Genomic DNA, 288,358 nt, shown 5'->3' with positions numbered 1-288,358 from the left:
TCTGTGAGTATCTCTGCAGAGACAAGTACTAAAATCCTTCTTATTCTCACCTCATTCAGGCCAAAATGTGTGTTCTTTTTCAGACAAGACCTCTGAGCACATTTACATCAAAGAGCAAAAGCAATTAACAGTACCATTATGTGAAAAAAATTGTAAAGTTGCTGTATAACTAGTATAGGAAATCCTACATATATTTTAAACCAAAATGACTGAAAGTATTTACAATCTATCACTTGATAAGCAGACATACTCATAAAGATTTCATACTCATAAAGTTTCTAACAAGTAAAAATTTTGAAAAAAAATACTTTTGTCAATGTTCACTGGTTTTTTTTGAAAGAACATAGATGGCAAATTCTATTACTAGATTATACAGAAGTCGGTACAGAAATCGATACTAGATATAGAGAAGTCGAAAGTTTATCAGCTTTTAAACTGTTCTTATTATAAAAAGCTCAGGAAATTTGCCCTGAATTCAAAGCCATCATTAGACTGTGGATCAGGCATATTTTTATCACACAGATCTTTGTTAATTCATTGTAATGTGGGAAACCAGGACTTATATACATCTCATTTAATTAAGGAGACCCAATAAGTCACTGCTGATCTTTAACATTAAAATACTTAAAAAATAAAACTAGAAATATCTATTGTACTTATCACATCACATCAAACCAATTAAGAACAGCCTCACTTAACCTGTTGACATGTTCTTGCAAAAATACTTACCATTTCTCCATCAAGTGGATCATAAAATCTCTCAAGCAGCTGAACAACTGTGCTCTTTCCACAGCCACTGCTACCAACAAGAGCCAGGGTTTGTCCCTTTTCTACTTTCAGATTCAAACCTTGAAGGATTTTGACCTCTGGTCGGTTTGGGTAGTTAAATGCCACATCTTTGATTGTTATATTTCCCTCAAATGTTTCCTATAATTAAAATAGTTACATCTGTTACATCTTTAAGACGATTTCACAGATCATTAAAACAGAATTGCAGAAGTATCCCCACACCCCCAGAAATCAAGAGAGAATTTCAAAACAAATACCCTTTTGGCTCTATGTGCAAAAGCTGGACTCACAGTAGAGAACTTGGTCCATGTTGTGTTCAGTTAGTGAAGAACGTGTTGTGATAAGGATGTAGTCAGAAGGAGAGGAGGAATCAGTCTGAAGAAAGTGAGGAGGGTGCTGTCCATATTACCAATAAATAATCACCCATCACACATGGCTTACTTACAGGCTTGTCTCCTTCCTCACTGTAACTATCTATTGAGGGCACTCTTTCAAACAGCCGAAACAAGTGGGCTGCTGATATCTTGGCTTTGGCATAGTCTGGAGCAAAAGAACTGGTTTGTCCTAATGCCATTGCACCAAATACAACAGCTGAAAACACTCTATAAGAGAAATCAGGAAAAAAATCAGCAGACAATGAAGAAAAGTACAGTGGAAATGTGGCTGCAGTCAACTTTTTCTTTTACTCAGAGAAAAAGAGGGCTAAATTTAGTAAGAATGAAGTAGTGATCAACTATTATTGCTTTAATTATTAATTTAGCTCCAGAAATTTCTTTTTACCCTCTTTTAATGACATAAGATAAACATGCCTGCAACCCAAGTTCAGTGTTTTCATACCTTATTAGCAGTAATTTCTTTAATTGTTAATTCTGGTTAGTATGTTAACTCTCAGCTGGGGTATGAGGAAAGGGGTCAATGGATGGCAAAATTGTTACTCTAATCCTGTTCTATCATCACTGTGGTTTCCTCTCTACGGTTCAATGATCTTTGGGAATCAGTGATCAATTTTTAAGGCACCAATGAAAATAAGAATTCAAGCCTGTAACAAGGTGACAGTAAAGTTTTAGTTTTCTACTACATCTCTGCTGGAAATAAATTGCAGGGTTTACAATACCAATAAAGGTTGAAAACTATGCTGTTATTGGTTTGTGGTGATTTTTATATCATTTTATGGAATTTTATGTAATTTTACAGGCTACATTAGAATAGTTTAAGAACCTGTTGTCTTCAGCTATTCCTTATTGCCACACACTATAGAAACAAAATCATCACCAAGAAATGGTATTTGACATATGACACCTCTTAGCCTGTTTTAAGGCAAAGTAAAATAGATTCATTTCTATTAATTTTGTCCTTTCTCTTCAGAGCTACATAAAGTGATCTGTTTTATTCTGCATTTGAACAGCCTAAAAGGGCTCACAGTTTTTGCTCAAACCTCCCCTTTCAAATTTAACTGGAAAATCACTCAGCTGGCTAGAGATGTTCAGCTAGCACATGGAATGCAGAAACTTTCCAATATCTTCTGGTCAAAATCAGCTGTGTTAACTATCTCTAATGAGGTTGACAACAAAAAATCGGTATGTTTGACCTTCTTGGGTATTCAGGTCACTGATAATCCACACTGGTAGGATCTCAGTCTTTCATACTTGTTTCCATAGCCCTGTCTTGAGCTATTACCTCTTAAATTATAAATTATTTTTCTGGACAGACAGAAAAAAGATTGCAAAAGAGATACTTACAAAAATACACTTGTAGACTCCATGTGGTCATTTACCACTAGATAGGCACCAAACCGGAAACAGCCAGCATAGGTAAAGAACATCATTGCTTGTGAAAGGGCAAAACAAAAACCAAATATATGTGCCTTCTTCACAGAATTTCTGTATAGAAAGAATGCATATTTTCATCAAAGTGTGCAATCATACTGAAGTCCTAGTATGCAAGCAGCAACTGACTTCAATTGATACTTTTAGGAATGGAAAGTTTACGTACACTGAAACATTAAATAAAAACACGTCTTCTCTCTCATAGGGCAATAAGTTCCTATTTATACTAGAACAACAGAAAGATTAAAGTCTTGGAGCAACCCCATCAATGTCAACCCTCTGAATGGTTAGGAACTGTTCAGCAAATTGTGAGATATGAATGCAAAACCCAGCAGCCTGAGAAAAAAGCTAAGTAATATCTTTTATGTCCTGCACTGTGCTCTAACCACTCAATTATTATGGTAGATGTGTCAGTGGCACCCCTGCTTCTTTCCCATTATGTCTGTGTACATATACTTTCATTTCCTTTACTTGTCTCATGGATGTTTGAAAAGGAAACATTCCATTCTGGAATAAACAATACTTTAATTGGCAGAATCTTTTTAGTTGTTTTCTTTAAGACTTTTAAATTTTGATTTAGTCCAGACAGATTTATATTACTTTATTTTCTGCCCCAAACCAGTGAGTAATTATTCAAATGCTTTCAATCTTACTAACACTTTAAAAAATGGCTTAATGGAATATTCAATTTACATGAAAAAGGTTTTAATTAAATATCCAAAACAATTCAGGTGGAAATTTAGATTAGACGACTTCGAAGGCTCACTTAAAACTAAGATTTTTCCAAACCAAGTGACACTGTAATAGAAGATACCAATATTATAACAGAAAATTAATTAAATAAAATTATAAAAAATATTGACTGGTGATGGTTGCATTTGTCAATAAAAATATGCAAAATATTGACATTATTTCTGAGATAATTAAATTATACATTAAATCATACACTCTACAAAAAAATCTATTTCTGTTGAAGTAAATGTTTGCAATTTATTACAGGTATTTTTTTAGCTTAGTTATTTTTATTATACCTGTATGGTACAATCAAATGTTCTCCATACATCGACTCGAATTTTCTTTCTCGGGTCAAGCTAACAACAGTTCTAATATTTTCTATTGCTTCTGTGGCAATCTGCAATAGTAAAACAAATGTTTTAATCAAAAGCTAAGATTATGTTGCAATTCCTTATTTTAAATTAATAAAAATATTCTGTTGGAATACAATTCTATATTTTTATACTGGTTATTTAAATGATAGACTGTTGATATAAAAATAAGCATTTTATATTTTTCTTTTTATGACAATGAGATTTTCTTACAATGCTCAGAATTTTCTGATAAGACCTCTTTAATGTTCAACAAATAACTAGTGAAAAACCATTTGACAGCAATGACAGTTATGGAGAAAATACTCAACAAGAAAAATGGCATATTAGCATTCAACTTCCAGTCCACTGAGTTTGGGCTAAAATCAAAATGTGCAGGTTACTTAGGTGCCTTAGTGCTAACTAAGTGCTAACTTAGATCTCAGCAGTAAATATTTGCTCTGATACATTCTTTAAGCTTGCAGATTCTTTAGACATGAGTCATTTGTATACACAAAAAGGCCAGGGAAGATTCCGATTAGATATTAAAAAAAATTCACTGGTAGGGTGGTCAGGCATTCAAATAGATTGCCCAGGGAGATGGTGGAGTCTGCAAATGTTCAAGAGATGGATGTGGCACTTGGGGATGTGGTTTAGGGGTGATTATGGTGGTGCTGGCTTGATGGTTGATGATATTGAAGGTCTCTTCCAACCTTGATGCTTCTGTGAAAAGACCCTCAAGGCTTTAATGCATTTTGTTAAAATATACATTTCATGCAATATTAGTTTAATAAAGACCATAATGTAAGTTTTTTCAGTAACCTAAGTTCAGCAACTCTCTGCAGAAAACAAATTTTCCAGGTGGAACACTATTTTTACTGAAAAAAAAAAAATATTTGAAAAAATATTTTTTAAAAATGAAAATTGAATAAAATGCCTGTAGACCAGTGCTTTCTTAGGTGGCCTTGAGAAGGGAAACTCACATTACCATGAAAAGAAAATATTCTTTAGGTTTTGAAAAAAAATATCATAGATATTTGGAACACCTGTGTTAATTCTTCACAATATGCTGCACTAATAAAGTCTTTAGTGTCTATTCCAAGAATTGTCAATTATTTTCTGTCACATTTTAAAAAAAAACCAACATGAAATATATGTTCATCCCTTAGAGAGCAGCAGAAGAAATGTACCCAGTTGAAAGGAATGGAACAGAATTGCATGTCCTTAGATAAATGATTTTCTTTTCAGCAGCTTTTAAAAACAGTACGACATAGGAAGAGATTTTAGAAAAGTTTTACCTTGAAGAAAGCAATATCTGGAAAGTGATGAGATAATTGTTCCCAAAAGGATTTTTGGAATGAAGTGACATTAAATGTCTTCATTTAATTTGTTAAACAAAAGTCTAGCCTTCTTGCTTTTCAGTTTTCATCTCTCTCTTCCACTCCAGAAACAAAGGAATGGCAAACAGAAACCAGTGGAGATATATATATTATCACCACAAACATTAATAAGATGAAGGAGGGAAGAGAAAAAAAGAGCAGTGTAATAAGAGAGACGACATGCCAAAGAGGGTTGACCAAAAAAAAAAAAAAGTCAAAATGGAGATGGTTCCAAAATAAGGAAAACAAAGATGAATAGAAAAGGAATGAGAAGAGAATATGCCTGAATAGTGTTTAGCACATTCTGAGATTTATCAACTACAAAAATATTAATAGCTTAATAACATAAGTCTTTGATTTTTATTGAAGAGGTGTGATGCTCTGTAGGTCTACTAGTGTAACTGGCTGTCTTTGGAACTTACATATTGTGAAATGTTCTGTGTTTGGAGTAATACATCCATTAACAGTGCTTTGGTAAATATGACCGTATACATTATACAGAAGTAGATTAATTTCTCTAGACCCACCTTTCCTGCAGCTTCCAGCTCTTGTTTATCTTTCTTAGCATGCCCAGCCAACATTTTCATTTCAATCATTCCTGCCACTGCAATGATGGGCACAACAGCTAAAAGTAGCAGGGTCAGCTGCCAGCCATAAACTAATGATATAATAATTCCAGTCCCCAGGTTGGCTATGTTTTGGGCAATTAATGCTAGTCTGACACCAGTTGCCTGGAGAAAGAAAAAAGGCATCTATTACTAACATAACTGCATTTTAAATAAGGAAAGCATTTTAACCCACAAAATTCCTGATTCTCAAAACACTGCTTAGAAAATCTTAACTCAGTTTTGCTATTTTTCAAAATGAGAGTTTCTTAAATGCTTTTGTAAAAAATTATCTAGATAATATTTATTTCTTCTTTCCCCATATTCTGATTAGTTAAGTTTACTCTGCAATTTCTAAATTCTGCTCTTGAAACTGAACAAACATACTCATATTTACATCTAAACATTAAAAATCTGTCATATTTTGTAGATCATAGAGCTAGCTTTACAAGTCATCACATAGAGCCCAATGAAGAAGAAAATTAAACATTTAACTTTTCCTATGGAAATAAAGCCAAAGATACTTCAGAACTCTACAGTTCAAAAAAAACCAGCACATAACTTCATATAGCAGTAAGAATTCACTTAAGCATACACAAATAATTACATTCAGTGTACTTTAGCATGATATTACAGACCCCTGAAAGTACACAATTTACTTTTAAAGAATCTCCAAAAAGTAACAGAGAAAAGGAAGTCTATTGCTCACAGTTCTTTTTTTTTTAATAAGAAATCAAAACAATCAAAAAAATAGCAGGAGATCCTACACTGAATAGATTTCATTGCATGTCTTTAGGTGAATAAGACCTCTTTAAAAAGACTTCTTAAATAAGAGATTCCCAATAAATTTGTTCAGTAAGGAAGACCACAATACAGCACAATAGTAAACTTGTCATAAAGTGCATCAGTGCATTCTCTACCAGCTATTGTTTTATGGGAAATTTTAGTTGTCAAAATCGACTGTTACCCAACCAGTCAAACCCAAGCTGCAACTTCGCTATATGCTAAACCAAATATGAAAAATTCCAAACCAAAATTTTCCTTACTCCTTTCACTTGAGAGGCATCATTAGCAAGTCTTGTGGTTAATGCTCCAGTGCTATTTTTAGGATTATCAAACCAGCCCATATCCTATAAAAAGAAACATTATTTTTAAGACCAGTGTTTGGATATTTCAAATAAACATTTCAAATAAAGTAAATCTGGTATGTGGCAGTGCCTCAGTTCTGCATATTTAAGTAAGTTTAATTCCGTCATTGCACATTGAATATTTTTAGAAAAAAGTGTAATCTTGTGAATCCTCCAATGTACTCATTATCACTGCTGAGAAGGAAGGAGAGCAGCTGAGAGATTCCCCAAAGCAAAATTTACTCTCTCTCACTGCTGCTCCCTCACTGAATCTCCTTGGAGGAGAGGGCTCTTCAGTCACACTCCCTCATGGTTGCAAAGCTGTTTGGGGAGGGGTTAAGTGTAAAGCATTTTCAGGTTAAAAACAAAACATTCATTGCTTTGTTTCTTCCCATATTGAAGAGGCTTATTTGGAAGAGAGACACCAACAAACAAAATAACAAAACCCCTCAGCCAAACGAAAAACCAAACTGGTCAATCTGATCAAAGTTAATTGTTGGGATCAGGTACACAGTTTATGATTTATTCACCATGTGACCAAATATCTGATTTAAACTTTCATGTGTAATATACATCGAATGAAGTCCTGGTGATGTATTACAGGCATTTGTGACCTCAAGACTCAATTTTAAGATTGCCTTTTCATTAGATTTTCAGTATGGCTGATGTATAAATTGTAATTTTTCAGACTACAACAGTTTCCTGTCACATTGAAAACAGTCATGTTCACATGAATCAAATTCTGTGTCTACATGTAGCCTTATGTGCAAGACTTAAAACCCATAACTATTGTACTGTGTATTTCAAAATCTAAAATACTGATCCTGAAATCATACAAAATTAAGGCAATTTTAGAATTACTTTACAACATTATGTTCTATTTATATTTTAATTTTCTGAAAGTGGTTTTACTTTTCAAATATACCACCTTATTATTGCATTAACAAACAGCAATTATAGATTTGGGGGCTCTTGGACAGAGATTTCCAATAAATTAAAAAAACACATCTGTACACATCACAATTTACATCAGACATTTGAAGTAAGAGTTACAGTGTAAGTTGTGTTGCATTTCTTTAGGGGAAAAAGGGCACCAAGAAAGCAAAGCAGGCAAATGAATAGATAATGGGATACTGCTGGTGCACATCAACTTGTCAGGCCCTTGTAACTTGGCTGTAAAACTAAGTCTTTGCAAGGAGTACATGAAAAGCACTTGTATTGATTTAAGACTCTCCCTTTAAGGATACTCTGCATAACCACATGTAACTAATCAAATTGGTTTCTAGTCTGATTTAAACAATCTTCTCTGTATGATAGACTGATGTAGAATACAGTTATTTTATACCAATACAGTAAATTATTTTTAAAACCCTGGAAATCAAATTATTTATTATCTTTACCTGCCTAAGCATTGCTTTAAATGCCATGAATCGAAGCCTCATTGTAAGAATTTCTCCAGCTTTGCCAAATGTGAAACCCTGTTTGAGAAAAAGTACAATGCCTAGTATTACACTGTTTGTGTTTATTCAATAAATATTTTACATAAATTGCCTCTACATTGTCAAAGCACAAAATATTGCAGTCCTGTTTCACAAAGCAAATGTAACAACAGGCTTAATATACATAAATTCTAGGTTCACATAGGTTCACAGTACAGACATTAAAATATTATTTTTGAAAAAATTTAGGGAGCATAGCAATATTTCCCAGCACTGCTTCACCAGCATGCTTTAAGAAGAAGGTCTCTAATCAACCCTTTGACTTCATTTGCATGAGTCAATCGAAGTCAGATTTAAACAAGTAGCATTTAGGCCATTTAATTTTAGATTAAAGACTTTGTGAGGCAACCTGGGTTCACTGAAGTCAAATGCATCCCTCAAATTTAAAACATTATCTGAACATTTATAAACTGAGCAAACCTATCACAGCCCTGTACTACTCAGCCTTCTGTACTCAAGGCCTTTTTCGCTTGTGCAACGAGACAAATCCATAAACAAACCAGCAGGTTTCTGCAAGAGACTGTTTATGCTGCTGTCCCAAGCGCACATTATTATTTCACTCTTAGGCTCATTTAACAGATAAAATTATACCAACATGTTCAGAAATTATAAAGCAGACAAAATATGACAATTTTAATATGATTACCATATTTTTTTCTTTTAAGTGGCACTATCATTGCAGGTACAACCATTTGTGTTTCAGCAGGAGGAACTGAATATCAGCATGATGAGTGTTACCTGACAAACTGGGCCTGGGAGCCTTTGGGGACTCCCATAGGAACAATATGGGACATTCCTTTGGATGAGGAAAGGGCTAGGGAAGTAAAAAAATGGAGAACTAAGGCAGGAGATTGATAGATTTTCAATTACTAACAGATTCAAATAGGAAGGCTTGAGGGTGAGAAGGGGTGGTAGAATGTAAAGGCTGGAGGGGTGGCCTGTTACTTGGCAATAGGAAAAGAGCAAGAAAATTCAGAGTTTCATTGCTGAGAACTGTTTGACTGATGAACAAGAGAGGAAGTTCTGAAATTAAGAGGTCTGAATAGGTTCGAAAGCCTCTTACACACAAGAAGCTCTAAGTCAAAAAAGTTTCAGCACAAGACACATCTAGAACCGTAACTACAGTTTCTGGTTTGAGTTGGAGGCATGTATTATAAAGATGCAAATTTTTAGTATATTTCAGGTCTGGTTTCTAAAACATGAATAACAATTGTAATATGTTAAGTTAATAAAACGTACCTGAAAAAAAAAAGTAAAAAAGGAAATGATTCCAATTACTAAAAATAGCAGTGAATATAAGTTGCTCTTTTCTCTTAAGATGTCCTTGTCAGTTTCTGAAAAAATCTATAAAATAAAATTGGACACAACATTTTAAAAAAATTAACTAACAATCGGAAATACTCTCAGGTTTCTCAATAACTATTTTTGGTAGTCAATTGCATTCATATAAAATTTGAGCGTATGTTACATAATATTTAAAGTATAACAGGCATATTTCAGGTTGTAGCAAGATTTTTAGGATTTTGTAAATTTCATACAACTTTTCGGATTTTTGCAAGAGTGCTTCATCCACTCTTCAGCTTCATTATGCAGTGATTGTTTTAAACCTAATTTTATTAGAAATAAATTTTGTGGGCTTACAGTTTTTTGCATACTTTATTCCAACTTACCCCTATAATTTCGGAAAATATGACTGCAAATGCAGGTTGTAAACCTCCATTGATAATTGCACACAAGGTTCCAGCTACAAAGTATGGCCATTCAGTTTTGTTCAGCTTCATAATTTTCAGAAATGAAGCTGGGCGTAGTTCTTCAGCCTTAAAAACATGAATTATGTTAGGACAAACAGGAATGTATTTGGAGAAATATTAAGAAAATGAGAGATTAATAATCAATTTCCTATTCCCAGAATCTATTCAGGGGAAGCAAAAATTATAGTTTTTAATAACATGAATAAATGATTGTACATTTTAAAAATTATTCTAACACAAGGAAGGAAGAGTTGTGCACTATATTTATACTCTTGTCATTTTATATTAGTCTATCAATATAATTTTTGTTGGTGAATACTTTGATATTGGTCATTGATGACTGAACTACTCATTCTGCGCATATTGCTGTGTGTAATCCATGGCTTGATTAATTCAAATAAATGTTCATTAAGAAATTTATAACATCAAACTAATTCCTGTAAATATGAATGCAATCGTATTTTTGGGGGGTTTTTTTGCAAGTTTTGTTGTAAGAGTTGTTATGTTGGGCCAAATACTCTGTTTCTTATCCAAAAATGAATGTTTAAACTGTATAGACTAAACTGGTATGGTATGTAAATATGTAAGTATGTTTCTTTTAAAGGAAATTTATTTTCAACAATAAACTCATCATCTTTGTTATAGATTTTTAAATTAGCATTTTATTTGTATTATCATTTATGTTGAGAATAAAAAAGCAAGTTCTGAATATTATCAGTCAAAGGCTATTCAGAATTTAAAAATTCTCATGTTTTCTTCATCCCTATGAAATGTCTCCTTCTCCTCATACCTTTCTTGAGCAGGAGAATGAATTTAACGCGCTTTGTTTAAAGGAATCAAGTTCACTAACAGCTCTGCAGAGATACTTACAGGTGAAGTTTTTTCCTCATCAGGACCATTATTTTGCTCTCCTGGCTTTTTCATGCTTCTCCGAGTTGATCGTCTTCTCAATCCTGTTGTTAAGGATTCTTCAAATTCTGGTTCAGATCCACTGTTTTTGGCACTATGTGCATTCTCATCATCTTCTGATGGTGGAACTTCAGCTTCTATTGCCTAAAAGTGGGAAGAACGTGATGCTATTACATACGCATATATTACTTCAAAATGATGAGGTAATCAAAGTAAAAGTAACTTTGTTTCAGTTGAAAGAGATACAGAGGAAACAACATATAATGCTTTAAGGAGATATGAAAATCTGTATAATATTTAATAGAGCTCTATATTCAGATCTTTATTCATATATGAGTTTTGCACCTCTCGTGAAAATTCTTATAGTAAGTGGAGGATGTGGGACTGACAGTAGCTGCTCTTTTTTAATGAATTAAACTAAAAAAGTTTTAAATTGAGGGTAAACCCTTTGCACTCTTCTTGGGTTCTTTTAGAATGAGTTCTTGAGGGATATACAGTTTATTCATGAAGTGATAAAACATTACTGCCTTTACAGCAGAACACACTTAACAATTCTTGACTTTAAATGGAATAAGGAAGTTCAGCACAAAACTGAGTCAAAAAGAGATTTTGACTGAAAAATTAGAGCAGCCTGGAAAAGAGCCTTACCCATGGTGGTACTTTTGCTAGTCTCTTTGACAGAATAAATAAATGTCTACCCACTCCTGAGGTATTTGATAGAAACTGGATTCAAAGTTGCCTTCAATTTGTGTTTCTTTTTTTCCAGGAATTTTTTTTTACTGCTTTTTGCACTACTAATAAAAATATCTTCTTTACTTGCCTTCCATTTTTTATTTTCATTTTTCATTGTTTTTAAATTTTCTTTTCTAAATTTTGTATTTCCTCATTTTTCCCATTATCACATTTGTTCAGATACAAAGTAACTTTGAATCGAAGGTAACCAAATGTATTCTCATATTCTATGAAGAAATATTTTAATTGGTCTGGTTAACCTCTTCAGTCTGACTTACTGAGATGGCAGTTTCCGTTTCTTTAATGGACATAGTGGTTATGCAGTCAAACAAAGTTAGAATGAAAATCTGCTATAACCTAATGGTCACCTGGGACATTGGGATGCACTTATCAAAGTATTTTGGTTTTCATTTAATAACTAATACATTTCTGAAATTTATTATAATTTGCAATCTCTTTTTCTCTGTCTGTGTAAGTTAAAAACATATTTTTGCTGTCGGAATAGCTGGATTATTTTTCTTTTTCTTCTATTCCTACACATTTTTTTCTTTAGAAAGAAATTCAGTACGAAGGATTATACCTAAACACCTTAAAATATGCATGCTCTATTCCTCCAGTGTCAGCTACTGTATTTTACCTTTTATCAGACTAAGAAAAAGCAATGGAATAGCAAACTACTGTAGTCATCTGTTCTACATTAACTGCACAAAAGGAAAACATAAAATAATCTTTTAAGTTGAAATATTTAGAGGATTAAAAATGTACTATCCTGGGTTTAAACAAGTCTTGTACCAAAACTAGTGGTCTCTCTCACATTGCTACTCTCCTTTCAAAGCACATGGGTTTTTGCTGCGAAGACAATATACTGCAGAATTTCTCATACTTCTGATATGACTATGGATGCACAAAAAAAAAAAGAAAATGAGGCAACATCTAGAGAAAAAGTACCTGCATGTTAACAAGTTTGTGGTAGATTCCCTTTCTCTCAAGCAATTTAGCATGATTCCCTTGCTCTGTGATAACTCCACCATTGAACACAGCTATCAGATCTGCATTGCGGACTGTTGACAGTCGATGAGCTACCACAACCGTAGTGCGTCCTTCCCTTGCCTGAAAACAGCAATATTTCATGTGAGTATTTCTAAGTAAATGTAAATAGTGTTCATCTTCACAGCAGAGTTGAGTAGGACCTAAAAGAAACATTTAAAAGGTTCGCAGAAAAATATAACCTTCAAAAAAAAATTTAAAAATGTATTTCAATTAGTACCTTAAAACAGAAATATAATCTAAAGCTCAAAGTTTAGTATTAGAGACCATCTTTCACTGTGGCACATAAATACACCAAACTTTGGTTGTAGGAACCCAGAGTGCCAAGAATATTTCTCTGCCTGTTTTTAAGGGTTCTTACCCCCCTGGACAACACTGGTTTAGCTTCAAACCTTGGAAAAAATTACCAACAGTCAGACAACAACTAGAAAATACAGTGGTGTGAATTAGGTGATAGACTACTATGTAAGATTGTCACAGGGTGAAAAATTTAGAGGTTTTAGGCTTCTCTTTGTAGTAAATAGGTAAGAGTAAAAAATATCAAAATGAAGGATTGTTGTTGTTCTCTAGACCTTCTTCTCCTTCTTCTACCACTCCATATTTTGCAGTAAAAGTAGTTTGGATTGATTGGATAGAAAATTCTGCAGTTCCTAGTCGTGTTACTGAATAATTGGTAAGAAAGTAAAAATAATGTACGTTTTTAGTAACTATTAGTCAAAATGTCTTTAAAAGGCTGTGTAAATCTTGATAATTGGTCTTTCTCGCTCTCACTCCAACTTTTCCTCCTTCCATGCTGTACCTGGGTCACACTAGTGGCTCAGTTTCTCTGATAAGACTTAATAAACAACTATCTAGAAGCATTGAAACTACAGAAGACGTCTCGATTCATCTTTTAAGCACCTTGCAAGGACTTTCAGCAAATTCTCTCCCATCAGGAGACACTCGATTTATGGCATGCTAAAGTGTCATTTGGTCACAACTATCTAAGCAAAAATCTCAACACATTAAATTTTAGAATGTTACAAACCCTAAAGTTTTTTAAATGCTAGAATTTTTCATATTTAGGCCCATAGTTGCCCACTTGAACCTTAAAATCCATGGCGAATTTATACTCAGCAACATTAGAAAATATTTTACACTCACTTTTAGAAAAAAAAAGTGTTTTAAGTTCTAAGTCATTGCTAACTCAAACGACTACAATAAAAATAAAATCCTCTGCAATTTCATGTGAATTGTATTTCAACTAAGTACCTTTCTTTGGATATTTATAAGCATATTACACTGAATTTTTCAACCACCACAGCTTGTCATTTTAATTATGAGGCTGTTTTAAAGTGATCAAGCAGATTTTAGTTTAAATAATCAAAGTAATGATCCCAAGCAGTGGAATTCTGTTGGAACCTGGATGGAGTTCATCTTCAGTGATGACCCTCAACAGTCCATACTGGGACTCATATTATTTAAAATCTTCATCAGTGATACAGATAAATGGGATTGAGTGCATACTCAGCAAGTTTACAGGTGACATCAAGCTGAGCAGTGCAGTTCATTCACTTGAGGGAAGGGACGACATTCAGAAGGTCTCTGACAGGCCTGAGGAGTGGACCCAGGGGAACCTCATGAAGCCCAACAAGGACTGACAACAATATGAGTGGCAGTAAGACAGATGATGGAAGAGCATGGTATTTACACCATGAAAATATTGATTTAAGCTTAATAATGCAGAAAATATGACTCCATCTTCTAATTGGAAATAAGGTTTCTCTTTGTAATACCTGTAGGAACTCAAAAATTCTCTGTACAAAGAATATTTGCCAAATCAAAGTTTATGTTTTGTATTTTTATAGGTCTCTCTTTTCAACAAAAGTTCAGGAAATAAGTAAATATTAGGCTCCTGCTTACATGCTTCATTTTAAAATACTACTAACCTTGTCCAGTGCTGCCTGCACAACTGATTCACTCTCAGTATCCAAAGCTGATGTTGCCTCATCAAGCAGAAGAATTTTGGGATTGCGAACCAGAGCTCGGGCAATTGCTATTCTTTGCTTCTGGCCTCCACTCAGCTGTGCCCCTCTTTCTCCAACCACAGTTTCAAACTTCTACAAGACAAACACATGTATTGAAAACACTCGGTGGCACAGTCTTTCCACTAAAGAAAGATGTCAGTAATGCCAGTAGTGCCAGTAACATCTTCTCCTTCCCCTACAGGAATAAACACCTACTTGGATAAACCTGACTAATCATTTGTGTTCCTGGAAATCTAGTAGTTCTTCAAATGACTGAAAAATCATTTCCTGAAGATAAAAAATTAATATTATTCTCAAAAGTTATGAGGAAGCTCTGCATAGCTCTGCATATTCACAGGTCCAGGGATAGCTTCCTCTCTTAACAAGCATTCCTTCTGAGGAACTATTTGACACAAGAAGGTTTAGATGAAATTATTTCAGCAGGAGAGCTGATCTGCTTACATTGGGTAGCTTCATGATGAAGTCATAAGCATTCGCTTCCTTGGTGGCTTTTTCAATCTCTTCCATGGTGACATCCTCACGGCCATAACGAATATTTTCTGCAATAGTAGTGGCAAAGAGCACGGGCTCCTGATTCACCACACCAATAACCTCCCGCAGATACCTTACGTTTAAGGTCTTAATATCGTGCCCATCAATTGTAACCTAAACAAAAGAGAGCAGACAAAAACTGTTTACTAAGTGTTTTGATGAAGGAACATCTCTCTCCATTCTGGCATGTGCCATTTTAGAGGAGACTTTACCATGTCATTGGAACATTGACAAGGGCAGTGAGGTCAGAACTAGGCTTTCAACAAGTGTGACACGCAGAGAAGTCATCTCACTTGAGGTATCTTACCGTGCCTTCCTTGGGATCATAAAATCTCTGGATGAGCTGAACAGTTGTGCTTTTCCCGCAGCCACTGCCACCAACCAGGGCCACTGTCTGGCCAGAATTAATCTTGAGATTCAAGCCCTTCAGAATCTGTCCATATAAGAAGGTTGGTCAAAAACATAACAGTGTTTAGAAATGTCAAGGAAAATTTGAAAGACTGCAATAAAATAACCTTCATATTTCTAGCACAATCTGGTAAAAATAAAATTTATAAACATGTCGGTTTAAATTTTGGATAACTGATGACTTCAGCTTAATTTTCCTTATAATTACATCACAGTTGGTTCAGTATCAAAGTATTATACAACACACTTCACAGTTACCTGTCTCATGAACCAGTTCATATGACAAAATAATACTACTACTACCCATAACTAAAACATAATATACAAACAGTATGATGCAATATTTCTGTATTATGTTGCCTCACCTTTTTCTTTAATGCACCATGGAAACTACAGGGAAGCTATGTAAAAGTCATAGTTAAAAGCTGAGTGTATTTCCTTTCTGCCTATCAAAAGTAAGAAAGATCACTTTATCAAGGTCAGTGATTTTCCTTCAAGGTAAGGAATGAAATAGTTACATAGTGCAAAGACACTGTCCACAGAAATATTTTCAGGAATCATTCATACGTTATCTATTGTCACTGCATTAAGACTCTGAATATATGACAGTGCTTTAAAAAGGAAACTTATTCTCTGTCAGGACAAATACAGATTCTGATCTCTATTCCATATACAGCAAGTCGTTGCTGGATCTGCTTTCTTTAACTGGTTCTGACACAGTCATAACAGAGCTGCATTGCAATTATTTTAAAACTCACTATCTCATTATTATTACTATACACAAACACTTGAGTTAGGATTGCAAATTTAGATTGTGATAGAAATACCTATTTATGGTTTTTTGCATAGCCACACTTATTAAAGTTTTAGACAAAAAAATTATTCAGGAAACTTAATATGTTTAGCGAAGGTGGAAATATATCCAGCTAAAATCACTGTGATGACAAGGCAGTTTTATACACATTAGAGAATCAACCTGAAATTGTTCCATTTTCAACAAAACTTATGTGATTTTTTAAATGATTTTTTTTCCAACACATGATCCACATATTCAGCTGTAATATATATATATATAAAGTTTCATTTACAGTACCTCAACATCTGGTCTGGATGGATAATTGAAGTAAACATTTTTGAATTCTAAGTTCCCTTTTATGTGGTCTGGTTTGTAACCTGTCTCTGAATAGCTGTCAATTTGAGGTTCCTGTACAAAATAAAATACAAAAAAACAACAAAAAACCCCCAACATTTTTTTCATAAAGAAGTTATTGAGAGCACTATTATTCTACAGAAATATTAAATGTGTTTTTTAAGTAATTTAGGTGAGATTCTGAAAGATCTAAATTGCGTAATGTTTTGCTCCCTCACTTGCTACATTGATGATATGCTCATTTAAGAATACTTTTTATAATTTCTCCATTTAGCTTTCGTGTGTATTTAGTTCCTGTCTTTAAAAAGAAGGATCTCTTACCTTCGGAAGAAGTTTTGTAATGATAGTGAGGGCAAAGATACTCACATTGTCTATTATATTAAAGACTGTATAGGCAGCTCCTCTTGCACTAGCAAATGCCTCTATGCTTGGAGCAGTCTGTCCAATGCTGAAAGCTCCAATCAATACAGAGAAAAAGACCTGAAAGAAACGTTTACAGAGGTATATATTCACTCTTATTTAAGCAGAATCTTATATTTATTTATTTACATTAGGTATTTTTGGGTAACGAGGTTCCATGTCTGTTAATGGAAGTTTAAAGACTCTAAGATTAAAGCAAAACTGAAAAGGTCTCTCCTAAACAGAGAAAAACATTAAGAAAAGGGCTTTTTAAGGTTCAGCTGAGAACTGAGCTACTGTACAACATTAATTTTGCAAACTTATTGAAAAAAAGTGAAAAAGTGACTCAGACTTGTAAAATCTATGACAAAAAATTTAGAATTGCACTTGGTGTCTCAGGATTTATTGTACTAATCATTCTTTGGCCAAAGACCAGAAAGTTTATTACACATCTTTCAACAGAACGACAGATATGCAAAACACTATCATTCTGCTTTCAAAGTGACAGTGAAACAGAAGCATAGAAACCCAAGTTCTCCATCACAAAGTAAAAAAGGATCGTTCTGCTTCAATGAGAGTACAAGCAAACAAGAAAAGCAGAAAAAGATAAAAGAAAAAAATTAACAATTTTCTCAGATTAGCACAGTTTATTGCTTTCAGTTAGTATCAAAACAAAAGCAATTAAACCACACTGCTCAGAGATGATAACAGCCATAGTAGTCAGAGCAAAGTCTGTCACACCCATCATCCTGAACAGGGGTTATTCACAGATTTTACACATGATGATGCATCATCCATGTTACAAAAACATCGTTCGGTGAACTACAACATAGACAATTTGCAACAGAGTTTGCAAATACTTTGAACAGAATAAATTACACACAAGGTCATGAACTTCACTGAGAGGTTCCATATGCCAACCTGTACAAAAGGTTCAAAAGAGCCAAAACCACTTATCAGAGACAATTTTCACAAACTTCAGTGGTTCATAAACAAAACTGGTAGTTTAAAATATATTTAAATATATGCATATGGTCACCTGGCTGTGTTTCATCATGGTTAACAAAGTTATTCTTCTTACCCTGTTTATTTCATATTTCATACAAAATTAGAATGGTTTCCACATCAAGAGAAGAACTTAAGTTATGACTTAAGTGTTATGGTTTTCTTCCTTCAGTTAGATGGTGACATATTTCCTAGTCACAAGTATATTTTTATCCCCCTCAATTTCTAAAAATACTGAGAAGTGATTCCAAGCTCTCATGGTGCAAAACATAAGAAAAACTTTAAGAAAATTATCTACTGAGACCACACAACAGCTAAAAAAAAGGTATTTGTTTCTGCATCCTGAAAATATATCCAGCCCTCTGAAAGCAAATAGCAACTAGAAAGGGTATTGTACTTCAGTTTTTGATTGAACTGTTTCTGTATCAGTCCAATCTTATGAAAATCAGAAAAGATATAGGGATAGTTGAAAATAATGTATGTTTTATTTGGGTTCATTTAGATTTTGAGATCCTATAGAAGCAACATGTAGGCTTTTGTGGTGAGAATCTTTTTGTTAAGAAGGGATGCTACTTTGCCAGTTTTTAGACATAATTCTCATTAAAGTCAAATAAGTTCCCATTAGACACTTTATTGTTTGTTCTTTATTATTTCTCACTGTTACTGAGAATTTACTCATTAATACTTACTGTAAGAACTTTGCCAATAGTGTAATCCTCAGTTAAGATCAAAGTAGTTCCATACCAGAATGCCAGTGCATATGATGCATATATCAGTAAGAAAGCAGCACCCATAGAAATATTAGCTGTAATAGCCTTTCTTATTCCAATCCGTTTAGCATCTTCTAAATTTTTATGGTATCTGGAAGAAAGATAGAAGTTCAAAATAGACTCACACTTATACCACAGCATACAGCACCAAAACCTCTGTGGATGAATTAGAAACAGAAGGTTCACAAAGTACAGCAGTTAGATACATAAAATATCTAACCCTAAGACTGTACAAAGGTAAGCCTGGCAGTCAGACACGGAGTTTCTAAGGTAACCCCTAAAAAGACCAACATTAGTCAACCCGGTATAAAGAAATAAAAGGGCATTGCATGTCAGGGACTGGCATTTAAGTTCCTTAAATAACCTGCAGGTCAGTGAACTTTCATTGTGAACCGCTCAAGATAAAAGGTTAAAATATATCACAAGATCTATATTTTACAGTCTAGTGGAAATAGAGATATTGTTCTTTAGCACCTTCACAACTCCTGAGTAATCAGATTACCAAGGATATCATCATCTCTTCCAGGAGTAGGGCCTTCTTTTGTCTAAAGCTCTCATTGTGTGATGCTTGAAGTGATATGAATACCTTTTAATGCAGAGACAATACATGGAGTCTAGAAAAAAACTCTTTCTACGTGTAGCAAACCTCGTAACAGCCCCTAACAGACAATCTCTCGTTATCTAAAAATGCAGAAAGCGCATGACTTCCAACAGAAAACACACAAGAAAATTTGAAACAATTTGAACTATTTTAAAATCCGCTGATGAAAGCAAATATTGCTCTTACCTTTTAATTTCTTTTTCCTGTCCTCCAAAAGCTATTACAGTACGGATTGCTGCCAGAACTTCTTCTGCAACAGCACCTGCTTTTGCATATGCAGCTTGTTCTTTGTCAGTGAAAGCAGAGAGAACCTAATACAGAATCAAATATTTTGAAGTAGGAAAACCAGAAATAAGTTCAAGCACTTCACAAGGGCTTTTATCACAGTTAGTTTCTTTTTATTATTAGGCATGGGTGCCCAATGTCCAATATCCAATTCCTGAGTGTACTGTGAAGTCAATATAATAATTCCACATTACGCATTGTAAACAACTAGATGCTGGATTATTTGCTCTGCTTTCACCCAGTGCAAGAGATAAAATGACTACTCATAGTGAGCTGGTATGGTTCTCCCCAGGCAGATCTCCTTAGCTCATTCTACCCTCTGGCTACCTTAGCCAGAGGGCCCTATATCTGAGTCTGTGAAGACATGGCCACAGTCTATGAAGACTCAGCCAGTAGACATACATGGCACACACGTCTCTAATCCTGCCTTTTCTGCAATATACTCACTCAAGACAGAGAAAGCTTTCATGATCTTTGAAACATAAGGGAAATGAAACACCATAAAAATCTGGACTTTCAAACTACAAAGATAAGTCACTCTAATCCCTTGGTAATTTGGTCCTTCTCTCATCTAGATCTGTATAGAATTTCTTAGCAAAGCTGTTAACAGCTAAGAAAAAATCTCTGTGTCTGAGACAAAGGTTTTTTCTAATTTATTCTCTTATTTTCCAGGAGGTGCAATTATTCCTTTCAAGAAAAAAAGTACTTATATGAATGTAGTTAAACAATTACAGGTGTAGATTCTACACATACGTCTTGCTTCCTTCTCTGTATGTGCTATACTAGCAGAAACAGCTTTAAATCAAACAAGTCTGTCCAATCTATGGGAATTACGATGTTCAAACTATATAGAATCATTGAATTATAAAATGACCTTGGATGGGACCTTAAAGATACCTCGTTCCAACTGCTCTGCCATGGGCAGGGACACCTTCCACTAGACCAGGTTGCTCAGAGCTCCATCTGACCTGGCCTTGAATGTGAGCATACTGATAGTTCATCAAAGAGTTTATGTACATAAGTGTTATCTAAAGCTATAACTGCTCTAAGCAACACATTCTAACATTAAGAATTACATTATGTGTAATTTCATTATCTTCACTAAGAATTTCATTATCTGTCATTAATATAAAACCTGACACTGTACATATGTTAACCTACCTTTGCCCAGAGGGCTGCTGAAAGTCCCAGGACAGGACTAACTGCGAGTATTACAAGGGTTAACTTCCATCCTCTTATGAGACCAACAATAAATCCTACCACAAATGTTGTTAGTGATTGAACAAGCAATCCCATCTTGTCACCTATTCCTTCATTAATCTTGGAGACATCACTGAAAAACAAATTACATACAGAGAGGAAGAAAAATGTAGAAAGCACAAGAAAGGTTTCCAGTTTTGTTACATGGGCATCTGTGTGGAAGACAATCTTTATTATTTAATTATTTCTCCCAATAACAGTTTTCTTCAAGGTAAAGCACTACATAGTGTGGCCAAGAAAACTTTCATATTTTTGTGAAACTATAATGCTATAAACCTGCTTTTGTCTGAAAAAGTTGAAATTCTTTCTGTAGTGCAAAACTACTATCACTTTCTTAATTCCAAATTTTTGATCTTTTTGGTACTTGTGGGCTATTTGGAAATTAAAGATAAAGGCTTTAATGTAGGCAAATTATGCAGTTAAAGCTGTTCACACTGCTGGGCTGAGTCAGCACGTTTATCAGTCCTCAGTGTGCCCAGAAATTAACTAATTTCTCTTCATGGGGGTAATACAATAGGCTGGGCTTTAATCATCCTCAGAGTTCTGGGGAACCTAACAAAATACTTTCCTATTAATTGTATATTACCTGGAAATTTCCACAGGTTGCTATTTTTCCCACTGATGCCCATATGAAAAGTTTAAAAGATATGTATTGAACTGGGCTTTGTTGAACATTATGGGGTTTTGTTTGTTTGTTTGTGTGTTTGTTTTTTCAGAACTAAACCAATTAAAATAAAAATTCTTTATTTAAACAGCATTTACTGAACTTTCCTTTTTCCATCTTGTAGGGTAAGATTTAAGTTTTGATGGGGAGTGTTGATAGCAAAACCCATAAGAAGGAAAATAGGATGTAACTTGATGAGTGAAAGGAAAACATTTAAACCACAGTCCTGTATCAGAAATATTAGAAATTCAGTCCCTGAGAGTCTCCATGAGAAAATTTGAAAACTTCATTTCACAGTGAAATAATTTAATTTAAAAATAAAAATTTGTAAGTCCTGCATGTTTAACAAGATAAAATAACATTGAGAAAGGTATAGGGTACTTACTCTAAAAGACGAGTGTTAAGTTCTCCCACATCATTTACATCAAACCATCCAATTTCCTGTCTCATAATTGCATGAAAAAATTTTTCTCTGATTTTTTTTATTTGCCGACCTGCTGCTAAGGTCCAAAATGAAGTTTGCACATAAGCAGCAAGAAGAACACCAGCTGCTATTCCAGAATAGTAGTATGCATATCTGTAAGAAAAAGGAAAAAGCAAGATATTCTGAAATCGATTTCATTACCTTGCTAGTCTGAATTTAGCATGATGCTCACTTTTTCTGTTTGACCTGAATTAGGGATTATATGCTTATACTAAAACCTACACCTCACTGTAAAACTTGCTGAGTTTTCCATGAATAGCACTTAATGTCAGAATAACCTTTTTTTTCAATTTAGTATGTATTTTCTCCTAAGATTCTTTTAGAACTGTATTTCAGATACAATGCCCTTGTCACCTAAATGTGTCATGTCCAAAAACTCCCTAGCATTTTTAACACACATAGACAGACCAAATCACATATATCAATATTATACACACAAATAATAAACATGCCTGTCTGTATAAAAACATAAACAAAAACAAATAAACGGATGCAGTGAATATTTCTTGATTTGAGAATCCAGCATCATTATATGTACATCTACTGCAAGCAAATGCCATTAGATCAAAAATTCTTTGGCTCTTTTATTCATAACTGATATTTTACTTCTACATTAATTCAGCCCTGTGCTGTGATGTCAAATCCAAACCAGGAGTGTGTCAACCATTATATTTCTCAAACTGGAAGTAAATTTCACTCACACCTTTAAACTGTTTAAAAAGAATCAAATCAATTTTGATTTGATGAAGAATTGACATCAGAATCAGTTCTAATTGAACTTGCAACAGAACTGAACCAAAACGATGTAACTTAATGGATTCTTTTTGTAAAACACAACTGAAATCAATGATTACTTTATGATGCATATTACCTGTAATTATAAGAATAATGCATCTACCTAAAAGTGAACAATTAGTGAAAAGTGTGACTCTTATGACCTTTTCTGAACTCTTGTGACCTTTACTCTTTTACTAAGTTATGCATACTGATTTTATAGAACCTTAACATGAAATTCAGCAGGAGCAAATTGCAGGAATCTGTGTGCAAATGCTCTGCTCTAAGAAAGAGAGAATGGCTTTGCAAATTAAACTTCTCAAATTTCATTCCAGTCTTTCTTGTGGCTATAGTACCATACAGTTTAGTTAGGGACTTTGAAACTGTACTCATTATGAAATTCACTTAATCAAAACTGTTTATAAAATCAGGTTAATGCCTAACAGAACGCTGGTTAGTTGAATATTGACCTCAATCATATTATGCTCCATTAAAACTCCTCAAACAAAAAAAAAAGCCTCTCAAAATAAACCCAAGAACACTGATTCTAAATTCAGCAGTAATTACTTTAGACAATTACTTTATGATGCTACATCACTTCAAAGAATTGATTTATACTTCGACTTTGTTTCCTGACAAATTGTATCAAAAGGGATTCATATCTTTGCCAGATTCCATGCTGATGAAATATATTCTGTAAATTCACTGCTGCAACTTACCAGAGAGTAAGTGCTCATCGCATTGTAAAAGAATAGTTCTTTTTCTTTTGAGAAATAGTTGGAGTTTAGGCAAACTGTTTGATTAACAAACTCAACTAAATCCACATGTATAGTTCAGTACTTGAACATACCTGTGTGAGAACTCTGTCCATGCAAACAGTTTCTATTATTATTTGACCTGCTGGCAGGTGTTCCTAGAGAAACAAGGAGCTGGTGCAAAGAGCTTCTTATCTACACCAGTGAAAATGCTAACTATGGCTCTGTCTAGAAACTTTGGCAAAGAACACCTATTCCTGTGCTGCTAGTAATAAATTTCTCAGTAAAAAATTTTTTTCTAAAGAGAAACTAGGGCTGCTTTTTATTCATGCTTGTACTTTCAGAGTTAATTCATGTTGGTTTGATCCTGGTTGGATTCCAGGTGTCCACTGAAGATACTCACTTCCCTTCCTCAGCTAGATTCGGAGGAGAAAAATATAATTAAAAGCTCGTAGGTCAAGATAAGGACAGGGAGAGATCATTCACCAATTAAGTAATGGGCAAAGCAAATTCTACAATTTCATATGTAGCAATTTTGTAGTAACTCTTTTTGCAGTTCTTTTAGAATAAACATGAGACACACTTTGAAAATGTTGTGCAACTAGGTATATCAGGTATTTACTAAACAAAGAACAGCGTAACTTCACCCATGCACACATTATTTAGTTTGCAATTCTGCCTTCAAATTTGTTTTCAAATCACTGGGAACAAGTATATTCCACTGAAGGTTTGTATGCATTAATTGCATTCATGTCAGAGACTGACAGAAATGTTGCAGCAAGAAACTCTCCTATAAAACATAATTGCCAATTCCCTGTCAATTCATTCTCATTACATTCACGTTCTTAATTTCTAAGAAACAGCCTTCTCCTAACTTGCTCCTGTATTTTATGGTAAAGAGCTGTTTGAGTATGTTTTGGTTTGGGGGTTTTTTTAGCATAAATAGTTGTGGTATATTTAATTACAAAAATTAACTACTGAATCTAAGTAAGCTTACAGTCCACTGCTACTAGAAATTTTAATGCACTTTGATATAAGCAAGAGTTACTACAGCAAATGCCTTATCTCCTCCTTCTCTTCAGAAAAGGCAACTGCCTTGAAGAGCACATCAGACATTTTTCAATATCTAATGAGCAACAGAGTTCAACCTGAAGAAAAGAACCTCAAGTGGTACAAGAAACCCATAAACTTTAGACATCCTGCATAAACCAAGTGTATGGACAATGGTTAATAAGGCCCCTTAACAAAACACACTTCTTAACAGCTTATGTTTCTTCTTCTTTGATCTTTTCTTTATGGAGCTTTGTAGCAGAAGCACCTACTGGCTATTGTCTTCTGCTGTTTTCAGATCTAGAATGCTAGATTTAAGGTAGCCTGTAGTCTAAATCTGCACTTCTGCAGTCCAGATAATTTCACAGAATTGTTTAGCTTGTTAGAGACCTCTAAGATATTTGAATCCAACCATTAACTCTGCACTGCCAAGTTCATCACTAATACATGTCCCTCAGTCCCACATCCACAAATCTTTTAAATACCTCCAGGGATGGTCACTCAACCACTTCCCTGAGGCATCCTGTTCCAATGTTTGACAACACTTTCCAAGAAGATATTTTTTCTAACATCCAGCCTCCCCTGGCACAACTTGGGCCATTTCCTTTTGTCCTATTGCTTATTAATTGGGAGAAGAGACTGACCCCCATCTTGCTACAACCTCCTTTCAGGTAATTGTAGAGAGTGATTTAGCTGAACTTGATGCTTTGGCAGCAAAGTAGGTACTATCTGACAATTCAACTTTTTTTTGCAAGTGAATTACCATAGCTCAGGGAATTAACAGATGATAATCAATAATCTTTTATCATAACAATTACTCTTCATAAATTCAGAGGAAGAGAAGGAAGAAGGAAGGCAATGCAAATTTCACTGGGATACAGAGCACCCCTGAAATGGGGGTGGTGTGGGTGAGAGCATGGGAAATTGTTGGGAATGGCTGGGAATGTTCAAAAATCTTCCCAGGGCCTCAAATAATTTCACATGCCAATCTTTAGTTACATATATTATTCAGTCATTGCTTTTATGTTGTTTAAAGTGTGCAAAACATCCTCAGGAGAAGAATGGCTTGACTAGAAATGTGTACCTACATTAAAAAAAGAAGAGGAAATACCAATTTTTAATTACCTTGTCATATCTTCTTCCAGATTTTCAAGCATATTATGAGTGAAATTCATTGAAAAGTCTCCTTAGAAATGAAGAGGAGAGTAAATACTTTTAATAGAGCAAGATTTAACAAATTAGTTTTCCTGCATGCTGTTCAGTATTTCTGGAGTTGCTACATCTCCTTCTAAATCAAGTTGATTTGAAAGAAAGGAGGAAATTTTAATACACATCAGTAAACATTACTAATACAATGTTAGTCATAACTCCACTGACTACAAAACTACATCATTGTAATTTGAGATTAAAAAGTCTTCCTGAGCATAGACACATAGAAGAACAGAATGGTTTGGGTTGGAAGGGACTAGGTTGCTCAGGGCCCCATCCAAGCTGGCCTTGAACATTTCCAGGGATCAGACATCCACTTCTCTGGGCAATCTGTTCCAGTTTCTCATCACCCTCATAAGGAGGAATTTCTACCTTTTATCTCATCTAAATAGTTCCTCTTTCAGTTTAAAGCCATTACTCCTTATCCAATTACTACAGGCCATTGTTAAAAGTCACTCTCCAGCTCTCTTGTGGCCCCATTTCAGGTACTGGAAGGCTGCTATAAGGTCTCCCAGGAATCTTCTCCAGGCTTAACAGCCCCAACATGCTCAGCCTATCCTCATAAGGGAAGTGCTTCAGCCCTCTGATCATGTTCATGGCCCTCCTCTGGACTTACTCCAACGGGTATCCTTGTTATACTGGGCATCCCAGAGCCAGATGCAACACTCCAGAGAGACATAGAGAGGGTAGAATCACCTCCCTCCACGTGCTGGTCACAATTCTTTTGATGCAGTTCATGATACAACTTCCTGGGCTGCAAGCCTACAATGCTGGCTCATGTTGGGCTTCTTGTCAACAAACACCTTCAAATCATTCTCCTCAGGGCTAACCTGATCCCTGACTGCTTGGACAGGTACTCTGTATTCCTCCCAGGCTACCTTTCCTTGCTTCCACCCTCTCCAGGCTTGCTTTTTGTGTTTGAGTTTGTCCAGGAGCTCCTTGTTCATGTTCATCCATGCAGGCCTTCTGGTGTTTCTGCCTGACTTCTTTGTTGGAAGGCATCGCTCCTGAGCTTGGAGGAGGTCATCCTTGAATATCAACCAGCTTTCTTGGGCCCCTCTTTCCTCCGAGGCTTTATCCCATGGTACTCTACCAAGCAGGTCCTTGAAGAAGCCTAAGTCTGCTCTACTGAAGTTCTAGATAGTGAGCTTGCTGTCCTCCCTCCTCGATGCCCTGAAACTCCACCATTTCATGGTCACTGCAGCCCAGGCTGCCCTTAAGATTCACATTCCCCAGCAGTCCCTCCTTTTTAGCAAGAACAAGGTCCAGCACAGCACCTCTCTTTGATGGCTCCTCTATTACTTGGAGAAGTTATCATCAACACAGCCCAGGAACCTCCAGAATTGTGTATGTCTGGTGATGTTGTTCCTTCAGCAGTTATTGGGGTGGTTGCAGACTCCCAAGAGGACCAGGGCTTGTGAATGCAAGGCTGCTCCAATCTGTCTATAGAGGACCTCATCTGCTTGGTCTTCCTGGTCACGCAGCCTATAGGAGACTCCCACTACAATGTTACCCCAACTATAGTGTATCTTGAGCACAATGAACATGAGCTACTAATTTGCATCATATTTTGGCATTGTGGTTTCTGACATCAGTATCTCCTGTCAAGATGCGTGAATCTTCCTGTCTCTTTTTTAAATATGAGCCATTGTTCTTGTCATAGCTGATATATTCTTACCTGTAAAATTTGTGTCTCCAGAAATAACAAAGCTATCAGTCATATCACCAAAAATTATCATCGCAAAAGGGAGACTGCTTCCATGGGCTACCGCCAGCAGAGTGCCTAGTATCATTAATAATTTATCTGACCAGCTGGAGTATCGAAACTGTAAATGAGAAGAGAAATTTATTCTAACTGTTGTATTAGAATGCTAACTGAATGCTGTGTCTACAAAGTCAAGAAAGTAAAGAAAAAGCTGTCAGTTGTACACCTACTGTCACAAAGCTACAACTTCATCTCTTTAGAAATACAGTTTACAAAACAATTTAAATGTACAGGTATAAATCCTTTCTATGTAAGCACTTTTATACTATAAACTCTCAAAACCAGAGAGATGTGCCATTTTAATGCATTAATATCTGCCCCTGGATAAGAAAGATCATAGGAAAACAAGGCATAAGAAATTTACTCATTTTATATTTGCCATTTAAAGTTCAAATTATAAGAAGTTTTAATGGAATTATGATAATTAAGGCAATAATTGCTTTTACTGTAAATTCATTATTATGCAGCCAGAAAAACTGTCCCTAATGTACCAATTATAAAAATGTATTGAAATCCTAAACCCTCTTGCCAATGAACTTAATAAAGTTTGAGCTCATCTATTATTCTGTACTATAAAATACTAAGTTTACTGATGTAAACTATAGTTGTATGAAGTAATTGTACAAGTGCAAACTGATATAGCAAAGCAAAGAAATTGGGCATTGGCCAGCATCACAGACTATAGTTTTATGTCTGTTATTTGCAGTATCATTGCTGTATGTTACACACAATAAACCTACAAAATATAAAATATTTCAGTATTAATAAAAGAGGACCTAGGATTTACTTGATTAAATATTAAAAGATTGTCTTTTAAAAAACATACAGAAAATTTTAAAGAATCTGATACCTTTTAGTATACAATTTTTAATTTTAATTTTCATCAGTGCCATGGAATTGCCCTTTTCTGCTGACTCAGGTGACTGAATAATGAATGATGGGGATAATTACTGTGATTAGTACCTGACTCCGGTAATTTAGAGGACAAGACCACACATAATCATAGGTACATGGTCACCCTTTTCATTGTGTCAGAAGAAATGACTGAACATGGCAATTCCTATCTTTCACAAACAAATATCTGGTATAGGTATGTTTAACATGATAAATTTCTAAGGGAAGACTCCCAAGAATCCTTACCAGTAATAAGACAGCTTCTTTAGTACAACTACATCCACAAAAAGAACTGCTTGATTTCTATACTATAGCCAATATTCTGTAGTATCAAAGTATTTGGTAGAGACAGCATTATATATGCAGGACACTAACATAATTGTAGCTATTTTTGATTACATTTTGAAATGTGCCTGTGTGTACATATACATACACACATATAGAGAGAATAAACCTTACCAGTGCTAATGGGCTGACCGTCTTAGGTTTTTCCCCTTTCTTCTGCTTCTTCTTTCCCTGGCTAAAAAATGGTGTGGCAGTTTCAGTGAATTTAAAAATGGACCCCACTTCACAGAAATACTAATTCAACATATTAATGCCTTTCAATTATATTATAGTTATGAAATAACTCTACTGCAAACAATTGTGCAAAATTAACATGATTTATTGAGCATTCTTGAGATGTTTGTATTTAAATCTTCAGCAATATAAGTAGCATCACCTCCTAACTTCTGTAAATTTAAGTCATGTTCTTCCCAGTTCACCCCTTCAAGGATGAAACAACACCAACGGGGTTGGTGGTTCCACTATCTGGTCAGGGAAGTTGTGAACCGAAGCACTGTATAGCTTTCAAAACAGAAGAGAGGAAAACTTTGGTACATAGCAGATCGGGAATACATAAAATGTTCAAGATATGTAAAATGTTGATTCACTTGCATACTAAAAATATTAAGATAATTTTTAGCAGACGACATAAATGCATCCAAGATTTCCATTCCAACATAATTTTTGTCATATTTTAGAATTGTTTTTCAGTAAGTCTCTAGTCAATGCTGTGGACACTTAGTCCTTTAAAGGAAAAAAATAAATAGTCCTTTTGCATGAAATAAATGTACCAATCAATGCTACCCTTACTCTTACAAAGTTTTCTCTTACTAGGTTTTCCTAACAAAATAAGGTAAAATAAGATTTAAAATATGAAATTCAATAAAATATAAACCAAAGTAATGGAGTCTAATAAGCTTCAATGCATTATGTTTACAATATTAAAGAATACTTACTGTTTGTCTTCAAATTCATGACCCTGGCTGGATGCAGCGATCTCATGACTATTTCCATCTGCAGTATACTTCTTTTCATCTTCAGAAGGCATTTTAAATTTATTGAAGATAGTTCCCTGTAAAATAATATTTGACTGAGGAATACACAATCTTAAGACAAGGACAGTAATCTCAACAACCATTTGTTTGAAAGAAAAATATGGACTTATTATGATCAGTAAAGTTATTAATATCATATATTGCAAGTGAATATTCATAATGCACAAGTATAAGCATATTGAAAAAATTCCAGAAGTTTGGAGTTTCCTTACAAACATCTATATTCTGTATTTGTATCCATTTGATAACTCTAAGTCATTCATTTAATCTCATTTGAATGACATGAGAATGATATTTTCTGCAATTCAGCACAGACATACAAAATAAATGAGAAATTAAATGTTTATTTAAAAGAATATGCAGTTAATTGGATTTGTCCCAATTTTAGTTACTAGTGAATTTATAAAATACCTCTGATTTAAAAAAAAACCCAAACTACTGACATACCGTGAAAGGTTGCTCCTGGTTTGTGTCTAGTCCTCTGAAAAAGTATTCTAATGTGAGCAGAATTAATATGGTTAAGGACATGCAGCATGATTGGACTTTGCTTCTGTTATGTAAGACAGAGATAACAAATAGCTTTCTCTTGGATTTTTTCCCACTCCCATTGCCTCGCCTATTTTGGATAATACAGCGTATGCACTTTGGACTGCACATCCCTTTTCCTAAAGGCAATAATACTAGCCCTCGAAAGCATGCATATTTCATTGTCACCTGGGAAAACAAGCCTGAATACTTTATTCTTCCACCAGAAAACATTCCCTGTTATAGGTACTGTTGTTTTAATTATGCCCCTTAAAACTCAAAGGAATTCCTCCTTACCTTGTTAGAGATGTTGCTGAATGCTCGAAGTAACTGTTGCACTTAAGGATGAATCCATTCTTGAATACACGGTGAGAATGAAACCAGGTAACACCAAAGCATTGTTTTAATCTTTTGCTTCCTTTCCCATCTTCCAAGTCTAATCCAGGAAATCATTACCCACCTAGCAGGAAAGAAAACAGGGTTTTACTATAGTGCATATAGTTTCTCATTTGAGTAACTGCAGAACAGCAAGACGAGTTTCAGACTCAGTTTAGAAAAGTTTTGGAAATAGCTCTGGTCAGCAGAAATTTGCCCAGTTAGTATTCTTCTGATTTTTGAATGTGTGCTCATATTCTAAACTGTTTCAAAAGGGCCATTTGTTTTATTGTGGAATGTATTGTTTTTATCAGTATCTGTAGGCACGACTTTAATGAAAATAACAATTATTTAAAACATTTAAAATAAATTTATTGCACTTCTTAACAGTAATTTCAATGTATGTATTAAAGTAGACATGTTCAACACTTTTACAGACGTAAAATTTACGAGAAATTAAATAAAAATACTTGTCCTAGAAGGCAAGTAGGTTTATACAAATTTCACTGCAGGTCTCCTATCACTTTACTCCCACAAAACTTACTTAATCTGATAAATACCCAGAAGAAATTATTTTTGTTCCTTATTGTCATGCATGCCTGTAATCTCAAAATGGTGGTGAAACAGTATTTTTATAAGGTTTTGGAATAGAGATAGTCTTATCAGATTGAGGATTACTTTAGAAAGGGTAGTTTTGCATTTCCAGTCAAGCAGAATATAAAGGATTAATAAGTATAGGTATTACCCGTTTATGAAAAGTCATTGTGATATATTTGTATAGAAGTCTATCCACAGCAGTTAATGGGAACAGTGGATTTTAACTTGTGTGCCTAAATTCTTTCCTGGACTTGATCTTAATGGACTGGTCCCATTATTTCAGTGGGAACCAAAAAAACTAAAATGAGAAACTTTAAAGAAAAGTCAATCGATCAAAAAAAAAAAGGAATAGTATATGCAGTTCTTTCACAACTGTTTCACCTTAAAGGGCAAATAGAGAGAACAGTATGAGATCTGTCAGAATGTTCTGTTATCTCATTGCAATGTCTCGATGCTATTGAATTGCAATCATGATAAGAAACGGAAATAGAAATAAAACAGATGAGCGATTTTTACCAGAGTCTCTCTTGCCTGCATACAGTAATGCAAAGAAAATGAAAGATACCTGGTTTTATAACACTAGGAGCTGAAGCAACTAAACTGATATTAAAAAGTGGGAAAATAGGGAAAGTACAGTATTTTACATCTATTTAGTAAGATACAATATCCTGTAATTTCTTTATAGCTTTTGTACTTTGTTCAGTCACATAGTTCCACAATTTCAGAGAATTTGAAATCAGAGAAGATCACTAACTCTTTCTTCTAATCTCTTATATCTTGTTTAAAACTGATAATTTGGGTGAGAATATATAATTTCAGGCTGAAGAGATTAAATCCGTAAAATAAACCAACAACAGAAGAATCTGTGGCATCACCATGGCTCATTACCTGAGTATAAAAAAAACATGTAGGTGAACATAGTAGCTGGTTCACAACCAAAGAGGTACAAAAACATCTAGAAACAACATAGGTGCCAGTCAATCTAATCCGAGGAGAAATACTTTCTCATCCAAAGTCTGGCGACTGGTTTTGCCCTAAATACATTAGCAGGATTCATAAACCCAGTGTTTGAAAAATACTGTCTTCCCTCAGATCAGTTATTTGGTTAAATCAAGAGTTTACTCTCGGTTTCAGCCAATCTTTGATGTTATCAAGGGGGATTTTCTAGTTCTATAGGCAGAAGACTTGAAGCATGAAATCTTGTATAGACATTGTCTGTATCGAGTAGACATTGACCAGATGCTAAGCGAAGATGTCTTGAAAGCAGAGTATCCTGATCATTCAAAAGTTCATGAAGAAAGAAAACATTCCTTTTTTTCTGCTTCTATGTACTAGTCATAAAATATCTCACAGAAGAGGGATTTAAACAGAGATGACCAATCTATGACCTTTGAGCTACTTAAGGCTCATAAACAATTCAAAATTCCTTCCCAAACCAGTTTGTTATGCTATGATTAGAAGAAGCAGAGATCTGGTGATGTGGGAACTGTTGGACAATTCAAATCCCTTGCTGCAGAAGCAAGTAAAAAAAGGCTGATAAACAACATCCACCTGGACTGTCTGAAGCTCTGCCACATGTCCGTCTCAGCCCTATCCAACAGTGGATCAGTGGGATTGTATGAAGAGAATGACAACTGCAGCTCACAGAGCTCCCTCTATTGAGTTATGGGGTAAATGTTTTAAGAGATTTTAGCCAGTTGAAAGTTCTCTAAAGTGACTCATCGGACCAGGTAAGTCTGCCTCGTCTAAAGCAAAGCCTGTACAAGAGGAAAACTTCTAATTCTACATTAAAAATTGCAAGTGGTCTTAAGTTTGTTAGACCTATTGGCTAACTGCTTCTATGCTCCATTTCCCTTCACAGACATTGTTTAGTTGAAGATAGAATAACACCTCTTGGATATTATTATTTCTGTGAAGCTCTGCATCATCAGATATATTTTCTATGTGAAAATACTTATACATATTCATATGGTTTACTCAGTCCCCTCTTTATTAAGATAGTAGACAATTTCCCTTTGTTCCGGCATTATATTCACACATCTTTTTTAGAATTTTAAGCATAAATACTTCTTACATGTTTGAAACACGACCATAGGTCCCTTGAAATATTCTGTCAACATTAATTCTGTTGACTGAAGCACAGTTAATTCCCTTCTCTTATGTGTTATAAATGCATGGTTTGAATAATCTCTCTTGGGCACTCAAGGACAATGAGAGATTGTATTGGTACAATAAACTAAACCTTAAAACCTTCTTTGAGTCATTGCTCTTACAGATCATTCACCAGGCTTTTCAGTATAACTCTGCTATTTAAGTCATATTTTGCATGATCATAACATAATTTTTGAACCACAGTTAGGTATATATGGATCATCCTATACTGTACTCACTATTAATTATTTCAGATTGTTTCCATCTATTTAGTTATCTAAATTTACTTATCCAACACCCTTCTTGTGTCAAAATGTCTTAATATTTTATTAACAAACTGATCATGAGACAGTTTCTAAAACTGCAGGAAAAGGCATTTGAAAAAAATGGCTCTCATGTTTTGTGGTGAAGTTTCAACTACTTATGCTTCTAAAAAATAATTTGTGTTGAGAGAATCTCATCCCACAAAACATACATTGTATCTGTGCATTTTTTTTATCTGATGCAGGCCAGCACATCACAAACTGACACATGATATTGGAACTACTGACACAGAAACTTTAATCTAACTTTGATATCAGAGATAAAACGTTCTGAAATGATGGCATGATGCCTTCAAAATTTTCTAAACAATATAAAGAAAAACTAACCTTTTAAAAATATACTTATCAATAAAAATAGCAAACAAGACAAGAAACTGAAGCAAATACTTCAACAACTGCATATATTGTGGCCAAAGAAAATCCCACAAACTACTTTTTTCTTCTATTCACTTTAAAGATGGTGAGTTGGATTTTCCAATAAGCACCAGGTAAGCAAAATGCTGGAAAGGATTGTGGGAATTCTGTAATGATTCCTCAATGACATTCAACCCTAGCACAGATCAGAACACCTGTGAAGAACCTCTGATTTACAGTACTAGGAGAACTCCTGTTCTACTTTAGCAGCCTCTTTCCTGTTAATCAGGGCTGGAAAAGAATAATACTCTGTAAAGGAATTTTGCCAACTTGGCTACCATTCTATCAATGAGAATCGTTCTATGTGAAGGGAATTATTATACTGTCAGAAACTGGTAATTTTGTGTTCCTTTAACTATGCTGTATGCTCAGCTACAAGATAATGCCTATTGTAGTTGCTGGACATTTTATTTTCCTTGGACAAAGCATGAGAACAAATCAAGTTAATGTAAGCATCCAGCTTCTGTTTGCATTTAAAAAGGAAGTCTATTCCGAAAAGCATGTTTTAAAATTACAAGACTCCACTCTTATTATCTGTGATTTGATTCGGAGTTAATTGTTTATTCTCATAAGGAGGACTACCACAAACTAAAGTAATATCACTTGATTCCTATTACTAATGTGCCAGTTTTCAGCTTTACAAACTCAGTCTTGTTTCTGAAAACATAATCTTTACTTGCTGAATAGTTGCATTTAAAGTTATATTATGACTACAGTTATAACAGAAAAATGCATTTAAAGACATATAGTACAGAACATTAGACTTTAAAAATGTTCAGGACTTTATTTCACAAATGAAAACTGATGGGAAAAAATAAACAAAATTACTTTTTGTGCAGGTGGAAAACATTTTACCCACTTAAATCTAAATAAAACATATATTACTACAACATGTCCAGTTTTTGTCCATATAACTTTTCTAGGCAAGGATATGCCTGGTAACATTGTAACAGGACAAGTAATCCTTCCCTCCCTGAGTGCCTTTGATTGGACAGCCACCTTTTGCCATGCACAAAGAGCCCTTTGTACACTGAATACACACAGCTTAAAAGTATTCAGCAGTTACTGATTAGTTACCATACATTACCATGTTTTGATAACTTGAATTAATGAAATACTAAAGTGGGTGTTGGTATGTTCAGTGCCCTGAATCAAGAAACAGGAAAAATCTTTGATGGCCAAGAAGTCCTCAGTGAGGTGGGGTAGAGCTGGTTTCTACTGCCCCTGGAATGGATCTTCATTGGGATTGAATTGCTGTCTTCCAAATCCTTGCTTTTCACTTAGGATTTTATTTATTTTCATGATGATGTTTCTTTCTCTTGAATCCTTAAACTGCTGCTTAACTCAATTTTAAGAGTCTTACCTGTCTGCAACCTTTCTTACCTTGCAGAAGCCCATTTTACCAACTTCTTTGCAGTTCTTGCTCCAAATTAAGAAGTTTCCTCAAAAGTCTGAAAGATGGTTACACTGCTGTGTCTTGATCACAGACAGCTGAGTGCCTGAGAAAGGAGTTTACAAACTCAAGTCACTACATACGAAATATATAACAGCATCAATATTATATTCTATACAGAAATCAAAGCTATTGACTTATTCCCTTGTACAATATTATTCAAAGCCATATTTTATAAATACTTGCATTCTATTCCATACTATTTGTGAAATGTCTAGATTACACAGGAAATTATGAGAATTAAAAACCTCTCATTCAGCTTCTTCCTAGTAATATTGATTCCAAATTTTTATTTATTTCTACACCTACAGTTCATTATATGTGGAAGACATATAATGTCAAAATGCCATCCTGTCCACCCTCCTTCCTTCAGATCACATCAATCATTACACATTACGTTCTCTACAGGTGTTTCTATTCTGTACCTCCATAGTTAGTTTCCAAAAGCAAAGATGGAGAACTTCAGACTATCTGAACTACTTGGAGGTTTTTTGGATATTTAATATGAATTGTCCTCGAGATAATTTAGAGCTGTTATCCCTTCCTTATCCACAACAGATAGGAAGAACTTCCACTTCATTTTGCAGTACTTTCAAAATTTTAATGCTGCTTTCACAAGTGTTGTCTGTCCTCTCTAGGCAAAAAAAAACCCAACAAAAACAAAACCCCAAATAAACAAACAAACAAACCCACACAAAAAAAACCCCATCAAAAAACGTTTCTATAACCCTTCTAGGCAGAATTGGCACAGTTGACATTACTATCCTCAGGACCCAAAATGTTTCACAGCTTTTGTTTTTTTATGTAAAGTAGCCCAAACTGGGGTTATTTCAATAATAGCCAAATATTTTTAAATTCTGTAAGTAATTTGACTTCCATTTTCTGTAGCAGTGCAGAAGTACACTTACTTTATTTAATCTTATACATTGGACTTTGTTACTGTGGTGAAATGACCAAAAATAGTCACTTCTTTCAGTTCATGTCATAAGACATTGACTATGGCACTGTGACCATGTTCTGCTTGTTAGTCTTTAACCACAGCCAAATTGCTCTGTTCCTTTTTGATGTTTACTGTAAAACAAACGATTGTGCACTCCAAGGTAAATGTGTTTCTACAGGCAATTGGATACAGTGCAGACACATGTTCACAAGCTCCAAACCTTTCAAGTAGCCATAATCATAGACAATAGGGCTAATGCTCCCTCACATCATTTCTGCTTCCAGAAACATCTGCTACGTGCCACAGCTCTGCCTTACATGTCAACACTAATGATCCCTGCAACAATCCAGGGAGACTTAGCAGGAAGATTCCAGTTATGATATCAAGATATGTCTGCATGTGATCATTTTGCACAAAACACTTCAAAAGAGACTGGAGAAAATAACCCCCTCACCATGCAGGACTTCAGCAATTCAAAAATCAGATTTCACTATTTTGTGGCTGGCTATATTGCGGCTACAGTTACTGAAAACGCAATTACCTGCAGCCCTTCTAGTGATTCAGACTAGATGCTCTAATGTCTCATTAATCCATCTGCATCTTCTCTTAACTTCCCATTTCGCTAATTCCATAAGGATCTTTAACCTAATTTCCATAAATTCATCATAAGATCATTCAAATGTATTTTGATTGCAACCAAGTTTATTGCTCTACCCCCACATATTATGCTTGTTAAGGGAAAACCAACATTTCTCCATATACTTCCCACTGAAACTTGAATTTATTAGACCTTTGCCTTGCAAATCCAGATTTCAGGGTATCTTTCTTGTTTATTTCTTACTGATTTCTAAGTATAAACTTCGTGTAAAAGTGACATAACATATTAAACAGTAATGCAATCAATGACATTTAAGAAGTGCTAATCATGGTCAAACTCATATGAGTAATATTAGTAAATTGAGACCTTCCTGCCAAAAAACTGCAGAAAGCACCCATACAAGATGTTCAACTAAACAGCAAGCCTCAGAGGTCTTCCTCAATGTTCCTCCCCTTCTCTGTGTGGACAGCAAAATCACAATATGATTTCCTATTTCCCAGACAGAATGGGAGATAAAGGCTGTAGGTCAGAGCCAGAAGGACTGTCAGGTAGCTCCCCAAGAAGTTGATATTCATGGGGACCCTTGAACCACAAGGCTTTGGACAGTGTTCCAGCACCACACAATGATAATTGAAGGAACAAAATGGTCTCTGCTCATATTCTAACTTGCTCACCCTTTGCACTCTAGACATCCTCCTCTCTGACTCAGCCGTGTCACGACCTCTGTACAGTTTAAGCATTCTGTTTGCATACAATGACACGTGGCCCTGTGTGAGTACCATGATACTAAATGTAATTCCTTGATTTCTTTTTATAGTCAACAATAAATTATGAATGATTAACAGCTCACCCTGACTGAATAAGGTGTTCAGAGCAGTCCCGTTTCCATATCATCATTCACTGAGAGCAAATGAGTTTTTTAGTATGGAAAATGTTAAAGGAAGCAACTCTCAGCATCTCACTTGAACACCTAGTCAAACTGAGATACCTCCTACTGTAAGAAGTCTGCTCTTCTTGTATTCCTTGTCTGCACCTGGCACACAAGGAATTCTGTTCCAGTAGAAATTAGAGAACGTAATGCCAATATCCTAAGGATCCAAAGATTCCCTGTGGGCAAGGTATGCTTGTTAAACGTTACAGAGATTCCTCAATGGGAGCATCCTCTGTGGTTCTTTGAATAGTCAGCACTATGAAGCAGAACTAAATTTGGAAAATTGATCTTCTTTAAACTACCTCTGGTGAGTATCTATGGGACTTGGCATGAAAACAAAGCCTTTTATCATACCAATAGAGGACAAGACCTGGCAGTGACTCCATGTCATGAGCCATTTGCTCATGAAGACATAGGATTTTTTGTGGTGTCTGAGGACAGATATATTGCTAAATTATCCCACATCCTAAAGAAGACAGATGATTTCTGCAGTGATCACACATGGCTGACAATCAGTTCATGAAGACATCCACTGAGCTGGAAGTTACAAGCAGGCGTGACCAGAACCAGGCCAAGTCCTTTAAGGAAACTGATTCCATGGCATGGTGCACATGAGAGAGGAGAACTTATCTGCCTAGGTTATTTATGGAACACCTTGGCAACACATTAGCAAAGAAAGATGCTTATTACTGTATGTGACAGGACCAGAAGAATTTCTCACACACCAATTGGATAATCTAATGTGTATATGAAATTGTATGTTTACAAGAACAAAATTATTGAAATACAGTACTTCATTTTGTCCAGATATATACGTGACAAAATCTCTTTCTGAATATTGCTGTGGTGCATTGTTTCACAGGACAGACTTACCACATACTTTCCTAATAGATTTCCACCTATATTCATATTTTGAGTAAACTGAACTATTCAAGAGTGGTAGGTCTGTCAGGGAAAGCATGTGTACATGTTTTCTTAAGGGCGAAAAATTGAAGCTAAGTCTAACTCATCATGAGTGCATGGTCTTTTCATGTACTGTGGGTTGGATTGTGTTATCACACTTCATTTGTTACAGAGTTCATCTTGTTCCATTAAATCCGTCATCAGATTGACAATATCCTCTCTTTCCCAAGAGGGTGAAGTTGGGCAGGCAGAATAATGCTTACCTCAAGGTTTCATAGTAAGATGTTCCCCATAAACATTTTAACCCCAAGAACAGTAAAAGTTATCTTGTTTCTTTTTATGTGCTACCACTATGGTAGTCATCAAAACATCGTTTGTGCTACCACAATACTCATAATGGTGGCTATTCTTATAATGGTAAACTAAGTAAACTGATCTCCTCCCATCAGATCACATGGATACAGATAAGGAGTTGATCATCATGCCATATCAGATCACTCATACATACATTAGTGTTAAACCATGATAGGAAATAGAGGAAAAGAATAATTACATTTTTCACCTCTGAAAATCCCCTTCTACATAAATATTTAGATGAATACATGGAAAAAGAGGGGTGAATAACAGAAAAGGAGAAATATGTACGTGTATCTTCTATATCAGCAAAATATGAGTGGAAATAATGGTGAATGTTACCAAAACATTACCTTTGCTGTGCATCAGTTTTGACCTAGCTAATAATAAAAACATTCAGGCTTTGTCTCTCTTTGGATCTGGGTGTATAGTACTAGTCTAATGATGTTTAAAAGTGGATTTTCAGTTTCTGATTGTTAGGCTTACCTTATAGCTTCTGAAGTGAACCATTTACTAACTTGAGGACACACCCTGAAAGCTATACCATACAGATGGATTTCTGCACACTCAAAAAGTCTTTTCACTTCAATACCAGTCGCCCAGAACACATACTATACATACAAGGATATAAGGGAAACTCAGACCGCAACTATACTGAAAATTCAGGTAAAGTGACAACTAAATAGGCTTTTATGATCGAGTTATGAAGTTAAAACCAAAACAGTGGTAAGAAAGGAGTGTACCCTGCTGTTTACTCCTGCTTGGGTTGTGCTGCTCCTAAGACATGGAAAATTATTATAACAATAGCAACTGAACTGACTGAAGAGTGAACAAAAGTATTTGCTTAATACTTGAGGCTACTGAATTCAGAAACTTTTTAAATGGGGCTTTTGGAACTCAAGGATTAGCTTTCCTTAACTAGTAAATATTGCACAGCCTCAGAACGGAGTATGATTATCAGCTACACTGCAGGAACAATTTCCTGTAAGAAATTTAGTAGGCATATGTCTCAGAACAGTTATCTGAGCAGTCACTGGAGATTTGGCTAGCAGGTTATTCTACCTAGAATGCTATGAGATTGTAATATAATGTGAATCCTGGAAAAATTGTTGGTATTGGCATCTGGGAATGTATCTGATCAAACAGAACCGGCTTTCAGGTAGCAGTGGTACAAGAGTTAAGTCAGCAAGAGTAATTATGGGACCTGTGAATCAAGCACGACTACAATGGGAAGAGCTGCAAATTCAGCTTCAGCAGGTATAGACAAGGAAAACGGACAAGGTAATGAAAGTAAGAAAGACTACAAGGAAATCCCAGTCCTGTGGATCTGATAAAAGGTCCACATACTGTAGACATTACAGACTGTAATTTTCAGAAATACAGTCCTAAATGACTCACAGCCTCCATTTAAAATAAAGATAAAAAGAAATAGAAAAGGGAAAACAGTCCTCAGAGTGGGTTTAGCTCTTCATGTAAAAAGAGGTAGTAATGGTTAACTGCAGAATATCCTTGGACAACATGATAAAAACTTCATTTAGTGGACACCAATGAAACTGCAGGAAGGAAACATGTTAAAATTTGAGAAAAAGAGGCAAGGATTTGAGAAAATGGGATAGAATACATAAATTCCTTGCTGGCTCATTTTGTCAAGCTAATCAAAAATCATGAGGAGGAATGAAAACTAGAGAAAATAACAGGTCTCTCTCAGCAAAGCCCTTAAACATCATCTCTTCCTCTCAATAACAAAGACTAGGGACTCTCTGCTGTCTACTTGCCCCTGGTCTAGTGGTAAAATTACAATATAACCAATGGAAATGGCCAATAACAATATTAGTACTGGGTGGTCAAGGGAAGAACATTAACACTAGTGCCATGATGTTAATTGATACTGTACTGTCAATAACCACTCTTCAACAAATATTTGTTCCAGCTCTAACCCACAAAAGAGGGAAAATGGTAAAACTTACTGCATTATATGCATGAAAGGATGTTCAAGTACCTGTGTTAAGATATCTGCCTGAAGTTAATAGCTGCCAAGTTCAGGAGTCTCCTTCTCCTGTTCCTTCAGGAGTGGGAGGATCCCTTTTAGGAACACCAGGGAATTATTGGCACAGCCTTGTTGAAACAAAATGGATTGGCTGTAGATTTTGTTACGGATGTTTGTGAAATTGGGCCTGACCAGTGGGAGGTGAGGGTGGAGTGATTCCTGCAAGTCATTGATGCTTTGTTATTAAGAATCCGGAGGAAGTTAAAACAGTGGATATTTGGGTAACAGAATTTCCTCAAGTTTTGTATGTCTGTAACTTAAAATGTGAAAAAATAGAAATTGTGTTTTAATGGCAGAGGAAGGACTCCACCATCAACAAGTTTACTGGAAAGCAAGATCTTAGTACAGAGACCTATTATTTTAATATCCCATTTGTCCAGGGTTAAAAGCAATGGAAAAAAGCTAAAAGTGAGTTTTTAACACTTAAATAAGGTAGCCATCTCTCAGGTTGGTTGTATGCCTGAAATTTGTGTAACACTGAGCAGAATATTTGACTGCTATTTTGTTACTTGCAATTCCACTAACAGAGAAGAGCTGGTAACAACAAACATTTACTTGTGAGAGAAAGCAATGTTGTTTTATCCATGTATCTCAAGACTTTCAGATCAAACATATCACATATGCATGAAATTACCATCAGAATGTGTTATGTTATACCATACATGAGTAATCTGTCAGTACATGGAAAAACTGAAAGTTTGGGAATATACTCAAGAAGTAGTCAGCATTACTCAAAACACAGGCTTCAGAGCTAGTCATGACAAAATTCAGATACAATCTAAAGTGAAATATTCAGTAATAGTTTTAGGTAGAAGGAATGGCATCAGCAAAGGGTAGAACTGAGTATGAGAGTCCATGCATGTAAAAATTGTATTAGTTTCACTTTTGGAGCTGCTTACATTTTCATGACAATCATATTTGCAGAAATGAGAAAACTACTAATCAAATTAGTGAAGAAATCTCACAAACAAGAATGGAAAGAAAAAAAAGAAGTGAAACTGCACTAGTTCAAACGCTGGGATTTAGATGCCCATTATTGCACTCTGTTTCATGTTCAGCTGGCCACTACTGATCTACACAGTGCTGTTTAAAGAACACAGAAATAAAATGCTTTTGCTTCAAGATTCTTAAGACTTGTGGGGGAAAACTCTATTCTGTATTAAAAAACAGGTTTAGCTTTAATATAAGCAATTAGCTTTGGGTATACATCGCTAGACGCTATTTTGCAGTAGTACATATCACACATGCTCCACTAAAGTACATAATGGTGGAAAAGTACAAACTGGATATGTATCAAACCTAGGCTAGCTGGATACACGCTGTATTTTATAAATAAGAGCTTTCTGTAGAATAAGGCAAGACTTTATCACTAGCTCTATAGGGCTTTTAACCCTATAGAGTTAAATATAACTGGAACAGAACAGAAGTGCACTTTACCTGTTTATGTGTCTCTCACCAGATAAAAGCTCCGTTATTGACTTCGTGCCACAGGTTATTCAGTGTGATTCACAAATGGCTCCAGTTTTTATCAAAAGGATGGAAAATCCTCTATTAGATATGCTCGGGAAAATAAAAAGAGCTGTTTGCCTTCACTCTGCACAAGCAACAAAGACACAAGCTCTGCTAATGCTGTTAAAAGAGAAACCTAAAGGAAATGACCGAGCTTCATACTTAGTTTCATGCCGGATACATCAAGCTTTAACTATTTGGCTACCAAAGTAGATTAAAAATTACCTACAAACACAGAATGGAAATCTGGTAGCCTCTCAGTCATGGAAAGGAAATCCTGAACATGTGTTAAAAAAAGCAGAGAGAAAAAAATATGCAGGTCATGTAAAAGCCTACCAAAAGGAAACATACAGAGGCAGCAATATTTGAATAGTCAAGTACACACCCTTGCCAAGGTTGTGGTGGTCCCAGTAGACTTGACATTTGAAGAAACTCCCAGCTCGCAAACAAACCAAATAAAATCATACAAAGCTCGGTATAAAAAGATAGTGCAACTTTACAACATGAAAATGAGGAAATTGAGGGGAGATTACTATAGAAGCTGGTAGATAGGTGAAGCATAGAGAGTATGGTGTGGTCAGGTAAAAAACACTTGCACATAACGAGCACTATGTACACTTTCAGTAGATTTGTTTCAATAGGTGCATGAGCAAGATCATGTAGGGGATGCTTGAATGCAAAAGGGACTATTAGAAGGTAGCTAGTTGGCCAAACATGAAGACAGATGGGTACATAATGCTCAGTTTATGCTGTGGCGAATACCCCCACTTGGAGAAAAATAAAATTAAAACATAAGAGAATTCATGAACCATTGGTGCTGTGGTTTAATTCCAGATGGCAACTAAATACCACACAGCTGCTTGCTCACTCACTCTCTGCCCAGTGCGATGGGGAGCAGAACTGGAAAAAAGTGAAAACTGGTGTGTCAATGTAGGAAGAATTTAATAACTGAAGCAAAGTAAAATATAACAACAACAGCAATAATAATAGTAGCAATAATAATGAAAGAGAGAGAGAGAGGGAGATAAAACCCAGGAGAAATAAGTGATGCACAATACAGTTGCTCACCATTCACTGAAAATACTCAGCCCGTCCCTGAGCTGTGATCAGCTCCTCCCAGCCAATTCCCCCACTTTATATGATGTTCTGTGGTATGAAATACTCCTTTGGGCATCTCGGGTCAGCTGTCCTGACTGTGCTTCCCCTGCCCCCAGCTTCTTGTGCAGCTCTTCACCGGCGGAACACAAGACACTAAGTCCTTGACTTCTTAGTAGTAGTAAGCACTGCTTAGCAACAGCCAAAACATCAGTGAGAAACATCAGAAGAAAATGATCTCTCTCCCAGGCAAACTCAGGGCAATGGGCTAGGATACAAACAGACTACAATAGAATTGGTGTAGTCCCATCTTAATCCAACATACCATGCAAAGTGGGAGTAAACATGGTTTCCTAATTCTAGACCCACTGAGAAAGTGGGTTGAGGTAGTTCAGTAAAGAAAGCTATAGCCAAATGAGCCACCATGCAGGCATTTATCATTGTATTTTCCAGATACAATTTAAACCAATAAATTTATTTGAGACAAGGAACATGTATTCCAGGGCAAATCATCAAGGAATTACATGGAAGCCTGTGAAGAAAAGAAAGGCTCCACATTGCTGTGAACTTGCAGTTCAAGGTAAATTGAACGGCCCAATGGGACTATAAAAATAGCACTAAGCCAAAAGGTGAAAAATTACAGAAAGATTTGGGATATTGTATCATCTTGTCGTTATAATGACCCGTGAGCCACAGCTTCTCCCAAGTTCATGTGATTTAGAGTTATGCCTGGGAGAAAAAAAAGTCTGACTAATGTTTTAACTGAAGAATGGCTACTGATCCTATCTAAACACATGGAAAGAGATTAATGTTGCTACAGAAACTCAGATGGGAAGGAATGCTCAATGCATGAATAAACAAACAACAACAAACCACTACTTTGTAGAATGGCAAGGAGGATGAAAAGCAATGTTGCATATTTTCCACACAAGTTTACAGTCTAAACTGCAAATGGGATGGACTAGCTCCAACTATAAACAAAGCAGGATCTTATGTATATCAAGAAAAACCCATCAATGGAAAATAGCCTAAATAGTTCCAGTTTCGATTTTAATTATCACAAGGTAAATAAGCTAACAAAAGCAAGAATGTTATGTTATAAATGTTGCTATTAAAATTTAAGAGTACATAAGGGAAGTCTCACCAGAGTTGTTGCTAGCAGAAAGGCTTTTAAAAGAAGCAGCATAAATTAATTATTAGATTTTGTCTGAGTGAAGTTTGTCTGTTTTTATTTTTATTATTAATTATGTTAGGTTCAAAATCGTGAATATTTGCTTGCATAACAAGGGAAATAGTAAGCACCCTTCTCTTTGCTGATAATACACCTTACCTGTAGTGACAATAGAAAACTCTTTTGTATCAAAGATAATGAAAACATTAGATACGTGTCTCCATTACTTTAAAATTGTGGGAAACAAATGTGAGGGCTAAACAACAGCATCTATGTTCCATGATGCCAAAACAAATCTTGGGATTTTAACGATTGTCTTTGATTTTCAGGGAATGTATTATGGGGAACGATTGTCTCTGATTTTAAGGGAATGTATTATGGGGGCTCGAAGCAGCATACAAATTTAACTTGCATATATTATTTCTATTTGCTTGGTTAAAAATCAAAGTAATGCACAACAATTGTGATGAAACCTAGACAACCTCAGCCACTGAAATATGAGTGGGAAACACCAGAGATGCTTAAACAAAGTGGAAAAACCAGAAGTGAAGTAGAAACCAAAATTAAAAAAAAAAAAAGATGTCAAATGTTTACTTCACAGTTTTGTTCTTGTTGTGGTTAACTCTTTTAACCAGAGATTCCAGTTGAGAGACAATTCAAAATTTTGGGTACACAAATACTACACAGTAGCAACAAAGTAGTAGAGTGCATGTTACTGTGAATAAAGCATTTTACTCTGGCTTTTTTAAGGCAGAACAGATACACTGCTCTTATTAAAGGGTCATTGCAACATTGACTCAGAAATAGATTTCATGTGACTGAGTAAAACAAACCAAGAGTGTTAATGGATACCATTTCAGAGGGAGTAGAAATTGTGACTGGAATTTTGAATACCATTTATGTGAAACTTTGACTTGTGACTTACCAAAACTGGAGTGTATTATATGCAACATTCAAACCCCACAAAATAAAAATACATATTAAAAATATTTTAATATTATTTTCCTGAGATGTAACAATGTCACATGGGAATAAAAATATGGATAGAAATAGAAAAATAATAGTTTTAGAGAAAGAAAAGCACTGGAAGTAGAAAATGCTATTAACATTGTTAAGGTACCAATAACAATAGATTCTTTAAGCAGTAATCACCAACACACAAGTTACAGGACAATCACAGTGTAGGACAGCCAAAGTGTCAACTATTGAAATGGAGTTGTAATCTTAGGAGAAATGAAGGCCAAGATGCCACACTGAAGAAGGCATAGACATGAAGGCACATGCACAACCTGCACTGCTATTGCCTGAAGAGACGTATCAGTCACTGCACAGAATGTAAGGGGCATTACTGATGGGGTATTAACAGACTCAGAAAGGCTTGGTAAAAAATGGGGTTATAGTCACTGAGTCCTGTCCCACAGGAATGCAATCTGAAAAAGGCCCCACAATGAAAATGGAATATTGCTCCTACAGTAGCAGTAGCTGTGGTGGCCGATTGACCTGTGGTACCGGGGACAGAGAGAGCTCTTGGTGAGACAGTCTCTGGTGCCAAAGACTTAGGTTACAGTGAGGGAAAGAAGCCTCTCCCAGGATGCCGTGTTCGGTTTCGGTAATGTACCCCAGTTCAGCTTCCCCGCTTGGCTCCTGTGTTAGCCACAGCCCTGTACTTACCCTGAGCTGTCACGTGCTCGGGGTCATTTGCCTCTGGAAACCTTCACAAGTTGTAGCAATGAACTGCTTTCTGTGGAACTCTAAGCAAGGACCCTTCTCAACTCCTTGCTGTCGGCTCAGTATTACTGAAGCCATCCCTGCGTCTGTGCGTTCATGCGTGTGAGCCACAGAGCCGGCAAGGAACCCAGTAATAGTAGCTACTTGAGTGTGTGGACCCAAATAGTTAACGATTGCAGGATCTATACCACCAGATACAGATACATGTAATTGTTTCTCTGTATGTCAGTAGAAATTATCAGAAGACTGTGCTCTGTGTAGAGAAATAAATACACAATGTTTCTCATCTATACAATTTTGGGTAAACATTTGCAATATTCACCTATACCAGCAGGATTATAATATCCAGAATGTCAACAACCTGGGGCTAACTGGAATCTTTATAATAAAAACATTAAGGAATCACAGAAAACTGAGCAAGTAGCTAAAAGAAAAATTATGAGTAGGGACCAAGCAGTGAAAGGACACATTACTTCAGAGAATCAACAACCACTAAGATCAGGAAAGAATGAAGAAACCTTGAATCTACTATGGTAATTTTAGAGGACAGTCAAGCAACACAAGAATCATGTGTTATGTTAGCCATAAACCATTGCCTGTGTATTAACTAGAGGTCTTTTGGTTACAGCTTGCAGTATGTCTTGTAGTGTGTGACAGAAGACCTGGGGCTATCTGGAGCTATACAATTGCAGAAGACCTACATGGATTTTGCAAGTAAACCATGAGACAAGACTGGAGCAGGGCAACAGCCTGCCTTCTTGCTCTGAGGCAGTACCTAGCCCTGAGCCAGCAGAGTGTGAGACTGTGGGTTCAGAATCACAGAATGGTTCAGGCTGGAAGGTCGTTTGGTCCAACCTCTCTGCTCAAACAGGGTCCCCTAGAGCCCACTACTCAGTATTGCATCCAGATGGCTTCTGAAAAGGTGGTTTCCCTTCCAGGGAAGGAAAATCCACAACTATTCTGGGAAACCAGTTCCAATGCTCAGTCACCCTCACAGTAAGAAGTTCTTCCTCATGTTCAGGTGGAACTTCCTGGGCATTAGTTTTGGCCTGTTGCCTCTTGTTCTGTTGCTTGGAACCACCAAGAAGAGCCTGGTCCATCCTCGTGGCACCCTCCCTTCAGATACTTATAGACACTGGTGAGGTCCCCTCTCAGCTGTCTCTTTTCAAGGCTGAACAGGCTCAGCTCCCTCAGCTTTTCCTTGTAAGAAAGATGCTCCTGTCCCCCAGTCATCTTCCTAGCCCTCTGCTGGACTCACCCCAGGAGCTCCATTTTTCTGTTGTACTGATGAGCCCAGAACTGGACACAGCACTCCAGATGTGGCCTCACCAGGGCTGACTAGAGGGGCAGGATCACATCCCTCAATCTGCTGGTGATGCTCTTCCTAATGCACCCCAGGATACCCCTGGCCTGCAAGGCCACAAGGACGCTGCTGGCTCATGGACAGCTTGTTGTCCAGCAGGACTCTCAGGTCCTTCTCCTCAGAGCTGTTTTCCAGCAGGTCAGTCCCCTGCTTGTTCTGGTGCATGGGGTTATTCCTCCTCAGGTGCAGGACCCTGCATTTGCCTTTGCTGAATTTCACAGTTCCTCACTGCCAATCCCTCCAGCCTGTCAAGGTTCCTCCGAAGATCTGCACAGCACTCTGGGGAATTGGCCACTCCTCTCAGCTTTGTGTCATCAGTGAACTTGCTGAGGAGCCATCTGCCCCTTTATCCAAGTAACTGATGAACAAATTAAACAATTCCAGTATTGCACCTTGGGAGACACCACTAGTGACAGTCCAACTAGACCCTGTGCCACTGCTCAAAACCCTCCAAGACCCGGCACTCAGCCAGTTCTCAATCCACCTCACCATCCACTCACCCAGCCCGCTCTTACTGAGCTTGCAAGGCACCGGGAATTGACAAGAAGCTTACCAAGGCATAAGATTTCTATGAGTAAAAGTGTCCTAAGCACAATATAATCAATATTTGCTTGCCTTGAACCCAGACATAAGTACACTAAACCAGCAAACCTAGCAAAACCAAACTAGCACTTTGTAACACAGCTAATCATGTAAATAATATGGAACCACAGAGGGACAGAGATTTGGGGTATGGTTTCACAAAAGTGATACAGAAAAACATTTTCAAGTCACAAAATCTGAAAAATAAGAACTAAGGATGCAGAACAAGCAGGAAAGAAGCCTGGCAAATTCAGAACAAACTCTAGTCCTAAGAAAAAGGGAAGTTAAATTATTGGTAGCAAACAAGATCTCCTGCTTGTTTTGATTGGGAAGGGGTGTGGAACATTAAAACTTCAAGGACGGGAAAGGAAGAATGGGGAGAAAAATCATCCACTTCTGTTCTACCCTTACTGAAGAGCTCTTAAAATTGACCACCCCAACATCAGTGATTCAGGCCCTTGAGAACTACCATAGCAATCACCACAGCATCCACATATTCATTACAAAATGGGATATATTGTTCCTGGATGTGTAGGAAAATCATGTCAAGGTTTGAATTGCACACCTGTGAAGAAAAAGGATCTTAACTTACATTTTTATCTTCTATTGCTGATCAAATGAGGCCACCAAGTGGCAATGTAAATATTTTAACTCACAAATGAAAAGTGTAATAACTTTTAATAACATAACTTTAGAATATATAAAGAGAATAATCAAGAGAAATTAACACAGATCAAGTTTTATGTGCCATGGCATAAAGCAGTAATCTCATTTATCTCTCTAGTAATCTCACAAGCATAACTTTCAAAAGCTGCAGTGTTTAAGTCATGATGCCCTCAAATATTACTTTCCTACTTATTTCAGCTGAGCAATCTTAAACCGACTTGCAACAAGCTTTAAAACACGAAGATTGAAATCTACATCCTTCCAACCCTAAATCACAAACATGCTTCATATTTCAGTGTTTCATATTACTTTTCCTTGGCCAACTCTACTAGGATGATATAATTTTGCAAAATTCAGGTTTTGTTCTTAATCTCCTTCTGTTCATGACTGTCACCCACCCAAGTATGCTCTAAAAAGGCATATGGTACTTTGCTTTCATCAATTCCTTTCACTCCTTCCATAGAATTAAGTATCAGCAGTATGCCAAAAAAAGAAGGTGGGTGGAACCCTTCTTCTAACATGCCCTCAAACCTTCCTTTTAAAGGCTCCTGTACAGATTTTCTAAGACATAAGGATACACAAGAATGCCAAAGTGCAAGATCTACAAATAATTTGAAAAATTTACCCATTCTCAGAATTCTCGTAGGAAAGAATAATTTGCAAAAATGTAACTAGAACTTCAAATTATACCTATCATGTTTCAGTACAAAGATATTTGTTGGGGAGGATGAAAGTTTGGTAAGAAAGTTTCACAGGTATTTAGGCTTGGCAGAAAGATCTCTGAATGTAGAAACTGGGGATGAGATAGAAAAGAAAGCAAGTTTTGATATAGAGTAAAAGATGTTTTGCTGAAACACTGAGTGCTGAGTAACTGAGAAGGCAAAGGTTGGAGATTAGTTGGAAGGAGATTTTTATGAATAGGACAAAGGTATGTGACTACAAACAAAGACATGTTTTTCACCAAGTAAATAAGTCTCAAGAAGAGCATAAGTAAATAGAAAACACGTCTGTACCAAAAGAGAGATATGGCAGGCAAACAAGAAATGTCAAAGTAGGAAGAAAAAGAGAAGTCAGAGAATTTTCCACTGTAAGCTTAAATTGTAACTTACTTACTCTTGTGATTGGATAATAATGACTATAATATGGTGATGGTAGTAGCTATGATAGGCTATAGGCAAATGTAAAGGTATTGTGTATGGTGCGTATTGGTTGTTATGCATTAAGATACTCTGCAAAGAAAAGTATCTAATGCTTTGTAACTTGAACAGAAGGTGGCTTCAGGTATGCCTACAGCTGGAGCTGGCAGCTGTAGGGCTGGCTCTGGATACCCACTCCCTGAAATGCTGTAACTTCGCCTATGCAATAAACAGCTTGCAAGAGAGCCGCCTGAAGTCCAGACATCCTTCGTGAAACTTTCTCCTATAGATACTGGTAAATAAGATATTCATAGATACCCAGATATGCTGTCAATTAAAAAAAAAAAAAAAAGCTCAACAAAGCAAAAAATAAGCCAAAGCAATTTCAAACCACAAAATTGAAAAGAGCAAGCATGTATGCCTCCTACATATACAGAATCACTGAGTTGTTAGGGTTGGAAGGGACCTCTGGAGATCATCTTGTCCAAACCCCTGCCAAGACAGGGTCACCTGGAGCAAGAGACACAGGAACATGTCCAGGTGAGTTCTGAATGTCTCCAGAGAGGGACACACCGTGACCTCCCTGGGCAGCCTGTGCCAGGGCTCTGCTGCCCTCAACATAAAGAAGGCTCCTCCTTATGTTGAGGTGAAACTTTTTGTGGTTTAGTTATGGCTTATATACAAAGCTAGGCAGCTGACTGGAATCCACGAGATGCATTCTGTACTATCAGTATCCTCAAAATTATCTGAAAGTGCAATAGTAAAACATATCACATTTCACACCAATTTGTGCTTTGCTCCTAAATGAGGGAGTCTTATGTGATAGCTTGATAACAACTTCATTTTCTTCTACTATGAATGACAATACAGTGCCAACTTCTGGATTAATCCTGGCCAGCAGCTACGGCCCACACAGCCTTCACTTCTGCCCAGTGGGATGGGAGAGAGAATTGTAATGGCAAAAGCAGTAAAAACTGTGGGCTGAGTTAAAGATGGTTTAATAAGTGAAGCAAAGCAGTATATGCAAGCAAAGCAAATAAGGAATACATTCACTACTTCCCATCAACAGGCAGATCTTTAGCCATTTCCAGGAAAGCAGGGAACAGTTGCTTGGGAAGACAAATTCTGTAACTCAAATGTCCATGCTTCTTCCTTCTCTCCCTGAGTTTTTAGCGCTGGACACAATGCCATATGGTATGGAATAACCCCTTTATCAGTTGGGATCGGTTGTCGTGGATGGGCTGCCTCACACCTTCTTGTGCATCCCCAGTGCTTAAACATCTTTACATCAAGAATTTTTCCAATTTATCTCTTGTTGCAGCTTATGACAATTGCCCCTTAACCATTCTCTCTGTACTCCTCAGAAAAGCCTCTTTCTCTACTCTCCCATTGGCTAGTTGAAAGCAGTAAGGTTTCCCCTTAGTCTATTTTTTTACAGAGAGGCATTAAAAATTTAAGACTTACCACAGTAAATTTCCTGATAAATTTATTGAGCCTTCTAAGGCAGCTGATGATATTCAAATTATTATTAATTTTTATTCTTTTAAAGTCTTCTCAAACCTTTTTACATTTTCTGCTTTGATAAGACAGTAGTGGAAGATAAACTATATTTGAAAGAAAGCAACAATTTTTAAGGAAATCCATTTGCTTAATATTATTAATCCATTAATACTTAATATTATTAATATTGAAAACCTAAGGCTTGGTCCAATGGATAAACTTGATTTAATCTTAAATCTCTTTCAAGTATAAAAACAAAAAGTTGCAGTTTCTGGGTAAAACGTAGATGAGAAGAATGAAAAGATACTTTTGGTTTTGGTATATGTAGAAAAGTTCTCCTGGTTTTTGTTAGTTTCTTTTCTTTGGGCTTTTTGGTTAAGTGTTAGTAATTATCCAGTGTGTTTATCATTACTTCAAGAACAACAGGCCTTGCAGCTGAAATTGCTCATCTGCAGAGATTAAATCTACTTCAGCTTTAGCTTGAATTTAACTGAAAGTTTACTCAATCTGCACAAATCTCTTAACAGAAGCTACAGACACAATGGGTCTTTAAAAAGCCTCTGAGAAACAGAAAGAAACTTGAAGACAGTCTCTTAATTTTTGAGAGGCAACAAGTACCATATGCAACATTTGCCCTCAATAGTCTGAAAGAAGAAGTAAAGAATAATAGCTTATTTCAATCTTGTACTAGTAGAGCCATTTAAAATTAATTTTAAAAGTATTATTCTTGATTCCAATGTAGAAAGGATATCCTCCTTCAGGTTTACCTGTGCTTCCACTTCTTTATGATGTTTCTGGAGCAGGGAAGAAGAGAGGCAGAAACAAAATTATTAACTACCTTGTAGTAGCAAAGAAGAAGCTTTACTTTAGAGAAGGCAGAACAGTTTACGTACCATTTCATATCAAGTTCAATTAAGACAAAGCTTAGTTCAAGTTTATTCAGTTACCTGTTGAGGTGAGAATACAGCATACCAAGTAATATATGATGATCTTGAAAGTTTTGGTAAGTGGTAATACTTGAATCAATTTATTAGATAACTTCTGAGGAAAAAAAATTTACATGCTACTACATTCGAAAAAATCGTCATCTATACGGTAATCTACTTTTCAAAATTCCTATGTCAACATAATTCCTCTTCATGTAACACAATTGTGCTGGACACAGTACTTGTTTGACAGGAACTGGCAGAAATAACTTCATATCTACAGGGGGTATTCTCCAAAAAAACCATAGGCCAGTGGGGATTTGCATGTCAGTAAACAGAAGTTTTTATATTTCATTGATAGGAATGGATAGGTTGGAATTTAACAGATACATTTAGGAATATTATGTGCATAACTCGGTAGAATGAAGAGTTGTGCCAAAATTTACTTCACCATTCATCCTCATTGCAAAGAAAGAAAGTGATTTTCTTAGGCTGAAAGGGAACTTCCTCCCATAAAGGAAGCAAATCAAATTAATCCATACAGTTTCATACCTCCCCAACTATCCAGCCAAATCTACTTCTTCACAGCCACAAACCACAATTAGTTTACTGCTAGGTTTTCTTCTCAAGTGTTGTACCTTCCTGTCTTCTAGTGACATGAACTCCATGCAATTCCGCATCTTGACACCAAGGCAAAGCCCTTTACCCAGAGCTCTTCCAAGCATGCCTTAGTTCAGAGCTGGGCCATCTGTAGTTTGGTGGTAAAGTGTATTCCCACTTCATTCCCATATTCCTACAAGTATGGCCTGTAAAGCTTACATATCCCATAAGGCGCTGTCCATCTTCGCAACAGACTGCCCAGGGAGGCGATGGAGCCATCTCCTGGAAGAGTTCAAGCAGTGACAGGATATGGCACTTAGTGGCATCTAGTTGACATGATGGTGTTCAAAGGTTGGACTCGATGATCGCGGAAGTCTTTTGCAATGATTCTGCGATTCTATGACTCTAATTAACGACTTTCAAACTCTACAAGCTACAACCAGGGAAGTTCGCACATTCGAGACACCAACTCGCTAAGAAGGGAAAGAACCGATAACAATTAAAGGAAGATCACAATTTTACAGGCGCTCGGAGAGCCACAGGGCTCACTCGGGGCTCTGACCGAACGCGGCTCCCGCCGCCGCCTCAGGCGCACCTCCCCACGCCCGCTCCCGCCGGCGGCGCGCGCCCCTCGGGAGCGCCGCCAGGCAGCGCCGGCGCCGCGCGCCCCGCGCGCTGATTGGCTGGCGGTGTCGGCGCTCTGCGGCGCTGTGGCCGCCCGGCTGTCGGGAGCGGGGGGGCCGAGCCGCCCCCGCCGCGGGGACCCCGCGCATCCCCGCCCGACCCGCCGCTGCCTCGGGCGCTCCGGGGCCGGGCAGCGGGAGGAGGAGCAGGGAAAACACTGGTGCTCATCCCCTTCCTCCTCCGCGTGTGGCGGCGGCAGGCGCAGCATCCTGGAGTGCAGGAGGCCGGGAACAAAGGCTCCGCGCCAGCCCCGGCGGCTCCACCTGCCCTGCCCAGCGGAGATGGCGTCCCTCGGCTTAGGGGGGCTCAACGTCTCCGCCCGGAGGAAGAGCGTCCCGTCCCGCAACGCCGCGGTGGAGAGGCGGAACTTGATCACGGTGTGCAGGTGAGCCCCGGGCCGGGGCCCTGCCCCGCCCGAGGGGACCGTCCCCCCTCGCTGCCGCCGCAGCCCGCGGGGCCCGGCCCGCACGGGTGGGTCGGGGGCAGGAGCGCGGGCGGCGGCCCCGCCGCAGCCCTGTCCGGCGGAGGGAGGCCGGAGGTGTCGGCCTCTGCGGGGTAGGGCAGCCTCCTGCATCCATCCTGACTCAGCTCCTGCGGGAGCATTCGTGGGAGGGTGTCCTGGCGGCGAGTGAGGGCAGGGGCTCACCAGGCAGTGCCGCTGCTTCGGGGTGTCGAATGGCCTTTTTTGAAGCGGGGGACTGAGAGGTTTGTTCTCGGGACCATGCTTGCGTTCTCGGGCGAAAGGCGGTGCGGGAGCAAGGCAGGGCAGGATGAGCCCTCGGTAGCGCTGGACTCGTGCGGGCACAGCTGGTGTAGCTGCCCTTCAGTTGACGCGGTCCGGCCGCGGGTCAGGTCCAGAGTTAATGTGATGAGGTTTGGAGTTAATGGGATGTATCCGGCGGGAAGGGGTTCGAGCCGCCGCGGAAGCCGCTGACCGTGTGCTCCTGCGAGCGTGCCGGTGCCGCAGGAGCAGCCCGAGGAGGCTGCGCTCCGGGATATTTTTATCTACGAAATCTAGATCAGGAGATCTGCAGTACTAGAACTACTGTATTCAAATTTCTTTTTTTTTTTAGCATCTTAGTGCTGAGCTTACGCAAGCTTAATAGCAGTTCCTATGACGTTCTGTTTAAGGGCTTCCACTGCTGTCACTGTGGAATTCATGCAGCGTTTCCAGGTGTGCAGCACTGTCCTGTAACGTCATGGCAAACTTTTAAATACGTGGATATGCTGGAAGCAATGGCTCCATTTGGTCGTTTGTTTCAATTGCTTAATTTTGAAGTTATTAAAGGAATTTGAATATTGTCTGTGAAAGGTCTTCAACAGATTCATGAGGGTTATGATATAATTTTATTTCTTGCAGATCTTGCTAAAGTGCCAGGACAACTATTAGATAATTTTGTGCTATCATCACTTAATGCTGCAGCAGTGTTTTCGAAAACCCATAAAACCTCATATTTTCCCTCTCTTCTTTTTTTCTTCTTTTATTGTATATTGTTAGCAGGTTTTACAAAGTGTATCATGCATCTCATGAAAAGAATAAAAGAATTTACTTCAATATTCCTTCAAGTCATAGTATCTGTGTTTGTGTAGCATCAGTACTGTTCTGTCTTTTCCCAGGCTTGTATGCTTATCTCTGCTCCTACCTGTGAAAAAGCTATGCAAAAAAAAAAAAAAAAAAAAAAAAAATTATCAAACTTGCTGAAGCAGGTCAAATAAAAGAAATAGAAGTTTTCAGTTTCACTGTTGTTACAGAGATGCAGATATTGCCAATCTACGTGCTCAGGAAAACACAGGTTTTATCAAGTAGTTATACAATTGTACAGGATATAAACAGTTCTTTTTAAAGGAATATATTGTATTCTACAGAACTTGTTATTTTTCTCTGCCTCCCACTTGAGAAGAACTCTTCTGTACTCTGTGCCATTATATTGTTTTTTGGTTTATTTGATGTCCTTGTCCTGAAGTTGAAATGATCATGTAACGTATTTAAAAATGCTTAAAAATCTGAGGGAATTCAGTTAAACACATATAGAACAAAGAGCTACTGCAGAAACTGCTTGAGATTGGTGTATTTTTATTATTTTCAGTAAAGCAACTTAATTTTGCTTTATCTTCATGAAACCTGAAGTTCTCAGTTTGTGAATACACATTAAAATTTGGAAAGGATGTTGAGGATAAAGGATTTGTATTATTATGATGTGTGTACATTTATTTATATTTCTATTTTGCCAGTCCAAGAGTAAATGTTTAAAATACTTCTGTGCTTTATTGTAGTTATTACACATTTTCTATTCTAGAAAAGCTTTACTTGTTAGGAATAGCCAAATTAGTATTGAAAAGCATGAAATAATAGCCCTTTCCAATCAAAGTCCTGTGAAAATGTGAAATATTTCTGGTAAAAAATAGCCCCAGTCAATTGATTAAATTGAATTTGGATGGTATGACCTGCTCCCCAGTGAAGGGAAAAGATCACAAGGAAGATACTCTCCTGAGTTACTATCTGTTAACAGTCTGATAATTTAATATATTATTTTTGTCAAAGTTTTGATTTAGCATATTTTTGCTTACTAGTTATACCAGACTTAAGGGTTTTCATCTTTTCTTACAGTGACAATACCTAACCCCTCCTGCAGATGTGGATAGTTTCTTATATTTACAGTTTTGGAAGGAACAGTTTTTTTCCACTGAAATGTTGAGTGACACTGTAGGCATGGAAAGTGGCATAGAGATTTTAGTTCCATAAACCAGTTGCATATGAAAATGCATGGTTGTGTTTTTGTAACTGCACAGCTGTGATTTCAATTGGAATAATTCTTAGGATTTTTTTGTTTGTTTGAGTATGTAATGCATGTTCTAAGCTTTGTCTCTCTCCCTACCTGTTTTCTCTTAAGTTTGATCCCTTCCATTTTCCAGTAAATGGCACTGAGATTTTGTACTGGTTGTAGATTGCTCAACTTGTTTTAATCTAGTTTTCAATAGGATTCATAGATCAAAGGTCTGTATAGATACAGAACAACTGAGACAGTCCTCGGAAGTGACATTTGTAACTTAAATGCAGACTGTTAACACAGAATTGAACAACTGTTAGGAAATACATTTTTAAAACAGTGATTTTGCTAATTCACATAAGACCTGTTGCAGTGACATTGACCCTTAGCTGAACTGTCTGGTTTCATGACCAAGCCATGTTTAGCATAAGACATGTTATATTATAATCTTAGGGATTATTCTTTAGTAATAGTTTGAATTCTTTAAAATAGCTTTTTAATGACACTTTCCAAATTGCACGCTAAATAAACTTGACAAAATCCTTTCATTCATTTGAAAATTTAAAAGGAGGTGCAGAATCTGACAAAGAAATGGGACAGATTCATACAGCAGTCTTAATTTCCTGCTTTTTTGCTTTTTGATTAGAGGCTTGTTTCTGTTTTGGAAATAAGCCTATAGATGTGGGATGTATCCACAAAAGGTTTGGCTTTGGTTTGGAGTTATTCAAGAAACTTGGGAGACCTTCTTGCGCATCTTGCAAAACAGTGGAAGAAGCTGTGCCAAAAAGATTGGTTTAAGTCTTTCTTAGTCAGGAGTGTCTCCATCTTACATAATTCAGAAGGCCTTTTTAAGGTTGGAGAATGCTACTGTTTCTACATCTTCTTTTTGGCTCAAGCGAGAGTAGATTCATGACCGAGAAAAATGTGTAATAATCCAAAAACATCAGAGTTCATGAAGGTCATTTAGAAGACATTTTTCTAAAAATCTTGAAGCAACAGATACTATAGCAACAGAAGCTACCTTACTCATCTGCTCTTACAGTCCACTCAGAAGTTAACCTCTGATGTGTAGGTGGATTGTTGCTCTGGAGTGCAGTGCTGCTGCGGCCGCCCAGTGGAGAAAAGATGGAATGAGGTGGTGCTCAGGCTCTTTTCCCAGGCAGCAAGTGACAGGACGAGAGGAAAAAGCGTCAAGTTGCACCAGGGAGGTTTAGATTGGATGTTCAGAGAAACCTCTTTGTGGAAAGGGTGGTCAGGCATTGGAACAGAATGCCCAGGGAAGTGGTGGAATCACCATCCCTGGAAGCATCCCAAAAAAGTGTGGATGCGGCACTTGGGGACAAGGTTTAGCAGTGGACTTGGCACCGTTGAGTTAATGGTTGGTTAACAGTTGGACTCCACAATCTTAAAGGTCTTTTCCAGCCTTTGAGATTCTGTGAAGACGGGACCAATAAAGGGAACCAAAGAAACAGCTCCAGCTCTAGCTACTTGGACTTTTTTTCTTCATAGCTCATGTGTACTTTAGACCTGACCTTTTGTTTCTTGACTTTCAGTCCCCACGTGGCTCCACATAACTGTGCAAGAGCATGGGCTTTCCAGTCTGGGGGGCCATACACTGGAAACAACTACAATGACTGAGGAGAATTGCTTAACTAATGCTTACAGTGTAACCTTTTTTCAAAGACATAACTTCTATATGCTCTAAATCCTTTTTCCAATATACATGGTAAACATGGTGAAGTGTGAATATCTAATATGCAAAATGTGCTTATGACTTTTAACCTGCACTTAAATATATGTTTGCCTCTTCGTAGTATTTGGAGAAAAAAGGATAACACACAAGTATTTGCCTAAGAGATAAGGCTATGGCCTATGAAAATAAGTACATTCTTGCACTCGGTGTAAGTTCTCCTAAAAGCAAATTTAACCAAACTTGACTATAAAGGTTTAGGTTTTTGGTGAAAGATGAACATTAACATTTCTATGGTGTATGTTATGGCAGTAATATGAGCACTTAAAAAGAACACCATTATTGATGATGAGCTCTTAGACTGTGTTTTATCATCAGATGCTAGGTATATTAAAAATTATTATTTCCTTAAAAACTACTTCTTTTTTTCTTCAGTTGAATTGCAGAATGCTTTACAATTAAAAAAATAAAATAAATTGCTTATCTCTGATTTTTAGAAGTGTATGTGAAATTGCTCTTAAGTGTTTCTTCTTGAATATGTCTCCATTTCTGAATAGGTATTCCATACAATATTAATTAGTGAACTTTCAAGTATGACATTGAATACAGGAAAAATAGGCATAGCTATATATTGTACTCTACTTTGTTTCACAGTTTATGGAGGATCATATCTCTGAGTTTTAACATGATATTCCTGTATACAGGGCAGTACATCACACTGCTAACTCACTGTCTATCTTGTGTATGTATCTGTGAGTGAGTGATGTGCTGCACCTTCTTTTTTTCAGACCTGCATGGTGTGGGAGGAATCATCATGTTGCAGTTAATATTAGCTTAGTCATGGCATTGCTATAGGCATTTATTTTTCAAAATGAAGAAATTTTTTAATCAAAAATTTCTCAGCTCTGATACAGCTTTGAGGAAGCAGTAAGTTCTGCCATTAGAGGAGTCAATAGCAGTTAACTGGTGGGCATGCATGTCTCTCACTTACTAAAAAATTGGTTAAAAATGTGGAGGAGTTCAAAACTGAGTCATAATTTGGCACTGCAGGAGAAGCTTCCTCCCCCACCCTAATTCCTGTCCTGCAAAAAAACACTTCAACAATAGAAGCCTGCAGGAAAGGTAAAACAGGGAGTCTTTATTCAGTTTACTGAGAAAGACATAATTGAGTGGAAGCTCTTGAGCTATGTGTCAGTTCAGTTTGAGCATATTAGTTTTGTTCATCAGAAGGCTGTGCTGACTCCACTAAGGAGGCAGTTACTTCTATAGTACAGAGCATTTGAAAATAGTACCAGTGTAAGGAGCTTCATTCCTGCCTGTGCCTATGATGCTGTGCTGCTTCTGCAGCTATGCCATAGAGCTGCTTGTGTTGAGATGCTGTGAAGGATATTTAAGAGTCACTTCTCCCCTCCTTTCCAGTGCTGAAAATCTAGAACAGTTCATAGTAAGCACCATAAAAAGTAGAATTGGCAAAACTGAGGAAGCCAGTGCTCACTCAGGTATAGGATCTGGGATGACGAGGCAGAGTGAGATCATCGTAAGTTGGTACTGTTGGCATTTGGGTGTTGTGAAAACTATCTCCTCAGACTGTAGTATGTAGTATTTGTTAATACAAATAAGATAGTTGCAAAAAAAGTAGTAAATGCTTCAAATTTAATACTTTTAAGTTTGAGAACATGTGAAATTTGTCTTGAAACTGAAAACTGAAGAACAAGAAAGGAAAATAAAAATGGATTATGATTAAAATTATGAAGGCAAAAGAAAAAGAATTTTTGTCACACTTGTTGAGGTTTAAATTATCCTCTGAATAAGAATAAGTTTGTATAAATGTTGGTGTAACTAAACACAGCATACTGGCTAGTTGACTAGTTTCGTCTTGTCTGCTTTTTACAGTGACTTGATTCAGCCTTTCCAATTTTAAATGTTAGATCATTTAAAACTGAAAGCTTTGCTAGCATAATAATAAAGTAATATAGTGCTGAATAAGGATTACCCCCATTCAGAGGGAAATCAGACTAAGTGAATGCAGAGTTAATAATGCATAAAAATTCATTGTTTTATAATATGTCTAGATTATTTTTGCATTAGGATGAAATTAGAGTGTTCTCATAATAGGATGAAGTTTATACTTGAGTCTTGGACATGGATTTTGGGAATAAAAGGAGCCCTGATATAATATCAAGCTAAAAATGGTTGTGTTTAGGATTACAAAGAGAAACTGATGTTGGATGTTTTGAGTGCTTGTTTTTCTACAACTTCATTAAAATAGTTTAGAGAAGAGAAAAATAATTAGCTCATTTCTATGTGGAAAGGGTGGGGATTTTTGTTTTCTTTCCATTTTTAAGACTTTATGCCTAAGATCAGCAATCATGATTGTACTTCCACACTATATCTGAACGTTTTGTGTGTTCCTGTTGCTTTTACTGAACTTGAAATCCTCAAGGTGGATTCTGGTTCCTTGCTCTGTTGGTTTATACAAACCACTGTCCTGCTGTAGAGGACCACTAATTATCCATATAATTTATGTTTGTCCCATACTTTTGCTTTAGGTTTTCAGTCAAGACTCTGATTGACCGTTCCTGTTTTGAAACTATCGATGATACTTCCCCTGAATTTAATAATTTTGCAGCCATTCTGGAACAGATTCTAAGTCATCGACTGAAAGGTATGTTAATTAACTTCCTTACTGGTGATGATTTTGCCATGAGAATTTGTTTATACAAAACCAATGTACATCTGTACAAACTCCTTGATGCTGAATGAAAACATTGGCCTTCTTCGTGTGTCTGTCCTGTTGCTGTTATCTTCCTGATTTTTTGCATTACTGTGGAAAAGGGAAAGCAACTACTTCTGTGAAACATGTTTCCAGTGATCTTGTTGGAAGCCTTCTGGGCTGGTAATTAAGCAAGTGGGTGTTGCCAAGGTGCTGAGCTCTGTCTGCTTTTCTGCTTTATGATAAGACTGTGTCCTAAGAGTCTGAAAGACAATTATGTTATCTGCTTCAATAGAAGCTACAGAGTGTATCTGGTGCTGCTCCCATTTCTTTCTCCCTTCCTTGCTTTTGTTGCCTTGTTTTCCAGATACTGTGTTTAGGTCCTTTCATTCTATTGCCCCACCCCGTAGTGAAGTTGTTTTTTGCTACTGGAATGTCCTGGATTAAATTGCTTTTGAGAAAGGTCAGTTGTTGATTTTCTTCTTGTATCAAGTCAGATGTTCTAATTCAAAATAAAGTCTGTTTGCATTTTCCAGTTGTTCTAGGGGAAGCTGCCTTGCTTAGAGAACAGAGTGTGCCTTAGCAGTAGCAGTCACTAGAGGAAGACTTTGGAAGCATGTTCTCATTTCTCAGTTCTGTGTACAGTTTCTGAAATGATTTGAGGATTATGAAGAACATACTAATCATCTAAATATAGATGTGTAATATGACAATCTACTCATTTTCATACTTTTTAGCATTCATAACCAAACTTCGTGAACAATATTGTGTGTAGGCTGACATTTGAGTAGCACAATTACTACCTGCTGTGGTTCTGTCAGAGGAGGAAAAAAACGTGCAGTAGGGTAGAAACATAGGGTTTGTCACATTGTGACATTTTCGGTGTGATTACAGGTACTTAGCAGCTTGACTCTGCAGGGAAATTTTTCTCTTTTCTTCTTCTCCTCTAGCTTCAGCAATATTTATGCAAAAATCATTGTAAATTTTATTTTTTCGTCAACATTCTTTTGCTTCACTGTCTTTTTATTTAGGACAGGCAGTACAGAGAAGAAGCCTTGACAGGTTGGCAAATGGAATTTGCAAGTAAAAAATCATTTCAAGTAAGAAATAGAGAAATTCAAATAGCTAAATTTTTGTTCCAGTCTTCCCTTTGTAATTGCTAGTATGGTTTTCTAAGTTTGCAGAGTTAAATAAAATTATGGAAAAAGGCAGGGAGTTGTGGATTGTGTTGTGAAGGGGGAATATTTTGGTAATAAGCTAGTTGATGGCATGTAATTTTAAAAAAAAATTAAATAATAGAAATTGAGATAAGAAATGTACCATGACACTTCAAATCTGAAGAAGGTATATATTCTACAACTCAGGGCTTGAAAGAAATTGATCTTATTGATGGAACTGACTAATGTATTATGAACGCATACTTTGTGTCAGTAGGAGCCCAAAGCAGACTGGTAATTGCAGTGGGTTGTATAAAGTGTTTTGAAACTGGCAGAACATACTTGATCTGCTTGTCTATGGTAAGATAAATAGCTTCATTGTGTGAAAGTTGTCAGGATAATTCCATGGCAGTGTAGTTAAATGGATGATCCAGATTTGAGAGTTTAAGTGTATAGAATTTTACTTTCTTAAGGCCATGGCAAACAACAGTTCTTAATCTTTAGCTTCCTTTGGAAGTACTGGGTGAGGAAGGAAGAATAAAAAAAAAAAAAGTACTTACTTTGTGTTACAAAGTATGAAGTTTACTTTTATTAGAAAACTTTTACTGATAACTCTTTTCTGACATAAAATTTAATGTATTTTGAAAGAGCAAAGCATAGTCTTGATGGAATATAGTGACTGTTTCTGCTTATTGATTTCATGCTTAGTTAGGATTCAGACAAAAAAACCAAAACCAAAATGGCAGGAAGAAGAATAGGTATTTTAAAGGGAAAAGAGTTCAACTACAGGGATTAGAGTTGTATGCTTTTTCTAAAACCATTGCAATTAAGAATTCTGTAATAGTAGTTCTCTAAGCCTCATTTTCCTAGATGTTGTGGAAAAAATGGTCATTGTAGCAACAGAAGCACCATGTAAAATGGATTTTTGATAGGTACTTGATCTGATGCTCCCAATAGCAAAAGGGTAATGAAATAGCATCCTTAATTTAACCACCATGAGTGGTTTTGTTGATTCAATTTTTTACATTCACTCTCATTGAAGAATTAAGTTTGGAAAATTTCTTAGAATGTCATCCAGTCCAACCTCTTGCTCAAAGTAGGTCTGTTACAGATTATTCATGACATTGTCCAGTTGTAATGGAAATCTCCATGATATTTCTTAAACTCAGTGCAGTTTGCTACAGATTTTTATTCTCCCCCTGCTGCCCAACTTTGACTTTGTTCTTAGCTTTCCTGGCTGTGGTCTTCATGGGGTCATGTAGTGAGCCAGGCCAAGAAGTCAAACAGGCAGAAAACCGTTGACTTTCCCCATGAATGCACTTTTTTAGCCCAGTTGCTCATATTCCTAAGAATATTTTAGATGTGGCTATTTGCTTAGTAGTAAAACAAGTTTGGCAGAAACAAACCAGCTCACACAACAGAGGTCTTCGAATGCTGCTTGAATATAGGTATCTGTTCATGTGATACAGAAGAGTTGGCATATATGGCACCAAAGTAGTTCTGAAAAAGGTAATACGCTATGGCACTAACTTACAGCTACATGTACGCTGATGCCAATAAGTAGCAGTTAGGAATAGGTCACTGTTGATAATAAAAGCAATCTGTATTGCCCTAAGGAAGAGAGAGTTTGAGCAAGCTGTATTAGCTGTTTTTAAGGGATTGCAAGCCACTGACTGCCTTATGCTCTAGAAAGTGGAGAGCTATTTCCCTGTACTGTGTAACGCTACATGTGCAGTATACCTGATACTTCCTACAGGTGCTGGATGTATTGAGCATGTGGAGTAGGCCAAAAAGTGTAATGAGGAGGATATAAAGCATGTGTTCTTCTTGTCATTAAAGTAAACTGTACAGCATCCCTGCTGGCAAGATATGATACTACTAGACAGAGCAGTTGAAAATCTTGAGAAGGGAGGAGAGAAGAAGTAACAGAAGAAAGGATGAGTGACTAATTACTCTTATTCCTTCTTAGAAATAAGCTTTTGCATGGTTTTACAGTACGGCACAGATTAAGTGTTACTCTGGGGGGATACAGAGACAATGTACTTGAAGGTCCAAATAAGACCCATAGTCCTAAAAGGGATTTTACGAATTTATGTACAAATGTGTATGTGTTTGATAATCTTTAAAGCAAGGTGAATCATTTCAGGTGCCATTTTTTTCTCATATAGTTGTTTGGAATTTTTTCCCTTCTTGACCATTCTGTACTGTGGAGATGAAGCAGTATCTTGCAGTCATCTGTGTGGTTTCTTGTTTTTGTTTCTGGCCACAGATTTTTCAGGTATATTTCCTGTAAGTGTCCTTTTTATCAGATCAGCTGAGTATATACGGTTAGTGCAGAAATGGTAGGACATCGAAAGTGTTCAGCAACAGTACTTGGGATTTGATCTCACGTATATCCAAGCTGATTTAAAACCTGAAGTAATTTCAAAGTGATGTGTATTTTATCTTTACTATATCACTAAGTTGCATTATATTCTGCCTTTTCCTGTCACTTTAAATTAGTGTTAAATGAGTTAGTACTGAAAAACATGAATAACTATTGTAGATTTCTATGGCTATCATCTCAAACGTATCTCTGAAAACTAGACTCCTGGATGCATTTGCTGACTTACTATGTTTTCAGTGTAATATCCTTTATGCAGTGAAAATGTTTTATGTCCAAACAGCTAGCCAGTATGCATGTTTAGAAATAGTGTCAATGTGTAAATGTATTTAGTGCATCTTGCTTGTGACTTGTGTAGTTTTTGTATATCATGGTTACTGTGAGCATACCTGTCATCTGTACACTTACTTGCACTTATCACCATGAGGACACAAAACAGTATGCTGTACTGTGCTATTTTGACACTTCCACAATTTTGTGTGCCTATTTTACTGTATGTTTAGGAGGCGTTATAAACATGTCAAAAGCTTCTGCTAGGGTTGTCCATGGAAGCTGCTTTTCTCTATCCAATCTATGTTACTCCTACATTTTAGGAGCTCTTTGAGTAAGTGAAATGCAGCTTGTAATGCTCTTTTTTCTGAGAGAAACAAGTCTGCTGGATTAAATAATTAAGGTAATGGTAGTATAATGGAAGTGAAAAAGGTAGGTTAAGGATATAAGAACTAAAGGCACTACTATCATAAAAAAGATAAAATAAACATAAAGCTGTGGTAGCCCTTTATTTGGTGCAATAATGCTATTAGCAGAATAACTTCTATTACTAGATTTAGTATCTTTACACACATAGTGATCCATATCGGGTTTTTGCTAAGAAGAAACAGGAGAGCTCTTGTGTAATTTGTGGTTTAGTTCATTTTTCTTGTATGGAGAAAAATTGTAAATGAATTCATAATTGTCTTGGAGGACTGAGTTTATGAACTACTGTAAATATTTAATGACTCATTCTGTAGGCTTGAAATAAGAGTAGGTATCTCCAGAATTCCTCAAAGGACTATACTGTCAGTTTATTACCAGCAAGTAGTACTAAAACTTACTTTTTGTCAGATAGAAAAATTTGCTGCAAACTAAATAATGTAGGGAAATCTGGAGAAAACCTGCCTGTACCTTAGAGCATCCTAGTCATTACTTCTTGCAACTGTGGAACTTTGTAAATTAAATTGGACTGTGATTGAGTAGGGATCAAACTGTTTAATCTTATTTGTGAAGAATTTCTTGGGCATGAAAAGGATCTGCAATAACTGTGGATGTTTGTATCTAGTTGTCAGAACAGAAATGGGTTGATAGAAGTAGGTGTGCAGCAGTATGCAAAAATGTGGTGAAAGTAAAAAAAAAAAAAATCACAGCATTGTTTCTATTTGCTTTGCGGCTCTGTAGACAAGGATGGAATTAATTTGAACAATGTTTACTATTTCACATGCAGCTTCCGTGCTTACCTAACAGTTTTGTTTGGCTGACAAAACTAACATCATTTCTGTTGGAATAGCTGTCAGCTTCTGCATCTTCAGATGACATATGAACTTCATGGCAAAGACCACATGCTCTTTGTCCTTTGCACCTCCTGAGAAACTTCCTCTTTCCTTAAGAAGTACTTTGACACAATGTAAGTTCTGTACTAAAATTAGCTTTCAAATTTATTAAGACCTTTAAAATGTAGATATGTATTTGAAATTGTAAAACAGCCCAGGTTGGAAGGGTCCTTGAAAGATCATCTGGCCCAATCATTTGTGGGAAGGGGAGTCTAGATGACAATATCTGGCACCCTGTCCAATCACATCTTGAAACCCTCCAGCAATGGAAACTCTACCACATCACTGGTGATGTCATTCCAGTGAATTTTGGTTCTTATTGTAAAAAATTTCTTTCTTGGGATGAAACCTTTCCCAGTGGAACTTGTACGTGTTGCCTTTTGTCTTCTGTGTGGCTCCTTGTAAAGGAGCCTTCACCCTCACTGGAATACTGTGATGAGCTCCCCCATTGAGTCTTCTCTTCCCTAGAGAGAAAAAAAACCTGAGTCTTTACTCATGGGACAGGTTCAACAGCTCTTTGAACATCTTTTTGACCTTCCTTTGGACCTTCTCCAATCCAACCCTGTCCTTGAATTGTAGAGACCAGAACTGGACACAGTACTGCAGCGCAGCCTGACAAGTGCTGAGTAGTGGGAGCTATTTCATTCCTCATTCTTGAGGGTTCTCATGGGTGTGTGCATTGAGTGCTTTGAGGACCAAACAGAATTTCACATGCTGAAAGCTTTTAAAATTTTAGTGAATATACAGTTTAATATCCTATTTAGTGTTTCTTAAAATACATCTCACTATTCTCAGTCTTTTACAGTATTTTTCTGTGTATAGATAGGTTTAGAAAGTTTTTCTTGAGAAATTATGAGAGTGTGGGCAAGGTTTAAAGTTGTATAGACAGACTAGTGAAATATAGGAGACCTTGGTTCACAAAAGATGCTGAGCTGGCTGTGAGTTTCAAGTGAAGAAAATTCCTACTGAAGTCTGAAATCAGTTGTACCTTCTCACAGAGCTGAAACGAGATGGGAGCCCACTGTAATGTCAGAGTATGTTGAAGTACGGCCAGCTGGCTTTGTTGATCAGTGTAAGCCAAGTAAGTGCTGTGTGCTGTGTTGTAAAGGTATTTCCTGTCTTAAATGACCATGTCTTTTTCAGGTGTTCATTTGTAAAAGGAATTTCCTTGCATTAGCAGCTTCAGAAAACTGGTGTGAAACTTATTTTTTGCTGAATATATTCTGCCCTTAAGATAGTTTGAGAAAAGCCGCAAAAGTTAATATATCATATGCTTGCCTTTATTAGTTGGAACTGGAATTGATGATTCAAAGTCATCTTCACACTCTAGCTGCATTTAATTTTGTAGGTACAGTTCCTAGGGCAGAATTTTTTTTGATTTGGTGAAGAATATGAAAAATATCTCTAGCTTTTTGTGTTGATAAAATGCTGTTGAATTTTTGTTGCTGTCCACTAAACTTGGCTTTTCAACAAAGATAGTAAGTTTGTAAAAGCACTTACCTTGTGGAAATTCTTTTATTTTAGTCCTTAGGGCTGAGCAGGTCTAAAAATATGGTAACTGTGGCACCTTGGAATTTTATTTTTTCTTTAGCATATTGGGTATTATATATTAATTCTTCCTGCTTGGGGTTGTTTTTTTTGTGTTGTTTTTGTTTTGGGGTTTTTTTTTGTTTTTGTTTTTTTAAGTCTTCTATCATGCTTTGAATTTAATAAATATATCTGTGGTGAAGTAAGCAGATGGACCACAATGTCAAGTTACATGCACCCTCTAGGGGAAGAAGAACCTGCCACTTGAATTTCTTCAGATCCCAGGGGACAGATCTTTGACACTACTTTGGCTGTGCTTGAAGCTAAGTCTGGTCATGTCAGATAAAAATGCATTTTTTGGATTTTATTTTCAGTATGTATGATTTGTAGTATCACTGTAGTATATTCTTTCTTGAAATCTAAGCTTTCTACAGAAAAAGAGTTAGAAGTCTTTCTGATACGTTAGTAAAGCTTCGTAAGTGCAACTCAAGACTTGAAGTGAGATAAAATTAGCTTAAAAATAAGATCTCATTTTATATGGAGACAAGGTTTTGCCAGCAATGCTGGCAGTCACCAGGGGGCAATGTTAACCATTCTTGTTCCATACCTGTTTGCAGGTATGTCCAAAGTGAGAAGAGTGTGCTGTTCACTCTGAAAAATGGGGTTGAACTGTTGTTCCTCTGATAAAATTTATTTTCTGTGAAGATGTTGCAAGTGCTATGTAGGTTTGCCTTTCATTTTCTAAGTGCAATACATTCCAAACTGGAAAAAATGTGAAGGATTTTGGTTGTAGTTCCAGAAGGGGTAATGATCTGCTCAATTAATTTCGCTCAGCTTCTGAAGGAATACTCTGTATACTCAAAAGAAATTGGGACTGCGAAACTTTTTTGTTTATGCATCAGCTTCTCTTCAAATGAAAGCACATTCTGAAAAATTCCAGTCTGCTCCTAAAATAAAGATAACACTACCACAGCAAAGTGGTATTTTATATTTTTACTTATATAATTTTTTTAAAGAACAAAACTCTCTCGACTGTATTAGTGAAATGTATCTACTACCTATAGAAATAGTGTAAATACTTCTTGCCTCATATATTTAAGTCACAAGTTTATGCTCTGTTGTGATTGAAGAGTTCTGTGAAGGACTCTTGAGTATTATTTTATCATAATAACAAGAAAGAACCCAAGAAAACACACATAAATATACAAAGCCCCGAACTTCTCTTTGTGCATCACTTTCAAACCAGGGTGACCTGCATAATGCAAGTTTTTTTACATCTGTCAGTTTTCAGTAGGAATTCATGGACTTGTTTGTATAAAATCCTTTCAGTAAAGGCAGCATATCGGGGAGTATTTAATTACGTTTATTTCCGATAAGCAGAGAAGGAGGTTCATAAGTCTTTGTGTATCTTGTATTTTGATTTAAGGTCAGATCACCTGGTTCGGCTATGAAAGTCCTCGTAGTTTCTGGGACTACATTCGCGTAGCTTGCCGAAAAGTCTCTCACAATTGCATCTGCAGTATTGAGAACATGGAGAATGTCGGTTCTTCTAGAGCTAAGGTAGGGAAGAGAAAGGCTAAAGTGACTTTTTTATTACATTGCTGTGACATTTCTGTACCTGAAAAAAACCCATAGTACTTAGCTTACTCTACATATTTTTTCATTGTTTGAAATATTTTTTTTGTATGTTCCTAGGAAATACTTGCTTTTAAAACACTCCACTTTTAAATCGGAATGTGTTTCCTTTAAAATTTGTTACTCAGTAGAAAAAAATCTCTATTCAGGGATTGTGTTATATTATAAAATGATTGTCCTCACATTTTTTACCTTACATAATTTTTTGAAAACACAGTATGTTAAGGGAAATTAAGTTCTTGTGGACATGTGTAAGAAATACTAAAATTGTAGAAATGGGGTGATTTTTTTCCTTCCCTTTCTAATAATTTTACTTCATATAGAATTTATGCACTAATAGAATAGTTGTGATCAGCTCTTAAGATTTATTTTAAAGGTCTTTCTGAATTCTGAGATTTTAATAGATATGAATATTTAAATTCAGTAGATAATAAGATGCAAGGTTGTTTTCTGAAATATTCTTCTAAATAAATTAAAACTTTCTTTTACTCTGTCGAATACTTCATGCCAAATAGTAGACAGAGAACCTAATTTGTGCAGTGAGTGTGGAGAATGGCGTTCACTTTTTTAGGGGAGTATTTTGTATGTCTGGATCTGAAAAGATGGAGAGCATGTTGACACAAATACCCATCAGTTTAACTGATGGTCCAAATAAGTGTCCTCCTCAGCCTGGAAGCTGTCAGCAAGGGTTTGCCTGTGCTAGTTGGCTCTGCTTTCACTGGAGGTGTGTAGGCTTTAGTCCAAAGCTAAGCAGCATCATCAGTTTGATGGTTTCAGTCATGTTCTAAATAAATGCAACATAAGGGCAGCTATCCAGGTAAATGTCCTTTTAATTTTAGTGCACTCTATGTTAACTTTTTTGCTGTGCTACTGATATTTATGAAAGCAATTTTATTTAGTATTTCATAGAATCTTGGAATGGTTTGGGTTGGAAGGGATCTTGAAGACCATCTAGTTCCAACTCCCTTGCCATGTGCAGAGACATCTTCCTACTCTCTTCTAGCTTGAAGCTACTCCCCCTTGTCCTGTCACTACATGCTCTTGTAAAAAGTCTCTCTCCATCTTTCTTGTTGGCTCCCTAGAGGTGCTGGAAGGCCACAGTTAGGTCACCCTGAAGTAGGATTATAGTCTACTACTGGTTCTGGTAGAATGTCTGTAGTGATATGCCAATAAGCACTAAATATATTAAGCATAAAGACATTTTACTACTTATATAACTGTTTGTAAGTTTATATGGGTTACAAGACTTGGTGTTCTCAAACAGACAATCATAACTGTGGCAGCCATGTCTCCCCCTTGTAAACTACAATCCTGTGCACTAGACCTGCAAACACAGCACAGCATGCTTTCCTAAGGGTTTTTAAAGTTATTGCTGTTTTCTATGGAACTGTTCGAGTGAAGTTTTGCTTTTGGACTCTGCAAGATTTAGGCCTCTTGGATTTGATTTTGTGTCTGTATTTTATGTGCACCTTCTATAATGATGTTGTTAGTAAGGGGAAAAAACATTGCACAACTCATTTTTTATATAAATCCCACAAATATTTGAATGAACACAGAGAATCACTTTGAGGGAAGTTACTATTGCTTTACAGTGGAACCAACTGGATACTTCCAATCCCACTGACTTTAAAGTGAAAAGCTCTCTGCCCCTGATCTTCTGCCTCTCACATACATGAGCATTTCAAAAGGCTGGAGCATACTGATGCCTTTTCCTGGTCTTAAAATCAAGAATCAAACATGGTTAGAAGGGAAAAAGGGGTTTTACCTCAGTATTTATTTTAGGGATCCTTAGGTGCACTACATCCAGATGGAATGCACCCCAGTGCACACTACAATGCACACCCACAAAAGATCTGGTATATCATTATAGGTCTTACTAATTAGCATTATCTATCAAAAATTCCCCAGTGGGAGGCTCGAGTGAGCCCTCCCTCCCCAAGGAACCTTCCCCTGAATGGTTCTGTCTTAGTTTACAAAATGTGTTCTGGAGAGGACCTTGGTGTCTGGGGCTTTCTGATCTCTTAACTACGAGGCTTCTAAGATATTTAGTCTCCTAGCTTGACAAATAAATATAAGAATGTAGGCCAAAAAGCACTAAGACTACAAAAAGTTATAAAAAGGTATATAAAAGGGGTATAAAAGAAAAGGCAAAAAATCATCATGGCATCATATAAGTAAAAATCCGTCTACCCCCTCCTTAAAATTTTGGAGAACTTTACTTCACAGTAGACTTCGTGTCCTTGTAAGGATGGATTTTCTATTTTCGTTATTGCTATAATGAAGTACATCCTAGCAACCATTTCTGTTTAGTGGTAGTTTTGTTAATCTGTCATTTACTCAGGTAAACCAATGGTATTAGTTTTCAGATTATAAAACTGTTTCTTTCTATAATGCTTAAATATTTGATACCTGTTTTGTCTTGCAGGGTCGAGCATGGATCAGAGTAGCACTTATGGAAAAACATTTGTCTGAATACATTTCCACAGCTCTGAGAGACTTCAAAACAACCAGGTCTATAAGAATTTTATTTTTGCAATATTTTAGTAAATTTTAAGTGAGGGGCTTATGTTTGGAAGTGAATACTTGATTTGTATAGTAAAGGATGGCATTAATAAAACAAAGACCTGTAACCTAGTAAAGGATATCTAGAGTTGGTATCAATTGGTTTTTGCATGGGTAAGACTGCAAAATTGAAGATCTTTTTGTGATTTTAAAAATGTAGAAACTAGCCTGGAATTCTTGAAAAGTCAGAAGTGAAGAAAACCTCTCTAAAGCAGGAATTAAATATGAAATTGTGGTGTAGTAAGGATAGACTCCTTTCAAAATTAGATATGCTTGATAGAAAGCATAAGGACTCAGTAAAAAAAAAAAATTTATAGTAACTTTTTCTGAAGAAAAAAGAAAGAGACTTCCAGGAACCTCATGAGAAATCTAGAATAGCAGAATTAAGGATCAGGCATAGCTAGTATTCTTGATAGAATAAGAAAAATGGGTATCAGATTTTTGTTGTAACTTCTAATGATAAAAACAGGGACAAGAATATGCTTTTTGATAGAAAAGACTGGCAGTTTTGGGCTGGTTTTAGATAATGTGATTATTAGATGATATTTTATCTTGTAACAAGTACATCTTAAAAAGACTTTTGATGAAGTTGTGTGAATACAAGTGAATCTGTAACGTGGTACTTCAGCGCTCTGAAAGTTTAGATATACTGAATGGGCTTTTAAAACAGTAAGAATTTTCTCTGTAAGGACTTCTGTTTATTTAGAGTATTGTTTTAATACTGTTTGTCCAGAGATTTCCATATATTTTGCCAGTATTAAGCTGACTTTGAAACACAACTAGGTAAACATCCCATTTCATTGCAGTTTCAAAACCTGTTCTCTTATTTCACCCAGTTTTGCTTGCATTCATAGTAGACAAGAAGCACATAATCCAAAGAAAATCTGCAAAAGATTTACTCACGCTGCCTCAAACTGAAAAGTCACATGGGTTTTTGAGGGGGACATGAAGAAAAGTAGGGTCACAAACTATGTAGTTAAGTAGTACATTCTTTGTCCCTGTTCTGGTAGTGTAGTTTTTTTAGTGGATAACAATGGTCTTATTTGATTAGCAGTTTCAAATTCATTTATTTGAACATGTTAATGTTTAATATATTTGAATGTTCTTTCAGTGGTATAGCTTTTGGAAACAACCTCTCTTGCATTCCAAACATAGTAAGTGCAAAGTTTCTTTTGAAGTAATATTTTAAATACATCTAATGGAAATAAAAATTACACTTTCAGGTTTTGGTTGTGTTGATTTCAAAGCCACTAGCAACAATGGACATATTTTCTTTTCCCATGTAGGATTTCAGATACCTAATAACTGACCTAATTTTTTGGGTGATGCTTTGCATCATTTATTTAGCATTTTAAATTATATATTTTGCTGTATCCATATTTAATAATTATTTGTATAAAATAGAAATTTCTTGTGTTACAGATGTGTATGTAGAATATGAGATTATCTGTGATGCTGATAGCTCTTTTTAAACCTTACTGTTGTGTTTAGTTAGTAAAATTAGTACTTTAATGAGGTAGCACATTCTTAGCGCTGGATGTGCATATTACACTTGGAGAAGGGGTTGGATTAAGCATGGACACAATTATTTTTCTAAAGAATTGGTCAGACACTTAAGTTAGAGCAGACTTTTGTGTTGTGAGATGTCAAGTGTATAGCACTGAATGAAGATTTGTGGGTTTTCTGAGGGGACTGTTGTTTTGGCTGGATTACTGCAGCTGTCTAAAGTAACACTGGCACTGCCAGGCTAACTTCTGCATCTCACCATTGAAGGTGTGCCGTGTCCTTTCTGTGTGATTTCTTCCTATGCACTATTTTACAAGAACAGAGTGCAGATTGGTACCTGGCAGTGATTTTACAAATGCCAGTGAAATGGATGGTAATCTGCATGTACTGGGGGCACTGCTGTTTGTTCGCAAACAAGAGTCACTGTGCTGAATCAGACAGAGGGGTTCCATCTAGCTCAGCATTCTGACTCAGCCAGTGGCTGGTTTAGCCTCCGAGTGCCCTTCCTGAAGTCAGAGAGTAGAGAGCTGAGTTTGTACTTTCTAGCCTCAGTATCAGGACTGTAATCTCTTAGATTCTATCTCTAATTCTCTTAGATTAGTCTCCTGAGAGGAGGTCTTACAGATTTCTTCTTTCTACTGAGAACATCCAAGATCTTGGACAACTCATCTCCTTATAGCAAATGGCTGTCTGTTACAAAACTGCAAAAGTGGGACTTCTCACAGCATGTGTTAGAACACAGTTCAATTTCTGAAGCTGTGCCACAAAACATGTCTTTTCTGTATGTTCACCATGCACCAACTGGAGCTCTCTCTGAATAATCCAGAAGCTTTCATGCAGTTCTTAAAGCAGATGGAGCTTTTGGTAGGGCAGTATTGCTGTATTTGTCTGAAATATAGGTTGTATCCAGTAATCCGGTGCCTTCTTGCACTCATCCGTTGCTAGAATGCAAAGGTGAGCTGTACATCTCAGTTCTTAGTAAGTGACATTTCAACCTTGCCTTTGGTACTGAACACCTCTTGGTTTCCCTCTTGTCACATGTAATTCTCAGGTAAATTCTGGTGACCTTTCAGCATGCATCTTCCCAGCATGCAATATTTTAAGAAAAGGTAAACTACCTGAAAAATAGCTGGTTTGTGAAAATATTTTTTTTAATGATCAACTACTAAGAATGAAAATTGAATGTTGAACTTTAAAAGTATAATTGTGAGAGAGAACTTCTTTTCATGTGACGGAATCGTTATTTCCTTATGTACGTGACACAAATTCTTCCTTTTAGAGGTAAAGTATAACATACCTCCATAATTTTCTTTGCATTTTATCCATCCTGTTCTCCTATTTCATAGGACTAATGAAAATTCTTTTTGCTTGTGTCTAAACTCTTCTGTGCTTTAAGATTGTGGTGTTTTGTGCTATTCAGTCTATTAGTTTGCTATATTTGAAATGAAATATGAATGCCTCTGGGGTTCATGAATTGTTTTTGTTTAAACTGGATTTCTTCAGTTTTCTGTTAAATATGAAAAACATTATTATTTGAGAGAAAGTGGTATTAGCTGAACTAATTTTCTTTTTTTATTGAAGGAGGTTTTATGAAGATGGAGCAATTGTTCTTGGTGAAGAAGCAAATATGCTTGCTGGTATGCTGTTGGGACTCAATGCAATTGATTTCAGGTACTGTATTTGCATGATTCATAACAAAATACTTAGGAAAATTACAGATTATAAATCAATGTATTATGGAAAATATTCTTAAATTCCCATGGTAGTTTGAAAGACAAAACTTAAGTTGAGGCGAAGAAAGAAGGAGAGAGATCTTGAATGGCTTTTCTAGGTAAGAACAAAGTTATGCTTTTATATAACTGCATGATTATGTGGTAGTTTTTTCAGGTATCAAAATCCTAAAAGCAATCAGAAGTATAATTGCAGAAGATATTTCAAACCTACTAAATGAAGCTTATAGACAGGAAATCTTTTAAAGTTCGTTTTAAATTGTAAGGAAAACTGTGCAATTAAGTACTTGGTTATGCCCTGGTACTCAAGGACAGCCTTGTAACTGCATATGTAGAAGGTAATCTTTAAATTAATCACTTCTAAATTTTAAAAACTTAACCTACAAATGACCATTTAATATCAATTTGTGTTATAATTACCTGCAGCTGAACTGCTTATGTTAATTGACCTTTGCAATTTTTAGCCAGGTTTTTGTGGGCTTTCCCATATGATTAATTCTGTGTTTTGAGGTAACAAAGGTGCAAGCACACCCTAGGTAAGAAAGAAACCCAACGTGGTGTGTCTATATATGTGTATATATCTTAAAAAAGCCCCATCAACAAAGTGTAAAGATTACAGACAGTGCCTGTAAAATGATCGAACCTGGCTGATGCAAGACCTTGTTAATACGTGGGGTTGGGCCAATTTAGCCTCAGGCAGAGCCACTGGCGGAGAGTTTCATAATCCAGCAGAAGGAAAAGGAGACTGATACTGCTGTTCTCCATTCTTCTGTCAATTCACTGTTAGTATTTGCCTTGCAGTAGCATTAGTGCTTGTCACAAACCAAGATAGGAGGTAAACTGGCAGAAAACAGAACAGTAGCCTTGCTGCATGCACTGAGTCATTGACCATTGCCAAAAGGCCCTTCGGAGATTTACTCCTGTTTATGTACCTCTATGCCAGGCTTGTTGGACCCTTCTATGAATGACAAAACATACCCATTGAAAAGATGGATAGTTCTTTTGTAGTTAGCTAGTTGACAGAAGCATCCCTATTAGTGGCAGAGATGATGGGAGCATAAGGATTAGAGAAGAAAAGGAGCAAATAGGAATGAGCAATGCTTGCCCTTTCTGGTGGTAAAGAGCATTTAGTTCAGCTGCCTGGGGAACTGCAACTGGGTGGGGAAAGAAAAAAAAAAGAGAAAACAACCTAAAAATGCAGGTCTTGATGGCTCCTGAACCATCATGGAGTCAGATAAATGCCTATACCACTGTAAGGAGGGGAGTGTCCTGTTTCATTTTTAAAAAAGGGAAACAATGGGAAGGGAGAGATTGAAAACACAGGATAGCTTTTTTTCCCTGCATTTTGTCATTAGATTGGCTTAACTACATCCTTAACATATGTTCTGGAAGAATAGAAGTGTGCTGCAGGATGATAAGAGTGCTAGCCTTGTGTACAGCAAAATTCAAATCTTACCAGATTTTATTAGTTTAAGCATTACATAATCTGAAATTAAACTGCTTCTGTATTAGCCTTGTACTTGGAAGGACTACAGCTATACATGAATAAGCATTGCAAGATTAGGTCTGCAGTATGTAAATCCTCTCATAAATAATCATCGACTGTTTGTCTCACAAAAGCCTCAGTGGCACAAACTAGGGTATGAGAGCTTAGTTGTATGACTGTACTTGTTCTTTCTTTGTTCTCTGATTTCTAATATAAAGGAATCTCTTAATGGTATTCAGAGTAATGATTGGCTCTTGAAGACATGTAAATTTTGTCAATGAGCTTTTAAGAGTCTAGGAATTTTCTGTGCAAAATGGGAACAGGAGCGTTTTTATTGTGCCACATGTCACAGAATGTTCAGGTTGGTAGGGACCACAGTGGGTTATCTGATCCAGACACCCTATTCATGTAGGGTTATCCTAGAGCACATGGCTCTAGGATTGTGTCCAGATGATTCTTGACTATCTCCAGTGAGGGGGAATTCACAACCTCTCTGGACAATCTGTTCCTGTGTGTGGTCACCTGCACAGTAAAGAAGTTCTTCCTCATATTCAGGTGGAACTTCCTGTGCATCAGTTTCTGCCCTTTGCCCCTTGTACTATTGCTTGGCCCCACTGGGCAGAGCCATCATAGTATTGTGATTTGAATGGCTGAGAAGCCGTAGCATGTTACATATGAGATTTTTTTTTCAGTTCAGTGTCTCTTCTAAATATTGACTACCTTATCTATGTGGAGCTGTAAGAAAGACTTTGGGCTGGAGATGAGAGAGCTTGTGTGAGAACATAATTTGATTTTTTTTTTCTCCCCTCACAGCAATATGGAATTAGATAATTGTGGTCTTGCAGGGGTGCTTTTTTGTTTTCTTTGGTATTCATTTCTTTGGGAATAAAATCCAAAAACCCTTTAAATGTACTTCCCAAATAGCACTTAATTTACTGCATTGTCAAAAATGGCACTTTGCAATTCAGTTAGCAAAAGCTGGGACTTACTAGAATCTATTTTTCAGTAATAGAGATAGGAGGAGTGAGGAATATGAGCCTTGTGGAAGCATGATAATTTTGTTACTTCTGTGATAATTAAACATGGTCAAAATGCAAGAATTTATATCCAGTACAAAAAAGAATACAGTGTAAATGAAAGCTTTATAAAGCTACAGCCTTTTAAGAACATTTTCCAAAAGTTAGGTTCATTTATATTCCTCAGTTTCCTGCAGCCCAGCACCTGTAAGTGTCTGAAAGGAGAAAGACCCTGAAATATTTTTGAGTAAATTATTTTTTACTTAGTAGAATGGTTACATATGCACTCTGCAAACCCTTTAAATGATGTTAAATGTGGAAAATTCCAAGCTTGTCCATAATTCTTCTGTTTTTGTTGCTTCAGTTAACTTTCCTGTTACTCTCTTGACATCTTTCTGTATTTTTCAGAATAAAAGCAAATATTTAAAAATTAGGGTTTATAACATGAAAAAATTATGAAAAATGAAGTTTCAGGTTGGTAATATTCAACTGTCACTGCCATATAATTTTCTTGTAATGAACTTATCACTGTTCCTCTGTTTTATCAGTTTTTGTCTCAAGGGTGAGGGATTGGATGGAAGCTATCCAGCTGTCATAGATTATACACCGTACTTGAAGTTCACCCAAAGGTATTTTTAGCTTTACTCTGCATTTTAAAATTTTATTTCATTGGCAAAATTTTACTTTTTATTGGGCTTCTTACTTTTCATTTCATATGCAGAATGATATTTATCTCTGAGTACAAACCTGTACACTCAGCTACCTTGCTCTTCCAGACTGTTGGAATTGTTACATGACTCATCAAATGTGAGTCATGCTAACTTTGTTTCCTTGGTTCAGAATTACAGTTCAGCAGGAAACAGATGCTGTATCTCCTTTCATGATCACCAGACCAAGCTGTCCTTTCTCTTAGACCTCTTCTGTGTAGCCATAAAATTAAAAGTAGTTCTTTTGTAAATAAAAATTATATATACCCAGGTAAATGTAAGATATGACATAGGTAATATAAGCTATTAGCACATAACAGAAAGTCATGACCAGTGGCTATGTAAACGGACTTTCTAGCTGGATTTTGCTCCTCTGCTCAGCCTTATGATTAGTAATAAAAAGAATTCTCACTATCTAATAAATCAAGTAGCAATTTGGCATCACCAAAAAGCATGGAAATTTATGGTATGTTTTCTATTGTTAGGTTTACCAAAATGAGAGAAGCAGTTAGGAATACTCTTGAAGGTGTACAACTGAACATGAAACATCCTAGTTATTCTCTTGAAGTTCTTACTAGGTTACATGTTAGTGACAAACTGCGATTCAGTTTGTATCATGGCTGGATTGTGGGGTTGTGGACATGGCTAGTTAAAAACACCTAGCAAATTCCGTTAGTGTAGTGGGAAATACAGTTGTAAGGGAAGATTTTCAAACAGGTACTGGGATAAGTCAGAATCACAGAATTGTTAGGATTGGAAGGCCCCTCTGAAGATCATCCAGTCCAAGCCCCTGCCAAGACAGAGTCACCTGGAGCAGGTGACACCTGGAGCAGGAATGTGTCCAGGTAGGTTTTGAATGTCCCCAGAGAGGGACACTCCACAACCTCCCTGAGTGGCCTGCAACAGTGCTCTGCCACCTTCAGTGTAAAGAAGTTCTACTTCATGTTGAGGTGGAACTTCGTGTGTTTTGGTTTATGGCCATTGCTCCTTATCCTGTCTCTGGGCACCACTGAAAAGAGCCTGGCACCACCCTCTTGGCACCCACCTTTGAGATATTTATATGCATTGATGAGATCCCTCTGTCTTCTCTAGACTAAAATTAATTCTTGTCTTTGAGACAGATGTCTGCATTCTCTAGCATGCATTGATTCTGGATGATATGAAGTTATTTTAACAATGAGTCTACTTACTATGTAGGAAGATGCATTCTGTGAAGTAACAGGCACATGATCTTTGCTATGAACATAGGGATACATGCTTATTTAAGTTTATCTTGATTTAACATAATGACGACCACTTTTTTGGTTTTCTGCTTTTTATTTTTTTAAAATTTTTTTTAGAAACAAAATTTATTTTTAGATACTACTCTATGCCCTGAATTTGTGAAGAAGAGGTTTAAGTCATCACTTCCTTAGATAGCATATTGTAATGCAGTTACTCTTTGAACTTCAGGAGAGTAGCCCACATACAGTTGTCTAACTTAACTAAGATGACAAGCAAATTTTCACCCATTTTTTAGGCAGCTATGGAAACAAAAGCTTGAAATACAAGTTGTGTTTAGTGATCTATCATATCCCAACATTTCAATTTTTTTTGGTTTGCAGAGCTTTTTAAGAAATGTGATGCTTCAGTTTCAACCAGAACTTGCATTCTTATAAATAGAGATTTGACTTGGCTAATAAATATGATTCTTCAGTTCTGACAGCATCAGCAGTGATGAGGAAGAGCTAAGAACGCTGGGCAGTAGCGGCAGTGAAGGCAGTACTCCAGAGAACATTGGTCCTCCTTTCATCACAGATGAAAACAGTTGGTACAACAAATGCAAAAGGGTAGAACAGAAGTACCGGCTTGCATTGGAACAGAAGGTAAAGAATTAGTTTTGTGTGGGGGCTATGGAACCAAAGCTCATCACCAGCCAACTGGTGACACATTCATCTAAGTAAAGGCAGAAAAATGTATTAGATATTGTTTAGCTTCGTGTAAGTGGTCCTAAATTTTATGATCCTCAGAGTATCCAAGCATCTTTGCTCACTGATTTCAGGGAAAAGATGTTTGATGAGTTGGGAAAGAGAGCAGCAATAATTCAGAGATCAGATTTCACAGTCTTATGTAGAAGCTTTGGCTTCTTTTCCAGTCTTGGAGTTACAGGCACTTCATCTCTAATGCTGTTAGGTTGTGAGCTTGAAGTTCACATGATACTTCTCTTCCTTAGAAGCCACAGAATTTTATTGTTGTAGGTAGACTGCCAATTGAAGGCTTTTATGATGATAGTGATGTTAAACACTTAGTCTTAAAACTAAACAAAAAGGATCAGCAAAGTAACCCATTTAGATGAAAGGCAAAACTATCTTCTCAGTGATACTGAGATGGGTTTTTAGAAAGTAGGTAGTTTTACAACTTGATTGAAGCAGAATGAGAAAGTGAAAAATGAAAGGGTGTGTTTGTGTTGGATTTTAATTTAGGTGACATATTGAATGTAACTATAGAAACCAAAGGTAGGTTTTCCATCTACCACCTAACATACCTTAGGTTAAAAGTGAAGTGAAATATATGTCCAAGCCTTCTAGTAATTTAGCATTTTCAAATAAAAGTGCTTGTCAGCTTTTCATAACAGCATTATTACATCTACAGTAATTACAATGCATATTAGGTACTGAGAGAGAGAAGGAAGACTGTTTGTAGACACCAAAGAAGTAGTACACAGAGAAAGAAAGGCGGGGTCCGGAAAAACTGCAGAAAAAAAAGAAATACAACTGGTTAACTTTTTAAAAATAATTTCTATTAGTATTTTTAGTATTCTGGTTTCCTAGTGTAAGAATTTGATTTTGTGAAACTCTGAATAGAGTAAACCATATGAAAGGCTGGAACCACACAAGGGTGCTTGGAGGTGTAATTATTTCCCTGAATACAAAATAGGTAGAATCAAAATTGATTTATTTTAATGCACTTGAAAGAACATAGCTAAAGTTTTTCTAAGTAACAGTGAAAGAGTCAGATTTACTGTGGGATAATAGATATTTAATATATATTTCTATTATTTTTTTAAAAATAATATGCATGTAATCATTGCTTTTCTAATTTGGGTCCCTTAGACTTCTTGTTTTTGAAATATGACCTGAACTGTTGCATCCAGGTTGCTGGTACAATCTTCTCAACTAGTATGGTATCACTTTCCATATGGAAAGAACTTGCATTCCTGGGGCCCTCTCTGGTACAGAGGGCATTTTCCATGCTTTTATAAACCAAAATATGCTGTTGAAAAAGAAAATCTTCAAATACATAAATTAAAACCTGTCTCTTGAACCACCAGAAGGAATTCCCATCCTTGCCTGACAAAAACATAGGATCAATTTGAACTCATACCTTTCCCCACCATGAGGAAAGTGTTCTCAGTTCTGGAGAAGCATTAAAGAGAACAAAATAGGTGGATTTTATTTTTCTTGGTACATCCAAGTGGTTCATTTCCAAGGTTGCTCCATCAAAGTTGTGACATAACATGTGTAGAAAAAATACTGCAACATGTAGCCCAAATCCGCTGTCAGAATCACTGGGAACCTTTATGTCTGTATAAGCACAAAGGTCATCAATGGTTGTAACAGTGAATGGTGATTTTGGTTTATTCTTGAGTCTAAGATCCAGAACCATTCCCATTCCTTGGAAGTTATTTCTGGTAACATTCTCTTAATGAATTGCTAACTCCTATAGGTAACTAATGTAGGGTGAATTTAAACCAGTTTTAGGATAAATCTTTGGAAATTTTGGTGCATTTAAGCAATTTTCAAAATGGTAGCTATTCTGACAGCTGTTGAGACTTTTCTAGTTGTCCTTCTTTGGAATGCCTACTTGCAATTGCAGCAGCAAAATAACTTTTTTTTCCCTACAGTCAGAAAATTTTCTGTTGTCTCATTTTCATTTGGCATGTGCCTGCCAAGTTTTTATATAATTCACTTCAACTATACTACATCTGTTCTATTACAACTTGAACAAATGACCAATAAGATGGACTATGTAATAGAAAGTGTTCCCAAGTGTTTCTCTCCCTTCCCTGTTTTCACAGCAGTAAGTTGCACCAACAACCGAGTTGCACTCAGTGCAGTAGGTACCAGTTAATCAGGGACTTTTTGTTTGAACAAAGGAGCTTTCTGACATTCTGTGTGTTGGAAAACTTGATGTTTGTGACAAGAAGACCAAGTTGAAAATACTGTCTTTAGTAGCTCATACAGTGGGTCTGATGGATCCTTCTTTTGCGCTATTGTCATTCATTTTACCCAAACAGTGATAAATTGCTTTTGTGCTTCTCAAGTAAGTATGTGTGCTGCAGTCATTAATAGCACAGGTGAATGGTATTTACCAATGTGACAAGCAATTGGATTGCAGCTAAGATAAAGGTCTCTCTTTGGAGCCATTTGAATGGTAGGGTAGGGTCAGGTATTACTTCAGCAAGGTAAATCTTAGCATTGCTTTATTGGATCAGCTGCACTCTTCTGGTTTAGACCAAGACTCCTTGGTTATCCTACTATCCCATCTTGGGTACTTGACCAAAGTAGAAGTGGAGGGAAGAATAAACATGAAGCACATGATTATGCACCACCCTTCTTCTAATACACTCTTGGCCAATGTGTATCAGCTGGGGGACTGCCTGAAGCTGATAAGGTTTGTCTGTGTAGTAACCTGTGACAGATCTCTTCCAAATACTTGTCAAATATCCCCTTCATTCCATGTAAAATTTTACCATCCAAACAATTTTTTTTTTTGGCAAAGCGTTCTGTGAATCTACCATCTGTTGTGTGAAAAAAACACCTCCTATTCTGTCTTTTGAATCTGGCTCCTATAAGCTTGATCTCATGGTGCCTAGCTCTTGTATTTTAAAAAGTTAGGAACAGTCTCTTCCTTTCTGCACTCCCCAGGCCACTCTGGAAATATGATGAATTTGTCTTTTCCAACCTGTCCCTTGTCCAGACCAATGAGTCATACTTTACACATTTTTTATTTATGTGAAAGTTATCCCTTCCCTGTTCTGGAATGATTTAAACTGTTCACTTTTGTACAGTAAACTCCTGAATTATTTGTGTACTGTTTATACAGTAGACAAATAATATATATGGAATTTTACATGCTTTTACTGGTGGGATGTACATCTCTGTGTCACTATAGATAGAGGTATTTACTGTACATAGGGATTATGTTTCTGATACTGGTACTTCAGGTCTAAAATGTTTCTGTAAAATTTGATTTTTCTTGGTTTGGAGTTTTTTATGTTTTTGAGAGGCAGGAAATTTGTTATGTTGTAACACATCATTTCAAAGTGCTACTTAGAACCCCAAGGAATATCTTAGGAGTCAAGATAACAGTAATATTTGGTGAGGCAGAACTAGGCATACTGAAAAGCTCTCAAGATTCCTTGGAACTGGTACTGAGACTAAAAAGTCCTTGTCAAATATAAATATATCCAGTGGATAGAACTATATTGGACTATAGGATCACAGAATAGTTGTGGTCAGACAGCACCTCTGGAGATGGTCTTGTCCAACTGCCCTGCTCAGAAAAAGGTAGACTAGAGCAGGTTACTCAAGGCCTTTTTCAGTCAGGCTGTGAATATCTCGGGGATGCACATTCCCCAGCCTGTCTGGACAACCCATTCCAGTGTTCATTTAATGAGGAAAAAAGAAAAGAGGAAAGGAAAGTTTTCCTATAATAGTTTCCTGTATGCTCATATTTCAGGTTGTGCCCATTGCCTCTTTTCACTGGCTATCACTCAGAAGAGTCTCATTCCATCATGCATACACCCTCCCATTAAGTACTGATGCACATTGTTATGATTCTTTTTCCATACCCTCTTCCCTTCTCTTCAGCTCTGACCTGAGCAATCCCAGCTCCTTTTGTTTCCTCTCATATGAGAGATGCTTCAAACCCTTAACAATCTTTGTGGTGATGAATTACAGTAGTAGCACTTTGCTACCAGCTAATGTGAACCTGTTTTCTTAATTCAACAGGAGTTGAGAACAGACACACCCATTCTGTGTCTATTAAAACTACCTTGTTTTTAATACCTTTTTAAAAATGTCGGCACCTATGAAACAGTTGCACATTTTTCCACGGGTTTCAAGGAATGTGCACAATTTTATGTAGTGTAGACTTCCTGTATCTAGTTTTAACTGACAATTTCCAAGAAGTTACTAACATCTGACATGCTGAAACCTTCTTTGTCATTTTAATGTGTGATTCAAAAGTTCAAAGAAACTTTAAAATAACATTGGATATTTTATTCATAATTCTGGATCCCTTTCATTAATTATAAAGATCCATGTAGATATATTCTACTCTTATCCTTGTGTATTATCTAACATCCTGCACCTGTTCAGTTGTAGAATTCTGATCTTTTTCTTGTACTCGTGACAGTTGTTTTTGAAAGATGATTTAGTGTTTCATGCTGGTGGCTCTCCTGTCTCATTTTTTCATCCATTTTTCTATTCTTCTGCAAGAATATAAATAAATATATGATTTTCCTGTTACCTATTAGGAAATCTCTAAAGTCAATTTACTTGTATGTTAAAAAAATAAATAATTAAAAAAACCTACAACAACCCCAAAAAATTGCATACATCATAAACCAGAAAATATGAACATACATAATCGAAAATGGTTTTGATAAAGTGTTCTTTAAAGTTTTCTAACAACTTACATTTTCAGGGTTATCTTGAAGAATTGGTACGACTCAGAGAAAACCAGCTGTCTGAATCTGTCTCACAGAACAAATTGCTCTTACAAAGAATTGAAGATATGGATCTAGCCCATAAAATGGAGAAGGAGCAGCTGGAATATATCATTGTGGAACTGCAAGACCAGTTGTAAGTTAGCATAATGGAGAAGCATTGCTAGAGCAGTATTACTTAAATTTTTAACTTATTTAACTATACAACATGTAGAGTTTCTGATCCTATGGAAAGAAGTCAACTTCTTAAAGAAATTGATGTGTTTTAGCGCTTTTTTTTTTTTTTCTGACAAGTCTTAGATTTGGGAATGGCTCCCTGGAAACTGCAGTAGTGTAAAACAGAATAATTCTGAGATTAAATATTTAAATTTTTTTTAGATATGAAATAGCTTACAGTAAACTTGCTTAAATTTTTAATACGTTTTTATAAAATGTTCTTTATATTTTATTACTTCCAGTTTTAATGCTACCCGTAAAAGTATTGAAAACAGCTTCCTTTTGAAGACTATTTTTTAAAAGTTAGGCAAGAGGGGATAAAAAATACTTCTTTTCTTTGGCTAGATTCTAATTTATTAGTGATGACTCAGACACAGTAATTCATCTGGTAGTCCTAAAACTGTTCAAACTGGGAAAACATTTTGCTATCACCCTTTCTTCAGTGCAAGGCAAAATGCTAAAACAGTAGAAAGCTTTTTTTTTGTTAATAGCACATGTGATTTCTAATATGATAAATATTTTAGTATCTTAGGATCATTATACAGTTTATTCTCTCAGCCCTGACTGTTGGATATGGAGGTACTCTCCTGTTGCAGAGACATTGCCACCTTGGATGGGGCTCGAGCAACCTGGTCTAGTGGAAGGTGTTCCTGCCCATGGCAGGGGAGTTGGAACTGAATGACCTTTAAGGTCCCTCCCAACCCAAGCCATTCAATGACTCTGTGTTTGAAGACCCAGGCAGATGGAGGAGTCGCTGGTAATAGGTTGCCATGAAGCTGCCATAGGGTGCACCTGCAGCAGTTGAATGTTCTGTTCATAACAAATAAAAGACAAGTTATTTTGCCTTAAATCTGGATTAATTTGTAAATATCTGAGTCCTAGAGTAACATTGCAGCCGTCTGAGATCTTGGAAACAATCTGTGATAAAGAGAATATATAAAGACACCATCCAAAAGGGTCTTTCCTGCGAAGTAAAGTACTTCTAGCTTGTAAGCAAAGCAGCATTTTTTTTCTGCTTCTCTCTTTCTCACGTGATGGATCATTTTATTGCCAGTGCTTGAAATGGATTTTTGGAAAATGTCCATGAATACAGAATTGGCATTTTATTTAGGCCAAATTCAGAGTTGAGGAAGAAAAAAAGATGATTTTCCAAGTTTCTTTTTTTTCCTTCTGATTGACTGCAAGTTTTTGAGAGATACCTATTCTTGACTTCTCTGAATTTACTGATATGCCTAATGATTCATGTTATACTGCTTTGGCATCCCTGGTTATTTGGGGGAGGTGGGGGAAGGTGTGAACTCATTTAAACTTACTCTGATACTGGAAATTTTGAATGTTCATACCTGCTGTTTAATTTTACCTGAGATATATGCAGTCAGACTGCTCTGAAAATCTCAGTCTTTCAGGTTTGATTTTGTTTGATTTTTTGTTTATGTAAAGGCTCAAACTGTGGAATAACTTCTGTTGTATCTTGACAGTATGTTCTTGTATATCTGTTTGTAAGACACTGCAGTCAGGAGTCTGAACTACACTAGCTATTTGGAGAGGTATAATTTTAAATTTTTATTGCTGTGAGTGTAGTGTGCCTGTCAGGTGTGGGAGGGGAAGAAATATTCCTAGCAGGTTTCTAATGGTCAACACCAGGCATAATTAATTTAATCATATTTGGTATTTGTGTTGGGTTTTTTTATTCCATCCAAGGGTGACCCGGCAGCAGAATGTGTTGTATCAGTAATGTTGTGTCTGTAATGAGGCATGAGTTTTGGCCAATTGCTTTTTATAGTCCAGCCATTTTAGAACGATGTTGAAGTAATACCAAAACTCAGTGTTTTGCTCCCCTACTATTACTAGCATTTTGAAGCAGTGAAGTATGCTGTAATCTGTTGGAGTTCTTCATCAGCAGATAAGAGCAAATTTGGGACTGTAATTCTGTCCAAGGCTTACTGCATTGCTGTTTATAAAACTCTTCAAGGTCCGGTTTAGGATTGTTTGCTCTGTAATTGAAACTATTATAAATAAATATTCTATGCTTTCTTTTTAATGATGCTCTTCTATTCTACTGGCTGCTGTTTTAGGTAGCAAGGCCTATGGCTTCAAACTTTTGTTGAGTAAGGTTTTGTTGAGGTTTCCAAAAGGGTATTTCACAGGCATGCAAAGCAAAATGTTTTATGCATATTGTCAGTGGACTTGGCAGAATCTGAGTCTATATCTATTTCTGCCCTCCACCCAAAAAAAAGAAGCGTGAGGTAAGGAATAGGGATCTGACTTCCTTGATGGTATAGGCTGTTACTGTTGCTAACTTGGAAACCAGTTAACACAGGATCGACAGATCAACAAGACCTTCAGGTTAAAAATTAGATCTGCTACAGAGAATCTTTTCTGTGTGCAGGTTTACTAAGGGGGTTTGCTGTAAAGCATGAAATAAATATGGGGATAGGAGGTCAGAGAAATTTGGAAAGAATTTTTCTTTTACAGCTGCTATGCTTCATGTTCTGCAATGTTCAGTATTCTTAACTTTGTCTCACACACTTGAATATTCAAACTACAATGAACAACATAGTTTCCAATTTACTTAAAAGCCATTTTACAGATCTCATGAATACCAATATCTGGAAAATGTTGAAGCTGAAAATTTACCAATTACTCACAAAAGAGTAACATTTTTTTGTGTCGCTCAGCTTAATTGAATTTCTTAGCAATATGCCCACCCATCTGGGGATTGGACCTCTGATTTTGTTGGCAGGTGTCTGATGGCAAATCAAGTTATAAAAGGGAATCTGCAATAGACAACCTGATCATCAGCTCAACACATTTAAGCTAATGCACGGCTTATCAGGAAGAGGTTCAGACTGGACATTGGGAAACAGCGTTTTACCCAGGGGGAGATCAAACACTGGAACAGGCTTCCTGGAGAGGTGGTCGGTGCCCCCAGCCCATCAGTGTTCAGGAGGCATTTCAGTTGTGTGAATTGTAATAATGATGAGCTACTCAGGGCCTTCATTTGCCTTCTTCAGATGTCATCACTGTAATGTGTTTTTTCCTAGGTGGTGTTGTAGTTGAACACTACAGAACAGTGCTTTTGGCTCCACTCTTCTATAAGAATAGTGTATTTTTAGTGAGGGTGAGGCAGTTCTAAAGGTCTTAAAGTGCTTAAAATTAACAGCTCACAGGAGGACAGCCAAGAGAAGCCTGTGATCCGTGGCATGGAAAAAAAAATGAAGAAAACAGTTTGAATTCTGTAACATTCAAATTACAGAATTGTAATTTGATGGTAGAGGGATCCCAAATCATCAAGGAACTGCATCCTGGAGTATTCAAAATGTACAAAGGCAGACATTACTTCCTCCTCTATGTTTGTGCAAAGAAATGTTGAATGTTTCTTGAAGCAGAGAGACATTTTACTGTGCACCCCATGGATAAAAAATTTTTAGCATCCCCCCCAGTGTAGACATATTTATTTATAAGTTGTGCTAATGTATTATTTGTATTCTTAAACATACAAAAATAGAAATTGAAAAGTGTAAGATAAAAATGAAATAAACAAAATGTTATATTTAAAAAATTTTGTTAACAGTACAAAAAGGGCTTTTTCCAGTACCCCAAAGGATTATCTTGTGCATCTCACTTTGGAGACCACTGCCTTGAAGGACTAGTTAACTCAGTCAAAGATGTGACTGAGCAAAATCTGGAACCATTGGTCCACAATATCCTTGCATTAAAACTCTTTAGGTCAGCTTAAACAGGCTTTTTTCCCTGATTCTTAGTCTTTCTTTTGACTAACCCACTACCTGTGTTATGAAAAGCTCTGCTGATATTTGTTACTTTAAAGTTCAGATTCTGCATCTGAAATTGATATTTATATAGGTATATATGTATTGATGTATGATTACAAGAGAGATTCCATCAATTTCCTGAATGACTCATCTCCTGCATATTGACTCACTGATGTTATAAAAGCTGATCACTTTAACCCAGAACATCTTTTTAAACAAAGTGAAAAGGAAAGCATTGTATGCAAAGCAGAAAAACTCACAAAATGCTTTAAAATTTTTTTCTTCTTCTGTGTGTTTTGCTGAAATGAAAACAGTGATTTGTGTAATGCTTACCAACACAGGTTTCCTCCTAAAGAATTTCTTCAGGTTTTCAGGCTGGTGTGCCTGGTGTAAAATGGTACAGCCGCTTTGTCCCAACTGATGTAATTTTTTTTTTTCAATTTATCACATGTGTGTGAAATTTACTTTGTAAATTCAATGACTGTGCTATATTTTATACCACCCTGTTTTTTATCTTTCTCTACTGTTTCTTCCTATATACCCATCTTGATCTGGAGAGAAAGAAGGAAAGTTATGGGGGGGAAAAAAGTCAGTCTTCCATGTCTGGAATTCTGTCACTGATTAAGGCACCCATAGGTGTGAGGTACACTCGCATCTTATATTGAATTAAGCTTGACTGTGTAACTAAAAATTTTTTGTGTGCGTTGTCAGTTCTTAAAGATAGGTTTAACTTGTCTGGCTGTTACTTCAGAATGAGCTTTTTCAAGGTTCAAACTGTGCTTGTACTCCATTCTTAATGTCTTAATATAGCTGAACATTTTAATATTAATAATTCTTAATATTTTAATATTCAGCAATACTGCAATTTCTATCTGGATAATACAAATGTCTTTGTAAAGACAGGAAATGACAATGTACCTGCCATCCTGAGAAGCTGGGGTTTTTTCAGTGATACTCTTTAATTGCAGTCAGTGTGCCATGTATGTCTGCACAGCCTGTCACACTTCCCTCTTTTCCAGGCACTGACTGCTGGAGTACTCTGTTCACATACCTTTTTTCCCTATGTTAGCACTGTGTGGAGCTCAGGGTAATGCTCCTTGCCTCTCAGAAAGGTTCATCAGCTCATTTTCTGCAGCGCAGTAGTTCTGTGAGCAGCATGCAGAGTAAATTCATACATGTTTAACTCAAGCCAAAATTGGCTTCTCTGTTTCAAACACACCATGTCCTACCGATCTACTATGGACTATGTAAAGGGAGATGTACCATATTCTCTGTAGCAAAGAGGATTTCTTTTCAATGAATAATCATGCCCCATTTGGTTAAAAAACTTGCTTATGAAAATAGTATCTCTGCTTGCCCTCACTTTGTCAAGATGCCATTTGTAAACTCTCTGGAGTCTGCAGAGTGCTGCCTCAAGTACTCGGCCTGTGAGCAGGCAGGGCAGGGTCAGAGAGGAAGACACAAAGCTGTAGAGGATGTAGGCTAGGGCTGGGCTGTCAGGGACAAAGCAGAGAAAAGCTTCTCCAAGGAAACGGAAGCAGAAAGGTCTGAGCAAAGGCTTTGAAATTTAGCTTGTGTTTTGTGTCTCCTTGTGAGTAAAACTTTAATGTGGGTTGTCTGGTTTTGTAATCCTAGCTCAAAACCTAAATCATCTGGAGAAATAGGAAAGCTGGATCAATTTTTTAGCCCTCTTGCCCTCATTTCAGATTGTCCTCTATTAAGACTTTCCCTTTTTTTAAAGGAACTGAATTCCTCAACTGCTTAAGCACAGTAAATCCAATTTGTTGCAGCTTCTTTATTTCCTCACTGAAAGGAAGTTGAAGATTAAATTTTAATCTTTGATCTTGGCAAATTTCTTCCCTAGAATGTGAAAACTGAGAATGCTAATCCTTCTTTCCATTTAAAGCTTTCATGGATCCTGCTATCAAGCCCTAATTCACATTAGCCATGCTTTTATTTGTAATGCTTCCTGTCTATCCTCTGCTTCTCCCTCAGTTTGAGCAGCAGTTTGAAATCCTTAGTATTGCAGTCTGGTTGATTTTCAGGTCCTTCTTTTTTCAGCTTGTCTGGTTTTGGGGTTTTTTTGTTTTGTTTTTTTGTTTGTTTGTTTGTCTGTTTTTTTACAGCAAAGAAAAAATATTACATATTCTGAGAGAAGTTAAAACTTTCTTCATTTAGGCAGTGTTTTGAATTTTGTCTTTGTGTAATTTTTTCTTTTGAAGTTTGCTGCAGTATTGTAATCCCATTCTGTTTTAAAAGGGTGTGAGTTGACAGCAAGAAGGGAAGTTCTGTTTTTAGTGAGGTGGAAACCCAAGAAGACATGGGTGTTTCCTTTTCTGCAAATATAACTGGGAAGAGTTCAGCTGGGTGTAGGACATAGACAGAGAGACTCCTGCAATTCAGAGTGGAACATACAGGGCAAGGTACAGAACTATGTAGAATTAAACAATTTGCAATCAAGCCTCCAACATGATGATTCTATTCTTAGAATTCACATGGGTTTATTGTGGAAGAGGAAGCCAAAAGTTTCTGGGTTGATAGCAGCCTGAAGGAAAAACCTTACTGTACAAGATGCAGTAAATAGGGAGGCATTTCTTTTTAAACCCTCATATTTTATTATCTCATTCAGAACTGTTAAAAAGGGTGGTTAAAAGGTTTATTTAAAATAAACTTTAACATTCTAAAGAAGTTTAAAGCTTTTGAAGCTATTGGTGTCTTCAAGGATGTGTTGGAATATTTACAGCAAAATGTTTTCTAACTCCAAAATGAAAAATACTCATTTTTGCAAGGAGTCTGCCTTCTGCTGCCTTCTCCCCTGCACACCCCTTAGTGGGTTAGAGACCCATAGGGACTTTCCTTTCACCATTTTGCATACTTAATGACCTTAGCATGGCAGTGTGTCCCCTTCCATGTGTAATACTAAAATCTGTTTTTATAGTGGCATCTTTCTTCTCTTCTCCCATAACTTTGATTCTGTGGATAAAGGCATCACATAGAAGTACAAGAAAGCTTTAAATAAGTTACCTGGATGTTAGCACTTCATGCATTCCAAATTCCAGAATATGTATCCAATGTAGGATTGTAAGACTGGTAACAGGAGAACCTGTTAATAATAATAATGACAAGTATTGAGCCTCTGGAGGCCTCAGGGCAGTGCAGTTGCAAATGATGTGCATTCACAGTAGGAAAGCATATTGTGTGCATTATGAGTTTCTTCCTTTGTTAATATACCTGAACTTACCTGAACCGTGGCAGAAAAAGAATACTTGCTTTGGCATAGTAATACAGCAAACATCAGTGTTTTCCTCTTCTAATTCCACAAAGAGAATCATGTCTGGAACCTCAGGTGAACCTGAGGCTTTGTTTTCATAAAAGAGTTTGAATAACTTGATGCTGCAAATGGAAGGATTAGAAAAAAATAGGTAAAAAATATGGTAAGTCAATCATGGTGCATAATCATTAACTGCTGGATTGCGATCATAGAGCCTGAATTTGATCTCTTTGTGCTTTATCTGTTTAGATAAATAACCTTGCATTACCATTTGCTTCTGAGAGTCACAGGGTTTTGTGCTTCATTTCTTAAATTTACTCAACCATTTTGCAGTTTTTTCTCCTGTTTTTACAGAATTCAAAGGAATCATGTTAAAATGGCAAAAAAATTATTGAGAAGACCAGTGGTTTTAGAGAAATTTTCCTGACCTGTTAAGAAGGAAGATCTTGATTTATTTTTTTTCTGACACCCTTGTAGAAATGTTTTTTTTAAAGGGCTTCAGCTATAAATGGATATTTTGTATTTACATCACTGACAAAGGGAAAAAAAATCCTTAAATGACAAGCTGAGTTTGAGAGAATATTTACAGACGGCAAATTAGACAATCTGTCAAAAAAAAAGCATATTTGCTAAGAATCCTCCATTTCTCAGCTGATCCGATAGTTGAAGAGCTGACTTTAAATCTGCTCTTTACTTTTTCAGTAGTTTGGTTGCTGATCAGGATCAGCATTCTTGTTTTCTGTCAAGACCTACTACCTGGGAAAACTGGTTGTGTTGTGCCTGTCATCCTCCTCCAGAGAATCAGGTTATTTGTGCAAGGACACGAAGAGTGTCAATCACATGCTGCAGTGCTATTTTAATGAGCATATGCAAAGTCAACATATTATGGTATTCCTTTTGGATGTCTGTGTTCTGAAACAAAGTCTTCACTGCAGTTAGACTAGAACTCAGGAGTCCAGCTGCCGGTATTTCTGACAGTATAAACTTCCTCAAGTTATCCAAAGGTCAAGAATATAAAAGGCTGTGTAAAATTGATAACTAATTTTGTTACTGGAGGATATAGTTCAAGATCTCTCTAAGAGACAATAAAGGAGGATTAAAAATGCTGAAGAAGCTTCAAGGGTGTCTGTTCTGTGGCATAAGTAGTGCCATTGCTATGACACACAAAGATCTGTTGGTCAGTCAGAATAAGAAAATGTGTTGCGGTAGGACATTCCTGCTTTTTTTTCACTGCAGCAACTGCCTTTAGAAAACCTGCTGGGATCTAACTGCTCTGGGATCTATCTAGGTTGGGGAATAGTGTGTCACTGCACAGGGCACAAATCTGACAGAGATCATATATTGCAACATCAAACTCTACTGGTAAGTAACTCATTTTCATACCTGCTGATCTAATTTCTCAAAGTCCAATGACATACCAGTCCAGACAGCTCACTGCTGTGCTACAGTACTGACAGCTTGGGAGTTCCCTTTTTATTTTGGAGTTGCTTTTACAGATTTTAGTTATATTCATGTATGCTGTCAATTTAAGTTTGCATTCCATATTTCCTGTCCTAAATAAGGGGTTTTGAAGCTTGTTCTTGTTCAAATGTTTTATTTTTTTTAAGCTTTTATTTTCACTTTTACTTTTCACTACTCAGGTAGTTCTTGAACTGGAACACTCATCTGATGTAATTCCCTTTCTTAGGGAATTAGTCTGTTTGGTTTATTTCCTGTCTTCATCTGCTGGTAGGAGGGCAAATTGCCAACTGGACTGGCATTTTCTGGATTTGGAGAAATTAAACCTGCAGGTAAGAAATTACTGGTTTTTCATAGGTATAATTGGAAACAGAACTGAGTTTTGTTTTATTAAACAAAAAAATCTGTAAATGGAACTTTTGGAATAAGCTTCCAATGAATCTGGATTTGATCTGGGGGAAATTGGAAATCCAGTATAGCTGAAATGAGACCAGAAATTTTATGTGGTTACCCAGGAAAGGTTTTTCTATATTTGCTTGGACTAAACTTGAGATTAAATTCTATTTACTTACTAATTTTTAAATTCACAGAGGCTGCAGTTACAGTATAGTAAGTGACCAAATATAATCACTGTTTCATGTAATTTCTGTTCTGCATGCAGGAACCCCACATACAGGTTGTCTTTTGTCCCTGTCTCTCACTATTAAGTCAGGTCACACTTGCAAGATGCAGAAGTCTTAGATGTATTAATTCGAAGCAGTCATTTCTTAATCTTTTGAGAGGCAGCTGAGCTGCCAAAAGCAGTGCTAGTGTAAACAGAAGTGTTTGTGGGGTTATCTTAGGAATTAAATTTTAAAACCATAAACAAACACAAACAGACAAAACAAAAAAGCTTTGCGAAAAAAAATTTTAAATAGCTAACTTTGATGCTTCATTTTCCCAGTGCCCCCTAACATGTTTGTACCAGAACTGAAAGGCAGCAGGGATGGAAATGGGCAGTAACTTGTCAATTGTATTTTATTTTTGTGTGTGTACTGTACAAAAATATATCCTGCATGTGGTTAATATTCTCAAAACAATAAATCATTAAATAAACAGCTCAAAATACTAAAAGTTGAGGAAATGTGCAAGTAAATATTCTGAAGGGTACCTGAGAAACACAGGGTCAGTGAACAGTAGAGGAGAAGGATGTTTATTGGAAGACTTCTCTAATCTCACATTTCCCAGCTTCTTAAATACACAATTAAGGAACTGAGAGTCAAAAGCATGCAGAGATACTTCTGGGAATAGCTATGTAAACCTGATGAATACTTTGGCTGCTTCTGTTATTCGTGAATAAAAGTAAGTAAATTTACAGGCCTGGAGGGAGCATATGTATCTGCAGACACTTATTTCCAATTTGGGAGTATGTTGGTATTGATTAGTTAATGACTCATCAGTAATCTTTTGTAATAGGCTGGAATTCATTAACAGGATGTTTTTAACTGAACAGGTTTTTTTGGTTTTGAAGAGGAGCCTAATTTTAGTAGTAGTTCCTGGTATAGAGAACAAAAAATATAAATGTAAGGGATATATTTGTTCGTTTCTAAAAATGTATTTTAGTATTAAGATTTAGATACATTAAAAATGTACTTTAGTATTAAGATGAGAACATCTTAATACTAAAAAATAAATTTGCCAAACAAATTATTGCAGTAGTATTTTCAATTTGTGTGGAGTTTTTCTTTTTTTTCAGATATTAAAAATATCCCACCACAATTTAAGTGTCATAAATAGGGTATCCTGGGACAACATGGCAAGACTGTGTATGTTACACTACCCTTATATGTATGCATTATGGAAAAACCTATGCTGTGAAGTAGTACAAGGGATGTTTGGTTATTTTAAAAGAAATGCCCTGGTTTCAGCTGGGATAATTTCCTTCCTAATAGCTGGTACAGTGCTGTTTTTTGGAGTTTGTTTGAAAATAATGTTGGTAATAGGCTGATGTTTTGCTTGTTGTTGAGTGTTCTTTCTCTGCCTATCTATTCATAATTTCTTTATTTTTATAATGCTTGCAGAACTTGAAACCCTATATGAAGTTATTTTACAGAAGTGTTGGTTGGGGTAAGGACTGCTAAGGGTACAACTGTTTCCTTTCTGCAGGTTATAAAACAGCTACTGCTACTTTTCGCCAGCATGATTATAAAGAGATGGAAATAATTGTAGACACAGAAGGTACCAGTTAGTTGGATGAGAGAGGGGAAGTTCACTGACTCTCAGAAAATCAAGAATTTTTTCATACCTAGATTAGAGAATGTACCATAAATGGACTTAACCCTCTTACATATTCTTCCTACACTGCACAAAACCTTCTGCACTCTGCAGTCCCACTGTGTTAATCCAGGATACCCTATTCAGCCGTATCTCACACACTGCTGGTCTTTCATCAAAAAAGTCATGCAATCTCTTACTAAGATCCACTGTATTCACCATGTACCAACTGCCTTCCTGAGATTATTACTTTTAGCCACTGTTTTTATGTTCTTTTCCAGACTGATGAAAAATTAACAGCTTGGTGTATATGCTTGTTTTCACTCAGATTTAATAGTATTTCCTTGGTTTTTAGCTTCTCTTTAGTAAATCCTATTGTCTCTCTTAGCCTCTTTTCTTTTTGGAGTGTCCTTGCTTTTACTCCTATATTAAACAGCTTAACATACTGTCCACATACTTACCTTGCATCATCCTTAAATCCTCACATATACAAAACCAATAGAACCATATTTCATTGAACTTTATTTAAAAGTAGAACTACATACTCATTGCACTCCTAGTGATGAGGAAAAGTCCTGCTTCAAACCCTGCAGCATCTCTGCCCAGAGCTGGCCAGCACTGGTTACACTGTTTGCATTCTGGGGAACGGTGCGCTGGTGTAGAAATTCAATATGCCTTAGATAAAATAGGTTGTTGTCCTTTGAGAGCTTTTAACTTCTAGAAAGTGTTTCTCTTCTCTGAACAAGAACAGGACAGCAATAGATAGTCTTGCACAGCTTTTTTTCACATTGAGTTTTGAAATTTGTATTTGCTTTTTTCCTTAAAACTTGATCATGTTTTCTTCCTTTTAAACTTTTTCTACAGTAAATGCTTTTGTATCCACCTCTTTTGCTGTTTTTGAATATTTGTAGCAGGATCATCTTGGTGATTAAGAGTGTTAGGATTCTGTATGCTGGGTAGACATGGCGTTTAGGGACATGGTTTCGTGGTGGACTTGGCAGTGGCAGGTTAATGGTTGGACTCAATGATCTTAAAGGTCTCTTCCAACCTAAATGCTTTCATGTTTCTGTGCAGTTTAATACTTCGACTCTTCCAATAAGTCTGGTTAAACAAAGGCAGTAGCAGTTTTTTGTGTATCAAGAGAATTGCTCTCTGGAGGTAATGCCTTTATAATGACTCTCTGCTGCAGTGGAATCTTATGACACTTGGAAAAATGTCTGCAGAAGAGGAAAGAGCTAAATAATCTACAAAGCTGATAAAATAGGTGGTAACTAATAGCATCGGGTGTAAATATTTTGTCTAACTTTCTATCGTCTATACTACTGGTTTATATATATTTGATACAGTGCTTGGACTGACTTTATAGTTTCAAATCTATTTTTACATATTTTTAAAGATTCAAAATAAAAATTTTAAGGGGAGAATAGTTAGTTCTGTATCCTACTTGATGCCTGGTTTTCTTCCTGAGCATGCTGGAGTGGTTTAAAAAGTGATCTACCAAAACTATCTTTAAATGTTATGTTAAAATCCCTGGAGAAGTTTGGCGAGGCTTTGCTTCAGAATTTCTTTGTTCACACAGAAAGGGTGAAATTTCAGGTTAATATGGTATAAAGATTTGTGGAATATAGAAATATTAGATACATTTAATAGAGAAACCAATGTCAAATGCAAAAATGCCACTATTAGTAACTTGTCTGTAGATGTGTGTCTGTGATAGCCTACAGGGGTTGTCCAAATGGAAATTTGCATATACGTGCTACCTGTGTGGATTTGCATTTAGGCACTGTGGGCATAGTTGTTCATATAAACTGTGTCCTGTTATGAAACTTCTGTGAAAACATTCAAGATGTCCTTCTGAATGAGGAGGTGATGTAATGTACCTGGCAAACCTTGTAAGAACTTGCTATCTCACTGTTTCAGTTTCCTCAAATCAACAAATCTGTAACAGCCCTGTGTAATGCTCAATGTTCCCCATGGGATTAAGGTTATTACATGGGGAAGTGAATACCATACAAGATATTTGAAATTATTGAGAGCTTTGAGTTACCAAAGTGGTTATTCCTGTAGATCTCTTAGAGAGGAGGGTGAGGGGGTGGATTCCTGGGTAGAAAAGTTGATTGTTTACTTGTATGAATGCTGAGGGAATTAGTAATCTTGAGAGAAGTTTCTTGAAACTAGTTTTAATCACGGTGGTGCTTCATCCCCTTCTTGTACAGTAAAACTCTGAATCTCCTCTGTCAGCCTCAGCTGCTAAAAATTCCTTACTGAGCTTACTATTGTCCTACTTTGTTTTGTGGGAAATTTTGGCTCTTTGGGCACTGTTATGTGCCCTTACAGAGGTTCCTGTCTAAGCAGTTCAGATACCACCAGAATAAAAACTGCATTGTAAAAATAGACCTGTTGACAATGTTACTGGAAAATTCATGTAAATGTATGTGTGCCATGAATAGTTATTGAATTTGCTGTGCAGTTTGGCATTTTGGATAGCAATATGGCATTTGGCTTTGAACTTCTGAGTACATTTGGTATGGAGATGAGTAAATTAGCTTTTGCTTCAGGCCAGAGATAGTCAAACTCATTGTAGAGCAACATTTTACTACTGTCTAGTGCTTTGTCAATTGGAGAACTTAGAAAACTCAATTACAAAATGATAATACTTTTATTTCTAGTTATTCTACAGCAGTATAAGGGCAAATCAAAGGTTGCCTTGTACTATTGGAAAAAGGCTGGTCCTGTATTGGAGCCTAAAGAACTATGTACTTTCCTTATTTCTGTATGACTTTTGGTGATTTCCAGTACTGGCGTATTAGCTTCCTAATTTCCAGAATTTTAGAGAACTGGTTTGCTTCATTGGGAATACAAGGCAAAACTAATTTGAGCATTTAAGATACTCAGTTTACAGTTTTTCTATCAGTTATAGACGTAAGTTACTAGAAACTGTAAGGTGATAGAAAACAGAATAACTATGTGTTAGATTTTGCCTGAAAGCATACAGTGGAATTAACATGTCTGGTTTTTAGTTCATTCTGCAAAAGTATTGAAGGGGGAATGAGAGGGTGCTCAAAAAAATTTTTTTTGCAAAAAAATTGGTGGTGAGGGAAGCATATCACATTCCCATAGTGGGCTTGCAAAATACTGGGTTGTTAATTACCATTATGCTGGCAGATAGAACCTTTTAAATGCAGTTGCTCTTCTTTATTGCTTTTGTAGAAGGATTCAAATTTTAACTTTTTTTTGGTTCATAAATATGCCTCAGTGCATTTCTAAGTTGCTTCCCCTAGGAAAAATGAACAGTTTAGGATGCTTTGTGGAAATTGCAGTCTGTTGGTCACTTGAAGTAGAACATCTGGATGGTCACTAGTGGTGTTCCCCTAGGCTCAGTTTTGGAGTCAGACCTGTTTAACATCTTTATTGATGATCTGGACATAGAAATTGAGATCACCCTCAGTAAATTTGCAGATAGCACCAAGTTGGGTGGGAGTGTTGATCTGCAGGAGGGTAGGAAGGCTCTGCATAGAGATCTGGACAGACTTGATCAGTGGGCTGAAGACAACTGCAAAAGGTTCAAGAAGGTGAAGTGCCAGGTCCTGCCCTTAGGTGAAAACAACCTCCTGCAGTGCTGCAGGCTGGGGGAGTAGGGGTTTGACAGCTGTTTGGGGGTGCTGGCTGACAGATGGCAAACATGAGCCAGGAGTGTGCCCAGGTGGCCAAGGTAGCCAATGGCATCTTGGCCTGTATCAAGAATAGTGTTGATCACCCTGTACTCTGCACAGGTGAGGCTGCACCTCAAGTACTGTGTTCAGTTTTGGGCCCCTCACTCCAAAAAGGACGTTGAAATGCTGGAGTGTGTCCAGAGAAGGGCAGCAAGGCTCATGAAGGGTCTAGAAACCACATTCTGGGGGAGCTGAGCGTGTTTAGTCTGGAGGAGGCTCAGTAGGGACCTCATTGCTCTCTACAAGTACCCGAAAGTTTGTAATGAGTGGTGGTCAGTCTCTTCTGCTGTGCCTGCAGTGACAGGACCCAAAGAAATGGCCTTAAGATGAGACAGGGGAGATTCAGATTAGATAGCAGAAAATTTTTTTCACGTGATCGGGCATTGGAATAGGTTGCCCAGGGAGATAATGGAGTCACCATTCCTGGAGGTGTTTAAGAGGATTTGGGTCTGGCACTGGGTGATGTAGTTTAGGAGTTACAATGGCAGTGCTGGGTGATGGTTGGACTGGATTATCTTGAAGGTCTCTTCCAACCACAGTGATTCTGTGATCATCTGTGTCCTGGTTTTCCTTTATCTTAATTGCATTTAATAGACTCTTTTTTGTATTCACAGAACTGTGCTAAAGAATAATGACTTGAGGTCAAGACAAGAATTAACTACTCACCTCACCAATCAGTGGCCTTCCCCAGGAGCTCTGGATGTCAATGCTGTTGCCTTGGACACTCTACTCTATAGAAAGCACAATCAACAATGGGATGAGTAAGTTTAATATTTATTTTGATTCCCCCTTACAGGAACAGGGAGATGAAAATGATGTATTTCCCTCAGCATACTTTGGAACATATCCTATTAGAGTCACTTGTTACAATGTACAAGGATCAGCTGGTAATTAAAATCAGTTTCTCTTGCTTACCATAAAAATTTTCTTCCTTCGGATTAATTTTAAAAAAGGGCAGAACAAGAAATCATTGCTTTAGGAAAGAACTGGCTTAGGAAATAAACAAAAATAGTGCTTAAGAGAAGAAAGATTAACTGCATAGGTTTTTAAAGAAAACTTTTTAAGGAGAGTTGAAGATAACTTGTTATAGCTTTAAATATGTTGCTATCAAATATTACTTGCTTTGCAGGAAAAGTTTTCAAAGTCTGGACCAACTTTCAGCAGAAGTTAGTCTTTCTCAATCCTCTCTGGATCCAGGTCACTCACAAGATGGGAAGCAAGATGGAATTAATTTGTTAAATGAAGGTACAGAGCCAGTCTAATGTCTTCCTTTAATTTTGTTCTTCATAGCTCTGAACTTCAGTCCCTGTGAGATGAATTTTCAGTGTGAAGAAAATATGCATTGAAAAACATGATTTTCATTATGTTATATGACTTGTTTCACTTTCCCTAAGGACTTTGATTTGAAGAAGTTTGGATTTATGACGATACCCACCCCACTCCTCTGTATTTAAAGCTAAACTTCAAATATGTTGCACATCTCTTCCTTCTCCATCACAGAACCAGTCAGCTCTACTACAAGGAGGATCTTCTGAGAGCTTTCTGCTATAACAAACTCTATGTTTGTTTTTTTGTTTGTTTTAAAAGAATGATTAAAGGCACTGGATTTGCAACTACCACTGTCATTCTTACATCTGGCATCTAGCATTTATATGTGGAGATGCAGCCTGACAGTGTTTCCATTAAATAGAGAGAGGAACGTGATATGAACTGTGTATATAAATGTAATGTAAGCACATAGCCCCTTTCAAACCTGTATGCTTATCAAAGCTTAGCTGCTCCATCTTGTGGGCAATTGTGAAAAGCAGGAAGATGTTGGAAGATTTGTGAAATAGTAGTATTTTGGGTATAGAATATAAATTATTATAAAAGAATCCTTTTTGTATCTCATCAATTCTAAGCTTTAAATAGATTTGCCAATACAGAACCTTAGTGTTACAGAATAGGTAAAATTCCTTTTTTTTTTTAAATATCAAGGATGAAGAATTTTGAGGTTGTTTTTTTAATTGTAAGCAGTATTAAAATCTAATTTAATTCAAGACTGATTTCAGCCCAGCCTGTAGGGATCTCTGTACCACCTGGATAGGGAAGGTGTGGTGTCAGTTGTGTCTTCCCAATCATATTTATGAAACATGCCTGTGCTGAAGCATAGTATGGAATTCGTAGTAGTGTAGATTAAACAGCTTTTTCTGTTCTCTCATTTTTTTGTGGTCAACTAATCTTGTGCTGCAAAAATTATTAGCTTAATTCTTATTTTTCTTAACAGGAAAGGAAGACACTCCATCATTGCTTGGTCTTTGTGGCTCTCTTACATCAGTAGCAAGCTATAAGTCTCTCACAAGTCTGAAATCAAGTGAATACCTTGCAAGTCCCACGACAGAAATGACAAGTCCAGGCTTAACACCATCTTGAGATACACACAAGGAAGAGCTTTGTGTTGTATGCATTTGATTTATGTTCCATAAAAAAACTTGCAGTGAAGACTGCTAGTTCTGAGTTAAATAATAAGCTGCTTTATTTATTCTTTTCATGATTACCTTTATAATTCACTAATTTGGTCATTTTTCATTTGCTTCTTCTTTCCCCCAGAGGACTTTTCAGATTTTCTATTTTGGTCTGGAATTATTTAAATCTCTTGGTCAGGTACAGAATGTATAATCTGATGTTTATTACTGATTTTTAAAATGAAACAGTTGGAAATCAGTCCTATACTTAAATGCCATCAGCTTTGTTTCTCCTTGCACTAGCCTGGACCTGCTCTAGCCACTGTACTCTGCAGTGCTTTAAATATTTATCAACTCCTGGAGAACAGACAGGGAATCCTTAACACCAGTCTTTGTAGGCAAATAAATACCTAAAAATCCAGCTTTTCATCTGTGTATGTTGCGTAGGACCTCAAATAGCATATTTAACCTATCAACAGCGTTTCTCAAATTGACTCAGTGTTAGGTTTTACATTCCTGTTAAGATCATGGCACTTAGGAGATGTCCCAGTCACACTGAAGAATCACACTGAAACACAAACTCTTGAAGCTGCATGTGAATAACAAATGTAACTTGATCATATAAATCAAGCATAAATAGTGATTGGTTAATGGTGAGCAAACTCACTAAATGCTTTTAAGTGGCCTGGGCTACAGATAATCTAACATCATACAAGAAATTTCCTGCTGAAAAGATGGGGGCTCTGGATGATGGGGGTAAGCATCTTGTAAAGTTTGGATTCTGTGTTTATTGGCAAGATCCCAAGGAGGGTGAAAAAGGGGAAACAATGTAATGACTGTAGTTGTGTGTTAAAGACTTTTCTCATCCCTGTAGGAGTGCAATAGGTATTCTTTTTGCTTAGGTAATACAGCAGAACTCTAAGTCAGTTTTCTCAAATTACTTGCCACTGATTTAAATTACTGATAGGAGGAAAAAAAAAAGGGAGTAATTTTTTAAATGTAACTAACTTTCCAGATTACCCTACAGTTTCAAAGTTTGCAAAACAATTTTTGAATTGCAAACTATATTCTTAATTCTTTGTAAGATACAATGGATCCTCTTTATCTATGAATTTTCCTAATCAAGGTAATGCTTATCAGTATGATTAGTAACTTTTTAAACAAAAGTAAAATGCATGTAAGTACGTTGTATTTATAAGTGCTAGGGAAAATGCTTTTTTGTGCCAAAGAAGTTTCATAAATTGTTTACATGAGTAGCTGCAATACAAGACAGATTTTTAATTATTGCTTACTCCTCGGTGTTTACAGTATGTCATTACACTCTGTACAGGTTTGGTTGATTTACCTCTTGTGATGGTACCTTGGCACAACTACTTTAAACTGGTCATCATAGGGTGGGCTTGAAAGAAAGAGGATTCATTCTTACCTTTACTGAAACTACAAGAAATATTTAGTCTTTTTAAGTATGAGGCTATGCATTTCTGGAACTCAAGGTACTGTTGGATTTAGGTGGAGGATAAAAATCAATCTCAACTCTCTAGTCCATGCTGCTGGAGGTCACTACATCCATGGCAGGGTACACAACCACTGATGCTATTTTAATACAGAATTTTAAAGCAGTTTAACAAAACCACCAGGTCTTTCAAGCCCTCAATATCCACCCAGTTAATTTCTCTGTAATAAACTCTGACCATTAAATCTTTTCGTACACCGCCAGAATGTCCATTACTTCATGGAACTTTTTTTGTTATCACATTAAGCACCTGTCTCTTGAGTAACATTATTAAATATAAATTTGTAAACTAGAGATGCATTTTTACTACAAATAAAATGAGGGAATCCAGATTCCACAAGTTAACATTCTGCATCAATGTACAGTGATTTAATCGGTCTTGCTTACTGTTAAACACTTGTCACACCACATCAGTGTTTTGGAGGGGGCAGTAATCATGATCTTCAGTCATGTTCACTGATGGCTCTTTTCTTAGAGCTACATGTGTCGTTTAGCTGAAGTCTTTTATGTAGTCTGACACGTGTTTCTGGGTGTCATTTTGTGCATGGGCAATCAGTCGGGCATCTTTCTCAGTTCTAAACATTAATAATTTTTAAAAAAAGAATTTTAAACCGCCAAAACTGTGTGTTTTGTTGCCTTGATGTTCCATAAATGTTGCATGTAAATTAAAAATTTTGTATCATCACCAGTTACACGCTGTTGTCTGTTTTAATCACACAGGATAAAAGAAGACCGTCAATTACAATATTACTGAGTTTATAGAAAATACTTTTCTTGCACAATGGGGAGACTGGTTTTCTTGCTCTGTAGCATTCAGTGTCATACAATGTCTGATGCTACTATTTTCTTTTAGGCCTTATTTTGTAAATTTACATTCAAAAGTCACAGTGGAAGAACAGCGTTAAGCATCTCCGCTGCCTCTGGCAGCACCTCTTGCCAGCACCATGGTATCTAACATGGTAGCTAATGTCTTTACAAGAAGAGCATTTTTCAGTGTGTGAGGAATTTACACCATGGACTGAACTCCATTTCTTGGGTAAAGCACACCCAAATGTCAGTGTCTTAATGGTATGACTACTGAGTTGCTTTTGTATCAGCACACCCCTCATAAAAATACACAAAAGATAGAATTCAACAACTGTATTGAAAACACATGAAAGGAGGGAGGTAGTGAGGGTAGTTAAAAAATGATTTAAAAATCATACAGAGGCAGCTCTGATTTAGTAATTTGAGTGCCTACAGGCAAGTGCAGAGCAGCAGCTGTTCCTACCAGGAGTGCAGCACGCTGAGGCAGAGGGGGGCTGTGCCTATGGCAGCAACCTCAACAAGCTCTTCCCTTCAGAGGGACACAGGGCGGAGTCAAACTGCCATGGAACCACCTCTCTTTATGCCAGCAAACTTGGCCTTCCAAGACAGGTGATCCCACATGAAGTGTGCATGGCCTGGCCCTGCCCTGGAGCGCCGTGACAGTGGCAGCTTCCACCTCCCAGAAACATGCGAGGGAGTGTTCCTGCAGAGCACCCATACGGGCCTTTGGCTCCAATGTCCATGTGTGCTTTAATTTCTTCAAGTATTACCTTAACCAAAAAGCCCCTGGTGTCCCTATCAGTGTATTCCCCATGCTCTCTCCGTGTCTAATGAGCTTAAGTATTTTTCCAGTTCTACAGAATTTTTCATTTAAAATAAACCCAAGAAGCTTTTATAATATGCACTTATACAAAATACAGAGCTGCAAACAACAAACATGTACGGAATGAAACATACCAAGCAGCAAGAATAAATATTTATTGAATTCACCCTGTATCAACCTCCTTACTGAGAAATAAATACATCTTACAACTGGAAACCCAAAACATTTTTAAACATCATTTTAAAACCCAACAAAAATGTTAAATCATGACTGAAAATTTAACACGGGGGAAGTCATTATTCTTCATTGCTATGTCCGGCCTCAATTTTTTTTCTTCTCCTCCTTTCTTTTTTCTTTCATTCTTCCTTCCTTTCTTTTTTCTCTCTAGCTGCAAGAGAAGTCAATGATAGTTTAAGGGTGATATGTATTTTCTTAGTCTTAATAAAAAGAGTGAATTAATCCTTTGTGAAACAGTTAAAAATGAAGCTTTATTTAGTTACCAAATATAAGGGTAGAAATTCACTGGGAATCCTAAAAAACATCTTCACAGATTTAAATTTGGCACAACTTCCATCATATGCTTTGACTCCATACAATTGGATGAAGAAGAATTAAGGATGTTGATTCGTTTTTTCATTCAAATGAGAAAAGAAACACTTCCCATATTTGTATGTGCTGATCATTATGGCACAAGCAGGAGCAACTTTAATCAGACGTGGAATAATACCTGCCCAGAAGAGAAAGGGAAGTATTCACTATTATTTGTTTTCAGACCCAAGTGCTGCAGTACAATTAGTTGATCACAATATATTGATACCATAGTGTATCAGTTTAGAACTGCCCACATACCTCAAAACACTGAATTTACTGGCTGTGGTATTACCAGTGTAATAACCTTATGCCCTCACCTCTGACATCTTGTGTGGTCTGCCTGCCCCAAGTCCACTGTTTCTCTGTCCCTTCTGACTCCATGGAGCTGGAGCACCTGGACCTGCAGAGCTCCTGTGCTCCAGCACAGAAGAGGTGCCATCTACTCAAATGAAGACTCCTGGTCACATGTATAAATAATAGAATTTAAGTGTTAAATGTCTCCCATTACAGTCAACTGTGATCCTGTCAGCAGAGGTTAGAAAGTAATTCAGTTTAGAGGAAGGGAAATAAGGCTGCATCCCCCTTGTCCGCACACAGCCAGCCCTCTACTTCCACTTGAAATGCAAAGACATCTGCAGAGAGTCAGCGCAGATGACACACGACCTATGGAAAACTTCTGTTGCTTTGGAACAGCAGCAAGAAGCCAGGCAGACCAACTCCAGTCACCTCAGCTACGTGTGGCCAACAGTACTGAGCTAGTGGCTGATCAAGAGAGTATCTCTAAACTCTGCTACCCATCTGTCAAGACCTCAGTGTAAGTGTTCTAATCTATTAACTGAATTCAATATCAGTAATACTGATCTGTTGTGGTGTCTTGCCTTCTGTTAGCATCAGTGCTCTGAAATATGCAAATCCTGTTACCCAGCTACACCATCACTGTACAGTGGGTAAAGCAGTTTAACCTCTTCCAGCAAACACAAGTCTTGCAAGGCTTAACCAACTGCAGCCATCCACACGAGGGCCCCCAATGAACCCGTGCAGTGTGGTGAAGACTGGTAAGTATCCTGGGTTTGGAATATCTCTTGCAGATGGTCATATAAGTATGAACTTCTATAGGCTTTTATCTCAATATCATTTTAATCTCAATATCTTGTCATTTCCTCCTCAGGCTGCCAGAGTCATGCAGGAGAGGGCTGGTGTTTTCCCTTGTCTTCCTCTGATCACCAACATACCTATAGAAGCTTTTCCTTGACATCCCTGGCCAGATTTATTTATTCCCTAACCTGATCCCTGTCTGCTTGGACCATTTCTCTGTGACAGGTTACCTGTCCTTGCTTCCACCCTCTGCCAGCTTCCTTATTGTGTTTGAGTTTGTCCAGGAGCTCTTCCTCCAGACAGGCCTCCTTGAGTTTTCACCTGACTTTCTCTTTGCTGGGATACATTGTTCCTGAGCCTGGAGGAGGTGATTCTTGAATGTTAACCAGCTTGTTCAAGCCCCTCTTCCCTCCAGAGCTTTATCCCATGGTACTCTACCAAGAGGATTCCTGGAGAGCCCAAGGTCTGCATGTCTGTTGCTTTATGTATGCAAACTATTGCATAACTGACAGTGGTCACAGAAATGGAAATATTATATAATTTATGGATGTTAACATCTATAATTAAGAACTCTCTAGTCTGAATTTTTTTTAGAGATAGGAAAAAATTTACCAGCATATAATCCAGTAATCCCATTTCTAGCGAGAATTTTCCTCATAACTGCCCAGGTTGATGTACTGTCCCTCTGTGGAACTCAATACAGTACAAGACGACAGTGAATTAGGCAATCCATACAATGCCACAGAATAGTATTTTTAGAAATCAGAGACAGCCACAGATGTAATTGTTAGGCTTAACTCCTTTTTTGTTTATTTTATCCATTTTATTTATACAGTATGTTAAAATAATACAGTATGCAAATACACAAGTTGAAACAGCATGACATGGAAAAGACCGTAGTAACACCTAGAGTGAGATATATGAACAGCTACAATAGTCCTCCCTAGATTGCTGATACAGTTGAAAAAAGTCAAAGCTGTTTTATAGAATACATTCATCAAGAATATCCCACAGCACTTGGAAGGTGGGATTAAAATAAAATATTTTTGCAGTCACAGAGGGTCAAAATGTAGATGCGTAGTCAGTGCTCAACTCTAGCAGTAACTGGATTTGGAAAGAATTAAACTGGTACAAATTAAAGATTACCATAATAAAATTTTAAATATATATATTAATCTGGTTAATTTTAACCTAATAAATACATGGCAGACGTGTTTCAAAGTGGTGTTAGTAAGGAATTCTTACATTCATCAGCACAGGAAAAGAATTGAAACACAGTAACTATTTATATTTAAAGCTCTTTTTATATTTGTTCTGCAATCAAATATTAATACATTTTTTCAAGAATTACACTAGGAAAAAAAAAAAATTACCTGAGAGAATGAAACCTCATGCCAAAAAGTGATCACTTATTTTCTAAGCAGAAACTGTTTGGATACTCAGCCTTTTTAATGGTGTGTATTCTTAAAGCCATGATATAATATTTATTTAAGTTAATGAAAGTCCTTCACTGGTCCACATTCCAAGCAATGGAAAAAAAAAGGTATTATATAGGACTTCAACTTGTATAAAACAGAGTCAGCTCTACTGATCAGAACAAAACAGAAACTTCCTCTTTTATCTTTTGAGGATGTTGGGACATTCATTAATATGCCCTCAAAAATATTTTTTTAAAATTACATGAAAAGAAGGTAAAAAATACACAACCTGAGCACAATACTTTCTCTTTCTAGTCTGCAGGAGCAAGTGACAGTAAATGTTTTTTTGAAGACTTTTCCACTAGATCACTGTTTACCTGAATGTTTGCTAAGAAGTTAATTTTTGACCTATTTAAATATAACTTATTTCAATCATAGAATAGTTTGGGTTCAAAGGGACCTTTACTGGTCATCTAATCCAACCTCCCTGCAATAAGCAGGGACATCTCAAATTTGCAATTGGTCTGCCTAAATGTAATAGCTTTGGATTTCTTTTCTTTCCATTTTATACCACCTTATTAAGCTAAATTGTACTGAACTTACACCTTTTCCCTCTTCCATGCCATTAATGAAATATGCTATTCTCCTAGGAGATAAAAAAATTTCACTTGGTACAATTTGGAGAAGAACAAATGCCTGAGTAATAAAATGTTTACATATACTTTAGAAGTGACAAATATTTAAAATTCCTACCAAAAGGCATACCCAAACACTAAGTTTTATTTTTTGAAACACTATAGGGTTTTTTTATTCTTACCAGCAACTTACTTTTTAAGGTCTCACTCTCCCAAAGTTGTGTCTGCCTATGTGTTTTCATTACATCAAATGGCTGAGTTATGACAGCTGCAATCTATCAGGAAATCAGTTTTAATGTTAGTGCACAAACAATTAAATTTTAACCCTAAAATTTTTAAATTTTTAAATTAAAGTGCACACATGATTTAAAACTAGATTTGATATTCCAAGCACATGATATTTTTAAGTCTTTTATGTCAGAACACTGTAGTTTATTTGGATTTATTTAGTCAGGTTGAATGCCACACCACAGGTGTTTAAAGTACAAGTACCCCAAAATACACAATATTTCTGAAAGAATCATCTAAAATCATACTTCTTTTAAATAGTTTATTAGTTCTAATAATACAGAGTAGTACTAGAAATGAAATTATTACTTACAGAGCCAGATGCTGCTCCTGAAGTAAAAGAAATAAAAAATGTAGGTTCATTTGCGCCAACTTCCTTGCACATCATCTTCTTGAAACGTTCATAATTATACCAATACAATGCTATGATGACAAATAAACTTGCATTACCACAGATTTGTATGTCAAATAGAAAAATTCTTATATCAAGTCCAGATGTAAGAATTCTACTGTGTCAGAAGAAGCAAACAGAAACAAGAGCTGAGAGCATAAGTGTTCTATGTGATAACCCATGGATAGGTTGCCCTGTTCCCCTTGTTCTCCATATCCCTAATTTCGTCATATGATACAAATTAGCCTAGTCATTTTGTCATTCCCTCATGTAACCCCTACCTTAATACAATCTAACCCAAGCACTATAAAGCTCATGTTCAATTTAACATCAATCAAAATGTAGGCTTTTAATTACTCTCTATGTTTTCAGGCACATTTCACGTTTCATAGATCTCACTAATTCTATAAAAACACACTTCATACAAAATTAAATGTTGCTCAGGACTGCCTCATACTTTTCTGAGGCACAGTATAAAATTTCATTCTGAGAGAACCAAAAAATATGATTTTGCTCTCTGGAATTATTCATAGGGGAATGCCTCTGTGGGGACTGTCAAAGGCAAGTCCAGCAAACAACTTCTAGGAATAACATCTGTTTCTGTGACCGTCTGCTGAACTAAACTGCACAATATAATATTTTTCCGCTTTCTAACTAAAACTCCGAACTATATACTACTGGGCTGAATTACAGAGTAGCCTCAAGGCAGTTGATTGACTAAATACTGCAAATGACAGCTCCATATCCTGACTACGCCTCATTCAGCACTGACTTCTGGAGTTTGTGCCAGCAGAAAAATTTCACAGCATTTTCTTGCCATGAAGATACAGCACACATGCCTAGCCTCCAACATTTTGCAAAAGTAAAAGTAGGCAGTATCTCAGAAGGCATTCTCAGGATTTGAGGAAAACCTACTATTGAAATGTACAGAGAGAGCAGGTCAAATACTTCAAGGGTTCTCTGACTCCAGAAACAGGTTTGGATAAGAATTTTTCCAAGAATACGTTTGAAGAATTTTTCTGGGCCAACATAAAGTGTTCAAAGATGTTATTCCTGGTACTACCCCAGTGACAGAAACTGCTTCAATGACAATTGATGGCTGATGATCCAAAAATGCTCTGACAGAAACAGGCCTTAAAGGGACAGGGGCTTTCAGGTCCTTTAGCACTCTCCGCTGTAACATCTGTCCCAGTGATCTTAAGGGATCGCCCTAGGACTAGCTATGCTTTGAATCAGACTTGTCTTCTTCTAGGTTTTCAGCTTTACAGCTTTGCTAAAGAGCCTTTTGGAGCAGTTATACAAACTATTCCATCTTGATTTAAAAAAAAAATCTTGAAGACCCTACTGTGTCACTCTCGTACATTTTCAAAATTATGTAACAGCATGTTTATCAGAAAATAGCCACTATTCCTATCACAGAGAAAATTTCCAACTGAAAGACTGAAAGTCTTCAAAAACAAAGTCACTGTGTAAGCTAAAGATGAGAAGAAAGAGTCTAACTACAGAGAAAGGGAATGTAACCATGAACCCTATCTGGTATTCACAAACAAAATGGGGTGAAAAAAATCACATCCTCAGAGAATTTATAAATAAAAACACTCAAAAGAGAAAAAGTAAATCTCAGTCATTCCTAAAGCTAACCATTAAAATTACCTAAAAGCACAGAAAAAGAATATAAAAACATAAGCAAAAACCTGCACAGAAAATAAACCCTACCTGAGAAAGGTACATCTCTCAGAACAGTAGAAGTCCAGCCCCCCCACAGGGACAACCATCCATCTGCAGCCACTTTGGTGCTGACTCACAGGTACAGCTGCTCGTAGGACAGCTTGTGATACTGCATTCGAGTTCTGATCAGCTCCAGGGGACTCACCACAGTAGCAGAACTGACTGCAAAGGAGAGAAGCATGGCTTTAAAAAAAAAAATAAAAAATCAGTATTTAATAGTACAATTTCTTGAACATTCAAGTCATGTCTCACCTTACTTTATACATCTGGTTCTTTTCAACTCTTCCATTTTCCTTGAACTAATTCCCAAAAGAAATTTCCTTTCCAGATAAAAAAAACATACCTATTCACAGTACCTACACTTTATTGTTTAGGGGTTTTTTTCATTGCTAGCACATTGTAATCAATGCAACATGTTGAGAATCCTCATTTTCAGATTTAACACATAAATAGGCTGAAAATTTCAAGTACTTATACTCATTAATTTTCATTAGTTGCCATTTTAAACTGTAATTAAAGAATGCGATCTTGATGTTTAAGGCTTTTTTTTTTGTTAAGGACAAGAATTGTGGTTACAGATTTAAGCTTTTATTGATTTCTAAGCATCTTTGCCATTCCTATTTTAAACTGTCAAGAATGATTAGTAGGCAATCTGTATCTGATAAAGTAACTCCTGCAGCTTGCACAAGTCAGTGAATCATCATTCAGTAACAAGCTACCACCACACATCTAACGGACATTAAAAATTTTACTAGATCTAAGAATTCTTCTTCCGTTGCTGGGAAAAGGTTTTACATGTGAATTTAAAATCTGGAACAGCCTAATAAGAAAAATGTGCTAAACCACCACAAAATAACAATTCTTTTTCCACTAGTCTTCCAGTGCCCCCATGGCTGTCACAGGTAGAACATGGAGCTGCATCATGAGACCCTTCTAAGAAAGCCCGAAAATATATTATCTGAGTTAATTCTACAAAAATAGATGAGGAAAAGGATAAACAAAAGCAAGAAAATATACGAATTCCATCCACATCATACAGCAGTAAAACCTGTACAAGTCCAATTTTCACCTTCCTTATAAATTACCTATGTACCTTCCATTATAGAAAATAACATTTATTATTAGATTCATGGCAGAACAGACTTAAATTAACCTTTCCTTGGTAGAAGTCTAGAAATACAAAATTTTGAACAAATTACAAATGTAGTGAAAGTGTTACAGCAAAACCAAGTCTCGTTATTCCAGGTTAGAGGGTTTTGTTGCCCAAGAAATATCGGGTAATTACAGCATTCCTTCCTATCCCTCATTTAAAGCCACAGCATATTTACTTTAAATAAAAGTCAACAAAACAAACCCAAGAAAACAGCATACAAGTATTATATTCCTGTTTTCTCTTTAAACAGAGGACAACTTACATCTGCTTAAGGAACCTGCAATAACTGGAATGTGCTCATCATGCTTTCCTGGTCTATTTTTCAAAGCTTCACACAGCTGGTCATAGCAGGTAAAGTAGATTGCTGTGGTAGGAACTGCCATTATTCTAAAATATAAGAGAGGAAATTTAAATTAATACCAGGAAAGCAGGAGAATAAAGTCAACTGTCTTGTATGGATATTTTACTTATATTAAAAAAAAAGTTAAATTTCCAGCTGTGTGCAATGGATTAATAATAATAATAAAAAAGCACAAATCCCATGGCTTTAATTCAGTGCTTCTAGTTCAGAGTTTCAAACCCACACATTTCCCAGGTTTTCATTTCATTAGGGAAAACTGTAAGTAAAATGATGGTAGATTATCTCAGTTAAAATTTATTTCATACCAGATCCAGAACTATTTTGATATAGAATGGGAAGTGAAAGATCTGAATATGAAGAACCCAAACAAAATATTACAGAAGTACTACTAACCTTAACTTTTATTTATGTTACAATTGGGTATTATGCTCTTGATCTTAATCAACAGCCATGATACTCACTACTTGAGAGACAATGTGGTATGCATAAACAGAAGCTTTTTCCATACCAGCATAGTACAGACTATAGTAACAACAGATAGATTTAATAATCATTCAGTGTAGGGGTGAAGCACCACATCTTACTATAAAATGGCAATTACACTTCTGTGTTATGTCTGTACCAATATAGCATGTACCACCACTACCAAAATACACTGAGGGCTGTCATGCTTGGAAAAACAACATGCCCTAGTTTAGATCTTCTCTTAAAAACTGTGTGACACTCTCCAGGAAAGAAGTTAGTTATCTGCTGGAGAACAGTACACGTTTTGTAAAAACTGTATTAACTGAAACAGTTCAGTCAGGTCCTGAGGGTTTATATTTTGAAATTGCCACATACTGGAGGGTAAATAACAAAGCTGAGCTCCACCATGCTTCGCTTTTTTTGTGCCTCTACACTGAGCACTGTGTGCAAATCAAAAGTGTACCCAGCGCTTCCCACTGGGCACTTCCCACTTTGTGCCTTACAAGTTTAATATACATCTTAGATTTGACAACTTTCTTGGTTTAGGGAGGATTAATTATAGAGGTCTTAATTTCTATCTGTACCAGGTTAATATGAATAAAAAGATAAAACAGTTTGAGGCTGTTAAGCCTAAAGAGAAGACCAGGAGGAGATCTGACTGCAATGTTTAAATATGTCAACTGCTCTTGTAGAGAGAAAATGAATTATCTGTTTTTCCAGATAGAATAAACCCCCAAAGTTCTTGGAAATAAAGAAGATGATTACAAAAAGTAAGTGAGGGTAATGAGGTGCAACACCAGAGTGTCTGGAAACAGCTGTGCTGCTGATAGCAAGTCATTAGTAACAAGACACAACAGCAAGTATGTGTCAAAGTCTGGCATTCTCCAGGGATCAGGTCTGATCCTGTGATTCAATGACGCTATCAAAGGAATGGTTATAGTAGGGAAAAAAAAAAAAACAATGAGAAGTCTATTGATCCTGCTAAACTACTGAGAATAGATCATAAAATCTGGCAAAAATTGTACTGTCCCTAGACATTTCTGATCAAACTGATTACTCTGTAAATTCAGAATTGACCAAATTTTAAAAGTAATTTAAGAATAAGCATAATAATTTGTCAAAAATAATTAAGTAACTTTTTAAACAGTAACTTACAGCATGTTACCAAAAAAACCCATCCAACTTACAGTGTTCGCTGAAGCCCACTCCACAGTGACTTAATTCCCTCTATTCAAATAATTTTCACAAATGCATCCTAAAAATATAACCAGGCAAAGAGCAATAATTAGGTACAAACTTTTGTAGTTAGTAATATATTTTAGCTGGCAGAACATAAAATTAATGTCTTTAAAAGTATGTTTCTAAAATGGCTTATTATTGTAAGATCCCAATTTTGTAACTGCTTACACAAGCTATCACACTTAATCACACAAATAGTTCCACTGAGCTGAACAGAATAATTTATGTGACTAAAATTAAGAATTTCCTTCCATCTTTAAAAAGCCAAAGTAGTAAGTGTTTACCAGTGACTGACAGCCCTACGAATAACTATTTTCAGAACTAATATGGCATTGCAGCAACTTGTAGAAACTTCCCCAAAATAGTCCACTAAAATGTTTTTCAATACATAGCAAAGTTTCTAGGCATGAAATATCATCAATCAGCAGTGTAACCACATGAAGACCCTCTCAAATGATAACAGATTCCAGTAGAACCCGAAAAAACCTGAAAACTTTACAGTGTGCTACTTAAAAATGTACTGTTTTATATACATGTAAAATGTTCTTACCCATGTCCCTTTGAAATACCCAGGTTTTTTATACCAGGCTTTGCTTTCCCCATTTTCACAAACACATATACGATCCATAAGGCCATTGGAGTATACAAAACACTTTCCTAATAAAATGGTATATAAGAATATAGTTAATGCTTATAAGATTGTTTTTTATGCAGCAATTTCAAATTGGATATAATGGCAACACAGAGGGGCAAAATAATCTTGGTAAGTCAGTAATGACAAATTAGATCAAAAGAAAGAAGGTAAAATGTACCATTCAGACTGCTAGACTAAATGGAACTGCCTTCACAAGGCTCCAAGAGATATGTTTAGGTTATACTACCATCTGCTGAAAGGTAAAACTAACACAAGACCTGAACATCACTATTGTATGTAACTGTGAACATCTTTCAGACTTTTAAATTTTTATTATGTGACCTCAGCATCCACTTCAAGTGGAGGTATTATATCGTAGACTGGACTGTATTTATACTAGATCATCCCCTCTACTTGTTTTTAATTTCTTCTACATCATGTACTTTCAACCTGTTTGATAAAATATTATTGCCATTACAAAAACATATTTTGAGCTTCACATTTGCAGATTTCTGAAGGCTTTAGAACTTAATAAAATAAGGACAGAAGACACAAGTATTTTTCCTAATTTAATTTGCAAGTGTGACTGCAAATACTCACCTCCACATTCAACATGCAAAACCAGTCATCTTCTTTCCTTTTAAATCTCATTTACTAAGTACAAGTAAATAGTAAGAACCATTAGCACATTTTGAGAGCACAATATCTTCATCTATTTAGAACCCATATGGCAAGTGACTTGGTAAGACTTCTCCATTTCAAAAATCCCTGGATTCTGGAGGAGATGAACTTTGATATAGCATCCTGACCACATAAACACTCTGATGAGATATTTATTAATTTAGTAACAGCTTTTTATTGTTTAACTCAACTCAGTATTAGCTGTACCTTCTGCCATAATGAAAATATTAAGACAGAAAAAAAGCACCTGTTTTAAATGGTATGAATGTATGGGATTTTTTTCTACTGTGTCTGTTTACTATATACTGGTGTGTTGCTTTCCCCCCTCCCCCCCACACTTACACTGGAGAAACAAACTCAAACATTCTGCACAACATTATGAGAACTATCAGCTAAATACAAGAGCAAAAAGCAAACTGTGTCCCCCATTACACTACACATTTCTTTGTTTACCTTTATCGAAGGGATTGCTTTGGGCTTGCAGTCGAGTTTTGATAACATCAAGAGGAGTTACTAAAATGAAACAGAAGTCATTTAGAAACACCCTAGATGTGCTGAAAATGTTGATGCTTACAGATGCCTTATCATGAACTTCTACAATCTTTTTTTGTTTCCAGAGGGGAAAAGAAAAAACTAACAGTTTTTACAATGTTATCAGGCAGAGAGTAAAGGGATGTTAGCAGACAGAGACAATGTTATCAGAGACAAAGGAGAACTACACACCCTGTATGGTTTGCAAGACATCAAATCTATCTTTTCTAATTTACTAACAGTTGCACAGGCATCAAATATTAGAGATACACAAAGCTCATCCAAAAACCACTGTGTCATGTTGTCTGAAATTGCTAAAACTTGTTATATTACGTTCTGCTGCTAACCTTTTATAAGTTGCATACCACAAGGCATATGAAATCAAATTTTGGCCTCCAGGATATAAAATAGCACAGCACTCTTCATGTGTTTGTTCTTTTTCAATAAACTGATCATAATACAACATTCAGAAGAAAAATGTTAAATTTTTGCTGCATGTAGCCAATATCTAAAACGTTGGGGTTCTTGAAAAGTAAATGAAGGTTTAGTGAACATTTCAGTACTTCCACTCCAGCCCTTACAACTATCACAGCCCGAGACATGCTGAACACTGCAGTGGCTGAGCAGCTGGACCACCTTCCTCTGATTATATTGGCTGAGGGCTCAATTCAGTTGCCTGCATACAAGCAGCTGATGCCATCTGAGTCTCTCAGGTATCCAAAATACCTACGGAGTTGACAGAAATGACACAAGACCTACAACCTTACTTACCAAGTGTCAGCTAGAGTCTAAAGTCACTCTGGTCCATGTCTTGCTGAAGACACTCCTATGCACAGGCAATACAGTCACACCTTAGCTCTCTAGTGCTGCCTCTCACTTGACTAACAGGTGGTTGAATATTTGGCTCACACTTCAGTATCTAAATGTAGGGATCTAAATGTGACTCCTGAAGTTCAACTAAATTGCTTAAAATTAAGCATCTAGTAGCATTTCAGCCACTCACACATATTCTAGCTCATTGCAGGCTGGCACTTCAGCCAGGAGCCAGTCTCCTATGCCTCTCTTGACCACCACCACCTGTACTAGAATTGTGAGTATGTACACATAATTGAAATCCATCTCGGGAATCCCACAGGTCTGATGTACAGGGCACATAATGCAACAGAAAAAAAAAGACTGTGAATTTGACAGGTTTCTGGTAAGATTGTATTTTGTAAACATTTGGAGATTTTGTGGGGGGAAATTGTGCTTAGAAAATTGCACATTTCCCTGCAGCTTAATCCACATTAAAACCAAAGTCACAACCAAAGACTATCTTAAAACAAGAAGTAACAGAAGCACAAAGTATGAGCTAATGAGCTTGGAGAATTCCATGAGACATGAAGTGCTGAATGTAACCAACCAATGCCTCCTTAGGTACACATGGGGAAGGAGGTCCTGAGTGATGTGACTAAACGTGAAGCACAAGATTAATTCCATCTACCATCCAGAAATTTAATAGAGTAACAAAAATGTATCCTTAAAAGCAGTTTTTAGGGAAAGAAAGAAAAAAACCAAACCCAGCAATAAGTCTTTGACAGGGTAAGACATCAGAGCAGAATAAATTATTATTACTAAAGTGGTAACATGAAGGGGATGCCTCACAGGGACCAGCCTTGCAGGAGTTGCATGTTGTACTGAAAAACAGACTTTTATCTAAAATATTTTCTAAGCAGCAGGAAATATGGAAATCAATTTTTATTAATAATTTTGTTTCTTCTCAACAGAAAGAAGAAACTTCTCAACAGAAAGAATGAGTAACTACACCAAATGGAAAAAAAGAAACAGAAATTAAAAGTTAGTCAATATTATTCTTATTTTCAGAAATGGTTAGAGATTATCAGAGACAGAAAAGATTTCAATTAACCGTGCTTTTTAAAAGACAAACTGAGAAAACTATCAAAAAAGATCTTTGTTGAACACATTAGTGGAAATATACATAAGCAGACATCATGCTGTCAAACTGAACAGTAATCACTTTGTAAAGATTCTGTGGCCAGCTTCACAGTTTGCCTTACCGAAAAATGATGTAATTATAGCTCCACAACAAGAGGCTATTGCCTGCTGAACAATGGTTAGTTTTTGTACGCTGATATCGCTCATTTCAGCCATGGCTTTATCCCTGGAGAACAAAAACCTGTTAAGGAACAAAAAAACATATTGTAAAACTATGCTCAAAACTTGCCTAAAAAAGTCAAGGGAAAAATATTTTAAATTTTCATTACTAAGTTATGTAGAAGCAGCAATATTACTTTCTTACTTATATACAAGCATCTCAGTATTTTTTGAGATTATTTGAAAGTATCTGAGCCATATTTGGCAAGTAAGTTTTCTAAAGACAATAAATCTTCAAAATCCTTCTTACATTAATTACAACATTTGTATGTTCTTGCAAACCACATTAAATATTTAACACGTATTACCTTTAACTGCAATAAAGTGTTAACAAACATGCAAATAATCCTTACAAAGATAAATTCCCAGCCTGCAGCCCATAAACTGAAGCACTGCAGAATAATTCATGCAGCCCTGCTCTTGCTCCCACCTCTCCTGAAAGAACCCAGAAAGGTCTCCTGGTTGATCCAACAGCCTGCTAGTAATGACTGTGTACATGTTACATGTTCCTCGTGTAACAGACAGGGACCAACTAGTAATAATGCTACTATCAAATGTTAATTGCTTGAACAAATCCTGCTGTACAGCTGCATAGGCATGGTCACAGCAATTTAGGAATGCACTCAGAGTAACTGCCAGCCAGGACAGACGAAGAGAATAAAAATATTTCAGAAAATAGAAACACCAAATAGAGGTGTCTCTCAAAATGCACCACTGTGCATAAGTGCAGCCCTAACTTTGTTAGTGACATTGATCTAAGCTCTTCATGGGCTCCACAAGAATGTTTTGTTATTTTCACTACGTTTCAATTTAGATAGAAAAGATTAAGTTGCACAAACCAACTCTGGCCTCTCAGGTGCTAACAACTGCAACGATGGGTGGGGATATTGTCTGTTTTTCATTTAGCTTAGAAGCGGACCGCTGCCCAGAATTGCGTACTCACCCGTTTATCAGCAGCGCCCGGCTGCGCCCGCCGGAAGCAGAGATCCCCACGCCTGAAACACAGTCCGTGCTGCGGCGAAGAGGGAAGGGCGCTCCAACCCCGCCTCCCGAGCCAAAGCCCCCAAGCTCCTTCCCCAGGGCCTTCTTCCCCTCCTTCCTTTCCCTTCCCTTGCGCCCGCCCCTCGGCGGGAGGGGCCCGGCCCGCGCGGGCCGTTGGTGAGGGCGCAGGAGCCGCTGCGGCGGAGGCGGGAAGGCGGCCGTGAAGCGCCGTGCTGATCCGGAGTGCCGGCGGAGCAGAGCACGAATGTGACTCCGCGGGAAAATGAAGCCGAGCGCTGGCTGAGGCCGCCGACCAAAGGAGCGCGTCCCCGTAAGCGGCGGGGGGGCTGTGGGCAGCGCGGGGGAGCTGCCGGCCGTTCAGGCCTTCCTTCGCAGGTGCCGCCATCCCGGCTGGGGGCTGTGAGGCGCCGCAGCCCGCCCGGTGCCGGGTTTGGGCCCGAGCCGACCTTGGGCTGGCGCAGCTGGGAGGGCCTTTGCGTCCCTTGGGGAGTTAAATGTAAAGCGTGTCCCTGGTGTGTGGGGAATCGCCGGGCCGCTGCTGGGCGAGCTGCTGCCCGCGGGCAGCGCTTCTCTGGTATTTGCATGGAGGGCTCCTTAGGCCCAGGGTGTGAGAACGCACCCCCTTTGCGAGAGAGACTCTTTGTTGTTATTACAGCCTACTAATGCGCTCCAAACTTTTAATTATCCCTGAGAAGTTTAATATGCATGCTCCAGTATTAATTCCAGTGTTTAGTGTGTTAATTTTTGAACTCCCCTGGCATGTATGTGCTGAGTATAACACCATATTTGATCCCTGATCATCTACAGAGTTTTTCTTGCATGCTTGCTTAGCACCCATCTTTTCTGTTTAGATTCAATATCAGTTACACCAACCTATGCCTCTCCATTTTCTCGTTTATCTTGGTTTTTTTATCTTCCAGATCCTACAAAACTGGCTGTTGTTCCTGCCTTATTTAGTGTGCTCGTAAACCTTACTTAGAGAATTTTGTAGCATGAGTAGTGGTTCTGCTCCCTTTCCTATCTAAGACTGTTTCAGGGAGGGAAGTAATACTTAACAGGGACTATTTTGCATGTTGCCTTTTTGTCTTCAGACGAGGCCTGCTCACTTCCTGTAGCAGCTCTCATTGTCTTGAGCTTCTCCAGAAAATAAGCAATTAGGAGCAAGTCAGTGAGGAAGAAAAACCAATGTAAAACCAATATGTGCAATTATAGTTCGAGCAACTTGTTCTAGTGAAAGGTGTCCCTGCCCCTCCCTTGCAGGGAAGTTGAAACTACAGGATCTATAAGGCCCATTCCAGCCCAAGCTATTCTATAGAAGCTTGCTCCATCCATTTCCATAATTTAGGAATTTTCCTTTTTGCAAATAAAACCAAAACTCAGTTCTGTCTAAATTGCCTTTTCTTTTTTTCTTTCAGCAGATGGAATACAAGCAAAACCAGAAAAGATAAAATCTTCCCTGAAGAATGTGAAAAAAGACACAGGAAAACCAGAGAAACTAAAATTTAAGCCGCTCACTGGGAAGGTGTTTTACCTCGATATCCCGTCAAATGTGATCTCTGAAAAGTTAGAGAAGGACCTCAAAGAGCTGGGAGGGGTAAGTTAATAATAGAGACCTGTATGAACCTGGAAGAAAATGTACGTATGTGGAATGTCTTTTTTGTGTTCTTTGTGACTGCATTTTAATGTTTGTACTTATCTGAGATGGGGTCTTATTTTTCTCTGTTTGTCTTAAACTTTAGTACAAACAATGAGCTTATCAACAAATTATTCTGTGGTTTTTCAAGAGAAGCTGCTTTACTGATTGGAACAAAAGTTCTTGTTCGGAAGTTTTGTTTTCAAACAAAATTATTTACTTGGCTTAAAATTTTATCCGAATTTATTAGGGTTCATTGTTTGAGGTGATTTTTCTTCTGCTGCTTCTGACTATATTGGCGTGTTTATGTGTTACAACTAAGTGTTCAGCTGAACCTGAAAGAGATTAAAGGAAGAGTTTTGTATATGTTTACTGTAAGTCAGTAACTTCACTAACTACTTTTTGTGCAGAGTATCTTGGTGAGTATTTTTGAATACTCTTACTTAACTAATAAATTTTACAAGCATCTTACTAATATTTTTCCTAATTCTCTCTTCTGTGTGGAAGGTACTCTTTGATACAAGCAAGTACAGGATATGATAATAATGTTAATTGCATTGCTTGTATTACTAAACACCTTTCAAGCACAGAGGCAGAAGGGATCTGCTTAAATTGCTAGTTGTTCTGAACATTGCTTTGGCAATACTTCTTTGACCTTAGAGGGACACTGAGCAGCTTTATGAAATTGGTACTTGTCTGAAATCATAGTAGCAGTAAGGAATAGCAATAACACAGTTTTGAGTTAAGTGCATTTTTTTACATTTAACATCAAATAAGTGCACGCTGTCATTTGTCTTTCTAAACCAGAATTTTAGGCATTCATGTGTGAAAAGTAAGTTCAAAACTCAAAGACTGAAAAGAAAGTTTTTTTGCCTTATTCTGAGGAGTAAATGCCTCAATCTGAGGTGCTCAACACCCTCAATATCAATTACCATGTTTCATTGTTACTTGTGTGGAATGCACTCAGAAGTGCTTCTCTCTGTATGTCCTGTTTCTGTAAAAGGTACATAGAACAGAATTGAAAGGTACTGTTTCAAGCTGTGTGATTTGTGCATTCCACACTGATTAGTGGAAAAGAGGAAAATACTTCAAACTATACAAACTGACATGAAATAACAAGGCAGATACCTGATAATCACACTGTAGTTGGCAATGAAACACTGAAGGAGCAAGATGGAAGAGAGTAAATGCAGAATAATCACATTTTTATATTACTGAGTATAAGAATATGAATCTACTTTACATTTTACTTTTTTGAGAAGTGTTATGAATAATATAGGTGTGAAACATGGTAGCTATCCTGAAATTTTAGTTTTTCTGCTAGTTCTAAACTCAGTAAATTTATAGCTCCTTGCAGACTGTAAATTACATTTGCAAACACCTGCCTTAAAGTTTAGCTGAACACTTCTGTATAATTTCTGTTACCTAAAATTAGAGATAATTGTTTTCCATAGTCTGAATTAGTCTGTTATTACTTAATACAATGTTTACATTCTTATACTTGGAAAGTATTACAGGTAGGTAGTAAAAAAATTATAATAATCAAAACAAAGCAGAGCTCTTTTGATAAAGATTACGAAATTAAGGGACTGAAATTGGAGTTTGTGACTGGTAAGACGCAAGTACAACTTAGTTGTCATTGTCATCCAGATATTTAGAAAATCTTTTCTTGTTAATTCAGTGGTTTTGAACTTCATTGTTTTAGAAGTTTTATCACTTTCCTTTAAAATATTCAATGTAAAATTGAGTTACTGATCTATTGTCCTGAATTAATTATTTTCTTTATATCTTTATATTTAGAGAGTGGAGAGTTTTCTTAGTAAAGATATCAACTATCTGGTGACTAATAAAAAGGAGGCGAAATTTGCACCAGCTCTTGGCCAGATTTCTCCTGTTCCTAGTCCAGAATCTGCGCCTAACGGAGGAAATGGTTCACCTCATCCTAGCAACCGAAAAGATCGAAATGATGGAAGTTCATTTAAGATAGTAGATACAGTAAGTTTCTCAGTAAAGCAAATCAGGTGCAACCCATGGGATATGCTCTTTCAATTTTTCTCCTATTTTGTTTCGTAAAGGTGGCAGCAGTTCCTTGGGTGAATAAGGGGATTTCTTTCAAACATACTTTTACGCTTATTCAGGCTAACTTGTTAACTAACTCAAACTAATTCAGCAATTTTTTTGAAACTAATTTTAAAAAGGAGCCATTTTTGCAAGTAAGCAGAGTACACTCAAATCTGTTCTAATGTAGTATGTCTGACTTACAACATTGATGTCATGTTTGACAGCTGGATCAGGCATGTGATGACATCCAGTGATTCCTGTCTCTTTTGCAGCATGGCCTATTAAAATCTGGCTGATTACATGTTGTTAATGCTGATACCTGCAGAAACACTCTGATAGTAGTAGGAAGTAATTAAAATTGGGCATTATGAATGTTAAGTTTCTCTGAGCTCTTTCTTAGGGGATCACATTAATTGCAACAGTTAGTATCTGAACTTATTCAGGTTTATGTGAAGTTGCTTACATGGGCAAGTCTTGTGTCCTTTCAGAATACGGTTGAAATACTTAGCTATACTATATATATGGTGCTTATTTAGAAACATCCAGGCTGCAGGCTGGTCTATGTATTGCATAGGTGAGGGCACCTCGTTTTGCAAACAACCTGCATAGGTAAAGCCAGCTCATTATGAATAAGCAGCAAAAAGTAGAAAAAGGAAATGCACTGGTGATGGAAAAGCAGGGGATAACACAGAGGCTATGATTATATTCATGACTGTTAGCTTAATTTTCACAAGTTCAGCTGATGAAACCTCATCTCCTGGTCTGTGTCACTGGCTGCTTATTCCCACCATCTGTGTTGTTCCAGCCCTAATATTGCAGTGGCCTGCTTTGGCTGAAAAGGATTACTTGTTGGGGGTTTTTTGGTTTTGGGATTTTTCCCCTTAGACTGTATCAACCATAACTTTGTGAGAAAAATGCACATTATTGAAAAATATAATGAACAAAAGGAGACCCTTGTATCTAACGTGTATTTTTTGAGAGCAATATAATTTGTCTCACTTTGTTACAAGTGTGTTTCTGTTTTAATGTAGGTACGTATGAGCAGAGGAAAATCCTTGGTTGAAAAAGCAATCAAAGAACAGGTAAGTCAAATTATCAACAAATTTGTGCTTCAGAACCTTTGGTGGTTTGTTCTTCTAGAAAACAAGCGGTAGTAAAAGTGATCTTAGTGGTTTTAGAGAGAAGTCAGCCATGGAAGTGAAGTGTCAGGTATGTTTTCTGGGTACTTCCTGAGGAATTGAATGTCTGGAGTCTTAGGACAAGTATTAAAATTTGTCAGGATTGCTAATATAACTAGCATTTGAGAGGTGTTCATGAAGTTAATGTGTAAATTCACTGTCTTCAAATCTTACTATAAAATGTGACAATAAAGAACAGTTTTGGTTTTCTGAAGGTTTAAATATATTCTTCTGGTGGTGAGGTGCTGTAATACAGAGACAGAAGAGGAGTCTAGGAGAGTGATAGTCTTTTGGCTAAGAAGCAAAGCATCTGCATTTTAATCTCAGCTTTCATATTATATGTTGTATTTGTAATTCTTTTAAGTAATCTACTATGCATTGTTTAAGATTATTAATATAATTTATTGCTTGCAGGACTTAATCCCTTCTGGTAGTATACTGTCCAATGCTTTGAGTTGGGGAGTGAAGATCCTTCATATTGATGGTAAATATTTTTGTTGGATGAAGCCTGCCTTGAACTTGTAATGTTTATTTAACTTTTCTTTTGTTGAATTCGAAATATTAAAAATTATGTCAAACATACAAAAATTGAATTAACTGAGTATAATTCTCCCTCTTTTTGCCAGATGTTAAGAATTGCATTGAACAAAAGAAAAGGGAGCTCTATCTAATCAAAAGAGCAGGCAGTTCTTCTAAAGATGTGGTAAGTGCCTCTGCCATTTATAAAAATGCCATTTGTTTCATTAACTAAGAAAACACTTAAGTACTAAAGTACTAAGTACTGCCTACTGTGAAGCCTGTAGATCTTATTTTAATGAAGGTATTGCTCATTTTCAGTTTTTCACAGACTAGTATGTTGTAAGATGTTTAAAAACCATCTTTGAAAGATAAAAAGTATTTGCTGTGTATTTCAACGTTATTTAAAAATAGCTTTAATAGTAGCATTGATTGTGTAATTTGTAGACCTGTGCTGTTGCAAAGGATATCTAACTATCAGAAGTGCTGAACTGTCTGAAGTTTTCATTCTGCTTGCCTCAAAAGTAACAAATAATAAAATGTATTGCGGCTTTAATATGATGTAGATGGCAGCTAAGTTGCCTTGTATAATTTTCCTTGTGACACAGTGATTAGAAATGCTTTCATTTTGATGGGCCATTCCGAAAAATCATAGTTACGTTTCCTGGAGAAGCTAGGTCTCTATAGGGAATCTGCAACTCTTCTTTTGTAAAGAACTAGCATAAAGCATCTTCAAGCTCTTCTGCCAATAATATGCAGTTGGCATGTGAAAATGACATTAAAGCTTGTAGCTCTTGCGTGCTTCATCTGCAGTTGCTCTGTAATTTGCACAATTGTCTAGTTTAGCCATGGGGCCTGATAAGTAAATGTGGAACCAAACTACCTGGGGTGTGTTACTTTGTTTCGGAATGTAATATTGGCTAGTTATTGAGGCTACATAAAATCCTCTGCCAAATCATCACTGTGTTCATGGATAGCAGGTGAGGTTGTTTTGCAAATAGTATAAAATGAGTTTGTACCTTTACCAGAAGCAATTAAAATTAACAGCTAATGCTTGATTGTAGGCTTCACTTTAAGACAAAATATTCCTCTAAATTTTAGTCTTCATTGCTAAAAATAATAAAAGACCCAGTCCATGTAAATCCATTCAAATGAAAAGAATTGTATTAATTGGAGATGCTTGCTGTTCTACAGGTTTTGGTGGCATTTTGCAGCTTGCAGTTAATTAGGATTTATAAAGTGTTGTAAAAATGCTATCTGTATTAAAGGCTGAACTTTAAACCATGGCAAGGTAGTTTCAGGGTGGAGAGAGTAAGTGTATAAATTTACCTTTCTTAGTTTCTTTGTTTAGATTTGCTTTTAGGAAAAATAAATTGAGGCATCTGAAGGAGAACACTTCTTTTTTTTTAGTGTAGAAATAAATATTTCTTTGGGGAAACATGTTACCTTATTTCAAAGTCCTAGTGAGCTTAGTTTCCTGCAAAAGTCATCATGAGTGTATGAAGTCATGATTAACACAGGGAGACTCTCATAACTTAAATTATCTACAGCTAAATCTTTAAGTAAAGTGCAGAAAAATACTCACAGGGATTTTATACCATCTCTCTTTTTTCAATAGGGAAAACAAGTTACTGCTCAGAAGTCGAAAAGTAAGTACTTCAATAATTGTAGAGGTTTCTGGCTTGACTTTCTGAATGCTTAAGAATGTGCTACAGTTCTCATGTGGTCAAATGTGGTGCTGTATTCCAATTTGTATGTCCAACAGAAGCATGTAGAAGAACTTCTGTGGAAATCATGAGTTTGTCAAAACCTGTACATAATGAGCTCTAAAATGAAGTCTGCTTATTTTTTAAGCTACTGGGGTAGCATGATAAAGGATGAAAAGTAATTATCTATTGATTTCCTTTTCTCCCCCCTTGAGCAGGTAGACTGAAAAGTCCATTTATCAGGGTGGAAGATAGGAGTCGGTAAGTGTTCTCTTCGTGCATTCAGTAATGTGATTCTCAAACTGAGTAATTCAGAATTACTTGAGAAAGTGTGTCCTTAAATCTTAATTTCTTTCAACTTCCTGACTTCAAATGTCAAGTGTACTGCTCTCTTATAATAACATACAAATGTGTCTAGCCACCAAATGAGATTGACTAAGTAGTAGTATAGTAGGGAATATTTGCAGTAGGTGATGGAAGTGGCAAGTTAACAGGTAACTCCAGTTTGTAGATCATGAGAGTGGGTTCTTCAGTCTACTTCCTACCAAGGACTGTATGAGTGAAAGGGAAACCTGAACCTTTACATCTTTCCTTAAATCCAAATCCTATAGCCCAAAAGGCCAATAAAACTTTGCATACTGAATTCCAGTCATGTAGTCCCAACTCAATTACATTTATCTCCTGCTGACACCCTTCAGATGTAAGGAAAGAGAAGTTGTTAGTTAAAATAATTAATAGAAATTAGGTTTAATTTCCTGTTCAGTCATTTCTTTTTAAAGGGAAAAGTTACAAGCTATTAATCTGACTTCAGAATCCACAATAGTACGCAATCTGATACTTTCAGCCTTGAAAAATTTCACGTCTTTCTGGTCCTGTAATCAATCAGTCTTGGTTGTGTAAGAAAATGCCAGTTAGCCAGAAGTTGTGAGAACAATGAATTGTAAAAAAAGGTTCAGTTCTGCACAGCATAATTTGCACCTTTAAATCCCTAACTAACTTCTGAGTTATGATGTTGTTTATATGCGCTAAATTCTTAGACCTGATTTCTCTGATGCTTTCCTGTATTGAAAAAAGAGATCTAAACCCAGTTGTACACTGAGTTGGTGCAACAGGAATGAGGGACCTGAGGATAGTGGGGAGAATTTAACCAACACAGTTGTAAGAACAAGAAATTCATATATAAATATATGTGAATTTGACTTCACAATGTAGTGGCGTACTAAACACTTGAAACACTCCTAAATATTTATGTAACATAATGTTTTTTAATGTTTATGCAACATAAGTAACGGTTCAGAAGCAGAACATGATGGTTCGCTGTTGCTATTATGTTTTCCAGACTTGCTGTTGTAGTTTTGCCTGGGTAGCTTATAACAGTAATGTGGGGAAGAAATCAGACAACTCTGCCATCAGCATTTCAGTCAAATGATTATTCAGGATGTGAGCTTTTGACATGCCCTATTTTAAAAGTTCTTAATATATTCAGAGCATTGGTATAGTTGCAAGTTCTGGTATCTCTGAAAGTACAGTGGTGTACAGGAATATTATTTTTCTGAAAAATGAGATGGTCAGTTTTTATATTTTGAATGGTGAATTGATTACTTTTTTTTTTTAAGAAAATGGTAAAATGAGAAAAAAAATGCATTGGATGTTGGGAACTGATGTAGCTACTTCTCAGGAGCACAAATGCACTGTTGCCCAAATTATTCTTGGGTTTACTGGTTACCCAACTCACAATTAATAGGCACACAAGTCATATCCCAAGGAATGTGTAAGACAGCTGTGGAAACTGAAGGAAAGTATCAAGGAGGGAATGAATTACTTAGTCTAAAATATTTATCTGCTTAGCGTTCTGTGTATGACATATGTAAAAGAGAAACACCTTCTCAAGATTTTGGACCTGGAGTAATGTATGCAATGTAGCCCTTTTTCTGGTTTTGATGGTTCTCATGCGCTTGTTTTATGTTAATGCAGCCAGTATCGACCATTTTACCTGCAGTTACTGAGTTTTCCATTTCTGAACTATTGTGTTCCAAAGCCATATAGTCCATTTGAGGTGGATAAGAAGTATCCTTCTGGTCAAAAGCAAACTCAGTCTAAGCAAAGGTTTGTTGAAAACTTTGTTATCGACATGTGGGTAGAGGAGAGGGTTGTTCTCTAAATCATTTCATTACTAATTGTGTTCTAAAATAATTGCTCTTCTTCTAATTTTCTGTGCTATTTAATGCCATGTCTCAGCTTATGTATTTACTACACTGTTAGTGTCCGTCTCTCTATCTGTCCCCTCTTTGTCCTGTCTTTAATCCTTTTTTTGGGGCATAGAACTGCATACATTCAAAAATGTGGCCTTCTCCTTTCACTGTGGGTCAGCGTAAGGTATTTTTTTCCTTTCTGCCACTGGTTTCTTCTTTGTCTTCCTCTTGGATGCTATTCAGTAAGTATTTCACAGGAAGTGGGTTTCTTGAGGCTTCTTTTGTATTTATCCGTACAGTACTGAAATAATTAGTTAAATTTTTTAAAGCAGTGATACTCAATCACAGTGCCTAACCATTGTTGATAAAGAGCGCATATTGTTGATAATTTACAGAAACTAGATTAACTGCTAATACTGCTTCAACTCTTCAAAGATGAAAAGTGGATGCCAGCTGCCCAGTAAAATTGCAGGTTTTTTTACAGCGTTTGTCCTACATTTTGGCATTCAGGCTCTATTTGAGCGCTACAGATGCAGTTAGAACTTCAGCAAATCAATTTTATGATTTGAAACTTATATTTAAGAGTCTTAATTGTTTTTTGTGAATCAGTGTGGTTTTTAAAAATCTTTTCTACCTAGCTTATTTCATCGACTTCTTAAATTGATTCCTGTGAGAGACTAAATATGTTTAGGCAAAGGGTAGCTTTGCCATATGTGGAACTTTCTGTATTTAGTAAGTTGCTGCTTTTCTTTTTTTGGGGGGCTGAAGACTTAATTAGCTGTGATACCTGTTTTCTTTATAAAACGGCTTCTCCACAGTTTTGTCCAGTCTTGACCTTAATACAGTGCTGGAGGTTTTAGCTGATGTTGCCATAATGCCTTTTTTTTTTTTTTTTTTTTTTTTTTTTTTTTTTTTTTTAGTTGCAATGAAGGTAATATGAATAAGCAAAAAACATATATTGCAAGGGTGACTGCTGTATTAATAAGGAAATTTCTGATTGTGTCTCTTCAGAGGAGGTTGGAAAGACCCATTCTTTTTAAACCGTTAAAAAACCATAAAGGCAGTTTTTGTTTAGACGGATTAAGGAATGTGATAGAGTAAAAATTTCAGAATTTATGTTTGAATAAATATTCCTAATTAATACTTCAGGTGGGCACATACCAAAGAGATGTTTAGGTGGGAAATTATTTCATACTCAGTTGTGAGCAATGTCAGTTTTGGAAGAGAGAGAGAGGGGAATGTTCACTTGTTTTATCTTTACCTGGGAGAAAAGCTTGTTGAAACGAAGTTGTTAGTTCTACTTGCTTCTGCATTGGGCAAGACCTGCAGACATATTCAGTCTTCATATGATCCATTCTATTGGTTATATCCTGCTTTACTGATTCTCTAAGAGTTTTACTGTTTTGCAGAGGGAAGGTGTGAAGGCTGATGTAACAGTTAAAGCACACACTGGGGTTCCCTGTCCTGAGGAACCAAAGAAGTGCTGGGTCAGGATGTTAACAATACATTGCTATGCTTTGTAAGCTAGAGATTTTTCAAGGCAGATTTTCTGAAATCTGTCGGAGTGATTTTTGGCTAAACAGGGAGATGGCACTATTCCTCCAAAGTAAAAGGGAAGTAGAGATTGATGACTTTGCTTTATTGCTGGCATATCAGCCTTAGGTGGTTTAATAGTGGATTGCAGCAAGCAGTAGGTCTCCCCAGATGAGGACTCTGAAGGTCATGGAGCAGCTACTGAGAACCTCTTCATATTTTAATGTCCAGGAAGAACTTCAGGTTCACTTTTTTGCATTCCCACTTAGCCTGTACCTAGAAAAACAGGACAAAATGGCATTAGGTCAGCATATTCAAAATTATGTTTAACCAACAAATATGGCTGTTACTTTTGCCAGAGACTGAGGAGAGGTCATCTTTCTCAGATGTGTGTTTTCTAGGCTTCAAAAATACTGACAGTGGGTGTTAAAATGCTTTTCTATTTTTCTGTTTCTAGTTTGGGTTTTATCATCTGTGCACAGAGATTTTTAAATGTCCTTTGATTTTTATTTGTTTAGCAATTTTGTGTTATTTATTCTGAGTCAGTGATGGTAGTACATCTGTACTAACCTGGATGTTTTATGCGTACATATAATTCCGCTGGGTCTGCCTGTCTTCTTGCAGTAAATGTTTCTGGGTTTTGTTTGTTTGATTTTAAATCTGTGCATAACTTTTCTCTTTGTTTTTAATAAGCGTTGACTAAAATAATGTAGTTTAAGGGGAAATAGAGGTTTGTTTGGGGTTTGTTTTTTTTTTTTTTTTTAAGTATGTAAGAATGAACATACTGTGAGAGGCAAGCTGAGCACTCAGTCCCATATTTAAGACTCATAAATATTCTCTTAACAGAAACAAAATAAACAGTGACAAGGACTGTGGAATGCCTGTTCACTTTCCTCAGAAGGACAAAAAAAAGAGAGGATATTGTGAATGCTGTGGGAAGAAATATGAAGATCTGCAAACAGTATGTGAAATGTCAAGTATATGCTTTGATACCATCATATCTCTTAAGTGTGGTATCACCAGACGTTTCTCTATAATTTTTTATTTTAAAATATTTTTCTGAATAACCAGCAAATGAGTATTTTTTCCCATGTTAGAAGAAGCAATTAAGAATTAAAACCTATCTCTGATAGCTGAAGGCACTAGTAATTGATGTCTTGGAGATGCTAGTAGTAAATTAATGATATTTACTTGCTCCTTCTTGTACTGCTGACTTGTATATTTGTATCTGTAGTCTTAGATTTGTTTCATGTTTTCTCTTTATTGCAGCATCTTGAAAGTGAGCGGCACCGAAATTTTGCACAAAGCACACAGTATAAAGTTGTTGATGATATAATCTCAAAGTTAGTTTATGAGTTTGTTGCATACAAAGATGATGATACAGGAAAAATAAAAAGGTGAGTTACATTTTATAAATTCTAAAGACTCTGTGAGTCACGACATTGAACATAAAGATAGTCCTGAAATTCTTGATCTGAATAGAATAGGATAAATTCATGTTTTGAACTCTGAAATAAATAATGGAAATTTGCAATGCAGCTGTACCTGGCAAATCAGTTCTGTAAAGCAGAATTTAGGAAAAAAAACAATCAGAAGTGCAGATGACATCAGAGAAAGATGAGACTGAATTTTGCCAGAAGTTGTCCTACCTATCTTCAGCTTCTATAAAGCAAAATCTGCTGTACTGAAATACTGCTATCAGAAAGACAGCAATGTCTGGACATCTTGCTCTGAATGCTTTCTGTCATTTTTGGTAGTCTAAGTCAAAGGACAGCAAATCAGTCAATCTGATCTCCTTACCTGTGGAAAAACTTTCTGCCTGTACTCTAAACCTCTTAGCTTGTGTGCTGCCTGTGCAGAGCAGAGAAAGCAAATGTCACTTCGTTCCTTGTAGCTCAAGAGCTTGAAAGGGTGAGAAAGGCTTGTTTGGTGTCTTGAACTGTAGGCACCAGGGTCTTTGTTACATGAACAGTAACATTATTCACGGTTGCTCTGATTTTTTGCAAATGAGTCAGGAGATAAGGAATTCTTGTTTATTTATTTAAAAAAAAAGGCAAGTAATGAAGAAATAAAGGTATATTCTTAGTGAAATCAAAGGAAATGTGAACAGAATCAAACAACTGATAGCGTAATGAAAGCAAGCCTTTATTTCTTTTATGATTTCAAAATACTCAAGAGTTGTTAGGCTTGAAATCCTGTCAGGAAAATTATGTTAATTTTGTGTATATATCATAGAATATTTGTAAGTATTTATAGCCATTGCATTATATTCACTAACTTTTGTTCTTAATGCCACCGTAAATTGAGATTTACTGAAATACTAGACTACTTTGTGTGTTTTTAAAACAATTTTATGAGCTGTAGAAATCAGTAAGAAAATATCAAATTCAACTATAGATGCTCCGGTCCTGTAGAAATAGTGTGTTACTGTTGTAGTGCTAGGTTTGGTTTAGCAAGCTGCAGCTTTCCCTGAGAGCTCAGCAGAGCTGCTTTGGGCAGTGCGACCATTTCGCCTTCCCGTAGTCCATTTCAGACGACTCCGTGGTTTTGCCCTGGCAGCTCTCAGCTCTACAGCACAGTGACGGCGAAGGAGGCGAGAAGGGTGTCCATTGGGGGGTTCAGAGGGCCTTTAATGGTTACATCTTGTCCTGGCGACCCCCAGAGGCAGAGGGACCCTGCGATCCGGGCGCAGGGGCTTTTTCTCAGGGGCAGTCCATGGGTGGAGTTGGGGTACAGGAACCAGCAGGGAGAGCCCAAGGCAGGGGCCAGGGCCAGGAGCAGGGGAAAGTGGGGGGAACAATAGGGGATCAGAAAAGCAATGGGTAAACAGATCATCACCACGTTACTACCCTAAATATATCTTTCCTTGAAGAGTAAAAACAAAAACTCTTTTGTTAGTTCTAAAATCAGTAGTTAGTTTCCAGAATCAGTTGCCTATGGAGTTATGTTGCATGGGGTTTTTTACGTTTGTTAATATTTTTAAACAATTTCACTGTAGGACAAAATGTAGCACAGGATATTTTTCTCCTATAATTGGAAAGATAACCAGACCAGATGAGCTGAAAGAGCGACTGAAAAAGCAACGCATTTCTTTGAAAACTTACTCATGGAAGGATACTGCAATGCAGGCACTCAAACTGGATCGCCAGCCTGCAGAAGTGCAACCAAATTCTGTGCCAATACCTACCCCTGTTTCTGCATCTGTCTGTTCAGTTCTTTACTGTCACCCATCACAACCTTCAGAACTGAAAAGTAAGTTCAGAATTAATAATGAAAATATTAAGACTGATTGCTCCTGTACTGTGAAGGTAAGAGAGACTGTTGTATCATCAAATTCCATACAGCCGCCCCTTCAGAAAACTGACAAAGTGTACACAAAGAACTTGTCTCAAGCTTCTGAGCCATTCAGCAGGGAAATACTGGAACCAGATCTAAGTAAAAAGAATATACAGTATTTTCAGGAAGGAACATATACTTTATATTCTCACACCCAAGTTACACATTTTAATGAAAAAGACAAAAACTTACTGCAGCAAAAACGAAAATTAAATAATTCAGTAGTTCTACCAGCAAAGTGTTTGAAAAAAACAGATGCCAATCCTACGTTTGTCAAGAAACATCCTGATTTGTGTGATAATCATCAACAAGTGCAGCACAATGTCATTCTGAAGGCTGAGGTCTCTGATACTGCTGTGAACAAAGAACTTAATGCATCAGCTGCCAACACTGCCCACAGTTCACCGTCTGGAAAGCTGCACAGAAAAGTGAAGCTTAACTTGGGAAGGAATAAAAGAGAAACCTGGAAACAGACTATGGAGTTATATGTAAAGAATTCAGATGGACTGTCTGTTCCTGAAGAGAAGAGAAGCTCTTGTAGCTCGCCACTGCAGACCCTATTGGAGTTATTTCAGACAAGTGAAAGAAACTCAGAATTTGGAGGTTTTTCAAGTTACACTGAGAATAAATGTTCAGTGAGCATAAATGATACAGGCGAAGGGCAGAATACAAATGTTATGTGGTCATTATTTTCCTCTTCATCCTCATCCCCGTTTTTTGGATTTTAATATTGGTTTATTTAATATAATGATTTTTAGATTGACTTGAAAATTTAAGATTCTATTAATGAAGACTTAAATTACTGTATTATATGTACAGATTATTTGGTTCTCAAGTTTTTTAATGCAAAATCTTCTGTATATGTATATATGAAAAATAAAACTAAGTTTGGTTTTGGTCTTGTGTTTTGGATTTTTTTTAGAGGTACTGCATTATCATGGCTGATAAAAGGCTCTGACCCCATATTTGGATTAAATAAATTGCTAGGCAAAGCATGATGCAGCTGCATTTAGATAAAATAATTTTCTAAAATCATCGATTATGATACATTCCGAGTAACCACATGAAAAAGAATCAGATGTTCCACTGTAAATAAGGTAGTCCATTATTCACTGATCATTGATGTTTTGTGGGCATTTGGTTGAACACAGTAACAAACATGTATTACATTCTTTGACTACTCTGATGTATTATTACTAACTTAAAAATAGCTCTATTGTGTATTTCAGCTATTAAGAAAGCAGTTAGATGTATAAAAGTGTATTGTGGGAAAACAAACAAAAACCCAACAGGAAAGGTAGGTTTCTGATTGACTTGGGTCCTTTGTTTGATTTTTCTTTCGAAGTAGCCAGCCTGTCACATTGGGTTACTCAGAGGCTGAGTGAAAGACACAAGTGAGAGTTGGGAAGACCGTTTTTTGTTGTTGTTGTTTTTTTTTTTTTAATAATTCAGTTCTTTACCAGAGCTGATTTCTTTCAGAGTTTCTGTATCTGTAAATCATGAGAGGGCACAACTATGAAATTAGAAGAGGCAAAACGTTATTAATAAATGTAGAGTGCCTTAAGGTCATGTAAGAGATATAAATCACAGAAATGACTTTCATTAATTTTTGCATAAATTACTTGTTTGCATTTTTGTCTCATGCCCATTTAATATTCTCAGACTTAGTGCTCTTATGGTTAAAGTGCTTTAATGTTCTCTGCTATTGTCTGTCCTTTACAGGCTATTTTCTGTGAGGGGTAGGTAAAGCTGCTTGGAGTGCAGGAATGGGTGAGGAAAATGACATAAAATTACTTGCCTTTAGAGAGGGTATGAATTGGAAGCTTAATGATGAAAGTAGCTGCTTAGGGAGTTGCTGTCACCTAAAAGGTGACATTTCTTATTCCCCTGTGAATGTAATTGTGTGTACAGTCTGGTGAGGACTGCTTTTGGTTTCTCCATCTTACTGGTCGCTTCTGGCTTGATTTATAGTTAATTCTGATCTGGATTTGCATCCAGAAGATAAAGAAACCCATTACAGAAATGAGCGAAATTACCATTTTAAAAAGGAGTTGATCTTAAATGTGTATGTCTGTATTTATTTTTTGCCTGTAAATTACTAGTATGTAGTGTTCTAGGACTGGGACTTTAAGGTAGAAGATTGAAGCAATTACTTTGTTCTTTGTTTTGAGTGACAATTAAATGACTGCTTTCTGGTTCAGTGAATGCTGTTTATTTTAGGAACAAGTGTTTTGAGTGTTTTTCTTCTATTGAGATGATTTTGTTTGGTTGGAGGTTTTTTTGTTGAGGTTTTTTGTTGGTTGGTTGGTTGGTTGATTGGCGTTTTTCTGGTTGTGGGTTTTTTCTAGCTTTTGGTTCAGTCTTAAAAGTAAAATTAAGAATAATTTGCATTTTCCCCCTAACACGTTCCAACAATCTGCCAGTATCTCTTGCAGCCTCCTCCCTGCTCCCATCCCTAAGGCACACGCTCCTTAGCTGCCATGGTGGTCTCCATCTGACTGGGGTGTACGTGCATGGCTATTGATACACGTAAGGATTGCTGCAATGGTAGGTGTGAAGTGTAGAAGTCACTGTTAGTAAATCTACTCATCAGATAAACAATGTGTATGTTTTGCATATGATTAGATGCAGTCCTACAACATATTATCTCAACAGGCACTGCAAAGAGACGTTTCAAACACATTGGAATCTGGCTTTAAAATCTTGTTGGGGTAAAAAAAAATCAGAAGTTTGTCATCAAAATATGAAGACTATTCACTGTAATCCAGAACAAGATAGGAGAGTCACTGCTACTGGTTGCAAAAAGCAGTTTTATTCATGGTGCAGATTTTGTTTACTGGTCACTTTAGTTGTGTTAAAGAGTCCCCTTTGTAGTATATTCAGATGGCATCACAAGCCACAGTAAGCCTATTAACTATTTCCGAAACAGATTTACTCAGCATATTTAATTATTTTAATGTATTTATTATATTTTAAGCTTGTTTAAAAAAAAAACCCAACAGCTTTTACAAAAATTTGAAAGTATTTATGTTAGAATTTTTAAAAAAAATTGAAGGGTAGTTACTAGAATATCTGTCTCTCTGATTTCCTCACAGAGAGGAGACTTGAATATTTTCAAAACATGGCAGTGATTCTGAGAAATGTCAAACAGTTCAGACAAAGACTACCACAAGTGCCTCTCTGGTCACTAAAACTGCACTTCTAATGGCAAACCTTTATTTATCTGTGAGTGTGTATTTGTGATAATTAGGTATTATATAATTACAGTTTGAACTCTTCATAAGTACATAGATTTCTTCTGAAGCACGTCATTTTTGAATTGTCTTGCTTTCTGTGACTTTGAGAAGCAGGTGTAGGTAATGCTTATGTTTATGCAAAACCAGGTGTTAAGGTTCTAGCCGTTGTTCTTTTTGTGGTAGTTAGAGACATTTGGAGCTCTACTCCCATACTCTGCAGCATACACTTATACACAGTGTGAGATTCCAAGTTTTAACGAACCACACAATTGTAATTATCAAAAAAAAAGGTGAAAGCTTGTGTAAAACAGACATTACTTAATTTTAGCATCTGATTGAAAAAATACCCCTAGGTTTTTAGATCATAAAAGTACTCTTGTTTAAGTGATTTTCTTGTGGCCCAGTGATCTTCCTTGTTTCATAGGTGTGGCAAGCACATTTCTGGGAATGTGAAATATTTTATAATCTTTAAAATGTTGAAATAGGAGGTATGTGCATACACACACACACACATATCAATGCTGAAAGCCTGTGCAGAGACACTATACTGGTTTGGTACTTCAGTGTAAGGATGCGTTCAGACCAGGGGACAGACCAAACTGATCTTCAGTAAAGACTTTAAACCTGGAAACTGTAGCTAGAAAATGCAAAGCTGGGGTGGTAGTAACAACATCAGAAGAAATACAGGTGTTGAAACATGCTTTTAGAAATAAAGCATTGGAAGAAGCAGTGTTTTACTTCAATTACACCTACGCCATAGGCTTGGGTTTTTGCAGTGGATTGTCCAAGCACTGCATATGGCTTTGCTCCATGGTATGCATTTATCTGGAGCAGAAGTGTTGTGTCTATTAAGGTAAGTTATAGTGTGGCTGAGAGGAGAGAGTTGCCAATCCATGTGTGTGTGCATGGGGGTGTACATAGAGACACTCCTGTGGGGATTAGCGATGCCAGCAGCACTCACATGTAAGTAAATTCTGCAGTACTTCTGAGATTGATGCACTCAGGTAAGCCCTATGCTCTGAGCAGCATCTCTGTGGGTAGCTCTTGCCCAACATCCAGCTGCAGAACATGTGACACGAAGCAGTAGGTGACTGTAGAGCTGGCTTTCCCATTAGCGTTGGAGGGAAGTTAGTTACAACCTGAGGTTGTTTGACTCCATAGGTGTACCTGTGATGGTGTGTGCACCTTCATCCTGCACCTGAAGAGCCTCAGCTCTGAAGCACTCAGTTAATGTAGCTGGTGTCTGTGAAGCTCTTGTGGCAGCCTCTGAGTAAAGGAATGATGGAACAATGGTAGCTGCTCTAACTGGTGTAATTACAGTGGGGTGTGTGGACACAGGATAAAAATACGAATCCCTCCATCTTCTCCAGATGGAGAATCTTTGTGAGCTATGTGGTCCATGTGGTCTCTGGGTCATTGGCTGATAAGCACCAGGAGCTGATAAAGACTGATCATGCTGGGCTTTTTGATCATGTGCCCAGTTGATGCCACAGTAGCATCTGTCCTGGGTTGCAGTGTATTCAATTACCATCCTCATGAGCTGTTGAAACCAGGTGGGGCAGTGTTTCCTTGCCTCCTCCCCCAGACTATCTTTCTGGTAATGGCCCATCATTGTCCTGCCGCATGGCTCAGAGATAACTCCCTCCGGACTATCTTCTGTTAATGAGCCTCATCAACACTTGGCCTCATGACTCATTACCCCATTGTGAGAGGCTCCACCCAGAGGGCGGAACCAAGCATTCCATCGTGGATATAATCTGAGGCTGAACACCAGAGAAAACCTTTCCACTGGATTTCCAGAGTACAGGAGTTACACAGCCACCACTGGACCTTCTGAGGAAGAGCAGACCCTTTTTTCTACAGGATCACCTCTTCAGGAGGACTGCAGCCACCATTCTATCAGACTGCTACCACCACCCTGATGAACAGGGTGTTTGGTTGTATCCTGACTCTGTTAGTTTAACCCAGTGTTTTCTGCCTTTTTTCCCCCCATTTTATTTCCCTATTAAATTGTTATTCTTACTTGGTGTCTCCCACTAGTTTGTTTTCAAACTAGTACAGCATCAAAATCACAGTCTACCTTGGTCATACACTGAGTCTACTCAAAGGTGGAAAGCACTTCCCTGCCCTAGTTTCATTCTGTAGATGCTCAGAATCTGAGAAGTTTAAGACATGCAATTAGATTGTGTAAAGAATTATGGGAAATTCTTGAAATAGTGAAGTGTAAGATAAAACTACAATCAAATGTGATCAAGTGTTCATATCCTTCTTGGGTGACTAGTTTGGATGTTACTTGCATCACAGCAGGAAATGGACTCCCCTTTATCCCTCTAATTTTTTCCATTATGTTTCATCTCATGTAAATATTCTTCTGGAAAATAAGCTATTTTCTTTCAAGTGCTTACTACCACTCAGATTTAGCTGTAACCTCTATAGGCATCTAATCATCACTCTTGAAGACAAACGAGGGGAAATTTTAGCAACCAATTGATCCAGAGCAATTGTACAGCTTATTTACACAGAATATATGTAGGTGGACTAGAAAATGAACACCAAAATTTATTTCTTAGCACAACTAGTCCTCTGGACCCTGCAAGGAGATTGTTTTTGCTATTAAGTGCAAGCATAAATGAAGGTAAATCCTGCTGGTAATACCACAGGGTCACCATGATACCTGTAGCAGGTGAAGGTAAATGTGAGTAAAGTTCATTAACCAGCTTACTGTCTCTGAAGATGATATGAGATAGGGGTTTTTTACCATGAATTCTGCAAATGTTACTTTTTGGTTCTTTGCTTTAGATAGTGCAGCTATGCAAAATAAATGCTGAGCACCCCAGATATAGCACTATAAAAAGACTTGGGATGCAAAGCAGGTGTTTGGGTGTAGTCCAATTTCATTTGGATAAAGAAGCTGTAGATTCAGGTGGCTGTGTGACATAATATTTTTGTTTGGGTTTTTTTTTGTTTTTTGTTTTTGGTTGGTTGGTTTAGTTTTGTTTTTTTGGTTTTTTTTTTTTTGTTGAGTTGAGGGGAGATCTCACTTCAAGATTCAGTGTTGAATATTTGTTGAGTATGTAGATAGCTGGCCATAAATTCCAGACTTTCTCTGTGACCTTCAGTAGTGCAGGCAGTGGACAGGAAGGTGCTGACCTCCTCTCTCTGGGGACTAGAGATAGGACACAAGGAAATGGTCAGAAGCTGCAACTGGTAATGTTCAGATTGGACATCAGGAAAAGGTTCTGCACTGAGAGGGTGGTTGGTCATCAGAACATGCTCCTCAGGGAAGCAGTCCCCAAGTCAGGAGTTAAAGGAGTGGATGACATGGTTGCATGGTGTATTTTTAGGTAGTCCCACGAAGAACAGGGAGTTGGACTTCATGGTGCTTACCGGTCTCTTCCAGCATGAGATATTCTATGAGTTGCTACAAGAAGAAAAAATGTGTCCCCTGATGTTAAAGAGCTTGTTACTCAGAGGTGAATAGTCTACCACAGTCCTCTGCAATGTTGAGGAACTCCCAGGAAAGTAAAACTAGTGGTGAATCCCGATATTCTCTTCCTGATATCCCAAATGAATGTGAAATCACCATCAATAAAATTTAAATATTATTTCTCTGAAGGATTAAGCCTGTCAAATCATCCATTTCCAATCAATGTGTACAATAAGAAGGGACTTCAGACATGCAGATCAGGATTTACTTCCTTGTGATTTAGATCCTTCAACATCATATAGAAATTTTCTGCAATTTATGTAAGTCTTCTCTTTAGAATTAATCTTCAGTGTTTACCATAGAAGTGCTAAATAAGCCAGCTAGTAGAAGATGTAAATGAGAGAGGTTTGCAAGGAGAGGCATGTAAAACCTTTTTCAGCTCTGTTTTGGCTAATTGCTTCTAGCACGCACACTTTAAAAATGCCTTTATCTTTGTATTAGTTGGCTGTATTTCTAAAAAAAAAAATGTTATAAATATTATTCTTAAAATTAGTGAAAGGTTTGACCAAAATAGAGTTGGCATACTAAAAAAAGGACTGCATTTATGAAACATATGTATCATACCTCACCATACCCGCTGAGCATGCAGACTGGATAAAACTCTGCATTCATAGTTGTTAGCATAAAGCAGCCAAGCCTTGGCTGGTGCTGGGTTGGTGAACCTTCCATGTGTAACACCTACACTAAATCTGAGCACTGGTAAGCAAGAGAAAAAAGAAATATATGATGTACTGATCCAGGAAATGAGTGTATAACCATACTGTGTATCTACTGCCGAATGGGTGTAATGTATACCCAATGTCATGAATTCTCACAGAAATACTGACAGAAGCAGCTGTGAAATAGTGTGCCAGTGGGGAAAGTTTGGTCTAACTGTAGGGGTTGGCTGCAGCCTGAAATGTAAGGATTTATGACTTTTGTAAGGAGATTGAAGCATCGTATTATTATACTTTTTTTTTTTTTTTTGCTATAAATAGCACTTTCTCATTTTCTTTACCCACCCCATCCGTGGTCTTTTTGACACCTCACAGCAGAGTCTTTATAACCTAATTTTGCACTGTTTCAGCAGCTGCTTCAGGATTTAATGGATACTTTGAGGTAATATTCCATCTTTCCTGTAGTGCCTGACTGCAGTGCAAGCAGGACAGCATTAAAACTTACTAGCCACTTTCTCCTCAAAGTTACTATGTATTTCCAAATGCAATACTCTGCAGTTATCTTCTGTTTTCATATCACGGAAGCAAATTGCAAGAAACTGAATTTCCTTCATCTATCCTCTAGTTTATTCCTTTAATAAGATGATAGGTGTAAGTAAGATAAGCCCTACAGAGAAATCGGGCCAGGAGCGCCGGCATTCCCTGGTGGGTGGCTCCGGGGAGCCAGGCAGCCACTCCCGAGCCGCTGTGCCCGGAGCACGGTCCTTCCCGGGGGGAGCCCGCAGAAGGCAGCCCGGCGGGTGGAAACGCTCCTAAGAGCAGAAATGGAGGTGCCGGGTGTCCTGGCTGTTGGCGGTGCAAGCAGTGCAATTAATATTTATCTGCATAAGGGCTTTAAGATATTTTGTTTGTTTGTTCTTTTAATCTTTGAGACTACAACGAGCAGCAGCTTTCAGTGGCAGTATCTGTGATGCCACCTCCTCCTTTATTATGTGCTTACAACTGGTACAAGCCTTGCAGTGGGTTGCTAGACCTTGTATTCTCTTGCCTGGGTCGGTAGCGAGCTGCATCTGCCGCTGTCCTGGCGTCCGTCCTCCTCTCTCCACTCACCTCAACTGCGTGCCATGGCAGTCCTTGCTATCGCCCCTTCGGAAAACGGCGGGGAAAGATCGCCTCAGGCGATCGCCACTCTTGCCCCATTTTCTTAAAGAAATGTAGTTAAGGAAGGTGAGATACACCGCGCTGAGAGGCATCACAGCTGCTCTCGGCTTCCCGGTAGGTGGGAGTGTAGAATTGGGTTGCAGATGCAGCCATCCCTCCGCTGAGGGAGAATAATCCTCGCCTTTCAGGGAACGGACATCGTGGGGACTCTTGACACTTCTGTTTCTTGCTTAGTCCAGGAGAGCGTGTTGTAACGTGAGAGGAATGATTCTGCGTTGTAATCCTTTCCTACTCTCTTTCTTAAAAGAGCGGGGAGAGAGTAGAAATTTAAGAAAGGAAGAAAAAAGGTCATAGAGAAGGAAATGAAATTGCTCTGAAAATGAACACATAAAGGAGGAGAGAGGGGCTGACGCCGGTACGGGTAGGGAGGGAGGGAAAACGCCCCGGCTGCCTCCCCAGAGAGCCCCCGCCCTCACCGGCCGCTGTCAGTGAAGGCAAGTTTTGCGGCGGGGGTTCCCTCAGTCCCGGAGCGGTGCGGTACCGGGGTGGCCCCACGGGGCGGGGGCGACTGCGGGAATCCCTGCGGCGCTGCCCGGGCTCCGGGGCTTCCCCTCCGGTATCGCCCCGCTCCCTCACGCCCCGGCAAACGACTACATTTCCCAGCACTTCCCTCTTCCAAGCGGGCTCTGCGGGGAGCCTCGCCGGCTCTCGCCATCTCCTTCGCTGGCAGGGGGCTCGGCGCGGCGGCGGGGCGGAGCTCGGCAGCCCCGGCCCCGCGGCAGCCGCGGCCCCGCAGCCCCCCCCGCCCGTGCAGGCGCGGAGCCGGCGGCGCTCGGCGGCGAGCGGGGCGGCGGGCAGCGCCATGGGGGCTGCCGCCTGCCTCCTCTGCCTGGCGCTCGGCGCCCTGACAGCGGCCCCAGGTGAGTCGCGGTCGCGGGGCAGCACCGTCGCGCTTGGGGCGGGGCGGCGGTGGGAAGCGGGGTACGCCGCGCCGAGGCTGCTGCGGAGCCCCATGGAAACGGAGCCCCCGCTCCAGCCTGCGCGCCGGTGGCGGGGGCGCAGCCGGGTGACAGTGCCTCTCCCCTGCGCAGGAGGCGCCGGGCCGGCGGCGGCGACAGCGACAGCGGGGCGGCGGGGCGAGAGCCCCTTCGCGGAGCGAGAGAGCATCAGGCCCCTGCGGCTGGTCTCCGGCGAGGGCGGCGGCGGGGCGCGGTGGCCGGCGCTGAGCACGCGGGTGCGGAGCGAGGCGGCGCGGACACAGGTGAGCGCCGGCGGGGGGAGAGGGGCCGGCAGTGCAGCGGGGCCGGCGGTGCGGAGCCTCGCCGCACCCTCCGCCAAGGGTGTTTGTTTGCACCGCCGAAGGGTAACGCTCGGTGCAAAGCGATGCTCGGCCAGACGCGCGGCTCGGTTTCCCGCGGGAGCGCTGGGAATGCCAGTCCTGTGCAAGGGCGCCCGAATTAGTTAAGATGGTCCCTGTGCCTGTTAATGCTCTCCCCCGGCCATCAGCGGGAGCCCGGGCGGGCACAGCCCGCTGCCTGCGGCGGCCGGGGCACCCAAAATGAAAGTTGCAGTGCCTTTGCGACAGCCGGGCTTGAAACGCTGCGGCTTAATTTCGGCTTCTGGCTGAAGCGTGGGCAGGGTGGGTTTGTGTTCTGTGGACTCGGATGTGATTTTAAAAATAGAAATTGGATGTCGGAAGGGAATTGCTTGAAATGTAACATGTGAACTAAACACGGGATTTAACGTGCATATTGCCTGCTGCCCAATATACCCGGGGTATATTTTCAAATTCCATGGAATCATAGAATCACTAAGGTTGGAAGAGACCTCTAAGATCATTGCCATTAACCTGGCACTGTTTGTATTAAAAACCATATTTCTGTTATATGAAGACCAATCCCTATAACTTCTAATAACCTCATTTTTTATTAAAATATAGTGATTTTCATCTTGACCCCTTTTGTTTGAGGTGATATATGGCTGTTACATCTACAGGAAGAAAACATTGAGTCCATGTTGTTATAGATGAAGAACATAAAATATGAGCATTTGAGGTAACTGCTGACATCCAAGACAAGTTGCAGGCCTCCGTTTCCTCTTTTTCTAATTGACTACTGTGTGTTTAAGAAGCAACGTATGTGAAAAAATTGTCTCATATTTCTTTTTTATAATCCATGCAGTATAAGAACTGACAACTTGCATTCTCTTTGTGTAGTCAAATAATAAACAAGCTCTTCATAGCATATGTATTTGCCTCTGAATGTAACTTACTCTATGTTAAGAGTTTTCAGATATGAAGACCATATTTATAGTACAATAAAATAGGATTCTCAAAGTTCATAATGCTTTGCTTAAAAAAGAAGAAAAAATCCTCTAGGCATTTCAGGTTTCTTTGAAGACCCTTGAAGAGTCACAAATTCAAACACTTTGTGACATGTCTGTTTTAAACTTAGTAATGGCTGCATTTGGCTTTAGTATTAGGATTAAAATACTGATCTTACATAACAAACTGCTAATTAATGGTTTATTTCTGAATGTCTCAGCTTTTATTCACCAATGTTATGCTCATAAAATTTTCAAGTCTTCTTCATCTAGTTAAGTTGTTAGTATGGATATTACTCTAAGCAGAAAAAAAAAGAGTAACACAGGTGGTTTGAAAAGAGTTAAATACGTTTATTTCACAACAGCCTTCACAGTAAACCAATGTAAATGTGTAAAAGCTCTGATGTAAATGTGTAAAAGCTACTACAACTTTTATTACTGATCAAGAGGTTTCCCTGCTGCAGCTTAAAATATTCCCAGCCTCTCCCATGGTATCTGATGGTTGTTATGCATGGAAGGATACAGTAGCTGACAGTGCTTTGAACAAAGAAAATTGCCAAGCAGGCTGAACCGAGTGAAGCAGTACAGGTTTTCTGTGATTCTGGCACAGAGCATGGTTACATCCTAATTGCAGGATATTGCATCCCTTGCCCAGGGATCTGAGTCAGCTTGGCGGTAATGGACCAGCAGCGCGGCTGACTTGGCTTAACTGGTGGAGCTGCATTTAGGAAGGTACTTACCAAAGTTATGGACTAACTTCAGAGAGTTAACTTTTATGGTTGCTTTTGGGTGTCTGGTGAATGTCACATGAAGTATAAAGATGCTGGATTCTGCTCATACACGAAGAGACATCCATGCCTGCCCTGAAGAGTTAACAGTGGCATATAAAGAGTAGGGGAACAGAGGTGTTCTCTCCATCAATAACATTTCCATATGTATTTGTTTTTTTTATGATTAAATGCACTCTGACTGTCTCCATGTTCTATCCAGTGCTAATAGTCTTTGAATAGCCATATACGAGAGTTAAAAAAGCTGCTCTTGAATAGAGATTTCAAACCAAAGCTAAGGGCCTTCTGGATTAGTTAAGGGAGGATGCTTCGGAGGAGGTAAAAACATTCAAGAAGAATCTCCGGTGAGTGAAGGACTAGCAACCATGTCTAGAAAAACAGATACCTGAATGGGAAGGTGCAGCCAGAGGACTAGACAACAAGGCTGTAGTTGAATTAATGTTGAATTAATGTAGAACAATGTAGTTGTGTTTTGAATCGGATAAAGATAAAAGGAGGGGGGAGAGAGAGAGAAGCTGGAGAGAACGAAGTCACACTAAATCGGATTGTATTTCTTTAATTCCTGGATGAAAGCTTTAGCTGCAGAAAGGGCAGAAGTTGAACAAGAAGGATGCAAGCCTGAGTTCAGAACTGCACAAAGGGAAATGAAGATGATCATGTGGAAAAAAAGTGTGGCCTTTGCAGATCAGGGGTTTTAAAACAGGCTCAGGATGGAGTTGAGCCAGAGGAGTGTAATACGAGAAAAGGGGGTGAAAGGAGATAATTGAAGGCACAAGTGACTGGGGAAGTGATGGATGGCAGATTTCTAAAAATTTATGGTTTGTTTTCAGCATTTGTTGAGGTTTTTCTCTAGCAACTTTGTCTGTTTTGTTTGTTTTGGGGTTTTTGGGCCATTGCCGTAAGAGTTGAGTGACTTCTCTATGTGCATGCTTTAGTATTAAATAGTGAAGGAAATAGTCTATATACTCATCTTGCAAAGCCAGAATGTAATTGCTTAAAAAACATAATTAATGTGCTCACAACTGTAGTTGTCCAAGATTGCTGAACCTCAGAACACAGCACAAGGCAAATGTTGTAGGCTATTATATTTTCATGTCATTAATGTTTTAATGTACAATATATAGTGTACATTGGAGAATTCACGTGACTTTGGGTTTCTGCTTTTAATTCCATTGCAGAATAGAGTAACTACTAGTATCTGTGACACTCCTGTATTTCAATTTCTCTGTTCCCCAAAGGGGGCCTGTTAGCAGCTGCACAGCACTTACTGTATAGAATAATCAAGGTAAAATATAGCTAAAAATACACTAATATTATATTATCATTAATGCAATCCAGGATCTTAGCAATGGACATCTAATTTACTGCTGCATAAGTAAGTGTATTAGAAGATGAGAGTCCTCTATGTCAGGGACATTCAGTGAAGGCTAATCTAAGATTTTTGTGTTTAAAAGAAGGAAAGTTCCCACCATGGACATTTTTAAGGAACCTTTTAACTCTGTGCCTTAAGCCATATTTTGATATTGTAAGAAGCACGTGGGAAACCACAAGTTCCTTTAGCCAATACTGTGCAGACATGTTCTTTGTTAAAATGTGGGAATGTGTAAGCATCCCTCCCCACTGCCTGTATCTGTCCTTCTGCCTGTGAAGAAGAGCAAAACAAAGCACAAATTACGTCTTTGCCAACTCGGGTTTGTGATTTCCATCAGCACCTGGCCTGGAGGACCTTTTCCTTAATAATTTTTAGTGGATTAAGTGTTCTGGTTGGGAAGATGAGATTCATTTTCCAGCTGAAGATTAAAGTACCAGACCACTACGTGCCTTCACCTAACAGATGTCTTCCCTCAGCCCAGGGTATAACTTTACAGCGATTGTGCTCTCAGCAGAGATTGCCACTCACCACCAGCAAGCGTCCCCGTTCTACTTAGGGCCAGCACTTTGTGGTCATGCTGTAGGTCTGCACACACAATCTAAGGGACAATGGTGTTCCTCTTGCAGCTCTCGTTGCATTATCCATCTTTTATATATCTGGGTGTTACATGGAAATTTGTGAGATTTGCTATGTTTTTCAGTGGGAGCAAGGTTCTGACCTACTATGGACAGAGATTCACTCATCTCTGCTGGTTGTGCAAGACACTAATGATACAGCAATTTCTGTTTCTCAAGCTGTTTTTCACTTGCTCATTGCCCTTTTTCACGAAGGCATGCTGGATTACTTCCGAGAGAGTAAAAGGGACAACCTGGTTGTAGGGAGCTGGGCCTGAAGGGGCTCCAGGACTGAGCTGCATCTGGAGACAGAGGTGCCTGTTGTTTGTAGTCCAGAGTGAGTTAGTAGTTTTCAGTAAAGAACTTACTTGTCTCCCACAGCCTGTATTGTTTGTGACCAAATGATACAATTGCATACACCTATTGGGAATCATAGCTTGCAGATTTCTTAGATGATTTCTTATTGCTAATAATCAATTTCAGAGCAGCTTTGTGCTTCAAACAGGATATCCCTGTTCTTTGCAGGTGCTTCTGAAAATGCTGACTCTTGCTTTCTGTTCTGATGGTGTCAACTTCTGGTGTTGTAAGTTACTGTCTTGGGTAGCTCCAACGAACAGTAATATTTTTCTTTAAAAAGAGAGTTCTGACCATTGAGTGGCTTATAAAATATCTCTAGAGTTTGGGACTGATGGATGGTGACTCTTGGAAAGAGAAGTGTCATGAGAAATTGCCGGATTAAAAAAGTTCTTTTCTGCCCACTTAATCAAATGACTGCTGTCTCTTGGAGAAACAGGCACAGTTTTCGATCATCCTAACACAAAACCAGAGAGGAGGAGGCTAAACTGGGAAAGGGGCTACAGTGAGTAATAACATGCATTTGGTTTCTTGCTGAATTTGGTTTTCTTCCTGCCTTGTTGCCCTGTAGGGTTTGTAAGTCATTAGGCAAAATATGCGTGATACTTTACTGTATGTTCAGTGTATGCAGTTCTGCAATATGATAAGATACTTCACCAACATAGCAATATTTTATGAATATGTGAATGATGGTTAAAATATTCATACTCTTGATGCAGGTCTTGCCTTCCTGAAGAGGAAAAAAACTGCCGAAGGCCAAGCTTTGCTATAGATTTTGTGTCAAACAATGTAAGGGCATTGAGAGTGTCCTTTGATTTCTGATGTAGGAGGCACTTTCAAGTACACCTTTATTTATAAAGTATTCATAGTGTCTTTTGGTATTTTATAGGCAAAGAATATTTCAAATTCCTAATTTATCCTTCTTTGCAAGCTCGTATCAGGAAAAGTCTTTCCCTGCTTGATAATGAGATTTGTTATGGCAGTAAATGTATAAGTCCAAAAAATCATCCAGCAAAAAATCTCTGGTTGCCTCTGCTTCAGAGTTCATGTTGTTTTGTGTCATCTTCTCATGCTTGTGCAACAGCCAACTGGAAAAGAGAGATATTCCTGAAGCTATGGCTTAGCCTCAAAAACAGGCTTATATACAGCCTAAAAGGATCTTAAAGGCTCAGATGTAACAATTTGTATAGAGAGTATTTTCCTAACATTTGCTCCTTGCCACAATCAATGTAGTAACTGCAAAGTCTGACAGAGGAGTCCTTTCTAGCTCTGTTGATGAATGTATCTGTATTCACTCCCGGTCTGTGTTGGTGCCTCTGAGTGCAGGATGACACTGAGTTTTCTTTCTGACATTGTTTCACTGTATACCTGTTTTGGGACCCCTACAGTGTCATCAGCTGTATCAGCTATAACACATGCATGGTGTAGAAGTGTGTTGCATCCTGAGCAGTGTCATGATAAACTTTGATGACATTTAGCGATATTCTGGAGGAGCTACATGTGAAGTTAACATTTGCTGTGAAATGTTTGCCACAAGAGCATTATGGACATATGTCTTAAAAAGTCATGGTAGATATATTATCCTTCTGGTCCAGGTCCCTTTTGTAGTTTTCCCAATAATCATACCAGTCTTTTAAGTGACTCAAAACTAACAACTTTTTTTAGGGCTCTGCTTTGTGAAAACATTATCACAGTTATCCTGTCAAACACTGCTTAAAGGTCAATCAAACTGTATAAAACCTTCAAAAGCCTGATAAGGTTCAGCTCTCTTAATTGTGGGTCCTTCTAGCTAGCACTGGCTCGGTGCCTTTCCCTCTCCAGTCAGCTCTGTTGAGGTTTGTGGTCCTTCCCCTGGTGCTGGCTCCCACTGGGTTTCTCTCCCTGGAGAGGATGGAAGACAAGGATCCTTCTCTTCCACTCCCATGGTTTTGAGCCAAGGCTGCCTCTCCTCCCATGCAGACTGCTCTTCTGCTTCCTGGGAAGTACTCACATGTTGTCAGATGATTTTGTTGCCAGCCCAGGCCCATGTGTATTCTCTGTCTGGATAACTGTGGATGTAGAGGGTGAAGTCCAATACTGTCTGAGGATAAAGACTGGATGCAGGACTGTCGTGTCTGCCTATGCAATATCTCTTTCTCTTAATCCACTGATATGGTTCAGTGTTCTTGTCACTAGATAAAATTTTTTCAGTATTGTATTTTCCAGAAATAGTGTAATTGTTTGTTTCTTGCATGTTAACCAAAACTGCTGTATTCAACATCTCCAGAAATCACCGTGACTCCCATCCTGTCTTCCTTTCCTGTAGTTTTGACTTACGTAATTTATTTTAAACAATGCCAAATTTGCTATTATTGTCTGTGGAAAACTTTCAGGCAAGAAAGCCTTCAACGCCCCTCTAGTTACCTTCTTTCCTTTGGCTTGCCAGTGGTCTCCTAGATAGTATATGGACACACTGTTCTGTGGAGATGTCTTTTGGAGCACATACAGGATTGCAGAGACCTGTCGGATGAAATTTTGCTCTTCATAGCTGTGGATGCTCCCTGATAGTACTCTTCTGAAGCCACTGCAATAGTTGCATTAATCTGCAGAGGAAAAATCTGTGCTGTAGGGATGAACTGTGCAGTGGCAGCTGTCCTGAGCCACAGCCAAGCGTGGATGTGGAACAACATCACTCTCCTCAGATGGAAGCATGTTCAGTGCAGATGAGAGCTTTGGACACTGAAGATAACATCTGTGCAAGCTTTTAATACTTTAGTGGGAGGACTGTGTGAGGGAAGGCTTATGTTTTTTTCCCAGAAACTTTATGTTAAGCACTGAACAGCAAAGGTGGCTGAAGTGCATGTACACATGGTCAGGATGTGTTCTGCCAGGCTGTGGCATGCACTACTGTGATGGGGCTTGGCTGGTTGGGTAGGTCCAAATGGAAAGCCAGTGTCACCTGAAATTAAAGAATTATGTAGAAATCACAGAAAGTGGCAAATGACATAGAGCTGTTTTAACTGTTGAGTCACTAGGAGTCCAGCTTGAAAACTGGATTCGGTTAAAGTAAGTTAGGAAGCGCGGCATTGCTGCTGGGTATTTTCCCTCAGACAGTGAAATTTGGTAATACATCTGATAATTTGGTCAGCTCTGATTTGTCTGCATATACTAAATTCACTCTTAAGTCTCTTTCTCTTCCTTGTTTTTAAGTGAAATGGGTGTGACCAGACCATAAGACTGTGGCAAGGGACCATGCTTTAGAAAAGCATACTCCAGAATGTGGTATTAATACAAAGTTTAGAAAAATTTGTGTGGGTAACTGCCTTCTAATGAAAGTGTGATGTATAGGAGTGTGGAGGATACAGCCCTGACTTACAGCTCAAAAATTGCCCAGAATAATAGGAGTATGTAGGAATACACTCTGTTCCAGAAATGTCTTCTTGGAGTATTTCAACCCCTGAAATTCTGTGGGAATGAAAAAAATCCATCCATCAGTTGTTTCAGAAAATACATACAGTGAAAATGTTGATTCATTTTGATCTCCTAGGCTGTATCAAGGGGAAAAGGAGTTCTGAAATTTGCGTTTTTTGCACTTTTCAACTTGAAGCAGAACTTTGATACTTGAATGTAGAGGTTGAGTCATATTTAAAAAGTATTATCTGTGGAATTGATTGAGCAATGTATTGGCATGCCTAAGAGTCTGCAAGTTTTGTCAAGCTCTTCTTAGCCTCTGATGAAGACAAGATGTTAGTAAACTTTGTGCTGGTGCTCGAGGTCCATTTCTGGCATAAGTTAACCGTGTTGGTAGGCTTTAGGTGTTAGAGAGTGCTTGTCACTTTCAGTGGGCAGAGCTAATCTTTTGGTAGTAAGCTTTCATTTGTATACAAGCTAAATGTAAGACCAGTTGGAAATGTTTGGAGTATGTCACTGTGTTGCTGAAAAAAGGTTTGGTCACTGAAACTGGTATAAAGGAGCAAAGTTAGTGTGGAATGTTTTTACTACATTTGAAATCTTTATTTGTAATGTAAAGGCGGCTTAATGGAGGGTTTTTGTAGATTTCTCTCACAGTGAAACTCTGTTCCTTCATTTCTGAAGACTACAAGAGATGCGAAAATCGGGGCCTTTAAATGTTATTGATTCCTTTCAGAGCTTGGAAAACATGTAGCTAAAAATGACCTCAAGGCACCATCTGCTTCAGCAAAGGAAATGCCTTCACTCCTGCTGACCGTTGGATCCGTTGAGTTTTCCTTCTTGCCTAAATGGTGTTCTTGGACAATAGTCCTTTCTGCAGAGAGATGACACAGTGATCCAGATGGGTTCACGCTCAAGTGCTGCCCACGGCGCGTGCGTTGCTGCCCTTGTTTTATGTTCTGTCCCCCTGCAGATGGGTGGTGTGTCGATGTTTGCCTCTCACACTGCAGCTGTGCACGAGTAGTGGCTCATTTGGGTTCTGCCCACTTGAAACTGCCAGGGAGAGGGGTATTTCACTGAGGATAGATTGTCCTTGTTGGAGTCCTTGCCCTCTGATCTCGTATTTCTTCACAAGGAAGTTGTTTTCCCCTCTGATTGCAGCCAGGTCCAGGGCTGCTGAGTGATACAGATGGAATACGTTGCACTACTGCTGCTGTAGTATTTTTTCTGACTCCTAGACATGCCAGTACATTGCTTTTCTTGTTAGATCTGGCTTTCTGAAAGCTACAGTCACTGTGGGGAGCAATGGAAACTGGTGTTTCTGGGTCACAGGGTGAGTGAGTCTCTCTTTGCTCTGCACCTTGTCTCAGTTTTAGAAGTGTGATCTTCAGTGGTCATCAACATTTTGTATGAATTAGGGGAGGAAAAGATTCTGAACTTTGCAAGTTTTAATTAGTGACTTTTTTTTTGTTTTCTATATGTGACCCTGTACTTGATTAATCACACTTATAACAACCTATTTGATCATACATCATCCCTAGCCATTAGTATTTGATGAAGAACCTTATTGAGTGCATTTTAAAAACATGAGATGGAACAGTCACCAGTTTTCTGGTTTTGCCCCCCCAGTGGTGTATTTAAGACCTCTTGCGCCTTAGTTGTATGTAACCTTTTATACATGAATCCTTGCTGCATCCCTTTCAGAAAATGGGGGGAAAAAAAAATTCGACTTCCTCAAAGTTCTTGCAGTTCTTCCTTTCACAGTGATTTGAAGACTTACAGTAGTCTCATAGGAAATCAAAAGTTGCAAACAAAATTTTAGAATCAAATTAACATCGTCCTCTACACTTAAAAGCACGAGTGTGAGATCCGGTGCCATGGGGCTTTACTGGTGCTGGAAACAAGTGGGAAGTGGCATCTTGCCCATTCAGTTACTCATATTAGATGTATGAGATCAAATGGTAGACCATGCTAAATTTTCTAGCAGTGACAGCCTGGTAGTTTTCCTGTCTTCATTATCCCATTTAACATTTAACCTTGGGTGAGTTTTTGAGAAAGATGAAGTGGAGGTGAGGAAGGGGAGCAGGAAGAGAAGCTTTCGGGTGTCCTCTGCAGGACTTCAGAAGGATCCATGCTGCTACCCAGGCACTGACTCTGCAGCAGTGACACCTGTGTAACATGTTGCATTGCATTAGTTTGTGCTCGGGACTTGTTTCCCTGCTGCTGTTCCCCCATATATATTAAGTAAATTCAATCAGTTGCTGTGTTCAAATAAATAAACAAAATAGGGTTGATTTTTTTTCCTTTTTTTTTTTTTTTTAATTTCCTATTGGAAAAACGAATTACTGGCATTTCAGAGGTACAAGTAGTTCTTGTTTCTGAGTTTGAGTTCATTGATACTGTGATGTTTGTATGCAGAAAAGCTGTTTTAGGTTGTGTTTACGACCACAGTGAACTGGGCCTTGGCACTGCACTCTAGCTTACGGTGTTTAGCTCTCCCTGTGCTCCACCCTCACTTGGCATGGAGAACAGATGTGTGATTCAGGATTAAAAAATGAACATGGATCTATTAAAATATTTTCTTATTTCTAGCTTTTCCTCAGAACAAATATCTGATTTACTAATGTGCCCTAAAGAGGTAGTCGTAAAAGCGTCTCCATCAAACCATGGTTCTGTTCTGCAGTTTTTTCATTAAATAAACTCCACCCCACCAAACGCCTCAAAGATATTTAGATTTATGCATTGGATAAAAAGAGAGAGCTTGCATGAAGAATGTCAAATAATAATGATGATTAATACAGTAAATGAGTGCCTATAAATATTATGAGAATGCTAGGGAAAGTAAAGAAAAAGAGATTTTGCAGTTGTTTAATATGCTGTGATATGTGGATCCAGTTCAGTGATACTAAACTTTTGACTAAAATCAGATATTTGCAAATGGCAATAGAGAAGGCCTGAGGAAAAATCATGTTGTAGTTATATTTTATTGTGTATTTTTTAAAGAAGATTCTTTCACTTGGGATACATATTTTTCATACTAGACCTAGGCTTATTTCTGAATTTTGTCTCTAAGCAAAGTTTTAATTTTTTGTTTCTTCCCAGTACAAGTAAAAAAGTAAGTTTTTGAACAGATTTCTTATTTTACACAAAGCAACAATATACTGTATAACTCTAGATTTATTACAACAAAATTGAAGCTGAAAATTGTCATTATAGATTGTGTACATTTTATGTGTCCTTTTATAGTGTGCTAATTGGCACTGTATTTCTCTACTCTAGCATAAATTTACTTGTAATTATTATTTTCAAAACAGCAAATGTAGGTAAATCTACATAAAATTTTTAGTGTATTTTTAATTTAATTTCATGATTATATTTATTTTGATTTTCCATTGGCTTATCTGAACTTAAGATAACTTATGTTATTTCATACACACTTAAGGGATTGTCAACAAGCTGAGGTTTCTGTTCTATGAAATGGGGGGGTGAAATTAAATTAATATCTAAGGAATCTGTTACTTTGAAAATGTGACTGACTCACCAAATGTCTGCTATAAAATTTCATTGTTCTTACAAGCTCTGAAATACACTTTTAAAGTTCTTTCTTCCTGGAACATCCTGTATTATTTTATCTCTTGATTCTCTTGATGCTTTTCTTTCAAGTCTACAAATTTGATCAGAATCTTTTAATTAGAAACTACAATGCTATAAATAGAAGTAAATATAAAATTCTGTACATCAAAGGGCAAACATATAAATAGGATTTTCTCAATTTTTTTTTACAGAAGACTGTTCTTTTTTGACAGAATTTTTTGTAATCTCTTCCAGCAAAACATATTTAAAAGCATCTTAAGTGCTTTATTAAGTATACTTCGGAAGAGGAAACATGAGGAATTGCACATTGCATCACAACATGTTTTTAATTATTTTTCCTTATTTTTTGAGGAAAAAATATTAAGTCATCATGTTACTGTGCTGTTTCAATACTCAGATAATTATACACAATGCGAGCAAAATGCCTAAATTTTTCCATTTAAGATTCTTGTTAGTTTGATTATTAAAGAAAGTGCATAGCTTGTAAATGTTTCACTGGTGGTTAGGATATCTGACCTATTTGAAATGAAAATCTTTGAAACATGTTTAAGGTTACCTCCAGAGCAGTGCACTGATGTCAATCTGCAATCATGTGTGCTGGTTGTAGGTGATGTACATTTGTTCCCTTCACAGATGCTCGTTCTTAGGGGCCAGTTTCTGGAGAAGGCTGATCCCCAGCAGGAGTACTGAAGGGACATCATTATTCTGTTGTGTTTCTTTGTAGTAATAAATAGTCATATTTGGTACTGATTGTCTGTCTCCTCTGTTACAGCAGTGATCCCTGAGGCATGGAGCAGGTGATTTAAAATAATTGGAATCACATTGCTCTTGGTTTGGCAGGAAGGTTTGCATACCACTTTTGTTTTTGTAGAATTCAAGCTTTTAATCTTTGCTTTAGATAAAATAACTTTGTGCTTAGTGATTTGAAATAATCTTTTCCACTCCATTTACTCTTGATTCCTTTCAGACATTCACTTAGATGCTTAAACTTCACAATCTTTAACAGAAGTTAGCTCTTGCATAGTTGCATTAGGTGCATGGGATGTTTAGAATTTTCTGTAGCAGGGCTTGCAGATCAGTGCACTTTATGCACCACTAGAAATTGCATCTGAAGTATTGCAGCTAATTTCAGAGCTGTTACTGGTGTTTTTCTTCTTCAGTTGCTCGACATAAAAATTTCAGAACTTTTTGATTGTGTTGGAGGCATGGCATTGTGCTCTTCCATTAAGTTGTTCGATTCTGCTTTCCTGGCTCTTGCTCATGTTCTGCATTGAGTGCATCTTATGGTCTCCAGAAACTCCCCTTTTATGACTCAGTTGTCAGCCACTGATCTGTCCAGCTGATGGTTGTTGCAAAAGCCTCACATTTTCTGAGAGAGTTCCTGGGTTTGAGAACTGAATGAGGTAATTAATTGTCTTGCTTCAGCGGTTTGGAGAAGCCTTTGCAGGTGTCTTTCTTGTTACTTCTGCTTAACTGAGGTGGTATAGATGGAAAAGTACTTTTTTCCTCTCTTTGGGGTCTTTCGTTGACATATGTCTATGAATGAGCTTCTTTGCAGCTGACCAATTTTACCTATTCACTGAGTGGGCAGGTAGATGTGCTTAAAGATAATGTAGAGCCAAGACTTTTTGAAATCCATTTCTTTATTTTGTGGTTCTTAACCAGATATTTAGAAGAACTGGTACCCTAAGAAATGCATTGTCTGGAATTCTTAAGGTGGAGTTTTTGTTATGCTGGATGAGATTTTTAGCTGAAAGGGGGAATCTGTCTTCGTCTTCATTCTCTCTTGGGTGTCCCCTCTGGCTTCTTTCTATTGCATCTACCTTGTGGTTTATTTAGATCAGCTTATTTGTCTGACAAAATCCGGGCCCACTCCAAGTGGTGATTAATTTTCTGCTGCTGATCTGACTTTCTAGCTAGCCACATGATCTGACAAGGGAGAGTAGGTGGGAACACATGGCCAGGATGGGGCAGAACTGTTCATTTTCGGCAGCAGCCCACAGTGTGCAGTCTGATGGTGCTTTACAAACACATACCAGGAAGGCATGCGATTTCTGGAAAGGGATGAGATTGTCGAGCTATCCAGAATGTCTTGGTATCTTGGTAGGTTTGAAATACCCTTGAGATACACTTGATTGTACTTGAGCTTAAACTTAATGGTGAGTTTCTGGGTTTGCATCATGTGTCTTGGGGACTGGTTACATTGGTGTAATGTTTTTCATATTAATTCATTAATATGTATTTTCTCCCTTAAATCCACATTAGCAGTTTCTGTCAGGGAGTAACTGTGGTCCAGGGTCACCTTAGAAATACATTAGCCTTGTAATAGTTTGTCTTAGAGATGTGTTGGGGAGGGGAAATCTCCCAGACCAAATCGATATGGTGCAATATACCTAGCAGTTAAAAGCCAAACCAAACCAAACCAATAGAGTAGTTTGTGCTCTTACAGTCTATGAGATGGATACATTTTAATGAAAAAGGTTACATGTAATATATGTACATTTAGAAATCCAAATTAGGCTTTTTATGTGCTTTCTTACTCCATAATTCTCTTCTGGTACCAGCATATGGCCATGTGGCCATAGCATATGGCTATACTCAGTATAGAGATCTAAATGATGGCATATGTAGCTATGTTGTTAACAAACAGGAATAATAAAGTGCTGTAGAATGTTCTTTGCATTTAATAATGTAATGATGAGAATCAAAAAACTGGGCTGCCATTATTCCTTTGATCAGAAAGCAGTTGTTGCAGTGCAGGTGGATGAATGAAGGTTAGTTAAGGTTAGCAAACGGGCTGCAGTGGAACAAGGGAATGACAGAGCTGCCATTGGTCCCTTGTACCTTACTCGATTCTTGGCCTGTCACATCCTGTTTGTGAACAGCAGCCTGAAAATTCTTGTCTAGCAAGAGAAGATGAAATTTTAAAATCATTCAAAGCAGACTCTGCTGGCTGAGAGGTGGAAAAGAAACAACAATGGTAATGTGATAATTTGTTGATGGTTGTTTTTGCTGTATTTGTGGTTGCACTAGCTGCTGCAGGCCAGAAACAGCTAAATGATGGTCCTGCATGTGGGTGCCGTATGTGCGGTGGGTGTCTGTACATTCTGTGGGTGTCTGTCATCACAGATGCCAGCTGGCTGTGTATCTTTTTGTTTGTTTATTTGCTTTTTAATTTTTTAAATGCTTTTTTGATAGAAAGTAGGCTTTTAATATTGATGCTAATTAACCACCCATTATTTACCCAGATAAGGTAAACTATATGTAAAATATAGTTTCAGTTGGTCAAAACTGATACATTTGTTCAAAAAAGATGATCTTGAATTATCCAGAAATTATAAGAACCACTTAGCAAAGACCTGGTAGCCTGTGTTACAAAGCAGGTTAATGTAGTGGGGATAGCCAAAAGGATATCTGACACTGAATTATATCTATTGACGTGCCCTCTAAGGAGCTTTCCAGTTTTACTGCATCCTTCTGAAGTGTAATGTAAATGTGTGGAGTTTCTTGTCATGCAATTTTGCATGCATGTCCACAGTAATGACAGAGCCAGGCATTTTTGTAGAGGGCCCTCAGTCTGAGCATCCTCTAGTAAGAGAAACTGTCCTGACTTCTGGTTTTTTTTTAAAGGATTCATCTGTTTGTGGATATGTATTCATGGTTGTTGTTTTTTTTATTTATTAATACTCGTGTTTATATATGTAGACATAAAAAGAAAATTTTGCTGTAGGGCAACTAAAAAATGTAATAAACAAAAAAGTTGTGATTCCCTCAACTTTCCTCTTCATTGCTGCTGTTCTTTTCCAAGGAAGCTGGTATTCTCAGCTCTTCTGGATTTAATGCCTATGAAAAGCCTGTCAGTAGTTTTAGAAAGAGTGAATTTGATGATTCATGTTATCCCATCCTGTCCTGGGCTTCCCAGAGTTTTCAATAAATCATTTGTTACACTTGTGCTATCCTGTATTGTATTTATTTGGAGAAGTGTAGTTTGGAGTTGTAAGTGGTTCTTCAGTGTTTCCTCTTAGGTCCTCTGTCTAAATGCTTCAAATCTTAATGTGCAGATTTCAATGGAAAGAAAGTAAGAACAAAGTTGATCCTGTTCCAAAATGTCTCCAAGTAGCTTTTCTAATTAATTAGTTAAATAACATGGCTGTTCTGTTTCTTGGGAGTTTTCAGCTCTAGAAACAAGGGTTGCATTTCTATTGAATAGCTGAGAGTTTTCTTCCACTACTACTAGAATAAAACTCTGTTTCTGGCAGCTGGGAGTTATGAAGTATTCCCATGTTTGCCTGTTACAGGACTGGATTAAAGGAACTAATTTGGGGAGGATATATGATAAAGAATGGAAGAAAAGAAAGATAAAGAGGAAAGCAAGAAAGCTGTTTCTCTACCACACATTTTTCTTTGGTTTTAGTAGCTGCTCGAGGGTTTGGAGTTTTGGGAATCTTTTAGAGTGTTGTGAGTCAGAGCTTTACAGGAAATGCAGCTTATGATATTTTAGCCCATTGCTATTGCCTTGCTACACGAGAGTATCTGAATGAACAGTTTCTTTCAGGCAGAGTTGGTGAGATTTGTGAGTGTACAGTTGTCTGACCAAGCCAGTAATGTCTCGGCTGTTCTCTCTGGTCTGTGTCCAGGGTCAGTGTAAGAAACATGTGAGCCAGGGGAGGTCTCACTTCTCTTTGCTCTGTTTTGCCAGGATGGGAGTTTGAAGAGCTGCTTCCTATGGTGTAGATGGGTTAAGATAGGGGGGTTATCTGAGTCACAGATTGTGTTGTTTGGAATTCTTGAATAAGTCTCATAGATTCAGAAAACCGATCTTTTATTCATGATCATACACTGCTTTGTCTGTTTCAATGCAATTTTATTTGGTTAATGACATATTTTTACTTAGTGTGTGTATTTTGTTGCATTCTCAAACCAGTACAATAGGTTTTGCCATGACTTAATAATAATTCCAGTCTTTTCCATATTGCAGTCTACCCACATTGCTCGAGCCAGCTTCCAGGTTGATGCTTTTGGATCATCTTTCATCTTAGACGTGACACTAAACCAGTAAGTAATGACTGTATCTTACTCTATGTTTGTCCAAGACCTGGTGCCTGTGAAATGGAATTTTCCAGTGGAGTTTTTAGAGGCTGTATTATAGCAAAAATACTGTTTAAGGTATTGAGTTCATTTGTAGTAGTATATTTTAGGTTCTTCTGTTACTTTCTTGAGTAGCATTGTAGGCTTTGATATTCCCATTTTTACTACTTGGTAACTATTCCAGTATAACTAACCTTTTAGTAGCATAATTTCATTTCACAGAATCACAGAGTGGTTCAGATTGGAAGGGGCCACAGTGGGTCATCTGGTCCAACCTCCCTGCTCAGGCAAGGCTATCCTAGAGCACATGGCGCAGGATTGTGTCCAGATGGTTCTTGAATGTGAGGGAGACTCCACACCCTCTCTGGACAATCTGTTCCAGTGCACGGTCACCTGTACAGTAAAGAAGTTCTTCCTCATATTTAGGTGCAATTTCCTGTGCATCAGTTTCTGTCTGTTGCCTCGTGTCCTGTTGCCTGGCACCACTGAGAAGAGCCTGGTCCATCCTCTGGGCACCCTCCCTTCAGATACTTATAGACATTAGTGAGGTCCCTCTCAGTTGTCTCTTCTCGAGGCTGAACTGGCTCAGCTCCCTCAGCCTTTCCTCCTAAGAGAGATGCTCCAGTCCTTTAATCATCTTTGTTGTCTTCTGCTGGACTTGCTTCAGGAGCTCTAGGTCTCTCTTGCTCTGAGGAGCCCAGAACTGGACACAGCACTCCAGGTATGACCTTGCTTCTGCCTGTTTACTGTAAAGGCAAATTACTATACTCACACAGAGCCTCCCTGGATATTAAAAGGTGGATTTGCCAAAAACTGGTAGCTCTGAGCATTTTGATAACCAAGGATAAAGTACTGAAGATACATCTATTGCACAACAGCTAATACTCAAAAAACAAATAGTTGGGAATGAAGTTTCTCCAGATGCGTTTACAGCCTTTTGGAACAAGAGAAGCATTATAAGGCAGTAGCACTGTGAACTTCAGCCCACGAAGAAAGATTGACTAATAGTAAACTTACAGTGAAATCTGGTGTGTGGCTTTCAGTAATGAGTTTTTGTAGTAGTCTTTTAGCACAGCTCTTTTAAAATAGGAGTTCATTTGGTTTTCCGTTCCGAAGAGAGAATAAGTAATATAGTAAATCAAAGTGTTTTAAGTAATTCAGCTCCTAATAGTTGAACACAATGTTTTGTGGTTTGGTGTAAGAGTTTGCATGCAGTTGCTGCAAGTTTTTCTGCTGTAAAGATGAACCATTCAGGTTGCAAAGACACCCACTCAAATTTCAGGTTATTTTTTTCACCTGTAAACGAAACAGTGGCAATTTCTTTACATGCACTGACATTAGTTAAAAGCACATATGAATCAGTGATGGTTACAGACAGTGGAGACACTGTGCTGTGGAAGAAGAAGGAAAGAGGTTGTTTTTGAAGTAAGGTTTTATAACAAATGTATTTTAAAACAGTTATAGAGGAAAAATTTTCTGTTGAAGAGTACCAAATCCTCAACACTGAAATGCTTCTTGGAAGTAGAAATTTTGTATATGTATTTATACTTTACTCTGAGAGTAGACTGCACAATCCTGTTTTAATTTGGCAGGTTAATGGTGTGGTCACAGTTAGTTTCTAAAAGATCAGTATTGTCCTTACAGCATAAATTCCATGTCATCTTAAAAAAAGTAAAAACATTTACTAATGGTCTATGAAAAGAGAAGTTAAGGCTTTGATTTTATGAGCTGCAGTTTTGTATGTTAAGGAAACTTGTAGGTAGATTTTTTTGTTTATGCACAAATGCACAATGACAGACAAACATAGGTTTAACATTTTATCTGTTTTGAGCTGAGTGCTATTCTTATGTCATTCCTTTATTGTCTTTGGTGATACTGCACAAGTATGTGTATGGTAAGACTGTCAAAATGCTTTCTTATTGTTCTTAAGAGTGCCAGAATCCAACTTAATATTAACTTCTCTTGAAGAGCTACACTTTTTGTAATATGAAAGAAGTTCTATCACAAATTGTGCAAATTGAAAAGAAGAAGGGTGCAAGGAAATCAAGATGTTTGGCTTCTATCATGATAACTAAATCAACTTTTAAACTACCTCTGAAATATCATTTGCAGATCATCAAATAAGAAGAGGGCCAGGTATACCAGAGCAACATTTAAAATGTATTTTTAATTATCATTCCTGTGAAAAAAATATTTCATTCAAAAGGTTGTAAATATTTTTTCTTTTGCAGTTCTTATTCTCCATGTTATATTCTGTATGTATATTTAGACCACAGTAGCTCTGTAGTTGAAAAGTAGTTAAATTCTTGTATGCAACAAGGTTTAAGATTTTAGGTATCCTTTATAAAGAATACCAGTTTATTATTCATAACTGAATCTCTGCTAATATCTAAAGCATGCTGAAGCAGGCCCTGGTGGTAAAGTCAGCTCTTACATGTAATACACATTTGAGAAATGTTAAAGGAGGTATGGGGGAGAGAGGGGGAGAAATAATTTAAAATACATAGATTATCAGAAAGGAGAGACACTCCATGCGTATGTCAGTCTCCTTCCTTGCAGTCTCCATGTTGTGTAAAGCTTAGTGTGTCTGAATATATCTGAGCATTGTCTGTAGTTACAGTATCAGTAGTGGTCAGTCACAGTGAAAGTGTTCATTCTCCCATATGGTTCCCTGATTTATGGAGGAAGAAAGATTGAAGTTAAAATGAGAGTCACAAACAGGGAGCTTAAAAAAAAATCAGAAATTAAAATATGCTCATGACTACAGATGTTTGTCTGCAAATATTTTTTCTTCTTTTGCTCCTTTCCATGTGGGTGTTATTTTCTCTATTCTTTTCAAATCTATCTTTTTATCCGTCAGATTCTCTGTTCCCTCTGCTGCATTTGGCTGTGCTATTTTATACATATTCCTGTTGTATACCATATTTAATTTTAGATTCTGTTGTATTTGTGTGATATTCCATCTCTGTTCTTACTCAGTTCTCTAGAATCATGCATTTCTTTCTCATCTTTTTCCATCATGAATAGTTGTCCACTATTTATGTCCAATAGTTTGCCACTCCCATAGGTACTGCAGAAATTTCTTATTTTTCTTTATAACTGTTACCTTGTCAACTTTCTGTGCACTCACAGTTGAGGCTGGCAGAAATGTTCATGGTCTCCTACTTTTCTCTCTTCCCCCATTGCCTGATACTTTCTGTTTTACCTCTTCACTTCACTTGCTACTATTGACTTGGGGTGTAGTTGAAGTTTCCCTTCTTCTGCCACCTCTCATAAGAGTGGCCTGTAACCAAAGGCTCACTTTGTGAAACCAGCTCGGAAGATACAGGAGTGGGGCAGGAAAATAAGGAAGTAGAGCTTACACCGACATTTCACACATCAGGAAAAATGAGGCCCAGGACAGGAGCATTCTGCAAGTCTTGAATGCAAGTGAAAGGAAGGAAATGAAAAAATTTCCAACTGGCATTAAAGTGCGGCAGTTTAATTTAACACTGAAATCTGTGTGCTTTCTTCTTGCTCATTTTCAATCTCAACCAGTTGTGAATGTGCATTTGTTCACATTAAATGAAGATGTAAAATACGCTGAAATATAACCTGGAATGATAATAAAAAGTCATAATAAGCTCTTAAAATTACAATGTAGTTTCCTTTTTTTTTTCTCCCAGTGATGGTGGTATTTTCTCCATATACATCACCATTCTTTCCTCCTTTTTTCCCTTGAGTTGCCATAGTCTCTCTACAATGAGCTTTTTTTAAGATACAGTGTTTCTTTTTAGTTTTTTTTGCCTGTTCAACTGGCTGAAGCATTTACAAAGGAGCTTTCAGATCGAATCAGCTGTACTTTTAAAAGGTTCAATCCCTTAGGCAGAGGTTAGGGATGCATTAGTGGCTTCGGTGTGTTTATGAGTCTGTTGCCTTGGTATCCTTCTGTGTTCAGAGCTGCATCTAATGGAGCTGTTTTCTCTGGCCATCCTGATTAGTGCTGCCTCCAGCACGGGCAGAGCCAGGGCTGGCCAGTGGCGCAGGCAGGTGCTGCTCCAGCCTTCCCACCTCCACATGTGTCCAGCTCGGGCCACTGACATGGACCTGTGCAGGAGTCGCACAGCAATGAAATGTGTGTGTCCTCATTTCCTTCTTTTAATTCCTTCCCCTTGAAGTTTTTAATGCTGTGGTGGCATCTGTGGCTCAACAAATGGCTGTTTCTTTTTTCACGCAGAATATTTCTTCTTAAATGTAGTCACACAACCATTTGCACTCTCATCTTGTGTTGTAACTATGTGATTAAACAGCAGAGCTCATCAGGACATGGAATGCGTTTCCAAAAGCCTCTTTGAATCCCTTTTGCTCACGTGGATCTGTCTTAGGGCACCAGGGCCAGGGCATGTTTGTTTGTGAGTGAAGCAGCTGAGACCTGATGCCATGATGGCCCAAAGCAAGCTGTGGTCATGGGCTGGGTTTGGAAGTAGCTTGCTGCTGGATGGGTAATCAGAAAAACTACAGTATCCGTTCTTGTCTGGAGGGTGGATGGGCTCTGACACAGGGGGATCACCCCAGGTTCACTTTGTGGAAGCCGTGATGGGCAAGAAAGATGATGCTGCAGCATCATCCTTCGTATAAAGGCTGTGGTGTCTCCCATCATGGAGACAAGCAGAAAGTTTCTTGAGTGTGAGTTTGAAATGTGGTTACTTCTGAGGTGCAGTGTGGACACTGAGGAGTTGCTTGGCCTTCAGAAAGCTGCCTGAAGCATCTGACTGCCTGTGTGTGCCTTGGCTTCTCATAACAAGAAGAGCCCTCCCTGACCATGTCCTTTCTTTTGAGTGAACACATTGATAGCCTGGGATCTTCAGGTTTGTGGTGATGGGGAAGTGCTCTGAAGGGTCACAAGGATAAATAAGGATTTCAAGCTAATATTCAGTGCTTCAGGACTGCTCTGTCCTTCCTGGTGACAGTCAGCCACTAGGATGGAGCAAAACCATCATCTGCTTTCTCTTCTTGCAACACAAATTTAATTCCTTTGGTCTATGTTTAGTGGAGGATTATCTATACAGAAGTAGTAGGATGGGTGAGATGTGATCAGAAACTGTCACTTCAGGAATCTCACACATAATCTGTTCCCGTTGAGCACCTGGCCATGTCCTGAAGGAATACCAGCACACTGTATAAGTTGATGGTTGTCATGATCAACTACTTTTCAGAAGGCTGAAAGATTACATATGAGGCAATTTTTAAAAACTCTTCAATCACTCTATTCTCTATGTGGAAAATAAACACCCTTTTCCCTTATTTTATCAAAAGGTAAGCAACCCCAAAAAAACTTATTCAGAAAACATTGATCGATTTTTTGTATATGTCAATCTTAATTTAAATTATTTCTGGTTAGTGATATTGGAAGGTTCCTGGCACCCCAGGAATTGAGTTGTTTTGCTTCACCACTGAGTGTTTTTTGCAGCTTCTGCTGAGAAGGATACAGGCATTCCTCAAGCCTTGTGGGGAATGTTTATTAGGAATATCTTTTAACTAGAGTGTTGCAAACCTTACAGGATCAGATTGTAGATTTCATCAAAAAATCCTGAAAAGAGAAGCAAAATAAAAGGCAGCTTGACAGACAAGTGCCAGCTTTTTCATGAGACAAACTGCTGAAAGTTTGCCTGTAATTTCTTTTGGCAAATGGTCTTCAACACTAATATCAATGTGTCATGTAAGCTGTAAATGAAAAACATATTCCTAAATTTGCTCTAAATTGTAAACATTTGGCTCTGTGGAATTCAAACGGATTAATTTCTCCAAGCGTTTTAAAAAATGCACTTGCACTGTTAGTGACTCCTGTAGATTTTGGTGAGTCGTTCTCTGCGCTGCCCCTGTGAGTCTCGCGCTCCTCCTGGTCACCCACGGGAGGGGAGTGAGAGAACCCGCCTGCCTTTCCTGCTCTAAAAGTGCTCTGTGCTTTCTGGTCTCCGTTACTTCTGTGCTGATGCCTGGTAACTGGGTAACTGTGTGTGGTAAGCGATGGTCAGGTCAAACCTGAGGAGGAGCAGCTCTTCCTCTGAGCCATTTTGGGCCTCCCTACGGTCCCAGCTATGGTCTTGGCTGCACACAGTTGCAGTTTTTCTCACTAGTGGCTGGAATTTACTGGGATCAAAGGAATTCAAGCTCTGTTCAGTTTCCTTGTTCATGCTGCATTCAGGTTGAGGAGCCCCACTTGGGTATTTAGTAATTGATTCTTACATTTTCACCCTATGAGAGTGCTCTGAAAATTTAATTGTAATATTTGTTGTTGATTACTGTGTATCATGATAGACTGGATTCAGGTCTCCTGAATGAGGTACTGAATTGTGTCCTGCACTGTCTTTGAATTACTTGCTCAGTAACCTGCATCACGTGCTCTGCGATCAGGACCCCAGCTGACCCAACAGGATTGTTCTTTCTCAGCCCTCTTTTGAAGTCAATCCCCATCCCAGTCTGTGATGGAAAAGCTACTATGGTCAGAAGTGCAAACTTATGCAGACTTGAGAAGCACTTTCTTGCTGATACTGCTGCTTAATTTCAAATGCGATTTTGTTCTGTGGGGGGCAATTATTCTGTTTGTTGCTAACACATAGTTTGTACAAACTGGTTCTGAATTACTTACAGATTTTTTGATGCTTAATGAAAAATATGGATTCTTTTTGTTATATTCAAAAACTTGAGCTCCTGGATCTCTGATAAAACAGCACCTTTTAAGACCTTTCATAATTTCTGTGCCTTTTTGATGACCTCCTCAGTGTATCAGTGTCCTAGCTGAATTGTATATTCACTACCGCCTTTTGTCAGTATCGTGGTAGCACAGCTTTGACATTTCTAATTGAAATCCTTCTTTGCATTGTTTCCAAAATTTGCCCAGGACCTAAAAATTTTTCTTTTTTTTTTTTTTTTTTAAAACTTCCTTTTTCTAACCTTAGAGTTGGCTGTGTAGTAAATATGAACAATGTTCTTTAATCTTGTTATATAATCACTATTACTTTTGAATTTGTAATCCCATGCAAAAAAATACCAGACTAATTTGGACAAGAAAATTTTTTAATAAACCTATGTTGATTATCAGTAAGTTTCCTACCTTCATTCAATTTGTTTTGTATGCTATTCTATTATGCTTAAAACATTTCTTGAAAGGGTAAATTGCTTTTGATAACGCAATGACATTTTTCATATTACAATTTAGTTTTAGTTTAACAAATTTCTGTTACCCCTTATTTCTCTATTATTGTGAATAGATTCGTTGATTTAGTACCAGCTACTGGTAAATCCTGTTGAAATCAACACAGGTTTTGCTGCTGATTTTAGCTGGATATGAACAGTTTAAGTGATGTCTGTGAAATTCCTGTGAGTGCTTTATTGACATCCTGGTTAAAATGAGAACAAAAGGTAATTTGTTTAATTTACATGTTATTTCCAAGTGTGTCACTGTGCATCCCCTCATAAAGTACTTCCCTGGCCCATTAAAAGATTTCTGAAAAGGCCATTCCTTCGTTTTCCTCTCAGTGGATGTGATAAAGAGTATTTTATTGTGTTTAGGCAATTGCATTTACTGGAAGCACTGTTTGTTGGTTTAGAATAGAGTAATTAAAACATATGGAATTATCAGCACTAAGTAAATAGCCTTTCCACAGTCTGAATTTTTTTGACACAATAATAATTATAGAGAATGTATAGTGTATATTTGCGAGTGTGTGTTTGTGTAGGAAAAAAAAAGATTAATTATCCTGGAGAGATATTATCATTCTATTAGCATAATGTTTTTCTTCCTTGATGATATACCTTAGATTACCAGGTCATTTAGGAGAAATATGTTTTACACACACATATACAGAGATACCTCATATATACAGATCAGTCATGTGCTATATTTAGTGTGTTTTAAGTAAAATGGCTCAAACTAGAGAAGGAATCAAATAATATTTCAGCACCTATGAATTTATCTTCTAAGTGTCAAGTATCTCCAAGTGACAGTAACTTTAACAGTTGAGTAACCTTTAGCCATTGTGAGAGATTTTAAAAGAAAAATTGTATTTTTGATTTAGCCTGTAAAAGGGGCTATGATAGTCAAAGTGCAATTTCTTGATTTACTGTTGAAATGGAAGTATATATGCCAATACCAGTTTAAGCACCAGAGTTTTTACATGAATGTTTGGTTTGTATTTAAATTACTGCCACATCTGTAAATAATACAAAACAAACCCTTGTCCTTTCCAACTATTTCTTTATTTGGTTATGGTTTAATATCTAGAATAGCTTTTGTGTTTACAAAAGCAAGTAGCAGCCATACAAGTTGGTCTAATAGCAATTATTTTTTCTTACTTGCGTTCTGCCACTTAGATTCTCAGACCACTGTGGCTACAACTCTACTACTGTCCTGTGAATTGGTACTTATAAATAGTAGGCAGTCAAACACAGGAAGAGGGTAGTAAAGAGGAAAATGCATGAAGTGGAATGTGAATAGCAGGTATTTTCTCTGCTATCATTTATAGGGCATCTCTTCCCTGAGTCAGCAGCCTTCCTGCTGATACAGTTCCCTTCATATGCCTCTACTAGTGTTGTCCAGCCACTCTGCCCTGTTTTTTACTTTCTCCTTGAGAACTCCTTTGGCATCATAACCTTCTGTAAAAATAGCACTTACAGAAACAGAGGAAGTGCTGGAGGACTTTTAGCTCAGGGCTTAAATACTTTCCTCAGCTAAGAAGTGAAATGAATTGGAATTTACTTTTCTAGACAAGGAGTCAAGGGATGCATGGAGCTAGGAATGAAGATATGAAGAATGAAAATAGTAAAAATTATTACACTTTCTGGTGGGGAATTGGAAGACCTAATGGATGGCTGGAAAACCATCAGCATACAAACTCATGGTCTTTAATTCTGTAAAATGATTATATGAGGAATAGGTTATTCAACCCTTTTCTACTCAGGATCATGGTTCTTCTTAAGAAATGTGTTTTTAGTCCAGAAACTAAATCAACAGGTGGTATTAAAACAATATGTTGTTAACATACGGAACATCTTAGCCAGCAAATAACAGTGCTCAGCTTGCACACACAACTCTCCTGTACCTAAGCATTGGACTTGTTTGCTTTCTTTGCAGTATCTATTACAGGTGTAGGGTGCATCTTTGAAGCCTACAGCTATTTCTTTGTGTGGTTGTGTGAAATTTATATAGCATTTTTTAATGTGTTTTGCTAGTAAGATTCCAGATGCGTGTGCCCATGTTTCCTCACTCAGTGGCTGGAAACAGGCTTCTTTTGCCAGACATTCTGTATGGCCTGGTCTTTAATGTAATTGTTTGCCTTTGGTTGGGACCTCCTAGTGGGTAAAAATGCATTTGGAGACAATTGTGTCACCTTAGTGCAGAAAGAGTTTCCTTGAAGAAAACCACAAACAAATCAAATTCTCCACTTTGGTTTGAAAGGCTTTGCACACAGTGCTCCGATTTTCTCCCTGGCTGTATTAGCATGAGAAGCAGCAGGTACTAACTCCAGCGTAATAACCCCTGTATGTGGGTAGACTTCTTTCCTCTTCCAAAACATGCACAAAAATCAGGTTTTCAAATCCCAAAGCACCAATTATCAAATGCAAATCTGGCAGGAAATACTGATCCTGCCTATTGCCCTGTTTCCCGGGGGTGCTGAGGCTGAGGAAGCCAGAAGCTGCCCTCACCCACTGGGGTTGTGTCCTGTCCCACTGGTACCACTGCTCCCAGCAGCTCGCTGGGCTGAGTCAGGGACATGGCCTTTTGTCACAGGGTTTTCACCCTGGAGGATGCATTGGAATTGTAGACTGGATTGTGATAGACAAATATTCCACTGGTAAGCCTCTCCCTTCTTCGGCAGGACCAAAAGATACTTTGTTTATGTACTATAAATGAGGGTTGGCTTGGCTATAGCTTGATACTCTCTCAATTCGAACCCCTGTACTCTTGATACTTTGCAGGCCTTTGAACTTAACAGTTTGTGATTCATTGCTACTGTAATTCTTCTGTAAGGGCCCATCTATTTCTCTGTTCTTCCAATTATATTATAATCATATTTTCCTTTCAAATAATCTTCTGGTTTGAACAGAATTCACTATGTCTTTAAAATTCTTCAAATAACTAATTGCTTCCTATTTGGTTTTAGTTCTTTATTGCTCAAGTTGTATCATGAAATAGTAGTAGATAAATGAAGTCGTGAAAGATACATTACTTGTACACCTTATCAAAAGAACTCTGTTTTAGCTTTTCTCTTTCTTTTCAAGTATTCTAATGAAGGATTATGGAATCTGCTTGTATTACTGTGAAATAAAAATAAATTCATGTAAGCCAAAAAAGATCCCTTTATCAATTAACTGAAGTACTGGTTGTTTGATAATACCTCTATTTCTTAAAAAAAAAAAAAAAAAAAGACAAAACAATGTTAAAAGAGTATTTATCTTGTGTCCTTATTCTGTTCCATTTACTTTATTTCTAGCATCCCAAAGGAAATAAAATGCTGTCATCTAGTGTGATATACAGTGAGATGATGAAGAAGAATCATCGTGTACTTTTATTAAAGATGACCTACAAAGACATATTTCTTCTAAATTGGGCTTCTGCCCTTTTTTGAGATGTAAAAGGTCATTTGAAAAGAAAAAAAAAAAATTCTCTTGATCTTCTTCCCTTCTTTCTCCAGAGAAATGAAATGACTTAAAATCTAGCTTTTTAATAGCTGATTTTTTTTTTATCCAGTGTTGTTTGCCTCATATCAAATCTCCTTGCTCTTGCTGAAGAATCTGTTGGGGAGGGTATAAATGTACAGGAAGAATTGCAAATATATGGGCTGTACCCATCTCCTAAAGTAAAACCCCTCCTGATGACATACTAAAGGCTGGCCTAAATATCAGAGATGTGAAATTTGCTTCAGAAGAACAACATTAAAGCATTCATGTCCAACGGGCATGACACTTTAGGCTCTTGGTTGCGTGTTATCAAATATACCATAGTGAGAGTTCTGAGACTAAATGATGGTAGAGATAACTAACTATCTTAAAATTTTTCTCTCTACCAAACAGTTCAGATAGAGCAAAACTGTGCCCTTTCTGACTGTAAATGTGGTAATTCTGTGTGGCACCCATTCAACCTTCCTTTCACAGAGACAGCCTTGGTGGCGTCAATAGGGTTACAATTGTCTCACTGCTTATTATTGCTCTTATAATGAATCACACTTTTCATTTGCTCTGTCAAATTTAGATAGTATTCAATGAAGTTTTGATGGGGGAAAAGAGAAAAAATGATCTTGATGTAATATTTTTATAATAGAATTATGCATGTTTTCAGAGCAAAGAGGTAAGGAAATTCTGATGCAGCTCTGCTTCCTAAAGGGACAGATATTTCTCCCTATCATTGAAGGGACTTTTGGGTTTGTAGCCATATGTTTTAGCATCACCTCTGTTTTTGCTTTATTATAAAAGCAAGGGAATTCTCCCAATGACTTGAGAGACAGCAATCCATCCAAAGGCATCAGATTATCAATGCATTTCTGCCTATGTCAGGTGGCCAATTTGATTACAGAGGAAACTTCCTAGAAATTAACCCAGGAATAAATTTAGTATATTGTACTTCACTCCAGAAAGCTGCTCCTCAGTAAGTGGCAATAACGAAACGTGAAGCTGCAGAGAAACGGCAAGATCAAGCAGAATATGATACTGTAACGAAGCTGCCAAGACCAGCTAAAGAGATTAATATAAATACATTTCCAGTGTTAATGAAAAACGATGGCTGGAACTTTTAATTTATATGTGCACAGCCTTTGCTTTGGTACAAAGTCAGATGGTTTCTTTTGTCCTTCTCTTTTTGGAAGAATAGTTAAATCTTGCATTACAATGTATTTTCTGAGCTTGCTCGCTGATCTTTAGCCTGTATTTATCCATAATCATTCTTTGATCTTCATTTCTTTTTTGCTATAAGAGGATGTATTTCTCTTTGGTGGTTTGCCAGAACATCACTGCTAATGGATTTCTGATATGCTAGAATTTTTACAATAGCCAGATAGAATAGTATTCCAATGGTCTGCAAATATGTAATGTACTGCCACTTGAATTAGGCAGCTGTGCTGTAATCATAATTTGCTTTTTTCTTTGCCTGTCTCTTAGTTAGACTGTGGGAATTCAAGAGATGGAATTCATCTCTTCTTATGCAATGTTTTTGTTTTCCATATTTGGTGGTGTGATTGATACAATTTTGCAGCTGGGAATCTGAAAGACTAGGAGCTGATACTTCTGAATTGCTGCCTTTCCCTTGAGGACCAGGTTCTTGAGTGTGTTTTTAGGGATTTTGAGCTGTGAAGCTCATGTGAGTTCACCTTAATCCCAGTCCTGCTCTGTCTGGACAGCAGAAATGCAGCACTTTAGGCCCAAGCATACAGGTTTGCTATCTGATGCCACTTCTGCCTTTTAAATCCATATTTCACTGACATCCTGTTGCATTTCTTTCCAAATGGCCTGTTAAATTTTTAATTTTTTTTTCAAACTTACTCTTACTCCTGGATGAACTCATTGTTGCAATATAGTAAAAAGAGTTTGACATTAAATGTTTGAAAAGTTTTTTTTTCTTTTCCTCCTTCCTTAAAATCTCATACAAACATCCACTAAAACATGGTTTTCATGTAAGTACAAACAAGGGAGAAAACTTCGCTGAATATCCCCTTAAGCTGCAGTCTAAGTTGAATTTCAGGGATACAGAGAGCTTGCTGCTTCTGTGGAGTTGTTGGACTTTGTACAGAAAATTACCTTCAATCAAATAAAAAAAATCAAAATTTAGATAGTATATTAATATATATTTATCTTGGAATTGTTGTGATAGCCTTCATGTTGGTACATGGTGTACACGTACCAGTACAGTTCCACTATTAGCTAATTTTATAATTCAGTTGCAATGGGTAGAAGCTGTCAGAAAGTCCAAAGAAACATCTGTTATTTGACAGTTCTTCACAAAGAGCACAATGAATTGTATCAGTATCTGTAGTAACTTCCTCTGTGCTTTTTTAATAAACCCGTGTATATACACACGCACACGGACACACAGACACATGTCTGGGTACATATATACACACACCTAGACACAGAGGGTATTTCTGCCCTCCCTCCCTCTCTCCACAGGTAGGGATGCATTTAAGACTTTAAGTAATTCATGCATGGCTCCTGTTCCTAATATCAGCATATAAAGGCTGATACTTACAATAGAATTGTCTAGACATTGTCTGAGTGTGCAGACAGTAGAGCAAGGTAGGTAATGCAAATTATGGGCTTCTCATATGGGAGATGAACTCCTAGTGGGATTCTTTCAAATTTTCTGCTTTCCATTTCTGTCCCACTCCTCATCCCAAATGGGCAGATCGAACAAGAGGCACTTTGACACTTCTGAGGAGTAAGATCTTTACAAATTTTGTTTCTTTTGCAGATAAATTCTAAAGGGATTAAAAAAAAAATTAAATACTCTGCTTTAATTTTGATTTCAGTTTTTGCATCTTGATAATCATGCAGGTAATTCCTGAGAGAAACTCTGCTTTCTCACAAAATGAACATGAGAAAAACAAGGCTGTATTACTGCTTGGTAATTACAAAGCCTGTAATAAGAAAGGGTTTGGCTTTGCCTTTAAGTACAATAGTTTAGTACAATATGATTGAGATTTTTTTGTATTCTTTCTGCACCTCTTTCTGTTACGGAGAAATCAAAGTAGCAACATGCTGATGCTTTACTGTGCCAGCAAGAATAAGGAAAGTATTCAAGCTGACATTCGACAAGGAAAAGATGTGGACATTTTCAATATTTTTGTTAGAAGGAAAGCAGCTTTAAACTGTTTTCAGAATTGTTTGCAGGTCAGTGTAAATCACTGAGGACATAATCCCTTTACCCCATGTTGCTGATGGCATAAACTCCTTCCTACACACACTGGGAGAAGGAAGACCACCATGGTGCAACCTAATTGACAGTGTGGGTCTTGGGGGAATGGTGGGGAATGAACAAACCATGAGTTGTTCTCTGTACTGTTGGCCCACTAGTCCTTCAATATTTCTAGGAAGAAATCTGTATGTTATTTAAACAAAAATACATCAAAAGATGTTTTAATAGTCTTGTTTCAGCTGTGTCACCCAGCAGAAAAAGAGAATGGTAATCAAATTGCACATGGGCTATGGCAAACTAAGTCATGCTCCTGCACGTGAGCAACTGCTGCCTTTCAGTTTTGCTTTATCCAAATCTAGTAGTTCGTTTTCAGTTATGCATTTCATATTATCTCTTTTTAGACTTGTGTATAGCATAAAATAATGTTATATGTCAAATTTTGTCCTTGGGTGAACATTAGTAGTTCTGGTTGACTTCAGCAGAAGCTGCAAGCACATATCCTAAAAAAAGAACTTTGCCTTGGACCTAAAACCCCTTTTGGTGCATTGTGTACTCCAGGAATGTGCATCTCCCTGCTTTCAAAGTATAGAACTTACAGGAATTATTACCAAGTCTCTTTCAGTTGACCTTGGAAAGCCAAACAGGAGGAGCTAAATACTGTGTAGGAATAAGAGGCCAATGCTTGAGTACCTTTGAGATCCCAGGCCCTGAAATCTGCTGCCACCTAATCAAAGCATTTAGGATTTTGTAAGTCTGTGTGGACAATCAACACCCTAATCAGAGGACAGTGGTCCTAAACACCAGCTGTCTGTAGAAACTGCTATAGATATGCTTACTGGGACACTGTAAGTGTTTGTATAATTTTTAAGCTGTATTTTTATTGTAACTATGCAGTCATGTTTTCCCTGGGGTTTCTGAATGCAGCTGACAACCTCTGCTGTGGGTTATAGTTGTTACGTAAAGGAAGAGGCAGAACACCAATCTGTCGGAGGCACCTCACCGCTGTCAGCAGTGGAGCTGGCAGAGGAGCATTTCAAAAATCAAGAATCCTTTCCCCTCCACTTAGACCATATGGCAGCCAAAATCTTCCAGTTCACTACAAAGGAGCCTTGAGACAAAGGAATTCAAATTGCCAGTGAAAGACTGAGCCAGAGCCAAGAATAATCGATACACAGAGAAACCACCAGGAGAAGCTAAAAGGCTGAAGCTGTGTTAGGTATTTTGCAGCAGATTCTGATGATATTTTTGTGCTGTTTTAAATGGGTAAAATGGGATTGCCTTCCTGCTGGTAAACTGGGGACACAGCTGTCAGTAAACTGAAGCTGGAGTAAGAAATGTTTCTGTGTTTCTACAAGTTTCTTCATTAATGGGAAGGAGAATTCCCAGTGCCTGATGTAGAACTTGGACCAGGTTTGCCATCCTGACTGGGGGACCAGAGTTGTTGGCTGCAGAATTTGCTTTTCAGGCACGGTGGCTGTTGAGCATGTGTAGAAAATCAAAAGCTTTCCAACAGCCCAGTCTTTAGAGCGTCTACCTGGGATGTGAGAAACCTGATTTGAGGAGTTTTTTCAACAAATCAGCCTAAGTAGGGACCTAGAGTAGGTCTGCTAGCTGTCTTGTTTCCTTAGGTACTTGTTACTGTGTGAGAATTGACACTGGACAGATACTGAACTGAGATAGAGAAATGCTTCAGTAGTCTGTGGTAGCTGTTTAGTGACTAAGCTGGTGTCAGCATCAGTCGGAAGAACAACAAGAATTTGCTGCTTTAGTGACTAACAAAAGTTGCATTAAATTAGAGGGTGTACAGATAAACTCCTGTTTGTGAACTGTTGGGTTTTTTTCTTGCTTTGCTTTTCCTTACAGATACCGCAGCTATGCCTTAAAATAATTGTTTTTATTTAAACTGTGACCCTGTTTAATAACTTGCAAATAAACGGTCATATTCCTAATTTGTATAATAAATGGGTAATGAGATTATATTACTATAATACCAGGGCTAGTTTTAGTGGTGTGCTTGAAGTGCAAAACTGAGTAGTCCTGTCTAGTCCCCTTTGTATAAAGATAGTTTTCCCCATTAGAACAAATTTAATGTCTTCAGAGTTATAGGAGTTTTTAACTGCAAACTGTTTTTTAAAAGTTTTTCTACAACTAATTTTTTTTAATACAGAAAAGATGTTAAACACAAAATGCAGATACAAAAAACCAGCATTAAAATAATATCAACACCCCCAAAGTCTCAAGCCGAACATCTAGTAAGAAACCAGGAGAGGTTTAACAACTTTTGGAAAATGTCATTGTTTTTCAGCCGGTGTCCAGTTCTGAATGAACAGGGTCTTACAATTTTCAGTTGACTCTTCCACTGTCCTTTAAGGAGGCTTAGTTACCAAAATATCACATAGTTTTTGATCTCTTTCAGCATCAGTGCACCTGTGCTGCAGAGGAGGCGGCTGATGCTGCCTTGTTGATACTGTCATCTACCTTCTCGTTCTGGTATCGCTAAATCTCTAAAGTTTAGAAAATGGCTGCTTGCGTTTTCTGTCCTTGCTGTAACTTGGTGCAAGCATTTACCTGTCACCACTATTGCATTTTCCATTGCATCCTTTCTATACCTTTGTTGTTCCCATTGACCGGATCTGTCATTTGGTGTGATTTTATTTTATTTTTTTTAGAGAGAGAGAGAATACATACATATTACTGTCCTGGTATCACACTGGCTGTTTTTTTTTAACCCAGGCACTGTTTTCTGCTTGTCAACAGTCACATGCAACACTTTGAACTATATATCTGGAAAAGCATTAATTTTCAGTGTCACACAGGTGCACTGTCTTTGTGATAGATTTTTGTTCAATTCCATGATACTGAATGTGATGGCTTTCTGGAATTTGACACTTTCCAACTGTCTTGAGAATACATGATGCAGGAAAGTATATCCTTTATCAAGTGCCCCTTTGAACTCTTCCAGTGTGAGTACTGCAGTTACTTGGCTTGACATCAAGAGCAGCACGATGTTGTTCTTGCAGTTCTGCAAGTGACTTTTTTTCAGCAATGCCTCTTCTCCTCCTTCCCTTGGGACTTTGCCTGACTGTCTTCTTAGCTTGCGTGCAGCATTGTCTCTTCTCATATATGGTTATTTTTGCTAAGAACATCAGGTCCAGGACATCTGTGTCCCTTAACTTTATTGCACATTAATTTCAAATCATGTTTGCACTTGGAAAGAATGAACTGTCTCCATGCTGGAAACATAAGGATCTAAGTAAGCAAAGGGGTTCTTCGTCTTGCCTGCAACCTTTGCTTAAAGTTTTAATGTGGTTCTCTTAATTTTTAAATTTTCTGGTACCATGTGGTATCTGCTGCACTATGGGGCTACTGCACTCTGCATGGATCTTAGTCCTGTACCAGTTCTGCCAAAATACTGCAGAGCATATTTCTGTGTTCAAAATGGGAGAGATTTCAAGGGGACCATACAGGTATATTTATACACATTGTTTTTTCTGTTCTGTTTTGTCCTCAGCTGCTGTTATGTTTAGCAGCCTCGTGGTGTTTTCGCTGCATGCTCAGTACTTCTGCTACTCCTCATGACTTGGGGGGGGTACCTCTATAACAAGGGGTGACTTATAAAACAAATCACCTATTACTTCAAGGCAACAGTCTCCATGCTTGCGTACTTGTGTAAGGAAAGAACTCTCTAAGACTCTCCTCAGTGCATAAATATCAAGCTGTTATCTTAGCAGCAGCCCCAGTGCTTTAATCCTCACCACCTCTCTTGAATTGTCCCAAGATCTGTGTCAGGAGCTTGATGCTGATGGTGGGGTTTTTTAACTCAGAAGTCTTGGGTTCATTTGGAGTTATTTTTATATGGTTTCAAGCTGTTAAAAAATGCTTGTTGTTATCCATGGGCTTATTTATACAGTGATAACTTTGTTTTCTTGTACCTTTGTCATATAGGGTATTGCCCATACAGGTTTCCAGCTATTACTTATACTTCACAGAAGGAATACCTATGTGAAGTATAGGAGTTTTGATGTATGTGAACAACCTGCTATATTTTAAACAGGGTAGCCCTTCCTGCCTGCCCCCCTCTCTCCTTTTCTCATTTTTCTCCTTTCTTTGGGAGTAAACATTCACAAACACCATTTAATGTAGTGTATAAGATCAGTATGCAGCTAAACTCCAGAGAAGTGTTTTGGACTAAAATCAACATATGTATGTTTCTCTTGCAGTGTGGAGCAGTCTTCTAGTTCTGACATGTACATAGTTGTTACATGAGGATTGCTCTTTTCCTGTTGTGGAGCTCAGTGCTGCTACTTTTATAAACAGAAGATTATTAAGTACTTCCAGGCTTGTCTTATTCTGGATTTCAATTTACAAACGAAATAGAGAGTCAGAATCATTGTTGATTTTAGATTGGTCTCAGATACTTCTAATTGCTTCCTGATGCCCCAGGATGTTCATATTTTGGTCCCACTTATGTTTTTTGTCTCAAGTGTCTGAGGAAGGCTTGGTGCTCGCCCCAGGTAGCTGTTTGCATAGTGCAGAGTTAATGTGTGCAAGAGCTTCTTCTGTGTTTGAGCTGCCTTGGTAGCCCACCCATCCTGCATGTCTGGTGTTTGTTTGCAGTTGAAGGGAGAGCAGAGGTGATCCAGTAGCCGGAAGCACCCCTGGGGATGGGCATTCCCCAGATCTACTGCTGCTTCACTTACAGTCTAGGGCAAATCACTTCATCCCACTGGAACTCGGTCCGTGTCTGTCAAGCAGGGTAGTAGACAGTCTGTAACTTGAAAGGGTGTTGTGGGCATTGACATGTTAAAGAGTGTAAGCTGCTCACCTAATAGGTGTACTCAAAACGTGGCGGTTGAATGCAGAGCTTCCAAACACAAAGGCTTTAACTTAAATATATACGAAAATCCCAGGACCTAGTGTTGTAGTAATTTGCTGTCTGAGTGGTGCACAGAGACTTGTAATATGCACCCTCAGGAATGAGCTGTCCTCTGATACTTTGATGGTGAAAATGGGTGGGCATATGTCAAAGACAGCTACTAAATTGAAATGAAAACGGGAGAAAGCTGTGATGTCTTGCATGCTGAAACAATCGACAAGAGAAACACTGTGGCTTTCAGCTCACTGCTTTTTCCATTTTCCCTTGGCGGGTTAGAGCTATTTTTAAACTCAGTATCTTTTAAATAATGCATAAGTTAACAATAGAGACTTATAGTACTGGAAAAAAACCACACGAGTGAGCTTAAAAAACCCTAGAAAATCCAACCCAGACTGCTTCCAGGAGGGTCTCTGGGAGGAACAGAGCACACTTGTCTCTTCAGTTTCCAGACATCTTTTGCAGAATTCCTTTTTTAGAGCAAATCTCCTGTCTTTGAACTGAGATTTTTCAGATACAAAGTGCCTTCCCAGTCAAAACAACTGAATAATTCCTCTGCTGAGAGAGGTACATCACTTTGTGGGCCTTATATTTTGACATAGCACAGCCCAATCTGGCTGTGAAAGTATCTTGGTACCTTTGTATGCCAGGGGGAGTGTGGGGAAAAACCTTTTCCTCTGAGAACAGTATGCTTGGATGGTTCAGCTGAGCTGTGCAGCTGCAGCTACTCTTGTTTTTCGAAGCAATGCCAGATCCATGGTCCGTGTGCTCCATGGCTATCCCGTGCACAGGCAGCCAAACCACCACAGTTCGGATATCCATGAACCTGAAGCACTAAATGGCTGCCTGTGGAAAAGGAAAGCCTAGGAAAGATGGCTAGCAGGGTAGTTACGTCCACATGGCTTTTGCAGTCTGTTTCCAGTGGTCACACTTTTGTAGCTGGCATGCATCCATGGAGAAGGATCAAGGGAAAGTAGTGGCTGGGAACATTGTCACCACCAGACCAATTTATCTGGCTCTGATGGCTCTGAGAAAAAAGGGGTTGCAGGGACTGAGCCGCTGGGCAGATTAATTATCCTGGCAGCTCCCAGATTTGTGACCTCTGCAGAAGCCACAGGAGCCTGCGTGTGAGCCCTGCCAGCAGGCAGAGACTGCGCAGCTGGTCTTGGTCCCTCTTGCATGTAACCTCCAAGAGTGGGTGGGCCTGAGCTGGAGGGGTGCAGCTGCTCTGCTGTGCCCAGCAGGGGCTCAAGCAGTGAAGTTGGAGGTGGAGCAGGACTGTGAAATTAAGAGCATTCCCAGGGGATTTGGGTCTGCTGCATTTTTCATGTCATCTGGATCTAGTTTTGCTAATAAGACCTCTCACTAAAGGAAAGGGAAAATGTCACTTTCCAGTAATCCTTGTTTGCCTTTTTTCCCTAAAAAGTGAACTTAAATGATCTTAAGGGGAAAAGAGGGAGAAGTAGAGTATTTAGGGATCCAGTATCAATCATGTAATTTTATTCCCTTTCACTTGTGTCAAATGCTTTTATACTGTCTTGTAGACAGTAATAAATATTCATGTGGGTGGAAAGATAGCACTTCTTTTTTTTTTCCCTGAGTACATTTGGAAATAATTTGCACTTCGGTTGTCTGAAAAATTACAGTTCTGTGCTGGTTTTCAAATACATTCTTTTAAAACTTCGTGAGATATTTTGGGTGAAATGGTTAGCGAACTATTGGAACAATTTGGATCTATTTCACTGTAAGAATTCTTTTTTATCTCTTTCCTTAAATTTCCAAGGATCTGTATACAGAAGATTTTACTATTGATTGCGTTGGTAGAGAAGGCTTACTAATGAATGTCTGTTCTTAAGACAATAATGAATTAATGTTAAAGGAATAAAAGTAGTACCAGTATGTTAGTCATAATCCACTAATTGATGTAAGAGATAAAAACAATCATCAACAAGCACAGCAAATTCTTTTAAGAATATTTGTAATTCCTTTTTGGGTCACTGTCAGGGGTGACAATTTGTGATATCTGTTTGATTTAGAAAAATTAACCTTGAAGTGGTGGGTATAGTACATGTAGTTTTTCAGGCTATTCCTCATGGTTTAGTGTCGGGGAGAACTCTTAAGTGTTTCAGGAGGCATCTCAGTGGAGATTTGGAGAACATGTTCTTTCATTTACATAGTAACAGTAAGGAATGAGGGCTCTAGTTAAAAATCCATGTGTCAGTTACAAAGCATTTTGTAGAGGATGTGAAGAAGGGAACAATTTGACTCCGTCTTGCAAAATATGTTGTACTCTGTTTTTGTAGCGTTGCATGTATGTATCTCTGCTGAGAATTTACTCAGATACACGACTGGGCACTTCTAACAGTTGGCATAGGTGGGTTTTGCCTTTTACAGTCTCACAGGCTGCCTGTGTGTCTTGTCTTTCCTCACACTGAAGGCCAAAGGACACAAAAGGTGGTGAGTGCTCCCTGCTGTGCTTCTCATCCAGCTTTGGCTGTATTTTAGGATGCCCAGCTGGTCTGCAGCTGTTCCCAGAACCTCTTCTTTTCCTCCCCCTTTTCCTGCCCCTTTTTATCTCATGTTGGATTCTTTCAGAGAGTTGCACTGTTGTTTCCTCTCTCTTCGAGCTTGTTGCTACAGGTGAAGTGACACAGGACAGTCTTGTGGCCTCTGCCCTGTGGCCTGTATAAGGAATTGACACTCCACTTTGGCTTTTCCAGGTTGCCTGGCTTCAAGAGAAGTACTAAAAATTGTTTAGGTGAGCTATGTCTTCAGGTCGTATATTATTTGTAACATTTTATTAATTTTCAGACTTAGAAAGATGCTTTAGACCAAAGTCCAAGTTTACATTGAGGATAAATCCTTGCCCTCAGTCTCTAATCCCAGGACTGTGCAGAAAAACTAGAAGAACATGAATGCCTTCATGCTCAGAGAGGTCTTTGTCTCTAAGGATGTTCCCAAGAAAGAAAACTATCTGCAGCATCCTTGGGAAGGCTATCTTCACTCTGTTCTCACTTCCTAGGCTTTAAAACTTCGCAGCCTCATGGCAGCAATGTCTGTTTCCAGGAAGCTCCTCTCTCAGGGCATGATACATGGAATAACACCACAGGTAATGTGGTGGATGACCACAGGCCTGTGCCTGAGCCTGTGCCCCAGCCCTGGTTATTCTCCTAGGAGAGACTTAATGTGGCACCTCACACCTTCTGCTTCTGTCATCTTCAGAGGTGCTGCCCTGCAATGACTCTGTGGGCTGGGGGGATTCCTTTCACACACCCTTTCTATATAGACATAGATGGTCACACATAACCATTTCTTTTTTATGACAGATGGGTTGAAAAGTTTATTATTGTTATTTAGACTAAAATAAAACCTACTGTTGATGTATTTATTTTTTTTAAATGGAAAGCCTTCTGATCCTTGAAGATCTTAGAAGTACAAATCCACCTCGGTTCTGGCCAGTTCTGAACATGTCATGGTAGAAGTCTTCCCTCTGTAAGATAAATGTTTAAAAGTCTCAGCAATTTCAATTGAAATTCTGTCTAATTCGTTTTTGGAGTTGTGTGAACTCTGTTGTGAAATTCTACAGTAGGCTTGCCAGTGATAACCTGTGTTTTTATCAAAAATAAAATAAATAATTGCTGTAAAGAGGATTTTCTATTAGGAAAAAAAAAGTGTATTTTTGCCAAAATACCACCTAATTTATCAGTTTTCCTGAGAAAACCAGCAACAATAATGGAATTCGGGCTTTTTTTGGCAATAGTTTCTTTTTCTTCTTGATGGGTGAGAAACAGCAACAGTGGGAGGAAATGCAATCAAAAACATTCTTAAAAAATACTGCAAAAGCTTTTTAAGTCTTGACTTACACCAAAAAAAAATCTACAACATTTTAGCACTTTCACCAACTTTGACTTAACGAACTAGTTTAGTTTTGTGCTTATTATTCTTTTGGTTTCTAGAAGCTTTCTTTTTTTCTCACTGGATGAAATACTGCGTTCAGTGTTTCATTCACTATTTAGTATGTTGTTGTTACCCAGTCATAGACTTCTCTTCAGTTGTAGTGTAGGGTTCTATGCTGCACAACTATGAAAAAATTGAGTTTAAGACAAGAGTGTTATTGTGCTTTTGGAAATGATATTTCGCAAGTCTGGGATAGTAACTCATGATTTTTTTCCGTGTCCTTTTATAAACTCGTATCAATAGTACTGCTAAAATATGTATTTGTATTCTGAATAAATTGCTGGGGCTCAAGTGGCCAAGTAACAAAGAATAATTGCTTATTTTGAATTGTTTTCCAATTCATTACAACAAGTTGCTCATTTAGAAAAGATGAATAAGATTCTATTTTGGTGTGTTTTTCTTATTTAAGAATCTTTGAAGATTAAAAAAGGAATTGCTTGGAGGGGAAACTGATTTGGAAAAAAATGTTAATACACTCTCATTAGACAAAGTGGGGTCTGGTATTTGTATGTTGAATTACTACTAGAGAACGGAAACTCCTGATTAAACTGATAAAAGTGTAAAGCTTGTGTGCTATTTATGCTCCATTTAGGGCGTAGCAAAGATGGCAACAAAGTAGAATTTTCTGAGCATTCACTATATGGTCCTTTCTGTGTTTTAAAATATACTGAAAAATGAAATGAAAGGATTTTGGGATAGAAAATTATGATACTGCACAGAACTATATCAACATAGTGTGGGCAAAAGCCTTTAAATACTTGGACTGTGATTAGATGGTGGGGAGGGAGAATACTGATCAGGTAGCTTAGGGGGCTTCCTTTGGCTTCAGGAATGTGGTCACCTCTGGGACACTGAATGGATTTGCTCTCTGCTCCTGTCTTGCAATTTTAGTTTATTTGCAGTTCTACACATCTCATCACCTTTTTGAGGCGATAGTGTGATGGTATAAATAGTACTCTTTATTATAGTACAACTGGAGTATTAATAATATATAAATATATAAACATAAATCTAGAGAATAGCTGTACAGTATAAATAATCATTCTTTCACCATCACTTCTGTTGAGTGTGAGGCTGGGGTTCTGCCTTGCTGCAAAAAGAAACTCCTGTGCTCTACTGCACTCCAGTGCTTTTGAGTAGCAAGTCTAAGTCTGCATTTTCTGACTAAGTATCACCTTTAATTTCACTTTCTGTGAATGAAGCTAAAGCACATACATGGATTCAGGCAGGCATACCCAAGTATGCTTATAGACCCAATCACTGTAATCTGAAATTAAGATGGTGTGAGTGTTGCCTCATCTCAGAGGACTTAGGTCTTTCAGGGGCTGAGTATACTTGACTCCCGCTCATTTAAGTGGGAATTGGGCAGCTTCACTTCGTGCATGCTCAGATTACATGGACTGAAGTATGAACTTCATGTCTCAGAACAATATCATCATCCTGTGTATTAAGAAAATTTCTCAAACAGCTTGTAATACCTAGAATAGTACTATTTCATCTCCTGCTTCTCAGTTACCTCATTCTAAGATTCACTTTGTCCTTAATGTGTGCTTCCTGCTGATATTATATATTAATTCTGCAAATGCATTATTGAACTTCAAAGAGAATTTTAGGATGCAAACTGTTAAAAAGTGAAATGTTGTATAAAAAAAGATGTTTGATAAGGGAGAGCACATCTACTCTGTTTTTAATTTGTTTAAATAATGTTAATTTTATACTATTTGTATATATGGCTTAAGACTATAGAGAATGTATCATTGCATTTCAGGAGATTGCTCATGTTTCTGGTGTTAAATAGATTCCTATTTGAGGATATTTTAAACTCAAATTCAATACAAAAAACCAAACCCATATATATTTGGATAGTTTCTGTGGATGCTGAAAAGCTTGAGGCAGAGAAAAGTTTCTGTGTTATATTTCATGTCTTCCACAATGAAAAGCTGTAGGATTTATTGTACCAAAATGAAATAAGCTTTGAAAATGCTGGAATTCTCCATGAGAAATTTGTCTGTACCCCAGAGACTGTGCACTGCAATGAAGAGAAAGCCTGCTGTATTTAGAAAAGGGTTCTGCTCTGTTAAAATTTGTCTCCCTTTAAAATATTTCATAAGAAAGTGTAATGTGAGTAGATTTCAGTGATGATGGGCACTTCTTGTAATGCAGAAGGTGTAGCAGGTCTTTGCTCTCGTAACCAAAATACGAAACCTGTGTAAAGTCTGAACTCAGTAAGGTGATGATGCAGATGCTGGAAGAGCAGGAATCTGTTCTGCAGTGCATCACCCATCTGCCACTGGTTTAACTATGTTTTCCCACAAGCTAAGTTTCCTTTAAACGTGGGTGTATCTCTAGGGTTCCCTTACACATTTGTGTTCTCATTTTGAATGTTTTAACTCTTACATATTCTTGGCCAAAAATATCACTCTGAAATGCACAGTGCATATTCTGGATAATGAACTGATTTTCGAAAGTGCTGCGTTTTCAAAAGTGCTTTGTTAATGGATATAATGAATGCTTAGCAGCTCAAAATATCTCATGTGTAAGTTCTTGAGGGAAAATGTCAGTTTGTGAACAAAGAGGGAAGAGAACTGACAGTAAGTCCAGGAGACTTAAAGCAAAGCCTGTTGTATCTCAGATATGCCAACATTTTCCAGTTAGTCTTGTTTTTGTTTCTTTTGGTCCAATGAATCACTTGTATGTCACAGAGAGGAAATGATGGAATTGATTACAATCCAAATATAGTCTGAAGAGCAATGATTAGGTTACACCTCTTTTTAGAGAGACTTCAGTTATAGTCCTTGATCTGAATCAAGCAAATCAGGGCTTTGAATGTGAGTGTCCAGAGTTGGTTCTTTGGATATACGGAGGTGTTTCTTGGGGGGGGGAAATACATATATAGTTTTAACTGTTACATTTTGGATTAAGTTTGCCCTCTGGAAAAGTCGGAGGAACTTTGGAAATTCCTGGCCAGCACTAATTAAAAAGATATGTTTTCAGGGCATCTGAGGTGTCTCAGACATCTTGCTATCTGTCCTTACACTCTAATTCTCTAACTGCTATACAGCATAGTTGATTCCACTTTCACACATCGCTGATCCATAAGGAAAACAAATGTAAGGGGAGAATGCATTTATTCCTGTGAAGGCATTCCTTAAATTTTAGTCACTTTACTTCTGAATTATCTTTTTTGTAAGTTTATGATTATGGCAATCAGTGTTTGAGATTACATCACCCCTCCCCAAACAGTGATAGCTATATGCAGAGTCACTAAGCTTGGAAGAAAATATTCGTCATTGTGTATGTCTTTGTAATTTAAGAAACAGCTATAATTGTTTTTCTGAATTGAAGTTTAATTCTCATCTCCAAATATTAAGATGGAGTGCAGCAGATTTCAGTTGTACTAGCAGTGTTACCAGATGTACTGAAAATATTCCCATGAAAAAGCATTACAGAACTCATTAATTGGTCGTAGAATTGTAAATATATCTGGCTCTGTTTTTTTGAGGGGAAAAAAAGTCGGAGTGTATAAAAATATTTATAACCCTGTATGTTTTCTAACCTAAAAGCCATTAGCATCCTTGGAGGTTGGTTAGCTTTAATTTATAGTTTAGCTCAGAATTAAATTCTACAATGTTATGTGGAGTTTTTGGAAGGCTTTTTCTTGTTCTTCAAGCCACATTAGCCTCCCTGATGATTGCTTATCAAATTCATTGCACTCTAGAAGTTGAGTCTTAAATCCAGCTTTTATAATAAGCAACACATGACATGTTAGGAGAATTATTTTTAGAAACATAAATAATTTAAAGTACTGAGCAAGATTCTATAAATATGTAGTAAGGACGATAATAAGGATATCTTTATACATTTTTGTACTGAAGAGGAGAATACAGTCTTGAATGTGTGCTTGTCAGTGTGAGCTGTAGGTATAAACTGTGGTGCCCTTTATCTGAATTAATGTTGTCAAAACCACACATGACGTTCCCTAAGAACTGATGAGCACTGTTTTGAGAGGCTCTTGAACTCTCTGCTGAGGTGCTGGATTGTATTCCTAGCGTATTCCCCCACCTGATTGTCAGAGGTGCCTAAATTAGGAAGCAAATCTCCCAGGATATTTGTAGCCAGCAGGGAGAGCGTGGGCTCCTGCAGAGGGTGGTCGGGGCAGGAGGCTGGTGGGAGGGTAATGTCTTGCCTTTGTGAACAACTTCTCTCTCTCTCTGCTGGTTGTGGAGAAGGGCATCCCATAGGGACCAACCTCCCAGCTGGTTGCCCGGTTTCCCCATGGCTCAGCAGAGTGAAGAAAGGGAAGGATGGTTTCCTTGTCTCTTTAAAAAAGTCCTTCTATATCTTTTGTTCTGCTGCAGAGGTTCCTTTAGGACACTGGGTTACCTCAGGATGAGGACAAGTGAGGAGCTGGAGCAGTTCTTTTGTTAGAACAGTGTGAGCACATCACTGAGATTGCCAAGCAAAGATGACAGGAGATTTGAAAGTAGGTTTCTTGTAAAAATGCTTGGTCAAATTCAGACTCATCATTCACTGAATTAAAATTTCAATTAGAGGCAGCTCTACGTTCAGAGGCAGATCACAGCTAGAGCCATCAGCATGTGACCAGGTCCCTGGCTGAGGGGGTGGCTCTGCAGATGCTGGGGTGCTCCCAGCTGCAGACCCCGTCAGCCAGCTGTTTCACATCTCACTTCAGGATTTGCGAGTGGACCCTTGGGTGAGCAAAAGGGCAGGACTGCAAAGAGGAATGGTGGCTTTCAGAAGTGACACTGAGGTCTCTATCCCCTGTCTCTTTGCTGAGGAGGCTATTAGAGGCCTTGTGATGAGGTGCTGTATGGAAGGAGCCATTCAGGATTAGAGTCAAAGGCTCTGGGGGGGAATATACTATTATGTGCTCTTCAGGGCAGTTCTTTTGTTCTTTCAAGGCTTTCTAACACACTGCTATATAACAGCGTTTAAAAGGGTCTGCAGCTGTTCTGCACCTTAAAAATTTTTTTTTTTTTTTAATGGACAAACTGGCTGTGGAGTTGCTTTATGAAACTTAACTCTTTCTAAACAGACTTAAGTTTTCATCTTGATTATATTCAGCTGTTTGGAAGGACATTAACTTGGTGCTCTTTGAAGGAAAAAAAGGCATATGCCAAAATGGTAGGATATGTTCCTTCTCACTTCTGCATCTGCTGGAATTGATGGCGCACTTAATCTGCTCCTGCAGGATGCACTTTGCACCATCACTGTAGTGCTTTGCTGTGCCACATTCAAAATGTAACTGTTTGATGCCAGATAGTTGCCAGATTGCAAAGAATGCCCAGGTCTGAAAAGCCAGGTGCACATATTTTCTGACCTACAGAAAATATGACAGTCCTGGTAAAGAAAAAAGAATAGGTAATAACCTCTAAATGAAGAGGTTAGTTCTTTGAAAAGTAGTGATTGGAACTGATACACTCAAGTATGAAGGTCCCTTTTCATCCTGGAGAGAACACTTCACTATAAAAATAGATAAGATTAATAGATAATAATAAATAAGATATTTCTTGGAAATCTATTTTCTATTATAAATGGGTGTATAATGTTTCTGTCTATAGTCATATCATGGCTGAAAGATGAGAGGCTACAGGAAAAGACAAAATAGTCATGAGGATTTGCATTGTCACAAAAAAGAAAATTTTTCATTTCTGCTGGAATCATAAGCCTGCTTCATTGAGGCAAGCATTCTGGAGATGTAAGGAGGTGGTGATTCAGATTTAAAGCTCTGTGGGAAGCATTCAATATACTTGGATCTGCTTTGACGCTGCCAGTGTTTCCATCCTGGGATGTGTATTTTCTGAAATTTAGACCATGGCTTAGGTGGCAGCATGAGAAGTTACAGGTGGTTTATTTTTGGGCATGACTGAATAAATTATGTCAAATGCTGAAAATGTCTGTTAGCACATTAGACACAGTGGTAGCTATGCAGAATGAAATAATTTTGTTTGTTTTTGAATCAAGAAAGAGAGCATGTAGTCTGCTATTTTCTAATCATTAGAATTTTGAGCTAGAATTCTCCAAACAGACAGTTCTGCAAGCAAGGCGATGGACTGGTCTTGATTTAGGAGATGATGATGACATGAAAGATGAGAATAAAGGGATAGGAAAAAGGTGTGATGAAGGAGCAAGAGAAAACAAATAAGCAAATTGGATGTCTCATGCACAGTGTATTGTTGACAGATGCCTCCTTGGGATGTGAACTCTATCCTATATAAATTTATATGGATATATAACATATAGAGGAGCTCTATGTGTGTATATCTATATAGGAGATAGATATATATACACACATACATGTGTGTGTAGAAGAAATGGATGGTAGCAGCAGAGCATCTGTCAAATGAGAACTTCTACCAATGCTGCGTGACTGAACCAGCTACAAACCTTGGAATTTTATTCTTAACTTCTTTTACCATTCAATGCACAAGTTTAGGTGGATATGTGGTCACCACTAGTAATGTCGAGGATTTCATCTTGTTCCCTTTCTTACTGCTTAGAAACCAGCCATAGTTTTGCCACCTACCAGCATAAATGATCTAATACAGAGTTTTGTTGTCTTGAGGGGTGTGAATATGGGGAGTTTTGTATATAGAGGAATGAAGCTTGTTTTAGGGTAGGAAGGATGTGATACCTATGATAAGGAAAGGGGGAGATACTTGAACCTGCAGGAGTTTTGATGTAGGATTATCAGTATGAATTGAATTGTAGTCCCATCCATGCAGCAGCAGATGGAGAACTGTCACAACTGCATTTACAGAAATGGATCTCCAGTTACAGATGTGGAGCAGTCTCTGCAATGGATGCAGCCAGCAGGGTGATGCTGGACACTGGTGCTCTGTACACCTCTTTTAGGTTACATGATGTGCATAAGAACCATGTAATTAAAAGCAATCCTGTACTAATATGTGGAAAAATAATTTTTATCCTGTAAGCACAAATGTATTTTCTCTCAGTTTCAGAAAATGACTTTGGATAGAAAAGTGATTTTAAAATATCAAATTACTGTATTCATTTCACCCTAAGAAGCAGTGGCAGTGATTAAACACAAAAGAAATAAAACTGTGTCCATCTGTCTTGGCACTGGAAATGGGAAATGCTGTGAGAGAGCACATGGGCTGGGCCACTTTCAGGTTCCATTCCATTCACCCCCTTAATGTCCATGGCTATTTGATTGGAGATGCCAGAAGGCACATCCCTGTGTGTGCCTTTTATAAAGTACCTGTTTATGAACTCATTGTCCCTGACTTCAGTCCCTTTCAGAGATACCTTCTGAGGCCTGTGCAGCCTCCTGTGGCAATGTGATGCAGAGATTCACAACTTGTTGTGTGACACAGTGTTTTCTTTGATCTGTTTTAAATTGGTCTTCTAATTTCTTCAAGTACTTCCCCATTTTACTAATGTGGAATTAGGTGAATAGCAGCTTTGCATTAGTTCTGTCTATGGCTCACATGATATTGTAAACCTCTATCATATTCCCCCATCCTCCCTCTCTTCAAATTGAAGAGCCTTTTGAGTCTAGAGAGGATGATTTACTGGTAGGTAACACACAGGGAAGCAAAGTAACCTGCTGGGTCATCAGTAATGCCAGAGCCATCTGGCAAGCCAGACAAATTTGACTTAGAACAGCATTAGGAAATGGATTTTTTTGCTTCTCTGAAGCTAGTTGTACTCTTGTAGTTGTCTATGCTAAGTGAAAATTGATGATTGTAAGTTTGAGGGAGCTGTGATAATTTCTTGGACTGTGGTTAAGTGATTAGTGTTGTCTCAGAACCTGGCTCCTGAGGATTCTGTGGTTAAGGAACTCTTTTGTCTTCTGACTCTTCATTCATTTTTAAGATGTGCCATGAATTTTATTTCACAAACCTTCTTTTCATTTGTCATGTGTGGATATTTTGAGATATTTTGCAACCTGCTTCTTCAAGAGACTCCTTTCCTTGTCTTTCCTAACTGTGCAACTGAATTTTTTTGCGTAGTTTTGGGCTAAAATGCTGTTTCACCCACAACTGAAGTGTGAGACCTTTGACTTCTGATCCACACAATGATCTGTGCTATTAAAATTGACCTTCTTTATCAAAATAGAGACATTACAGTGCTACAGGGGGTAATTTCAGCTTCCTGCTCTTTAATTTGCCTGTCACTGAAGATATTTTTCATGTTATGACTCATTTTTCCTTAGCCCCTCTACCAATAAGAGGCTTTTTCAATGTCTTAGAGTTTCAAGCCTGTTTCTGTCTTTTTAAAATTCTAGCATACTGTCTTCTTCAGAATAGTTTCTTGAAACTAATCTAGTTCCTAGATTTAAGGTTTGCAATGTTTCATTTTGAAACTGTTTTCAGATATACCCTTTTCTAAAGTTAACATCTTTCGTGAACAAAGATAAAAGTAGTGGTAACCATTTTCTTCTGGTCTTTTTTTCACTGAAACATCTCAGGTACTTCAACAATTGATGCAATCACTAGGTTAACAAAAACCCCAAACTTCTCTATAATTTTTCAATCAATTTATGTGAATACTCCATAATTAGATAAAAATCCACACTGTTTAGAAAAAATTATTCTTGGTGACTACTGCATAAAAGATTCTTGGGGCATACAACCTTTTAAATATTCAGGATAAAATGCAAAGTTCAAGCTGCAGGTAACCATGAGTGTTAAGGGGGTGATCGTCCTAAGTGCTTGTAAAAGAAATGACAGCACAGTGGGGGAAAGCTTTGCTGTCATTAAAGTTGCCCATTCTGAGATGGGTAGGTTCAGCATTACTGCCAAACTGTATCTCTCTTGAGGAGATACTGACTCCTTTCCTGCTCTTTCTTGGCATCATGCTGAAGTGGGAAGCAGTGGCATGGAAATGCTGATTGTTAAGAAGGGGTGATGGGCTGGGGAGTAAAGGAGGTGTGGGAGTGTGACCAGGGAGAGAGAGGTAGGTACGGTGGGGTGGAGTTTGAAAGGTGATGAAAGGCAGAAGCTGAGGCAGAGCATAATTTGGCCCATTTGTATTCCTGTTTCCTGCATCTTAAGGTTTTTTTTTTTAATTAGTATTTCTGTAATCATACGCTGTTTGTTGCCAATGTGAAGTAGGCTGGGAGTGAAGCAAGGCTGTGCTGGCAATGAGGCAGTTTGCTGGAGTGCCCCAGTTTGCCTGTTCCCAGATTGTAAATTGTGTGTGTGCAAAGCAAGTGGTGATGCCCAGTCACTTTGACAGGGGTTTTCTGCATGGCTCTGGGCAAACATCCCCCATATTGAAGCTTTCACCATTTGCTGTAGTGACAGTTCCTTGTTCTTCAGCGTACCATGAGGAGGACACTTGGGATCAGCACTGAAGAGCTTCAAGAGCTCCAGAGTTGTCCAGACTGCAACACAGAGCAGGACACATCTGAAATGTTAAGATGAAAAAGACACTGTATTTCTGCAATGCACGTCTCTGTCAAGTTTCAGACTGGGCACCCAAACCAAACAGATACCTTACAGCTTTCTAGTACTGAGGGAAGTGCTAACTCTCCCAAGGAGCACTCAGCAGTGGAGGAGTCAGTATTTGTGTTGAGCGAATACTTCAGAGAGCATCATGGAAATATTCATGAGTGCAGGAATAATTTGTGTATTTGCTCCAGGGCAAGACCATGTTTACAGTAGCTAAAATTTGAGGGCAAATCTTGAAGGAAGCTACCAAATAAAAATACTTAATAAAGTTCATTCACTAAATCATACAGGTGTCCTGTACAAAATGTGTGCACTTGTTTTCAATAGTGTGAAGTATTGCCAGGGCCATGTATAGTACTTGCTTTCAGTTTTTCTCTTTCCATATAGCATTTGTGGACAATGCACAAAGAGTTGGATTGAAATGTGGTTGAAATCACAAGTGAATTTACTTGGGAAATGATTTTCCATGTAGTATAAAACAGAAGAGGCATATTAAAAACTAGGATTAGACCATACTAGTACATTTGTGCAGGAAAATGTGTAGCCTGTGTTTCTTGTGTGCATTCCTTTTCCCTTTCTGATTAATTTACCATCCTCTCAAATTCTAAAATAAACTGTTTTTATCCTGACTTATAAGTAACAAGTATATGAGCAGAATGGTGTTGAGGAAACCGATTTGTAGTAAGGCTATGAACATGGTCTAAAAATACCTGCTCATTTTAATGGGATTTGTGAAATTTTTGTAAGAAAAAAAGAAGTAATTGCTTGAAGAAATACTGATGTAAATTATTCATCAACAAAAAAAGAGTGAGGTTTTATTGACACTTGCATTGCCATCAGTACTGTCAGGAAACCTGGGTAAGGAGCAAAATGAACCTTTCCCAGACAGCTTTCAACTCTGCCTGTGAAAACAGAAGTTTAGAGCTAGAAAAATCCTGTTTCACCTTTCTGCCCGACAAGAATCTTGCAAACACCTGCTGTCTGCTCTTTCTGCTTGTTAAAGTGTCTAGTTTAGCACTGTGGTATCTTGAGTAGCGGTGTCTTCCCATGGATACTGGGACAGCTCTGTGTGTGTCTGTGTGTGCAGCTTCCTTGTTAGGACACTGGATTAAATCTTTCTGTTGTCTGAAAGAGAAGACTGTCATCACCTTCCCTCTATCACCAGCAGCATGAATTAACTGCCATACTGAATTTGCAGTGCTTGTGCCACATAATCCTTTAAAGTGCCTTATTTAAAAAAAAACCCTGTTCACTATATATCATATCAGATGCTATTTGCCAATTTCAATATTTGTATTAGGAAATATTAATACCGATGCAAGAAATGCAATCAAATTATTGTTAATATTTGTCATAAAAAATAGAACCTGACATTATGATTTCAGAGCTGCTTTAGCTATGCTTTGATCTTACTTTGTTGGGATAGGGAGCATTATTTAGATTTCCTTAAAACAGTGGTAAGAAACTTGTGGTGATATGAGTAAATGGTTAGTTTGTAAGTATGTCTTTTCCTAGCTGCAGAAATTAAATACAAGCTTCTAAGTTTTTTCCCCTGGAAAATGCAAGCAGTATCTGTTCATCATTACATTCTCATGAAATTGCCCATATGGTCATTTAGATAGAGGAGTTCAAACTGAATTGCAAAGATTGTAAAGGATGAGCTGAAAAATCCATGCTGTTGTGACTACAGATGGAGAGTGGCACCATAGAATGGCACTGGTTGTACTTCAGGTGCAGTTTATGGGCACAAGGCATGTCCAGCAGGGTATGGTCACACCAGCCTGAGCCTTCCAGCTACCGCTGTTGCTTCACAAGTTTTCCTTGCAGCTGTTGCTGTGTACTCTCTCCTTTTTTTATGCCAGTAATAGGAGCCATATGTAGTAGAAATTTGGTGAAACTAAGGAAGAATGTCTTCAACCTGCTTAAACCTTTTCCCATCAAGAAATGAAGCCAGTTCAGAAATGAAACACATGCTGTTTGTAAGCCAGAACTGTGAGACTCCTTCTCTAAAGCCAGAGTGGAGGCCCTGCTCAGGGCTGCAGAGCTGCTCTGCAGTTTGCTGTCTGCAGTAGGGTGCAGGGCAGTTACTATCCTGTCCTGCAGGCAAAGTAGCTATTAAGGGATAAAGGGACTAAGTGCATTTTTAAGTCAGATGACATTTGGGATCTAACTGAGAAGTCCTGGAGAGGAAAAAAGGTGAGCAAATGTTAGTATTTGGAAGAAACATAATCAGAGATTCAAGCTGAGTAATTTTGTGAAATGTGAAGTTGAGCTCCAGGAGAGGGCTGAGAGTGGGTACGACTCAGCATTTGTGTAGAATCCTTTGAGGACTTAACTCATTCTTAAGTCCCTAATTTCTTTTTGAAGAAAACCTTAAATAGTTAGTAGGAGTAGAAACATTAAGAAGTTTCTTTCTCCTTTCTCCCTTTCATATTAGCTGCAACAAGGACAGAAAAGTACTGGAAGAATATTTTAAAAAGGGGTGAAACTTCAATTTGTGCAGACAAGAACCAACTGTTTTTCTCAGTAGTTTTTTTCCTTCCTCTGAGTAGACACTGAAAATTGCTGCCATATCTACAAGAAGCTATCTAATTCTGATTGATTAGTCCATTTGGCTAACTTAACAGACACAGTCATTAATTAAATTAACCATCCACATAAAAAGAAATTCAGCAATTCTTTTGATGGGAAGGAGGAGATGAACGTTTCAGAGCTATTAAAGCAGATTGGTTCATGGGGTATGGAGATAGCTAATCCCCCCTGAAGTGCAAAGAAAGATCATGTATGAGCAGATGAGCAGAGAGGAGGTTTCTGGGTAGGCATGAGTATAAAGGAGAATTAAAGTGTCCCACGTAGTGAGATACAGAAATCTGCCAGCTAAGTGGCTTTTTTGAGTTTATCTTGCTGTATATTTTAGTTAGCTCATAGCTGATACTGAAAATGGTTTAGGACCAGAGTGTAATGCAAGGTAATACAAATTGTCCTTTGTACTCTTACTGACTGGCAGATAGAAACATCCATTCTGTTCCCTCTCATCCAGTTTTTCCACTTTCTGGCTCCTTGTTTCATGATAGTCAACCTGCCTTATTTTCCTTGGTGTACAAGACAGGCTGTACTAGAAATGTCCTCTGATAGCCACTCCTTCCATATCTATTATTCCTGTTAATACTTGGTAGAGGATGTACACCACTGGGGGAAAATATTTAATTTTATGGGAAGCTTCCTCATCTTCATGTGCCCTGGTACCCTGACAGTGCCCATTCCTTTTACTGCAGCCCTCTCAACCATGATGTTGCAGGGGGCTTCCTTCTCACAATTTGGTCTGCCACAGGGGCTAGCATTAATCATGCAGCTGATACGGCATCTATCTCTTATCAGTGTCTCCATCATTTCCCTGAACCTGTTGTTTTCTCTTGAAGGTCTCCATATGTCTGTTGATAATTTCCTTCTGGCATTCGGCCCATCCAGACCTTTCTTCTGATTTCAACTAAAACCCCGTCTTCCTTTTCAGTAATGCATCTTACCTCAGATCTCTCATTTGATGTCCTTGTCTGGTACCATATTTAATCTGAAATTTCAGGTGTACGTAATGGGGAGTTGTGGAGACAAATCAGGGTGAATAAATGATAAGGAATTCCTACAGTGTTCAAGGAGACACAGCAATGATATCAGATATCATGAAGCCAGTCATTTATTTATAACACTGATGCTGACAAAGATACATTATAGTACTGTGATTATGTACTCCCTTTATTTCTGCCTTTCTTAACTTTGTAATTCTTCCTATGGCCTCTCAAGAGAACCCTGTAATTTCTGCTCTTTTTCTTCCATAACTGTTAGGATTTCAGTCTCTTAAATCTGGAGAGTTAATTTTTGTTCAGAAGCTGGCTAATAGGCATTTTCCTTCTCTGCTTGAAAGTGAAAGCTTCTATTAAATTTACAGGGATAATTCCCAGGTTTTTCTTCATTTCATATTCAAATGCAAACCTCTTCCTTTTTCAAAAATCTTTACCTACCTCTTTTTTTCTTCTTTTGACTTGAAGTGCTTTGTAATCTCTTCTTTTTTCTTTCTGTTTCTTTAAACACTTGACCTGTTCTGTCCTCTTTTCTCTTCCCACCACATTTTTTAAACTTTTTTTGGCTTCCTGGAGCAGCCTCTTTCTGCTGGGGAACCCATCTATATCCAAAGCTCATCTGTTTTCCTGGGTTCCCAATCCCACCTTCATTTTGGTAAACCTCCTATATAAGTACTACAGTTGATTCAAGGTAGAATTTAAGTGCATGCATATGCATCATCTTGGATAAGGATGTTTTCCTTATTTGGGGCCCTATTTTGTAATAAAATTCTCCCAGCTTCTGACTCTTGTGTACTGTTGTGACTGGGAAAGTTGGAAGAGCAAAGAGGACCTTGCTCATTTTTTTGTTCTGGCCCTTATGCTATTGAGTCTGTATGGGATAGGCTCACATGGACTTGAGATAATGCTTCAAAAATGCTGCTTCTGTAAACAAAATGACACTACTTAATTTGTGTACACTAAAATAATAGACCTCTGGAAACAGAATTGCCATTATTAGCATAGCAGCTTTTTTCTTTGTAAAAGCAATAGATCACATGTGCTTTTTTCCTGTGAAACGTTTTATTTTTAGGTCTTAACATATGCAGGTTTTTGCCATGCCTTTTTGAAAATTTTGTACCAATGCCTCAGCAAATGTTTCTGAAAATCTCATTCTGCAGTATTGTCAATTATAGTGTTGGTGTTTTTTCTCTGTAATTTTCTCCATCCTTTGTGTCTCTAAGATTTTTTCCCAATCTGTTTTGTTCTTTTTTTTTAACATGCCAGTTTTATTTGTAATTAATACTAAAACTACCACTTAAGCTGACAAAGATGGTTTCTAGGATAGATTGGCAGGCAAGATAAATTATTCCTGTTTCATTTCTACCATAGGAAAGTATTTATTTTTTAATGTTGAAATGCATATTATTTTAATGCTGATTGTCTTATCTTGCTTAAATAATCTTAACCATGTTTCACAAGTATTTTGATTTAGATTTTTGTTTGTTTTACAGTAAGGACTTCTTTTAAAATTATGCAGTTATATGCCTGTACTGTTACTGCAGACAAAACATGACTCCACCTATGAGGTGGTATCTTTTGGCCTGAGTTTTCAAGATAGTGTATAATGGTTAGATTGTAGCTTAGTTTTTAATAGCATTGATTGAGTTATTGGATCTTCGAGAGTGTTTTGATTTTTATGATATTTTTAGTGCTGTGAATCATAATAATAAAGCATAACATGGCTTCCTTTATGGGGCTTATACTGATAAAATATTCTCAGACATATCCTGCCATGTTACTTAGGATAGGCTTTAAAAATTTCTCAGTCTTTCAGATCTGTGGTCTGTTTGCAAGCTGTGGACTCAGTCCCAAGGAGCTGTGCAGGCAGGTGACCTCATGGTGTTTGCCTTCCAGACAGGATCATTTTGGGAATCAAGGCACTTGTGACAGACCTTGCTGGGGGTGGGGGAATGCCAGCAACTCCCCAGCTGTTTTCTTTTGTCCTCAAAGTAAGGACCAAGCAGGACGACAAAATGGATGGACCTGTTAAGGAATTGTTCTTTGGCCTACTTTGAAAGTAAATACAACTTGAACAGCCTGGGTATGTCCATCCCTGGGGTGGTGGGTGGAGGAAGAACAACTGACTGACCATCAGCAACCCTGGAGCTGGATGCCATGTGTAACCCCGAGGAGAAACAGGACCCTTCCAGGGTGCAGGCAGAGCAGCCCAGGTCAGGTCAGAGGGGCACTTGGCCAACTGCCCAGTCCCAATAGCCCAGGGCTGATGGTGAGGGAAAAGTGGAAGAGCTGAGCAAGCATGTATGAGGCTTCCCCTGAGCCCTTTTCCAGAACTCCCAACACTGAGTCAGGTACAGTCTTTCTGTGTGTTTGGCAGCTCCCAGTTAACGTCCACTAACTTGTCCATTCCCAGCTTGAACCAGTACAGACCTCTAGTGTTCATGCTTTCCTGCAATATATTGCACATTGTAATCAGCAGCTGTGCCAGTAAAGGTTCTTTTTAATTAGTTTTGAGCTTACTGACCTCTTTTGTTGCCTTCTAATACTTGTGTTGTACAAGGCAGAGAATGATCAGTGTCTTTGTTTTTTCATGCCAGACACAATTTCCAGATTTTTGAGAACACAACATACAATCTTCCAGAGCATTAAAACATTAACAGCACTATCTTTTAAAAAGCAGTAGTTTTGTCAGACCCACATGTGAAGAACCTGTGCTTCTCCTTGTCATTTCTCCAAATACAACTGTAAAGTCTCCCTGAGTTAAGCCATTCTGTTTGATCTCAGTCTTTGTACTCTAGACTTACTTTACTATCTTACATTTTATAATCTCTTGCATCTTCCTTGGCACGAAAACCTTTGTGTCCATTAGATAAGGAGGACGACATTAGTTTAACTGAGTCCCCCTGAAATAAAGAAGAGTAAAAGTAGAGCCCTAAGCTATAAAAAAATCTTTATTAAATTTGTGGAAGCATAAACTTTTGCTGAAAGAGTGTAGTGAATGCTGGGAAACTATATAACTAACTTCAGCAAGCTAAACTAAAGCAAGCTAACTTCAGCAAGCTAAACATTTGAAGAGAACATCTGTCAAAATTTCTAAATCTGGAAAGTGCATACAAGACCTTATAGAAGTCCTTGAGCTTCCCCCAGGGCATGAGTATCCTAAACATTTAATATTCACTTCTAAGAGGAATCAGAGTATTGTTATCAGTAACTCAACAGCATCTCTATTAGGTGCTCCTCAGTAATGGGTCATCTGCAGGCAGCTGTGCAAAGCATCAGTGTAGATATTGGGCCTGACCAGAATTAAAAGGGTTCACGCTGGTTCTGCAGCGGCCAAGGGAGTCACCCACTCTTTCTTTCACCCTTATTGAGGGCTGCTCAATCCCTCCTTTGCATCAGCTCTGGAGCTTACTGTACCTCTTCTCAAGAGATTTCAGTTACCTAATGCAGCAAAACCATGGTTTTGTTGAACCCTCCCAAGTGTACCTTGACAAGTGCCAGTGCTGACATCAAGAGTGTTTTGATGAGTGTTTGTGCTTACACAAGGTAGGTTCAGTGCTTGCTCCTGAGGGGGCATTGAGACTTCCTGCCTTCAGCAGCAACCAGCTGTGAACTCACTGAGACTGAGGAAACCCCACCTCCATGGACAGTTGTCCCAGGGATGCTCCCATTCAGTAATTTGTTAACATCCCTCATTTTATTGCCTCTGTCCCTTACACTTAGTCAAAGTCTTTTTGACTATACACTTATACAAAGTCTTTTTTTTTTTAACATCCAATTTCCACTGACTCATTGGCAGTCCTTGTACCTTTGAGGTTCTGCCATCATCTTCTGTAGCTTAATTAGTTGCTTTTATATCTTGGTATGTGAACTCTGGTGCATTCACATTCCCTCACAACTCAATTTTTTGCTAGACTTCAGGAGCCTCTTTGCGTTTCCAGGTAGTGGAACTTTGTAAGCAAAGCTGTCCAGTACCTGTCTGTAGTATTTGAAAAGAGATCTCCTTTGGGCAGTGGTATTAATCTTACCTCAGTTTGACTGGAAATACATCTTCTTTGACGTATTCTGGGATGACAGTTGTGTTTTCCAGGAAGGCATTCTATTGATCTGCCAAATCATTTTGCCAGAAACAAGTGTGGTCATGTCTCTCTTCCTTATAAACCAGGCCCTCCAAAAAAAAGTAACAGAAATTCCCTCCAGCCCTTAAGTGCATAAATTTGCTGTTTGTACAACTGAATTTGATCCTATTTCTAATATCCAGTCCTGAAGACCATCCAGGTCTTTCCTATGGGAGTTTTTTCAATCTCTTTTATTCTCCATGCTTTCCAATTTAATGTTATCAGCATATTTCATTGGAATGCTCCTGGGTTTTGTGCCTGGGTAATTAATGCAAATACCAAGCTGACAGTTTTTAGGGCTGATATTGGAGGACCCATACTTCCAACCTTGTCCTTCTTGGGGCTCACTCAGGGCAGTCACCGATGTCTCTGTGAGCAAAAATATCCATAGTCCTGTTGCCTGTTTGGCCAGGACGAAGCTCTGGAAAGATGAGCAGCCACTGCCCTGGGTGCTGCTCTGCTGTTCCTGGCCTCCCTCAGCAGGTCAGTTCATGTTGATGCCTTTTCTTGGTCTTAAAATCAAGAGTCAAACATGGTTGGAAGGGAAAAAGGGATTTTACCTTGGTATTTATTTTAAGGATCCTTAGGTGCACTATGCCCAGGTAGAATGCACCCCAAGGCACACCGCAATGCACACCCCCCAAAAGATAATTAATAAAACCCAAAAAGGTTTTATTAATTAGCACATCTATCAAAAATTCCCCAATGAGAGGCTTGAGTGAGCCCCCCCTCCCCAAGGAACCTTCCCCTGGATGGTTCTGTCTTAGTTTACAGAATGTGTTCTGGAGAGGACCTTGGGGTCTGGGACATTCTGATCCCTAACTACGAAGCTCCTAAAATGTTTAGTCTTCTAGCTTAACAAACAAGTCCAAGAATGTAGGCAAAAAGCATTAAGAATACAGAAGTTGTAAAAATGTATAAAAGGGGTATAAAAGAAAAGACAAAAAATCATCACGGCATGTCTAAGCTCCGGTGTTTTGCTGTTTGAAGGAGAAATACTCGATTTTTGCCTCTTCTGCTGAGCAGGTATGCGCTCACTGCCTCCTGCCCCAGTGGCCAACCTGCCTTTTGTCAGGTTTTCTTTACCAATTCTTCATCTTTTCCAGCTTAATTGTCACTGAGGTGGGACAATAGCAAGACTTTATACTGATATAATCTCAGTAAAATTTTGTAGTCTTTGAACACGCTTAGTGAAATTTATGATGTAGATAATGTGGTCTCATCCAATCTTAACAATTCTGTGATTCTGTGGTTTGCCTGACTAGAAAATAACTATGAGGAAGAGTATTTGACTGGTTTAGCATTTGAGTGTCTTAGTAAATACAGCCTGCATTTAATTTATATATGTTTGCCTCAGGTCTGATTGTTTTTTCTCCTTGGTGTTTGTTCCAAGTCCTTGTGTACTTGGAGACTGGGATTCCTATTGCCCAGAGTCTTTTCCTCTGGCATTGCTAAAGCTGCAGGGCTCCCAGGGAGTGTGTGCATCTGTGCTGAGAGCCTTCCTGGGCTGTGGCTCCTGGGCCCACAGCTTTGCCTGCCCATGCAGCATGGACCCCAGCTCACCATGTTGGTGTTACAAGGTCATGTCGTTGTTGTGCCATTGTGCCCTTTGAAGCCTGCCAACACAGCTGCCACTTTCCTTCAGATTCCAACTGGTTTCCCATCCTCCTGCTTTTTTGCTTTTTTTGAAGTTCACCTAACTTCGGTCCTGTTCACTTTTAGCAGCAAATAGAAAAGTCTCTTGAATTACAGTCAGTGTCAGTGGTTGGTTTTGAACCTTCCATGAAGACACTCCCCTCAGTTTTCCTTGTCCTACCTTCTGCTGTTAAAAATCAGTGTATCCCATGCACTGTGTAACTCCATTGGAGGTGGTTGTTTCAGTGATTTTTATGAACATTTTAGGAAAAGTATCCTGCAGGTTTTGCCCTTTTCAAATGTAAATGTTTAATCAGTGCTTGCTGAGAGGGAGTACAAGAACACATGCATGAAGCTTATGGCTCTTTATTCTTCTTCTTGCAGTGACCTTCTGTCTTCTGAATATCTTGAGAGGCATATCGAGCAAGGTGGGAAGACAGTGGAAGTTAAAGTAAGAATTTCCTTTTTATGCTTTTCTTTTTTAATTTGCTTGGCTTTTGATGTTAATGCAAACTCACATATTTTTGTGAATGGAGAGGTAACTGACTTTTCAAGTGATTTGTTTTACTGTTTTGAGGCAAGCATGTTTCATGTTTTCTAACTTTCAGCTTTAAACAAGGCAAATAAACTCCATTGTCTAATTTAGTACATTCATGTTTATATCAAAATGGTATCCATGAAAAATGTATACATAGTGGTTCTTTTTACTAGTAAATATACTTTACTTTTGATGCCTATTGAAGAAAATCTTTTTGTTTTGGTAGACAGCCTTTTCTCATTGTACTAAACCCAAAGTTTGTTGGTTTGTTATGAACTTATTTGTAAATTTGAGAATAGTAAGATTTATTGTATAATATTTCCAAATATCCAGTCACCAGTTGTGGGTTTCTTTCTCTGTATGTTTGTTGGCATGGTGACTACAAGATGCTCTTTGTTGCTGTTGTCTTGTGTGAAATGTCCCACAGCCTTTGCAGAAGTGTTTTGTTGCTTGCATGCAACATGGCAGATTTTTCTTGAGGACCCTTCTATTTGTTAGGACTTATTTTGCAGATGTCAGCTATAATTTTTGTATCAATTGCTGTAGATTACATAGAGTGTGCAGAAATGTATTATACGTGGTACAAAATGGAAACTCTAAATTTGCCTATCAGGTAAATACTAGGTAAAATTTTGTTCAAAGTTTACATTTTATTGAAAGGAATCCCCAAAACTGTTTTACTAAATCTGAGATCATCTAAATACTTTGAAACAAATGCATTAATCTCTGCAGTGTGAAAGTGGAAATGGGAATGGACAAAGCAGTCCTTTATCCACTGGATAGCTAAGATGCATGTTTCCTTTGGTTTATCCCCTTCTGTCATTTGCAGATAGGAAGTCTGCTCTTCCACTGTTATCAAGATAATAGTCTGCATACATTATCAGACTGAGGCAAACACATAGGTGTTCCATTAAATTGTAAAGACTAATTTCTTAGCTCTGCTCTGCAGTCAAGAAGTCTTGCTTGACTGAAATTCAGAATATGAGTCAAAGCAGAAATAAAGATAATAGCTGATATTAGTAAGAACAAAACAACCCATTTGTCTGCATTAAGATATATATGCAAGTTAGCTAAGGTAATCCATCCAAGCCCTGTCACTGAATTGTTCCTGATGAGCAAACCTTAATCAAGCAAGGAAATGTTTGAAATCAGTGGCTCTACATATTTAAGTACTGTTTAATTGAATGGGGAAATGATGAGGGGATCAGGTCTTTCAGAGGAAGGGTCAGAAAATGTTCTGGGCAAAACAGCTCCCAGCCTCAAGGGTCCCAGAGATTATTTCCCCTTCATTTAGATGCTGAGCCAGGCTCAGGGTATACCTTCAGGGATGGCTATCACTGCCTTACTCAGTATTCTCAAATCTGTTTTAAGTAGAGAACTGTCATTGCTGCACTGAGCTTGATACTTGAGGTGAGCTGAACTGGGAGTGAAAGGGGCTGCAAAGACTGTACTGCAAAGGAGAGGGGTTTCTGCTCGAGTGGCGAGTTTCCCTCTCTGTGCTGCCCTGTACCTTGCATACCCGTGGGCAGGGGTGCAGGGGTGGCCAGGCTGTACAGGTGGGCTCTTCTGTCCCCTACTATTCCACTGCTCCAGGAGTTCTGCAGGCAGCAGTTGTATGGAAGCATGCTAGGAAAGGGGATGTAAAGTTTTTGTTTGTTTTGTTGCATCTGAGTGTGTGGGATTGGCAGGGAGAGAAGAAGCTGCTGTGACAAAATGTCAGAAAAGCCTGGTGGCCACAGTCATGGGAACGTTTTCATAAAAGTTCAGATACCAGAAGATTTTTGGAAAAGTGCAGGCTACCAAGTACACTTGACACTGAGTGAGACTGATTTCAGTACTCAATAGATGTTTAAAAGTAAATCTGGTTCCCTCTGACTGATCAGTATTTTTCAGAGGATCTGTAACTGCACTGGAGAGCTTTGTTTGTTTGTTGAACAATTTCTGAAAAGACTGGCAGTATCTGTTTTGCATTTGTGAATCTGAGCTCTGGTTTTACATCAAATGTTTTGAAAATCTTACTGCAACCACAAGAAATTTCCATGATGGTGATTTACCACCTTCAATTACTGTGGGAATTGTTTACCATAACTGGTAACATAATTATTATACTAGATTTTAGGGATTGTGCAGATTGCTTAGATACTTATTTAAAATAGCTAGTAAAAGGGTGCAACTTATGAATAAATTACAAAATATGCACTCTGCTATGCAGCATATTCTTAAGCAGAAGTTGAAGAGGTATTTCAGAAAGGAGCCAGGTTTCTATCAGTTGCTTCAACATGCTGCTCTTCATCCACCTCTGTGTAATTTGTCTTGGGCTGTAGGCAGAGACAGAAGCAGCCTGGCAACATCTCTGTTGCTGCTTTGGTGGGAGAAATGGTGACAGAAAGAAAATGTCCATCTGCCATCCAGTGCCAGCTGCAGGCTTTGAGCAAGACTATTTATACAGCAAAATGGCCTCCTCTGTTCTTGGCCTTCGTACTGGAGGGGTGTATTTTAAAATGTGTCCATATTCCCCCTTGCATTTCTCTGTGCAAGAAGACAGCACAGACATGCAAACCATCAGTGCTGCTGTTGTGTCATCAGCAATACGGGAGAGGAAAGGAGCTCTGAGCCGCTGTGTGAAGGCAGCTGTACGTACACTCAGCGGTTCGGGAACATTACAGGCATGAGTGTGTCTGGGAAGCAGATCCTGCCGTGGCTCATATGCTGTGTGGAGTTGATAACTACTTTTGCTACTCCTCCCACTCTCCTTCCCTCCCCGTGAAACTTCCTGTGCTGTAAAATACATATGGATCATCTGCCATTACTGAGGATGCTTTGAAGAGGAGAGGCAGGCAGGGGAAGGGAGAAAATACCACTTTTAAGTAGCAAAGGAATTTGTACTGGGAGAAGAGTCCTCAGCTTAACATACCTTTTCATCATAAGTTGCCTTACATTTGATTTCTGCATAATTATTAATACATTAGACCATTGTGAAGGTGGAACATGTTTTTGCAGGGTGCCAGCATTTAGCTGCTGTAGAGGAGAGGCTTCTTGTTAATTTGGCACAGTTAGGCAGCACCTAAGACATTCTTATTAAACCAGCAGCAGTGTGCAGTGCCTAAGAAAAACAAAAGGAGGTAGATGTTTGAATTATTTCAGTGTTTCCCCCCTCACCCTCCTTTACTGTACATCATGCCTCTACTAGGAAAGCAGCAGTGTTGGCCTAAATTTCCTCTGGTAGCAAAGAGAATAATCAATTAATAAGAAAGAGAAAAACCCTTCTTGGCATTGCCTTTTCCTGATTGTGTCATTCCAGATCATCCTATGCTCATAGCACATCAATACTCGACCTGTGTGTATACCTAATGTTGTTGCAGTATATCTCTGTGTCCTTTTATCTCCCTCTCTCCCTCTTTTTTTGGTTGTCATTCTGTCACTGATGCTGTCAGTGAGATGAAAGGCAAAAAACAGCTGTAGTGCTGAGTAATTCACATTGCTGGATTTTTCACCCTCAGAAGGAACAACTGATATCTATTCAGTGATATTTTCTCAATAAAATGTTTCAGTTTTCCTCTTCAGAGTGTGTAGAAATAAATGTTTCTGCTTGTATTCCCCCAAAACAGTGGACAATTCTACTAGTTCTTAGAAAATTGCTTTCTGAAAAAAATTAAGCCATGAAAATAATTCAGAACCCCAGTCAGAAAACTTGCACAGATAGAGATGTGGTAGATAAATACCAAAAATTTTTGATGGCATGTTTAAATACGACTAGAAGGAACTATATTTCATAGGCAGTCCTTAAAATCTAAAATTCTTTAGTGTGGTGGTGTAAACACAGCATGTGTATTATGGGCACAAAATTACAGTGAGAGTGCTTACGGCATAAACTGCTGCTTTTTGCTTCAACCTTGCAGCATGTTCATGTGATAGCATCAAGCAACATGAATGGGGACATATCAGATGCTAGGTACTGTTTTTCTCTTTTGTGGCGTTAACAGAGAAGCTTTGGCCAGCCTTGTCTCGCGGGTTAGGATTGCCTGGTGGCTGTGAGTCCCAAGCTGTGCTGAGCCGTGCTGCTGGGCCATGCGGTGCTCAGACTGTGCCCACTGGGCTTTCTTCAGAGCACCCACAGCCATCCTGTCCAGCTGGGGTGCCCCAGCACGGCCTCCTGCTCTGTGGGGGTGCCAGCAGAGGAGCCATCATTGTAGTTTGGCCAATGGGGGGTGTGGGGCAAATGCATGTTAATGCTGCACAGCAAAGCAGAGCTGTTAGCTTGCAAAAGTAGCCATTATGTTGTGTGCATTGTTTGACAAGCAGTGTGTGCAAGATGCCTGTTATTGTAGCTTACAGCTATTTTAATGCTTCTGCACAAGAGGGGAAAATTACTGTTCTTCATTGCCTTGCTGTGCATAAAGCCTTGGCTAGTGTGTGACATGATGTGTATTTGAATGGCTCTTTAAATGTCCTTTTTAAGGAAAATAATATATAAGGGAGAAAAATATTAAAATCTTGAAAGACCAGAGGAGTCTGGGTACCCTTGATATGGCAGGTACTGCTTTTTCTGTTAAACTTTCTCCTTCAAATCTGGTGTACTTGAGGAGTTGTTAAGGTACAGTCCCTTTACTGAGGGCAGTGTGTGTGTCTGTGTCACATCTGTGCTTGTGTTTGATGAGACCTTACCTAAGTAGCATTCCAACATCTAGTTGTTATCTCCACAGGTATGAACTGATCGTAAGTCTACAATAATTTTTGGTGCAGCCAGAATAAACACTTAACCAGTGAGCAGGTCATTTTAATAATTGACTGCTATGTTTCCAGTCTTACAACAAAGTGCCTCTGCAGCCATCTTCCAGTTAGGGCATCCACTGTCTGAGTAGAATCTCTTATTTTTCTTCAGGTTTTGGTAACTCACCATTTTGTAACCAAAGAGGAAGGTGTTTCAGCTATCAGAAAAGCCTGTATGCTAATTCCTGTAAGGGATTACATTTTCTCCTGAAAAGCAGAATACCAGCTGGGCTGGCAGAGGATGGGATGGGAGTGCAGGAAGACTCAGCCCTGGGAGGCTGGAGCCTGGGGCTGGTGGGGAGCTCTGTGTGCATGTACCTGGAACTTGCACAACCTGGTGATGAAAACTGAAAAGGAACAAATCATAAATAATGCAGGAATTATATATGCCTGTTTCTGGCAGAGCTTTTTTGGCTGTGTCCAGAGACTGGAGAAGCCATTAGTATCAGAAAAATCACTCTCTAGCTTGTTTGAGAGAGGACTTTGAACAAGGGTTCCTGTAATGTCGTCAGATCTCCTCTCTCTTACACCCTCAACAGAGCTCTGTTTGCCTCATGGCAAATTATTAACAAATCTGGGCCATAATCTACTTTTTAGTGATAGCAGTAAACTAGCTGAAGAAGAACTGACAGGGAGTCTGAGTCTGACACAGTTTAGCAGGGGGTTCCTTCAAGGTTGATCTTCAGAGTGCTCTCATCAAATGTTTTCATTAATGACTTCTGTAAAAAAAAGTATGTGTATGTTAATGAAATTTGCCAACAGTGAGAAGCATTAGAGTGCACAGAAAGATCAGCTGGAGAACTGGCTATCTTTGACCAATAGAGTAAATAAAAACTGAATAGAACAAATGGCAACTTCTTACACTTAGAGACTAATTACGGGTGTTTTCACTGTACAATGGAAGTTCATAAATTGAAAGTTCCACAAGAAGGCGAAGATTAGAGTGTAGTAGTGGAACAGAATGGCAGGATGGAAGCAAACTGGTCTCAGAGTATACCAGTCAAATTATTTCCTGTAAGTTTTGACTGGAATTAATGTTACTGTATGTGTCTTGATGAAGAGTTGACAAAATTTTTTAATTTCCATGTGTTTTCAGTTATTCTGGACATCTTTTTCTTTCAGTAGTGTCATGCTGTCACACTAACTTGATAGGCATTGAGAAATATCTCATTTTCCTGTTGTAGCATTGTTTGAATTTTGGAAGCAAGCCCTTTGGGGTTTAGAAAATCTAGTATCCTCTGGGGGATACCAGGGCAAGATAATCAGCCCTTGTATATAATGCATTTGCCTGACCTAATGATGGTGCAGGCTGGCACTTTTAATGTACATTTACAGTAGCTTTTTTAAAATATCTGATTATCTCCCTGCTATTACTAGCTTACTTTCTACATACATCCTGCTACCAAGGAGAAGAAAATTAAAAGTAGCAGCTTTCTGTATTAGGAGTCATTCCCAGGTCATGGTTTTGAATATACTACACTAGAATGAATCCCAGATCATGATTCATGTAGGATTTTGAAGGTTTAATTATCTTGTCTCCCTTTTCTTTGTGACATTAAAAAAATTATCCTGTGGGTATAACTAGTCCTGCAGGGGAAAAAAACTGTCAGAAAGTGGAAGTCTTCCGGAGCTTAAAAAGTACATTTCACTGTGGATGTGGACCCCAGTGATGGTGCATGGTTCTGCTGAAGTGACAAGTCAAGCGACTGTGTGACCATCAGGAGTCACCTCTTGAGTACTCTGCCACAGTTTTCTCTCGTTCCAGAAGGAGGACAGCTTGAACTTGCAGAAAAGTCTCCCAGCTTTGTGCACCTCATGAGTTATTTTCCATGAGCCTGCAACATACGGTGTACATAGCCAGAGACTGGTAGCAACCAAGTGTTCTGTAATCTCAGACCATACAGGGACGGAGTATGGCTGAGAGAAATTAATTACTTCTATAACATTAAAGAACATAAAATCACTTTGTAGATGCTCTTATTAAAAATAAAACTATCTTTTTGGGTTTAACTTAATCCCTTTGAGGGGGAATTAAGCTAAGCAAACAGAAGCTGCTGTACTTCTGAAGGACTGCTTCCATGCAAGGCTTTGGAGTGCTTTAGCTTGACATCTTTACTTTCTTCATCTTGACTTCTGTAAATAGCTTTGCCTAGACATGTCTGTTGTTCCCTATGGATACCAAACTGGCACTGGATTATAAACAGTCGGTTAATGTTTCTAGACACAGCCTAAGGCTCTGTGAATTTTCACTTAGAGAGAAGGTTCTGTCATTCAGAAATAATGAGCCAATAAGGATATAAGAGTGGTATTGTTTTCTATTTTCCTCAGAACTTTATGTTCTGCTGACTGATTGGTATCCATGTAGGTGTTGTGCTGTGTTTATAGTAATCTTGTAAATCACATTCTTATACCTTGGCTTCACACTTGGGACAGGCTGATGAATTGAAGTGGCAGATTAGAATGGGTAGATTATAAAGAATTTTCATACTGTCCCTTAAAATGTTTACTTCCATTTCCCTGGAACAGGCATGCAGGAATGGGGCAAAATGACTGTCATTAAAATGACTTGTATGCCATGACTTAAGAGACACTAGCCACTGGTACAAGAGCTGTCTGAAAGGCAGCAACAGAGTAGGCAGGAAGAGGTAACCTGTTCTCCTCTGCCTCATCTTTGTCTGGCAGCCAATAATAAAAATAATTTTCCCTAACACCAAGGTAAGTCAAGGCAAGTCAAGAGTCTGTTTCCCAGGCAGATGCCAAGGCAGCTTCCAGAGCAGATGGTGTTGCGTTGGCATGAGCTCTCTGTCCACACCCTGCAGCTATGTTCGTGGAGCATCTTCTCTTATAGCTACTGGGCAGTAAACACAACCCTCATTTGGCCTCTGAACCGGGGAGCTGGGCTGATACCTCGTGCCATCTGCTGAAGGCTCTTGCTGTGAGTCACTGATGGCAGTTGGAGCGAGTCGCCTGCGTGCAGGATCCTGTCACATACATGCGTGTCTCTGTTTGTTAAGAGTGCTGCCAACAGTCTTTAAACATGGGCATTTTGTGGAGAAGGTTTAGAAGCAGCTGTGCCTTATCCTAATTTTGGAATCTGTGTCTGTGATTTCAGAATCTGAAACAGCGTTATAATCTAATGTCACTACAGCGTGTCGGCTCTGAGTTATATGAGCACATGTGATAGCCATCCTCCTACAGAGGGAGGGCACCGTTCACATTTTCAGAACATTTGGCTTTCAGGCATCTGCAGTCCAGAGACTACTCTGCAAAGAGGTGGTGCCAGGTTCCTGGCATTGTTACTGAGCTGAGTAAAAGCTGAGCACAGGGCTCAGCACAGCCTGACAGCAGGGCCCCTGCCAATTGCTGAAGTATGTGTCAATTAAATGTCTTCTCTCATTGCAGTTACACAGGTCAAAGTGCCATTTTGACTTTTCTGTTTACAAATAGAAACCCATTCATAACAAGTTGTTTTCTGCTAGAAGTCAGTGATCGAGGGTGCATTTTCTTTTCCTGTTGCTGTTGCTCATGCAGCCTTAGTTATGAATTTTTGTAACTAGTGGTCCCACAATGGGTAGCTCCTTAAACAGCTAATAATTATGTCTGGCAGCTAAACATTATCTGGCATTCACAGAATGGTGGCTTGAGCCTTAGCTGGCCTTTTGGGAGCTTTCTGCTGCAAGGAAAGAGAGAGAGATATGTTACTAGGATTTGAATTAGACCAGCAATCTCTTTTCCTTTGGATTAAAGAATGTTAAAATAGGAAGATGTAGGAGAAGGGAGGTATTAATTTTAAGGTCAGTGCCTGACTGTTGCATGAGTTTTACTGGCCAGCACCTCTCTTAATTGCAGAAGATGGCTTACTTGGAGATCCAATGTAGAAAGCAGATGAATGTGCATCTTTATTTTACTCCCCTGGGAAGGTCATAGTGTCTCTGAGACGAATAACAAGCCCTGCCAGTGAATGGTCAGCAGATGCTTTCTGCACTCTGACTGCAGAGAAGGGTGAACTGCAACCATTAATGACTGTCAGGGCTGTTCTTTTGCTTTACTTATTTCACCCTTTATTATGAATATTGGTGAATGTTTTTTTCATCTCTTTTGTGTCTGCTCAGCAGCTGGTGCCTCTCAAAGCAGGGACAAACTATCTTAAAGGATAAAAAAGGGCATGGGTTTTACTTGCATTGCTGACATCTGTGTCTTATCATTTTTTATTATCTTTGCCACAGTACGTACCCGACAAAGTTGCAGGAAAACTTGTACTGACATGGGCAAAAGGGTTGCATGTGGTTGGAGATGAGATGAGCTGTAGCAGTTCACAGGGCACATAGCCCTAATTCAGGATTTTGCTATAATTATCCAACTTAAGCATCAAGATGAAGACTATCTTATGAACTGACAACTACCATAATGATTAACTTGCTTTAATAGACCCTGGGGTCATTCTGGTTTTTGGTTTTTTATTTTTTGTAGGAGGTTATTACATTTTTATCTCTCCAAATCAATAAACTTCCTGTTAAAAATCTGTATTTTCTGTACTGCCCTTGGACATCACCAGTAGGTTGTCCATCACATCAAGAAGATTCATGCAGGAAGGATAAATTACTGATCCAAGGAAATGGACAACACAGTGCCATGGGCATTGGCAGACAATTTGCCTTGCATGGTGCAAACCGCAGCATGAACGGTGGCTGTGTGCCTTGTGGAGGCAAAAATGTCAAACTTCTCCCCACTGTAGCATTAGCCTGCCTTTGGATATGGCATGAGTGTCTGCCTGTGTGTGTTGCAGGTTTGTGTCCCAGCCATTGTCACCAGGCTGGCTTTGCCTCATAGGAGGTGACATTTCGCCTAATTTTCTCACAGACTCTGTAGTGACCAGGTTCAATTTTAGAGCAGAAGTGGGTAAATGTGCTGCTCAGACTTATGGATTGCATATGTTAGAAGAGCAGTCTGATTTCCTCTCATCTTACACCGAACCATTCCCCAGTAGCTGGCAAAGGCCAGTGTGGAGGTTTGATCTGCTGAGATGGGCAATTATTGCTTTTGAGAGAACAGAGAGAGGCTCTATTAGCTACAGGAAGCCAATAACTCTTCACAAAACACCCTTGATGTTCTGGACTGAGCTGTAGTTGATGCTAATTTGAGCTCCTAAGGGAAGTCTTAATTTTCATATGGGACCAGAATATTTTTGGGGAAAAAAAAGAAGATTTTTTTTTTTCAGCTTTTGTCTCACTGCTACAGATACCAGTAGATAAGGGAGACAACCCCAGTCCTTCAGGGAGTGTTTCCAAGAGCAGAATAAAAGAAGATATGATGACTATGTTTAGTCTTTTGGTGGTCTTAGATCTCCCACATACTGTGATTTCTTCTTTTATACAGTGTATTTCATTACAGCACCTGCTATAAAACAGCTTAGTACATGTCAAACCCAGCATGATTTCAGCCTTAGCACTATAGTGAGGCAACAGCAGTAAACTTCTTGTCCAAAGGTACATGTGCTCCAAAAAAAAATTGACCTTGGAGGACTCCACAGGACACCTGTAGTGTCCTGACTCTCAGTACAGAACCATAGAATCACAGACTCATTAAGGCTGGAGATGACCTCCAAGTTCATTTAGTCCAACCTTTGACCGAACACCACCATGCCAACTAAACCATAGCATTGACTGCCACATCCAGTGGTTTCTTGAACACTTCTGTTCTCAGAATTTGTAGCTTTAAGTATCCATACAGGGATCAAACCCACAACCTTGGTGTTATTAGCACCGTGCTCTAACCACCTCAGATAATCTCATGCATCAAGTGCTTGGAAAAAAACTGTCTTCATTTAAAGAAGTGAAAATAAATTTTATTAGCTTAAGTTAATTTTATTTACTGGTTTGAATTGACTTACATTATAATGATAGGAACATAAGTACAACATAAAAAATACCTCCCAAATGCTAGCATATAGAAATTAATGTTTTGTAGTGTTAAGAATTGGTCCCTGAGACTGAGATCAGAGTTGTGTTTCTATTACCACCAGAATTACCATGAGCTGTAGTAGATCACTGAGTTGAATTGATTTGACCAAATAGAGTAGAATTTGTTTCTGACTTGTATTTTCCCCAGAAAATAATTTAGAGCTGTTTTTCTTATATTTTTCTTTTCTAGATCTGTATGCATAATTTTTTCCCATGGATTTATTACAGAATAAATTAATTTGAAGGTACTGTCATGGGACATTTATTTGATTCTCATTAGGAAGATCAAAACACACTTTTGAGCCACAGACTGGATTCTTAGTATGAAAAAATGTTCCTTCTGGTTGCAAAGACATGGTTTTGCAAACTAATGGAGCCTGAGATTCTATTTCTGGTATATATTAGCTACATTTTCTGGGAACAAACCAATTTGTGTAATTACTCCAAATTCCTTCCACAGCTAGAAGTCTGTACAACTCCCTACTGATAGTCTTTTCAGTATTATTCCCACATTCATGCACTTATTCCAGTTATATCTTTTACAGGAATACTACTTCAAGTATTCTCTTTAGAGAGTATTTTATTGCTTATAAGGTTTTAGATCATCCATATAGTTTGATTGTTAGTTTTGTTATTTGCTTACTGGAGTCTCTCTTTGTTTACTTCTTATTCATATATTCCTGAAAGGCTTAAGCAGTTCCATGATCTGTAGTGGGGGTCACCCTACAGACTGAAAGAAACAAAATCTCAAGTGAAGAGAGCTTAAAATAGCCAAGATACAGGAAATAAACAGGTGTAGAAAAGGAGGATAGAATGGAGAAAATGAGCCAAGGTTTCAGGAAAAACAAAGTATGATGTAGTCTCTCTGAAATCAAATAAGTTTAGGATATTGGTGGCTAATATATTTGTGAGTACAAAGCAGAAATTAAAACAATTTCCTTTTCACAGATACTTGATCTGTGTCCCAAGTTCTTGATAGTCATGAGAAATGCTGGTCCAAAGGTAATGGGTCATACAGCTGCTGCCAGACACACCTTGTTGTAGCCTGGTATGGGTCAGCCACAGAGCTTCTTACCAATGTGAGACAGGGAGTCAAACATTACCTGTGTGGCACCAGTTTTCCTTCAGGCATCCGAGCAGAGAGGTGCCCATGGTGGGCAGCATGGTGGTTACTGTGCAGGTCAGCGTGGTGAAGGTGTTCTGTGTCTGCCCCAAAGACAAAGACACCAAGGTGGATGGGCAGTGGAGGTGGCTGCAGTCACTGCAGCAAGTGGAAGGAAAAAGTGGTATGTGAAAGAGAGAAAATAACGAGATTGAAAGAAATTGGGGGAAGAAAAGGTGCCACACTTCTAATGGACGAAATGCCGCAGGGATTCTCTTGCGGAGCGAAGGAACGAGCCTGGCAAGCAGTGTCAGAGTCGCAGTGTGTGGGGTCAGCGGCTGCATTCTCTGCAGTGCTGTTGCTGTGGCGGCAGCGGGAGCTGCCCCAGGTGCTCTGCACTGCGCGCCCTGGGGTCCAACAGAGAAGATCTTGGGGAGCAAATAACAATTTCCACTGACCAGGCTGAGTCAAGTCTGTTTCCCTGCAGGCAGCCATGCTCTAACAAACAGGCTCCTATACTCTCTTAAGGAGTGCACCTCAAACCAGAGGCTTCCATACATTGTAGCTGCTTTTAGCAATAGTTTCCCCATCTTGTAGAAAAGAGAACAGGATTTCCCGATCAAACCACAAAACTACCAACATAGCCTACATACTTTTTTACCTTTAGCCCTATCTTGATTAATTTTTTTTCATATTTGAAAAATAAAATCCAAAAGCGTTTAATGTCAGATGTCTGAAATGACTGTGCTATGCATCATGCAAGTGACTGCTGGCTTCTGAAAAAGCTGTAATTGTAATGCCTTTCCCTCCCTGTAGTAAATGGACATAAATATTCACAGGGCTGGATATACTGGGCTAGGTAGATTATTCATTCATTTGCTGGAAGAAGTATTTGCAAATAAATGCTATTAAAAAAAAAACCCACTGAAAATCTCCTTCATAGTCCTTTAACCAATGTTAGTGCATTACAACATAACTGAATTTGACGAGGCAATAATAGGTAAGTTCTTCTGAAGAGTAGATGGAAGTGAGAATTTAAGGGATGTTTGAATTGTTTTCCTAATTTTGCATACAAATATTGACATTGTGCAATACTGAATACATTTATTGCATGTGCAGTAGGGCTTACATCCCTATCAGTGAAACCAGGGCGGATTTTCTGAGTAAAGTCTGCTGGATTTTATTTGAAAGGTGTACATTTAATTTGTAGAAGAGAAGAGGCAAATACTTATTTTCATTGTATTCCTTTACTGCTTAGTTATTCTTAGGGTTTCCATTAGTTTTGGAGTGCTAGGAACTGCTTCTGATTTGGTCTTTTTTTTTCAATCAAGCATTATTATTATTTGGTAAGCATACCTTTCTCCTCAGAAGAAGGAAATTGCCTTACCCTCAGAGCAGAGTTCATCCTGTCTGATGTAGTCATGTGCAGAGCAGATGTTGAGTCAAAGCCCCCTACTTCCAACTCTTTTTCTAGTCAATGAACAAAGATGAGCACTTTCTCACTTCTGGAGAAATTTGTCTCTGAAATGCATCTCAGGATGTCAGGGGTTTCACACTGAAATTGTGAAATACACCATTTGGTGTGAAGTGTCAGGATGATGATGTTTGTCTAAGTACCAAACCATGGATCAAAGAAGGTGGGATGAACTCTTGGTGCCATGTCAATGGCTTGGCAATGTGTTTGTGAAAAAGCAGTCTTTGACAGGATGGAGTGTCATACTGTGGGATGTCCCATGGATTTAAAGTCTCAATTTCCAATTTCAGGGAGGAGAACATTGCTATTATCAGGGAAAAATTCGAGGAAATCCTGTATCATTTGTTGCCTTGTCAACATGCCATGGATTACAGTAAGTCTGCTGTTTTGTTTTTACTGACCTTTGTTTATTACTCTTTTAAGCAAAATCAAGTTGTTTATACTAAAATAACATATGTATATAGTAAAATAAGTGCTATTTCTTTTCCTACTAGTTTGTCACCAATATTAGGTAATCAGCAATCTTCAGAATTTCCTCTTTTTTCTAAACTGAGGACTTGTGGCAGTGGCCAGGTATTGTTTTAAGATAATTTATTACAGAGATAGCAGAGTAGAAAGAAGTAGCTGAAAACATCCTATTCTGCAAGAATAAAAACAATGCCAGTGAATAATTTGGAAATTGTGTTCTTTTCTTGTTGTTATAATGATGCATATTTTATTTCTTTTCTAGTCTCTTTACAAAGAAAATGTCAATTTAGAATTTATCTTGCACTATCCATAGTTTTTAGCAGAATTTCTGGTCTTGAGCTGTGTGTATGGGGTAATACATTGGATACAGTAAAATCTTGAAAAAATCTAGAAGAAAAGGTATAAGAGGGTGCAGTAATTTTTCTTCGAAGCACATAATTTTACTGATGATATAATTAAAGCCTCTGTCAGCTGAGGGTTACATGAAGCTGTGTATGTATTGTATAGCTTTTGGATGTGTCTACTTTTGGCACTATTGAATGATGCTAGTCAGGTTTTCAGATCAACCAAGTGCCTGTTGCATCTGGGAATTACAGGATCTCAGCACTTCTAATACTGACATCAGCTTGAAAAGTCATGGCAGCAAGTGAGCCTGTGTGGAGATCAAATGAGCTTCACCTTTTTCTGTGGAAGCAGGGTTTAGCTGATGGAATTCTTCTTCAGCCTATTGTCTATCTGCAACTATTGTATAGTTCTGGTACCAGTCGTAGAAGTACTTTTATTTGAGTAGTGTCTTCCTTCTATAGTTGTGTGTTCTTTGTTATGAAGGGGAGAATGCATGCAGACGACTTGTCATCCTTGAACTTGTCTGATTAACAGCTGTGCAGCTCAAGAAACTTGAGTCCAGTTTCAAGTATGGACAGTGAGCCTAAAAATAGTAGCTTCCTAATGCATCCTGAGCCACTGCATGGCTTCCATTAGCAGTGATCCATTAGGTCTTGGCCCCTGCTAACTCCTAGGAGTAAAAGCAGGAAGGAAGGAGAGCCTGCCTATGTCTTTCCCTGCCCTCTTTTTGTGGGTTTATGCTTAAAACTGACTGTTCTGCTGCTCTGTATTCTTAAATGGCCTGATACCCAAATTGGTCCCTTCTAAAGTTACATGATGAATGATGCATTTTTTTCATTGTATAATTTAGTTCTCTCTTGAGAAGTATCTCCCCATCTCCTCCCCCACCATTTTTTTCCCCCCTGATAAAATAAAGTTTCAGCTGAGTTCCTTCACCCAAGTTTACTCTAATCAGGCTGGTATTTCAAGCATCCAGTATGAGAAAGTAATGTTTCCTGAGCTGTATTAAACTGACATTCTCTGACACTGCATTTCCATCAATACAACTAGCTCCTACACAGTCGATTTTAAATGAGAAGTAATTATTAGAAACTCACACTGGCAATCAGAGTTCCTTAGCTTCAAGCACAGTTTGGAGCATCTTGCTGAAATAAGAGTAGCTGGGAGAGTTGTCTTCTGTAAGGTCTGCAGGGCAGGAGCTTTGCTTTCATGAATTTTAGGAAGTACATGAGATAGAACAGATGCCTTTAAGAGAATAACAAGCTTCATCTTTCTAAAGGTCATGCCAATCTCCTCTTTTGAGTATGAGTACCTCTAGATCTCAGCCAGTAACAGCAGAATTTTTCATACATGTGAAAAAACGCTGGGATTTTTTAATCATATGTTACGAGTTCTTCTGTTGGTAATGTCTGCTTTGTGTCCTTCCTTTTATTAAATTTATCACATGACTGGCTGACAGAGTACATGAAGTTACGGTCGCCTTCTTAGTGACTTGGCTAATGACAAGTGTATCTCTGCAACCTTAACTTCGAGCAAGCCATTTTGCTTGGATTTTTGTTTTGTTTGTTTGCTGTGGGATATGCGGTAACCACGGTTTCCTATGAGTTAACCCACGGAAGCCTTAGAACGCAAACGCCGGCGGTTGCTGGGATGTGGGTGAGCTGAGGTGAGGCACGGCTTGCGGCCCGGGCTGGCCGGCGAGGGCACAGGCAGCGGGCACGGCTGGGATCTTGCTGCCGGCTGGCGGTGAACGTAAAAACTGCTGCTGTGAATTCGGCTGTCACGGCTACAAATGTGATTGTCGGAAGAATACACACCACCAAAACGCAGGCTTTTGAAATGTTTTGCTGTTGTTTTCTCTCTAACACACCCGTGAGCGTGTGGTTTATTCAGAGCATACTGGGCTGTGGTAGCTGGTCGGAAAAGAGCCGTGAATGCTCTGAGTGGGCAGGTCAGGTCTGTAGGTCAGCCGTGACTCTTATTCTTGTCACTGTGGAGTGACTTGATCAGAGGTCAGTGCTGCTGGGAGCAGCAGTCTCACGAGAAGCTCTTCGCTGACAGCAGACTGTGCTTAACTAAAGTTGCAATTAGAGGGACGGAAAGTTTTGCCTGATGAGGAGCTACAGGATCTTCCCCAATCTTATCTTATTCCCAGGCAAAGAAGCTTCAACAGGTGCTTGAATATTTTGCTTAAACTGTATAAGACAGTATTTATTTCTAAAGAATAGGCACAGGTAATTTGAAAGGTGAAGGAGCTTTACATTGTAGTTATGCTCACACTTCATATATGTTACACAGTCAGTAAACCAGGTTACTTCTGTGAATGTCAATTTTGCTGATTAAAAAAAAGTGCTGCATAAGAAAAAAAGAAAAGTATCTGCTTCTGTTGCTTATAATTCCTGTTTGTTTTGGGTGTTTTTAACCATAATGTAAGTAAATAAATGATCTCTGTTTTATGCTGTTGTTGTTGTGCGCTATGTGCCAAGTTTGAACTTACAGTTCATGTTTAGGGCCAAGCTTAAACACCTTAGTAATGGCCCTTTGAAAGGGACATGCTGACACAGCCTAATGCCAACCATGTGTGTATGCCACTGCAATAAAGGCAAAATTACTTAAACAATGTTCTGGTTTGGTTGAAGATCAGAATGCATTTCTATAGGAATTTTTTTTTACTTTTACTTTGTTTTTTTGCTCTTACAGAATAATATTTGTATCAACACTTTTAAAATGAAACACTAAGGAAAGAGTTAATAAAAAACCCCATTAAAACCTAAGGATAATTTAATTCAATTCAACAACATTTTTATTTGGGGAAACCTATGCATATATGTTCCAAATATGTGTGTTCCTTAAGACAGGGAACCCTTATTTATCTGTTGCAGGTAGCTATCTCTTGCATGGGAGTGGAAGTTTTGAACTGGATTTTCAGTTGGTAAATTAGTCCATTTTGTGGTGTTTGTATATGTTGTAGTGAAGGTTTGTGGAAGAAAGAAGTCTGATTCACCACAGGAGAAAATCTTTCTTGCTGAAGTGAAGAAACAAAAGAGTGATCCAGAATTACATTCAGTTCCTGAAACCATTTTTAACTCTTCCTTGTCCAGATATTTAAATTTTTAAAGTATATTAACTTTAAGAAGTTACTTCCATGTTGCACTAGTATTTGTTTATTAAATCTGTATTTATATTTTCCTGCTCTTGACAGTGGGATGTTCTATGATGGAAATCATACTTACCTTATTGAGCCAGATGAAAACTACACTTCAGATGTAAGTAGAACTTAGAGTAGTCCTGCTGTGTTTGCTGAGTACAGTCATCCATAGGTACAGGGTAGCCATAAGGCCGTGGGACCAAAGGGTCATCCCCTCATTCCCAACTCATTTACTTCGTATGTGAGACTCCATCTTCACAGACAAAAGCAGACCTCCAAATCTGAGGCAGTGGTGGGTCTATATGTCTGTGCTCTGTAACACTTGGCTGTAGAGCAATACAGCACCAGAGGAGGGTCCCTTGGAGCCAGCAGCAGAAGCTGTGAGTGCCCTGTCCCCTTCTCTGGCACTTCCTGCTCTGGGTTTGTTGTATCACTCTCCTCCTGGGTCATCCTTGACTCCAGTTCAGCAGCTCCTGTGACTCTCATTGACTCTCTCCCCGAGCAGCTCTGGGAGCCTAGTTTAGGCCTAGCTCTAAGTGTGCTCAGCCACTGTGTCTGAGGTACTCAGATATAAAAAGTGATTAACTGTGGCATTACCCATCACACTGCAGTTGGGAAAAGAGGACTGTAGAGTAATGGTGCCTTGCAACTTCCATGTTCACTGGTGTATGTTTTGGGTAAGAAGAACCTTTGGAATTGTCTGTTTAATGCTCATGAGATGGATTGATTTTTCCTGGTTTAATATGGGCAATATTTACTATTTCAGGATGACTTCCATTTCCACTCTGTTTACAAATCCAAGTTGTTTGAATTTCCTTCAGTTGACCTGCCATCTGGTATGATATTTTAATATTCATGACTTATTAAATGTTTTAGTCTAAGGCCAAATTTGTTGATTGTATTTGATAGGTCATATTCTGTTAGTATATTGTTTCATTATATATACCTTCTTTTTCCCAATTAAATAAAAAGGCACTGAAAAAAACCCATTTTGAAACAGTGAAAGCACGGGAAAAGAACCTGAAGTGATGAAAAAACCCTGAATCCAGGAAATGAAACCTCTCCTAGAGCTTCATGTTATGATACATGTTTCTCTTAACAAGTTATGTGGTCTGTGGGCTGGATTATGTGCTAGTAGTTGTAGAAAGGAAAGGACTGAGGTAGCCTAGAGATGATGAAAATAAACACCACATTGACGATGGTTGGTAACTCTTCATGGCTTTTTCCTGTTTTGAGATACAGGGTGAGTGCCATGATGTGAGCATAAGCCTGGGAGAGAAGAAGTTGCCAAAGGTCGTTGCTGTTCAGTGACTCTCCTCTCCAGTCTGATCAGCATTTTTCACAGTGCTGGCTATGATGAGGGCCATGCATTTTAGTGCAAATGAATTTGGAGGCAGAAGTGGATTCAAGTGCTTGTAGTGATGAATGCCCATATTGTGTGTGGAGGGAGAAAGGTTTTTTAAAAAAATGGGTTTTCATCTGAGAGGTCAGCTTGTTAATTGAAGCTAAAATTGCAGTATTTATTACATATTCCCATTCTGTCAAGGATTTGTCAGTTTCACAGATGCGTTTTTCTGCTCTACTGTACATATCCTAGATAAATGTAACTGTCCTTCATAGACACTGACATTTTGGTAGAAACCACTTCTAGACTAATTTCTTCAGGAGAGTTACAGATGTTTGGTCATCTTGTTACAAACTGTTTGTCCTATATCAGTCCAAAAGTTTGTTTTTATATATATATATATATATAGATATATATTATATAGATATAGATAACAAACTTTTGGGTCTGAGATCTTGGGTGTGAGTACTGCACATAGATGGGTCCATCCCTGGAGCACAGTTTGTGCAGATTTGCCAGTTGTTAAGCAAAGTAGAATCATTCAGGAAGCTAATGAGAAAAGTGGGAAAAAAGAGGGAAATTGCTACAATTGGGTTGCCTTAATTTCAGTTCTGAGAAAGGAATCTGTCTGAATCTAAATGAAGCAGTGTACCAGCTTGGTGCCTCCTGTCCTGTGATGATGATTGCCCGGGCGAGGTGGAGGCAGTGTTGGGATGGAGGGACATGAGCACAAAGGGCTTGTGCAGTGTAAGACATTGACTTCTGTGTCACAAAACTTCCTATGTACCTGCACCTTAAGCACTTACCATGCTTACTACCTGTGCTTGCAGAGATGGTGGTGTAATGAGAACAATTTATTGAACATAAGGTCAAATAATAAAGTGCATCTTCCGTCACATTTTCTTGAGGACATATAATTCAAAAGATTGGAAATAATGCAACCAATGCTGAGTTTAAAATAAATCTTCTGTCTCATGTTGTTAAACTAAGAGACTGCTAGCGCTGGTACTTGCTAGGTACCTATAAACTGTTTTATAAGATTTCCTAATAGTGAAGCTTTCTGTTTTCAAGATTTTGGAATAAAACTGTTTTCTGCTTTTAAAATTACAAAAAGGGATTAATTGCAAGTAAATGCCCTGGTTTCACCTCCACCAAAGCTTCTTGATTTTCAAAAAACTGTCAAACTAGGGCTTCAGGGTCTTGTTTTGTTTGTTTATTTGTTTTTCCTCAAAAATCCAGACATGCTAGTACACTTTTGATTTTACTATAGATAACAAATAAATAGTTGCTGGCTTTGCTGTACAAAACCCAGCATGTGACATAATTGAACATGTTGCCATTTAGATTGAAGTAGAATCACAGGATTGTAGAAAACATTAAAAAGGAAATTCAGTTGCAGAGTGCTAGTCTTCTCAATTATACAAGTATTTGTAATGTGGATAAGAGGTACACGGTGCTAATCTTCCATCACTTTATGTTTAGGATCCCATGTAGGAGAAATAAACTTTAATTCACAGTCTACTCTTCTGCATGCCCATACTTGTTTTTGTAAAATTGTTTGAAAAAGTGTTTCTGATGTTTTTAGTGACAATTACAGTAGATTTATTATATTATATCCTCATTAGGAAACACACCATTTTTCTTTGTTTCTGATTATTCAATTTTGTAAGTCATCCTCCATGCACAATCACACTCTAGAGGATGAGAGCTCCACCAGTATCTCTGCCCCTTCCCTGCCAGTCTGGAGAGGTCTGACTGCTGTCTTGACTTGACTTTTTTTTCTTTAAATAATATTTGCAGTTAATTGCTAATAGTATTGTTGTGATTGATTTTTTGAAAGTACTACAACAAAATTATTATTAGCAGTAGCAAGCACTGTGCTGGGGTGGTATGTCATCAGTATTTCTTACATTCCTTACTACTCTCATAATTTATCAATTTGACTGGCCTAAGGAGATTTTCCTTGAAGCCAAGATTTTTCTCTTATCTTTAAAAGAGCATGTGTGTAAGGTAAGATTTCCACTCAGCATTTCCGCTGCATTAGGAATGGACTGGATAGATCACCAGCTTCAATATCAGTGTTAGAAAGGGAAAAAATTCAAATAATAGGGATTACTCAGTATCAGTGATAGTAAAAGCACACTCTATGATATCACAGTTTAATAGCAATGTACTTTATACATTCTTTTGCTCCCTGGATATTAAAAAAAACACAAGCTGTTGCAGAAAAGAATTTATTATACTGTGCTTTGCAATGGTCTGAGGAATAATGAGGATTTTAAATAAGCAAAGCTTGGACAGATGACTTGGCACGCTTAGAGCATTTGACTTTATATTTAGTGGACTGTATTTTTTCTCACCATCTCTGTTGAGGTCTACAATGCCCTGGCATAATGTAGTGGGTTAGACCTGAGTTGATGGTTAAATAATAATATGTTATCAAAGGTGCTGTTTTTCAAATAATACATAACAGATGTCCTTTTCTTTTGAGGTCACATGAAAAATATGTAGATATGACACTTAGGAACGTGGTTTAGGGGGACTTGGCAGTATTAGGTTTATGGTTGGACTAGATTTTAGCAGTTTTTTCCAAGCAAAATGATTCTATGATTTTGTGAATCTTTGTTACATTTTTTTCAATGTAATATATTCCCATCAAAATATCTGCTAGACACTCTCAACTATCAACATTCCCCGTGATTTTGCTGGTCATGTTCTTTTGCCTGAGGGCCCTTGGCTAGAAATGCACCCTGTGTGGGTTTATCCATCTTGTGAATTATAAGGCTGTGTTAATGTGTGTTAATGTGTTAATGGTAATGGCTGCATCATTTCCCTCTAGAGATGACTGACTTCCGATTGTGGGTAAAACAATCACATTTGCTGGTAAAGTTATCTGAGACCCTGTATATACATACTGTAAATTATTATTTTATTGATTGAAAAGTGTCGTGTTTACCAGTTTCATAACCCATGTTACAAAACCAAAAATGACAGGTTGAGATCCAGTTGTGTAGCGCTAGAACACCGTCTAAACTAATTAACGTACATAAAGCATAATCAAAAACATTGTAAAAAAGTTTTCAAGATTTAATATCACTGCAAGCTCAAGTGTCTGCAGGTCTTTAAGCAATAAAGCTTTGGGTTTGATTTAATTTATTTTTGGTCTGTTTTCTAAAGAAAGTCCTCAAGCACGCTGGTGTAACCATGAAAACATTTTTAAGCAGAGAGCCTGTGATTGTCCAGGTTGCTCCATGAGAAGATACCTGCAAACCTCATGTACCAAAATTCATGTGCCCATTTTACCCAAGACAATACCAGTTAGTCATGCTTCGTTTTCCTGGTTTGCGTTATTAGTAATTTGCCACTCCTGGTTAAGATTATCACTTAGGCCTGGCAATGACTTGTCAGATGGGCAACTCAGGTTTGTGTTTTAAGATTCTGCTGATATGGCAGCCCTGTGAAATTCCTATCAGCATGGTTTTTAATCCTATTTTTGAACCTCATACAGAAATTGTACAATTAAGATACAGCAGGAAGTGAAGCTGTGAGAAACTTTCCTGTCTCACCAGCAAAACTGAACTTGTGAGGAATTTGTAACACAACCAGAAGTTGTGTACAAAGATATGTGAACTGGAAGTCCCTTAATTTACACAGCTCCATAAACTCTATAGCACTATAGGAGTGCTCTGTAAACCCTAGAGGACTATTTACTTCTCTGCAGGACTGGTAAAATCTCTCTGGAACACTGAAAGAAGTTTTCAGTTCCTGGAAACTGAAATAATGTCCAAAGCTGCAGAAAGCACAAAAGAGGAAAAGCAGTAAAAGGAGTAAGACATTATTACAAACTCAGCAACTGCAAACATTTAATTTGCATGTCTCAAAGAAAGATCTTCTTGGGGTTATGCGAATAGCAAACACATTTATACAAGATAAGGAAAGAGGTTTATTTTGTATAAGGAAAAAAGAGGCAGGGACTATGAACCTAAAATTAAAGATGGAAAATTACTTCTTGGACATTTGAAAGGATGAGAGCAGGTGTTGTCTTCTGCTTAGTTTATAGTATGTCCTTTTCCATGAGTGGCTAGTAATAGATTTGGTGAAAAGGATTTGGCAAAAGAATAAACTGCTTGATGCTTATGATTAGAGGTTTAAGAAGCTAAAGACACAGAGGGATTAGCAGGGAGGATTATTGTATTGGTAAGTGAGTATTGCCAAAATCTCATAAGGTTTCTCCCAACTCTGACATATTTTGCTTTGTGAATATAATCGTCTTAAAGCATTAATTCTGCCTTCCATGCTCTTCTTATTAATTTAGGTAGATATTGCAAGAGCTCTGTGAATGTCTGCTGAATTCCCGAAAATGTGATTCACTCCATGGAAGCACTATGCTAATAATAGTTCATGCCCAGTGTTGTGAAGTTTTGGCATAGAACATCTGCTTTGCTTTCTGAAGCGTGACACCCACAGATCATCTGTTTCAACAGACCCAGATTATCACTAGTAGAGTTTTTTATAAGAGCCCTGTTACTGGGAAGCATCTGTAGCCTTGCCTCCCTTGTAGCTGGAAGCTTGTAAAAATGAGTTGTTCCTGCATCTGAAGAATGCCATACTACTGTCATGTTTCGTCAGGGTCACTAATTGATGGGCTATATTTTTGTAAATATTCAATGTATTTGTCTGTGTTTTCTGCTCAGAGTTCTGGCAGATGAATACTACATCACAGAACTTTGTTGTAAGGCCAAGACACAAAAGAAGGAAAAGGCAGGTATGTGCCAATATGCTTGTTTTTAAGGAATACGCCATCAAGTTTGCTTCATGTCTGCTGAGTTAATTTGTCCAGATGGAGTCCTGCTGCTCCTGCTGGTTTGGCATGAGATCTCTATATCAATACAGCTAATACAAAAAGAGGTATCTAATGTAGGCTAAACTTTGATGGGTTCTCTTGGACATTGCCTACCTGAAGAGTTAAGAAATTTTTAAATAACTGCTACATTGCAAATGAAAAAATAGGTAAAATATTTTTGCTCATTTTGAGTATAGTTTTATCAGAAACTCCCATTAATAAAACACATATATTTTTTTATGTTGCAATAGTGACAAGTAGCTAGTTTGTCCCACTTTATTTTGTTTCAAAATAAATATTCTAAACAGAGACTTCACTGTTTATTAAAGTGGGGAAGGCACTAAGTGCAGATGTTTGTTACCAGTTACACTCTCTCTGTATTGTTAGACCCTCTTAGAGTTACATTCTCTCCATAGGTTCGTCAGATTCCACGTAAAGTTGAAGAGGAAACAAAATACATTGAGTTGATGATTGTAAATGATCATCTAATGGTAAGACTGACGCATTTCAACATCTTACAATTATAATTAGCATCAAATTGTCTTAATTTATCCAGAGAGCATAACAATAAAGAACAATATAAGGCTGGAATAAATTCAGTATATCCTTAATAGAAGAGATTATGGTCTCATTAAACATTGATGAAGTTGGTTTTGAATTTTGGCAAGTTAATTTCGCCAAGAATGCAAGTAGGCCTGAGTATCAGAAAGAAGAGTCATAAAGTAACTAATGTCAGTGTGACTTAAGCTGATGATTTTCTTTCTGGCTTTCCTGAGCATTTGTCTTAGTTACAGCCACTCAGCAATCAATAGTGCAGTTATTTCAATTATGCAGCAGCTGTTGAGCGTGGGGAGATCAACAGTGACTAGATTTTTTGATACATCCCAGTCAATGTAGAGAAAATTACTTTGTTAAGCTTGTATACTTTCTCTGGGAGAATACAGTGGGGTTTTTAACATAGCAGAAAGAGACATAATAACAGTGAGTGTATTGAAGAAAAGCCAGTGGGAAAAGGCACAGATTTATGTCAGTGAAGATGGTTAATAACTAATGAAGGGAATATCAAAGGAAATGGTGAATTCTTCATCACTTGCAGTGTTCAAAGGTAACTTCAAACACAAACAATATGATTTGTTCTTGAAGTAACTGGATAAAGTTCAGCCTGGTAGTGCCCATCTGACTGGTGACATTAGATGATTTTATAGTCCCTTATGGCTTTGAAATCAAAATATTTCTGTGAATCTTGTCTACTTCTTCTGTAATATGCCGCACTTCTTTCAGGCACTACCTGAAATGGCAAAAATAGACATGAGAGTGTACAAGGAGTGCCTCTGTCCTTAGACAGTGTACTCCTCCACCAGCTCAGTTTGGTGAACATAGCAATACATTCTTGGATTAAAACTAATAATATTGGATGAAAATTGCCTTAATCAATGTAATTGTGTTTGATCCTAAAGACCTGAAGCCACAGCTTTTCCCTTGGGATCCTATCTATTGAGACAGGTTTTCTTCAAGGACAATGTTTCCTAATTTTGTCTGATCACAGCTGCTGCAAGAGTCAGTCCAGTTAGGAGTTTATTCTCTGAGGCAAGTGTTAGTGAATGTCCATGATCAAAGAAGCCAAATCATTTCCTCCTGCGAGAAGGAAATAGCATTTGCTATGGGCTTAACTTCCTTGGTTTTGGTGGTTTACCCCCCGCCCCATTCCTGCTTGAAAGGATGCCTTTCCTATGCCCTAGTTGTGGGGAATTTCTTCGTGCCCACTAAGAGATCCTAACTTCCAGAAAATATGGACAACTTTCATTCCAAAATCAAGCATCATGGGGCACGAGACGGTTAAACATTTCTGAAAATCTTGTGCGCTTTGTCCTAAATTCTTCTGAGATACCTGTGACTTTCATGCCCATCATGCTCATTCATAACTGTTTTTTCTGCAAATAGGAGTACCTGGACAGCTGTCTTCAGTGCCATTTTTATAGCATTTGCATTACAAATTTCAGTAAAGGTGCCATTGGAGTCTGATTGCTGAAGTGATTTGAACCAATTACTGTGGCTTTATTAGGAGTGTGAAACTGTACAAGAAGAAAACCAGAAAACAGCTTAAGAGAGAAAATTGAAAAAAAAAAACCCAGATCTGATAGATTAAAACATGGGTGCAGGCACTTCTGGGATAACACCTCTAAAGGAGTCTCAGCTATGGAAGTTTTTGTTGCTGATTTCTGCATTGGCATTTGTGATTAATTTAAAAATTTTCAAATAAAGATAATGAAGAACAACATGTTCCTGTTCTTGTAGCATTTTCCAGTAAAGATCCTAGGGTACTTTCTAAAGAGGAATTCATAGATCCTTACAACAGCTGTTGTAAAGTATATCAGTAATGTTCATTTCTGAAAAATTTTCCACTATGGTTTATTAACATTACATTCAGCACAGGAAACAAAACCTTGCACAGGGGTTTTATTGTTGATGTTGTTTTTTACTTTGTGGTGTTTTGGAAATGGACCCTGTTTTTCTGAAATCTATACCTGTCACTGGTCTGTGCTTGTTTCACAGTGTAAAAAGCACCGTTTGTCAGTCGGCCATACCAACAGCTATGCTAAATCAGTTGTGAACATGGCAGATTTAGTAAGTATCACTCAACTATATGTTCTTTTGTGTGTGAGATGAGTCATAAGATTCTCCTGACGATCGATGCAAGAACTGTCAGCTCGTGATATAATAGTGATAATGTATATGAGATCACAAATTTTCACTAGAACCACAGTCAGTCACCTATAAAGCCTTTCTCTAACTTAAAGCATCCGACAGGGGTTTTTGTGGCTTTAAAATTTTAGGTATCTTGCTGGATCGGTCCCTTGAGTCTGAGTTTTAAAGAGCACCTTAGATAGGACAGTTTCTAGCACAGGATCCCTGTGTTGACAGCATCAAACTCAAAAGATAATCTGAAATTCTAATGCATTAAAATTTCTCCAGAAAAAGTGCACTTGAGTAAATGAGTTAGAATAGGGACATGCAGGTGGACTATGTGGATTATATTTATGGTGCTACATCAGATGAGCTGCTGGCTCTTGCACCTCACCCCAAGTACTAATAGAAAAAGAAAAGTAATACTAGAATAAGAAAATGCTTGAAAGTATTTTGTGTGTAGTGTTAACCCAGCATTGAAAGGATGGCCCTTTTTTTGTGATTCAGCCAGCATGAGTTGAAATACTCCTGTAGATGTATACAACAGTGAAAAATATGGTTTTATAGATCATTATTCCGCATAAGAGAGCCCCTGTGTGTCATTGGGTGAGCTGGATGTTATAAAAGACCCATTAATTTCAAATCTTTGCACTATTTGGAATGTAGTAATTTTTCAAAAATCCCATCTTTCTTCTATGCAGCTCTGCCTGTGTAGGATGTTCAAGGGATCTTTTTGAAGGCTAAGAGAACTGATTGAAGTATTAAGCCTAAAATTTTGGGTTTACTGTTTTTTTTATGTTCTTTTGTTGGTTTTAAGGGAGATAAAAACACTTATGAGAACCTAAAGTGTGCTAGAATAAGCTAAATATTTAGTTACGTAAAAATGCAAGCTGTTACAAAAAAGGGGTAAACCTCATCTTTGTTCTATTTGACATAATATATTTGTTCATTCTGTTAATGTACTAGATATATAAAGAACAACTTAACACGAGGATAGTATTGGTTGCCATGGAAACCTGGGCTACTGATAACAAGTTCACCATATCTGAAAACCCCTTGGTGACTCTACGTGAGTTTATGAAATATAGGAGGGATTTTATCAGAGAGAAAAGTGACGCAGTTCACCTTTTTTCGTACGTAACCTCGTGTGATGTTTTATTACTGGGGTTTTTTCTTTCCTTGGGGGTTGCTTCTCATGACTGGCTGATGCATCTCCTTTCTGTTGTGTGTGTAGTCCACAATAATTCAGAAAATAATGTTTTGGATGGGGAGGTGGGAAAAAATTAATGCACAAACTGCCTGCCAGTGCAACTAGAGGTTTGACTCTTCTTTTGGTTCTAACATACCAAGCCTGAGCTGCATGCGCTGTAATCCTTTGTTATTCTGTGCAATCACCTGCTCCACAAGCACAGCTATCTGAAGAGTCATGCACAGTTTCACCTCGGAGGTTGGCTTCTTTGGCAGTAGATCATGGATTATTTAAAGGCAGAACATTGGTTTTGAAGCCAATGAGGTTTTCTGCTGAAGTGCACTATGGCCTGCTTTACTTCGTTGAATGACCTGCATGCTGCAGGATTACTGAAGTGTTTCAGATCCTCAAAACAGTTTGTTCTCCCAAGACATTTGAGCTGTAAGAATACTAAACTGAGAGGAATGTTATTTTCTTTAAATACCTCAATTGTTTTGGAAATAAGATTGATATAATAAAATATATCTACAAAAAGACAGAAGAGGTTAATGGCTGAGATTTTTGATCCACACAAGACATGCCAGATGAGTATCTCTGTTGGAGTTCTTTTTTCTCTCTGCTGACTGTTTTTGGAGCCTGTAAGAATAAACTTAACCTAAACATGACCTCAGTAGGGTTCCAGGATACCCAAGCCCAGTATCCACCCTCAGAATTTTTGCATGTGCTTAATTACTGCTATTGATTTCTGCCTTGAAGAAAGCTAGTAAGGTCTGCAAGTGATGCTTGCAGATTTTGGTTTCTCTGTGTCTCAGATATTCATCTCTTAAATGGGAATCAGGCTTTCTCATATCCTTTGTGTATCTTCTCTGGTGACGTTGTAAAGTCTTTGGGGGGGAAGTCTTGTTCTTGTGAATGTGTGTGGATTGACTGGGGCAAAAGAGAGCCTGACTTGGCCTGTAGGTGGGACTCTGGATACCACTGTAATGCTAATTGCACCACCACCAATGGTGTTTGTGGTATCGCATTCATAGATTGTTTAGAAATAGTAATTTCTGAAATGGTGTCTGTGTGTGAAACACAGCTAAGTTGGAAGGTGAGGGTAGCTGGTGTGACGGTACAGTGGTTACAAATGAACTTCCACCTTCAGCACAGTTAGCCCACATTTTAATTCTTCTTGATGTTTTAGTAAGTATCACTCAACTATATGTTTGATGGTTTTTTTTCACTTGAAAAAAAATAATTTGCTGGATGGATCAGTACTCTCAGGTGGAGCAGAGTATATTTTGTCTCCAGTAACTGGCGGTCAATCATGCTGATGTGGTCAGCACCAAAGAGGTGATTAGATTTCGGCTCAGAGTGCATCTGTTCCTTGGATGAGATTGGCTGTAGTTCCAGGAAGTTTCCACCTACCTCTGCATCTTCTGATAATGCATCTCCCCTTGAGTTTTACCTCATCAGCACTGCCTGATTAGACACGTGTTGTTTCACTAGTCCTGTGCGTTGGCAGCCCGGTGGCCTCTCCTGCACTCTGCCTGGAGCATGTGCCAGCGGAGGGCACTCACTGCAGTAGAATGTCAAGAAACAAAAGGCTGGGCAGATCCAGGTGGTTTGGCAAAATAGTCCCGTTCTTCTTGTATTAGGTAGTCTGAAAAGGAGGAGGGAAGAAGGTATAACTTTTCTGGAGATAATTTGTCATGTGAGGTTTGTGAGTGGTTATCTGTTTTTCCACTTGTTTTTCCATAGTTTGAAGCATAGTGGTGGCATCCAGCATTTGCAAATGCCATCTTCTCATTTGGAAATCAGAAGGGAGTGCTGGAATAGTCGTGTGCAAAACTCATGGACTGAGCAGGGTAAACTTCCTTTTCTTTTCCTTTTTGTCAAAGGGGGAGTCGATTTCAGAGCAGTCGAAGTGGCGTAGCCCACACTGGTGGAATCTGCTCCTTGCTTAAAGGCGGAGGTGTGAATGAGGTAGGTGGGGATACTGGTACAAGCAATAAGTGGTGGAAATTTATCTGCACGGAATTTATCAGTGCAGACATGTTCCTCAAAATATTTTGCTTTTTTTTTGCTGATGCAGAATATTAATGTAGCTCTCTAGAATGGACACTTCAATGAAGAGTGATGAGTGAATAAATTCAATATAGGTTCAAATACACTTTTCAGCAAATTCTGCAATATCCTGTCATTCATAATTGCAGCCACAATACCAAGAAAGAAACGGACTTTCTCTTACTTAGCTTGTCTATAAGCCAGTGTTTAGTTTTCATCTAGCTACCGTGACGTAAGAATTCTAACGCTGTCTACCTGATTATGCCTTTTTTTTTTGCCTTGATATGAGAAAAGCTTCACTTGAATCTGAGATACCTGTGTGTTACTGATTGCTTTTTGTACCTTGCTTGTTTATTTCAGTTTGGAAAGCCAGACTTAATGGCAGTTACCCTGGCACAGACCTTGGCCCAAAACATTGGCATTTTCTCAGACAGAAGAAAACTTCTAAGTGGTAAGTTTGTTTGGTTTTTCACTCTGTCTCAAGAGAAAAATCTTAGAAGGTGGAGGATCTTATCAGTGTCTTTCTGATACGTACTTTTCCCTTCTGTTTCTCACAATATTGCAATATTTTTATTTCTTGCAGTAAAATGAGAAGGGTCTGATGTATTAATTTTCCTCCATCTAAATGCTCTAATATCCCTGTGCTCATAATTCCTGGCAGCACTGGTGTCACCGTTTCATCCAAAATAGACCATAAAGGCACCTGCCACTTTCATTCATTTCAGGCAGACTGGTGTCCCACCCACAGACCAAATGGCTGCCATCTTACGACACAAGGGCGGAATATATACATTATTAGACCTGGGGATAATGAGGGGCCTCCTCAGTACTGTTATATAGAACAGTTTTGACAATACAGTTTATATCTGTTTTTCTTGATTGATTTCCTCTGGTAGATTACCCAAATTTCCAGTACTTGCTACCCTACTGCTACCATTTCTCTGCTGTAACCTTGGTATTCAGCTACTTGGTTATCCCTGTTTACCTGGAATGCTTTAATCTCTACCACTCTGCCTGCAACAAGCACCTCTCCTTCCTGCTTCCATGAGCTTGATATGATTAAAATACAGTTTTGAAACAATTTAAATAATGAACTGGAGTGCGTACTTACTGGATTGTGTGTGCTTATGTGGCCTACATTTAAAAAAGATAAATTACTGTATTGAGTACTAGAACTTGGCTTAGGTGGATTTTGTTTTCAGGCATTGTAGACGATATATAATGCAGAGATACATCTGCATTTAAGTATTTTTTTTGTAGATTATGTAATACTGTTTTTAAAAATACTCAGAAATGTGGGACGGATGCTCTATCCTACAGACATGTTCAGTATTCATTTTCCAGCCACGTATTTTTTAACTGATGTAGGGGCAGGGTAAAAGTGAAAATTATAATAGTGGTGATTCCCTTTCTTTATGGCTGAGAGGGGCAGGGCACTGTTTTGGTGGGGAGAGAAGAGAATGCAACTTTTGGACCAAACTTCATTTCCTTTCTAATTGTACTTTTAAAATGGAAGCAATAAACTGATGTTCATGTGTACAGTAAGAGAAGTTACAGAATGTGTAAGTGGAAAGCATTTCTACTGAAATTGAGGCAAGATACAGCTTTGAAAGTGGAGGATTGAGACCAGAGCAAAGTGATCCCAGCTGGCAGGGCAGAAGGGAGTTAGTTGCATGAAGGAAGGGAGGCAGGTAGGGGAGGAAGGGAGGCAGGTAGGGGAGGGCGGGAGGGAGAGCAGAGGAAAAAGTTGATAGATCCTGTTGTACTACCTTGTGTTCATTGACCATTCCATTTTTTTTTTCTAAATTAATGTTTGGGGTTTTTCAAGGGAAGATTTTCCCAATAACATTAGCATAGTCAAAGAAGAGAACTAAAAAAATCAAAAAGTTAAAATGATTTTTTTTTAAAATCTGAAAATTTGAGAAATTAGTATCATCACACAGGAGAAGACGAGAAAGCTGACTCATGATTTGCAAGTGCTGAAGGCTAATACTGCAGTTTCCTCTAACTTCACTTTAAGAGAAGGAAAGAAAAACAGGACATATTTTCAAAGCTCAAGATTGCGTAGAATCATGTAGAGTTTTTTAAAAAGTTTGGTAAGGAACACTGATACACTTAAACTAAGGTGTGCAATAAACCAACAAATTATTCTTTCCAACCTGTCTTGAAATATGAAATGGAATTGAGTGTAGTGTGCTTTTTATGGTAAGAAGTGTATTATTTACTTGAGATGTAACTTCTTATTTTATCCTTTTTTTTTGTCAGGTGAGTGTAAGTGTGAGGACACCTGGTCTGGATGCATAATGGGAGATATGGGGTAAGACATTTCACTAGAGGAAAGTCATGTTCTTCATACAGTAACATAAAGGAAAGGTGTGAAAATCTTTCTCTTCTGTGGTTCAGCAGAATATTTTTGATGACTTATTTTTCAGAAAGTAAGGTATTAGCTATATACCATACAGAGACACCTTTGAAGAAATGTGAGAATAAGTGAGTTCATGAGAAGGATACGTGAGGATTTTTGGTGAATGCTGATTTAATTTGGAAAGCACAAAGCTCAACAGTAAACCAGATCATTGCAGAGAAGCAGAAGCAGGTGTAGCTTCTTTTCTCATGCAAGTTTGCTATTGAGCTGTGGGAACAAACAATGACACACCCTAATTCTTGAAATCCTATAACCAAATTTCTGAGGCGTGTCTCATTTCAGTGTTTTTGTTGGAATCTTTCATTAATCTCCTGTCATTTTTTATCCCCCAGTGGGACGCTGAGTATGTTCATACCCATGTGTAGTGTCACTGGAGAGATTTTAACATAATGACTGGTGAATCAGCAAATTTTTGCTGCTGGATGAAATTTGATGCTTTCTAAAGTGTATTCAGACCCTAGTGCTTTTTATTACAGGCCTGTCTTTTATCGCGTGTATGAATTACGTTGTAGTCTAGTTTTAGATATGAATTACATTGTATTCTAATTTTAGATACAGACAGGGCTCAGTTTTTAGTTCATTACGAATGGATCCACATATTTTCACAATAGCTTTGTGGTCAGAAAAATTTTGAGCAAAGAAGTATATGTCATTCAAACCTCTTTGAAAGTGTGCCCTTTTTGCCTTGGTATACCTGAAAACATACCTGCTAGGATTTTTCTGATTTTAACTAAGTTAAAGAGCCAGTCTGAGAAGCATTTTTGATTCTTATAAAAGTTATAAAATCTCATGTTAGGGTCTTTAAATTCTTTATCTGAAGTTTAAACCTTTCAAATAATTGGGTACATGAGAAAGCCTTGTATTTACCTAGCTTATTGCTGAATGTTGGTGAAACCCACAGCCTCTGTAGTGTTTGGACCAAATTCGTGAGCCTTACAGATGGAAAAGGCCAATTATGTTTTGGAAGCTCTCCCTCCCAGCAATGCAGGATAGCACTTTGGCTAATATTTTTATATCCAGTGGTGAGCTGATAGAGGAAAGCCCTTGAGACTCCAAAATCTGCTTGAAGCGTAAGTACTTTCGTGACTGTGGACCTGAATATGAAGATCACTGCAGTTGCCTTGGGAAAAGTTACTTCCCTGTGGAAAGGATCCATGCAAAGATTCTCTGCATCATGTTGTGTTTAGGTGGGGCACTGTGCCTCAGGGGCACTATGCACTCAGTTGAAATTTACTGAGTGGTACATACGACAGAGAGAAGCTGAAATGTTAGGTGGTATTTGTTAGGAGCATGTTTAAAATTATGTAACTCTTACTATATAAAAATTCTGTGGGTCAGGAGAACCATTTCCTCTAAGAGAGAAACAAACTATGAGCTTTCTTTGTCTCCTGCAGTTTATATGGGAGGAGATAGATGAATTTCTGAGATCAGGCCTGTTAGTAGAACAAGTCACGCTTGTGAGAACTACACACTATAATCAGATTTATGGTGTTGGCATGTAAAAACTTAGTGAAATGTTCTAGACCTCTCACTTTCCATGAACTCTGTGTCATTGTTGAAATTTCCTTGTTATTTACCGAAAGCATTTTCAAACTAGATAGATTTACAAACAGATAGTCACTATGAACAGCATGTTTTCATTCTTTTTCTAAAGTATAATGTTGTAGTTCTCCTGTTTTGAAAAAAGAAAATATGAAGTGTAAAAAGCTCCAGAGAAATTAATCCTGCTACCTTATTCTGTTAGATACTATCTTCCAAGCAAGTTCTCTGAGTGTGATATTGAAGAATATCATGAATTTTTAAACAATGGAGGTGGAGCCTGCCTTTTCAATAAACCAACCAAAGTAAGTATTACATTAATGCTGAGTATTATTTCTATTCTATTGCTAATTTAGATGAAACCAAGAAAAATGAAAATTATAATACTGGAAACAATACCTGTAGTTTTGAGATTTCTGGTTCTTTCTAACTATTCTGTTAACATATGGGTGTAAGTAGATTATCTTAGTCCATAGTAATTTAGAAATTATGTTTAAATAAAATTTTAATAAAGTGGTTTCCTGCCCAATAGATTATCCACAGCCTTTGATCAAGAACCATCCCTCATGCAATTTTTTCTGAATATTGTAAATACAATACAATTTTGTATTATATTTTATTATTGTACTGTATTATATATTACAGCTGAATGTATGTGATGAGATTTTAAGTGTCTTGGTAAACTTTTGTGGAGCTTGAATTCTAATTTGCACTGAATCAATGTTTTTTACTAATCTCTGGAAGCTGAAATGGGATTGTTTTTATGTCAGATCTGTCCCAAGATGCTTTTTTAGCCTCTGCAGTGGGTGCAGTGCCCTACCATCAGACATTTAAGGGAGATAAATGCAAAGCAAGGCCAAAAAATTCCAGCCAAGATACAAGGTCTGCAATGGAGGATTTGCAGCAGTGTTTTGGTATATTCCTGCTCCATTTACTGAAGCATAGGTTAAAATGTAAAGCAAACAGGATAATGGTCTTGACTCTCTTCTATATATAATTAATGTTAACTTGTATTTAATGGCTGCCTTTCAACAAGCAAAGGAAAGAGACTAAGGCACAAAGACAGTCCAAGGTGGAAAAAAGACTTACCTGGTAGCTGAGATGGTCACAGATGTAAAAGAGAAGCAAGTCAATTCAGGAGTGATGCATGTTCCTTCTGGTGAGCCTGAGAAAAAGTGCATCTTCTGACAACCACAGAATTTCAATAAATGTCAGATAAGGGAAGAGAAAACATCGAGCTGAGCCTGCTTATCTCTTAAAGGTCTCTTTTCATGAAAGAGTATATTATTAAAAGTGGAGAGAAAGCACTGTAATTCATTAATAAGATGTAAGATTTCTTACTTAAAATGTACCCAAGTTTTAGAAGTTTGCTCTTTTCCATCTCATTAAAGGTGGAGAGAAATACTGGTAGATTTATTTATTTGCTGAGTGTATTTTTATATAGTGTAATATGTCTTGGTTTTGTTTTGGTGATTATGTTCGTTTACACATCTGTCACTTGGAAAAAACCTCAATTACTCTGCTTTCAATTTTGTTTGGCAGCACTTACGTTATTTTTTGATAGCATGCAGAAATGTTAGATGTGGAAGCCAGGGAGATTTAGTCTCTTTTATGTATTGTGATTTGGGTTGGTTTAAAGGTCTTGTCAGTGGATGTCTGTCTAATTAACAAAGCTGTCAAAGACATGTTTTTCCTAGCAAGGGTGGTGAGACACAAACTTTTGCTTTTCAAGCATTATGAGATAAAGGAAAGCTGATGTGACAACGGGCAGTGTTTGGCAGTGCTCCACTGTTAGATCAGCTATAATCTCAAAAATTACATCAGTGGCTGCTGGAGCAGATTGAACATATGCTCTTTTCAAATGAATGGATGAATGATATGACTTTGGGGAAAGGTTGTCCAATTTGCTTTTAATGTTTGTTTTTTTTCTTCAGTTTTGTATTTAGCTGTCCCTATGTATTGCAGCAAATTGGCCCAATATTTTAAGGCAGAATGCTCTGTTACTGCAGTCTCTTTGTTGTGCAGCACACCGAGAGATATTGAAGAAGTTGTCTGGAAAAATACATAGGAAACAAGCAGTTTTAACAACTCCTTAATAATTCTAAAAGATGGCATACATTTAACGTTAAATTCTACATTGCATTGCATGCTGCAGTTGAATTTCCATTTCAATTGATCTAATAATAGCACATCAGCCTGTGCCAGGCTGTGGTTTGTGGCACAGTGAAGGATGTGGGGTAATGCTTCATCCTGTGGGCTCCTGACAGAAAGGCAGCAGCTGGAGAGAAATGCTCTACACCATGAACCATGTACTTGTGCAGATGGCTGATGAGCAGAGTGATTTTTGGAATGGTCCTGGTTTAATTGGAGAACTCAGAGCATAATCTGCAAAATTTTAGTCTGGTGACATGCTTAAATGCCTGCTCATTTATGCAATAAAAGCTACTATTATGTTTTTTTATGTCCAAAGAAAAAAAAATATTTTGTTTTAGAAGAACTACCTTTAAAAGTTTTAGGAAGACAGAAAAAATTAAACTGGAAAGAACGCAGTGTAAGTGTCCCTTAGAAGAGGTTATAGCATACAGATATACACATTTTCTTATTTTAAGTTACAGTTCAGTGGGAAAGCTGGAAGGTAAGGGAAGAAGCCTCACCAGCAATACTTCCTGTACACATCTGCCTGTGGTACATACTTATAGAAAACACCTGAAAGTTCCCAACTGTGGTAGAGGAAAAGGGAAAGAAAAATCCAACTGTAACAAAAACTGACAAAGAAACTCGTCCTCTCACCTTCCCAAGCATTTCTGAGCCACATAAAAGGACAACTTTTTATGGCTATTCCTTCTGAACTTACAGTGCAGTCTTTAACCTTCCAGCCTCGTCACTTGAACTCCAGAATAGTAGCAATTGCAACCACTGTGAAGATAATGAAATTGTCATATCTTTTAAATTTTTTTCCTTTATTGTCACACCTTTTGTTTTTCATTGTAACTTCTGCTCGAACTGAATTTACTGTAAAGCTGACACCTATGCACAGAAGGTACAATGTGACTTGGCAGCATTGCTGAATTAATTTGCAGCAGTGTTCATTCTCTGTACACTTCAGTTGTGTTCAGTGTCTCCCTGAGTCGTGGGTACAGTTTTTGAATTCATGCATTGGAGTGCTAGCTTAAAAGCCATGTTGCACAGAGTAAAAATGATTCCCTTAGGAGAGACGTGCCCTTTGATTTCTGAATTTCCATGCAGCTTCTGGATCCTCCAGAATGTGGCAATGGCTTTGTGGAAGATGGAGAAGAATGTGACTGTGGGACAATAGCGGTAAGTGCAATGTACTTTAAATTAGCAGCTAAATTTGTCCAAGAATTGGTGCTGCCCATTGCTGCTGTTAACAAGTGGAGGAAGACAAAGCAGGGTGAAGGTCATGTGCCCAAGGATTCATAGTAATAGCTGCCTGTGCAGAATCATACCTTCAAAGACATTAAAGAAAGCATTTTTCTAGATGGAAACACTGGTCAGTGCTAAAATGTTAGTATTTAATGACTGACAATATGAAGTTAGAAAAATTATTTTCTATCTTGCACAGGAAGCAGCAGTTTCATGCCCCACAAGTGCATGCCTTTTTCTGCCTCCAGGTGCCTAAAAGCCTGAATAAAAATCCATTCAAGTAGTCTGCTAAGATGAGAAGTAATAAGAGCTTGGGGTTCATGTGCTTTTTGCATGTATTCTGTTCTTTGTGTGTGTTCCTCAGGAGTGTGCCAGTGAAGGAGGAGAGTGCTGCAATACCTGCACCCTGACCGCGGGCTCCCAGTGCAGCAATGGGCTCTGCTGTCGGAAGTGCCGGGTAAGGGCAGTGACCTTCACTGCAGCATCCTGCTGGGAATGCATCCAGGTGGCTGCAGGCCCTACAGCACATGTGTTTTCCCTTGCAGACCTTGTGATTATTCTTCTGAAAGCTTACCTTTTAAAACTGGCTGAAATCTGATTTTTCTGGGGCTAGACTCTGTCATTTAGGCTTGACTTTTTGGGGCAGGGACTGTCATCAAATGCAGAGGTAAATTAAAGCCTTCATGTTTCAGATAGGTTTGAATCAGGTTGAAGTTCTATGAGAGCTCATTAGACATCCTTGTTTAAAGGATAAATTAACCATAAAGGTTTCATTAGATGTCCTTCTTTTTTCACTATGAGAACAGTGAGGCACTGGAACAGGTTGCCCAGAGAAGCTGTTGATGCCCCACCCCTGGAAGTGTTCAAGGCCAGATTGGATAGGGCTTTGAGTAATCCGGCCCATGGCAGTGGTGTTGGAGCTAGATGGTCTTTAAGGTCTCTCCCAAACCCAACCATTCTGAAATCCTGTCATTCTGTGAGCATGCACATCCTTATCCATGTGCCACTCCCAAGGCCATATGTGTTGATCTGGATTTGCCCCATGAGACTGAGTGGGAAAATCATACCACAGAATGTCTGAGAGAAGGATATAGTAAAAACCCAAAAGCTCACCCAGCAGAATTACTCAGAAGAGTTCATCTAAAAATCACCTGGCTTCAGTTTCAATTTGGTCTGCATGTGTCTCCTTATGTTTGGACTGACTGAAATCCCATTGAGTAAAGGGAATCAAGTGCTATGTAAACTGTAAGGTATTCTTCCTGATACATCAGTAAATAGTAAAAGGAGGTTTAACCAGATTGTGGCTGTAAGGGAGTCCTGCTAAATATGACTTCAAATTGAAGTCATATTTATGAGTTGTTTGTGCTCATTTAGTAATTAAGATAATTAGTATTAATGTAATTAAACTGTGGTGTGCTATGTGGGATATTTTTATCTTTGTGCCCATTTGAGGGTTCATTTCCTTAGGAGGATCATTAATAATAACTGTGGACCACATTCTTAACTTTGTGCTCATCCTAATGTTAAAAAAAGAAAAAGCACAGATTATGCTGGAACAGATCACATTTCCCTAAGCACATTCCTTTTTTTAATGTAATAAAAAAAATCATCAGATTGCCAGTGTGGGTGAATTTTGTTCAAGAATCCAAGTCACATAGGCACCATATTAAAGACTATCAGAACTAAACTAAGCTTCTGTATACCTATCTTATTTTTTTGCAAATGATGAAAGGGTTTATCTACTTACAGAGTGACAAGGGTGAGTGAATGGACAGAAAAGTAGAGTTTTACAGAATGTGTATCCCTAGGAGGTGTTAATCAGGACAACTCAAAAGACTGTATATAACAGTTCCCAAACTTGAGGTTACCTTCCCTTGCAATACCCTGCCTGAAAGCAGGAGTGAAGGAGGGATTGCAAGCAATGCATGGTGAATATACATCCTAGCAACCTGTAATGTCTCTGAAAATGTTCATGTCTGTCTGCATTTTTCGAGAGACTGGTAGAAAAAAGAAGCTGAAGGCTGAGAAAGTACCATAGTCTAGCTCTTCCACTGATGTGTGCCCGTTCACACCAACTGTGGAAGTTAGCAGTTGTCCCCCAAAAAATGTATGTGCATGCAGATAAAAAAAAAAAAAAATCACAGGTTTGCAAAATGCACTGGGTATCACAGTCTTCAGAAAAATTTGTGGGAAAATAAGAAGTCTGTAGTGTGTCCATGACCAGAAAAACTAACGATTGCCTCAAATGAGATGTCTTCCTGCTTTTCCAGGTCTTGAGACATAGCACATAAATCTTTAGCCAAAATGTCTGTATTAGGTTGCTGGTACGCTTTTCGTTGTTAAATATCCAGTCCCTTAGAAAATGGTGTCAAACTGTACAGAATTCAGTACATTTATTAATAGTTCCTGTTCTGCAACAACAATGGGGGATTAAAATAACCAAAGTGTTTATACATAGAGCTCTGCGGTGTTCTTCATCCCTAGAGAGAAGATTGGGATCACTCCTATTTTGTAGAGAAGAGTAAAATAGTCCTAAAAAATCCTGGTAGGATGATGCTGCCAGCTACTGCAGTATTGGTTTGGACACCCCCAGGGGTCCTGTGTCCCAGGAGAGACTTCTGCTCGACCCCACAATTGATGCCCTTGGGAGGGGGTGCCTCAGAGAGTGGTACCACTTGCACCAGCAAATGGCTTGAGTGGTGCAGCATACACACCACAGAAAGGAAAGTCTTCCCACTTCAGTCAGCACATGAATGTTTCCCATTTTTTATTTTAGATAAAACTGTAAGGAAGCATTGCATTGAAGGCAAGATATGGAGATACCAAGACACTAATTTTCTGTGCTTTTTTTTCCAGTTTGAACCTAAAGGAGTTTTGTGTCGAGAAGCAGTGAATGATTGTGATATTGCAGAGAACTGCACAGGAAATTCCAGCCAGGTGATTTTTGTGTCTTCTATCCATGAGACAAAAAACCCCACCTGTAGTCTTGAAATCACTATGAATGTTATTGTTTTGTATAGTAAGGTGTATAAAAATTGTGTTAAATCTATTGATGCTGAAAAAAACCATGATACTGAAATAATTTTTCATGTGAATTTTGTTGTATACTTTGCTTTCATGCATGTCTGATCTATTACTTATTTTCTCTCTCTATAGTGTTCTCCTAATATCCATAAAATGGATGGATATTCATGTGATAACAGACAGGTAATTAGGACTTCAGTTTGTTTTACATTCTTTCTGCTGTTATAAATTGTTTTTTATAGATTTTATTTTAAGATCTTTGGAAGTCACCTGGGACAGTTCTGCTAACATTCATGAGTTTTGGGTGCTAGTCATATTTTGAATGAAAGGAAGATAGAATTACATATTAGTTGCCTCAATATAAAGTGTGTGACAAATCTTTATATTAAAGAAATATGTATTTTGGAAAATCAAGTTATTTGAAATATTTCCTGTATTTTTTCTTTCTTTCTAGGGTATTTGCTTTGGAGGAAGATGTAAAACCAGGGACCGGCAATGTAAATATATCTGGGGTGAAAGTAAGTGAATGTTATTGTTTCTAAGTTGGTTGTAATGTGGCTTGAAAGGCTATCTTAGCTAAGAAAAATTATGGAAGACACATACTGAGAACCATTGAAAACATCTAGAACTGTATGTCTCTTCCCTTCTTCCCCATAATTTTGTCTTTCCATCCTCTTTTCCAGCTCTTTCTCTAGTGTTGGTTAACTTACTGGTGTTTGTTCTGAAGTCTTAAACCTTAGTTCTCATTAGTAAACACCTAGGGAGCCTATACTCATGTTCATTAGTTTATTTCAGTGGCTTCTGGGCATTTTTGACCAATAAACCCTCATCAATCTGAACAGTCCTGTGGTGTTCTCATAAAGCTTTTAGCTGAGAAGAGCACTGTGCAGAGTTTCATGGACCACCTACAGATCATGGTGCTTCAGTTCACAAATTGGGAAGCTGAGCTTGCTTTGATGGTGTATCCCCATTTCTCATGACATGGCTTTTCAAAGTCATCATCATCTTAGAAGAGATTTGTTTCTGTTTTTAGAAGTGACGGCTGCTGACAGGTACTGCTATGAGAAGCTGAATATTGAGGGGACTGAGAAAGGAAACTGCGGAAGAGACAAGGACTCTTGGATACAGTGCAATAAACAGTAAGTTGATCCATTTAGAAAGCTGCTAGTATGAGGTTTCTTACCCTGATCCAGTTCTTTAGCTGGCATGAAGAGGCTCAAAAAGCCTTTCTGTGGATAAGACTTCTGGCCTTCTTCTGCAGACCTTTGTGCAAGAAATCCTGGAAGGAGCAGGGTGTTGAGAAGAGATGATCTCTGACAAGAGAGCACCATCTGAGCTTGGGAGAGCTTGGACCAAAAGTGGTCCTAGTACTCTCAGTGAGGCTTAGCAGTGCAGAGGAGAGCAGTCTTTGGTTTCACATCTTGGTGTGATGTTCACTTTTTGTGCTGTGCCATTTCATTGCTAAGTTGTGTTCACTTTTCATGATACTGTAACTTTGTATATTCCTGCAAGTTGCTGCCTAAACCATTTTTTCACATTCTGTAGATATGCAGTTGATTATTTCTGCCTATTCTGAACCTTTCACCAGTCCTTATTAAACTGGTTTTTCGGATTTCTCCATTCTGTCAATGACATTTGATTTCTAGTTCTGCCTACAGGTGAACTAATGTCCTTTCCCACTTTTTTAGATGCAGATTTGGTAATCTTACTTCTGTTCCATTACAAATTCATAAGTAAAAAATATTCAGTAATATGGGCAATGTCAGACCCTACTGTCCTGTCAGTGCAAAAGTCTCCACACATGAATAGTGAAGTCCCTTTAGCAGTTGAATTAAACTTGGTGTCTGTAGTTCCCTTAGGTATGTGTCCTATGAGAGTATATTTAAAACCAGTATCTACTGTTGCTCCTCTATGGACCAGTTACTGTATCTTAATAGATCATTAAATCAATTTGATGTGGTTTGTTCTTGGCAGGTCCCTGCTTGTTATTAATCAGGGTATTTTTGTTAATGCATTATAAAAGCAGAGCTTTCCCAATCTAACTTCCAAGGAGAATAATTTTATTGGGAAATAGAATTATTTATGGGAGTTATTGTCAGTGGAAGAAAAGCAAGGAATAACGAATAGGTTACCAAGCAAATGAAGAAAACCTCATATTTTTGATTGTCCATTTTCATTGCATTTTATTTTTTATGAGTATCTGTTTATTCTTTCAATGCAGGGATGTGCTTTGTGGATACCTTCTGTGCTCAAATATATCCAGTGTGCCCAGACTTGGAGAACTTGATGGTGAAATCACAACATCAATCTTGCACTATGGAAAAGTCTACAATTGCAGGTAATTGGAAAAAACAGAACAATCAATATCCATCTTGCATAGAAAAGCAGCTTTCTCATTCCTAAGTGGAGAAAAACTACTTCCATTAATTTTTTTTCCTATTAACACATAACCATTATTTCAGTTCAACCTTTGTTAAGCTTCAGAAAATTAATTGCCTGTGGGGAGTGCACCTGTTTTGCAGTCCCCTCTGTGCAGTAGTCAATTTTGCCTGTAGAGACATAATGCTCTTCTCAGGCCCTGTGATTTTACATTCTTTAATATTTGCAAAGTACTTCATGGACCCTAAATACTTAGAAATATGCCTGCACTGCCAAAGTTAACTGGCAGCCTAATTCACTGCTATATATTAGCTGAATTCTAATTATAGATGTGGTATGTTTACATAGCTTCACACACCTGTTAGATGAAATGAAGTCCTAAACAAGTAAATGTAAGAGTTTCATCTGACTCTAGCTGTTTCACAGGAAAAATGGTCTTTGTTTCCATGGTTACATTTGTTTGATGTAGATACACTGTTCTGGTTTGTTTCATGTTAGGCTCAGCGAGATCACTAAGTCAATACTTAGTCTTGCCTGGTCCTGGGCATTGTGTAACACAGAAATAAAGGCAGCAGCCCAGTTTCTCAAGCAGTCCCATCTAATCACAGCACAATTCCCCAAGGTCCTCTTGGTTGTTTGCAGTGGTGGCCATGTGAAGCTTGATGAGGACACGGACCTGGGCTATGTGGAGAACGGGACGCCGTGTGGGCCGGACATGGTGTGCCTCGACCATCGCTGCCTCCCCACCGAGGCCTTCAACTTCAGCACCTGCCCAGGCACCACAGACAGCCAGATTTGTTCAGGACATGGTGTATGTTCTTGCACTCTTTAATGCTTTTTACTGTTTTTGCTGAGTACCTGGCGTTGTGCAGTCTACTAGCTGGACCTTTCAGGAAGCCAGCAGTGTGACTCTCTAAGTCATAAAACTGGAGAACTTTTTGAAAAGGAAAAGGGAAGGAGGCACATAAGTAAATATAATGCATTCTAAACAAGGCATCTTAAACAATGAGTCATAGTTAGTATGTACTAGTTTTACAGAAGTTTTATCAATCACTGTTTTTGCTATCACTTCTGCTAACTTGGTTGATATTTCCTCAGGCAATGTGCTGGAGAACAAATACAAAGGTTTTATGAACTGAGAAACTTGGGTCTCTGTTCTTCCAGAGACTTGTTCATTTTAATTCCCTCTTTATTGCATAAATAGCCAAGAAGATTCATAAAGTTGTTGATGATGTTGGATTTTGTGGGCTGAGATTTCCTTTACTCTGGAAAAGAGGGCAGTGAGCTGGCTATTGGCTAGTGGCAGTTCCTCTCTTTGGTGTGCAGTCTGTGGCTTTGCTGTGGCCCTGGCGAGTCCCGTTGTCCCTCACACAGTTTGATACAATGTCCAGGGCCCTGTGACTGAGCTGAGATGAAAGAATTGTTCTCTCATAATGTCTTTTGTCTTGTACACTGCATTAAAACTTCCTTATTTATCTGAAATCATGCACTTCATCATATTTCGAAAAAAAAAGTCATTAAGGTCAGCCTCCCAAAGCAATTATAAATGGTTCTGCTAAATATAGATTACATTAAAATATGAACTGAATAAACATTACATCTATTTATATAAAATATAATAGCACACTTAATGCATTTATATGTAATACATAAACTAAAAATTACTATGTGTTAAAGAATTATTTTGTGAAGTTTTGTGAGCAGTCAAAATCAGGGCTTTATCAGTGTACCTATACTTGAGGTATTAATTACGGGAATGGATTAATAATCTGATTTTTTTCTGAGCTACACTTTTGACTGCAGGTTTGTAGCAATGAAATAAAATGTGTCTGTGACCGATTCTGGGGAGGAGATGACTGCAGTTCTCACATCAAAGACGATCTATTTTTTGATAAAGATGCCATGAATAAAGGTATGTTGTTACAATTTTTACCAACAACTGAAAAAGCTTGGATTTGAGGAAAGTTCATTAAGCAAAACTAGGTCTCCTACTCTTTCAGTTAGTACACAACATGCTGCAGCATCAGGAGCCTCGTTCCCCTCTCTTCCTCCCACAGCAGAAACACTCAGTGTCTGCAAATGAGGCCTCAGTGCATCTTTGGGAACTGGTATCAGTGGGTCCAGTCCTACCTGGCTTGTCCCAGTCATCTGAGTGGTCTTACTAGACATACTGATAGATTTGGACAAGCAAAAAGTTACTGGGACATTCCATATCTAGATAGAAAGGTAATGCTTGACTTTTACATTTTTTGAGTGGAAGTTTTTATTCAGCTTAGTCTTGCATACAAAAGAAAGATATATTGTGGAAAAATGAGCTTGTAAATGTTTGTCATTAGAAATCCTTGTGGGCAGACTTCTTCCAGAATGTCTCCTTTGATTAATTTATTCAGCTGTGGAAGGGATTTGAGCAAAACCAAACAAGTAGTCGCTTCTATTCTAGAGTATGCATGTATTTGCTAGGGCAGGTTGTAAGGATGCTTAAGCAGTTTAATATTGATAATATTGTATTGGTATACCTGGCACAAGTTTCCCATGTAACAAGCATGCAGTTAAGGGAAACAGAGGTCAAAGCTTGATTTACAAGTGATCTTTTTATGTCCTTGCTATGCTTCAAGAGTGTATCACTGGTTATAATTAATCAGCCTAGTGAAAGTTGTTCAAGCTGGTTGTTGAAAATGGTGCATTTACTGGTTTTGTGTATTTTTCTCCTAAAACCATGTATATTTTTCCTCTTGTGTTTCCAGGTGTGGTTAGCACAAATATAATAATAGGGGCTATTGCTGGCACCATTATAGTGTTGGCTCTCGTTTTAGGAATAACTGGTTGGGGTTACAAGTAAGTAAATTCTGTTCTTAATACAGTTTAAAAATATGCGTATTTCATCTGATAGTTGATTATGTTATGAAAAGAACAATTCAAAACATCAAAACCATCCAAATTCAACAATATATATACAGTAACAGTTTTATTGTACTAATATTTTTCAAGCAATTCTTACATTTGTGTGTGGTTTTAGAGAGCTTGAACTTTATTTTGAATTTTATTTCTCATTTAGTAATTTGTTTTAGATGATCAGATTATGATTTTACTGTATGTGACAAAGGAAATACAAGAATATGATCTGATTAAATTATAAATGTTTAATCATGATGAAGTAAATGTAGCAAGATTAGCCTTCAGTCAGTCAGCAAAGCATTTAACCATAGGCTTGCTTAAATAGATGATTATATTTAGTTGGCTTAACCTGACATTAATTCAGGCACATTTTTTGGTAGCCAAGATCTGCAATTTGTAAATAAGGCTCAACTACTCTCCTGGTGTAGAGCTGTCAGTGCTCACTGAGAGGCAAAATGAATTATATTAGCCTGAGCTGTCTTTTTCTGTTTTATTTCTTTTGTGAATTTCTTATAAAAACAGAGGGATTTATGTTTTTTGCTTGTAGTAAAAATAGATTCAAGGTACTGACTTTATCATCTGTATTTGGGCGAGACTCTCTTGAAGTCGTTTGTCCCTAGGTCCTTGGTGTTCTTGGAGGGCAGGGCAGGCTCTGCTGCAGGCAATGCCATGGCTGGAGCACAGCCCCAGTGGTTTGGCATAACAAAGTGGCACAGCCCCTGCTGGTTTGCTAGACTGAGGTAGGCTGAGGGCAGCTCAGAAATATGTAAGGAAGGAAGCATTTGGAAAAAACCATGAAGATTAGGGTAGCAGAAAAGTAGGTTATGCTGTCTTGGTATATCACCCTCAGCTTCTGGCAGTATCGGAAAATCTGGACTTTTATTTAGAGTAAAACTCTTAAAAGTTAAGGGCTCATTTTGAGATCCTGTCTAGCCAGTGGGATTAGTTTTTGGAGGTTCAGGACAAAAGTGCACCTTTCACTAGCAGCTTCACAGTGAATAGGCTTAAACCCATCATGAACTGCACCTTACACTCAGCACTGACTGTAGCCATCAACAGGAATATATTTTTCTTGTTTATTCTGATTTATTACATTTGTAAATATGCTTATTTCAGAAGTGATTTTGCAGAAATATTTTGAGCAAAAGTTTCATTCTGTATAAAGTGCTTTTCTTTTTACATTTGTTTGGTCTTACTGACCATGTGTACCTGCATACTAAAAACTCATTCTTTTTCCTTTCTCTTCTGTTTATATGGAAAGAAACTACAGAAGACAGAGGTATGTGATAAAAGTAACGGAATGTATCTTAGAAGTCTCTGAAAATAGCTTTTCTTCTCTCTTGCTCACTTACATGCTATAAAGAAAATATTGTGATGGGTTATCATATTTTAAATAATATATGAAATCAGTCTTCTATAAATGCATTGCTTGAAATCCTGATTTCACTGGACTCAGTAGCAAAAATAATGTTTTTTATACTTTTGCAATAGACTATTTTATTTAGGAAAACAGGAGAATATTTCCAATAAGAGAGACTGAAAATTGGCTATTAGAGATGAAAGTGTTCTTGGGAGGTTAAGAACTGAATAATTAATATTAACATGATGTTCAGGAGCCTTTTGATACAAAGTAATTCGTGGAGCTTCTTTGCAGTTAAAAATACAGTGCAGTTAAATTGCTGTGTGGACGAAGAGCCCATTCTTTTCCAGCACCCTGTTCGATTGATTCATAGCTAAAGCACTGTACTGGCTTCAGCACAGGGCTGAGCTTTCACCATTTCAAGCTTGTGGCCAAAAATAAACGGTTTTCCTAGTGACTTGTGTTTGGCTCCTGGAAGACCACCTCCCTTTGATCAGGCATCTGCCTGGCAGATGGGTCTTGTGGGAAGGAGTTGGCTCCTTCCTCTCCCAGTCCCCCACAGATAAGAGGATTTCTCAAATTCCCCTGTTTTCTGCCTGTATCGTTGCCTTCTGGTCCAAGCTGCTGCTTTGTTTGTTGCTGCTACCCGTTGTGCTTGTTCTCCATTCCCCTTCGTGTAGTGCTTTCTCTGCCAGGCTCAAAATATTTGCAATAAGTGGAAAAGCACAGTCAAGTGCTGGTTGTGTGCTACAGGGTCAGATAGGCCACAGGTACAGTAAGAAGAAAAAGGCAATGCTATTGAAGTCAAGCCTTATGCAGAGGTTGGTGGGTAGTGAATGCCACCCAGCGCAAGGAAGGCAGAATTTAAGGTTTGGTGCTGCTTAGGGGGAAGTGATGTATTTGTAAATGCAGACTAATGTGGCCATCAAGTCATGCTACTGTGGATGTTTCAGTACTGGTTGAGGACAGAGCAGATAAAACCTTGAAACAGAGACAGAGACCACCCCATGTATGTTTGCATTGGAATAGTAGAGAATTTAACTTCTGCAGATATCTTGATCTCCAGAAATTAGTTCATGGCCAGAGAGCTGTGAGTGTGCAGCCAGTCTGCAGCTTTGTCTGAGAGCACAGGCAGAGTGGAAACCGCCATAAGCTGAGGCTTCTGAAGGTAATGGAGGACTCCATCATTTTAAAGATTATGGAGATATTTAGTAACTAAATCTCCTTCATGCATAAAATGAAGTTCTGCAGGCTGACTTCTAAATAGAATAAGGCTAAGTACAAGGAGTGCTCCATAAATGGAAAAAAAATATCCACCAGATTGTCCAGACTGTCCCCTTTTTTTTAAAAAAAAAAGATTGCTCCTTAAATAACAACGAAGACAAGCCATTATAATATTTTTGAGCGTGACATAAGGATGATACTTGGTACTAGTAAGCAACTGAAACAAGTAAACTGGAAGTGGTAAGAAGAGCCAATTAGCAAGAATTCTGCCAGCTGGGATAGTGTGGCACAGATACATGGGAGAAGTTATTTCTGATGGAATAGCAAGAGAGCAGTTTGCTAGAGGAACCCTGGGGAGCAGAGCTGCCCGCGCTGAGCCGACTCTGAACATGTGCCAGCCGAGGAAGGGGACAAGAACTGAAACTCGGGAGGTGTTGGAAGGTGGAGTGTGGAAGTACTGCATTGCACTAATGATTTATGTGCCATATAGTTATATACTTTACATACTTCAGAAGCAATAGAAACTCAGATATGGAATGAAGAGGTCCCAGTTCAGGTCTGCTGTTGGACACAATCTGAATGTGAATCAACCTGATAAATGTGCATCTTAATAGAGGCAGGCTGAAGCAAAAATGTCTTGGAAAATGCAAGGTTGAATAAATACTGATGCTGATATTATGAAATAGTCAACTGTCAAAGTAACTACTTGTATTTGGGAGGATTTTTAAACCTGGTGGAGCTATACCTGAAATATTTGCATGGCAGTTTTTTTCTGCTGGTGATGAATTCACCATCTGCAAAAACTTTGCATAACTTGATTAGAACTTTCTAATGCACAGATAGTTTTATGCACCATAACTGAGCTTCTAGTTCTGGAAAAGGATAAACTATCACATTACTTTCGTGTGTCTTTGAGTCTACTACTGTGGTAATCAGGAGTAGCTGAGAATCTCTGACACTGGTGTTGGTTCCCTTACACAAGAAATCAGTTAAAAAAACTGGAGCTTTTTGTCCTCCTGAGGTTTAAACAACTCAACAGGTTGCTATTCTTGAATTCAATAGTGATCGCAAAAGTGAAATGGAAAGCATACCTCAGAAGGAAAAAAAGCATTCACTTTTCCTGAACTCCTCTTTGATGCAGGCGTGTATTCAGCTCAGGCTCAATATTAGTGCTGCACCTGAGGGTGCTTTTTGCAACCAGCATGATGAGCCATTTGAAATGTCTGGGCTGGTTATCCAGTGTCTCAAGAATCACAAACTGTTCACTTTGAAAACTGTGATCAGAGTTTACTAGTGAAGTGTTCCTTGTTTTCCCTTTCCAAAACCACATAATCCACTTTTCTGCACATAACAGAAGCGTGTGGGAGTTTTCTCTCAGATGGTTGAGTTATTTATTAATAGCCTTATTATGTGTGGTTAACAGGTTTTCTCAAGGATTGCTATCCTTACCTCTTTCTTTTAAACTAATATTCATGCATGTTTGTGTGTGTGCTAGTTCCTGTCATGTTTTCTGACTCTACAATGTTTATTACACTTTAGACAAATACCCCAGGGAGATTATGTAAAAAAGGCGGGAGAGGCCGACTCTTTTTATAGCGACATGCCTCCTGGAGTCAGCACAAACTCTGCATCTAGTTCTAAGAAGAGGTCTGCTTTTCTGTCGCATTTTCAGATTTCTACCTATTCCATCACCCATTATTCCATTAGTCAGAACATTTCATTGTTTTGCAGCAGGTTTGACTCTTTCTTCTTTCTTTGTGGAATGTTTGAAATAGCCTCCTCTTTGCTTTGATTACTGATTTTTCTCCTGTATCCTGAGCTGCGAATTATTATGATTAGGCCAGAATAAAAAAGTTTTGCATTGTAAACCAATTTTTGTTTAATCAAATATCCTTGCTTGAGAATTGATTTTAAGCAGACTGTAATAATAATTGCCGGCTGAAAAGAAATGAAATAAAATGCCAACATATTTTTTAATCATGGTCATGTAATCAAAGAAAAGGAACATTGTCTTGCTTCAATAATAGTTATAAACGTAAAATGTTCAATATAAATGTTATTTTTATATCTTTATTTGTCAGTGTCATTGATTCAGTGTGTTGACTTAAGACTTCTGCTGTCTCATATTAAAGATGGTAGTGATTGAATTTTATTCCACTTACTAGACTAGTATACTAAATGGTCACCAAGTGTTATCCTAGAAAATGATTTTACAAAGACTTTAGTTCTGCTTGCTGTCATGAGATTAGAGAGAAGTAGATTTTGCCCTTGATCAGATTTTACTAATTCAGTTTTTGTTCCAGTTGCCTAAAAAATCCAATATTTTAAGAGGGAAGATTCATCTGAAAGCATTGAGAGCCATTTGTAATTGCTAAGATCCTGATGCTCACTGTTCCTCTGCAGTTAGAGATCCTTTATATGAAAATCTGCAGCTAGCACTGTAAAACAATTTATGAGAAGCACTGTGTCCTAGAGGGTTTGACAGTTGTGAACTGTTTCATGGGAAACCTGCAATTATCAATTCTTGCCTCACTAAGCAGCCTACAACTGTGCAGTTGATGAAGCCATTTTCTTTGCTATTATTTCAATGAAAGTAAAGATAACTGTATGGAAGGGACACATATGTAGTGACATTTGCTATTTTGGTATAGCAGCTTGATCTTATATACAACCTCATTCAGTTTGTTCTAATGAATATTTTATTAGGAAAACTCCAGTAGTGATTACTTAATTATTTCTAATTTTTAAATTCAGCTTTTTGGATGTGTGGGTTGTTTTTTCAGGAAGCAAGCATTAATCTTAAATGATGCCCTGTTTGTGTTGGAGGATCTTTTTTAATTTGAATAAAATTTTGAAAAATAGTCTTGGGAAAGCAAGTTTTCATAGCTTTGTGTATCAGGTTTAAATACCAGTTTAAAAAAGTTATTTTTAAATGACTGTAATATAATGTGTTTCTTCTTTCATTCAGTATCTGTGTTTCTTTTCATACTTCATTTATTTCGTATGTCTCTATCTATTATTTGTTCCAAAAAGCTAATGGTTTCTAAGGTCTGTCTGTACTAGAGAGTTTTGTTGTTCCCACCACCAGTTCAGGTATGTTGTGCCACTGTCAAGTCTGGAAAAGTAAGTCTGACAAATATTCCATTAACATTGTGATACAGCTGACATAGTCCTTCCATTTTAATTCCCAGAGTGATACCTCCTCCTACCTTCCAGGCTGGTTTTGGTTTGCTCTGTGTGCCGGTATGGATTGCATCTCTTGGGAGATGTTAGAGTGACTGGGCCATCAGCTCCCTGGGCTTCTCCATGCTGGAAAGCACTATGAAATATTGGTTGTTATTCAGAGGATGTTCAAGGATTAAGACATAATTTTATGATAACTCTTGCTATTATGAAATAGCAAACAACAAAACCAGTATATAGCAAGACATTCCTGAACCTGAAAGAGACCTTGAGTAGGAGGAAGTGTTTAAAAATCTGTCAGTGGATTTGTTGTTTCTCAGACCTTTCATCATATGATTAAGCTTGAATTAGTGAAACCCTGGGCTTGCTTTAGTGTGGCTGTGATTAGCTTGATCTTCTGGAAACTGAAGAGCGTGTCTCAGATGCCTGCCCTCCAAGGAAAGCAGAGACTGAAAAATGCGAGTATCCAGACTTAAAAACTACAAAAACAGTTCCTTTGGGCAAGACTTTGTAATAAGTAAGCCACCTATTATGAATTTTTCACCTTCCTCTTCTTTTTTGGAAATAATGGTAGATCTCAGGGCAAACAGCTAAGCAGCAGTTCTAGTTCAACAAGAGGCAGCCTGTTGCAAACCCCTGCATGTTGGACATCGCCACATACATCTCTGGCTCTTAGAGGCAATGCAAGAGGAAAGAAAAACCAGTTTTCACCAAGCACCTAGATAAAAAGACTATTTTTGGCTTTGAGTTTAGCCTTAGAAGTATATACTGCAGCAATTGGCTGGTAAAATATAAACGTTCAAAATTAGCAAAAATGAGGCAGAGTTACCTCTCTCCTGACACTACCAGCTCTGGGTGGGAGGATGCTCATCACAAACTCCTGAGCCCCTGAGACTGGTAGCAGTGGGATGAGGGAAGCTGTCCTGGCTTTCCTGCAGCAGCACAGGGAGGGAGTGGGCAGCCTGCAGGCAGGATGTGCTTGACTGTGAAATGAGAAGCTTTGAAATGAGCACAGCTGTAAGAGCATCTTCCATCTAGGAACTGAGGCAGAGCTGCAAATCCAAAGGAAATCTGGTGTGCGCCGGTGTTTGTGCATTCTACAGCAGACAAGTGAGAAAGCAGTGCTGATGCCTGGCTCTTGAACGTGGGCACATGGAACCGCTGCAGGGACAGCTGCAAGGCGTAACTGCAGGGTTTAATCAGAAATCCTGGGTGCTCTGCTAGTGCAGACAGACCTTAGGCTGTGTTTTGTCACTGGCCTCGGGAATGTGACTGAACCGCTGAGCTAACATTAATGTGAGACAATACCCTTAACAATAACCGCATCTGAGCCCTCCTATTCCAGGTCAAATGGATTATCTCATTCCTGGAGTGAAAGGATCCCAGACACAAAACATATTTCAGACATTTGTGAAAATGGGAGGCCTAGGAGTAATTCTTGGCAAGGTAAGTGTGAACCACTGTGCTGGCCACAGTGGAAACCAGCCTCTGGACTGTTGCTGCTCCACTGAAAGTTTAGTTGATCTTAGGACAGCAGCATGACTCCTTAAAATTGTGCTAATTGTTAACTTGGAATTAGGATTTAGCAGCACCCTACCCTTTTTGCACAGTGCTTTGTCACAAAGAAATTACATTTAATTTTTCCCTCCAGTGTGAGCTAACATGAAAGAGAGAAAGAAGTCTATTCACTATTGCCAGCTTCTATGATTTTGTCAGGCAGTGTTTGATGTTTTTCTTGAAGCATAGTGATTTTGTCAAATAACATCTGAAATTAGGGAGTTTTTTGCTCTGCACAGTTGCAGCAAAAAGTAGAGAAAGGTTACCTAATTGTCTGAGGTAAATCAAGAGGAACAGACCTGTGAGATTTAAATGGTTAAAGTTAGAGGTAGCAACTCTTTTGCTATGGATGCAAAAAAAATATACAGTTTGGCATGGGGTGCAGGTGAGTTTCAAGTTGTTTTACTGTCTTTGTCCTTTGATTTTTTTCAGGTAATATAGGAGGAAACAGAAAGAAAGTCAGAGGCAAAAGATTTAGGCCACGGTCTAATTCAACTGAGTAAGTCTGAATTTAAAAAAGCAAAGCCAAAAGTAGAGTTTTCATATTTGTGTTTTTTAGATGGAAATTAAGAGTACTTAAAAATAGACAGCTGCATTTTTGCTCTGTGGCCCATTCTGATTGCTGACTGATAATCTGGTAAATGGTTTGGCTAATGTATTTCAACCTCTTTTTATGTATTCTTTAAAAATTAACTATCAATTTTCTTTTTTATGTAGGCTTCCTCACAGTCGTTCCCATAACAATTCCCAATGATGGTGGCAGCCTGCACCATCACTGCAGGCTTTTGTCTACAGTAAACTGCCATTGCTGAGTGTATCCTGGTTCAATACTGAGTTTCTGATAATCTGTTTCCTACCCTTGTCTTCACCTTGGGTTGGGCCATTGCAGAGTTAGAGATTTGTGTCTCTGCATACCTTCCTGGAGGTTTTAGGAGAGGTATCTGCTTGGAGAGTACCTTGAAGTTTGCCATTGTAAGCCTGAAACAGCCAGTCTTGAGTAAGCCCTGTGATAAATGGGTAATTAAAATCTCTACCAAGTGACCGATCCCCAGACTTTTCCAGTATGGCTTATTGATTTATTGGTTACGTTTCCTGAAGAGCCCATGTGTGCAGTGCTCCCCACATGGAAAGAGTCTTCCTTATGTACTTAAGCCTGTTGGTTCAGGCCCCTTTTGTGAATGAATGGTGAATGGCTGGGAACTTCTGGGCTTGTCAAAAGCCCTGGCCTGCTCTTACAGCACCTAACGCCACACGGGAATGGCCCCTTCTTTGACCATGGTAGCAATGACAGTGCCCTTCCCCGTATCATGACTACTAACTGTGTACCTTGATGGGCAAATGGGCTTGATACCAACCCTGCAGGGAAACTAATAATGCTAACTGCTCTCTGGGCCCCATTTTCTTTGGTTTGGGGATTTTGAGTTTGTGCTGAAACTTTTCTTTCACCTGCAGTGCACTGTCTTGAGGTGAGCAGGCTCAGAAAGGGTTCATAGAGAAAACCCTATGTTACAAGTTACAGAAATAATACTTTGATGCACATTGCAATTATAACATTGCATGGTCAAAATAGTATCATGGAGCCAGAAATTTTAGCCCTTGGAGGAGTTTATCTCAAAGAGTCTTTGTGCTCTTTGTCTTTGTGCTGATAAACTCTTACTGAAATGTTATTTTGCTTGTTTTCTTTTCTCCTTGCATGAGATAGTTTGATAAAATCAAAATTAGTCTGGCCAAACTGCTGAAAATACAGATGAGATTTGCTCTGAGAACTTTGGAGCACTAAATAAGTGGGCAGACAGAGATATTGTGAGTTGGAAATCTTTTTCCCTGTATATTTGTTTCTCTTTTAAAGGTGCCCCTGAATTTCCACCTAATTCTCTGCTTTCCTTCTTGCTGCTTATTACGGTGGTCTCTCAACCGAGCAGCAGCCCTGATGCTACAGGGACGAGGCTTGTACTTCCCAAGGGCCATGCAGCAACCTTTTGGGGATGAAGCACAGTGTGTGTGTTCCTGGGAGAGGCCTGCCAGGCAGGAAAATACTCTTTCTGCTGATCAGCTCTATCCTGGACTGCACAGGCCTGAACGGCTTGTCCGAGTGTCCTTGGCAGTCCTGTCACCAGCTGGAGAGAGAGCTCCCACTGAATGATCCACATGCTGTGTCAATTCAGTGGGGAATGGAGAGAATTGCTGATGGCTATTAGAGGGCAATTATCTCTCTGGTTAGAGAGACAGCTTGCTTTGCAAGGCGAGAAAATGGACTGAGAATGATCTAACTGTGACCAGCATTTACTCATTTAGAAAAAAGAAAAAGCAACACCAGCTGCTTTGAGTTTGATACTGCAGAATGCTGCAGAATACACAGAGGCTTTTCCCAGGCCAATTTACCTTTCTAACTTGTCTGGGAAATACAGAATAATATTGAAATCTGTTCTGAAGCAGTATTTAGGAAGTCCACCTGTGTGGCCCGTAGGAGTCCAATAAAGCATACTTGTTGAGATGGAAAAAAAGGGATAACAGTGTTGGTGTCCTATAATTAGCAGACTGTAGTTAACCATTATAAAATTGGGTTCATTGGTGCCCTACATTGTGCAGAATTTTATTTTTTTAAGCAGGAGGACACTAGTGTGGTTGCCTACAAAAATACTTGTATGCATGAATCTGCAGTAACTGCACACATTATGCACAGGGGTTTTTTTTGTATACAGCCAAGCATCAAATAGAATTGTGCCATTAATCATTTAAACAAAATTTCTTAAGGACTGAGCAAGGTTTGAAGTCTGCAGCCCTCATGAACAGCACTGACAGGGAGTGGCAAACACTTTGGGCAGCTCCTGAAAAAAGTCCTGCTCACACCTTTGCATGACCCTTGGACGTAACATACATGAACAAGGCTTATGCTAAGCGTAGAGCTCTGAGGAGACTGCTAAAGATATTTTGGGACATTTTTAATTGTTTTCGGATTTTTTAAAACAAGATTAATATTCTTTACTAAAGGCAGATGGTTCATTACATGTAGAAGGAATGCCAACAGGCCAAATGCTTTTTCAGAAACATGGTTGATGAAATGGCCTGATAAATAGTTCTCTATTAAAATCAATTAGAATTATCCAGGAATGATAAGAGTTTTCTGAATAAGTTGACAGTTTAATTGGGAGCTTGTGTTAAAACGGGTCCCAGGAACAGATAGCAATTCAGACCTTTGTTAATTTGCACTGCTTTTCCTATAAGCATTTGTCTTCCTCGTTGTTATAACTGATACGAACATCTTTGGTTTAGACTTTCTATTATATATTGTCTTTTTGCAGCCGGGTAACCCATGCATCTGAGCCTGGGCTTTCTCTCGCCCACCAAATCCCTGCCCAAGGCATAAGCCCAGGGGGTTCCGACAACCCCCAAACAGGGAGTCGGGATCACAGGTCAGTCTCACCTGCCCCTGCATCCTGGGCTGCCATTTTATCCTGTGAAAAGTCCCTTCCCTAGTATACGATAGTTTCACTGTGGCAAAACACCGTGACTGCTTGGAGGTGCTCCTGCTGATGCAGCGCTAGCTACCCTTCCTCCTCGCCAGCCTGAGGAGTATGAGTACTCTTGAGCCCAGGTCTTTTGCCTTGTTGCATGTTGCGCTACGAGCCAAATCGAGCTGTCGGTCTAGCTCTAGGCTTATGTGTAAGGACACTTTGTTTAAAGCAGAATTTCTCACTCAAAGGAAATGCGGATTCTGGCCATTGCTAGTGAACATGTGGCCAGAAGGATCAGCCCGAGGGCTTTCCAATGGTATCATGTAGTGCTCTGCAGTAACTCAAGTTTAACCTTTTTGTAACAGATGGATTGAGGTGGTGAATGATGGTCTGTAATATACCCAGACCCAGGAAACCCTGCAACATGGTTGTGCAACAATTGCATGCTTTCATACCACCTTACACTGTTTTCTAATACAGGAAGCCAGATTGGGAGTGTTTCATGGTTACCAAAAGACCCTTTCAAATGAAAAAACTCAAGTCAAAAGTACTGCAGCGAGTACAAGAAAATGTACAATTAAAGCTAAAGCTGAAGTTTATTAGTTCCTGGTGATGCTGGCATCAGGCTGTTGCTTCACTTGTGGTTCATCTGTTTTGCTGCTCTACCACTTTTGACGTTTTCTTTCTCTAAGATCCCAAGCTGGAAAGCATAAAGCACTCCCGATTCCTGATAAATAAGCGAGCTGAGGAAGCTACTTAGAAGCACTTGTGGCTGAGGGCGAGTACATTCTAAGAGCTGTGGCTGTGCTTGCGCGGGGTGGGGAGGAGACGTTCCAGAGCAAAAAAGGAGCAAAAGAAGTTAAAAAAGCTACTGCTTTGGTTGTCATCGTGGTTTGAAATATGGAGGGGGTTGAATGGCATGATTTGGCCCAACTTTTATTCATCTGAGCAATCCCTTGCAAGGCCTGTTCCCATGTGTGAGGTTGTTGGCGTCACACCCATAAATAAGGGTGGCAAGAACTGGCCCAGAAGTATAAAAAATAACCTAAAGAAGAATTTTCTTTCCCATTTTCCTTGGTTAAAATTTGTTTCCTATTTCACTGTGCTAGTCTCTGTTATATAAAGATGGTGATCACAAGTAATTATTTGGTTGCTGCCACTCGTATATAACAAGAACAAACTTTAAATTGGTCCAGGCAGACTCCTGTTTTCTGCATCACCCTTTTCTCTTAATGTGACAGAGGGGGAGGAATTTGCTTATCTTGTTATTGGGAAAAAAATTGTTACAAAAAAGTTTTCTTCTTTCCTGGTAATTTGTTATCAGATAATTAAACATCAATTTATTTCATAATTTTCATGTAACTAATATGAGTATACAGCTCAGACTTTTTTCCCTAAAAACTGTGGTTTTGGTATCAAGATTGCTTCTGTAAAATGTGACATAACTCTGCAGCCCACCTCCATTAAAGCCAAACTAAATGAACAATGAAGAATTAGAGCGTTGTTTGCCTATAAGTGCATAAATTGTCACTATAGTGGCAAAAAATTCAAGCCTTTTAACACACTGAGGCTGAAATTCATTCCTGTAAAAAGGCTCAAGCCCAAGATTCTGTGCTTATTTAGCCATTATCTTGCAATTTATATAGATGGGTGCAAAAGTGTGTCTTTGGCAAGCAAACTTTGTGATTGAAGCCAAAACGCCCCTTCATCCTTATTTTGAGATCATGAGGGAGTTCAAACCGTGGACTTAATGCTGGCCCTCTACATAGGAGTGAATTTTACCCTTAAGACATTAAATGAATGATGTATCCCAAAGAGTTTCCAGATTAATCAAACATATGAGTCTTGTAGGTCAGATTTTCTCATGCAGTTGTACACGTTGCCTAGTCCTCACCCAAATCCATACTGATTTATTTGCCATATTCACTTGCATTTTGGGGATGAAGACATCCTTGCTAAGCTTGTGCTGTGTGTTCTCAGATTTTCTATTCTTGTTCTTCTGCTTTCTCTGTTCCTTCCATTGCTTTCTGCAGGTATTTAAACCCATGGTTCAAAAGAGAATATAATGTAGCTAAGTGGGTAGAAGATGTGAATAAAAACACAGAAGGACCATACTTTAGGTATTTTGTAAATTAATTCTATAATTCTCATTTTTCAGAGCTGTTCCAGCATATACAAATATCTTGAGGCTCCTACCTTGTATAAATCAATACAAGTTACTTAGGTGCAAAGGGCCCCTCTTCTTTTGCTGCATTTTGATGTCTGTTTTTGGCTTCATTTGCAATTTACAATTCTTTTTCTGAATGTTTTAATGAAGCCATTGAAAAGGGTGTGTGTAGTGCATGCATTCCCACCATCATCTATAGCTTGTAGTAGCTTTCTCATCATTTTATGCCAAGTAGTGTTTTATGGGCATGAGACATACTTATCACTAATAAAGTAGTATTAACTTAAATAGAATGTTAATTTACTGAAGCAAGTGGTTTCATAACACATTGACTCTACCTACTGTCTTATATAGTGCATACTAAAATTTAAAGGAAAAAAGTATAAAAAGTAGTGGTATTTTACCCTCAGCTTGCAATGAAATAATTTCTATATTGTAATTGGAAAACTAAATGTATGAGAATATACTTTGTGCTCTAATTATCAAACTGCTAATTAATCTGTTACAAGTGAGGTAGGGTTCAACCGAAAATATCACTTGTTTTTGAAAGGGACAAGTGTGCGTTATCTGATACATTCCAAGTTACAGAGAAAAAGAATGCATGAGGCTGGGCCCCTGTTGAACACGAATGAAGAGACTGAGAATGTTGCAGTAGATTCCCAAAAGACACAGTCCCACAGCCGAGAGAGATCTCTGCATCAGCTGAAAAAATGAGCCAGCATAGGAGAGAATGGAAGACAATTTATGACAAATAACATAAAGCATGAACAAAGTCCATGAAGCTGTAAACTGACATATAAAAAAGGAAGATAATGATAGAAGCACAAATCAAAAGAATAATAACCAAAATCTTCAGCCAAAACAGTGAAGGATGGTAAGAACAAGTAAATAGAATCTTAATAATTTTGCTACACAAGTAGGCCTAGTAATAGTGCAGCAGGGCAGAAACATACACTAAATGTGTGCAGTGTGCATTTGGGAGTTGTATCACAAGATACTAATGAAACACTTTTATTCCAGTAGTAACACTGGCAGACATTAAATGGCAGGGTAGGAATTTAATAATTTTTAGAACTAAAAACATCCTGAAGCCTTAAAAGACCATAAAATTGTTACTTTTAAAAACCATTTGCGTTTGCTTTCAACATCTCATAAATCACAGAGTAAGCTGCAGAAAAGCTTTCCAGTGAACAAATAGGGAAAATGAGTAAACTTTAGCCTGTCAGCCCTGATCTTGGTCCTGAAAAGGGAGAAGAGATCCCTGGTGCAAGAATCTGAGGGTTACAGGAGGTCATTGTGATTGTGCCAGTCGGTATCAGACAGGTCTCTTGGTACTTGGACATTTCGGCAGGGAGTATTGTGAGTCTGGTTGTTTCAGCACTGGGACAGAGCGTCCAGTTCTGGTGTCTGCAGTTCAGCAAGCATGTTCTAGAACTGTTCTAGAGAAACCACAGAAAGGACTGCAGAGGCTCAGGCTGTTCAGTTTAATGGAGCAGCTGAACACTTACCTGATCATGAAGTCCACATCACTGCATATGGAGCAAAATCTTTGTGGGTGGGAGGTCCTTTAGATTAGCGAAATAAGACTGATAATGACAAAAGGTCCCTGGCAGCTGAAATTAGGTAAACTCACATAAGAAGTGAGGTGTGTTTTTATTACCAAATCTTTTTCTAAAAATAGCCTCTCAACCTTTATTGTTCAGGCAAGGTCAAGAGTTGCCCACCATAACATAATCCCATAGCTGTCTTTCAGGGTTTTTGTATCAGAAGACCTGTGGTAGCAATAAACAAAGACATCTATGGAACATGAAGATAGCACTATTTTAAAACAGGTTGCTTTAAATGGTTTAGTTAAACAGGTTTAAAAATCTGTATGCATACTCATAATTTGGTTCTCATTTTTTAACATCAGTACATCTTTATTTAGTAACTAGATTAAATTGATGGGAGTGTACCCTGCCCCTGAGGGTATTCAGCTGTTACACTGAATGAGTCACATTTCTAATTGTATATGAGATAAACCAAGCATTTTTGGCATGTAGATGAGGATTAAGCTGACCTATGTGTTTTAAAGGCTATATATCAGCAGAGATGAAACATAAATCAGAAATTTTGCAACGTAGAAGCTTACTAATCACTGCCCACAGCAGTTACCTTTAGAAATGAGAGAGCAACTAGAATAAATTTAGAATTCTTTATTGTCCTAATTAAATGAAGTAATCATGGGGAAGTATTCTGCAGACACATTACGGAAGGCAAAGAATCAGATCTCCTGAGGGGAGTTGCCATGGGTTTATGAGAGGTTGAACTAACAGTTTCTCCACAAAAATCAGATGCAGTTTTGCTTAATGATAGCATGGACAGGAAAAGACTGTTCCTAGGAATGGTATGTCGGAGCATCTTGTGGCTGGGTTTTGAGGCTGGGCTTGTGAAGTGATTCACAAACAGAATGAAACAGATCTTGCTTGATAAACCAGTCAGAGAAAGTCAGGCTGAAGTCAGACTGTCCAGCTGGTACTATATTTTAAGAGTCAGAGTCCCAGGATAAGACATTTACACGCAATACTTCACTGGGTAATGTTCATGTTGCAGATTACTTTTGATTTCTCTGTTCTTTTAAATGTGTCCTGAAGGTAATACTGCTGTTTTCCTTGTTTCCCTGTAGTTTTAGGAACAATATGCTGATGACTGGTGCTGTTGTAGGAAGAGTTAAAATAGAATGAGGAGAAATGACAAAAATACTTGCTACAGTTCCTAGGAATGTTGCAGATTTTCAGAAAAAAGAGATACTAGTCATCACCAAGATTTTCTCCATCTTAAAAAAAAAGCCCTGCTTAAAAAACCCTGTATAAATCATAATTTGTCTCTCTGGCACCTGATTTCCTAGTTAATTTTTTTTTTCTAGTCTACAAGTCTGATGGGTATTTCCATATAATTACTTTTTATTAATGATAGTAATAATAGTAGCTGGTGTCTCTGGCATCAGAAAACTCCCAAGTGTGGGATTCCCATCTGTAAGAAAATAAGATCTTTGAAGAAAAATCTCATTTTCCTGCTCAAAGTCTAGTCTAGATTTAATTTTGTGTGCCAGGCTATAACCACATAACCAGAGCAATAAACTCAGGCAGGAAGCCTTTCCCTGATTTTAGCTTTGCTATAAGGGATGTTATTTTATGAATGTGCTATTACTGCTTGTTCTTGTTACTGCAAATTGCAATGTCCACTGCACAGGCTGACCCTGTGAAATATGGTTAAGGATTACTCAGAATTCTCACTGAATCTGAAAGACTTGATGGAGCCATGATGCAATCAGAAAACAACTGCCAGAAGCCCCAAATGTGGCATTTCTGTGGATAATTATAAACAAAAAAAGACTAGAAGGCACCTTCTAAAGCACTGAGCTGCCTACATTTGATTTAATGCAAGTATTTACAATAAGTTATATTTTATGAGAGTTATTTAAATACAAGAGTAGTTTACAAACAAAAGGGTTTACAAACAAAAGGGTGCTTTAAGATGGAGACCCAGAGCACATAACTAGAAGGAAAACAGCCTTCCTATATTGGAAGGGCATCGAGAAGGGGCATGGAAGGAGGAGACAGTAGACTGTCATTTCCCTCCTATTTCTAATGTGTTTTGTGTCCTTGATTTTTTCTCAGTTCCTCTTCAGCTGATCATCTCCATTACCTTCCTCTGGGAGCATCCAGCTGAGGCCAGAGCCGTGGCCAGCCCTTGGCAAGCTGCTCTTACTGAGGCAGCTCTAGACTGTGCTTAAAGTAAAAAACAAACAAGCAAAACTTTTCCCTATTATAACCAAAGCAAATTACTGGTATTATGGGCAGACAATGAAAAAATTCCTACTGATGTCAGTAGGATGAGGATTTTCTGTCAAGAGTTAGGGAGACGAGTTCATTGAAGCATGTGAGCGCCTGCTTCTGAGGCACAGTTCACTGATCCAAGTGACAGCTCAAGCCATAGCCATTGTCTCTTCTGCAGCCCCTCCATGAGCCTCCTCTCCCCTCTGCTGCTGCTCTTTCTGAGGAAATGTGTGGCTTTTAAAAGGAACTTATTTTAAAATATTTAGCCACACCAGTGTTTTTCAAAGATCCTAACTTCCTAATGTAGGATGATTTAGGCTGATGATGTCCTACAAAGAGCTGAATCCACAGCAGCAAAGGTCAGATTAGGCTGATAGGATCTATATTTGAGCTTGAAATGCTTTCACCAGGTTGAATGTTAGTTGAATTTCATTACATTATTTCAGTCCGCAAAAGAGAATCACTCACAGTTCATGAACAGTTCAGATCTGTCAGGGCCACCTGCCTTGAGTTCAGCTAAAATGACACTCTAAATTGCAGAATGTTTAGTTGTGTGACCAGGTGACACATTTTGCACTGTTTCTTGTGGGCCAGCATTCCCTGTTTAGGGACGAGAGGCAGAGCAGGTAGGCCCATGGCTGCAGGGACTGCTTCCAGATGTCTTCCTGCTGCCACAGTGCTTTGTTGTGAATCACAGAATGGTCTCCACACACTCTGAGTTTTAGCTTTCAGGACAGACAGACAGACGCAAAGTGGCCACTCTATCTTGCTTTCTGGTCAAAAATTAGAATTTTTGCAGTTGAGGTGCATGGCTTCATTTGGGGTTGGCAGTAAAACCCCTAAATCTCTGTTGTGTTGTGCACTGTTTTCTTGTGTAAGTTTCAGCTGGAAGCAGTATTTGGTATGAAAGCTAATGGATTGATTGCAGGAGAACTGAAACCCTAGTGAAAACTAAGTGGATCCCACCCTTGACCAAAACTGCCAAGTTTTCCTACCTTTAACCCCAGCATTACCTGCAAGTGTCCCTGAATGCTGTCTCTCCATCCTGTAAATGAGAAAGAGCTAGACCTGACCTTTCTCATTTAAAGTATATGTAAATCTGGGATACACAGCACATACACAATTGCAGGGCACAACCTGAAAGGTGATCAAAACCACCTCAAACAACGCCATTTATCACAGAAGATGCATTGTAAGATCTGTGAGCATATGCTGAGTCGTGTATGTTCACAGTGTCAGTAGCTGGCACTAAAGATGTCAAAAACCAGCATGTAACTCCACAGCAAAAATAAGTGCTGAGGCCCTGTGAGGGCAGGGCAAGATCATTTCTGTAAGTGTGCAACTGCATTCTCGATGGATTGGCTGTAGTGTTGCAGGTGCAGCTGAGCAGCAAAGCTCGTATCAGTTAGATGTGCAAACTGCAGGTGAGCAGGCAGTGCAAAGGGGGTTTGAGAAGAAGGAAATGTAGGCAGCTACACTGGAGGCCTGGCCTTCAAAATCTTTGGAAAAGACAGCGTGTTTAAGATACGGTGCAAAGCTTCCTGGCTAAAAGGCTCAGTTAGGGATCCTGGTTGGAGGACCTGCTTGTGCAGGGAAGATGTTCAAGATGCCCCATCTTTTGGGGGTTATTGCTCCTTCCAGGATCACCTGCTCAGATGGATGGACAGGTAGATTGGCTGTGGCTTTTCCTCTCACTGTGGCCTTCTCTTAGAGTGCCTAAAATGTAAAGAGCCTGTGGTGTGTTGGAGGTGTTGTGCCTGGTATGGTGAAAGGGATGGGAGACGCCTTCATTCTGTGTGCCACCGCCTGGCTGTGCTACCTTAGAAACAGCTTTCTGATAGGGCTTGCCAAGTCAGATACCACAAGCCCAGTTCCTTGCTTCTGATCTCCAAGTGCATTGTTACAAATTTTAAAATGAAAATTTAAAATTCTACTGCAGCAGTGGGGTAAAATTAGTGAATAATTGGATTACTAATAATATGTAAAATATGCTCTCCTTATTTTCCCTCTTCCCTCTTCTCCTTACGTTTTTCATTCTAGATCCACAAATAGTTTATTAGTGATCTTTCTAGTCCACTTAGGGGCAGAGATGAGAGGACTTGTATGGATAGTGAACAGCAGGGCACTGTTAACAACCTTTCCCTGGAATTTTTTTTTAAATTAACCTGTTTTCTTACATGCACAGTTTGATGCCCAGATCCATGATGTTGGACATATGAAAACCTTGTTTTATACTGCAGTAACGGTTTCAGGGTTTTTTTCCTGAAAACACTGATGTATGTCCAGTTCATCTTAATGGGTGATCAATGTGCAGGTAGTGAAGATGTACGCTTCCATGTTCGGATAATTGTACCAATGTAAATCTTTTAAGTGCTGTTGAACTTAGAGGCTACCACGTGAGGCATTAGAGGATCATGAGCCAGACTGGAGAGCTCTCATCACATAATTTCCATTGACACCTCGTTGCTTGTGGCTACCATCAGTCATTGTTCGTATGGGAGGCAAGAGAATGTGCTGTTGTAGGGAGCTACAGACACAACAAAATGATACAAGTCCGAAATAAAAGTAGAGTTATTTAAAGGTAAATAAATTTCACATATCCTTATGGAAACTTTTCATCTTCAAGGACACATTAACTCAGAAGATACTAGATAGCAGTGCTCAGGGAGGGCTGAGTCATGTGCCTGCCGTAGTAAGAGGCCTCCTGCAGTAAATGCCCTTGGTCTGTACAAGAGAACAAGGTGGCCAGGGTAGCTCAATTTTTCTACTTTGAGGCCTTTTTTTCATTTTACTCTGCCCAGATTTAGAGCCTGATAGGAACCTCTCAAGTGGGAAAAGTGCAGAATTTCAAAACAGAAGCATAAGAGTTTTTCTTGGGTATAAAATTTCAGTCAATAATGTGCTGTTGCCTTATTGACATGAAAAGAATGCCTTTCATGTGATACAAACATTTCCTTGCTCCTGCTTACTCTACTCACCTTGTACAGAAATGCTGATTGCCATTGACTAATCAGTCCATTTTTGTATATTCTCATCAGACTCTTTCTTTGGCTGGAACAATATGCACTGTATGATGCTTGCATGTATAACAATTTGTTATTAGCACTTTGTATATGCCTTTGTTACTTCACAACTAACAGTTTGGCCTCCAAATGCATGCATTTGTGTAAGTTAATGTTACAAAAATAATAGATTTATTTTCTATGTTTGTATCAATTTAGGAGATGTGTAAGATATGCATAAAGACACTGATAATTGCCATTTAGTCACTGGGAGAAGACATTTGTTCAGCTTGTATTTATACAATTACTGTTTCTATTTAGGCTTTATAATGCCATGTTTCTCTTTTAGTTCTGTATTTATTCAATTGCAGATTTGTTTTATTAATTTTATAATGATTAATTACATTACCATATAAAACAGTTTAAGAACTAATTTTTGTTATGCAATACAATTCTAATAAGAAGTGGCAATTTTTTTTTCTTCCAGTGTTCCTGAAATCTATAAATACCTTTATTCATATAATGAAATTATAAGACAACTGATCAAGCAATTTTATTCCCCTGCTATTGAGCTAATAATAAGCTATATATTTGTCTCTGAACCAAGCTTCAGAGTAATGGCAGTTGCTGTTGCAGTGCTAGAATGCAAAGACATCACATTTATTTTGTGTGTTTCAACATCTCAGGACACTGTCTCCTGCAAAGTCTCCGTCTTCATCCACTGGATCTATTGCTTCCAGCAGAAAGTACCCATACCCGATGCCACCACTTCCTGATGAAGAGAAAAAAGCCAACAGGCAAAGTGCCAGGGTATGTGTTCCTCTTCTCTGCCTTTCATCAGTAACTTGATTTACTGGTAGTTTTTCAAAAGGAAACTGTGGCAGATTAGCACCTTTGACCAACAGAGAGAGCTGGAGTGGCATTTCCTTTGCACCCTGAAGTTCTGAAGCTGCTGGAAGGCTGAGCCTCTGGCAGCGATAAAGGCCTCGGTGGCTGTGTTTACAGACTGCTTTTCAGGTTCCTCTTAAACCTGCCCTGAAGCCCAGATTTCACTAATTTTCTTTTTTCAAGCTGAGAGTGTGCCTGGGACAGCCTTTGGGCTGCAGAGGACAGGCAGCCCTGGAGCAAATGGTGTGTTTGGCTCTCCTTTCTTACCCCTTCTCCCAACAACTCTCCTTCAGGCTGTCGGGATAGCTGCTTTCCAGCTTTATGGAAAGGTAACAAAGTTCCAGTTATGGAGCATGTGGAGGGCTTGCAGACCTGGAGGGACTTCACTGCTGTGTGACCTGAGCCCACCCCGGCCCCCCTAGAGTGAGCAGGAACTGCTGGAATGTGTGGTGGATGGTGATTCCCCATACAGAGAAATTTCCAGCTGCTCCAAAAGGCTCTTGCTTTCTTTGTGTCAATTCAGACATAGCAGGTATTGCAATAAACAAAAAAGTCCTGACATTTGCTTTAGAAGCTTTACTTGGTTCATGTTGCTGATGCTGATGAGATTCTCATCATTGTTCTCTGTCCTTTTTTTTTCAAGAAAAAAGGAGTGGAGTGCTGCTGAGGGAACCTGCAAGCTGCTCCATCAGTGCTGCTTGGGGCAAAAGGTTGTGTGAGGTGCAGCACAGGGTTTCCCAAGGCAGCTTGGAGCCCAGGCTGTACTGATGTGTCTCAGCCCTGGAGCTGCTTTGGCAGCAGCTCAAACCCACAACAGGAAGTCATGCTGCTCTGAGCAGAGTTAGGCAGATGAGAATGGGAAGTTATCTCTACATTAATATTAGCGTAACTCTGAGGTAAAAGCTGTCTAGTACAAGTTTGATGCTACACTGACATTTCTCCTTCAAAAAGAAAACGGAACTCCCAGCCATGGGCATTTACTATGTTGACTGCAAGTCATGCTGAAATGCTTGAGACTGTCTGCTCACTTGGTGAACAGATAGCCACCAGAGGCTGGGATGAGATTTGGAGACCCAAGTGATGTAGATGCAGTTCGCCAAACAAGCTCCTTGCACTGTTTGGGTAATGGCCTGTTTTATCTTGGTGTTCAATGTGTGTTTGTGTTCATTTTCCCTCTCTCCAGCTATGGGAGACATCCATCTAGCTGCACTGTTTTCCTGGGGTCACATCAGAACTGTTTACTTTGGATTTTATAGAAACTCAGCATCACTGAGTCACTGCACATTCATCTGCTCTTCAGACAATTCGAAAGATCAACAGAGATGCCCATGATATTGCAGTGAGAACCTCCTCTCATGTGGAAAGGAAGAAAACAGTCTTTTTTTTTTTCTTTTTTGTTGACTTGTATCTTACGGATCTGATGAACAACCAAAATCATAACATTTGACAAAGAATAATTAGCCCAGATGTGACAAGGCTGTTCCACATGGTGACAGATACACTTACCTAGAATCCCAACTACAGTCCACTTGCCAGTCCTGTGTAATAGAGGTTTTTCTCTGGTTTATTGCAGTCCTGAGTCAGACCAGAGTGGAACTGGGAACGTGCCTCACGGAGAGCCCAGCCTATGTAAACTTGTATGCTGTATGCATGAACCTTGTGTTCTTTACTTTCCACGTGTAAGGGAAAAACAACATACTGTAGTAGAGATTAGCATGCAGGAGTAAGAAATATAGGATTTTTTTTTTTTTTGTGGCAGGATTTCAAGCTTTGAAAGGAAACTATTTGACACAAATGGAAACAAACAAAGATTATACCTTTTTTTTTCTACCTTACATGTTTATAATCTCAGTATACAGATTGTATATATGTAAACATTCAATAATGTCAAAAATAGCTGTTATACGTAAGTGTATTTTGCCAAATGCCTAAAGAAACAGTCATGACTAACATCATCACACTTCAGATTTTCTAATATTATGAGCAGACATCCTTGGAAATACAGAAAGTACAGTACTGTAAAACTGTGTCTCTCAGAAACTGGTGTTTGACCAAAATCTGTACAACTTTTTTGGCATCTTATACTGTCTTGACGATCTCAATTGTACAGTAGACTGTGGAACCAGTACAGCAGCACTTTGTCTTAAATCATCATAAGAGGAACCAGCCAAAATCCCTTGTTTAGTGAGATGACCACTGTATCCTCTCACAGGTGTTATCAAGGATGATTCGGCAGACAACAGAGTCTTTAAGTCATGTGCAGCCCAAACTTACTGGACATTTGGGAATACTTCTAAGTAATCCATTCAGGATGTGGTGATGTGAAGTCCGTCTGTGAGAGTTGCTGTGTGTTTTTGATAGAGCATTTCAGACACTGTTTTAGATGGCAAGGCATAGGCTTATGAGAATCATAATGATTTCACTGCACTAGATAATAACAGTACTGGGCAAGTGGCCAGTTTCATTGCTGTCTTTTAATTTTTATTCGTTACTGGAATCGCCTTTACCATGTGCTTGAATGCTATGCTTGCTGCCCCTGAAGCCCCTTTGACAATTTTTTGGGGCATTAAACTGAGCACAAGTGAATTTAGCTTAAAAAAAATGGGGTGGCGGGGGGGAACAACTCTTTACCATATTAATCTTGTGTGTAAGTTGATGGTTATATTTCTAACACCTGAGACTTCTAAAGGTTATTGTAAAGCAAATGCCTTCTGATTGGGAATTTTCAGTCAGTAAGAAAATGGACCATATTAAATCAGTTTATAATTCTCTGGTTTTCCAAAATTGACTACTTCTTAGCTTCAGGTAGTACCATAGCAGAATAAAACACCTGACTCTGTGTGGTGCAGTTGAATACCCTACCCAACAGCTGTATGATTAATTAGATATTATTGTAATGGGAACATCTATGGTGTTTCTGAATCTTCTACCTCTTTCATGTATTTCCTTTAGTAAGTGAACCCAACACTTGCAGCCTTTTAATGTATTTTTTTAACTTTTACGTCTCTCAATAAAGTCAGATATATGTAAGATTAAATTAAGAAATGTTTAAAGATGTTGGCAGCTGTAAAGTATGTAAGATTTTTAGAAGCACTATATTTTATGATTAGGCTGTATGTTGGATTATGACAAAATATTGGCCTTGTCGTTCAAATGATTTTTCTTCACAGTTGACAGGTTCTGGTAAGTATTTGGAAAAAGACAAATATAAGTGAGCAGAAATGGGTGCAGACTGACCATCTGGAAGGAGCCAGTTACCTGTAATTGCTTTAGGGAAAGATTCTGCATTTTTGTGAAAGGTAAATATATCAATCAGCACTGAAAAATATTTTTTGCTATGATTTACTTTGAATGTGGATATCTGGATTAAAGATAGTTGATAGCGCTTAGCTCATGAAATTAGGGTCTGAGCCATAACTTGGAATCAATATGTCTTTTTTTGATTTCACTGAACTTTGAGCAGGACCCTCAAGAGGTTCACCCACATTAGGACATTGTGCTAACCCGATCGTCACTGTATTACTCTGTCACCTGGTTTTCCCTCCCATATTCATATCTTGTCTTTAGTAACTGGACTGTTCATCATGTGCCTTCTATGGTATTTTTTTGGATACAAACTGGCATGTAATTTTGAATAATTCTGTTAGATTTCTGTGCATATTTCATGTTTACCACTGTTTACTCTTCCCTTTCCATTTTGCCTTACCAAGAAGCAGCAAGATTTGGCAGACAGAACTGGATATAACATACTGGCTCTTTCTGCAATGTTCATAGCTTCTTGTTTTGCAAACAGATGTCCCTCCTGACTGTATTTTCAATGTAGTATGTACTTCCAGCTTCTTCTGTTTTGGTATAATTCATTTGTAGCATATGATGATACAGTTATGTGTGTAGTGTACCTTTAACACTCACCTTCTCATTTGGAGACATGTAGTGAGTGACTGGAAGTCTAGTTGTGAGCACTAAGTTTAGGTTAAATAAACATTGACTTTCACTTTGGTGGTCTAGAGTGAGAATATCATCGGACTTGGGTTTTTGCAAAATTCTTCTGCAGAGGACTTTGAATCAGGTTGGTAACTTGAGAGACCTGAACTGGCAGGGCTGTGTGAGCTTCCCAAGCCAGTGGAGGTTGGAGAGAGAAGTTTGCTTACAAGCTGTCATTTCCTACTTTTAAAATGTAGTGTGTTGGAAAGCTGCCAGATTAATAACCTTGAAGATTGCAAATATTTTTATCCACTGTAGTTAGTTACACTGGCAATAGCAATATAAAGTGCCGCATAATACCTCATCCAGACTAAAATAGAGTACTTGTCACTAATATAGATCAGTCATTTTGACTCATTGAGACTCATGCTTTTATTTTGGTTTTATTTTAATAAATGAACCAGTTATTGCCAACTATGCTGTAGATGCCTGTTGAAGTGGGGAGGCTATCAGTTCTCAACTAGAAGTAATTGCTCATGTGAGCATAGGACCTGCAGGATGAGCTATACTTAAGCTATCTTTATGTATTTCTATGTGGAAGAAGAACCTTGTGTAATTTGTAATAAAATTAATATGACTAACTGATGGAGACTGGAAAATTGAGATCGTATCTAAAAATAATGCTGCACAATGATGCCACAGTTTAACAAGTAAAGATTTACCTACTAATTCTGGATTTGTTGACTTAAGAACTTCAGTAATCTCAGGCAATATACCAGAAATGGTTGTGACTGATAGTTCACATATAGTTTTGTTATGTGTAAGTAAGTAGATTCAAGAAGATTGTTAATTTTATACAGCCTATCTTTGCTTAAGTTGTGAACTTAAGCCAGTACTTGCCAGTCACCTGAAGTGTGACTTGCCTTTGAAGATTGCTTCTTCCAAATGATAAAAGAGTCCCTGATTTGAGATGTTGAACCTGCTGAGCTCATGTGCTCATGAAATAATGATCGTGCTGTTGAACAAGTGGACCTTTGAGCTATAGCCTGGATTAAAATCAGAAAGAAATGGTGTCAATAGTTAATGTACTGAAATCCTCTTACTTGAATCCCTATTGCTGGTTTGGACTGATTGGTCTTGTCAACACTGATGCGACAACTCTTTTCAAAACCAGAGCTGAGAACGGGTACCTACACTATTATAGACATGCATATACTACAAATTCTGACCAAATTTGCTGTAATTTCATTGAGGAATTGATTAATGGATAGGATGTAATGTGAAAGAAGGATGAGACTCCATAATCCTAAAGGAGGATGCTCTTCAGTTAGCCTTTAGAACTTGCTCTGTCATCGAATCCCATACTTAGTTGTTGTAAGCAGAGTTATCACACTCCAGTGTAAAACTCAGCGAGCTCCTGTTCTCTTCCATCCCCTTTTCACTCCAACTGAAAAGCGTTTTCATGAAACATTCATCCATTAACAGCCTCTCTGAGTTGGCTGACATCAGAAAGCTGCTAAGTTGGTCACCTTTCCACACTATGTCCCTATGGATAGGGTCTTTCCAATGCTGTTAATAATAATAGGTTTAAATGAAGTATTAGGAAGAAATTCTTTGCAGTGAGGTTGACCAGAGAAGCTGTTGATGCCCCATCCCTGGAAGTGTTCAAGGCCAGGTTGGATGGGGCTCTGAACAACCTGGTCTAGTGGAAAGTCCTGCCCATGGCAGGGGGTTGGAGGTAAATGGTCTTTAAGGTCCCTTCCAACCCAGACCATTCTGTGATTCTGTGATCTTCCGCTTGTGCTATAATCAGGTGATGATGCCTCATGTCTTGTGGATTTTGCACTGGTTTTGCCTGGGGATGAGTTAATTTTCTTCACAGTAGCTGGTATGAGGCTGTGGTTTGGATTTGTGCTGAAAACAGTGTTGATAATGCAGGGAATTTTTTAGTTGTTGCTGAGCAGTGCTTGCAATGAACCAAGGCCTTTTCTGCTCCTTACACTGCCCCACCAGTGTGTGGGCTTGGGCTGCACAAGGAGTTGGGAGGGGACACAGCCAGGACAGCAGACCCAAGGGATATCCTAAACCATATGATACCATGCTCAGCAACAATCCAGGGGGAAGGTTGGCAGTGAGGAACTGCAGCTCAGGGACTGGCTGAGCACTGGTTTATTGATGGTGAGCAATTGTTTTCATTTGCATCCACTTGTCTTTCTCGGGGTTTATTTCTTTCTCCCTTGATTCCCTTTTCATTAATTCTTTCCTCTTATTATTACTGTAACTATTTAGTTTTAATTATTAAACTGTTCTTATGTCAACCTGTGAGTTTTCTCACTTTCACCTTTCCAATTCTCTTGCCCCATCCCACTGGGGGTGGGGATTGAGCAAGCAGCTGTTTTGGGGCTTAGTTACTTGTGGTTAAACCAGAAGACTACTGGTAAAACCACTCAGTGACTAAGCCATCCTGTGTGTCTCTCAACTTCTAGCATTGTTGAAGGCTAAGCTTCTTTAATCACCAAGTCTGTGAACCTAACAGTTGAGCTGTTTCCTGTTTCTCTTGCTCCAAGTCAGAAGATCATCTGTTTCTTTCTCTAAATTGAGTATCAGTGTCACAGGGTAACAATGGACTGTTTGGACCACTGTTTTCAACCACAATGTGATGTTATTTGCCTCATTTTTAAACAGCTTGAGGATTTCAGTCTCCACTGAATACCAAGAATGGATTATCCATCAGACTGCTGAGCTGATGACCCACTATTTGCATGGCTTCCAAATCATACATTTATCAGCAATATGGGATTTGACTTGGATCACATTTGATGCACTCAGTTGGTCAGAGCATGGTGTTAATGATGCCAGGGTCAAGGGTTCAATCCCCGTACAGGCCATTCAATTAAGAGTTGGACTTGATGATCCCTGTGGGTCCCTTCCCTAGAATATTCTGTGATTCCTGAAGACAAATTTGAATAAACTGCACAAATATGTGCAGGTTGTGATCCCGCGACTGCACAGTAGGGTGATTTTCCTGTGTGCACATAAATACTTTCCTAATAAGGCAAGAGAAAAATGAAACAGTGAAACTGGTTGTGTAAACATAGCTGCAATATAAAGAGGACTCTCTTAAGTGTGATTTTTGCAGGAACAGGAAAGGAAGTAATGGTTTCTGTCATCTATGGTAAAAATCTCCTTTGACACAAATATTTTCTAAGTCAGCTTATGAAAACCATTTCTGGTGTCTCAAGTATGGATGCTGATGTAAACTGGAGCTTTGGAAACAGCAGCTTGTGCACCCAGCACATGGTATCTTGTCATTCCACAACAGTTTTCTGCAAGTATTTAGAGGAGCACTACAACAGTCAACATTCCTATCTCAGCCAAGTAAGGAAAACAAGCAGTAAGTTCAGAACACAGATACTGCTCACACTTGAGACACTGTGCCTGGCTTCAAAATTGGCTCACCTAGTCAGGTCTGGCAGTTCTAGCTCTTTAAAATCCAGTCTACACCAGTTTCAAAATCACTTCAGCTAAACCAGCTTTAAATTGTTTAAAAACTTCTGCTACTTAAGATGGGCCATAATTATGGGCCATAATAATATAATTCAGAATGAGATGAGAAAAATTTGGGAAAATAAGCACAGAGCAGTTAAAAAGAAACATGTTCTCTAAGGGAGAGGTAAAGTTGTCTTAACAGAGTTTTTAATTGCTAGAGCATAAAATGTCAAAGCAACAAGCTTTTGTTTTTCTGTTTCTGTATTCCTCTGAATAAAAAAGTTTTTGTTTTAAAAAAATCAACATGAGGCCTTAAGACCTTATATATTCTAACTTTAGCATGGAGAGTCTATTTTTACAACCATATTAGAAATTCTGTATATAGGCCTGACTGACCTTGTAAGTAGAGTGGTACGAGCAGCTAGTGATGCAATACTGTAAGGCTCTATAGAACAGCAAATGCTGATTTAGTTTGATTATTGGTACAAGAACTCCTGCTCACTGCCTGTGTAGACTCTGCATATTTTATGCTTGGAAATACAGTCCAGTACATACTCAAACTGTGAATATATAACCTGATTTTTCTTTTCTTAAGGATAAAAATATATTACAATAGGTAATGTTTTATATAGAATACAGTACTTATTTTTATTGTTGCATAAATGCAAAATATTTTTTTCAGAATAGCAAAGCATTACAGAATTTTTAATCTGGAGAAAACACTATTTACTGTATGACCAGTTCTTTCAGCAAAGCTTTTGGGGTGGTATATACCAACTGGCTCTGCCAGCTTCATTTTGTGCTGATGTCTAACTTGAGCATTGCTGTAAAAAAAAAAGCTATTTTTTCACTCATACTAGCCATTATTGAGAGAGGCAAGGAGAATCGTGTTTTACCACTGTGGCTGGGCTAGTATTGGCAAAAACAATGATTTGCATAATATCATTGTCTTTGCTAGTTAAAATCCTTTAAAAATCATACCTGATGTAATAAAAGCGTATGATTTTAACAAACATCAAAGTGAAGCCTTGCAATTTACAACTTTCTAGCTTTGAGTGTGATATTTTTGTCATAAACATTACAGGCATTGGGCTGTTGAATGAATCTGGCTTTCATGTAGCTAAACAAAATGTTGCTTTTTATAAAATCAAATCATTATAATTTGGGGTTCTAAATTCCTGCTCACTTTAAATAATAACAGCGTCACAGTATCCACTTCTACAAACGTATTTAATACAAATGCCTGTGGTTTTCAATGTTACTAACATATTGTAACATCAGTAAAGTGACTTTCAATGACAGACTGTTGTGTGTATTTTGTTCTTCTAAGTCATTGTATTTAGCACTTTATGTTTTACAGCTCTCTGTAAAAAAAAAGATGTTGCATGCATGGGAAGAGGCTAGTAGTAGAATACAGATGTTATTTTTTGAATTCCAGCGTTGAAAATGATCCAGCGAGCTTCTTAAATCTTTTTCTTAGGGGCCTGCTGTTCTCAAAGCTTGCATGTTTAAGGGCAACCTAGAAAAAATATGTTTGAAACTATGCCCAGTGGTTTGCTCAAAGGTTGAGAGCACTCAACCCCACTTGGTGTCACTTAAGTATCCTTCCCAGTATGCCTTGTGGGAAAGAGAAACCATTAATTCTGAGAATAACTGTTTCTCTAAAGCAGGTAACTTGCATATTCAGTCTGTCCACTCAATCTACTCTTAACGGGGAAGCAATTTTCTCAAAGGTTTCAGGTGGCTTTCTTTTAGCTATGACAGCAAACTGTAGTAACTCCTTAGCATCTGTATGTATTAGCTTAGTTTCTCTCTAAACTTGAAAAATGATGTGTCTCATCAGTCCCTATGAATACACTGGACTTTTGAAATGCTTATGGAAAACAAAAAACTATTTTTTCTTGAGGAAGCTAGAATTTTCTCCTGGTTTTGGAACAGTTTTTTTTCCAGTTTTCACTGGTTTGTGTTTACAAGATAAGAAAACCCTATTGGTTCACACTGTTTTCTTGCAGCATTTCACTGCCCAGTAACTGGCTGGTGCCAAAATACCAATTCAGCCTGGGGAAATAAACTGAGAAGGACTTGAGTTTTGGGTCCTTGGGTCTTGAGTGCTTTGGCCCACTTGAGTCAGCTGTCCTGAGTTCCCTCCCAGACTCTTGCCCACACTCGGCCTACTCACTGTGATTGCAGAGTGAGAAACTGAGAAGACCTTGATGCTGTGCAAGCACTGCCCAGCAACAGCTGAAACAGTGGTGTGTTATTGATGCTGATTAGTCACAAATCCGAAACACAGCAACCTTTGGGCTGCTGTAAGGAAAATTAATTCTATCCCAGCAAAGCCACTACAAGACCAGAAACACAACTAAGCAGAAGTGAAGATGTGTGGGTAATGAACATTTTGGTAGAGATGTCTTACTATTTTTAGTAAAATTAACAGTGTAAGGATGAGCCGTGTATTTATACCAAATAGTCTAATCAAATCCCTACAGGAAGAACAGCCTTTGTTTCATACTCTTACTAACCTCATCAGCTGTCAGTTTTGAACTGCAACAGAACTGATTTGGCTGCTACACTCAGATGAACCTTTATGGACTTTGGTCATTCCATTAGAAATACTTTCTGTAGTATTCCATCTGTTTCCCAACTTCATGTGCAAGAGGACAATGTACTACCAGAATATGGATGTATAATGTCATCTATGCCTTTGAAATTCATTTTTGAGGGCAGAAGGAGAACTAGCTTCTGAAGTGTAACTACAAGCAATATCCAAAGGATTCTAAATTCAAGCAGTAAGTACAAGTTGCTTCTTTAGGTGAGACCAGCCCACTTTGAATTTATAGCCCAGAAACTAAAGACAAGGATTTCATAGTAATCTCCACAAAGCAGGGTATACTACAGTATCTCCGAGCAAGATTCCTGCTCTGAAGAGTCGTTTGTCCAATGATGTATATGCATGTGTCCATATATATGCACACATGTATGTATAGTTTTGCTTTCACTCCTTAATGCAAAAATTCCTCTCCAAAAGTGCCCTAAACTACTTATTTAAGAAATATACCTTTAACATTCTTCTGGCGTTCTTTGCATTCACAAGCAGTAAAACATGTATCTCTCTTCTGTGGTAGGCAGAAGTGACCAAAATTAACAGAAGTTTCATTAACTTACTTCACTGGAAAAAAGTCTGATCTACCTCTGTACAGCTGTGCTGCTCCCTCTTTCCATACAATGCCCATCTTCCCCTCAAAAATCTCTACAACAAAAGCAACCAGAAAACTCCCACCTAACAAAAATCCGTTTTTTTTTTCCCCTGAAAAGCCTCAGGCAAGTAAGTCTTGCCTGTCTGTATCTGCTTTCATGAACACTCTACAGCATTGGTAACATTGCTGAGACCTGAAAGAGTAATCTGGCAAGATTTTTCCAAGTGTGTTTTGGCCCGTGTATGTTAGTTGGCATATTGAGGCAGGAGGGCCACTTGCTAGGGGTTAAAGTGGAGGAGATAGAAACATTCCTTTACATGTAACTGAAGTCTGTCTGCCTGTGAAAGGACAATTGATGCACAAACTGACACAGCACAGCTTTTGAATGTTTAAAAGTGTTTTATGCAGTGACACAAACAAAGAAAGAATCTTACAGGAACAAAGCCCCCTGTACCAGAGCACAAGGCTAGAAGAGTTCTCTGCTATGTTTTGCTGCATCCCTGCTTAAAAGAAGTTCTAGCAGGTAGTCTTAGTGCATGGTGTCACAGGCTTCATCTCCAAAAGAGCTGACAAAATAAGCAACCAAAACTTACTTATGTTCTAACAGACCAGCGCAAAATGACCATTCCAAAAGCCCTTTCAGTTTGTACATCTGTCTTACGTTGTCAAAGACCAGAGAATATGTATCCTCTGAAGTCATACATGTGTTACTGTTTAAGTCAGAAAAAGATAAGCTGCAGTCCAGAAACTGATTTTTGTGAATCATGGGAAAAATTAAGTAGACACATTACTGAAAATCTTACCATTTGCATGATCTGAGTTATACATAGTGAATTGCAAGTTTATGAAAATAAAAGCATCTTTAATAATCACACATTGGAAGTTAGAGACAACAGTACATAAGTAGTTTATTCATTATCAAGACTAAAAAAATGTGTGTGAAGTGATACCTTCATAAAATATGCAATTTCCAATATTGAGATACACAATCATTGGAGGAGTTGGCAAAGCAAAACACACACTGGAATGTTAAATCATGATCATCCACAGCTTGCGTCCTTTTGATTTAGATGCTCATAAACCTGGAATGTTAAATCATGACCATCCACGGCTTGCTTCCTTTTGATTTAGATGCTCATAACACACTGTATGAACTGAGAAGAAAATAACCACTTATTAGATGTACGGCAGAGAACGGCCTTTTACTTTTTCTCCGACAATACTCATTGTCACTACACTTTTCTGTAAAGAAATTCAGTCCACGAACAGTAAAGCTTTAAAATACCTATGAAAATATGCAAATAGTTAAAGTATCTCCTTAATGATAACAACAACAAAAAATAACAACAAAAAACTAGCACACATGGCCCTCCTCCCCCCACCAAAAAAACCCCCAAACCCCAAAACACCCAAATCCAGAATGATTTTAATCTAGTGTTCTCTTTTAGCAGCACAGATGTGGCTAGGAAGCCCAGACCCACAAGCCTGACTGAATGTGATTTGTGTCTGTTTCCACCAGACCTCCACCAACCTTTCCTGGGAAAAATGCCTACCAAGCTTTAAAACAGAAAATGAAAAAAAAGTCACAGAAAGTGATGCTAGCAAGTGGTGTAGCTTCTTGGATCTTCTTGAACCCCTCTGGTTAGAAGTTCAGAAAAAAGTACACAACATTTTATAGAACTCTGTAAAATACAGGAAAGCTTTTTGAGACAATACTCAACAAGCCCCAGAACTTTTGGGTTCTCACTCTACATGTAGGGAAGGTAGGCACAAACTCAAATAATAACATTGTCTTAAGTTTTTCTTTTGTTTTACCCTGGAATTTTAATAGATTCCTTAAAATTCACTTACATCATCATAGTGGAAGTTCACAAAACCCTGCTGAGTTGTATCCCTTCTTCTAAAGCATTCTGCAAAAAAGCATTAAGAAAACAGAAACTGGGTAAGAAGAATTACAGATAAACAATTTTTTTAAAGTGTATAGTACTTTCCTAAAATTCCCCAAGTCACATGACGGAGAACTGATGAAGAATACTACAGTTAATTCCAAGACTTAATTTCCCATTCTACATTTTTGTATTTATCATATACAACCCTTTATGTTCTGTTAATAAAGTTTTCCAATTTTGATAACGTAACTCTTCCAGTCTCTGGAGTAAACACAGCATCAGTATAAAGTCCTTTTTTTCATGGGAATTTAAACAATCCTTTATCTACAGTTGTTGCACTTCTGCCTGTAGACTATTGAAAGAAACCTCTTTTGTAGTATGCCGAAGTTGAACTGGAGATAAGTGAACAATCAGGTTTTATTAAATAGAAATATATTATGGGGATGACAGTAACAAGGCTATAATCCAGCATACCAGTGAGAGCTCTGAGTTTCACACAGCAGGCAATGTAATCATCAAATGCAATCTTCCCTTGAGTGCTGTATCGCTTTGTGATTGCAGTCACAGCCTGTGGGCTCAGTCTAAATCCTATTTGAAAATAAAAAGTCTTACTGTGAAAAGACAGGTAAATTAACAGAATCCAACATGTTTTCATTGGAAATATCACCTATTAGTTACTGCAGGATGAAAACTGTTACTGGGAAATGGTGTAAGTCAGTGTCAGAAGCAAGAACAATTCACAACTTACCCATAGTCATCAAGGCTTTCTCCAGTTCCTGGCGATCCACTGTGCCACTTCCATCACTGTCAAAACTTACAAAGTGTTGCTTCCAGCCATTGACCACAGCCCAGAGTTCTTTAAACTCGTTAAATCCCAGGGTGCCAGACATATCCCTCTGATTTCAAAGCTAAGAAAAACATTTCTTAACTAAACAAAACCACCAACAAAAAAGACAAACAAGGCATCTCTCTGTAGTTAAAAACTCTTGCCTGAAGGTATTAGTAAGATTTTACTATTATTTATGTTTCTTGTAGAAAACTAACTGAAGTATCCCCCAGCACAGATGGAGGTAATACTGCCCAAAACCTAAGGTGAGAGAACCTACTCTCCCTATTTCTTCCCGGTGAAACCTGCTAAAGCCATTTTCTCTTTGTGACTTCTACTTTAGTTGACACACTTCTCTTTTACCTGCTGCTATATAATTGTAACCAATTAAATACATAGCTGAAATAAAAATAGATGCCAAAGAATAAACTGTTCTATCAGTTCTCTCATACTCTTAGTGGCTTGTTCAAGGCGAGCTAAGAGCCCTTCCAGTTTCATTTCTGCTTTTTTCTTTTTCAGCAGCAAGACTTTCAGTTTAAGTTTTGGCTAAAAAACCTCCCAAGATTCCAACCTTACACAGTATATCTAAGTCTTCCATAGGTCCTACTGCTGAATGCCACATACCATTCCATTAGATACTCAAACCTGATTAATTAATGGAACAGGATTTAGGGGGACTTAGATTGTATTCAGGCTGTGTAGTACAAATATTTAAAATTCATTAGGAAGGATGAAAAATTGGAAAGTTGTCCTATTTGAAAAGCACAGTAAGTGATTTGAACAATACTTTATTCTGGGCCACCAGACGTGACCCTTCATACATTTAGTGGAGCAACAGTTTCCCAGGCTTAGAGGGATACCACTTGTTGTAAAAAGATTGGTCACTGAGAGCCTCATTTATTACTACTTCTTCATTCTTTAAAATTAGTAGGAATGGAGTTTTGTAGCTTCCCAATCACACTGATCACAAGACTTATCAAGTAAAGGCTGAATGGAAACTACAAAGCATTTTCCAAATGTTTTGGCACTCTCTCATCTTTGCTTACATAATGCAAAAATGTTTACATTTCGTAGTAAAGGATACATCCAGCATTGAGATCATAAGTCTACAAGTCTCCAAGTTGAAAGCTGTTAAAATTAGAAAAAGGAAAAATAAATTAAGACCATAATCTTCAGTTTTGTCTAAACATAAAATTTCAGATTTATGATAAAGTGAAATTATATACTGAAATTGAAATTATATATATTATATATATATAAAAATATATTGTAATGCATAAAGTATTATGTAATTGGTTCCCCTGTATACAGCCATACCGTATTTTGATCCAAGCAAGAGCCATTACTTGTTAGAAAAACTGACAGTGGACAATTTGGAGGCAATTCAAGTTGCATTTAAAATTAACTTGCTCTTATCTTAATCCTTAACAGTTTTGGGTTTCAAAGTGGTAATTTACGTTACCCCCCACAGACACCACTTGTTCAAGCCAGTTTCACTCACAGAAGCTGTGAACAGAACAGGAGGTATCTCAGCAGAGGAATCCTGCCACAGATTTTGGTCATTATCAAAGCTCAGCTCAAGCCAAAGCAAAGCATCTTTTTAAGAACAGTCTGTCCATTACAAAACAAACCACTTCAACTCCACAGCCCAGCAGAGCGGGGAGCTAAGGAGGCTGAGAAGGCAAGTCCTTGGTGCACAGAACTGAATACAGAGAATTTACATTTCCAAGATTTGGAAAGGAAACCCATTTGCCATGCAAAAAAAAAAAAACCCAGCTCTGCAGAAGGCACAACTACAAGCATTTTCTAGTATGGGAAGAAGACTTAGTGCACTTTAGATTTGCTTGTTTATTTAAATTGTTAACTTACGTTTATATGCTCCTGCAATCCCTGACTGGGTGAGACATCTCTGTAGCTCATCAGCATCTATTTGTCCATCCTTTCGATAACAGAAGATGTATCAGCTATTGTTTTAACACCCTCTCCCAGGCTGCTTATTCCCAGTACCCACTCCCTTTCCAGTGGCATTCCATTAGCTACCCTTCTCAAGATATCCTCATAACTGACAAATATAAAAATTCCAGTTTTTTTTAAAATTTTAAGTTGCTAGCGAACAAGCAAACGCAGAAAGCAAAGAACTTTAAAAGAAAAACAAAACAAACCCAGAAAAGATACCTAGCCACACGGTTGGAAAATGCCTCACTTCCAACAAATCCTGCTCCGGGCCAAAGAGAGAAAACAACTGCCAATTCATGGAAAGCAATGAGCTGTCAGAAGCGGAGCTGGAATTCTAAGAAGTTTTATTCCTCATATCCCCAACAGGAAGTTTGGTTCACAGAGAGTTTAATTTAACCTCATTCAGGAATGGAACATTATGTCTGTAGACACAAAAAAATGATGCCACTTCTGTAACGCATTAGAAGATGAAAAGCCGAGTCAGGGGAGATTTAGGTTGGATATCAGGAAAAGGTTTTTCACCCAGAGGGTGGTTGAGCACTGGAATGGGCTTCCCAGAGACGTGATCACAGGACCAAGCCTGTTAAGAGTTCAAGAAGTATTTGGACAACAGACTTGGACACTTGGTGTGACTCTTGGGGTGTCTTGTGCAGGGCCAGGAGTTGGACTCGATGATCCTTGTGGGTCCCTTCCAATTCAGCACATTCTATTATTCTGCTGCTACAGCATTTTCCTAGTGTTTTTAAACCCACTTTTGAAAGCACTTTTTTTCAAGAACAGGGATATGCTACCAAATGGTATGGTGGGAATAGCACAGCCTGATAACCTTCAGAAATGAAGTATCATTGTTTAAAAGACAAATAGTAGTTCTATGTTAAATGGTATTTGACAAGGTCTGGAAAAAAAAGCAACATTTTGATTCTATGTAAAGTTAATGGCAGCTAAACACAAAACTGCTTCCAATCTACTCCATCAGTCTAATTATACAGATGTATTTAATGCTTTATATTCACAGGGGGGAAAAGAAGATTTGAAATATCTATTAATATTAAGTAACTAATCTCTTCAAAGGCTTTGTACCCTCTGAAATAAAGATAGGAACTGCGTAACTTTAAAACAGAGGAAGATAGAAAAGCATGACTGTAATCAAGATTAACATTACCAAAAAGATGCTTCTCTTTTTTTTTTTTCAGTAGAACATAAGCAGCTAAACTAGACAACGCATATGGGCTATGCAAACAGGCTAAAAATTACATTACTACTTCCTACAAAGACAGACTCAATTGAATAAAGATTTGAAACAATACTTTTTACTTTCTTCTAGGAAACTAGTTCATCAAGTCAAAGACAAGATCCCTGTTGTAAATTATTTCAAAGAAAGCTCAGAGAAAAGATTATATATTATATAGGCATAAAAACAACACAGAGAGCAGCAAACCATAACCAAAACATACTAATTCTTCAGTAAGTACATATGGATAACTGAGATGTGGCTTTTTACAGAGTTGCACGGGTGGCCATAAAAGCAACTGATAATTTTTCTGTTCCATTTCACTGTCTCCTTACAGGGTTTTTACTTCTGCACAGCCACTGGTCCCAGAAACAGACACCTCAAATTCCAAGGATAACTTCAAAAGCCTGAGTTCATTTCAGTAAGGAATTATTTCTACAAAAAGAAAGTATTTCAGAGTATTAACTTAAGTATTCTGAAGTGCTAACTTGATCATACTGGTTCCCCCAGCTTCCAGTATCCATATCTATGTTTTGCTGAGGTCCAGCTCCCACCACCTCTTCTCCACAGCGCTGTATCCTGTTTGCTGCTACCCCCCTTTCTCTTTACAATAGGAGCTTATTCATGTTTCCAGCGTCAGTTACTGGCTCCACTGCTGATTCCTGGCACACATCCAGGTGTCACCTGCACACAGAGACATCTCAGCTGGCAGACAACCTGTCAGCACGTTCAGCAGAACTCAGCTGGGCTCCACCTTCTCAGGGAGGCCTCACTACACAGAGGTCATTCCAGTGTTCTCCTTTACTACAAAAACACACGGTCTAAATATTTTCATAAGCAGTTAGAAGAAAGTAAGATACAGACTGCAAGATGCATTATTAATTCAAAAGAGTAACACAGAGAACAAAACTAATCCAAGTTATGGTGGGAATCTGAACATCAGCTAATATTGCTGAATTCAAACATTCATGTTGTGGTTGTACCTACCCAAGGATAACAGATCCAAGAGCAGAGTTTTAGATCTGCACACACCCTACAAGTGTGCAATAAATAGCCATAATATGGCCAACAGACACGGAACTTCAGTTCAATAAACCTAACTTAATCGCTCCTAAGCTCTGTAGTACAGTTCAAACAGCACTTACTTCTAGTAACATACATGATCATACAAACAATATATGCCACAAAATTACAGGAAAGAAATTAAAAATGCAGTGCAGAATGACAGGGAAGAAAAAAAAAAAGAGTTGTGAATGCCTTTCCTCTAAAAGAATAATCACTCTATGCTACCAGTAAACCCAGATGCTGGCACAACCTATGACTGCTTTTCCATTTTTGAGTCTACTAACATCATGTAATGACCTCTTTCCTGTTAGCATTTCCTGCTCTTACCCAGGCCATCCCCACAGCCCATGCTTTCCACTGTTTCTGGTTTCTTTCTCCTAAACTTGGCAGCATTCACCAGCCCAGAGCTGAGTCACAAATCAGTTACAAAATTTCATGCATCTATATATTCCCTGCATATACCTATATAGGAAATATAGGCATACATGCATATATTTGTGATTGTATGTATGTATTTACACATACAATATAGAAACTAACAGCATTATTCAAACTGTATAGTTCCTGTATGTGTACAGCTGTAACACAGACTAATACAGATATATATAGCAAATAGGCGAAGTAAAACAATTCTGGATTTTTTGAAATATCAGTTTTTCTCACTGCAAATACTAGGCATTCCTCCTTCCAAAGGTAGAAAGTATTCCCCAGGAAAAAAAAATCCTGAAGTAAATAAAGAAGTAAATAACATTTTATAGGTTTACCTGCCCTCCCACTGCAGCAAAATAACCATACAAAGGATCCTGAGCTTGTCCAGGGAATGCTGGTCCTCCTGGGGCTCCTCCATACTTCGGAAATCAAGAAGAAAATTAATTTTAAATCAATGATTCAGTAAAGGATCCGTACTTATCAACTTATGTTTTTCTGTACACACCATGCCAAAAAAAAAACCAAAAAAGAAACTCCCTATGAAAAAAAAAAACAACAAAAACCCAACAAAACAAAACCAGCTCTCAGTTTCGGTACTGATATACTAATTTCTCGTAATGTAAGCCGTACAGTGTAAAACCTTGCACAGGAGCAAGCCACTGATCTAGATATAGCTTGGTCTATCCCAAGGTTTCATTTTATTCTACTACTAGCAGAAAACGGCCAGAAGAAATAATAAGGCACTGCAGATTTTTCTTTCCACCTCAGAAAAGTTGAGCTAAACAGATCTCTAGGGGAAATACATGGAGGAATATGCATTAAGTGTAAAAATCTTTAAATAAAACTGATTCTTAAGTGAAAATCATGGAATGACACCTCAGCACTGACTTTCGCCCCGCGGCAGCAGCTGCGTGGGATGTGCCTCCTCCCTCCCTTCTCCTGCGGGCGCAGCCCCGGGTTGGCGCCTGCGGCACCTCCCGGCGGGAGCGGCGGTCGGAGGCCGGGCAGCCCCCGCCTCACACGGCTCCCGCCGCGCCCCCGGCCACATCCCCCGCGGGCCCCAGCCCCGCTCACCCCGCCCTGGTAGAACCCGCCGGGCGCCGGCTGCCGGGATACGCCATCTTCGCCTGGCACCGGCTCCGGCGGTCCGGCCGCGCCTGGGAGCAACCACCCGGATATGCAGGGAGGGCGGCGGCTTCCAGCCCCGGTCCTTCCCGGAGCCCCGCGTGCCGCCGCCACCCGGGCGGGGCAAGCGGCGACCTGCCGTCATCGGGGCAGCAGGCGGTGCCGGGCGGTGCCGTCGGGAGCTGAGGGACCACCCCCTCCGATCTCCTCCCGTTCAAGTTCCCCCTCCGGCGCGGTGGTAACAGGCCTATGGCCCCGCGGCGGCATTTCCCGGTGCAGGAAGGGCGCGGCGCGGCGCTGCCTCGGGCCGCTCGCACGGGTGGGTGGGGTGGGGTGGATGGAACATGGGCCCGTCCGAGCGGGATCGGGTGGGGAGTGCTAAGTGCGGGGCTGCCGGCGGAGGGGAGTGGGCTCAGGTCCCGGCGGCTCCCGGCCAGCAGCTGTCAGACACCCGCAGGAGGCAGCGTCCGTGGACGGAACTGCTCCGCTGAGGAGGAGAAGGGGGAGAAGGAGGAGGGGGGGGGAGAAGCCACCGGCCGCGGGCAGCAGAGGTGGAGCCGGTCCCTGGCGCATCCCGGGACTGCCGCTCTCGGGAAAGCGGTGTTCTGTGGCGGCTGTGACCCACTAAGGCGACAGGAAAGCTCCCGACGTGTTCGCTGGTGAATCGTCTGAGTTGACGTCAGATTATTTTAGAATCACCGGCTCGTTATTTACCAAAAGGCCACAAGGCTCATAAACTCAGTAGTTCGTGCATCTGTATCGTGTATCA

The 288,358-nt window shown here is 38.2% G+C and overlaps 6 protein-coding genes across 21 annotated transcripts in view; 3 read left to right on the top strand and 3 right to left on the bottom strand.

Moving 5' to 3' along the window:
- ABCB1 (ATP binding cassette subfamily B member 1) overlaps window positions 1–43,418 on the bottom strand; it is a 48,578-nt gene extending 5,160 nt beyond the window's left edge. Inside the window, exons 1-27 of the mRNA XM_010399216.4 lie at window positions 43,208–43,418; window positions 35,928–36,043; window positions 30,982–31,144; window positions 30,061–30,176; window positions 29,240–29,300; window positions 27,800–27,947; window positions 26,038–26,098; window positions 22,235–22,426; window positions 21,087–21,258; window positions 19,827–19,951; window positions 18,959–19,130; window positions 17,232–17,345; window positions 16,809–16,919; window positions 15,615–15,740; window positions 15,218–15,421; window positions 14,678–14,848; window positions 12,651–12,812; window positions 10,932–11,114; window positions 9,981–10,127; window positions 9,550–9,654; window positions 8,212–8,289; window positions 6,731–6,814; window positions 5,607–5,810; window positions 3,647–3,747; window positions 2,529–2,669; window positions 1,235–1,391; window positions 730–927 (exon numbers count right to left, since the gene is read on the bottom strand). Of these exons, the coding sequence (XP_010397518.2) occupies window positions 730–927; window positions 1,235–1,391; window positions 2,529–2,669; window positions 3,647–3,747; window positions 5,607–5,810; window positions 6,731–6,814; window positions 8,212–8,289; window positions 9,550–9,654; window positions 9,981–10,127; window positions 10,932–11,114; window positions 12,651–12,812; window positions 14,678–14,848; window positions 15,218–15,421; window positions 15,615–15,740; window positions 16,809–16,919; window positions 17,232–17,345; window positions 18,959–19,130; window positions 19,827–19,951; window positions 21,087–21,258; window positions 22,235–22,426; window positions 26,038–26,098; window positions 27,800–27,947; window positions 29,240–29,300; window positions 30,061–30,152 (3,309 nt within the window). The 5' untranslated portion in view covers window positions 30,153–30,176; window positions 30,982–31,144; window positions 35,928–36,043; window positions 43,208–43,418. The remainder of the gene's footprint in view (window positions 1–729; window positions 928–1,234; window positions 1,392–2,528; window positions 2,670–3,646; window positions 3,748–5,606; window positions 5,811–6,730; window positions 6,815–8,211; window positions 8,290–9,549; window positions 9,655–9,980; window positions 10,128–10,931; window positions 11,115–12,650; window positions 12,813–14,677; window positions 14,849–15,217; window positions 15,422–15,614; window positions 15,741–16,808; window positions 16,920–17,231; window positions 17,346–18,958; window positions 19,131–19,826; window positions 19,952–21,086; window positions 21,259–22,234; window positions 22,427–26,037; window positions 26,099–27,799; window positions 27,948–29,239; window positions 29,301–30,060; window positions 30,177–30,981; window positions 31,145–35,927; window positions 36,044–43,207) is intronic.
- Window positions 43,419–54,786: 11,368 nt separating this feature from the next.
- On the top strand, window positions 54,787–105,241 carry RUNDC3B (RUN domain containing 3B). 2 transcript variants are annotated; one of them, XM_019285629.3, is made up of 12 exons: window positions 61,834–61,853; window positions 66,985–67,101; window positions 68,026–68,108; window positions 69,981–70,114; window positions 72,615–72,700; window positions 75,839–75,928; window positions 79,038–79,118; window positions 80,893–81,061; window positions 85,887–86,044; window positions 101,207–101,353; window positions 101,722–101,837; window positions 102,859–105,241. In XM_019285629.3, the coding sequence occupies exons 3-12, from the start codon at window positions 68,054–68,056 to the stop codon at window positions 103,002–103,004; spliced, it is 1,182 nt and encodes a 393-aa protein (XP_019141174.1). In that variant the 5' UTR covers window positions 61,834–61,853; window positions 66,985–67,101; window positions 68,026–68,053; the 3' UTR covers window positions 103,005–105,241. The 2 variants fall into 2 exon arrangements, with proteins under 2 accessions (XP_039426409.1, XP_019141174.1); XM_039570475.1 differs by lacking the exons at window positions 66,985–67,101; window positions 68,026–68,108 and adding an exon at window positions 54,787–55,115 and having other exon boundaries at window positions 61,738–61,853.
- A 1,062-nt stretch (window positions 105,242–106,303) lies between these two features.
- Window positions 106,304–120,698, bottom strand: SLC25A40 (solute carrier family 25 member 40). Its single transcript, XM_010399211.3, is given in 11 exon segments — window positions 106,304–106,906; window positions 108,478–108,558; window positions 110,112–110,193; window positions 110,520–110,629; window positions 112,314–112,487; window positions 113,741–113,865; window positions 115,492–115,559; window positions 116,094–116,200; window positions 117,312–117,371; window positions 119,447–119,565; window positions 120,487–120,698. Coding segments are annotated over 10 exon segments (1,017 nt in total). The 5' UTR covers window positions 119,541–119,565; window positions 120,487–120,698; the 3' UTR covers window positions 106,304–106,790.
- A 3,395-nt stretch (window positions 120,699–124,093) lies between these two features.
- Window positions 124,094–135,600, top strand: DBF4 (DBF4 zinc finger). Of its 3 annotated transcripts, XM_039570443.1 has the most exons (10): window positions 124,094–124,173; window positions 125,271–125,321; window positions 125,832–125,901; window positions 126,044–126,120; window positions 127,552–127,582; window positions 127,858–127,900; window positions 129,614–129,745; window positions 132,211–132,325; window positions 132,634–132,761; window positions 134,363–135,600. In XM_039570443.1, the coding sequence occupies exons 2-10, from the start codon at window positions 125,277–125,279 to the stop codon at window positions 135,426–135,428; spliced, it is 1,707 nt and encodes a 568-aa protein (XP_039426377.1). In that variant the 5' UTR covers window positions 124,094–124,173; window positions 125,271–125,276; the 3' UTR covers window positions 135,429–135,600. The 3 variants fall into 3 exon arrangements, with proteins under 3 accessions (XP_039426377.1, XP_039426397.1, XP_039426387.1); XM_039570463.1 differs by lacking the exon at window positions 129,614–129,745; XM_039570453.1 differs by lacking the exon at window positions 129,614–129,745 and having other exon boundaries at window positions 127,855–127,900.
- An 8,463-nt stretch (window positions 135,601–144,063) lies between these two features.
- Window positions 144,064–273,027, top strand: ADAM22 (ADAM metallopeptidase domain 22). 13 transcript variants are annotated; one of them, XM_039548949.1, is made up of 33 exons: window positions 144,064–144,160; window positions 144,332–144,501; window positions 160,653–160,729; window positions 202,627–202,693; window positions 216,377–216,459; window positions 220,102–220,165; window positions 220,814–220,883; window positions 226,087–226,157; window positions 226,652–226,726; window positions 228,789–228,860; window positions 229,887–230,053; window positions 231,993–232,077; window positions 232,519–232,609; window positions 234,424–234,475; window positions 236,328–236,427; window positions 239,369–239,440; window positions 239,871–239,963; window positions 242,363–242,443; window positions 242,663–242,713; window positions 242,985–243,048; window positions 243,564–243,669; window positions 244,752–244,868; window positions 245,552–245,720; window positions 246,713–246,821; window positions 247,654–247,744; window positions 249,066–249,083; window positions 251,928–252,035; window positions 254,917–255,017; window positions 255,561–255,627; window positions 258,431–258,541; window positions 260,617–260,703; window positions 268,257–268,380; window positions 269,642–273,027. In XM_039548949.1, exons 1-33 carry the CDS (start codon window positions 144,103–144,105, stop codon window positions 269,660–269,662), a joined length of 2,892 nt encoding a protein of 963 aa, XP_039404883.1. In that variant the 5' UTR covers window positions 144,064–144,102; the 3' UTR covers window positions 269,663–273,027. The 13 variants fall into 13 exon arrangements, with proteins under 13 accessions (XP_039404883.1, XP_039404882.1, XP_039404887.1 ...); XM_039548948.1 differs by having other exon boundaries at window positions 251,928–252,122; XM_039548953.1 differs by lacking the exon at window positions 251,928–252,035.
- Window positions 273,028–279,447: 6,420 nt separating this feature from the next.
- SRI (sorcin) lies at window positions 279,448–287,680 on the bottom strand. Its single transcript, XM_039549333.1, is given in 9 exon segments — window positions 279,448–280,222; window positions 280,920–280,978; window positions 281,432–281,545; window positions 281,706–281,853; window positions 282,868–282,911; window positions 283,653–283,722; window positions 286,800–286,883; window positions 287,539–287,570; window positions 287,573–287,680. Coding segments are annotated over 9 exon segments (591 nt in total). The 5' UTR covers window positions 287,586–287,680; the 3' UTR covers window positions 279,448–280,195.
- Window positions 287,681–288,358: the final 678 nt, after the last annotated feature.

This window comes from Corvus cornix, chromosome 2 (genome assembly GCF_000738735.6).
Source record: "Corvus cornix cornix isolate S_Up_H32 chromosome 2, ASM73873v5, whole genome shotgun sequence".
In the NCBI taxonomy this organism is placed as follows: domain Eukaryota; kingdom Metazoa; phylum Chordata; class Aves; order Passeriformes; family Corvidae; genus Corvus; species Corvus cornix.
The sequence above is the reverse complement of the archived record's forward strand: the minus strand, read 5'-3'. Positions and strand labels throughout refer to the sequence as shown.

Excerpts from the sequence above, each read along its gene's own strand:
- ADAM22 (XM_039548948.1), top strand. The coding sequence starts at position 144,103 with ATGGGGGCTGCCGCCTGCCTCCTCTGCCTGGCGCTCGGCGCCCTGACA. Across the intron at positions 226,158-226,651 it reads ACAAAAGAAGGAAAAGGCAG|GTTCGTCAGATTCCACGTAA; the intron begins GTATGTGCCAAT and ends TTCTCTCCATAG. Across the intron at positions 228,861-229,886 it reads TTGTGAACATGGCAGATTTA|ATATATAAAGAACAACTTAA; the intron begins GTAAGTATCACT and ends TTAATGTACTAG.
- DBF4 (XM_039570443.1), top strand. The coding sequence starts at position 125,277 with ATGAGCAGAGGAAAATCCTTGGTTGAAAAAGCAATCAAAGAACAG. Across the intron at positions 126,121-127,551 it reads GCAGTTCTTCTAAAGATGTG|GGAAAACAAGTTACTGCTCA; the intron begins GTAAGTGCCTCT and ends TTTTTTCAATAG. Across the intron at positions 127,583-127,857 it reads TACTGCTCAGAAGTCGAAAA|GTAGACTGAAAAGTCCATTT; the intron begins GTAAGTACTTCA and ends CCCCTTGAGCAG.
- RUNDC3B (XM_039570475.1), top strand. The coding sequence starts at position 55,012 with ATGGCGTCCCTCGGCTTAGGGGGGCTCAACGTCTCCGCCCGGAGGAAG. Across the intron at positions 55,116-61,737 it reads AACTTGATCACGGTGTGCAG|GTTTTCAGTCAAGACTCTGA; the intron begins GTGAGCCCCGGG and ends CTTTTGCTTTAG. Across the intron at positions 79,119-80,892 it reads TACTTGAAGTTCACCCAAAG|TTCTGACAGCATCAGCAGTG; the intron begins GTATTTTTAGCT and ends ATGATTCTTCAG.